Genomic DNA, 224743 nt, shown 5'->3' with positions numbered 1-224743 from the left:
GGGGCTGCAAGCCTCGGAGGCAGCTCCCCCCCCCCCTTTTGCGTGGGCCAGGTTGCGCCCAGGTCTAGGGCTTGCAGGACCATTGAAGACTAGGGGGAATTAAAAAGCTGGTTCTGCCACTCTCCCAGAGTGGGCAAGTCACTTCACATCTCAGCCTAGGTTCCCTTCTCTGTAAAATGAGGATGCCCTTACATGACGCTTACCCTATACCAGTCACTGTTGTAAGCAAGCACCTTGCTGTATTAACTCACAACCCCTGTGAGGGAGGTACAATTACTACCCCAATATTACAAAGAAAATGAGGCTCAGTATCACAAAGCTGGGAGAGCTAGAATTTAAACCCAGGCAGCCTGGCTCCAGATTCCACTCTTAATCCCTCACTATACTAACAGTAATAACACGTGCAGAGTTTAATACATGCAGAGCACACAGTGGTTCTCAAACTTAAGCTTGCATCAGAATCACTTGGAGGCTCGTTAAAACAGATTGCTGGGCCCCATTCTTAAAGTTTGATTCCGGAGTCTGGGACAGAACAGAATACTGCATTTCTAAAAAGTTTCTAGGTGATGGTGATGCTTATTTGAAGTGAGTGAGTAGCCATGGCACAGTTTTAGGAAGGGAAGCGACATAATCCAATTTAAGAGAACATTAACTGTTTTGTGGATACTGGATTAAAAGGAGACAGAGAAAGCCAGAAGATAGGTTAGATTTTTTTGAGCTCTACATTCCATCTGCTCCCTAAAATGGTGGAATGGTATCTCCCAAAATGTTAACAAAGCTTTTCTTAGTAGTTGAGGCAATCAGTGATTTTTCCTAATAAGCATGTATTAGAACAGAAGAAAACCCAACACATTTTATTCATACTTTAAAAAGATGTCCCTGAGGGCTCCTCCCTGAACTTCTCTCCTCAAAACTCACTTTCCATGGAAGATCATATTCACTCTTATGATCTCTCTGACCGTCTAGATTCCTAAACTCTCACCTGCAGGCTTTACTTTCCTCATGAGCTCCAGGCTGACCTGTGTCCAACTGCCAGGCAGACATCTTCATAGGTCCCTCCAACTCAACATGACTCCTGCTAGAATTGTCTCTTTCTACTCCCAGGCCTCTTTTTGGGTTCCCTTCCTTGGTGAAAAGCATCAGGTCAAACAGCTGGGAGTCACCCTTGATTCCTTATCCCTTTCCAGCAACCAGTCCAGGTCTGTGTGTTCACCACTGTATTCTTTGTACCATATACAATGGCTAGCACATGGGAGGCTCTCCATAATATTTTTTTTAAATCATTCATTTTCAGAACAAATATTTATTGAATGCCACTAGAAATAATTGAATGTTACTAGTCACCAAGTCTTGTCAATCTTCTCTCCTAAGAAGTCCTCCATTCTGGTCTAATTCTTCCCCAATCTCACAACTAGCCCTGTCCAGTCCATTTTAGTTTCTTGTGTTCTAGCTGGTCTCCTTGTCTCCAGATTTTTACCCCTTTAATCCTTTCTCCTTGCATAATCCAGAGTTACTTTTCAAAAAGGCAAATCTATTTTGTCAGTCTCTAATTTAAAAGCCTTCCATGGATCAAGACAAATTAAGGAAAAATATATTACTTAAAATTACAAAGGTGAGGAGCTAAAAATAATGAGAGACATGTATACGGCCAATGGAAGAAGGGAAATACAGAGTGTAAGTGAGGTACATCCATATTTATCATAATCGGAAGTCAGTAGAAAATGTTCAAAATTAAGACATAAGACATGGTATAAGCCTGTTGTGGAGTTATGAGTATAAACACCAGGAAAAAATAGCTAAAGTGGTTATCTTCGAGGAGTGAAACTAGAGGAAGGAATGAACAGGGAAGGAGTAACTATCTTTTCATTATAAATTCTTCTATAACTGTGGGCCGAAATTACTTGGATTAAAAATCAAAAATCAAGCCAAAGTATAAAAAGCTTTTTATGGTTCCTCATTGCCTGTAGAATAAAATCCAAGAGCCATAGAACTATCTTTTATAACCTCGTTACTCAAAATGTGGTCCCTGGGCCAGCTGCAGAGAGCTTGTTAGAAATGCATAATCTTAGGCCCCACCCCAAATTTATAGAATTATAATCTGCATTTTAACAAGATTCACAGATAATTCATATATGCACAGTCGAATTTAAGAAGCATCAGTTTACAAGATCAAGCATGATCTAGCCCATGTGGATCTCTTCAGCTTCAATATTGGTTGCTCCTCATTGGCCAGAAGATCTTGACTTTTCACTCTTCAGTCTAAATTTTGTGGTACACTGGGTGTGTGTGCACGTGTGTATCAGTGGCTAGCTAAATTCCAACCACTGTTTTAGACCCAGCTCCTCTACTCCAGGAAGCCTTCCAAAACCCTCTGCAGCTCTTCTCCTTAAAATCCTACATCCCTTGCTGACGATGCTTAACCTGCATTCAGCAAATATTCATTGGGCGCCTGCTGAGTGCCCGGCTGGACTCAGTTCCAGTGTTGGGAGAAGGCGCTGAGCTGTCCGTAAGTTCCTTCAGGTGCATAGCCAGGATCGCCCAGCCTCACATATTCCGGAGTGAGAGGTGTGTGCGCAGCACTCGAATACGACACACACACACACACACCACACCGCATCACACACACACCACACACACCACGCAGCTCTGCGCGGCTTTTCTGAGTGTTACGGCGCCTTCCTCCCGCCCCCGCACAGCGCGGGCGGGGACCCACCGGTTCCGCTCGACACCAGCAGTGGAGAAAGGAGGACCCCCGGGAGCAGGATCCCGGCGCCCGGTCGCCCAATCGTGTTCAGGCTTAGGCCCGCATGGAGGGGACTGCGGAGTCCCAGACGCCTGACCTGCGAGACGTGGAAGGCAAGGTGGGCAGGAAGACCCCTGAAGGGCTGCTCCGCGGGCTGCGAGGCGAGTGGGAGCCGGGAGCCTCTGGCGCTCTGCTGCTCCCAGGGGCACCTACCACGGGCCACGGCCTGGGGGACAAGATCATGGCGCTGAGGATGGAACTGGTGAGTGTGGGTTCCATGGACTAGGGGGACGGAGTCCCCAGCGTAAGGCCGGAAGGGATGGACTCCCGCCCCCCCAGAGTTGGGCTGGAGAGGAGAGAGTTAAAACTCCCCGCCTAAACTCAGGATCCCTAAAGGTCTTTCTTTAAACCCTGGGGTCCATTAATTGCATCCCCCACCAAGGGTGAATGGGGTACTGATGGGTCCTGAAGACTCGGGGTGGGAGGCACAGGTTTTTCTAAGTTTTTTTTTTTTCTGTCAAATAATTGGGAGGGGAGAGGTGAGGACTAGGAAGCACTGAGAATTTAGCACAGTACAAATCTTTCTCCTGCCCTCTCACTTTGGGGCTACCTATCCCCCCAGCCACCATTATAGGGCCACCAGTTTTTTCTCCTCCTGCAAAATGGGCCCAGGGTTTGTTCTGAGGCTCTAGTGTTCACCACAGGAGTCAGCACAGAAGAGATTTGGATTAAAACTGCTTGGACTAGGGCCACTAAAAACATCCTCTTTCCCCAACATCCCCCCCCCACACCCACTTAAAATATTTGAAAGTTCCTAGAACGTTAGCAGACACAGGGCAGCAGCACCAGCAGTGTTGATCCCATCACTTCTGATTCAGTCTCCTTCCTGCCAGCCCCCCAAGTACACTGGATATTTGCATCTCATCTGTACTTCCTTGGGGAAAATAACATGAAACAGGCACCCAAGCCCTTCCCTGTTGCTGCTGGTCTAGATTCAGAGCCAAAAGAGCAGTTGGGGCCCCCCAGGTTCCCCAGGGCCCTGGTTCCGGTGAAGGGGGTGTTTACACCTGCCACCACTTTGCAGCCAGTTCTGGGGAACTGAGGAATCGCTAGTCACTTTCTGGCCCAGAACCAGGAGCCGCTGTATGTGTGTCAGCTTATAGGTCTTCCTGAAGGCCCAGTGTGTGCTCAGCTCTGTGCCAGGCTTAGTTGTTGGGGTGGGGGAGGGTTGGGGGGAGATCATGTGGGCTCCCTGACAGCCTAAGAGGCTGGGAGGAGAGCTTTAAGGGCACAGCAATCAGGGAAGGCTCCCTGGGGGGAAGGATTTGAATGCCCTGTGTGCACTTGCCCTTGAAGGTTAGGGGTGCCTGCCAAATTCTCCAGAGAAGGGCTGTAACTATGCCCTCCTAAGGAAGGGCTCTGGCTTGGCCTCACTGTATAAACTTTAGCTCAAGGCCTGGAAAGAGGTTACTTAGAATGTCTTGCTTTGGAAAGTAACTTTCACCAAGTGCATGTACAAGGCATCATGCTGAGCATTTTACAAAATATTCTCTTAGTCCTCACAGCAATTTATTAGGTAGGTGGTATTTTATAGATGAAGAAACTGAGGCACAGAGAGGTTAAGTAACTGCCCAAAGTCATACAAAAAGTAAAAAGCAGAGCCAGGCTTTGAACCCAGGTGATATGCCTACACTTTACATCTTCACAGTTGAGATCTGCTTTGTTCCAGACACATTAACCACTTTTTATGTCATTGAAATGGGAAAAGCAGTTATCATTTTCCCATCTCAACAAGGAAACATACTGCAGGTGTTGAGGGGCTTTGCCTGAGCTCACACTGGGAGCAGTGAGGAGCCATGCTTAGCCTCTCTGGCTCTAGCTCTTTTCTGCCTTGGTGGAAATTACCTGTTGTAAATTTTAAGGGGTACATTTAACTTCTGATTGGGTCTGCATTCCTGACTCAGCCTGGCCTGGGGCCCTAGGATACCCAGGAAGAGCATGAAGGAGGGAGCCTTCTGGAAGCCAGCACACAGAGAGGCTTCCTATGTGCCCCAAGGATCCCTCTTCCCCTCTTTTCTCCCTGCTCATGCAGAGATGTCTTTGGTCTCTTTAAACACTCTGCCCTACCCACTGGGTTGCACCCAGGGAGGACTAGGGGAAGGGCTGAGGTTTCCCCTGGAGCCACTTGTGGCAGAACTAGTTCAAGCCCTTGAAGTACTGGCCTTCAACTGTCCCTCTCCCAGCTTTCCTGCAGGGAGGGACCAGGCCTGCCCTTGAGCCCAAGGTCATCCCTGCCTCTAGGCTGCTTCCCTACACTACTCAAGGGTTGAGTGAACCTAGGGACTCTGGGATCTGTGGGAAGGGGAAACAATGGCAACCTCCCTTACTTAATCCTCCTACCCAAAGAACTGTTGCTATGACAACCGCCCCCACAGAGCAGTTTGAGAAAAAGCTTTAGGCAAAGAGAGAGAAGGCATGGGTTCAAGTCCTAGCTCTGCTCTCTAATTATTTTGTGATCTTGAGCAGAGCCCTGACTCTCTTGGCCTCAGTTTTTCTACCTCTTGGGGGATTGGGGCAATAGTGCGGATTATGGAGCTAGATTATCTCTGACAGCCTTCCTGGTAACAATAGTCTTGGAAAACAAACAAACAAACAAACAAACAATAGTCTTGGAATCTCAATCCAGGACCAGGGAGCTAGGACTCAGATCTCTGGGCTTTTATCCCAGGGCTTGATTTAGACTGAGCTATGAGTGAGCCATACTTGTGACCTTAGGGCTGGGGAGAGAGTCTGATGTGTATGTTTTAAGGGGAGGAATGGGGAAGCTGAATCCCCCCAGGAAGAGCATATGAGGCTGCATCTCTTCTGAGCTGTTTATCCCTGCTCCGTTTCCAAAGACATAGTGTGAAATGAGTGTTTCTTTTTCTGGCAAGAAAGCCTTGCTTTCTTCTATTCTGGGGAGTTATGCTGTCACCGTCAGGGAATCCCACTGTCACAGGACTGTAGAATCTGGTCCTCAGATTAATTTCCCACCAATATGATAAAACCCAGCTCCCTGAACCCTGGGCCCAGCAGAGGGGCCAAGGATAGTAAAGGCAAGAGAATCAGAACTGAATCTGACCTGCCCAGTCCTCGGCTAGGCACCATAAATGAACTGGGCAGGATCTGCTGCTCTCAGGGAGCTTATAGTCTGGATTAGAGAAGGAGACAGACTAAGCACTCTAGTACAGGATGACAGGTACTGTTGGAACACAGGGAGGGATCCCTGGAGGAGTCTTCCTTCTAGAGTGACACGATCAGATTTGTGCTCTGGAAAGGCACACCTGAACTGGAGGAGACAAGCTGTTTCCTCTGCTTGGAATAACTCTCTATTGTTTTGTCTGTCTAAGTCCTACCTGACCTTCAAGTCTCAGCTCATGTCCCTTATTCTAGGAAGCATTTCCTTACTCCCCTGGTTAGGTTATGGCCCTGTAGGTAGCCACAGCCCTCTATGCAGCACTTGTGTTCCCTGGCATTTGGTACACTGAATTTCAAGTGCTTGCGTCATTGTCTTATCTTACCCACTAGACTGTGAACTCTCTGAGGGCAAGAAATGGTGTTTTTCCTCCCTTTAGCTACACAATGCCACACCTATAAGAAACAGTCAATAAATATTGTTCCATGCCTGAATGGATTAATTCCATCTTGAGGAAGCGCAGGGAAAACTTTTAGAGGAAGTAGCATTTGGGTTGGGCGTTGAATATTCAAGTCAGTGGGAATTCCAGTTCCAGATGGCACATTGAACACATGCATTTACCTCCATTCCCTCCTGAAACTCCACTAAGAGCCAGCAGAATATTTTTAAAACCATGAAACCATTATGACAAGAACAGGAGAGGAGACAATAGGAAAAAGATTTTGGAAGCTGAAAGCAGAAGGAAGAGTAGTGACTAACTTGGTATACCTGAAAAAAAACTGAATTCTAAGCCAGTAATGAAGACAGCTGAAAAGTAATCCATTTTGCATCATAGAAACCCTCAAAGTTCTCAGGAGTTGGTCTCAGATATTTCTGGAACTGTGGGTGCAAGTGGAGCTAAACTCAAAGGGGTTGATGAATGTCTGATTAAGAATCATACTCTAAGATCCCCGCCCCAACTGGGCAACCAGCTGTCCAGCACTCCTTTATCCTAGCAGAAGACTAGAGATCTAAGTTTTGGAAAGAATAGGACAGAAGGAAGGGAGGAAGGGGAAGGAAGGAAGGAAGGGAGGGAGGAAGGGGTAGGAAGGAAGGAAGGAAAGAGAAAAGGAAGGAAGGAAGTAGGAAGGGAGGAAAGAAGTACCAAAGGGAGGAGAAAACATAGCAGGAGAAGCATTTTTAGTTTTAGAAGTTTTGTTTAATACATTTAGTTTGGTCATGGACTAAAGAGTTTCACTGTTAATATATTGTCCCTCGTATGAAATAATTGTAGATAATCTCTTCTATCGTGTGTCATTTTGTCGCATGCCCGGTTTGTACGGGCTGTAGTGCTTCAGTTATTTATGCCCACATCTCCTTATTGAAACTGTAAGCTTCTGTTAAGCAGGGAGAGTTTCTCCATTATCTTTGTAATTATTTGAAAATCCAGGTACCCAATAATCATTTGTTTAATTGAATTCAAGTTGTGATATTCTTCCAAAAATGCAAATAATTTCATATACAAAGTTTTCTGTGCTTATGCCATATTAATAAGTTAACCATAGTAATATGTAAGGCCAAACAGCTGTCATTTATTGAGTAATGAATACTTGTCAGACAGTATGCTCTGCATGTTAATATGTTCCCTCTATTTCTTAAAATAAACCTATAAATTAGATAGTATCCTATTTTTACAATGAAGAAATGACAGTGTGAAGAGAAAAATTTTCCAATTTCCTGTGGCTCATTAATGGCAAAACTAGAATTTGAATCCAGGTCTGTTTAATTCCAGTGCCTGTATTTTTCTCAGTGTACAATTACTTGGTCTTATTTCTGGCTTATCATTGTAGGTATAAGTAAAGCAATAATTTCCTGAATAATTCAATAAACATTTATCAAGTAATATATGTATTTAAAATAGTGGAATCCGAGGTCTCCAGATTGGGAGACACCAAGCAGAGTTTGAGAGCAAGAGGGATTAAATTAAAATGTACTATATGTTATGAAATACCCCTCTCAGCCTTTCTTCTTACTCGGCCCCCAGAATATTGGCAGCTTTACTTATACTCTCTAGATGGGTTTAACATAGTGAAGATGATGAACCCAAGAGAAAAAGAAAAAAAAAAAAAAACCAAACACCCACAAAAGATATTGCCTTCAGGCCTTACCCAAACAGTCTAGCCAGATAACCCATAGTGAGGTTCTGAGTTGGCAAGCCTCAGGCACAGAGAGTTTCCAGTCAGTTTTTTGAGATCACTTTTAAATGTGAGCAGCAGCTAAAGATCATTTCTGATGAAACCTTCTAAATATATAGACCTAAACAAACAGAAAAAAGCAACTTGAGTGAAATGGAGATAACACAGGGAGATGAGAACTTACAAAGTCATGAATTATATCCTTAAAGAGATAAGAGATAATATTGTAGCAATGAACAAAAACCGGAAGCTATAGAAGAAAACAGAGGACTAGAAACAACTCTTGGAAATTAAAAAACATGATAAGAAAAAGTGAAAATAGAAGAGTTGATAATGTTGAAATATTTCAGAAACTAGAATAAATACAGAAAGAGATGGAAGAGAAAAAAATAGAGGATCAGTCCAGGATGTCCTCTATCCAGATAATAGTATTTCAAGAAAGAACAACAACAACAAAATATTGGAGGAGAAATAATCATCAATGAAACAATTCAAGAAAATCTCCCAGGACTGAAGGACATGGTTTACAGATTAAAAGGGCCCAACAAGTGACTGATTCAAAATAGAATCACACCATGGCAAATTACTGTGATCATTTCGAATACTGAGAACCAAGAGAATATCCTAAAAACTTCTAGAAAGCATGGGAAGATGGACACATACAAAGAATCAGGAATCAGAATGGCATCAGACTTTCTAAGTGTAACGCTGAAAATTAGAAGACAATGGAACAATGCTTTAAATTCCGAGGAAAAATTATTTTCAACCTAGACTTCTCTACTTAGCTAAACAGTCAACAGTGTGAGGAGAGAATAGCAACATTTTAAAACATGTGAAGCTTCAACGAATATACCTCCTATGCAGACTTTCTTGGGGAACTACTAGAGGAAAAACACCACACATACAAATGTAGGAGTAAATCAATAAAGAAGATGTGGGATCCAGGAAATGGGATCCAACTCCACAGAGAGGCAAAGGGAATCCCCAAGATAATAGTGAAGGGAGATCCCTGAAGGACAGTTGTGCAGCGGGGACAGAATGGAGTAGATCAGAAGGCTCCTAAAGAGCTGCTTCTAAGAAGGTGGACTAGATGGAACATACGATGTGTTTAAAAACCTTGCGAGGGGAACTCAGACAACTGAGAAAGAGTTTAGGGATGACTTACTGATAACTATATACCAAACAAAGCAAAACAGTAGTAGTAATAATAATAAGTAATATTAATAATTACTAATAATTAAAACAATATTAATAATAATATTATTATTATTTCAAAAGGAAAACATAAATTTATAAGAAAGGAAAAGTAACCATAGTAAACTACATGGCTTAGCTGTGAATGGCATTTCCAAATCCTAATAAGGGAAATGCTGAATAATTAATTTTACTGCATATGTTAGGATCATGGGGAGATAGGAAGGGCATGAGTATGATGGCAGAGGATTAGAGAGTAGAATGGAAGAGTGAAATCCTTAACCTTCTATTGTGGGGGGAGTCAATAGAAAATACCTAAAACTTAAAAATCAATAAGTTGCATGTTATTTGGAAATTATAAGGTAAGTACCAAAATAAACAGCTAAAAAATTAATAGTAGTCGTTTCCAGAAAGTGGGATTTAGGACTTGATGGGGGAATGGTTACTTTTCACACCAAATCTTGCAGAACTGTTTTGCTTCTTTAACTTATGTATCTCTATTACTTTTATTAAAAGTAAAACTAAATGAAATGAAATTTTAAAGTCTTGTGTGGCAGGACCTGGGATTCCCATGGAATATGCTAGAGGTGAAGTTAGAGGTACGGGCAAGAGCCATATTGTGACAGGCTTTTGCATATCTGCTGCTGAAGGGCTTAGATTTTATTCTTTGAGAGTAGTGCAAAGCCCATAAAGGTTCTTGAGCAAAGGAGGGACAATTTCAGACTTGTGTTTGGGGATGATAACTCAGTGCACCTGAACTGGAAGGAACCCTAGAGATTACCTAGTAAGTCAGACTTAATTCCCAGTACAGACAGGGAGACTGGAATAGAGGGAAGCCCTGAATCCCCAGCCAGTGGGATTCTGACCCTTTGAAGCTCTAGCCAACCCTTCCTCCCCACAGCAGCTGCTACCCACACCCTGAGGGGACTAGGGGACCAGGTTAGCTCCCTCTTTACCCCCCAGCCCCTGCCTCCTTTTGGCCCAGTCTACTTCCCAGCTAACATCTGGCCTCCTATCAGACTGCTCTTTGGATAACTGTTTCTAAGTCTTACTGGTAAATCTGGACTGATTCAATAGTTAATACCCTATCTGTGAAGTCTGAATCTCACTATGATTGGATTTGAGTACTTAACACTTACTGAGACCTTTCTCTGTGCCAGGTACCGTGCTCGGTACTTAATAGCCAACATCTCAAAACTCTCACAGTCACCCTGTGAGGTGAGTGATTTAGCCCCATTTCACAAACAAGGAAACCAAGGCTCAAAGAAGGTAAGAAAGTTGTCCACAGTCATATCAGTGGTAAAGCTGAGATTTTAAATAGTAAGCTATCTGCTTCTGAAGCCCTACTCCAAACCATTCTACTTCCATGCTTCTTGAAAGTGAAGCATAGTTGGTTAGATCACAAGGTAGGGTCTCTGGAAACACTGGGGAAACCCAGAGCCCAGAACCTGGGATTGATTCCTTCTCCCGTTCCCCCAGGCTTACCTGCGAGCCATCGACGTGAAGATTCTGCAGCAGCTGCTGACCTTGAACGAGGGCATCGAGGCGGTGCGCTGGCTGTTGGAGGAGCGGGGGACGTTGACCAGCCACTGCAGCAGCCTCACCAGCAGCCAATATAGCCTGACAGGCGGGAGCCCAGGCCGCTCAAGGCGAGGCAGCTGGGACAGCCTGCCAGACACCAGCTCCACTGACCGGCTGGACAGTGTCTCCATTGGCAGCTTCCTGGACACGGTGGCCCCCAGTGAGCTGGATGAACAGGGCCCCCCTGGGGCTCCCCGTCCTGAGATGGACTGGGCAAAGTTTATACCCGGTGGGGAGAGGGCCAGGACTGAGGTGGACCTGACAGCCACCAGGCTAGGGAGCTTGAGGGCTGTGTGGAAGCCCCCAGGGGAGGGGCTCCACAGTGGATCTCCTGAGCCACCAGAGGATGAGAGTGCCAAGCTGGGCTTTGAGGCCCACTGGTACTGGGGCCAGTGCCAGGATGATGTGACCTTCCTGTAATGACTCTTTCACCCTCGTGTACTCCAGTGGCTCTTTCATCACTAGGCCCTGGTCTCCCTTGAATTTATTCTCCCTCCATCTAGGCTTAGGAAGAGGCTGCATTGAAATTAATGACCATGGAAACCTGGCCTCACCATCCCTCTGGTCCCCGGGGAGGCTCTGCCTTTATCCTTCAATTATTGGGTCCCTAGAGCTATTTCCATAGATACATTGACTCTAGAGGCTTGACCTGTGGCTCAGGTGTGATGGAATCTCTTCCCCTTTCCCTGCAACTAGGTAAGGATTTGAGGGCTTAGCACCCTAGGAGATCATTGATGAAGAGATGGGGGTGTAATTACCTCACCCAACATCTAGGAGCCTTGGCCTCCATCTTGGCCAAGAGGAAGGATTGTGGAGGGACATGGACATTCAGGGCCAACCCTCCATGGACTGACCCTCCAGAAGCCTTTGGTGCTGGTAGAGCCACCCCTTCCTGTCTGGTGAGTGATGTCACTTCCTGCCAGGATGGATTAGCCTCTCCTGTCTTTTAGCGGTGCTAGGTCAGCATAGGGCATCTGAGCCCCTGCTGCTAAGTGAGACTATATTTTTATTCTCCCTACCATTACTCCTTGTGAGTGGAACATATCATCCTCCTGGCAGGGAAGTTTCTCACTTGTCAGTTGTTTGTACTTCTTGTCAGAAAGTCTCTTATTTTTTAAACAGGGAGTTCTCATTTTATCCTCGGGGTTCTCACTTCCTCTCTGACCACATGCCTGTCTAGTGCCAGCACTCCTATATCTGTGCTTGTAGTGACAGAACCTGGCAGGGGCCTCGACCTACAGCTCTCAAGAGTCTGTTTGGCTTGCCCTGCCATGGTCCCCTGTCTTACCCTGTTCCTGGGTTGCCCCCATTCTTGTATTCTGGCTCCAAATCTGTCTGCCAGGAGGTTCAGCCTTTGTGTCTCCACACCTTCTCGGTTTCCACTTTGGGCCTCAGGCCTTTTATATGCAGATGAGTCCCTCAGCCTTCTCTCCCCACTGCTGATGCAAGCCAGAAGGAGGAGAAGCTTGAGGTGTACCAGAATCCCTGAAAGGGGGAGGTATCTGAAGGGGGGATATCTTCTGAGATCCTGTGATTCCCCTTCCCCCATCCTGCCCCAGACCTTCCACCATTTGGTCACAAGGATGCCTGCCTGAGGCTGGGACACAAGGAATCCCCTTGTCTGGGTTACAATGGGGGGCGTGGCAGAGAAAGACAGAGGCTCTTTGGTCCTAGGGCCCACATCCTGGGAGGCTGGGAGAGAAAGAAGGGAAAGGCTGCTTTCTTTCTTCCCTGAGAGCATGCTCTAGGCTCCTGGGACCTGGGGAGGGAGCAGGGGACTGATTCTGGGCCTGGGTCCCAGGGCCCTAGTGAATTATACCAAAGAAGGAATTCAGGGAAGGTGCCAACCTGGGGCTCAGGGAGAGGACAGGTTGGGGTGGAGGGGACAAGGGCTGTGGTTGAAGTCAGAGTATGAATTCTTGGAGATTAACCCTTTGAACCCCGGGTAACTGCCACTTTGTTGGTCCCTGTCTTTCCTGGACCCTGAAACTAGATTATTGGAAGACAAAAAGGAGAAGAAAGGATGTCAGGTGATCCTTGCCTGTTTGCTGTGCCCTCCTGAGTTGGAGGAGTCTTCCTCAAGTCCTAGAATAATTCCTGCAGTTTCTGCACTTTTTACTCTATGCTGGGAAGGGAAGAGCCAAGTTGGTCATCTCTACTTCCCCTAAATTCCTCAAGTCTTGTTCTGCAACCTCTCACCCCAGTCCTTTTGGGGCAATACATTCAGTCCGTTGCTTTCCTCTAAAGACCTCCTCTTCTCCTGTCCCCTCAAAGTAATTGAAATCTCTAAAGACTCTAATATTCTTAGTCTCTTCGCCTCTGCTGTCTACCAGCCCTCTACTTACCCCTCCTGGTCTTAGAGCTTTCCCTATCCTGACTCTGTTGCCATTTTGTAATGCCCTTAGGATAACTGCCTTTCCACTTTTTTGAAGCTTGCTTGTTCATTTAATCCACAAATTTCTGAGTTGAAGTGGTTGTCCGCCCTCTTGTGGCCATTATGCAACATTGCCAGTGTAGCTGGGTGAAACGTTCAGGCTCAAATATAGCGTAACAGAAGACCGGCTGCCTCAGTGCACAGACAGGCTAAAGCGACAGGCCTAGAGAAGGCAGAGACTTGCTCAGTGTCACCCATGGTAAATCCGTGACAGTGTTCAAGTTAAAGAACCCAGATCTCCTGCCTGCCTCCCTGCCCATAGTTCCAACACTTGGCCAGACTGTTCCCCCTCTGCACCCTGTCGACACCACCCAAGCCCAAAGGGTCTAAAAGCAATTTTCCCCCTGTTTTAATAATCATGATCTTACCCCACCCTAGAGAGGCAGCTCAGTGTTTAGAAAAAGAGCTACAGGCTCTGAGGAAAGAGAACCTTGCACTAGGATTGGATAAAGTATGCGTTAATCTGAACTGCAGATGTAAGGAAAATCAACCCTACACCAACTTTTTCTGGGAAGGGAGGGCAAGGAGGCCCAGGCCTCATGAGGGCAGAACTTAGCATTCCAGACTTGGAGGTTCGAAGAGGGGGTGGGGGTGGGAGATGAGAGATGAGGAAATCCAGATGGGTCCTGTAGAGTTGGGGAGCTTCGGGGTCAAAGGATTACACCTCAATTGGATAGGCATCTGAGGGTGTTGAGACGCTGGAGAGGTGGGTGAGTGGGGCTGCCTGGGAACTCCAGGTAGGTCTGGGCATCCTGTCCCAATACCTTAGACTCCATTTCACTACCAGAGAAGCCCAGGAACCCCAATAAACATACTCCTTGGTCCACCCTACCTGCCTCTGGACTGGCTGCTTAAGGCTTAGCTCTCTGTTAGTTTAGACTTTTCTGGGTCAGGATGAGGACCTGTTTGGGTACTCAAAGAAGGAGATGCCATGAAAAGGGAGAGAGATGCAGAGAGACAAAAGAGAATGAAGTGAAAATGAAGTTTGAAAATATAATCAGAGGGAGCATACTGCCCTCCACGTGGGCTGGGGACTTTAGTCAGGGCTCAGGGTAAAGGCAGAGATGAGACTCCTCTTGGCAGCTGTAGGAATAGCACCTGGGAGGATAAGGGGTGATGCTGACTGGGATGAATCCATCAGGGAGACATGAGACCATGTGAATGGGCAAGTGTAAGGACCTGCATTTAGGATGGGGCAGTGAGGTTGAGCACAGGACTGAAACTGGAAGCTTAGTGGCAGCTTAGGTGAGAAATGTTTGGAGCTTGCAGTGGACATGGGCTCATTGTGTGCATGATGCCAGGCATGTACTGGGTGTTCAGTGACACCTGCTGAATGAATGGAGGAATGAATGTATGTAAACCCACAAGGAGATGTGACTTATAATTTGAAAAGTAGTTACTTAGGTACGAATAGGTAATTAAAAATACTCTAATTCTTAGCAAACCTATAAACAATGCATTATTAACAATGTATTGTTCTTTAGACATTTGCTCAAGGTCAGATAGGTAATAAAGAAACTATAGAATGAACCAAAGTCAGTATGACGGCAGGGGCTTCCACCCCCTGTCCGATAGACCTTACTCTCCTAGAAGAACAGGTTGTGCTGTCCAGCAGCAGTGCCAGTGTACAAGTTCCCATTGCTGCTGTGACAAACTATGGTGTTGGTAGGCCTCCTCTGGAGACTCTAGGGGGTAATCCATTTCTTTGCCTTTTCTAGCTTCCAGAGGCTGCTTGTATTCCTTGGTTCATGGCCCCTTCCTCCATCTTCAAAGCCAGCAGCGTAGCATCTCTCCTCTCTGACCTCTGCTTCCATCCTTACATCTTTCTCTAATTCTCCTGTCTCCTCTTATGGGGATTACATTATGATTACATATCCTTGTGCTTACACTGGGCCCACTGGGATAATCCAGGATCATCTCCCCACCTCCAGATCCTTAGTTTAACCATATCTTCCAACTCCCTTTTGCCATATAAAGTAAAATATTCACAGGTTCTGGGGATTAGGACATGAACATCTTTGGGGGAAGGGCCATTATTCAGCCTTCCATAAGCAGAGACAGAGGGTGTGCAGGAGGAGGCACCTGGGCCCAGAATGAGCCTCTATACTTTGTCCAGCATCCTTCAGGCTGGAGTGAGAGGTGGTGCCAAGGGGTGATAGCCAGGTCCAGTCCCCATGTCTGGAGACTGGCAAGTGCCTCCTGCATCATCGCTACCATTTTGTGTTCCTCAAAGCAGAAGATAATTACCAGCTAAGTAGCTTGGGCTCTCTCTAGAAAGGGTAGATTAGTTGTCTCTCTTTTAAATTATTATTATTTTTTATTCCTTAATAATTAAACCATACTCCTCAGAGCGTGGTGAACTCTTATCATCAGTTGATTCTAGGCCCCTTTTTTGTTTTATTTTCTTTTAATCCCTGATCCCTATTCTTATTCCTCTCCCTGAGCCAGGCATACACTTTAATGTGTTCAGTATGTGTTTGGATATGTATGTATCTTTGAAAATATAAATAATTATGTATTTATGTGTTTTAATACATATAAATGGTATACTTTTATAATAAGCTAACTTCTATAATGAATTGCCCCATATTACAGTGATTTAACACAGTAAAGATTTGTCACTTACACAGGAGCACAGGTATTCCTGGTTGGATGGCTCTCCACTGCCCATTTCCTGTCCCAGGATCCTTCCATTTTCAGGTGGTGATAGCCTGATCCTGCATCACAAAGTTCCCCGTCAACTTTTCACCAAATTTTTTTCCCATCCATTAATGACCATTTTATGAATTGGTTATTTCATTAGCAATTACAAAATGATGGTTTTCTAATGCTATTATTTTTTTTTCTTTTATTACTTCTGATTCTATACAGAAAAACTTTGTCACATCCTCTAGGACCACTTGGTTACCTTGACATAAAGTTCATACCAGAATGGCAAGATAGATGCTGACATCTGTTCCTTATTTGTCCCTTTCAAAGTAGTAAGTTGATGTCCTAGCAACTTGGTGTTCAATGATTTTGTTTGGTTTCGATCTCTCTTTAAATCATGCTGTGAACTTTTGTTTTATATATTTAATGTCTTTTAATAATTTGTAGGGGTTTTTTTGTTTTGTGTTATATAAAATCTCAAGCATAAACAAAAGTAGAAAAAATAGTATAATGAATTTCCATGCACCCACCACCCCGCTTTGTTAGTTATTAACTCGTGGCCAATCTTGGTTTATTTATTCCCTTGACTACTTTCTCCCTAACCAAGACTATTTTGAAGTAAAACTAGATATGATTCTGTTTCATTTGTAAATGTTTTAGTATGTATCTCTAAAAGATAAGGACTTTTATTGCCATTATTGCACCTTAAAGTTAATAATTCCTCAATATATAAAATATAGCTGTTCAAGTTTCTGATAAATTTTGAGTTTCAGTATCAGTTATGCTGGCCTCCTGAAAGAAGTCAGGAAGTGTTTCCTCCTCCTGTGCTTTCTGAAAACATTCGTGTAAGATTGATAGTATTACTCAGTATTTAATAGAATTCATTAGTAAAATAATATGGGCCTCGAGCTTTCTTTATGGAGGAGGTTTTTGATAACAAATTCAATTTCTTTGATACATATAGAGCTATTCTGACCTCTAATTTCATTTTGAGTTAGTTTTGGTAAGTTGTGTTTTTCAAAGAATTTGTTTCAACTAAGCTGTTGAATTGATTGGCATGAAGTTGTTTATAACACTGCCTTGTGTTTCTTTTAAAAACTCTATTCATTGTAAAATAAAGCACAAGTGTAGAAAACACACAAATATAAGGCTTAATGAATTATTTTAAGGCAAACACTCCTATAGCCACTGTCATGTCAAGAACTCGAACTCATCCAGAAGTCCTGTCCTTGTGCCCCTTTCCCAATTATAATCTCCTTCCTCTTCCTATAAGCAACCTTTTCTTGACTATAGTACTTACTTCTTTATAACTTTTTTATAGTTTTATCATTTAAATGTACATCCATAGATCCTATAGTCTTGTCCATTTGAAGACATTTGATAGTCTTCATCCCTTTCTTAATTCCTTACAATTTATTTGTAGAATAGCCTGGGCCATTTGACTTGTAGAATTTACCACAGTCTGGATTTTGCTAATTACATGCTCATAATGCAGTTCTAAATGTGTCCTCAGTATTTCCTGAAAATTGGTAGCTGGATCCAGAGACTGAAGAGACAGATTTAAGCACTTTGGCAAGACTGTAAGAGGCATATAAATCCAGTCTCTGTGCTTATGACTTTTTTTCAGGTGTTGATATTTATTGCCTGTAGCCATTAATTCATTGAGGATTGCAAAACGGTGCCATTAATTCTATAATTTTATTGTATTTATTTGTTGAAATACTTTCGAAAAGAGAAACATCCTGTTATCTACTATTTGGTCTCTGAGTGTGTGGTTCACATAGGGAAGGTAGAACAAATGCTTGATTCTTTTTTTCACCAGTTTGGAAGATAATGAATCCCTATCATCCTCCAAAGTTGGCCACTTTAAAAATATTATTATGAACTTATACATTTATATATACTTGATGGGTTTCAATCAATTAGAATTGTTGTCAGTATTGAAGTGCCAGGTGTCTCAGCTTTGGCCAGTGGAGTCTCATCAAGTTGGCGCCTTAGTTCTTTTGACATGACTCTGGTAATCTTTGATAGCTTTCCTTATTGTCTGGTTTGACAAAATATTCTTGGGTCATCTTGTACACTTCTTGCCCTAGACAGGAATAAACCATATTTACATTGTTCTTTCACATGTTATTGGCTTAGTATTTTAGTTTGTTTTCAAAGAGTAGGTTGCAATTTTGTAGGTGGCACATCTATGTCCTGGGCTTTCACTGTCCATAGTACTGTTATTCTTATAGTTCTTACAGTAACTATATGGGATTTGACCTTGATACTTTCCTATTGCTCGTTTTCTGTAAAATTAGTTGTCTTGAACTTAAAGAATGAGTCAGGGTTCAGAAAAGTTTTTATAACATCATAGAACTCCCTCTTCTGTTATTCTGTCTGGCTTGCTTCCTGGGACTTCCTGGCTCTGTCCCCTTCCTCTCAGTTGGTACCCATCTTCTCTTACTTCCTCTCTGTTGTCCCTATCCTACTACATATATACATATTTTTTAATTGTGGTATAGTCAGTTACAGTATGTCAGTTTCTGGTGTACAGCATAATATCCCAGTCATGCATATATATACACATATTCATTTTCATACTCTTTTTCATTAAAGGGTATTATAAGATATTGAATATAGTTCCCTGTGCTATATAGAAGAAATTTATTTTTTATCTATTTTTATATATAGTGGTTATCATTTGCAAATTTCAAACTCCCAAATTTATCCCTTCCCATCCCCTTTCCCCTGATAACCGTAAGATTGTTTATTATCTTTCTGTTTCTGTTTTATAGATGAGTTCATTAGTGTCCTCTTTTTTCTTTTTTAGATTCCACATATGAGTGATGTTATATGGTATTTTTCTTTCTCTTTCTGGTTTACTTCACCCAGAATGACAATCTGCAGGTCCATCCATGTTGCTGCAAATGGTATTATTTTATTCTTTTTTATCACTGAGTAGTATTCCATTGTATAAATACACCACAACTTCCTTATCCAGTCATCTGTCAATGGATACCTATCCTACTGTATTTGAATTCCATCCCAGCAAGTCTCCTCAAGGCTTACTAGAAGGAAGCCCTGGTGGGTTGGTTTTGTCAGTTCATAGGAGCCAGACCTGCTCTGGCCCCTCGGTCCTCACTGTGGGCCTCTTGCACTCACTTGCTCTTTTAGACTGCAGATCCTAAGTTTCATTTACTGTTCTCAGCTGGCCTCTTTTGATTCTCTATGGACTCTTGGGGTTCTCCTGTTCTTACTCAGATGCCATCCCTTTGGTTCCTTCTTTCTCTGGCACAGATGCTGATCCCATGCAGGTCTGATGGCTGTTGGCGGTTTGTTCCCACTTGCTTGTATTTTGGGAGTTGTAGAGATACCTTGTCACCAAATTTTGTTGTGTTGTCCATGTTTATTAAAATTTTACTCTTCAGTTGCTATGTCAGCTTTTACGTGTGGCTCTGAAGAGACTGAAAAACTACGCTGCCATCATTACCATCATCTTCTCAAATATCTCACTTTTATCCTTTGATGTCTATAGGATCTGTAGTGATATCTTCTCTTTCATTCCTGATATATATAATTTGTGCTGCTCCATTTTATTCTTGATTAGTAGACTCTTACTAGAAGTTTATCCATTTTATTAATCTTTTCAAAAAAACCAACTTTTGGCCTTATTAATTTTCCCTATTGTTTGTTTTCTATTTCATCGAATTTTACTCTAATCTTTACTATTTTTTCCTTCTACTTTGGGTTTAATTTGCTCATCTTTCTCTAGCTTCTTAGGTAGAAAGTCAGATCATTGATTTTAAGCCTCTATCTTTTAATAATATAAGCTGTACATTTCTCTCTAAGCACTGCTTTGCCTATGTCTAACACATTTTTATATGTTGTATTTTATTACTAGTCAGTTAAAAATGTTTTATGATTTCCTTTGCTATTTCTTCTTTGGCCCATAAGTTAATTAGAAGTCTATTGTTTAACTACCAAATATTTGGGATTTTCTATAAGAAAGCTTATTTTATTGATTTCTAAATTAATCCCAGAGAATATACTCTGTACAATCTCAATTTTCAAAAATTTATTGAGACTTGTTTTATGGCCCAGAAGATGGCCGATCCAGGTGAATATTCCATGGCCCCTTGAAAAGGACGTACATTCTGCAATTGTTGGGTATAGTGTTCTATAAATGTCAATTAGGTCAAAGTGGCTGGTAGTATTGGTCAAGTCTTCTATATCCTTGGTGAATTTTTGTCTCTTTGTTCTATCAACAGATAAGACAAATAGAAAACAAATAGCAAATGGCAGTCTTAAGTCCAAACTTATAATACATTAAATGTAAGTGGACTAAACACTGCAATTAAAACACAGAGACTGTCAAGTCTGAATCAAAAACTAAGATCCAACTATTGCTGTCTACAAGAGATGTACTTAAATACAAAGACAAAAATAAGTAAAAAGTTGGGGAAAATATAGCATGCAAACACTGATCCAAAGAATGTTGGAAATTAACATCAGGCAAAATAAACTTAAAGACAAGGAGTATCAGCAGAGGAAAAGAGGGATATTTTATAAGGATAAAATGATCAATAGATGAAGACTTAAAAATCTAAAATGTGTATGTACCTAAAAAAGAGCTTTTAAATTACATGAAGAAAAAACTGGCAGAACTAAAGGGAAGAAAGCTGAGTCCATAATTGTGGGTGAAGATTTTAACACCCCTCCCTCAATGATAATAGAACAAGTATTGTGCTATTTCACATAAAATATAGGAATCTTGCAACAATATAGTTCCATTTTCTTTCTCTGGCCCAGTCCTTTAAGCTATTGTTGTCAAATGTATTACACCTACATATGTTATAAACCCTAAAATACAGTTTATAGTGTTTGGTTTAACATGTCATATGCATTTTAAAGGAATTAAGAGGAGAAAAAAAATTTTTAAGCTAGACTTTCATAATAACCCAGATTTAGTTTCCTGTGACTGCTGTAACAGATCACTAAACTTAGTGGTATAAAACAACACAAACTTATTACCAAAAAGTTTTGAAGGTCAGAGGTCTGAAATGGGTCTCAATAGGCTACAATCAAGGTGCCTGCAGGTTTGCATTGTTTTCAGGAGGCTCTAGGGGAGAATCCTTGCCTTTTCCAGCTTCTAGAAGCCATCTACCCTCTGACACTGACTCTTTTGCCTCCTTTTTTCACTTATAAGTATACTAGTGATTATATTAAGCCACATAATCCAGAATAATCTCTCCATCTCAAAGTCAGCCAATTAGCAACCTTAATTCCATTTGCAACTCTAATTCTCCTTTGCCATGTAACCTTTCATAGTCATAGATCCTGGAGTTTAGGCCATGGACATCTTTGATGGGCCATTACTCTGCCTAACACACCCACATATTTATCATTCTGGTTGTCTTCATTCCTGTAGATTATTTGGTGTTATTTTCTTTAGTCTGAAGAACTTTCTGTAGCATTTCTTGTACAGATTTGGTGATGATGATTCTCTGTTCTTACTGCTTTCATTTTATTTTATAAAAAATGTAATAAAGTTTTTTGAGGTATAATTTACATATAGTAGGATGAATCCATTTTAAGTTACAGTTTGATGAGTTTTGAAAATGTATACACTTGTGCAATTATCATTATAATTAACACATAGAAAATTTTCATCACCTCAAAAATGTATTGCATGCCCCTTTGCTGTCAGTGTCTCTACTGCTCTGGCCCCTTGCAACCACAGATCTGCTTTGAATCTGCTAATAAAGATTAGTACTTTCTTGTTTTAGAATTTCATATAAGTAGAATAAGGCAATATGTACTTTTTTATGTCTGGCTTTTTTTGTTCAGCATCATGTTTTTCAGGTTCATACGTGTTACACATATCAGAAGTTTGTTACTTGTTATTGCTGATCAGTATTCCATTGTATGAATATACCACAATTTGTTAATCCATTCACCTTTTGATGGACATTTGGGTTGTTTCCAGTTTGGGGTTCTTATTAATTAAGATTCTGTAAACATTCATGTACAAGCTTTTCTGTGAACATTTGCTTCTGAAATAAATACCTCTCTAGGATAAATACAGGAGTGTAATATATGGATCATATGGCATGTGTAATTTTATAAGAAACTACCAACACTTTTCTGAAAATGCTTGCACCATTTTACATTCCAGCCAGTAATGTGAGTTCCAGTTGCTCTGCATCCTCACCAACACTTAGTATTGTCAATCTTTTAAATTTTATATATTTTAGTAGCTATGTAGTGGTATTTGGTTGCATAAATTTTCCTTTATGTTTTTAAAACTATTAATAACAGTTGCATTAAAATTCTTGTCTGCTAATTTTAACATCTATATCATACTGGGGGAGGTTTTTATTGACTGACTTGTGAGTCACATTTCCTGTTCCTTCACTTGCCTACTATTTTTTGTAAGATACTGGAGATTATGAATGATATGTCCCAGGATTCTAGATTCTGTAGTGTTCCTTTGAAGAATGGTTTTTGTTCTTGCAGGAAGGTAACTTGGCTAGGCTTCAACTCCCAATTCTCTCTCACCCAGTTCTTTCACCTTCTAGCTGCTGCTTTTTTTTTTTTTAAACTGGGTTGCCTGGTGTTCACATGTGTAGGTTAGCTGTCAAACAAGGCTTATTTTATGCAAAGAAAAGAGGGAAAAATCCCACATCAATAATCTAAACTCCTACCTCAAGAATATAGAAGAAGGAGAGCAAAATAAACCTGAAGCAGCAGAAGGAAGGAAACAATAAAGACAAGAACAGAAATCAATGAAGCTGAAAATTGATTAACAGGTCTCAGTTGATCGCTGACTGAATGATGGCAGAGAAGTCAATGCTATTGAAAGAAAAGTTTAATGTTACTACTCACAGTTCCTCTACAAACAAGAGGCACAGTGCACCACACAGGATCACAGGGAAGCACCAGTATTGGTCAGGAGACAGAAGAGTGTGAAAGGAAGGCATAGGGCACAATCTTTATTGGGGTTCCTTCCCATGGGAAGGGCAGGGCAGGGCAAGGAGACAGTTTAGGATTGGCTAATTTGAATAACTCTGCTGGGCTTTGAGGCATAGGGACTGCCCCTATTCAACCATCTGGTACTAGGCCTTGGATGATTTAGGTCAGGGAGAATATTGGCTTAGCATATGAGTCTAATAGGAAAGAACAAATCTGACTGCATATCAGATCTGTTTCTTTAACTTTAATCTTTATATTCTATTGCTTTTGTTACAAGTTAAGTGTCACCTATAGCCTAAAACCTTCTCCTATAGCCCTCTCAAGGCTCTGACTTTTAAAAGTATAACACTTTTCCATTCATATAGAGATAAAAAGTTGGAGAACAGAGAATGACATTTGTTTTGTTGGAGGTTTATAGGAACATTATGACCTGACTACATAGGTAGCTGCATAGGCACAAAGGATTCTGGCACCAAGAAATCTGCAACAACTAACCACAACGCCTCCTCTTTTAGTATAAAAGAAGCCTGAATCCTAATTCAGGTAAGATGGTTCTCTGGGACACTAATCCACCATCTTCTCAGTCAGCTAATTTTCCAAATAAAGTTGCTACTCCTTGCCCTGACAACTCGTCTCTGGCCCATCTAGCAGTGAGCAGTACATGCTTGGACTTGGGAACATGAGGGTTAAATAAAGGAAATCATTGGTGTATAGACTTGGGATTGGTTGAAGTATTTGTAATGTGAGTTTCACATGCCTGTGAAAGTTGGATTGCAGGGGAAATGTAAATTTTAATCATTAGTTTGGTCCTGTGCCTAACGAGTGCCAAACAGGGAAATGTAAACAAAACAAAACAAAACAAAACAAAAACAGGGTAAGAACAAAAACAGAAAAGCTGTAGAGAAAAATCAGTGAAACAAAGAGCTGGTTCTTTGAAAAGATCAATAAAACTGATAAATCTCTAGGAAGAATGACAAAGAAAAAAGAGAGAAGACATAAATTACTAATATTAGGGGTGAAACAAGGAATATCACTACAGACCCTGCAGATATCAAAAATATAGGGAAGAAGGTAATAGCTCAGTGGTAGAGTGCATGCTTAGCATGTACAACATGCACAAGGTCCTGGGTTCAATCCTCAGTACCTTCATCAAATAGATAGATATAATATATATGTATGTATATATGTGTGTATATATATATATATACATACACACACATATATATACACACATATATATACGGTAAGGGAATACTACAAGCTCTGTACACATAAATTTAACAACTAAAACAAAATAGACCAATTCCTCAAAAAATACAAACTACCACAACTTATCTGATATGAAACAGACAATTTGAATAGTCCTATAAGTATGAAGGAAATTGAATTCATACTTTTTAAAATCCCATAAAAGAAATCTCCAGGCACAGATGATTTCACTAGAGAATTCCACCAAATATTTAAAGAAAAATTACCACCAATTCTATACAATATCTCTTTTAGAAAATAGAAGAGGAGAAAACAGTTGCTAATTTATTTAATGAAGTCAGTGTTACCCTAACACCAAAACCAGACAAAACAGTACAAAAAACCCCCCACAGATTAAAATCACTCATGGATATAGATTCAAAACTTCTTAACAAAATATTACCAAATAGAATTATGTACTATGACCAACCAAGGTTCATTTCAGGGATTACAAGGGTAGTTCAATATTCAAAAATCAATTAATGTAATCCATCATATTAACAGGTTAAAGAAGAAAAATCATATGATCATATGAATTGATATAGAAAAAGCATTTGACAACATTCAAAGGCCATTCATGGTAAAACCTCACAGAAAAATAGGGATAGACAGAAACTCCTCAATTTGTTAAAGATCATCAATAAAAAAAACCCATAGCTAACATTACATATAATGGTGAAAGACAATGTTTCTCCCTTATGATTGGGAACAAGACAAGGATGTCTTCTTTTATCACTCTTATTTAACATAGAGCAGGAAGTTCTAGCCAGTGCAATAAGACAAGAAAAGTAAGTAAAAGGCATATGCATTAGAAAGAGAAATAAAAGTGTCCCTGTGTGCAGATGACATGATTGTCTGCATAGAAAATCCTAAGGAATTCACCAAAAAACCTCATAGAACTAATAAGTGAGTTTATCAAGGTTACAAAATACAAAATAAACATACAAAAATCAATTGCATTTCAATATATAGCAACGAATATGAGGACACTGAAAATAAGAATATAATACCATTAACAATTACTCAAAAAAAAAAAACCCCAAAAACCCTTAGGTGTAAATCTGAAAAAAACATGCACAAGATCTGTATATTGAAAACTACATAATGCTGATGAATGAAATAAAGAAGATCTAAATAAATGCAGAGACATACGGTGTTCATGGATTGGTAGATCCAACATAGTAAACGTATCATTCTCTCCAAATTGACATACCAGTTTAATGAAATTCCTGTCAAAATCACAGTAAGATTTTTTGCTAAACATATACAAGATAATTCTCAAATTTATATGGAAAGGCAAAGGAACTAGAATAGCTAAAATAACTTTGAAAAAGAAAATGAAATAGGAGGAATTCGTCTACCCAATTTCAAGGCTTATATACCTACAGTTATCAAGACTGTGTAGTACTGGTGGAGGGATAGATACACACAGATAATGGAACAGAAGGAGATCCCAGAAATATATCCACACAAATATGCCCCATTGATTTTTTAAAAGAAATTAAAAAAATTTTTTTTAACTTTTAATTTTTTTGTGGGGGAGGTAATTAGGTTTTTAAATTCATTTTTATTTTAATAGAGGTACTGGGGATTGAGCCTAGGACCTCGTGCATGCTAAGAACACATTCTACCACTTAGCTATACCCTCCCTCTACCAATTGATTTTTGACAGGGGTACAAAAGCAATTCAATAGAGGAAAGATAGCCTTTTAAACAAATGACTGTTGAAATAAATTTCTAGGCCCAAATGGAGCCACCCCTGCCCATGGTGACACCACAGCAAATGGAAACTTAGATAACCTTCATGCCCCTGTAAATGCTCTGCTTCATCAGAAACACAATATATCCAGTTAGCCAATCCCCAAATGCCAAGCCATCTCAGGGCTCTACACTTATTTCTGTTCCTTCTCACCCCAAACAGGGTTGACTATGTGGTTCCAGACAATCAGATATTTTCTACTTTTCTCTTACTTGTTCATTATTCTTTATCCTATAAAAGCTTCCTGCCTTTTGCCCCATTTTGCAGTTTTCTGAATGGCTACTGTCTGCTTCATGAAGTGTTAAGTAAAGTTTATATCATCTAAATTATCTTCTTTAATCATTTTTAAAGTCATGCTAAAGCAGCTGAACATATGTGGGCAAAACAAAGAGTCTTTACCTAAATATCACACATTATAAAAAATTAACTCAAAATAGATCACATAGATAAACAAGATTATATTGTATAGCACAGGAAAATATATACAAGATCTTGTGGTAGCTCACAGCAAAAAAAAATAATGTGACAATGAATATATGTATGTTCATGGCTAACTGAAAAATTGTGCTGTACACTGGAATTTGACACAGCGTTGTAAAATGACTATAACTCAATAAAAAATGTAAAAAAAACTTGTACAGCTGTAACTTATGTAATACTGTACAACTCACTTCAATTAAAAATTATTAAAAAATAAACAAAAAATGGATCACATATTTGAATGCAAAACATAAAACAAAACTTTCATGAAAAAACGTAGAAGAAAATCTTTGGGACCTAAGGTTAGGCCGAGTGTTCTCAGACTTCACATCAAAAAAGGAAAAACTGATAATTGTGCTTCATTTAAATTAAGAATGTTCTGTGAAAGATTCCATTAAGAGGATGAAAAACAAGCTACAGAATGGGTGAAAATATTGGCAAACCACATATCTGACAAAGGACTTCTATCTAGAGTATATAAAGCATGCTCAAAACAACAGCAAAAAAAAAAAAAAATCCAATTAGAAAATGGACAAGAGATATGAAGAGAATATGCAAACGTCAAATAAGCCCACACAAAGATGTTCAATGTCATTAGCAATTAGGGAAATGCAAATTAAACTCACAACAATGTTGAATTGTATGAATTGTTTATCTATTTTGGATATTAACCCCTTATCGGTCATACTATTTGCAAATATTTTCTCCCATTCAGTAGGTTATCTTTTTGTTTTGTCAGTAGTTTCCTTTGCTGTGCAAAAGCTTTTAAGTTTAATTAGGTCTCATTTGTTTATTTTTGCTTTTATTTCCTTTGCTTTAGGAGATGGACCCATAAAATATTTCTACAATTTAAGTCAAAAGTGTTCTGCCTATGTTTTCCTCTAGGAGTTTTATGGTCTTCTGTCTTACATTTAGAGCTTTAATACATTTTGAGTTTATTTTTGTTCATGGTGTTAGAGAATGTTCTAATTTCATTCTTTAACATGTAACTGTCTAGTTCTCCCAGCACCACTTATTGAAGAAACTGTGCTTTCTGCATTGTACATTCCTGCCTCCTTTGTCGTAGATTAATCGACCATAGTGCGTGGGTTTATTTCTGGGCTCTCTATTCTGTTCCATTGACCTGTGTCTGTTTTTGTGCCAGTACCATACTGATTTGATTACTGTATATATAAACAGCTCATACAACTCAACCTAAAAAAAATAAACAATCAAATTGAAAGATGGGCAGAAGACCTGAATACACATTTTTCCAAAGAGAACATGCAGATGGCCAACAGGCACATGAAAAGATGCTTAACATTGCTAATCATCAGGGAAATGCAAATCAAAACCATAATGCGGTATCACCTCACACCTGTTAGAATGGTTATCATCAAAAAGAACACAAATAGCAAATGTTGGCAAGGCTGTGGAGAAAAGGGAACCCTTGTATACTGTTTGTGGGAATGTAAATTAGTGCAGCCACTGTGGAAAACCACGGAGGTTTCTCAAAAAACTAAAAATAGAGCTACCACATGACCCATCAATTTCACTCCTGGGTATATATCAAAACAAAAAACAAAAAAACACTAATTTGAAAATATACATGTACCCCAATGTTCATAGCAGCATTATTTACAATTGCCAAGATATGGAAGCAACCTAAGTGTCCATCAACAGATGACTGGATAAAGAAGATGTGGTATTTATACACAAAGGAATACTAATCAGCTATTAAAAAAGGATGAAATTTTGCCATTTGCAACAACATGAAGTTGGAGGGTATTATGCTAACTGAAATAAGGTAGGCAGAGAAAGACAAATACTATATATCACTTATACGTGGAATCTAAAAAATACAGCAAACTAGTTAACATAACAAAAAAAGCAGCAGACTCACAGATGTAGAGAACAAACTAGGGTTACCAGTGGTGAGAGGTAATATAGGGATAGGGGCATAAGAATTACAAATGTATAAAATATGTATAAAATAAGCTACAAGGATGTGTTGTACAACACAGGGAATATAGCCAATATTTTATAACTATAAATGGAGTACAACATTAAAAAATTGTGAATCACTATTTTATACACCTGTAACATATATTACACACCAACTATACTTCAACAAAAAAAGGAAAAAAAATCACAAGAAGATATTACTTCACACTTATCAGAACAGCTAATGTTAAAACTAGTGACAACATCAAATTTGTGAGATGCAGAAAGACTGAATCATTCATACATTGCTGGTGAGAATGTAAAATGGTACAGCCATTCTTGAAAATAATGTCAGTGTTTTTAAAAAACTAAACATACAAATACTCTATAACCTACCAATTGCACTCCTGGGCATTTGTCCCAGAGAATAAAGATATGTTCACACAAAAATCTGCAAAGGAATGCTTGTAGCAGTTCATGATAGCCAACCCTGGAAATAGCCTAGACATCCTTCAACATGTGACTAGTTACAGTCAAACCACAGGATACTACACAGCAATAAAAAGAAACATTGATACACATGCACTCAACAATGTAGATGAATCTCTGGAGAATTATGCTAAGTGAAAAAAGCCAATTTTACAAAGTTACATATATAATTCTATTTATACAGCATTCTTGGAATGACAAAACTATAGAAATGTAGAATAGATTACTAGTTACCAGGGATTAAGGAAAGGGTAGAAGTGAGAGGGGGAAGAAAGGGGCATGGCTATAGAAGAGTAAATGGGGAATTCTCAGGAGGTGATGCAAATGTGCTGTATCTTGACTGTATTATTGTCAGTACCCTGGGCGTGATGTCATACTAGAGTTCTGCAAGATGTTAGGGGAACCAGGGTAAAGGGTATATAGGATCTCTCTGTGTTACTTCTTACAATTGTATGTGAATTGGCAATTATCCAAAAAATTTTAAAATGTAATTTAAAGAAAAATCAGTAAGAAATTATGCCCCTCCCCCCACCACCCTGTGCAAACAGTAATAGTTCTTATCAGAGGAAGATTTACTATGAAGCTAAAGGTGAGCTTCAGGGTCCACCTGCACAGACCCTGGGAGTCCCAGAAGTTCCCTGGGATTTGTAATCAGTGTTCTAATTGGGGTGAAGCCAAATTGCAACCGGAAGCATTTTTGATATATTGCCAAAGAGGTTTCAGAAGAAAGAGACCTAAATTTCCAAGATTCCATAATTGGGTATTTTTTTTATTCTAAACCCTAATTTTAACGTGTACCTAATTTCAGAGGGTCTCAACAAGTACTTAGAAAAGTTTCAGGCCCCACAAAACTTGGCTCTTCCCCTCCTTACCATAGCATGGTGACTAAGAACAATGACTGTGGAGCCAGATTGGCTAAATTCAAATCTGGTTATTCTCACTAGGCATGTGATCTTGGGCTAGCCTCTCAATCTGTTTCTTCATCTGTAAAACAGGGACAATAATAAGCCCACCTCATAGTTCTGAGCATTACATGAATTATTACATCTAAGATGCTTAGAAGTGCCTAGCAGTTATGTGTACACCTTTCTTATTATTAATGAGCACCTAGATTGTGCCTGGTATTCTGTTCAGAACTTAAAGCACATCAACTTACCTAATTCTCAAAATAGCTAAAATATTGATATAATACACATTTTAGGTATATAGAAACTGCAGTTTCGAGAGACTGAGTCTATAGGTGGACCGAGTGTATAGGATTAGGTCTCACTCCAACACCACACTTCCACCAACATGGTTTTGCCTAGGAAAGGAAGCTTTCTTCAAGACACTCCAGATCTTAAAATCACGTACCCTGGGGGGCTTTCATTGCCCAAGCCGACCACGTGGAACGTACTCCGGGCGGTAAGACTCCCTCCACCCTAGGCGGGGTGGGGGGCGGCATCTGTCTCCAACCCCAGATCTCCGTTCCAGATCCAGCACAGACACATGCTGCCTTTCCCGGCCTTCTGCGCTACTGGTGGGCAAGCCCTCCGCTGCCCTGTCTGAGGCAAACCGTCGCTTCAGTTGCTACGGGGTAGCTCACCGGCTGGCGGGCCCTGCTCGCCCCGCCCACCTCGCCCAACCGCTCCCGCCACTACGGGCCCCGCCCTTCCTCCTAAGCCCCACCTCCTCATCGGTCCGTTTAGCCTCTCCAGCTCCAGAGCCCAGGCCTGTCGGCGGCCGCAGTACTAGGCCCGCCCCCTTCCTTGGGTCGCGAGCCCCGAACGTATCGAACGCAGCCAATGGGTGGTGCGGCGGCGGCACCGCGGGAGGTTCGATTGACCCGGCCTGGCAGGTCCGGGGAGTCCTGGCGGCTGTTAACGCGCGCTTTAGGAAGAGGAAGGTTAAGGCGGAGTACTTGGGCTGGGATTCAGCTCTGCCGCTCTTTCCAGCCGGTCTTGGGACTCCCAAACTAGGGTCTTCTACTTGTCCTGCCTGGATCCCTGTTCGGCCTCCTTCAGTCCCCCATCCGCACTCCGACCTGGGAAATCCCCTTCTCCGGACTCGCCCTCCCCAGGCCTCGGATTTTCACTCCAGCCTCTCTCCTACCTGTGATTACCCTTTCCCCTCGCAGCTACTCTTTGCTTTTACGTCCACCTGGGGCCATTATCTCGACTCCACTCTGCCCACTCTGGCACTCTACCTGCCTCTTCCCCCGTCCCAGACCTCTACTCATTTCTGCTTGGATACTTCTTTTTTGGCTCTGCTCTTCTGCTTCGGCTAACTGGCGACCTACACTCACAGTTTGGACCCAGACCTCAGCCCCGGCTGGATTCCCTCCATCCATGCTCCTTCTTTAATTAGCCCATGCTCTCAATAATGTAGCAAGCAGCCTGCTCTTTATTAGGCTGGTTCCACGTTTTCAGCTGTTGGCTGATGGGTACTTGACGTTTTATATTCCTGGGCCCAGGATGGTAAGTATGGGCCTAAGAGAGGCTGTGGTCTAACCTGTGGCGGAATCTAAAGAGCCCAGTTTCCGTTCTCCCCTTACAGAGGAGGAGCCTTGCACCCAGCCAGCTGGCCAAGAGAAAACCGGAAGGCAGACCCTCTGATGAAGAAGACTGGCAGCCTGGAGCAGTGGTAAGTGCTCTGGCCTCAGCGGGTAGGTAAGGTGGAGGTGCAGGACTGTTGAGGCAGGAAGGAATCTTGGACTTGGTTTCTGGGGTTACATGGAATGAACCCTGTCATCTCCAGAAGCCTCTTCCAGTGTGTCAGGCAGAGAACCAAACAAATAAAATCCTTGTCCTTAAGGTGTTCACTGGAAGCTAATATGCCTCAATTCTCCTTGTGGGAAGAGGTATGCCAAAGCAAAAGAGATGATTGGGTTGGGCCTTTTGGCTCTCGTTGGGGAGAAAAAGGATCTCCAACAGCAACTAGCAGCCTGCTGTTTTGCTGTTTGTCATCTGCCCAGTGTCACAGAACAGTAGAATGTACTGGGCCTACCTTAGAGGCTGAGCTCACATGGGCCTAGATCAGAGGGGTGGTGCCCACCAGTCTGTGCAGATACTGAAGAACAGTAAGTTCAACTTTGGTCTGGCCATGTGCTTTGCTCCCTGCCTTCAAGACTTTCTGGGGCTGGCTGTGGGCAGGACCTATGTAACCAAAATCAACAGGACAAAGTAGCATGTACTTCAGAGAGGGACAGGGAGAGAGATGTTCAAGAAGCAGGGGCTTGGCCACTGGAACTTTGGAGGAAGAAGTTAGCTAAGGATGGTTTAGAAGGCAATCTTGTATGTGGGGCAATGTGTAAGTAAAAGTATGTAGAGAGAGGGGAAGGGGCTTAGTGTTTGTTTCAGGTGTGCCTTATAGCTTCAGAAACCTTGGCAAAGTGTGTTCTTGCCTGATGGCCCCGGGGGACTTGCTCTGTAGTTGTACTGCTGGTATGCAGGGGGCTCCTCTACCTGTGAGGGAAGCACACTGGCTGCCCCTTGCCACTTAAGTGGGTCTCACACTTGAACTTGGGGCAGCACTTGGTGCTGTCTGCTGCTGGTGGCTCCTGAAAATGCTTTCGGTGCTGGTGTTCTCACTGCCACAGTGTGAACTGACTAGAGAGTGACTTCAGTGGCCTGGTAGTTGGGAGCAGCTGTACTCTTGTCCCTTCGTTGGTTAACTCAGGGAGGGAAGCAGACAGTTGCTCAGTCATTCCTTGGGGCTTTTTGAGTGAAGATTTGGGGGCAGCGTGACTTCACACAACTGGTAGACTTGCGCTTCACAGGCCCGCATCATTCACCTCTTCCAGTGCCCTGCCTCAGATTAGGCAAGTTCTTTAATCTCTAATCTCTAGTTTTCTCACCTGTTAAATCAGGATAATAATAAACATTCATTCTGGGGTTACTGTGAAGATGGTACATGATAATACATACGAGGAGTTTAGCACAGTGCCTGGCATTTAATAGGCATTTTAAACGTTAGTTACCATTGTGGTGAACTCACCTTCCCCAATTCTCTCTCCTAGACACCTAAGAAACGGAAATCCAGCAGTGAGACCCAGAGCCAGGAGTCTTTCTTGTCTCCTTTTCGGAAACCTTTGACTCACCTAACAAATCAGCCACCGTGTCTGGACAGCAGTCAACATGTAAGTCCAAACTGCAGCCTGCTGATGTGTATGCGGGCCCTGTTTTGTCTAGGGAGGCAGTGCCTGAAGACTCCCGTAGTGCTCATACAGTAGCCAGCCATAGCTTCCAGGGCCTGGAAAAGGCCTGGCCTTTTCTCCTTAGTGATGTGTGTCTGACTTGCAATTCCCGTTGCATATAGCTACTTGGGCACCAGGTCTCAGGTGGCTCTGATTGCTAAGGACAGGAGAGTGCAGGGGAGTGAAGGCCATGGCAGGGTGTTGGAGCCAGTAAGAAAAGTAAGCCTCTGGCTCTGCACATGGCTCTATGAAATACCAGAGTCCTGTAGCTTTCACGTGTATCCTCTAGTAAAATCAAATGTAATCATCACCATGGCAGGGTCTGTGTGTTACCTCATGTAATTCTCATTTCTTAAGATGAAGAAGGAAGCTGAGTCTTAGAGGGGTGAAGTAATTTGCCCAAAGTTACAGCAGAGTCAGATCTGCCTAGCTCCAGTGAAAGCTTTTTCCTCCAAACTTTGAGGGACCTTGTGACACTGAGCTCCTAAAACCCTTGGAATTTAAGTGATAAGAGTGATAAAGGTGTCTTCTGTTATTCCTAACAAACCCTTTTCAGCCACATGTGAATTTGCTAAAGAGATGACTTTGTAAAGAACTTAACCTTGGGGGCTGGTTCCCACGGGAACCAATCCACCTATGGCCAATGTTTAATCAGTTCTGCCTCTGTAAAAGACCGCCTTACAAACCCAAAAGGCTTGGGAGGGTTTGGAGAACTTCTAGGTTGGTGAGAGGGAAGCTGAAGTCGGGAAATGGCACATCCAGAACTCCACTGGGACCGAAGCTTCTGTGCTCACAGTCCATCCAGGCCTTGTGCTGTGTAACTCTTCCTGTGACTATTCATTCATATCTTTTAATACCCTTTGTGATAAACTGGTCTTCTAGTAAGTAAACTTTTCCTGAGTTCTGTGAGATGCTTTGGTGAATTAATTGAACCCAAGGAGAGGATTGTGGGAAATTTGATTTATAGCCTGTAGGTCAGAAGCACCTGGACTTGAGATTTGTATTTGAAGCAGTAGGGGAGGCAGTTGTATGGGGCTGAACCCTTCAGGATCTGATGCTTTTCTGATGGTGTCAGAATTGAGTTAACTTGTAGGGCGCCCAGGTGGAGCTGAAGAATTGCCTGATGTGTGGAGAACCCACACACCTGGTGTCAGAAGTAGTGTAGTATTGAAAGTAAAGGAGACACAGGGGCATGTTTTCCCTTTACAGGGATGTTTTTGTTGATGGGAATATGTAATGGAGGTGAGTTACTTGTGCATTCAGCAAACAAAAACATTTTTACCTAATATTTGATAAATATGAAAATACATTGTATAATATGTATAATGGATATAAGATATAAGACAGAATAAACGCCTGTGAACCCACCATCCATTCAGGACTAGAACATTATCAAAGTCATAATCCATTTCCCCATTCCCAGAGGGAACCACTATCCTGAATTATATTCATCATCCCTTGTTTTACCATGTGTGTATAATTCACTAAGTAATACATTGTTTAATTGTTTATTGAGCTTTAAAAAAATGGTGGGTAGTCCTCTGGAAGTGTTTTTATTAGGATTCATTTTGTTACCCTACAGAACCATACGACGTAATTCATGGTGGGAGTACACAGCAGGGGGCCTAGTGGTCTGGAGGCTGGTGGAGATCCGAATCTGGAGACATGCTGATTAGGTCGAATCCTGAAGGGTATGAGGAGTCTGCCAGGTGAAGAGAGTGGGAAATGTTCTAGACAGAGGGAACAGGCTGTGTGAAATCTGTGGAGGAGTGGTTCCCCAAAGGCAAAAGTGCTTCAGGCCCACAAGTCAGTGCAGCCCTGGAGATGAGGACTATAGCCTTAGGCACAATGAGTTTTAACTTCTGTAGGATGTCTAGGTTTGGAGAAGGGGGCAAGTGTGGGATGTGGAACCTACGAGGAAGTTATGGACTGGAAATAGATTTGGGGTGATTGGCATAATGATGTTATTTGACACCTCCAAAGTGTATTGGAGTGTCAGGGTAAGTGTATAGTCAGAAGAGCTTAGGGCCGAGCCCTGAGGAACACTGACTGTTTAAGGAGGTGAGGCAAAGGATGAAGAACCCATAAGGGGACTGAGTGTGAGGTCCCAGAAAGGTGGAATAGAGGGAGAGTTTTGTCATGGAAGTCAAAAGCAGAGAGTACTTGAGAGGAAGGAGTGGCCAGCTTTGTCCAGTAAGACAAGGTGGAAACATATCCATTGGAATTAGGGCCACTGGTGACCTTGGCCAGAGTCATTTCAGAAGAGTGGAACGGGCAGAAGCTAGATAGGAGGAATAGGAGATAAAGAAGGGGAGACAGAGAACTCTTTCTAGAAGTTTGAAGGGGAGGAGATAAGAGGTCAAAGGAGGTTTTATTTTTAAGATAGGAGAGAGTTAAGCATGTTTTAAATGCTGGTGAGAGAGCTGGGAGAGAGGGAGAGGTTGAGATAGGGAGAGATCAGACGGACCGGATAGAGCAAATCTGCAGAACAGGGGAGCTTTGACCTTGGTGGGGAGGAGGGATATTCTCCTTTCTCTTCTATCAGAAGGAAAGGATGGTATGAATTTTCAATAACTAAATGAACAAAGTGAGAGGATGCTCTCTTTTCTGCCAGAATCTATTGAGTATTACCAGGCCAGATTCTCAGAGGTTGGCCACTGCAGGTCTTGCAGGCTGTGCCCTCGGGTTTTTGGCCAGGGGTCCTTACATTCTTCCACAGTAGTTGCACAACCTGCACTTTTGCCTGCAGAACCCGTGGCTCCTGGGTTTTAGAAAATAATATTTCAGTTTCAGAATCGAAAGCAGCATTGATGCCAAGTTAGAAAGGAAATTAGAGTCCATTTCCTCCCTTTTCCTCTCATTGGACTTAAGGGTAGCTTTTTAGCATCTTTCATATGAGTTTCTTATCATCATCGCTATTCATTATTATAATAATCATGATAATTAAAAATAGTCAATAAAAGTTTATTCAGCTGCAAAGAAATATGCAAATAAAGAGTTTGGGCCCTTCTCCAACCCTGCCTTTGTCATGTTATTCAGTGTGATAATTAAGTTCAGTTATCCACATGTTCCTTTCTACCTTCCAGTAGATTGCCAAATGTATTCATTACATTTTTCCTATTTAAAGTACATTGAGTTTCTAGACATTTAATTTATAATGATCTATACAGATATGGGTCAGAATAAAAAGGTAAAACTTAAGGGCAAGACAGGCTTGCTTTTTTTCCCCTATTAAAATACCTTTTTGCTGGAAGGGAGTATTTTTCGTTACTTCTTTTTCCACTAATGTATTCCATTAAAACTACCTTTAGGGTTTCTGCTTTTATGGTTTCCTTGCTCTCTTGGGTTCTAGCTCTTATTTTGTTGAGGTTCACAGGCTATTGTAATTCCCAGAGGGCTCAGGTGTGAATAGACCAGGACTCCAATGGGAGTTAGCTCAGGAACTGGCACCCCCGCCCATCCCCATAGCCCAGTGCTGATTCCCAGTGCTAAAGTGACGGCACAGAGGCTTGGTGGAGGCACCAAGGCCACCCTCCTAGGGACCTACATATGTCTGCTTCTTGTCACCCTTGTCCCTTGCTTTTTCTTGGTGATTGGCTTGCCCTCTCTCATGTCTCCTTTCTCATATTGTTCCCTCTCTTGTGCCTTCCCATGGCTGCTGACTGACTGATCCACATGGCTGTCGTCAAACAGGTTGGATTAGGAAGACATATTACCCACTTGTTATAAGTAAGGGCTCTGGAATCAGGAAAGTTCTGCAAATGTCATGGCTGTATGACTTGGGAAACTATGCAGCCTCAATTTGCTTATCTGTAAAATGGGGGTGCCAGTAATACGTGGACCTCATAGGGCTGTTAGGATTAAATGGTAACACGAATGCAAGGGCTTAGCACTACATCTGGCATGGATTGTTTTTTTGTTTTATATTTTTTGGTTGAGTATTTTTGTTGCATGTGGAAAAAGCATTCTGTTTTATTTTATTGACGTATTGTCAGTTTATAACGTGTTAGTTTCTGGTGTATAGCATAGTGGTTCAGTTATACATATATACCTATTCCTTTTGATATTCTTTTTCATTATAAGCTATTACAAGGTATTGAACATAGTTCCCTGTACTATATACGGTAGGACCTTGTTTTCTGTTGGTATACATTGTTAATTTACATCATTGTTGTCATTTTTGCTTTTGTTGTTAATACTATTTTACTAATACTACTGCTCCTATTACTTCTGCTACCACTACTCTTTGAAGGGCTGTTTAGTTTCCAAGGAGGCTGATGTGATCATCGACATGGGAATTAGATGCAATAGGCAGAACTGATTTGACAAAAAAAAAGAGATGTAAGGGATGCTTGGGAAGATGTAGCCCTATAGGACAGTGGTTAAATACAGACATCGGAGTTCTGTTAGTACTGGGATTGGGTAAGTTTATGGTGCTTTCTCAAGGTGCTGCAACCTAGGAAATAGTTAGGTGTCCTCACTTGGCACGGTCTTTCATGAGCTAATGGGTCTGAGCCTTATAGTTGACCAAGGCTGGGTTCTTATTTGGCACTCTCTTGTCTCTGGGAATTTGTGGAACCTTATGCAAGGCCTCAAAGATGAAACCCACTGTACAGAACCTAATAATCGAATATGGAGCACATCTCCTTGTGTTTTAGATGCATCTGAATGAGGCATAATGAAAATACCATGCTCTGAATGTATTATGCTTGAATAGGCATTTTAGACTGCATTTGTAAAATTATTGCATAACATCTCTGATCAGTCCTGAATCTCTGTTTCTTCTCTTTTTAGGAAGCATTTATTCGAAGCATTTTGTCAAAGCCTTTCAAAATCCCCATTCCAAATTATCAAGGTAAAAATGGAAACTTTTCTGTTTCTTGAATTAATCACATGTGAATGTACCTGAATCGTTAAGACCTCTGCTTTTGTAAGTACAAGCTTACCTTGGAATTGAAGATACCAGTCCATTGATGACTGTATGGGGTGACCCTCCTGGGATCTGCGTGAAGTCTGTTTGATAGCTTCAGCAAGGGCTGTCAAGACTAACTGCCCTTCATCTTCTTGGTGGGGCTGTGCCTGGTATTCAGGTAGCTCCTGGACTTTATTCAGTCCAGGTGAGTTCAGTAGCATTTCCTTTATGAAACTGACTCTGTCAGGCCTAGGTTCTACAGGGTTTCCCCCTGCCCTATGCAGGGCATAGTATAGTGCTGAAACGGGCTGGGAGGGAGGAGGCCAACTCTCAAGAGCTCTCAGTCTTGAAAGGCTCGTTTAGCCTTCAGACCTTTCCAGGATTGACTTGATCTGAGATGAATAAGACCTGGCCCTCCAGAAGTTTGTAGTTGGATGGGAAAAGTAAAATGGGAAAAACTCTGATCTGAAGCAGATTGGGATAATGGTCAGTTAGAGATGCCCGAACTGTATTTGGGGAGGTTTTGGGAGAGAGGGTTGTATGGAAGCTTAGGAATGGTTAAAGGAGAGGCATTTGAACTGGGCCTGCTGCAACTCCTCAGCCTAGAGGCTCAGGTGACAAACTTGTTTCTAGGTCCTCTGGGCTCTCGGGCATTGGGCCTCAAAAGGGCTGGAGTCCGCCGGGCCCTCCATGACCCCCTGGAAGAAGGTGCACTGGTTCTGTACGAGCCTCCCCCACTGAGTGCCCATGACCAGCTGAAGCTTGACAAGTATGTGCATGGGTATTTCTTCAGAAGTTCTGGTTTGTAAGTGCCCAAACCTGGAGGGCAGAGGGCATTGGTGTGATTTCTCCATGGGACTGGCGTGTTTTCAGAGTGCTGTCAAGGCTACTGTGCCATCCAGAGAGTGGGTGGGTGGGGAAGGAAAGTGCCAGGAAGAGCATGTGGACATGTCTAGTTGGTGGGGTTCCTCACCCATTCCTGCCAGGCTCACTCAGGGAAGCAGTAGGGGTTGAGGTCATGATATAGGGAACCCGTCCCTGTCTCCTAACTTCCTCACCCTGGAGAGGAATTTGCTATGGTTTGATTACCAGGCCAAGAAGGTCCTCTCTTAGGTGGCTGCCTCAGGATCAATGGGACACAAATTTCTAAAGGCATGCCTTTGCCCATGTCTGAGCTCCATGTTTTCTTTGCTGTGTTTTCTCAGAGAAAAACTCCCTGTCCATGTGGTTGTTGATCCTGTTCTCAGTAAGGTCTTGAGGCCTCATCAGAGAGAGGTAATTGGAGGAATGAAGTATGGGCTAGGGGCTGGGCCTGGGAGCCTGTTGTCCCTGGGGCAGCAGCAGTGTGGATGCCAAAGTGCACTGAGTGTTGTTATTCCCCAGGGAGTGAAGTTCCTGTGGGAGTGTGTCACCAGTCGGCGCATCCCTGGTAGCCATGGTTGTATCATGGCTGATGAGATGGGCCTTGGCAAGACGCTGCAGTGCATCACATTGATGTGGACACTTTTGCGCCAGAGTCCAGAGTGCAAGCCAGAAATTGACAAGGCAGTGGTGGTGTCGCCCTCCAGCCTAGTGAAGAACTGGTACAATGAAGTTGGGAAATGGCTTGGAGGGAGGATCCAACCTCTGGCCATCGACGGAGGCTCTAAGGATGAGATTGACCAAAAGCTGGGTAGGAGCCTTAACAGACATGTCTGCACTGCTCCACACAATCTGCTCCTTTCTTGTGTGTATCCTTACTGATGGCTAGGGTTGAAGGCAGGGAGTGGGTGGCAGAAAAGAGAACACCCATTGAAAAAGATTTGAAGTAGTTATTTCCAGGCTAAATTAATCATCAAACTGGCTTCTTCTTTATGACAGTCTAATATTTGTCCCCTTGACACTTTTTCTGTTGTAGAAGGATTCATGAACCAGCGTGGAGCCAGAGTGCCTTCTCCCATCCTCATCATTTCCTATGAGACTTTCCGCCTTCATGTTGGAGTCCTCCAGAAAGGGAGTGTTGGACTGGTTATATGTGATGAGGTACTTGCCTCTCAGCAGTCTGGAGAAAGTCTGTCAATGTTTTCTCACAAAGAACTGCCATCCAAGGGCTGGGCCAGTCACAGGGGATGCTGAAGACGGAGTATGCTGCTTTGGAGGAGGCAAATGAGAGGGAGAGCCAATGGTACCAATATACCAAAAGAGGGATTAAGCAGTGCTTGGAACTCCAGGAAGGGCTGATTGGTTTTGTTACCTCTAGACAGTACTCCTAAACCAAAAGACTTTGAAAGGCAGGAGGGATTTGGATGGGTGGAGAGACATGGTACAGTGTTTAGAGGAATAGGTTCTAGAGTCAGAGATCTTGATTCAAATCCTGGCTCTGCCACTTACCAGTAATATAACCTTGGGCAAGTTACTTAACCACCTGAGCCTCTGTTTCTGTGTCAGTAAAATGGGGTGATAATATCTGTCTCATGGGATTATTGTGAGGGTTAAATGAGGTGATTGAGGGAAAGCTTTTATCACAGTGCCTGGTATGTCCTAAGACCTTGGTAAATGTTAGCTCTATTTTTATTCTAGGCTGGGGGTACTTATGTGAACGGAAGCACAGAGATAGGAGAATCCAGTGTGGACAGTCCATACACGTTATGAGTCTGTGTCAACTCTCTGGAACTAAGGGAAATACGGCAGTAGTTACTTCCTGGCCTTTTCTAAGCACTCTGCATGAAGGGAAAGGAGTGAAGGTGGCTGGGAGCTTCCCAGTATAAAGAATTTCTCAGGTCTTTAGGAGATGTGGCTACCCTGAGGCTGCTGCCATTGTTTGCATCTTGGAGAAAGTTAAAGTCACTGCACACCCCTGTGGCTTTAGTGGAGAGGTGGCTGAAAGACTTGGTCCCATCTGTCAACTGATTGGCAGGCTTCACTATGCTCTAGGGACTGTAGAATCCTTACTTTAAGGATATAGTATTGGTCTAGAAGCTGAGGTTCTGTCTCTTAAGCCTGACATTTCTCCCCTAGCAAGTAGGTAGGTCCTAAAGTCCCAGGACCTGTAATGCTTATGATTCCTCTTTTTCTGTCTGTTACTTTGTTAAAGAGTTTGCTACTGTCAAGGAGGCCACATCGTGCACAGGCCTAAGTGAGAATTAATTTCCTTGCAGGGACACAGGCTCAAGAATTCTGAGAATCAGACCTACCAGGCCCTGGACAGCTTGAACACCAGCCGGCGGGTGCTCATCTCTGGGACCCCCATCCAGAATGATCTCCTTGAGTATTTCAGCTTGGTACATTTTGTTAATTCAGGCATCCTGGGTAAGAATCCAGCCTTGTCTGCTGCATTGGAAAGGAGCCTTGCCTTGGCTATGGGAGTGTAACTCTGGCTGAGGAGTGAAAGGAGAGAACACTAGTTATATATATTTGGGTCACTAGGCACTCTTATAGGAAGACTTCTCTTATCAGGGAGTAGCAGAGCTGTTGGGAGACCGTGACTTTGCTGAGCAACTCAGCAAGACCCACTCTGGCTTTTTTGGGGCAGGGTGGGCAGAGGTGGCAGGAGCTGTGCAGGACGTGGTCACCATGAGCTGCGGATGGAACTACTACCCCCAGGCGTTTTTGCTCATTGCATCCTAGCTGCCTTACAAGAGCTTTAGCCTCAGAGCGGACTCTGTCTTGGGTAGTTTTGTTTTTAATCATTTTTTAGTGTACAATTTAGTGTCAGTAAGGACATTCACCTTGTTGTGCAACCATCACCACTGTCCATCTCCAGAACTTTTTTCATCTTGCAAAACTGAAACTCTACTCGTTAAGCATTAACTCCCCATTTCCTAGTACCCCCAGCCCCTGGCAGCCACAGTTTGGGCAGTTCTTGCACATAGATATCTGAGGAGGGGTTTGTTAGTGCCACCTCAACTTACCAATGCTCACGGAAGTCACTTTAGGCAGAGAACCAGATGAGCAGATATTCACAAAGTGAACACGTTGATGTAACTACTGCCAGATCAATTACTACCCCAATCTCAGCAGCCCCCACTTCTAATCACCACTCTCCTTTTTCCCTAGAAGTAAACACTCTTGACACTCAAGATTGATTTTTGCCTATTTTGAACTTTACATAAGTGGATTCATACAGTGTATTTTCCTTTGCTACCTGGATTCTTTTGTTCAGTATTATGTTTAGGAGACTCATCCATGTTTCTGCCTATAGCAGTAGTTTGTTTTTAATTTTTGTATATTATTTTATGACAATACCAGAATTGATCAGTTCTACTTACAGACAATTGAGTTGTTTCGAGTTCTTTATTCTCGAATAATGATCCTGTGAACGTTCTTATACCTGTTTTTACCTGAGCATGGTATGCATTTCTCTGTCAAAAGAATGAATTGCTGGGTCATATATTATACATGTGTTCAGCTCTAGTAGATTCTCCAGTTTTCCAAAGAGATTGTTCCAGCAGTATATGAGAATTCCAGTGTTTCTACATCAGGGGCCAGCAATTTTTTTCTTAAAAAGATTATATAGTAAATATTTTAGGCTCATAGGCCATACTGTCTATCATAACTACTCAGCTCTGCTACTATACTGTGAAAGCAGCCATAAATTGTAAATAAATGAGCATGGATGTGTTCTAATAAAACCTGATTTACCGAAACGGGTGGCTGGCCAACAGCTATTGTTTGCTGACTTCTGCTCTGTATCATCACCAATATTTTTAGAAAAAAATTTTTTAAAAATTTTAGTCCTTATGGTTGATGTTTAGTGATATCTCATTTCATTTGCCTAGTGTTGCATAAAAGTTGAACACCTTTTAATATATTCATTGGCCATTTGGAGGTCCTCTTTTGTGAGTTGCCTGTCCTTTTTTTATTCCTGGCCAAAAGAAAAAAACCCTATGCTCATTAAATAGTCATGCCCTATCCCCACTTACCCCCAACCCCCAGCAACCACCAGTCTGCTTTCTTTCTCTGTGGATTTGCCTATTCTGAGTATTTCCTATAAATGGAATCATATACTATGGAACCTTTTGTGTTTGGCTTCTTTTTACTTAGCATAATGTTTTCAAGGTTCATTCACATTGTAGCATGTTATCAGTACAGATCTTCCTCAACTTATGATGGGATTACATACCACTAAACCCATTTTAAGTTGAAAATATCTTAAGTCAAAAATGCATTCAATGCCAAACATCATAACTTAGTCTAGCCTACCTTAAATGTGCTCCGAACACTTACATTAGGTTACAGTTGTATAAAAGCATTGAACACAAAGCCTATTTATAATAAAGTATTGAATATCTCATGTAATTTATTGAGTACTGTACTGAAACTGAAAAACAGATTGATTATATGGGTATAAGTATATTGGTTATTTATCCTCATGATCATGTGGCTGGCCCGGAGCTGCGACTGCTACCTGGCATCACAGAGAGAGCATGGTACCATGTACTGCTAGCCTGGGAAAAGACCAAAATTCAAAGCTTGAAATATGGTTTCTATTGAATGTGTGTCGCCTTTGCACCATTGTAAAGTCAAACCATCATGAGTCAGAGACTGTCTTGTACTTCATTGTAGTGATACATGCTATTTCATCTCTTACAAGCAGCATGTATATAGATGAGCTTTACAAAAAAAAAATCCAGTCTGACATTATTTGGTCCATTTACATTTAAGTAATTAGTTATATGTTTGGGTTTCAATCTACTGTCTCACTAATTGGTCTTTCCAGTCTTTGCTGATTTGGTAGCTCTCTGATCATTCAAATGGAAATTGCCTATAATTTGTGTTCAGCTTTGTTCTTGGCAGGAAGGTTGGTCTGTAGCAAAGATTGGTCACTGGCAGTGTATCGTTCCTTTTCTACATTCTTTAATGCTTTAACCTTTCCTCCTCTCCTGTGCTTAGGAACTGCCCATGAATTCAAGAAGCATTTTGAGTTGCCAATTTTGAAGGGTCGAGACGCAGCTGCTAGTGAGGAAGACAGGCAGCTAGGAGAGGAGCGACTGCGGGAGCTCACCAGCATCGTGAACAGGTAATGGTGGGGGAGCTGGGCTATACAGCAGCGCTTCTTTTTGGGTCCCCTCAGATTAGATCATCAGAACTGCCCAGCCTTTGAGGCCTTGGCCTGTGAGGGCTGGATTCTAGGAAGGGAGTGAGATCATGACCTGACAATAGCCACTGGATAAATGAAAGCGTCTTGCAGGCCAATCCCCTGCTTTCTTCCTGGCCTGAGCCCTGTGGTTTGGTTTAGGGCTGCACAGCATCCTACTGAGGAAGCACTTTTCTGATGCTGGACTTCATGAGCAAAATATCCCTTGGAGTATAGTTATTACTTCAGAAGCTTCTTATCAGTAGGTCTCAGATCCAAAGCACTAGGCCTCCTCCCCACACTCCTCAGCCTTTTGTGACGGGTTAAAGTAGATCTGAAGAATGGTTGTAGCTCCCGGACTGACGAGGCTTTCTCTATGGGGGCCACATAGCTCAAGGGGCAGGTACATTCTGGACTCTGTCATAGTTAAATACACACTTGATCATTTACATTCTGAAGAGTCATGCTCTTCCGAGCTGCCACTTTCCTCCCGGTTTTAGATGGCAGGAAGGAGTCTGTGTGTTCTAGGAGCTGCTTCTTAGGTGCCCGATCCTTGTCCTTCCTGGTCTGCTGTGTGGTATAGGTATAATTTCATTGAGCTTTGGTCCAAGTGGCAGCAGGCATTTGGGCAACTGGAAGCAGAAACTCCCCTAAGAACTCAGTGTTTGAAACTTGCTTTCCCTGTCAGAGCACTGTATTCAACAGGAGACCTCAGCCTTCTCTTGAAGACCAGCTAACCTTTTGAAGGGGAAGAGAAAGAGTTGTCAGTTTAAGCTAGATGTTTGAAAGGGTCTCCTCCCATGACTGAGACCCTGATATAGAAGTCTTTGCTATAGGGCTGATGGGTCTCTGACATTGACTACTACAAAAGAGAATCAGTCTTGGTCCTTTGGGTGGTAGCTTTTATTCCAGTAGTTAGCGTGGCAATTTTACCAGTCCGTTGCTTTTTATCCTGTTCTCCCCAGGTGCCTGATACGGAGGACATCAGATATCCTTTCTAAATACCTGCCTGTGAAGATCGAACAGGTGGTTTGTTGTAGGTACTGAACTCAACTGAGGGGTGTGGAGTGAGTGAGTAAAAGCCCAGCGCTTGAGGTATGGCTGGGCTCTCAAGGTCTCCTTAGAGGGCAGAAGTGTGGTCCAGCACTTCCCACTGACCCAGCTGCTTTTTTTCTCTTTTTTTCAGGCTGACACACCTTCAAACTGAATTATACAAGAAGTTTTTGAGACAGGCCAAGCCAGCAGAAGAGTTGCGTGAGGGCAAGATGAGTGTGTCTTCCCTTTCTTCCATCACCTCCTTAAAGAAACTATGTAATCGTGAGTTGGGTCCATGCTCTGGCATCCTCTGGGAGAGTGAGCAAGGGATGTAGTCCAATCACCTTCACTAAAACTTGCCCAGGGTCCTCATAGAGGCCACATGTGACTCTCCCTCCCCAAGACATGAGCCCTGCATTGTATACTCTGTAAACCAGACACTTGGCTTTGGAAAATTTAGCTTATCCTTTGCCTTGCCCATGCTTGATGCTTGGATATATAAGAAAGTGTGTTTGAGTGTGTGCACACACACGTGTGCATATAAAATGTTGGACAGGAAGAAAAGTAACAAACTTTGACCTCTCTAGTATAGCTCCCCTCTTATTGTGAGAATACAGAGCACACTGGTAAGCAAGACTGTCCACTCATGATCCCAGATGCCATTGACTACACACTGGAATTTGGAAACAAACAAGTCTGGTTCTGAGGAAGTTCTTCTGGGTAGGCTTCTAGAGGGTGTTCTAATAAACTGAAGCTTCCGAAAGCAATGTAGCTAGCATTTTGGATATTTTTTTTTCAGATCCAGCTCTGATCTATGACAAGTGTGTGGAAGAGGAGGCTGGCTTTGAAGGTGCCTTGGACGTATTTCCTCCTGATTATAGCTCCAAGGCTCTAGAGCCTCAGCTGTCAGGTGAGTCCTTCCCTACCAGTCTTTGGGCTCCCCTGGGAGGAAGGGTGGGTGGTTGCCTCTTTGTGCAGACCTATCCTGTCTCAAGGCAGGACATCAAGAGTAAGAATCCTGGGCCATTAGGGTGGCCCTTTGGGGTTAATGGTTGCTGATCTCCTCAGGTAAGATGCTGGTCCTTGATTACATTCTGGCGGTGACCCGAAGCCGCAGCAGTGACAAAGTAGTGCTGGTGTCCAATTACACTCAGACACTGGACCTCTTTGAGAAGCTCTGCCGGGCCCGAAGGTAGGAAAGAGCTACAAAAGGGGTGCCTCCCCTACTGTCCCCCAGAAGTAGGTATTCTAATTGGTGGATCTGGGCCACGATGTGGATTCAGGAGGGACTTCCCAGGAGAGGTCTATTCCCTTATTGCTGCAATGGCCTTAATTCCATCTCCAAGCAGAATAGCCCCCCATCCTTCAGCTACTCTCACAGGACAGTCCTGATTCTTAGTTCCTTGCCCCTCCCTTTGGGAGTTTATGGTTTCAGGCTGTATATGAACAGCTTCAAACACAGTTAAGTATTAGTTCAGTCCCTTCAGTAGCTCTGGCTCGAAGGGGCTCTGCTTCCTTCTCGATTTGATCTTTGGATTCCCCTCAGGTACTTGTATGTTCGGTTGGATGGCACGATGTCCATTAAGAAGCGAGCCAAGGTTGTGGAGCGCTTCAACAATCCATTGGTAAGTGCACAGCCCCTGTCCCCACACCACCAATGTAATAACATCAAAACTAAGGGTTGATAGAGAATCTATAAGAGGGCTCTGCGTTAGGGTCTTTCTTAACCCCCAACCCCCGCTCCCCCCCTCCCCGGGTATGGTAGGGTTAGGCTGTTTGGTGATGGCTGGGGACTGACTTTGTGGGCTCTTAAAATTGGCTGGTAGGCAGACAAACTGGTGGTCCTCACAATTGACCTGAGCATGAAGGTACAGATGTGTGAGAGAGAAGTGTTGACTAGGCTCAGTAAGACTTAGTTCAGGCTCTAAGAGGTTCTTTTTCTCCTTCCTCTCTTTCCAGAGCCCTGACTTTGTCTTCATGCTGAGCAGCAAAGCTGGGGGCTGTGGCCTCAATCTCATTGGGGCTAACCGATTGGTCATGTTTGACCCTGACTGGAATCCGGCCAATGATGAACAAGCCATGGCCCGGGTCTGGCGTGATGGTCAAAAGAAGACCTGCTACATCTATCGCCTTCTGTCTGTAAGGATGGCGATAGTGGTCGGAGCAGGGGTGGGTCATGGAGTAAGACCTTCAGGACCACCTTGGGTTGTTCCTCATTGCTTCTCCTTGGCTCCTCTGCTTGTAGCAGTGGCCAGACTATGGGCATAGCCTGGAGCCCTTTATTCTTCTGTTCTCTCCCCCTTACTTCACCCCATTCCTTCAAACCTTTCTTACTATGCTCTCTGGACACCTGTTCAGTAGTTAACAAGCTCCTCTGTGGCCTTATCCTTTTCACAGGACACCTGCTTTCTCTCATACCTGACTTCTGTGGTACTTGCCTTGCAGTCTTCTCATACTCCATGTCCCATGGGGCTAAGAAGTGGTATTGGTTCTCAGGGATCATCCATCCATCCTCTAGTTCCTCTTTTGAAGCACATGTTTTCTTACTTAACTACCCTCTTTTCTTCCTTGCTACATTCACCCACTCTCTGCCATTTACCTAATTCAGAAATAACTTTGGATACCAGCTCAGTCTTCATTTCTTTCCCAAATCCAGCTTTCATCCTGGCTGACTTAAGGACCGTGCAGTTATCCAGCACTCTGGCCTTCGTGTTTCCTTGGCCTCATCTCTTATGATCTCCCTAACTCCCACCCTGCCCCCTCCATTTATTTGTTCCCAAGGTGACACTCTGGAACTTGTAGTTTTACCAAAACTTTAATAGCTCTCATTCTACTATCATTCCTGTCCTTCCAGCCTCCTCATACCTCCTACATCTGCTTCAACCTAATGTCCCTAGTACCGCGCCCCTCACGTCCTCCCAGGCTGGCTTGACTTCCCTTTCTACTCAGCCTGATCCTTTCAGCCACTCTTCTCCTTAATACCTACTCCACATGGATCATTACAGCTCTTCACAGCTTCTGCACCAGATAAAGCTTGCATTTACAGATTGGCACTACCACAAACTCACATTCTCCATTTTGAGCTGGGCCGTATCTCATTTCCTTCAACAGCCACTTCAAGCCTTCACCACTTCCCTCAAGTTTCCTTACCTAACCCTGTCTCTCCTTTCTGCAGAGACTGTCTTCTACCTCACAGAGAAAATGTAGGCTACCAGGCTTAAATTCTCTCTCCTTCCTTCTTCTCCTGTCAGTCTCTACACCTACCCTTCCCTTCTCAGAGGAAGGCAGGCTTACCATTCCAGCTCTGCTCTAAACCCCTTTCCTTTCCTTTCCTTTCCTTAGTTGATCAATTTCTCCTTTATTCCCCTGAAGTCTGTAAATATGCTCAAGTAGCTCTCACCTTAAAAATATAAGTTTCTCAACCCTCTGTCCTATTGAAGCAACTACCTTGGGTTACTTTCCATTCATTCAATCTCAAATTTTTCCAAAGCCTACAGATTTACTTCACCTCCTCATCTCCTACTCACCCATCAGACAACTTACTCCACTGAACCTGCTTTCAGTGTACTGTTGGTTTGTTAATTGCTAAAACTAGAGACTGATTTTTCTTGTGTATCTGACACTGACAACTACAAATCTTAAAATTTTTTTCTCTTTGGAAACTCCACTCTGGTTTTCCTGCCTCCGTGATTACATACACTCTTTATACTGACAAGTCTCTAATTAAACTTTTAGCTCAGATATCTTACCTGAGTTCTAGACTCATATTTCTGTCACCTACTATGTATTTCCACTTGCTTGTCTTTTGAGCACTTCAGATGCATCATAACTGAACTTGTTCCCCTTCTGATTTTTGTCATTTAATGGCTCCATTATCCACCCAGCCCAAATCTGGGCATCATCCTACTATCCAGGTGTCTCCTATCCAGATTCCAATTACCACTGATTTTTGCCTTTTTGAAATTTCCTTAATCTAACCTTCTCCATCCCATGCTGAAGTCACAGTCATCTTTCATTTGAATTTTGCAGCAGCTTCCTAATTCTTTATCATAACCCATTTTTCACAACTACTTCCAGAATGAGCTTTCCAAAATTTCTGATTTTGCTTTTCACTTCGGGGACAAGGCCAAGACCTTCAGCCTGGCATCTAAGTTTCTCCGGTATGGGGCTTTCTCAGTCCCAACTCTTACTACACACCTACCATCCTCTAGACAGGCTGAACTCCTCAGTCCTCTAGTAGGCCAGGTGTATTGATTTTGTTCCTGTTCTGGGAGTGCTTTCTCTTTTGGTCCCCTTGTAAGCCATCTATTCATTTTTCAAGATTCAGTTCAAGGATACTCTTTACTTTCAAGCTTTTCAACACTATTCCACTCTACCATCCCTCTTGTGGGCCCCAGCGTATCCCATATAGATTTCTACCCTTGTACCAATTAGTTTATATGTCTGTCTCTCCCACTAGTCTCAGTTCAAGAATAGGGATCATATTTGATTCTTCTTTGCATCTTAGTGTTAGCACAGGATCTGGCATAGGATACCCAGATGACATTTACTGAGTGACTGAGACTTGGGCTTGCTGTAGAGGTCTGGTGAAACTGCTGCAGACAAACCTCAGCTCACCCTGAAGAAATTTAGCCAGGCCCTGAAGCCCTCCATCAATACAGAAAGTATCCTGGTCGGGCAGACATGCACAAGTCATTTTCCCAAAAGATAGACTGGACAAATGGGCTCAGCTGAACAGAGGTATTGCTGCAAGATTCTTCTCATTCATCTTCCCTTCTCTCTGGTGGCTATAGTTTCAACCCCTGGGTTTTCCTGCCCTCTTTGTATGGGGATGACTTAGTACTGGCCCCCACTCCCCACCCCACCCCCAGGCAGGAACCATTGAGGAGAAGATCTTTCAGCGTCAGAGCCACAAGAAGGCACTGAGCAGCTGTGTGGTGGATGAGGAGCAGGATGTGGAGCGGCACTTCTCTCTAGGCGAGTTGAAGGAGCTCTTTATCCTGGATGAAGCTAGCCTCAGTGACACACATGACAGGTGGGTGAGGTACCTCTGCTGGCCATCATCCCTGAACACCCTACATCTCATGGAGATGGGATCTATAGTAACCACAGCTCTGTCTTCTGCCCCCAGGTTGCGCTGCCGCCGCTGTGTCAACAACTACCAGGTGTGGCCGCCCCCTGATGGTTCTGACTGCACCTCAGACCTGGCTCAGTGGAACCATAGCACTGATAAGCGGGGGCTCAAGGATGAGATACTCCAGGCTGCGTGGGATGCTGCCTCTACTGCCATCACCTTCGTCTTCCACCAGCGTTCCCATGAGGAGCAGCGGGGCCTCCGGTGATAACCAGCTGGTCTGGGGTGCGGCTGTTAGAGGAAGGAGATGGGGAAAGGGAGCTCCATGCCCCATAGGGCCCTGTTTTGTTCTCTGAGAGAAAGATCATTAAGAAGGGCTACATGATGTTTGCCCAAAATTTATTTTATAAGAAAAACTTTTTTGGTTAAAAAAAAGAAAGGAATAAAGGTATGAAAGGGACTGAGGCCTGGGAGCAGCATGGTGAGCCCAGCGGAGGAGAGGCCTGGTAGTGGGCACTCTTACCCTTCTCTAAAGCCTGGGTACCTGCCTGTGGAGGGGGGCTGTCCTCGGTGACTGATGACCACTGTAACCTCTTGGCCCAGGGTTCCCAGGGCACTGAGTAAGGGGCCCAAAGACTCTAAACCCAGTTGTGAGAATGCCTTTTCTGGGCCCCATCAAAGCCTCTAGGACCTCAGTGCAAGGGAAGAAGGCGGAAAAAAGGAAAAAAGGTGGCAGAAAGAGAAAGACAGAATTGGTGGTTGGGAGTTCTGGGCAGCCCATGCCTCAGCCCCTGCAAGCTGACGGTACTGAGCACAGGCCTGTGAGGCATGGGCCCCATCACATGGTGCTGACATAATCTGCGAAGGCTTGGGATGAGTCCCACGAGTCGCTAACCACGTGGCAGGTAGCCCGGAGCCGCCGGATGGCTTCCCTGGCTGTGACTGCATCCTGGTCCAGCCAGTTCTGGAAGAGGCGCAGGTGACCAAAGGCTCCACGGCCCCAGCGCTCCAGCCGTTTGGCGAACTCCAGAAGCCCATCTGGCTTGATGCAGTTGGAACTGGTGGGGGTGAGATGGATTAGACACTCAGGAATCAACTAATCCCTGGTCAATGTCCCTGAAGCTCCATCCTTTGTCGTTCTACCAACCCCTCACCCCCTCCATGTGTACCTGATATCAAGCTGACACAGAGAGGAGGATGAATCTTCTGAAAAAACATCTGCGAGGGCCAGGAGACCAGCATTCCCTGGGGAGAAGGGGAGAAATGCTCATCACCTCTACCCAAGAACAGGGAAAAAGGGCATTCCAACCCAATTCTGGCTGGGAAGAAGCCCAGCTTTCTGAAGTTCCAGCACAACTATATCCCAACCCCTATCTTCCCAGTGGAGAGGTCTGTGCCTTTGCCCCCTGAGTTTCTAGGTCAAAGGACTGGCTCCTTCCCCTTCTCCCTCCTCAGGGCCCTGCCCCCACCCAGGCGGTTTCCTGGCAGCCGGAGGCCCTTCAGTGTGGAGTTGCCCTTCATAGCAGCAACCATCTCAGGCAGAAATTGGGCCGGGCGCTTCTCGAACAGACGGCAGAAGGAGAAGGTAATCTCTGTCAAGAGAAATTGGAATAAGTTCTGATGGCTGCATTAGGACTGATGTTGCCCCTACTGCCCCAGTTGGCCTTAGCAAGGGGTATGAACATTTTATACAGAGTCCCAGAAAGAGAAAAGAATTTGTACAAAACCCCAAGCAAGGCTGCAACTAAATCAGGATTCAAATCAGAGACTGAGCCTAGATGTTCACTGCAGGGAGGCTCTCTGCATGGACAGTTCTCCATTCACTTCCTTCTATGCAGGGGTGGGCATTAGAGATGAGCCTGTGATGGGAGCCTGACAGTACATTTATCCCTTCCCACCACCATTATTTGTCAGCTACTGAAAGGGAAGAAAAACTTTTAAGTGAGGCACTCTAAAAGTGAGTAAATTCCATGTTCAGTATAGGAGGAGTTGAGTTTGGGACCCTTTTAGAAGGAAGGTGGTGCAGGTTCTATAACCATTTTATAGTTGAGGACATAAGGTCAAGAAAAGAACAGTGGCTTGCTCACTCACTGACACTGGCAGAACTGCACTGAGGTCCCAGGAATGCCCCAGGTTCTGGATAAAGAACTTACCTTGAAGAGTCAGATTCTGTAGCAAAAAGAGCACCTCACTCTGACAGTCGGCTAGATTCATGTCGTGGAAGCTCAGCCTCTTCAGGGCTACGTTGTATTCTGGATGGGAAGAGGGTTCATGGGCCTTAGCTTTCCCAAACAACAATGCAAGCTCCCCTCCTTCCTTTATCATTCTAGCTAGGTCCTACCTTTGAGTGTCTGCAACACAAGCCCAAAATCCTGGGGAGAGGCAAAGGTGGCACTATCCAGGGACAGCTGCTGCAGAGAACCTGAAGCCTTCAGTACAGAGCAGAGCAGTGGGGCCGGCTGAGCTCCGCGTGGAAATCCCATCTCCAACTGTTCCAGGCAGTTTTCTGGATATGGTAGGGAGAGAAGATTGTAGCTGGCCATCTCTTCTCCCATTGCAGGTCCCATCCTATCCTTAAGGGATTCACTTGAAAATTATTCATCTACTTGTCCTTGAGTGCCTTGAGTGCAGTGTGCTAGTATGAGATTTAGCCCTTGCCCTTAATGGAGCTTTAAATCCAAGGAGACGACTTGGACACAAGAAGATACAGAGTATGCAGAATGGTAGAAGACATACAGGAACTAAGGGAACATACAGCACAGGGACCTAATCTACTCTACAGAACAGCTGGTTCTGTTCTTGGTTCAGACCCCTTTCTGGAGACTGATCTCCATGGTGACCCTCTACTGGGCCAGTGTTGGTCTGGGACCTATCTGACCCATGCTTATCTTTAAGAACAGCAGGCTCTAAAGAGAACAGCTTCCAGATAAGCCAGGAATGAATGTTGACAGGCCCTGGATTAGCGGTCTTTTGCACCCCGCCCCCCTACAAATGCACATGAGCACACACACTGCTTCACCTGGTATCTCCTCATCCCCAATTATGTGGCTAGGGGGCCCTGCGTTCCCTGGCACAGCAGGGTTGTCCCTCTGGCTGGGGTGGTCGACACGAATAGAGAGGACCCGCAGCAGGGGCAGGGCTCGCACAATGGCACGTGTTAGCTCCAGGATGGGCAGTGGTGAGAACAGGTCACTGAGATGCAGGGCACGGAGGCGGCATCCAGCCTGGCCTGACAGGGCCCGCAGGCTGTCCAGCAGGCGGAAGATGTTAGAGCCCAGGCCTATGGCAGGAAGGAGAGATTAGGTCAGTCGTGTAGGAGTGTCATCAGAGGTAATATTCAGACACAACTCCAAATATTTCTGTTGATAACTACCAAATCTGAGCTTTGGACCAGATTATTTTAAATCATTCATCTCAACTATTCATTGATTGTCTTGCTTTTTCCTCAGGTAACCAGCATACTGATGTCTACTCTACTGGGCCACACCCTCAAGCGTCAGGGCAGAGTCACAAAATAGAAGATAGGATGTGGTGGGGCAGCATGTGGCTACCAGCTGAATGATAGGCCCAGACAGCAGCAGAGACCTCTGGACTTTTCCTGTGGGTCATAGGGAGCATCTACGAACTAAGCAGGAGAGTGACAATGATCCAATAGGGAATACTTTAAAAGATTCACTGGGTAGGGTTAGGGCTAAAAAGGATAGCCACTCCCACAGAAGAGAGTAAAATCCAGAAAGGTTAGGACAGTTGCTTAATGCCACAAAGCTAAAGGGAACCCAAACCTTTAGCTCTCCTTGGACTGAGCAGGCTCCAGTTGATTCATTCACTCACCTAAACCTAGTAAATAGGGCCCTTTGCTAGACAGTCATGAGCAGCAGATCTTGTTCCTGCCTATATAGCCTGATAAAAACGTGATGGAAACTGGGGAAGTAAAGTACTGTGGAAATACAAAGGATGGGTACTTAGCACCCAGTCCAGCTCTTTTATCAGTGAAGGCTTTCCAGCTGAGTCCTGAAGAACATAAAGGAGACAGGCTAAAACAAAGAAGAGTGACTATGTCAGAGTGAACTTGGCATATATCAAGACCTGAAGGAGAAAGAATGGCAGGTTCCAAGAACTGAAAAATACTCAATGTGGCTGATGTGTAAAGTATGAGGGGGGAAGTGTTCAAGATAGAGGTAAGCAGGGGTGAGAACATGAATGACGAAGTAAGTAAAATAAGAAGTATGGGGACAAGAAGCCATTGAAGAGTCTTTAAATGAATGAATGACAGATTTGCATTTTTGAAAATGCTTAGGCTGCAATGTAAACAATGAATTGTGTGGTGAGTATGGAGTCAGGAGGAATTGCTGAAATGAATCCAGGTGAGAAGTAATGGTAGTCTGAATTAAAAATGTGGAGATAAGATATATTCAGGTTGGGGGGTATGGTTTATGAATTCCATGTTACGTAGCAGTCAGATGGATAAATAGGTCTGGAGTTTAGGAGAAAGATGTGGGCTAAAATCATAAAATGGGGATGTTTTCAGCCTTTGAAACTGAAGGAATGAGCAAAATTGTCCAGGAAGCATGTGTAGAGTGGGAGAGCTCAGAGAAACTCTAAACATTGAGATAAGAGAAGTAATATCCAGAAAGGGAGGAGAAAAAAAAATGAGGTTTTGAGGTAGTAAAAATGAGACTCATAAAGATAATACTTAGTAGCAAATGCTGGCAAGAATTAATATAAGATGAAAACTGAAAGTACATATTGGACTTGAGGACCTCAGTCACCTCTTGGTCCTCAATGCGGTTGGGTGTAAGCAAGGTTGAGTGGCTGAGAGGAGAGAGCACAGATGACTTAAGGTTGACTGTGGACGGAAAAAAAAAATTGGTTAGCAGTAAGTTGAAGTTCATGTGTGATGACTTCTATTTTCTCTGTGAAGTAGGAGGTGAGGTCATCTGCTGAGAAGGGAAAAGTGGAAATGGTAGAGTAGGAATGGGAATTGCTGATGTTGCAAACAAGGTTCATAGGACGTGGATAACTGTATATAGTAGCACCAATTTGCAGTTGTGTGACTTTCTCTAGCATTGTTCAGCAACCTAGGCAGATAGCTGGATTTAGCCAGAATTGAAGTTTGGCTAGCTGGGCATAGCCAGGTGGGAAAGAACTAAGGACTGCTTCGCGGGTTGCTCGTCTAATTCAAAAAAAAAAAGTATCCCACAACTCTTTGTACAGCTGCTTTGGTATGACTAGAGAGATTCAATCTCAGCCCTGGCTGGGCCTGTATACACTATACTCTGACCTGCCTTTGGTTTGCCTGTTATCTCTAAAACAGACTCATTCTTTAGGTTCTCACTGCCCCTCAGGAATCCCTGCTTCCAACTAAATCAAGCCTGTAGATCTCATGCTTTGTCTTCCCTAGCACCGACAGTCTGCCACTATTTCACAGGCACACCTTCTGCCTCCCACATCGCCAGCTTCCTGATCATACCCTCTGTTCCCGTCCACAGGACTGGGCACACAGCTGGTGCTGCTGGGAGACCCAACCCCTACCCCTCCAGGACACTCACCATTATAGGAGAGTGTGAGGCTCTCCAGAGACACCCAGGAGCTCAGCAGGTGGCACAGTGTCAGAGCTGCCTCTGTGGAGAGCGGAACTGTGAAGAGCTCCAAGGTGGAAATGCTGCGGAATCGCTGGGAGGCCTCCAGTGCTGGAAGCCCCAGGCAGCTGGGATCTGATCCATCCAAAGCTCCACAAGCCACTTCCCCGATCTCCATCTCTTCCCCATCCTCTTTCTCACCCGCCACAATGAAAACAAAGTCATACAGGTCTTCAGACTCTGCACCAGACCCCTGACGGGTGCGAGCACCCTTTTTCCCTGTAGCTCGCTTAAAACGCTTTAGGGGCTTAGGCTGTGGGGCTGAGCTAGCTGGAGCCCGTTTAGAGGAGGATGTGGAAGAGGAGGCAGAGGCAGAAGAAGTGGTGGGTGGAGCAGAGGGTGGTCGTTTGGTGCCAGGAGCCTCATGGGAGGTGGCTGGAGGGAGCAGTTCCCTCTTAGGGTCTGTCCCGCCTGCTGTCAGACTCTCCTGTGTGCTCCGGCGTGTAACCCGAGTGGCAGGTGCGGCTCTGGTCGTCTGCTTGGCTTCGCTCTTCCGCCGGGAGGCCATCAGGGCTGCAGCACATCGCTCAGCAGCATCCCGGCGAGGCCGGCGTGATCCTAGCAAGAGGGACCCTTCATCTCGGGATGGGGCCCGGCCTCGGGAAGCCTCTCCACAGAGGCGGCAGGGTGGGCCACCAGGGCCTGGCTGCCAGAAGCCAGCACTCATAGTGAGGATAAGGATGAAAAGGGCTGACTCAGGCACAGGCCAGGAGTACAGCGACACCTGGCTGACAGCCCCATGGTGAATAAGCTGATGTAACAGCTGCCGAAGTGACTGCTGAGCAGCCACGTCGGAGAACAGCAGGTGGCGGAATTTGAGGGTGTGCAGGGAACTGGCCAGGGTCTCCAGAACCCTGCGGTTGGGCTCAGCCACCAGCTCAGTTGCACCCTGCAGCATGTTGCAGATGGTGAGCTGACGGACATGGCGGGAGCTATGCAGGAGAGGCGAGAAGCGCTGGTCACAAAGACGCCTGTCAGAAGACACATCAATGGTCCCACGTAGAACATGGGAGAAAAAGGCCTCCATAAACTTGGCTCGCCAACAGGTCACACTCTGAAAGCAGAGAACATGTCAGACAGCTGTGATAGTAAGAGTGCTACCCATGGAATTATCCCAGTTTCCTTCCAGTAGCTATTTCCTAAACCAGACCGCATCCTAAATAATTTATGCAAATTCATTTAGCCCTCACATCTTTGCAGTATGTATTCATATTAAATCCATTTTTACAGGTAAGAAAACCAAGGCACAAAGGTGGTCATTGCCTGTGGTTACACAGTTAAGTGGTAGAATCAAGACTTGAACCCAGGAATTTGGTTCCAAGAAACCATTTTGCTATAGTGCCTCTCAAGTGAAACACTCAATCTTGTAAATTCTTCCATGTTTGTTTCTAGAACCTGATCCTAACTTTCCATTACCCCCCCTCCCATTAACAGAAGCACTGGGGATTGAACCCAGGACCCCCTGCACGCCAAGCGGACGCTCTGCCACTGAGTTAAATCTCCCACCCCCAATAACTTTCCATTCTTATGTCACCACCTTCGTTCAGACTCTTATCACCTCATATCTGGCTACTTCATTAGCTTCGCGATTTCTCTCCTTATGCCCCTTCCCCCTTCTCAAACTTGCACAAGTCCACTGGATTCACCTTTGTAAAAATTTTAAAACTGATTACATTATTCTGATTTAAAACCCTTAATGTCTCCCCACGGCCTAGGGGATCGGGGCTGCAGCACATGAAGTTCCTCGGCCTGGCAGAGAAAGCTCTACAGTATGGCTCATGCCTACCTGAGAAGTTTTATCTCCCACATCTTGCTCATGAATGCTTTGCTCTGGCCAAACTGGCCACCTCATTGACCCAAACCTGCCTTCTGTATCTTTTCATATATCTGCCAGAAATGCTTTCCATTGCCACACCAAACAGACTTCCTGAAAGGACCCACTAACATTTCACTCTTTGAGGCTGTTCATTTCTCCCTGATGCTGTTAGTATTTGTCTGCGCCCCCACTTCCCTCCAACGATCTTCTACCCCTCACCTCTCTTGGGACTCCTCTGTTACTCTGACTACTCAGGTCTTAGACACTGGTAGATATGTCTCATGGGGTTGAGGCTCTGCCTGTGTACATGTCTTATCCTAACCAATATCGAAATTCCTGGAGAGGAGGGCCCAAATCTTAGATTTGTTTTCTCCAAGGCAATAATTTGATGGACATGAGACTTCAGGGTATTCTGATACATTTAGAACTCTGAATGCAAGTCATTTTCAACTTTTGGTACACATCAGAACTTACTGTGGAGATTTTTCCAAAATTCATGTGCCAGGTACCCAGACTTGGTGGTTCTATTGTGTTACATCTGAGGTAAGGTCCATCCATCTTTATTTTTTAAACCTCCCCCAGTTGATTCTGACGTATATCAGAGACTAGGAATTATGCCACCTACCCTAAAAGGACACTGAGACAAATATTTCTCTAAGTCTCCATTTTCTCCTAAGATTGCAACAGAAAGTCACCTGACTGAAACAGGTGCCAGCTCTGCCACTATACTCTGGACCTCCTTGAACCTCTTCATCTGTAAAATGTGGATAATATGACCTGTTTCACAGTTTTGTTGTGAAGAGCAAATGAAACATTCCAAGTTTAAGGGAATTTGTAAACTGCAATATACGAAATGCTACTGCTACTGCTGCTGCTGCTAATAGCCCAGATGGGAAATGGGAAATGGGAAACGGACTTGATGGAGGAAAAGCCTATTAAGCTGGGTGTTTATTCAGCCTGAAGCAAAGGAAGTAGAGGCCTGAGGTTCCCTAAGACTAAAAATAAGACATTTCTCTTTGGTATTTACCCTGCCTCCATGCATTCCCTCATACCAGAGAGACCCTCAATTTATATGAAGTTCTTGTCAAGAGCTGGGCCCCTACTGTTCTCAGGCAGAAGTGTCATTCTCTTTGCCCTCGCTATCCCCCAAGGCTCTGCCTGCTGTGGTAATAATTAGGAATGATTTCATGTTTGAGCTAACTGCATGGCAGCAACAACAGAGAAAGGCCTCTCCAGCGGCAGTGTGGGAGTCTTACAGAAGCAGGAAAGAATACCTGACAACTAAATCTCTACTCAGCCTTAAGTGGAAGCAGGGAGAGTATTCCTGAATCCTTCAAATCCTGCCTCGCTCGAAGCACTTTTTAAAAAAAACATTCGATAGCCCACACTCACAGCCTTGAAAAATACTTGCAGGTAACCCTAGCAAGACTTCAACTTCACAAGTGAAATGGTCAGATGGTTATAAGATCTAGGGCTAAAATATGGACAAAGATGTGAATGTGACCCAAGATATAGCTGTTTCCAAGCATAAGCTATGTGGAATATGTACTTTAGATAATAAATGCTGGGTTTTCGACATTTTCGTGGTTGACGAAGACAATGGGAGAGAATACTTAAAACTGGAACCCCCCAGACGTGTGATAACCACAGTGAGAGCAGCATGATGTAGTGATTAAGACCATGCACTCCAGAGATAGACTGCCTCAACTTGAATCCCAGGTCTGCAGTTCATGAACCGTAACCTCAGGCAAGTCACTTTACCTGTCTGCCTCAATTGCAGCATTTGCAAAGTAAGGAAGATAACTATACCTATATCACAGAGTTGTAAGGATTAAATGAGTACATAAAATTAGTTGACAACTATCTCAATGGCTTCTTTCTTATGAATTAATGCATGAGCAGACAGCAACTCACTGCATTTTATTCCATCACCACCTTGCAGAAGATTCTATGCTAAAACTTCAAAGCTGAAAAATACCTGAGATCTAGTCTTAAGCCACTCATTTTTTGGACTTATACACTATAGCTCAAGCAATGCAAAGTGATTTAAGTACTTCTTTTGAGTGAGAGTAGGGGAAATCAGGCACCATCAAAGAGATGAAATGACAGCTACCTAACGACACGATCACTGGCTCATGCACAATGGGCTGGCAGCTCAGGCACTGGTTGGGAAGGAAGAAATGTGTATACAAACCAGGGAGAGCCAAACATATTCTTGTACTAAACTGTTAGAGCCCACAAATGCTCATGAACTATTCATGAACTATATATTGTCCACTGTTATTTTTCTGATAACAAATATTGTCTGTGGAAATATAAGAAAGCAAATCAAAAATCATGTGTAAAACCAAATCTTTGGAGTATATATGTACATGTGAATAGACATTTGTTTTTATAAAATTGAGATAATTTTGAAGTTTCAAATACTGGGCTTTTTTTTTTTTAACATTATACCACCACATCATTTAACATTTTTACCACCATGTACTTAAAATTTTTAGAATGACTTTATTAATATCTTTAAAATATTTAATAATTTCTATATTACTGAATATTTAAATTGTTTCCAGCTTTTTATATTAAACTTTGCTATAATGAACATCTGGAAATAAATCTTTGTGAGTATCTCAATTTTTACATTCCATAAAATTCTAGTTGAGAAATTTGGATATTTTAAAGACTCCTGACAATTAACACCAGATTGCCCACCAAGAAAGTTGTAACATTTCTGTTTCCACCAAAAACATATTAAAATACAAGTTCTACCCATCCCTGGAATTATCTTTTAAAACAAACCAAATTAAAACAAAACTTTACTAATTTAAGAGGTATAATTTTACTTTCTCTTTTTTTATTATTAATGAGATTGAACATTTTTCACTTTATTGGAGATTTTTGTGTATTTTGTGACTTGTCCAAATCTTTACTTATTTTATTTTACTGGGATGTTCATCTGTGTCTTATTCTCTGTATCCTTTTATTTTGCAAATATTGTTGGATACATTTCTTCCTAGTTTATGTACCTTTTAAATTGTGTTTATAGTGTTGGCATTTTATATGGCCAAGTATGTCCATAGTCTTTTTTTGGTTCTGCTCATTTAATAACTAGTACCCTCTATCCTGAGATTAGATAACCAGTCACCTTTATTCTTTTAAAAACTGTTTTGTGCTTTTACTTTTTACAATGTAATCTTTAATCCATATAGAAATTACGTGGGTATATTATAAAGTGAGGCTCTAACTTTATTTTTTCCAAATGGTTAACCAATTACTAGAGAACCATTTATTGAATAATCCTTCATTTTCCCATTGCTTTGTCTCCAGAATATCTATTTTATCCCACAGATCTCTTAATACACATATACACTAGTACTACACATTTTGAAATACTATTGCTTTTTTTTTGGACAAGCTTTATTATTTGGCTTTATTATTTCTGCCATAAGTTTGTAAAAGTCAAGGATAATACCCAATATATACTTAATAGATACTAATCATATTCTTCCTCTACAATCTCTGTGATTTTTGGTTCACACTATTCTTTGGAGACAATATCTTCAACTTAAAAAAAAAAAAAACCCAACCAACAAAACCCCAAGGCATAAATTTTATATATATGCAGGGAAGAAACAGACCAGTAATTACTGAATTGAGTGTCCTTTGAATTAAAAAAAGTCTCAATATGTAAAAAGTGCTATTAGAAATTAATGCGTGTGACCCGAGCTCGAAGATGGAAATATTCCACGCTATAAAAACAAAGCAAGCCCTCTGGACAGCATCCTGGGTGGTTCCCATGTGACTGAAGCACATTGCTTTATAAGCAATCGGGGGCTATGTCTACCTTGCTCACCTTTATATTCCTGGAATCTAGCATAGTGTCTGGAACTGAGTAGTCACTCAACAAATGTGTTTGAATTATGAATGAAGTGAAGGCTACTGTGATGCAGAAGTGGGAAATGGAAGAAGACACCCTCTGGAATGGATATGCTTTATATCCATATCAGGACCTCTTTGTAGGTGACTATTAGGCCACCAAGCCTATGGCTTCCTAAATATTCTGAAATGCTCTGAGACAAGTTAACAAGATAATGAATAGATATTCCTTTCCAGGAAGCTTGAGATAATGTTGGAAAAAGAGCTTTCTCCGAGAGGAAGACATTATAATCTCCATCACCTGCTAGTCAACTATACTGCTTGGGAGACACTGTGACAAAGTGAATCTTATATTTCTTTAAAGGTTGAAGGAAGCTGCTGCTGTTTTCTAACATTCTGTGACTTCTCCTCCTCCTAAGGCCTAACTCCCACATATAATGCCTGAGAATTTTGTTGGGCCTCAACGTCATTACACTGAACTCCAGGGGTTGCACCTAGATCTGGAAGTGGAAAAGCTGAAAGATATGGAGCTGAGTGTTACTGAATCTAGTGTATCCCCCCAAATTAAATCTCCAATTCCTGATAAGAGCTATTCTCTTGTCATTTGGCCTCATTAACTTATAAAGCCCAATTCAAATACTACTTCCTAAGAAAGACTTTATTGCCCCTTCTCCCTCAGCCTCCTTGCTACACTCTATCATACCACTTACTCTGCCATACATGATGTATTTCTTTGCAGATTTCCCCACTAAACTGGCAGTTCCTCAAGATTAGGGACTGTGTCTGTACTTCTAATACTTAGCATAAGATGTGGTAAGTTTTAGTAAATGTTTATTGAACTCAATCTGTCCTGTCACCTCATTAGGAGCAACAAAAGGAACTCTACTTAAATGAGAGCTCCAGTGAGTGAACCAATGAATAATAGACTCTTAGGGCTAAAAGGAGCCCTAAAAGTCATCTTGTCCAGCATCTCTTACAATGCTAAATTTCTTCCACAATACTCTCATGTTAGGTAGTTATCCAGACTCTTAACTATTAAACAATTAGTGACAGGGAAGCTTATTACCTCTGGGACTTAGCTTGTTTCATCACCAATAAGCTCAGAGTTTAAAATTTCTACATTTAGTTTAGCAAAAATTTATCATCCTTTAGCTTTCAACCAGAACAAGTCTGTTAATCCCCCTTTCATGTGACAACCATTCAAATATTTCAAGACAGTTCATGTTCCCCATGTCTTCTCTTTTTCAGGAAAAACATCTCCAGTCTTCCAAATGTGACTCACGTGATGTGGCTTTGACTTCTTTCTCCGTACTCCTGGGAGAGCCTGACCACTGCAGAGCCAGGCAGGTCTATCATCCCTCTTGTCCTTCAGTCTACATCATAGTTACATTAGTTCACACAGCTCAGAATACAGTCATTATATGAATGGCTTCGGCACGTTGTCGACTAAACCCCCTTAATCTTTTTTATACAAGTTGCTGCTAAGCCAGACCCCTCCACCCACTACTCTGAGGTCATGCAATTGGAATTTTTTAGACTCAGGTGAAGAGTTGGTTTATTCTGTTAAATTTCATCTTGTTAGGTTTGACCACTGCTCCAGCCCTGTCAAGATCTGAATCTAGGTTCTGCCATCCATTGTGATCACTACCTTTCCCTGTTTTGTGTCACCTGCAAACATGGTGAACAAGTTAGTCAGTGACAAATGTCAAATGGGAAAGAACTTTGTAACAGGCCATCAGAGCCCTCTTCCCAAATTCATTCCATCCCTGTCCCTGCACTTTACTGGTGCCCACTCTGTGTGCTATTCCTGATTTCACTGTGCAAGGTCAGGCCAGAATTCTACATGGTGTCTTAACTTACTTCTAAACTGGAAGGCCTTGTCTTCATCAGCTCATCCCATAGTCGGCGCCAGATGGCCTGAGTGGAGAGGCCTATAGAGAGAAATATCACATTTACTTGGCTGCTACATGGTCATAATGAGTGAAGTGCATTAGCCTTTTAACGTCCTTTTATAGGTTCACAGGAGCAATATCGCAGAGTGGTAAAGACCACCAGCTCTAAAGACAGACTGCCTGGGTTTAAATATCAGCAAACCATACTCTGGCTGTGTGACCTTGAGCAAGTTACTTAATTTTCCTGCACCTCAGTTTCCTTATCTATAAAATGTAGTAAAATGTAGCTATTTCACTGAGTTGTTGAAAATATTAAGTGAGTTTCTCCAGGTAAAGTGCCTAGGACAGTGTTTGGAACATGAAGGTTAGTAAGACAAACGTTAGCTGTGAATAGAGTTGTCCAACGAGGGATTTGGGAGGCAGCTTGATAAAGTAGAAAACCAAAACTGAAAAGACCTGGGTTCTATCTGGCTTTGCTATTAGTTGTGATGTGCCTGTGGTCTCACTTTTATTAGTATAATAGGGTTTACACATTTGTTTTGTGTCTTATAGGACACTGAGGGATAGGATAGTAAGTGGGAGGGTACTTTTTGAAAAACATGAAGTTCTATGCAGGTATCAGGTGTAATATTTACCTGAAGAACATCATGGTGCCTTGGCTTACAATCACTGACTGAAAAAGAGACAGAAAGACACTCACCTTTCTTGAGGGCAGTTTCCTCAATCCTCTCCAAGTAATATATATTGAGCAGAGGTAAGATGCTTTGAAGTATTGGGCCTGGGAGGGCTACAAAACCAAACACAAAATTTACTTTTTTTCTCCCAGGGTTGCAAGCATTATTTATCCTATTGGAAAGGAAAACAGAAAGGCAGACTTCTCATTTGACAAATGGAACCTGGAGAAGCTAACCTAAGTCTAATTCAAACTCTGGTCCACTTATCTTCATCCACTTTGTTGGCAGCTGGAATTTCAGGGGCACACATATATCTTCAAGGGTGAATAATCCCACAGAGCAAGCTGATAGGCTTATGTAGGAGTTGGTAGTTCACTTCTGCCCACATATAATGAACCACTCCACATTTAAAAGGTCCTACAAAATATGCATGATAAAGTCCTTCATAATCTGGGCCATACTAACTTCTTCAGCTCCCTACTGTGCCTCTTACACTTCAGCCATACTAAACTACTTGTTTCATTTACCTGACATGTAACCCCTGCTTTCTGCCTCTGTGCCTTTGTTCTCTCCACCAGGACTGTCCTTGTCACTTTCAGCGTATCAGCTATTCATCTTTCACTTATCATATGTCCTTTAAGCCTTTTCCGAATCCCCTTTCCACTCTTCCAGATTGGCCACTTCCATCCTTTCAGCCCCCACCATATCCTAAACTAGTACTTTCCTATGAAGAATAGAAATAATTAGGCTCTATACTCTAAATTGAATATATCTTAAAAACAAAATCTGTTGTTGCTGACTTCCCTAGATATGAGAGGCATTACCATATTGTGGCTAAGTGGTTTAGTCTCTAGAGCTGGACAAAACTGGGTGAAATATTGATTGTACCACTTAGTTAATTGTGAATTCATGGGCAAGTTAATATCTTTGAGCCTCAACTTCCTCAGTTTAAAAATGGAGATAATAATAACTACCTCATAATATTGCTGTGAAAATGAAAGGAGATCATGCTTATAATCTTTTTAAAACCATGCCTCGCCATAATTTCACTAAATGTTAGCTATTACTATTCTTATCCTTCTTATCCTGTCAATATCATCTCTGTCCTGCCAAGAACAAGTCTGAAGATCTTGGAGTATATCACATCTAAGGAAACTCTCAAAATTTCAAATTTTACATTCCAGGATCTCCTTTTATCTTTACTTGTGGAATAACTGAATCTTGACATCCAAGAACCCAGTACATTCTTTGTCCATAGTAAGTATTCAATGTACCTGCTGGAAAAAAAAGCATTAATTCCCTATGCTATTATACTAATGTAGTCTCTCTACTGCACTCAAGATAAACTCCAAGCTCCATATCCTGGCATTCACGGTATAACATACCTATTCTACTTAAGTTTCCTCATTGTATCCTTTCCTGCTGTCTCTACTCACTCTCCCCTCCTTTCTCTTTACACAAAGCAATGCTAGTCCACTACCTCCAGGAAGCCTTTCCTGGCTGTTAGCCCACACTGAGACCTTCCTCCAAAATAGCACTGCTTAGAGGCCTCTTACTGGGCCCTTCTAAGAGGCCTAACTTGATTCAGCTTTTTCTGTGTGACTGTCTACCTGGGCTAGGCCCATAGGAGCTCTTCCTCCTCTTTCCCTCCAATATGTTCCCCTTTGTTAGCTATCCCCTCTCACAGCCACAGGGGTTCTCATCCCTTATTATCCAGAAACTCCTCTCTTCCTTTCTCCATTCTTCTTAAGCCAGGCTCTTCCTCGCTTCTTTCTAGCCCACACCTTTAATGCCTCCCCTTCCTAACTTGGGGCCTCCACCCCAGTCCTCTTCCCTCCTAGCCAGGTTTAGCATCCCAGAAGCTCCAGGCTGACAAAACCAGATCCACTCAGACTTTTCTCCCATTCCCCATGCGTCAGCCTGATCCTGCTCTTCTCAGCTGTTGATACAGGGCTTCCACAATCCCCTGCCCCCACCAGGCCTGAGAACTTCCCTCACCACACAAGACACTTGGGCCTTTACAGAATCGGTGCCCCATCCTACCTCATCAAGGGCCTTCCTATATCCCTGGACCTTTTTAACCACTCCACAGCCGTGGGGCTTATTCCTGGAGGCCCAACCCCTCAAACTCCAAGGCCTTTTCTCCACATCGGCCTCCTCACGCTGTAACCCAAAACCCCCATGCCAGGACCTTCAGCCCTCACTCCTGACCTTACCCGGGCCTTTCTCTTGGCAAAGACACCATCACCACTCTTGAGGCCTTCTCTAGGCCCCCCACCCCCAAGGCCCCCGGGCCTCCGCTCCTACACCCCTCCCCCTTCCCCGGGCCCTGGCCGGGCCTGCGATCTCCTCACCCAACTTCAGCCCAGGCCTCCGGGCCCCACCCCCTCACACCAGCAGTCTGTCAGGCCCAAGGCCTGTCTTGGCCCCTGTGCGAGCAGGCCTACCCCCGACCCCCATCCCAGCCCTCATTTCCCCCTCTTTCATTCTCACTATTGATGCCCACGTCGCCGAACAGAAATCCACCTCAGCTGCCCGGCTGCCACCGGCGGTACCACCCCATGGCCCGGCCTCCTCGTACCCGTCCGCTGAAGGCCTCCCTCCCCGTTACTCGGCCCGCCCCGCCGCCGTACTCCCAGACCCCGGCCGGGCTAGTCGGCTTGCCCTCCCCGGCCCTCATCTCAGCGCTCCGGGCCGCCCGCCTCTGGTGTTCGGCCTGGGCGCCCTCAACCGACTCCGGGCCTGGCGGTCCGCGCCGCTCTCAGGCCCGAGGCCTCCTTTCACTCCACTCGTGCCCAGGCCTCCAAGCGGCACCGCGCCCCCTCCCAATTCGGGATCCCCGGGCAGTCACCCCGCCTGAGGCCTCCGTGGCCCTTCCCGCCTGTGGGTCATTCGAGCCTCCGTCGATTGCTGACTCGCTCCGGGCCTCCCTTTACCCGCTCTCGGGCCCTTCCTCGCAGCTCCGGCCAATCCGAGCGGCCTCCGGCGCTCAGTGCCCTGCCCGTCAGTCCCTCGCTCAATCAGTTTGGTACCCGAGGCCCCGGCCGTCAGTTCGCTCCCTTCAGCCTCGGGCCGTCAGACAGGCCTCGGAGCCCCGAGCTTTTCGGCCTCTCTCGGAGCCCCATCCCCTCGCTCTCCAGTCTACCGGCTACTCTCGCCCCCCGGAGTCTCGGTCCCCACCTCCGTCAGGAAGACACCGGAGGCCCCGCGCCGTCCATCAGGTTAGGTGGCCCCAGGCCTGGCCTCCTGGCCTCAGGCCGGGCCTCCCAACCTCGACCCCCGCCCCCAAGCAGCAGAGCCATCCCTGGCTGTCCATTCGACATCCATAACTCCCCAGCCCGGTCTAGCCCGACTGTCACTTCGGTGCCCACGGCCGGGCCCGTCAGTCCTGCCTCTGTCGGCCGGGCCCTGCCTGCTTCACCCCAGACCGGGCCTCCTGGCCTCGCCCCCCGCGCCCCCAAGCCGGGCCGCGGTGCGGGTCCACCTGCCGGTTTGGTCTCCGTCTTTACCGTGCTCAGTCCTGTCACTCACGGAATTCATGCTCTGACTCCTCTGTCTGGCTTCCAGTGCCCGGGGCTGGGCCTTGCCCCGGGCCTCCCGGCCTCGCCCCCCGCGCCCCCCGGCCGCTGGGCCGCCCCCGCTCGTTGCCAGAGGTAGCCCCTCACCCCGCGACTTACCCCACACCCCGCTCTCCAGAACCCCCATATGGGCGCTCACCGCCCGCCCGCACAGCTCGAACAGGGCGGGGGGAGCGTTGGGGCCCGAGGCCGAGCTCTTCGCTGGCGCCGCCTCCCGGGACGTGGCCTCCATGGTCGTTGCCGCCGCTACCTCACAGAACCAGCAACTCCGGGCGCGCCAGGCCTCGGGCGCCGCCATCTTGGGGAGGTGCGCGAGCCCGAGGGTGGCACTCGCGGGACGCCATCTTGAAAAGGTCAGCAGTTAGGACGGTTCTATCAGTGATGTGGGGAAGGATGGCAACCGCACTAAAGGAATATCGAATATTTATGTATGCTTCCCAAGTTGCTTAGAAGCCAATATTTCAAATAAACTCCTAGGTCAACATATTAGGGTCTGGCGTGTATAAAGGGATAGTCCTTAGCAAGTCTTCCCCAGGTGAAAATACCAGTTACCCCCTATCCCCTGCCTCTCGGCGGTGGTACATCCCAATCCGAGTGTGTGTTCGCGACTACGACGAGTCTGCCGCACTTCCGGCCAGATCGCCGGATATCCGCTGAGTGACCCTTACAAGTCCTTTTTGATCCTGAAGTGGTATAGGTGCCGCTGTTGGTGCTCGTGTTGAGACCAGAACCGCAGCCGGGCATGGGGCTGGAAGACGAGCGAAGGATGTTGACCGGGTCCGGAGATCCCAATGAGGTAAGGCCAGACGAGCAGCTCGACACTCTTCACTGTCCTGAGGCTCAGGACCTAGCCCGCCAAAACACGCCAGGGCTCTGTGGGTACTGGTTCCCCACTAGAGTCTATTGGGTCGGGAGAGCTGGTTCCCCTGACCCTTCCCCAGAGTTCGTCTAGTGACCTTGGGCAAGTAGATGGCTAGGCTTTCTCTGGGCCTCGGCTTCCCATTCTTTGAATGCAGTGGAGGTTTAGCGAGAGCGAAAATGCTGTGTGGACTAAACTTTTGTAAAAACATGTCTATATTTTTAGTCAATCAGAGCCTCTGATTTGACGGGTTTGGGGAGCAAGCTGCCTCAGCTTGGGTCATGAGTCCCTGCCATATCGCTGTGGAGTTCCGGACATCTGGCCTTATGCTAGTTTCTGTGAAAAAGTCGTCTTTTTCTGTGGATGCGAGTAGGGGAGGTGTCTCTGGGGACAATGCGAGACTGTGCAGTATAATCCTGTGATGAAAGAGGGAGCTCTTTCCCACACTGAGAATGGCGATGTAATAATAATCATTTGTTGGCTGCTCACTGTTCCAAGTGCTTTATACATGCTAATTCATTTAAGCCACACAATAGTCTGTGAGTTAAGTATTAGGTACTGGTAGTATTGCCACTTTTACTGATGAGGAAACAGGCACAGAGAGGTTAAATATCTTGTCTAAGGACACACAGCTAATAAATCATGGAGCGGGGAATTGAACCCAGGCAGCATGGTTTTAGAGCCAAGACTTAGCCACAGCGTTACACAGTTTTACAGAAGTCAGCTGGCTTTTTGTTGCCAATCACGTTTCCTATCTATTCTTTATTCTCTGGTCACTTCCTTGCAGTTATTCTGGGCTTACGGGTTCACAATAATTGGAAGCTAGTTTATCCCATAATTTTTCCTAGTCTTATTTTCAGAAAGAGGATCAGGAAGAAATGGAGCCAGTCTCAGGAAGTTCTGCTGGAAATAGACCAGGAAGTTCAGTAGGGCTCACCACAGCAGAGGAGAAAAAAGAAAGTAAATAAGTAGTCACTTTTAAAATTAAGAAAAACTAAGGTTTGTCATGAAGAACTTACACCTCTTGGAGATGGAATCTTTTTTAGTGTGACCTTGGTTTTTCTCATTGACTGGAAGTTTTATATTCAGACTTGTATTTGGATTTGTTTTTCCAAAACATGCCATGATACTTTCCACACAAAATCATCAAAGATGTAAAGTGATCAGTGTAATAGCATTGCTAATAGGGAAATAATATAAAGGTCTCGCTTCTGGGATACTAATTTCTGTTTCTAACTCAGGTAGAATGTGATTTCAGTTTTTTGGAGAATTTTTTTCAGTATCAATTTCCTTAAAGAGCAAGGTTAAGAAACTTTGTTGAATGAAAAACTAGAAACATCCTAAACAGCATCTTCATGTTTAGAAGATACCTTTTCTAATTGTAAAAATAAATAGCCTGGGTTAAAAGTAAACCTGCCTTTACCCCTTACTCCCATCTTTCGTGAGCTTTGGTCCCTTCTTAGAAGATTGTTTTAGAGAATGAGGCAGATGGTGTTGAAATTTTGAAAACACGAGGGGTTGCTGAGCTATTTTTTTTTTCTGTGTATATACCTTTTCTTTCCCTTCCCCCAAATATGGACACGTGTATGCACAGGCAGGCAAATGCTTTGCTTTTGACAGATTGAGCTACTGATCAGATTCTGCTATGCCCCAGCTTTAGGCCTATGCTGATGCTCCCAAGGAGAATTTTTTTACACTGCTCCCCTTGGAAGAAAGGAAACCAAGCTTGTGGTTGTGCACTGGAATCAGAAGTAAATAGGCAGTGCCTCATCCTTTCAAGCTTGTGAATGGAGTTGTGGACCTTTGGTGTACTTATATTGATAGGCTACTTAGAGTCCTAGGAGTTCAGCAAGCCAAAAAGCAGTGACCTAAACTATCTTTAGTTAAGCTCTGGATAGAGTTCAGGTTTGGCCATTGTTATATTCTCAGTTCAAGTTCAGAGTCTAGAAAAACAATGTTAGCTTTTTTCCTAACTTGGTTTGGAATGTAAGGATTAAATTTAGCTATTTCTGGTAATACTGAGACCTACCAGAATTTAGAATAAAATAATTTAAATTATGCATGTTCCATATGAACTTCTGATAGCTTGAATCTGTATCAGAAAATGTTTAATGTTTCTAAACTGGGAGCCCCTTGAGGGGCTTTATGATTTAATCAAATCATTACAGATATTGAAGTGCTTTGTAAACTTCAGAGTGTTGTGCACACTTAGGTTTGTTGCTAAAGAACATGAGATTGTGTGCCTTTGTTGAAATATACCCAGGCGTTGTTTTACTCAGGTAGGTAAGAAAGATTACAAACATGGAGACAACTGTTTTTGAAAGAAGAGTTTATTACTTATAGTTCCCAAGAGAACGGCGAAGGCAGCACCACCCAGGGCCACATGGATAAGTGCCTGGACCAATCAGGAGCAGAAGGAAGAAGGAGTGGATGAAGCAGGTTAGGCACGCTCTAGCAGGTTTAAGATTGAATGCTTTTGGTGGGCTCTGGACTATCTGGTGGTCCCTGTTTGGTAATTAGCCCTGATATGATTAGGGCAGAGGCAATAATTGGTTTAGTGTAGGAGAGTTAGAGAAAGGTGGTTGGTGAGAAGGGTTTTGGATTGGTTGGTTTGCATATGAAAGGTGTGTCCTTAGGCAAGTTGTTTACCAGCTCTAGAAATTAGCCAGCCCTGAGAGGGGTTGTCTCCAGGATTAGCAAGGCTTCTAAAATGTCGAAACATAAAATAAAAAAATTTAAAACGTGATTAATACAATGTCTGTCCTCAGTGATTACAACTTAAGTATCATTGGGAATATATGTGTCATAAAATTGCTGCTGACATTAATTTTGTTTTCCTTTCTAGGAGGAAGAAGAAGAGGAGGAATTAGTGGTAAGAGCTGTCTCAGGTTTGGAACCATCTCAGTAAAAGAAAGTTTGAGTTTCATGAAATTCTTAGGGCATTTTAAGGATTCTTGATACCTTACAGAGAATGTGAGTGGAAAAAGCCTTTAATACTTCCTGTTCAGTGTTTGGGGCGTGTGGGCCTGGGAAGCTGAGTCTTTTCTGGGCTTGGGGCTTCTTCAGTCAGGGTATCAGGAAACACAGTAGCATCCTGAGGGCCTGGTATGCAATCATATGCTATTTGTGGTTTAGTAAAGAATTCTAGAAGGAACTTTCCTTAGATGATCCTTCTCCATGTTAACATTGCCTTTCTAGCTGGACAGCTGGGGTGCATAGGCCTGGTTGTCAGATGAGGGAAATTGAAATTCACAGACATTACATACCCAACAAAATGCTGTGTTAACAAGTAAGGCCTCTTAGACATCTACTTAAAGTTTGGCTAGGTTTCCTTTACCACCTTGTTTTGCAGATAGGACTGAGGCTTTCAGTGCATACTGGCAACCTTGGAAGGCAGGAATGTGAAACTTTCCCCTACTACTTAGCATCAGAATTGAATGGGAGACCCCATTCTGCTATTTCTGGCGGCAGTGTGGCTCTGCCAGCTGGCCTTCTGCACGGTAATTCAGAGGCAGCACCTTGGTTTGGTGGTTGTATTAATCAAAGCATATGGTTTGTGGGTCTCTTCCTAAAACCCCCATTTTGGGTTTTTTTGTGTTTCTCCTTCAGGATCCCCTGACAACAGTGAGAGAGCAATGCGAGCAGCTGGAGAAATGTGTAAAGGCTCGGGAGCGGCTAGAGCTCTGTGATGAGCGTGTATCCTCCAGGTCACAGACAGAGGAGGATTGCACAGAGGAGCTCTTTGACTTCTTGCATGCAAGGGACCACTGTGTAAGTCAGCCTGAAGCTTATAGTGGCCAGGGAAGAATTGGTGTTGACGTCTTTCCATTCTAGGGGCAACAGTGCTGAGCACTTTACATACATAATCTTACCTAATTCTTCCACTTTCACTGAGATAGGTATTATCCCCATCTTACAGATAAGAAACTGAAGCTCAGAGAGAGAAGTGATGTCCCAATTTTCACTGCTATACTGAGGGGAAATGGAATTATTTTTAAGTACAAAAGGCTACTCTTTAAAATAATTTATATCCTCCAGTGTGTCTTGTACATAGTAGTTGGTACAAAAGATTTTTTTTTTAAGTAAACTTGTGTTTGACTCTCTTACATATAAGAGATATTTTAGTAAATTATAAGGTAGGCAAAGTTTGATATTTGCTTGTGTAAAAACTGATTGGGTGGCTAATAAGCATATGAAAAAATGCTTAACACCATTAGCTATCAGAGAAATGCAAATCAAAACCACAGTGAGATACCATTTCATACCACAACATGTCTGTAATCAAAAAGATAGGGAGAAATGGGGGAAGGGGTCAAAAACTAAAACCTTTTCTCACCCCTTCCCCCCAAATAGTTAATGATTTCCACTCAGTCAACTTTCATTATTTATGCTTCAACAATCCCAATTTAGGTGTTTTGTTTTATTCTGTAATATACAGTGCAAACAAATGCACACACACATATTCATACATATGTGCCTATTTAAACATTGTGTCAATTGAGGATTTTTTGTGAAAACAAAAATCCAACTGAAATCATACTGCCTAGAGATAACCACTTTTTTTGTATACATTATCAGATTTTTAAACAAAAATTAAATAATAAACACATACATAAAATATTATTAAGAGGCACTGTATTTCTTTCCATTGATGTATATTCATTTATCCATCCTCTGGTATATACACAATTATTCATACTTCTTTTTTTCAACATGATTTGAGTGGAAAGAGGGAAAGTTTATATATAAAATATGTATATAAAATTCTCCATATCATAAGAAAAAATAACAAGTGTTAATGATGTGGAGAAACTAGAAGTCTCATACACTAATGATAGGAGTGTGAATTGGTACAGCCCTATGGAAAACAGTCTGGCAGTTCTTCAAATGTTAAACTTTGAGTTAACATGACCCAGCAATTCTACTCCTAGTTCTGTACCCAGGAGAAATGAAAATATCTCTACTTGTGCACAAATATCCATAGAAGCATTAATCATAATAACCAAAATTGGAAACAACATAAAATGTCCAAAAACTGTTAAAAGGATAAATAAAATGTGATTTATCCAGATAACGGAATATTATTTGGCAATAAAGAGAAATAAGTACTTAACTCAAAAAATTAAATGTAGTACAATATGATCTAGCAGTTCCACTTCTGGGTATATACCCAAAATAACAGACTGTTCACGGGCTTGAACATATTTGTGTGTGCATGTTCAAATTCATAGCAACATTCACAATAGCCAAAAGGTTGGTGCAACCCAAGTGTTCACTGGTGGGTGGATGGATAATTAAAATATGGTATATACACAAAATGGAATATATTTAGCCTTAAAATGGAAGGAAACTGACACGTTACAACCTAGATAAACCTTGAAGACGTGCTTAGTGAAATAAGCCAATCACAAAAGGACAAATACTCCATTTATATGAAGTACCTAGAGTAGTCAAATTCATCAAGACAAAGAATGATGGTTGCCAGGGTTGGAGGGAGGGGAAAATAGGAAATTTAATGGGTATGGAGTTTTGGTTTGGGAAAATGAAAACGCTCTAATAGAGGTTGATGGTTGCAGGACAATGTAAATTACTTAATGCCACAGAAATGTATAGTTTAAAATGTTTAAAATGGTAAATGTTATTTAAATACTTTATGAGCCAAGCACTGAGTTAAGAACTGTATGAGACAGGCATGGTCCCTTTGTTCACTGAGTTGTATGTCAGCATAGGAGACAGAAGTAGAACAGTAAACTGGTGAATCTCTTGGGTGTAACCTCAGGATAGCCTTTACTGACCCTCCTATTTAAAGCTGTTGTTCTCTCCTTCCCACCCCCATTATTATTTTCCTCATACATTTATCACTCTCAGAAGTTACCTTATGTCTATATTTCTCTCATTATTCTCTAAGTTCCATAGGAGACAGAAGTATTGTCATCTTTACCATTGTGACTCACTTAGCACCTCGAACAGTATCTGGCATATAGTAGATATTCTATACATATTTGTTGAATTAGTAAGTGCTGTGATATGGGAGGTACAATTTCTGTGGGGAAGACAGGAGGGACAGGAGGTTTGTTTAGAGCAATCTTGCAGGAAATAACATGTAAACTTGTGTTTTAAAGTAAAAGTAAAAGATGATAAAGTAGGAAAGAGTTACAGTTAGAAGTGAGTTCACTAGGGCTCAAGGGGAGTGTTGGGGGTGTGAGAAGGGGAGTAATGAGAGAGAGTCTGTTCTGTTCCAGGTCATGAAGGACCTTGTAATTCCTGACATTAAAGCTGTTGGTTGATGATATCCTTTTCTTTCCCCCATCTAGGTGGCCCACAAACTCTTTAACAACTTGAAATAAATGTGCAGATTTGTTTGCCCCAGCCTTCATTACCTGGGCATCAGAATATTTCCTTATCATCTTGAACCTGCCATTTGTTTATCTGTGTAACTAAGTTCTTGTGAACCTCAAGGATTTTGACTTAGACAAGTAGCTTCTGTGTAATTTTCAGTGATTCCATCTTAATAAAGTTCAGTAATCATCAGTCCTGCCTTTTGCCCTTTTTTTTAATTTAAAAATTTCTAGTATAAGAATAGATAGAATAATAATCAACCCCCATATACCTATTACCTAGCAAGTATATATCTCTTTGTGATAAAATTTAAAAATTTACCTTGATGCCATTATCATACTTAAAATTAACAGTAATTGCTTAATATCATTAAATACTCAGTTCATATGGAACTTTTAATCCTAAAAGTGTCTTGACAGTTTTTAGTCTCAGTGTCCAACAAGACTGCTTTTCTTTTTAAAAAAAATTGTGAAAAAGGGAGTGAGGAGGGTGTAGGTTTGTGAGGGGAGGGATGCTGGAGTCTTAAGTAGGGTGAGAAAAGGGCACCTGGTAGAAGGTGCTGGCAATGGGAGACTGGATACATAAACATAGGAGGGATTGCTCAAATAAGTGAATATGTTGAAGATAATGAGAACTAACAGAGAATGGAGTTAAAATATGGGAAAGGAAAAAACCAGAATGAACCCTGCAGTGTTGTTACTGGTATGAACTAAATAGATTCTAGTGTAAGTAAATAAAGATGCCAGTGTGTGTATATATAGGGAATACATACATCCCCTAGCTCAGCCCACAAAGGGGGCTTCATTTTCTAATAAAAGGAACCAGGGCTTCTAGGAGAAATGGGTGATTCCAGGGCTGAGATGAGGAAACTAAGACAAGCCTGAACATTTTGTTGTTCCAAAAAGAAGGAAGTGCTCAAAGAACGATCAGGACGTGCCAAGAGTACAAAAAAGAAGCCAGTCACCAAAAGACAAACACTGATTCTACTTATATATGAGTACCTAGAGTAGTGAAATTCATAGAGACAAAGTAGAATGGTGATTTCTAGTGGCTGGAAGGAGGGAAGAATGGGGAATTACTGTTTAATGGATGTACAGTTTAAGTTTTGCAAGGTGAAGATAGTTCTGTGGATGGATGGTGGTGATGGTTGCATAATGTGTGAATGTACTTAAAACCACTGAATTTTAAGTGTTGATGGCAAATTTTATGTTACATATATTTTACAATAATGAAAAACTTTAAAAAAGTACACAAAAGTCACTAGGCAAATCTGAGACAGCTTGAGCATCAAAATATATAATGATAGTGCTAGATTATAACTCATTGAATAAAACAGGAATCCATAAACCATAATACGGGCTGGCTTTGGCTTTAGTTTGCAACCTCTGGTTGCACATGAGAAAGAACTATATGTAAATAGTTACATACAGATAGTGAGTCATGCCAGAAATGAGTGCCTTGTGCTTGAGAAGTAATCAAGAGACTGCAAAACTCGGGAAAATTTCATAAACATGGCAATGGAGCGTCTGAGAATCTGAAGGATTATGCTTATGAACATGTGGCAAAGGACCACTTTAACCTAGAAGTTCTTTCAATCTATTGTCCTAGCTACAGGGATGGCCAGCATTTTCCAGCCATTTCTGACTTAGAACCCATTTCATGGTGAGGTATAATCCTCACAAATATTTTTACAAAGTAAATTTTAAAGTATTTGTGGTGGTATCATATTTACTTACATAATCTGATTATTTTGAAATATTACATTTTCAAACATACAGCAAAGCTGAAATTTTACAGTGAACATCCATAAACTCATTACTCATTCATATTTTAGTGAATTTAGCAAAATGTTACTATACTTGCTTTATCATAAAGCGGAGGGAATTCCCAGAGAAAGATCTGAATTATGCTTAGAGGATGCTTAAGTCTGTTGCTGAATACTAAGCTGCAAATGAATAGAGTGAAACTCCATGTAGCCAGGCAAAGAACTACTGGGTAGCTGTAAACTGAATAATTCCTAAAGTTAATACAGAGTTAGGAGATGTCTGGGTTTTGACCAGCTAATTTGGACAGTTCCTGTTGAACTCGTTGAATTCCAGAAGGGAATGCTTCAGCAGTAGGGCTAAACCTAGCTGAAGAGAAAAGCCACACATAAATCTTAAAAACAAACAAACAAACAAAACCTTGAAAAGATCAAGCTGATTTACACACCACACACACACACGCACACACGACGTTTTAAAGGAAGACAACAAAATCCAGCATTCAATGATGTAAATTTCACAATACCAAGCACTCAGTAAAAAATTGCTTAGATAAGCAAAGAAGCAGGTAAATGTGACCAGGAGAAAAATAGTCAATGCTTACCCAGAATGACAGAGGTGATAAAATAGTAGACAAGAACATTGAAACTGCTGTTACAAATATGCTCAAGGATTTAATGGAAATCAATATAATGTGAAGAAAAGTGGGAAATATAAAAATGAATCAAATAGAATTCCTGGAGCTTAAAAACACAATATCTGAAATAAAAATTTCACTGGAGATTAATGAAAGAGTAGGGACCAAAGAAGAAAAAAAACTAATGTACTGGAATGTTCTTGAAGACACAGAAACAGAAACTATAAAAACTAAAGCATGAGAAGAAAAAAAAAACTAAAAATAAAAGAACAAGGAAAAAGTAAGCTGTGGGACAATATCAAATAGCCCAGAAGAGAGGGAAAGAGGGGAGAGGTTTGGTGGGGGGAAGAGAAAAAATATTTGAAGCAGTAAGGACTGAAAATTTTCCAAATGTGATGAAAATTATAAACTCACAGTTCCCAGATGCTCAACAGACCTCACCAGGATAAACACAAAGGAAACTATACCGTTTATTCTCAAATTGTTGAAAACCAGTGATAAGAACAAACTCTTAGAAAAGAGGCACAAAGAATTACTCCACACTTCTCATTAGAAACAACTCATCTTTAAAGTGTTGAAAGAAGAAAAATTTGACCCTAGAATTCTTTCTAGTTAGAATATCCTTAAATGAAAGCAAAAGAAAGATGTTTTAAAAACAGTGGTTACCAGAGGGGAAGGGCAGAGGGTGGTGAAATGGGGAAAGGGAGTCAATCTTACCGTGATGGATGCAGACTAAATTTTTGGTACTGAACACGTTATAGTGTATACAGAAGTAGAAATAAAATGTTGTGCATGAAACTTACATGTTATAAACCAATGTTACCTCAGTAATAAACAAAAAAGTTGTTTTAAACAAACAGAAGGTAAGAGAATTCATTGTCAGCGGACCTAGGACTGTAACCGAGCAGGACTCTACGGTCATTGGTGACCATATGGTATTTGTAACTGCTTAATTGTGTAGTAGTTTTAAAAATGGCTTTTCTCATGCTCTTGTGGACCAAGGTTAAGCTGGAGAGGAGGGAGGCCCCCCTAGTGGAGCTGCATACAGGGATCATGCTCAGTGCTCTGCTTTTGCTCCAGACACCTCTGAAATGGCAGTTGGCTTTCTGCTTTTTGTATCTTGTTGATCATAACTCACATACATGCGGTTATTTTTAGTCCTTTGTAGTTTCTTTGTATTCTGTTGTTTGAGCAGGTGCCAGCCTGTTCAAACACTGCAGCAAGAGGTCCCAGGCCTCAGCCTTCCCAAAATGCTAGAAGCATACATCAACCTGACTTTAAACTGCACAGGTTTTTCTAGAGCACTTTTCCACAGACCCCCTTCCTAAGCATCCTTTTATCTAGGCACAAGAATATTAGGAGGTTCCCAAAGCCAAAGGTAAACATCATATTTAGCAGAAGGAAGGGGACTATTGCATCAGCAAAAACAAACCTTTGCAACAAATTGTTACCGATCTCTATAGAAGCCAGCACCACCCCTGGAACTCTTAAAAACTTTTATTGTAAAACCCCCTACCTTCTCTTCCCTGCAGGCTCAGTCTTGGAAGCATTAGCCCACTATTACCTTCTTTGCCTGCCTTTTCTACTTCATCCAAAATTCTGTCCTCAAGTCTCAATTCAGTAATCAGGGTACAGAGGCTGAATTTCAGCAACAGGACTACAAGAAATACTAAAGAAAGTTCTTCAGAAAAAAAAAAAACTATACTAAATGGAAACTTCTATCTACACAAAGGAATGAAGAGTCCTAGAAATGGTAACTATATGGGTAAATATAATAGATATTTCATCTTATTTTAAAATGTATTTAAAAGATAACAATGAAAAGAACAAATTAAGTAGAAAGAAAATTATAAAGAGCAGAAATCTGACTATGAAATAGAAAAGAAACAAAGAAAAAAACCAATGAAACCAAAAGCTGGTTCTTTGCAAAGTTCAATAAAATAGATAAACCTCTAGTTAGGCTGATAAAGTACAAAAGAGAGAAGACATAAACTAGTAACTAGAGAGGCAACATTACTATAGCAGGGGTCAGCAACCTTTTTCTGTAAAGATTCAGATAGTAACCACTGAACGCTGTTGTAGCAGCTAAGGAGCCACAATAAACAAAGGAGTGGCTATGTTAAAACGGCACTGCATAAACAGGCTGCAGGCTGAAGTTGGCTTGTGGCTCTAGTTTGATGCTCCCTGCTTATAGAAACTGTAATAGAAAAGAGTAAATGTGACTCCATATTAGACCTGTTCCTTTGGCTTTAACCCTGTGCTCTGCTTCCTAGGCTTAGTTTTGCTGGTTCTGCACCTTTTGTAAAAATGTTGACTATAGCCTGAAATATACAGGATAGCCTATTCTCAAGGCTCTGACCTTTAAGCATATTAACACTTTTCCATTCATATAAAGATAAACAGTTGCAGAATAGAAAAATAACATTTGTCTTGTTGGAGGTTTACAGGAACACCATGATCTGACCCATCTGGACAGCTGCAAGAACAAAGGATTCCAACATTAAGAAGTTTGCAACTACCACACCCCCTCCCCTTTTTAGTAAAAAAGGAGCCTGAATTCTGACTTGGGGAAGATGGTTCTCTAGTACATTAGTCTGCCATCTTCTCAGTCTGCCTGCTTTCTGAATAAAGTCCAGTCTGCCTGCTTTCTGAATAAAGTCATTATTCCTTGCCCAGCACCTCATCTCCCGATTTATTGTCGTGTGGCAAGCAGAACGAGTTTGGACTTGGTAACAATACCAAAAGAATAATAACGGAATATTCTGAACAACTCTATGGGTAGAAATTTAACAACTTAGATCAACAAATTCTCTAAAAGACTCAAATTGTCAAAACTGGTACAAGAAGAATTAGAAATTCAAACAGCCCTGTATCAGGGTTTCTCAAACTCAGCACTATTGACATTTTGGACTGGATAATTTTTTGTGTGTGGGGACTATTCTGTGTAGCACAGGGTTTTCAATAGTATCCCTGACATGTACCCACTAGATGACAGAAGCACCAGCCAGTTACCAAATCTCCAGATATTACCAAATATCCCCAGGGGTGGGTAATATCACCTCTCATTGAAAACCACTGCTCTATATTGATGCAAGAAATTGAACTCATAATTAAAAACCTTCCCTTCCTCCTCACCCCTCACTCCACCAAAAACAAAAAGTTAGTTTTAAAAGTTGGCTCATCATTCAAAAATCAGTCAATATAATTCATCATATTAACAGAATAAAGATGAAAAATCATGTGATCATCTCAATAGATGCAAGAAAAGCATTTGAATAAAATAAAACAAACTTCTATGATTTTTTAAAAATCTCAGCAAACTAGAAGGGCACTTCCTCAATCTAGTAAAGGACATCTGTAAAAAAAAAAAAACAAACTACAGCTAACATTATGTATAACAGTGAAATACTGAATGCTTTTTCCCTAAGAATGGGAACAAGGCAAGTTGTCTTGTCCACTACCATTGCTTGTACACAACAGTGTAATTTAACTCATAACCAGCGGAATACAGCAAAGGAAAAAAAGCATACAGATTGAAAGAGAAAGAAAGAAGTAAAAGTGACTTCATAATAGACATGACTTTGTGCACAGAAAATCTGAAGAGATTTCCAAAAAAGTTACCAAAACTTAATAACTGCATTTAAGAATGTTTCAGAATATAAGACCAGTTGACAAAAATTAATTGTATTTTAATATGCTAGCATTTTCTTGAAAAGTGAACAATGTAAGCCTGCCACTTCAAGGAAAACAATAGATAGTATTAGTTGCCAAAGATAAAATTTGAGCTTTCAATCAAAAATTAGGATTTTGAAATACTTGCATCTGCCACTATGACCTTAAAAACTTCCTAACATTTAAAGACTTTTCTGATGAAATCAGTAGTGATATTAACAACTGATATTTTTATATTGTATAAAGAATGTGACATTTGGAAGATCTGCATAACTCAGTGAACCAAGAATTTCCAAATAACCACTGTGAGATCTGACAAAATTATGCATGGGCAAAAGATTTGATCAAAATACAAGACAGAGCAATGGATTTAAATGTCTATGAGCTTTTTTAAAAAAGGCCTTCCTCTATACACATACCTCCCTCCACCTTGTAACTGCTAAGTCCCGTAACAAACTCCTTGAAGAAATTGTTTATACTCACATTCCTACTTTCTCATCTTTCACTCACTCATTCAATAAATATTTATTGAGAGCGAACTATGTACTATACATAGTTCAAGGTGCTGATAATTCAAGAAAGAATTAAAATTGTTGCTCTTTTAAACACTACATTCTAGTGAGGGGAGACATGTCCAGAAAAAAACCGTCCAGAGCTTATAAATGGGCAGAAGATTACTGGATGATCTTTTATTGTAGTTCTGGGGTATACCTTTGATTGACTTTACAGTAGGCTATCTCACAACTTTGTAGGGGTAGAGGTTAACTTGTAGAAAACTGATGGCAATGCAAATAATTCTTGTCTGAGAGCAATGACAATAATTCCCATCCATAGAAATGCAAGTGAATTCTGTCCAGTAGAGATGGAACTTATTTCCACCTGGTAAAAGAGATAATCCCCAACATTATAGTTTATTGCTTAATAGGATATTAATGTTCTTGCAACTATTAACAAATTCATTTCAGCATTCCTTTGGCTGATAATCTAAATGTCTGAAACTCAAATCCTCATTTGAACAAATCTTACTATCTTACTGGTTCCCTCATTATCTAGGATAGTAATGGATAAGTAGTTTATTACAATGGATAAAATCTTTGGCGTACGCTCAATTTGTATTTTCATAAGTTACATATTTTAACCTTTTGAAAATCATTATTTAGCAGACTGTAAGAAATAAATGCATACCAGGTGGTCATAAGTCATAAGAATAAAAGCAGGGTAAGAGGACGGCTATTAACTGGTAGTGTAGTAGGTACTACATAGTTAGGGCCAATCAGTCAAATGAGTCCTGTACTTCTCTCTGTTAATTTTAAGTGGGATCCATTCTCTTCTCTCCATCTTCACTGCCACCACACTAATCCAGACCATGATCTCTCATCTTACCTCCCTGCCTTACTTCCACCTACTCTGATCACCTGCTATCAGATGATTATTTTTAAAAAAACAAGTATCTCAGGAAGAGGATATAGCTCAACTGGTACAGTGTATTCTTAGTATGCACAAGGTCCTGGTTTAAGTCCCAGTACATCCTCTAAAATTAAGTGAATAAACCTAATCCCCCCCCCAAAACCCAACTATCTGATCACGACCCTCCTTTCACTAGCTCCCTATGGTGGCGTCAAGTTTTGTGGGGCCTAAAGCTTCACAATTCAGGAGAACTTCTTTAAGAGAAAAATAACACAGAAATTAGGTACCAAGCCCTGAAAAGGGGTACTGCAAACGACAGATCCTGAAATTTAAGCTTCATCAGCTTCACTATATATATCTGCCTCTGCCTAGAAATCTAGCCTCGTTTTTCTCTACTTCAAAATCTTTCTCTGTACAACTTCTGCCTAGAAGGCTTTTCCCGCCCCTTTTTGCCTACCTAACACTTTCAGTACTCAACTGTCAGCTTCCAATCCTACCTGACTCAACTGGGTTAGGGGCCATTACAGTCCTCTCAATGTTGCAGGCGTCCAGCCACAGCCACCATTCTATGTGACGAGTTGCTCTTTTCCCATACCCTCAAGAGCCCTAGCTGGGCGGGGTTTGCACCTGAGACGTATCGGTGGGCGGAGCCACAGGAGAGAGTAGTCGATAATTCGCTCCCCTTTTCGTCCAGAGCGGGGCGCACCACGTCCGGAACCTGCGCGTCGCCCGCAGCGGTTCCGGTCGGAATTACCCGGCGGCGCACGCAGACATGGCTGCGCTGGTAGTGAGGGGTGTTCGGGACATGCTGAAGCGTGCGGACTTCGCGACGGTCTCGCGGAGACATCGACATAAGAAGAAATGGGTAAGGTCCAGTGACAGCAGCCTCTTGCTGCCGCCCCTCAGGAAACTTCTCCAGCCCCTCCACTTCCCTCACCCCTAGTTAGGTTCGCTACCCCCGCGCCTCTGGAACGCCTTTGGTCGCCTTTCCTCCGCCCCTCAGGGAGCGTGACCAGTCGCGTCCTTCTCACATCTGTTACGTCATCGCCTTGGTCAGCCCTTTTATTTCATCACAAGTCTTCGGCTTTCCCTCTTGGTGAGTCTGCAGACTCCTGACTCCGCCCTTCTAAGTTACGTCATCACCGCCGCCCTAATTCATTCAGTTCTGTCACCGCCTCTTGTTCCCCGGCTCGTGGTTACCTTCCCCTGGACCCCCACTAACCCTTCCATTTCCCTTCCTCCCTCTCCCCCACCCTCCCTTTTCCTCCCCCCTCCTCTCCCCATCCCCTCCAAGACCTCTTCTTTCCTATTACGACTTCCAGCCCGGCCGCCCTCACCCCCCAGGAAAATGTCATAGCGACTTCCCCTTCCTTCCTGGGTCTCCGCTGCCCTCCCGGAAAGGATTCAGCCCCTTTCTCACCCTCAAGCTGCCTCTGGCGCCCAGGAAAGGTTACAACGACCACCATCCCGGCCTTTCCCCAAACGCAGGCAAAAGGTGCAACGACTCCTCACACCCCATGGGCTCTCCTCACTTATCCAGAGACCCTTTCTTTGGCCTCACCTGTAGCCCTGGAATTTCTAGCACAATCGGCCAGCCCCCTTCCCTACCCCGTCCGATTCTGTCCCCGCCCCCACCGCCCCCCTCCCCACTCCCACAGCCTCCCCTGCGCCCAGGAAGATGTTCTTTTGAACCCTGTTCTCCACACCTAGGAAGGCCTTGTTGCCCTGAGCCTATCCCCTCGGGTCTGTCCCCTGCTAGTCCTTGTGTTGACCGGTTTCAGCTTGTAGGGTCACCTCCCTGTGCCCATGTGCGGGGCCCTTACTGCAGCTGGATCAGTCCCCCGAGAACACCACGTCCCTGTCCCCGAGGCCCTTTCATTGACCAGCACACACTCTGTTACTGTGGTGGATACCCTTCAGCCCTGGTAACCAGCCCGGTGACCTCCCCTCCCCTCACTTACGTGCCTTTGGAAGCTGGCCGCATGATTTCACCTACCATCACTCCTGGGGCCCAGGGAACTTGTCCCATGATTTCACCTCCTCTTACTCATAGGCCCCTGGGAACTGGCCTCATAATTTCACCTCCCCTTGCTCACCAGCCCATGGAAACTAGACCTATAATTTCCCCACCCCTTTCTCATAGGGTTTTGGAAACTGGACCCATGACCTCCACTCTGCTCTCTTCCTGGTCCTCAGGGAAAAGTTATAATGACCCTCCTCTTTCCCCAGCATCTTCCCCACCCACTGGCAGGTTTTACCCTAGCCACCTTAAGCGTCCAGACTCTTGTGATGCTAAACCACCACTTGACCCACCTCTCGGGAAGAATAGTTGTGGCCCCCCACTTTCTTCTCAGGCAGGCACATCTGCCTGTCCCAGGTCACCTCAGGAAGGCTCTTACCACTATTCCCATCTTCCCCCAGAGGCCCACATTCCTGCCCCTGGGAGCCCTTATTGTTCCTTTCACCTACCCCCTGGGAGTACTGGCTCTCCTTCCTTACCCCAGTCCCAGGTTCCCAGGAAGCCTTGCTTTGAGTCTGTTTTCTCCTGGGAGACTGGTGGGAGCTCTTACCTCTACGTAACTCCAGGCACCTCGATTTCTGATCCCCTCGGTCCCCAGGAATCGCCTCACTCCTTGTCCTCCCACTGTCCTTGTTCTGCCTTCTTCCCTTCACCTCCAGGCAACCAGTTTATATCTCCACCCCAGTCACACCCCTGCAGAAGCTATAAGGAACCCCCTCTCCCTACCCCAGTTTGCCCCCAAGCAAAGTCCCCTCAATCTTCAGAGTCAAAACAGCCATATGCTCCCCACAGATGTCACTCCCTGGTCACCCAGCACACTCCTGACCAGCCCAGGTTTCCTAAGTCCAGCACCTCTCCTCCACCTCCCTCCCACCCTTCTGGTCTCTCTGGTCCTTCTTGTATGGTGACATCCATCACAACTTGCTCAAATTCCTGCCCCAAAGAACTTCCCCAAGAGACTACCCTACCTGTTGTGGCCCCTAGAACCTTAAAAACTGTCATCCCCACTTCCCTTCCCCTCCGCCTTCCTTGTGATCCTGTCTTGCCCAATAGTTATGCTCAGACCAGCCCCCGAGGACCTACCATAGGACCCCCCTGCAGTACCCATATATATTCTGTGGTTCCCCCCACTGCTGATCCCTGCTTACTCTCTGGTTCCCTCAGTCAGCCCACAGGTCCCCTTCAGAGTCGTAACCAGCCCCTGGGGCTCCCCTGCGGCACTTACAGCACTCCCAGAGGCCCACCCCAACCTCATCGCCAGCCTGTGGCGCCTCCTTGTTCTACCCACATCTATTCTTTTATCCCTTTGAGAACACCCTTTGACCCCCAAAATTTACCCATTGCCCCCCGAGCCCGGGGCCATCTTGATAATATGCCTTGTGGCCTCCACATCTACTCTGTGGCTTCTCGAGACTCCCGCAAGGAGTGCCAGCAGATCCCCTACAGTTGTCCTTTGTCTTCATCCAAGAGTTCCAGCTGTAGCACTAATGCCAGCTATAGTTCAACTGTTATGATTAGTGAATGCCAGAGTAGTGACAGCCAGAGCAAGAACACCCAGCAAAGCAGAAGTTGGAGCCAGAGTGAGAGCTCCCATGGCCCTTGCACAAGCTGGAGTCAAAGCAAGAATTTCCATCTTAGCAGAACTTGGAGCGGGAGCAGTAGTCTCCATCAAAACATGAATCAGGATCAGAGTGAGAGTCCTCAACTTAGTGAAAATCAGGGCCAGAGTGAAAATACCCAGCATAGCACAAGTCAGGGTCCAATCAAGAGTGCCCTCCGTAACAAAAGTCGGAGCCCAAGCAAGAGTCCCCGCCACAACAAAAAGCGGGACCACAGTAAGAGTCCCCACCATAGCAGAAACCGGAGCAAGAGTCCGCGCCGTGGCAGAAGTCGGAGCCAGAGCAAGAGTCCCCACCATAGCAAACGTCGCGGTCAGAGCAAGAGTCCACGCCATAACAAGAAATGAGGGCAGAACAAGAGTTCTGTCCAAACCAAAAATCCAGGCCAGAGCAAAATTCATGACAGTAACTGCGCTGCCAGCCATAGCAAGCTTTCCAGCTGTGGCAGCCAGGACCAACTTGTTGACGCCTCAGCTGAGGTCTTTCTATTTCTTTTAATCTACTTCTGTGCTCTTTAAGCCTGACTCATATCCTTCTCTGCTACCCCCATAGCAGTCATCCTAGAAGTCCCCACTTTGGTTTACACCTCAAGGTTTCTGTGGGCTCTCCTCATCCCACCTTCCTGGGATCTGGGAACTTTCCCAAAATGACCCACAGTCCTGTGATTCTGAGCATTGTGCTGTCAGTCACTACATGACCTTAGGTAAGTTACCCTCATCTCTCCATCAAGTGTAGATGGTTGATATTTTTTGTATCCTACTGAGCAATCTGTTGTGCTCACCTAAGCTAGGTGACAAGAAAATGCCTTACAAAATGGAAGGACTGTTCAGAAAGAAAGAGTCTTCTGTTTCTAAGCTCCACAGTTTCTTCCAGCCTTCTGTAGACCCTCCGCAAGAGTCCTCTCCAAGGCCTCAGGGAGTGCACTCTTTATTGGTGACCCCCACATGCTATTGTGAGCACTATAGCTTACTTTCACACGCTGAGGTGGAAAGGCCAGTTCCCCACTACTTTTCTCTCACATACTTCTTCTCTGGTTATGGGAACACAAGTCCTCATGGAGCTTTGAGTCTAGTGAGCGAGATAAAACTGTTAAAAACTATTTATGATTGTGGTAAGTGCTACGGAGGAAAAGTGTAAGATGCTATGAAGTCTTATAGTTAGGCAGAGGCAGAATGCAAAAGCACAAGTGGGCACTAGCTGGATCCACGTTTGCCCCAGGGCTCTGAGGTACTGGTAGGGTCAGAAAGTATGGGGATAGATGCAAGACTGGAAGACCAATAGGCCTGTTCTTTCTCTTTCAGGCCACCACAGAGCCCAAATTTCCTGCCACTCGACTGGCTCTGCAGAATTTTGACATGACATACAGTGTGCAGTTTGGGGATCTTTGGCCATCTATCCGGGTCAGTCTCCTCTCAGAGCAGAAGTATGGTGCACTGGTCAATAACTTTGCTGCCCGGGATCATGTGAGTGCTGAGCTGGAGCAGCTGAGTGCCAGGGACTTTGTGAAAGAAGCTATCTCCCATGGGAAACCAGAGCCCGAGAATGGCCAAACTGCAGCTCCATCCCTTGCCTCCTGGGCCTGCAGTCCAAACCTTCAATGCTTCACTTTTGCCAGAGGAGATGTCAGCCGTTTCCCTCCTGCCAGGTAGGATCTGGAGCCATGGCTGGGGCTGTCCTCAGTGTGCTGGAAGAAGACAGGAAGAAACCTAGCACATGTCCCGTTTAATAAGGATGATAATATTACTAATATTTACTGAGTGGTTATACATGCTGGGCATTATCTGTTTTTGTTCTATCAACAGCCCTCTGAGGTGGGTAATATGTTTTTCTTTTACATTTGAGGAAACTGAGGTGTGGAAAAGTTAAGATACTTACTTGCTTTAGGTTCCTTAGATAGTAAGTGGTGCAGCTAATAGTTAGACCCAGGCAGTCTGACCCCAAAATCTGCACTTTGAACCTGCTCTCCTCTACTGCCTAAGTAAGATAAAACCCGACCTCTTACTTGAGCACTAATTGCACCCTCTCCAGTTAAAATCTGTGTTATTTACAACTACTTTCTCATTTTACCCCATTACCACCCATCAGAGTGAATAAGAAAGGTAACTTCACGGTGCTAAAGGAGGGGGACTTACCTAGGAAATGGGGCTTGCTTTGGGACACAAGTTAGTGCCAGATCAAGGGAAAAGAAAGGAGACCTTCCAGACTTCTTATCCAGTGCTTAGATGTATGAAGTTGAATGAAAACAGACTGATCAGATGCTAAATTGTGCTTTAGAAATTGACAAAAGGCGATCTCGGTGTTACTTGTAGGACATGGGAATTGATCTTTGAAGGATTGATTCATTCATTCAACAAATATTTATTGTCTACCAGATGCCAGGCATTCTTAAGTACCTGGGTTACAGATACACAAGCCCTCATGGAGCTTTCGGTCTAGTGAGGGGGATAATTGTTAACAAACTATTCCTGATTGTGATAAGTGCTACAGAGGCGAAGTATAAGATGCTATGAAGTCTTACAGTTAAGAGAGCTAATGAAGTCCTTTCTGAGGAAGTGTAATTTAAGCTAAGACTTAAAACTTAGTAGGAATTAAAGCTGTTGGCATGTGAGCGCGGGTGGGGTGAGAGGCTAAATGTGAGGCTACAGAAGGAGTCTGGAACCAGATTATGAAGGTCTTATAGGCCATATGGAATTGTGGACTTTTTCTCTAAAAGAAGTAGGGAGCCATGAAAGATTTTAAGCTGGGGGATGACCTGACCAGATTTGAATTTTTATTTATTTATTTTTATTGAAGTATGGTTGATTTACAATGTTGTGTTAGATTTAAATTTTAAAAATACCGTTCTGGATAAACAATTAAATTGTACTATATAGCACAGAGAACTATATTCAGTACCTTTTAATAGCTGATAATGAAAAAGGATATGAAAACTGAATCACTATTAGACCAGAAGATAACACAACATTGTAAACCGACTATATGTCAAATCAAGCAAGCAAGCAAGCAAGCAACAACAAAATAAAATAAAATACTATTCTGGCTGCTGTGTGGAAAATAGATTGGAGAGGGGCAAGGCTAGAAATGGAGATGTAAATTAGGAGGCTTTTGCAATAGTTCTAGCTACTGGTTTCAGGGAAGGCTGTATGCTTAAGAAAAGTAAGAGATGAGACTGGAAGAGTACGTGAGGGGCCATGTGTTGAAATCTTGAGTGCTGGGAGCTTGCAGGTTGGGAGAAGGGGATTCTCCTGGCGGCCCAGAGTTTATTATAAATGGCTGCAATTATCAGGGCTGGGTAGCTTTCAGACCATATGCCTTGTAGTACATATTGCTATAAATTGTCAATATCTGTTCTAGAAAACCACTGAAGAGGGTTTCTGAGCAGAGGAAAGGCAATAATGCACAATGGTTATAAGCATGGGTTCCGGAGTCAAGAAAAACCTAGATTAGGGGATGGGGAGGGTATAGCTCAAGTAGTACAGTCCATGCTTAGAATGCATGAGGTCCTGGGTTCAATCCCCAGTACCACCTCTAAAATAAATACGTATATAAACAAACCTAATTACCTCCCCACCCCCTAAAATAAAATAAATTTTAAAAAATATATATTTTTTTTTAAAAAAAAGGAAACCTAGATTTGGATCCTGTCTTCATCACTTGTTAGACATGTGGCATTGGATAACTGAGCTTTGGTTTTTTATTGGCAAAATAATCTGGAAAAAAATGGTAGTAATAGCTGATTGTAGTACACTATGTGCCAGCTACTGTTCTAAGCACTTGACTTCTGTTGATTCCTTTGATCTTCACAATAACGCTATCTGGCAGGTACTCTTGTTACAGATGAGGTAACTGACGCACAGAGAAGTTTGAGTAATTTGCTGAAGTTCTCACAACTGTTGAGCAACTGGGCTAGATTTGAGATCCAGGCAGTCTGGCTCTAGAATCAGGGTTCTTATGCCTCAAAGGGTTGTAGTGAGGATAAAATGAAATGATGCCTACTGAACACCTAGTATAATACCTGCAATATAGTACTCATAAATACTATCTCTTACTATTGATGTTATTCTCATCAAAGTTATGCTTCAGGAAGATCATTTTAGTCACTGTGGGGAGGGCATAGATTGGGGCAGGATTGGAGGCCAATTTGGAGGCACTGGCTTTAGGCAGATCCATGGAGTAAGAACCATATGGTTTCCTAAGTTGCCTGAGGACACCCTGAGAGTAGTGGGGGACGCTGTCCTCTGTGCTGGGATTTATTTTCTTCTTGTCTTGATGGGCTCCCTATAAATCAGGGGATCTTAACTTCTCAGGAGTTCAAGGATGTATTCAGGGAGTCCAGGAACCTTCTGAAATTAAAAAATTGTTGTGGTTGTTTTTTTGTTTGTTTGTTTTTAAAGAGGGACTGTAGCTTTCAGCAGATTCTCAAAACTATCTCTGAACAAAAAAAAAAGGTTAAGGAGTGATGCTTCCAAAAGAAAGGCACTTGATGAGAATGGGTAATGTGAGCCAGTGCTGATCGATAGCAATTCTGTGCTTTTCTCAGATTTCTCCTCATTCTCCTGGAACGCAGTTTCATAGACAACTCAAGTGTGATTTGACTTTGAAAATGTCCTATCACAGCCTGAGCCCATTTGTGAATGTCAGAGGTGTCACAACCTCACGTCTGGGGATTATGGCTCTTGTAACTGACCCTCAGTGGTGCTGTGTCTTAAATCTTGTCACATCTTTCTCCCAGAGCCTTCCTGTCAAAGCAGCAAGGACCATGTTTCTGTCTCCTTGAATCTGTCCTCAAGGGCTATCCATGCTGAGCTATGTCTCAGGTGGAATGGCTGTATCACAGTTGCCTTTATGACCTTTGGGCTGGGAGTGAGGAGTCCTTCTGTGACCATTAGGTTGCTGTGTGTTGTCCCTCCCTCTCTACATACAAGGTTGCTGCCTCTTTTCATGCCTCATTAGCTCTCACGTGGACTCTAGTGACAGCCTTCTCACTGGTGTGTCTATTTCTGATTTGTTTTTTCTAGCCCACCTAGCTTTCTGAAACTGTTTTGCTGGTCATGTCATTTTCTTTAAAAACTTTTTGGTAACTGCCTACAGGTTCAGACTCCTTAGCATAGGGCTTAAGACCTTTTATAATGTTGGCCTCTGTCTGCTTTCCAACCTCAATCTCATGTACCTTGTATTACTAACACACCAGGTTTCTCACTGTTTCTGAAAGAAGTTATGAATGTGCATGCTTCTGTGCCTTTGCTTGTTATTTTTTCTTCTGCTTAGAATGTCCCCCCTCCCCTTTTTTAAACCAATTGAAGCCCCATTCCTTCATCAGACCTTACTTGGGTAACTCTAACACTGACAGGCACAATTGATAGCACTCTTCTCTGAGCTCCAAAGCATTTTATATCTCAATATGTAATCCAATAAAACTGAGTTCCTGCCATATGCCATTCACGGTTTCAGGTGTTGGGGATGTTACAGTGAACAAAGCAAGACAAAGTCCCTACCCTCATTCTAATAAGTCAAGAGAGAGAAGGGGGAAAACACACACACACACACACACACACACACATCTATACATGTAAAGTGAATAATAAAAATACTTTAAAGAAAAATAATGCACAACAGAGAAATAGAAGATGATGGGAGTAGGGGGTTGCTATTTTTAGAGTAGTCAGGGAATGCCAGGGCCTCTTTGATGAGGTAACTTTTGAGGAGAGACCTGAAAGAAGTGATGAAGCAAATGAGGGATATTTGGTGGAAGAGTGTTGCAGGCAGAAAGTACAGCAACTACAAAGACCTGAGACAGAAACATGCATGGCTTAATTAAGGAATAGCAGATGGCTAGTGTGGCTGGAAGTAGAGTGAGTTGATCTGTGTTTTAAAAGGCTGCTCTGGCTGCTATGAAGATGAATGAGTGAGTAGGTACATAACTGAATGTGGGCCTGAGCAATGAGTTTTTGCTGAGTAGAGCTCAAAGGACCCTATATCATGGACTTGGTGACCTTGACTTCCAGTGGGTCTCCAACTTGGAATTTGACTATAAGGTGTTCTCCTGTCTTCTAGACTGGGCAGCCTGGGTGTCATGGACTACTACCTGATGGATGCTGCCTCCTTGCTGCCTGTGCTGGCCCTTGGCCTGCAGCCCGGTGACACCGTGCTTGACCTGTGTGCAGCCCCTGGGGGAAAGACACTAGCGTTACTTCAGACTGGCTGTTGCCGTAAGTCAGAGGGCTGGTGTCTCGGGCAGGGGAGGCTCCCTACCTCATCCTGTCAGGGGCACACTGAATATGATGAGCTCCCTGGTCCAGGTGAGAGGTGGGATAATGCTTGCTTGCTAAACTGGTGTATTTTTTCTCTTGGAATTATTTCCTCTCTTTTTCTGTCAGTTGGCCAAGGAAGATTGCTGAGCAGAGCAAGGTCTCTGAGGCAGATTTAAAGCAGGGCCCTGATTAATCTACCACATTGACACTTTCACCTCTTTGCATCTGTTTACTTTGTCTCTAAGATTAAGTTCCATTTCCTTAGCCTGCCAGCTAAAGCAGTAAGTTCTGGCTGCAGCTGCCCTTTATAACTTTGATGTCATTCTTCCCCAGGCTTTATGTGCTTCAGCCACATCCTGCTATTCTCTATTGCCTAAATAAGCTTCTACCTTTGCTCATGTTAGGAATTCTCTTTAGAATACCCCAATCCTATCAGCTGGTGTGTCTACACCCTTTTAGCCTTCAAGCCTCAGCTCAAGTGTGCCACCTCCTGGAAGTCTCCCTTCATGACCTCTACTGGCTAGTTGAAAAGTGATGCCTCTGTCTCCTGTGCTTCTGCACCATGGGCATCTATCACCCTTGCAACTGTTAGCACATTTGCCTTGCATCAGAGCTTTTATTGCATATGCATCTTCTTCCTTCTCAAGATTATGAATTCCTTGAGGACAGGCCTGATTCTTACTCATTTCAGTAGTGTAGCCCAGCCCAGGTCTTGTATATTTTAAGTGTTCAGCCATCCATTGGCTGACATCATGTCCTAATATAGGCAGTATTTTTTCCTTGGGGACCTGAGAAATATCCACAAGGGGGCTGTGATTTTTCATCAACCAACTTGCATAGTTTGAGTTAGCTTCCAGCCTCAAGGTAGATCCTATGGTTGATTCAGAGAGATGCTACATTTTTTTTTTTAATATACTTGAGTTGCCAATTTCTTCTCCTCCTCCTCCTTTTTTTTGTTGGGGGAGGAGGTAGTTAGGTTTATTTGTTTATTTTTAAAGGAGGTACTGGGGATTGAACCCAGGATTTATGCATGCTAGGCATGCACTCTACCACTTGAGCTATACCCTCCCCCCGAGAGGAGCTACATTTGATCTCTGCCTTGTGGAAGTCCAGAAGGAAAGGAGAAGAAATGTTACATGGCTTAATGGGTCCAATGCAAAGGAGCCCAGCCTGTGTGCTAGGTTGTGCTGATCTAACTTGAGTGCCAAGGGAATCCATCTGAAGAAGGATGAATAAGGTAGGGTTACTTGGACGAGGATGAACTTGAACTCAGAAGAAGGAGAAGAGCCAAGGAGAAGTAATTGAGAACTGTTTTTCTAAGATATGCTGAATTACCAGCACTTCACTCTCATCCCAGCTCCTCACTAAAGTGACTCTGATTCCAGGGAGACAGGAGTTTCAATGCAAGAAGGGAAATTACCTAGTTCAATCCTCATATTTTATGGAGGGGGAAATTGAGCCCTGAAAAGATTAAATAACTTGAATCTTTTACATGAGTTGGAGATAGAGCCAGAATTGGAACCCAGCTTTTCTCTTTTCAGTTGATACCCTGCTGCAAATTCCTCTTGAGTAGCGAATCGAATTTTTACTTCTCTGAGTGCCCTCAAAGTTTGGGACCATATTTCTTTGTTGGAAGACTAAGGAGGTTCACATTAGTGACCACTCCCATTAGATAAGGTCTGTACTCTCTGGTTCTTCACCATAGTCCCTACCTCTCCCTTTTACTCCTTGACTCTGAGGCCAGGTATCAATTGCCATTTGTCATCACGCTTGCAATAATATTTTTTCTTAGAGTGAAGAGCAAAATGAGATATTTCTTGAACTCTTGTCTATCACAAAAGGAAAAATGAAAGAGATGTGAATCATTTAGGATTAGCTTTAGTCGTATACAATAGAAAACTCAACTAACTGGCTTAAAGAAGAAACATTTATGTCTCTCTTACATAAGAAAGCTGGGATATAGGCCGTCCAGGGCTGGTATGGAGGCTCCAAAACCATCAGGGACTTGGGATCTTTCTTTCTTTTTGCAACCTATTTTATTGCTGGCTTCCATCCTCAGGATTGCTTCATGGCCTAAGAACAGACTGGACAAAAGGGGCACATCTCCTGACTGTGTATTTTAAACATCTTTTCAGAAGCCCTACACAATAATTCTGCCTACAATTCATTGACCAAAACTTAGTCATGTAGTCTTACTTAGTTGTAAAAGGAGGCTGGGAAATGTAGTCTTTGGAGGAACATTATTCTCCCCTCCCCCAAACAAAATTGGAGTTTTATTACTAAGGAATAAGAGGAGAATAAATTTTGGGTGAACTGTATAGTATCTACTAAAGATGAAGAGAGACACGTGTTTCAAGAAAAGTGGGAGAGAGCATATTCCTTTACAAATAAATGTTCTAACCTGGTCTGCTTTACGTATTTACATAACCTTCCTGGCATGTGTAGGTGTTTGCCTTTGCAGCCCCAACTAGAGTGTCTAGTACTGTTAGGATATAATAAATGTTTCTCCTCCACCTGCCATGCCCTCAGGTCTGCATTTATTGGGTATGCCTGAAAATTGGTCTGACTCTCCATCAGCACCATTGCTGGTGGGATGTTTTCTTGGGCCATGGCCTCTGAAATGTTCATACTAACCCAAACCATCTATAGATTCAGTGCAGTCCCTATCAAGATTCCAATGGCATTTTTTTTTTTTACAGAAGTAGAAAAAAAAATCCTAAATTTTATACTCCCACAGGCAATCTCGCTGCCAATGATCTCTCCACTTCACGAACAGGCAGACTACAGAAGGTCCTTCACAGCTATGTGCCTCAAGATATCAGGGATAAGAATCGAGTTCGAGTCACATCATGGGATGGCAGGAAGTGGGGAGAACTGGAGGGGGATACCTATGACCGGGTGAGTGATTCCTGATCTGGGACATCCGGCTAGCCAAATCTGGAGTCCCCATCTTGGCTCTAAGCCTTGACGGGGTAGGATCTAGCCCTATATGTTTGAGGATGTAGGACTGTTTCTGGACCTGGCCAGCTCTCCATGGGTGATTTGGAAAACAGCCATCTGCAGAATTGTCAGTTCAGCTTCGGTGACTGGCTACTATCCTCACTAGAGTCAGTTGACAGCAAAAAGAGTTTGAACCTGACTGGGTGGGAAAAAAGTGATTAGGCTTATTTTATTTCTCACCTCACTTGGTTGCTCAGAAATACTCATTAAAATAAGTATGAATAAGCTCATTTTATTTAGTTTTAAGTAATAATACAGTACCTGGTGCAAAATTCAACAGGCACAAAAGGGTATCCAGTGAAAAGTATGCTTCCCTCTTACTCCTGTCTCACAGCCATCTACTTCCTCTTCCTACAGACGGCTATTTTTTAAAAAATAATTTTTATTTTCTATTTTCCCATTGTCTTTAATTAAACTTTTAAAGTGTATTTCTTTTTTTGGAGGGGGGTAAACTAGGTTTATTTACTTATTTTACTGAAGGACTGAAGATTAAACCCAGGACTTGTGCATGCTAAGCACACATTCTACTGCTGAGCTGCATGCTTTCCCGCCACATGATTGTTATTTATATTTTCTTCTGTATCCTCTTAAAATATATTCTTGGTGTATATACAAATATAAATAAATGTATATTTAAAAAATAGGAATGGTAGTATATTATACTTAGTATTTCTGAACTTTGTATATTTTCATTTAATAATATGCCCTGAAGTTCAATCTTTTTTGTTTTTGAAATATAACTGCTAGATAACAGTTTTTATTTTATTTATTTTATTTATTTTTTTTGGATGACAGTTTATATGCACTTAAGATTTTGACAGAGGTTACTAAATCACTCTTTGTGGGGTTAAGTCAGTTTCACTTCTACTGGTAATGAAAACAGTACTGTTTCCTCATATCCTGCCATCATTGGTGTTGTCAGACTTTTTGGTTTTTGTCAAACTGATAGCATCTAATTTATATTTTCTTGTTAGAACAATGTTGAAAGTCATTTCATATTTTTAAGTTATTTGTATTTTCTTTTAGTTGGCACATTCTAAAAATATTTATTTAAAACATACTTCTAGGGGAGGGTATAGTTCAGTGGTAAATGTGTGCTTAGCATGCATGAGGTCCTGGGTTCAATCCCCAGTACATCCATTAAAAAAAAAAAACTAACTAACATACTTCTAAAAATATAAAAAATATATAGTTTTGTCTCCGTGTTGTCATCTGACACATTAATCTGTCCAATTCCTAACATCGTGCCTCAGCCACTCTTAGAAATTGAAAGAGAGACCAAGGCTTGTGGAGTCTTGGATAGGCTTAAGTGACCTGCTTCCTACCTGTGTAGGAATCCCCTATTGAGCTTTTTCAGCATGGAGGCAGCAGAACAGAGTGGAGAGAGCATGACCTCTGCTGTCAGCCTAACTTGTTTCTGCATCACAGGGCTGCCACTTACTGACTTTGGGAAAGCTGCTTGATCTCGCTGAACGTCAGCATTTTCATTTTTAAAATAGGAAATACTGCTTTGTAAGATCATTATGATGATTCAGTGAGCATATGCAGGGCAGGTAGTAGCCATCATCATTATTTAGCCTGTGCTTGTACACTTTTCATTGACGGGAGCTCACTGAGGTTCAGTGGTTGAACCCCTCTGCTGTTAGAAAGTTCTTCCTCTATTGAATTAAAGTCTGTAGATTGTTTGGTATGTGGTTGAGTCAGACTACTTAGATTGGAGTCCTGGCTCCATCACTTATCAGCCAAAGACGTTTGGGCAAGTTAACCTTTCAGTTTAAACTTCAGCTTCTTCATCTGTAAAATGAGGATAATAGTAGTGCCCATCCCATAGGTGAAGATTAAATAAGAATAGATTTAATACAGTTCCTGACATATAGAATGCATTTAATGTTGTCGTCATCACTATCCTTACTATTTTTATTATTTCCAATGATCCTAGCAATGCCTTCTGAAACAATAGAATGAGCTGCCTCCCATTTCACGGGAAAGTGTTTCAGATGTTTGAAAACAGTAGCTTTCATGTCCTGAAGATGTCTTTGTTTATTGGCTGAACAAATAGTTGTATACCATATAATATGGGTTAGGCAAGCATTAAGTACTTCACATGCAAAGAAGACTACTATGTCAGGGCTTCACACCCTCTTGGTAACTCCATCCTTCCCGCTACTGTACCTGGCCATCAGCTGGAGTGAGGATAGGACATCAGAGCGCGCTGTGTTTTCATGGCAAGACACCTACTCCCCTCCCAACTCACAGCTTCCTTTTTATATGTGTTGCAGTTATACCTTTGCCCATCCCGTTATATTTAGCCTTGTTGAATCACTTCCTTTCAGGCATGTCTCTTATATACTGCATAGAGTTGGGTTTTGCTTTGTGAACCAATCTGTAAATTTTATTCTTTTTAAACAGTTGATGCCACTGATGTATTTGGTCTCAGCTCTGTCAAATTATTTATGGTATTTATTTTATTTACTGTTTCTTTCACTAATCTCTTTTTTTGTTGTTATTTAGGAAGGTTTATATTTTAATTCTACATTAGATAGTTTCAGTATCAAAACTGGGGGGTTTAATTCTACTGGTTGTTTCTGCTAACTCTTGCTCAAGGAGATTTATTTCCTTTTCTGTTTTGTGGTTATTTTTTATCACCTTTCATAATTTTCTAATAATTTTTCTATTGGAGTATAACACAGAAGTGATCATTAAGGTACTGCTTAAAGAGTACTCTTACAGCGAAATACACTTGTTACCACCCTTTCAGGAAATACATTATTACAGGCATTCCAGAAACTCTTTAATGCCCCTTTCTGTCCTCCTAGAAGTAATCACTATTTTGACTCCCGAAATGAAGGATGTACTTTATATATATGTAATCATAAAGTATATACTCTTGTCTTACTTTTTTCTGTGAACATTATGTTTGTGAGATTCACCCATGTTGCTGTGGCAGTGGTTTGTTCACTGTTGTTGCTATATTATATTCCATGGTGCATCCATAACAATTGATTGTACATTCTGTTAGTACTAAACAATTGGGTTGTTTCCCAACTACAAACAATACTTGCTGTGAACATTCTTGTGACTGTTTTTTGGTGCAGTTATGTACACATTTCTGTTGAATTTCTGGGTTATAGCGTATGTTTATGTTCAGTTTTAGTCAATACTGTGAAAGTTTTCCAAGTGGTTGTACCAGTCTAAATTCCTACCTACAATGTACGGGAATTCCAGGCATTCCACAAGCTCATCAACATATACTATTTTTTCCCACATTTTAACCATTTTGGTGGGTGTATAATGGTTTTGCATTGTGATGTTAATTTTCATTTCAGTGATGACTAAGGAAGTTTGGACACCTTTTCACACATTAATTGGCTCTTCTCTTTGAAGTGAGAATTCGTATCTTTTGCCTATTTTTTTCTGTTGCATTGTCTGTCTCTTTTTAATGTGTAAGTGTTCTCTTATGTGTTCTGGGTATGAGTTCTTTAATGAATATATATGTATTGTAAATATCTTTTTCTACTCTAACTTTTCTTTTCACCCTCTTAATAGTAAAGCAAACGTTCTTAATTTAAATAAGAAATTATAATCCATTTGGAACTGATTTTTATGTATAGTGAACAAAGTAGGAATACCAAAAATGATATTTAATTGACCCAGTATAAATTATTGAAAAGATTATTCATTTTTCACAGCACTGCCATGTCAACTTTGTCATAAATCAAGTATCCATATATGTGTGGGTCTATTTCTGGTCTTCATTCTCATCTGTTGGCCAGTTTGTCTTTCTTTTCAAGAAACTATACTGTCTTCATTGCTGTAGCTTTATAATAAGTCTTTTATATCAGGTATGCTAAATCCTCTAACTTTTTTTTTTCTGTCTCTGAATATTTGTAGGCTTTATTTATTCAATATTGAAACTGAATTTTCTTTTTTTTTAAATCCTCTAACTTTATCTTCACATTTCTCTTGACTCTTCTTGGTCCTTTGGATTTTCATAAATTTTGTCAGTTTGCACAACAAAATCTTCAGGGTTTGGCCAGGGATTACAATGACTCTAAAAAACAAATTTGAAAGATAATTTCACTGGACATAGAATTCTATATTGGTGATTGTTTTCTTTCAGCATTTTGAAGATCTTATTTATTTTCTTTTGCTATTCATTGTTTCTGTTGAGAAGTCAGCTAAAAGTCTTATTAAAACCCTTTTAAAGATAGTGTGTATATCTCCTGCCTGGGGTTTATAGTGCTTTCTGAATCTGTGGCTTGATTTTCGCATCAGTTTTAGAAAATTCTCAGCCATTATCTCTTCATGTATTTTTTCTGCCTCATTTTTTCTCATAATTTTGAGACTTTAATTACATGTATATTAGGCTTTTTAAAACCATGTCCCATATATATTTTATATTCTTTTTTTGTATTTCTCTCATTTTTTCCATCATGATTCAATCTGGATATCTTATTTTGACCTGATTCACCAGTCCTTTCTTAGCTTTGTCTAATACGCTGTTAAATACATCTTTTGAGGTCTTTTTAAAAATTGGAATTTAATTGATATGTAATATTGTATTAGTTTTAGGTATACAACATAATGATTCAATATATGTATATATTGTGAGATGATTATCACAGTAAGTTTAGTTAAGTAACATCTATTACCACATGTAGTTAACGAATTGTTTCCTTATCATGAGAACTTTTAAGATCTATTCTCTTTGCAGTTTTCAAATATACAGTACAGTATTGTTAACTGTAGTCATCATGCTATACATTGCATCCCCAGGACTTATTTCTCTTAAAACTGGAAATTTAACCACCTTCACCCATTCCACCCACCCTACATGTGCTGCCTCAGGTAACCACTACACTGTTCTCTGTATCTACTAGTTCTTTTCTTTAACATATAAGTGAGATCGTACAGTATTTGTTTTTCTCTGACTTATTTCACTTAGCATAATGTCCTCAAGATCCATCCATATTGTCTCAACTGGCAGAATTTCCTTCTTTCTTACAGCTCAGTAATATTCAATTGTACATATATGCCACATTTTGTTTATCCATTCATCTGTTGATGGACACTTAGGTTGTTTTCATGTCTTGGCTATTGTAAATAATGCTGCAGTGATCATGAGGGTGCAGATACGTTTTCAAGATAGAGTTTTTGTTTTCTTCAGATAAATACATAGAAGTAGAATTGCTGGATGATATGATAGTTCTGTTTTTAATTTTTTGAGGTCCTCTATACTGTTTTCCATAGTGGCTGCTCTAATTTACATTCCTACTGTACCTATTGAGTTCTTAATTTCAGCTGTTGTATTTTCCAGGTTTAGAACTGCCATCTGATTCTTTTTAAAAAAAAAATCTAGTCTGTAGAAATCAGAAATTATAAAATTTTATTTCTTTTCATCTAATTTCCTGAACATATTAATCATGATTATTTACTATGATAATTTCAATATTATCTTCTACTATCTGTTTTTTCTTTTGTTTTTGGTCATTTGGTTTTGTCTTCTGGTGTTGGTAATTTTTGTTTGAATGCCAGATGTTTTGTGTGGAAAATTGTTGGGATAACCTGAGGCTCTGGATATCCTCCTCTAGAAAGGATTTGATTTCCCACGGGTAACACCAGAACAGATCGTCTTAATTCAGTCAGAAATTAGGCTGATTCAGAGCTGGAGTTTGTGACGGCTGCTCTATTTCCAATTTACGTCTATACCTAAGGTATTAAATTTTAGGGGTATGGCTCAAAGCACGACGTGTTTGTTTACTAGGACTCTCTACTCCTTGGCATGGACTCTGAACTCCAGTTTTTATCCCTACAGCTCTATAAGACTGCTGAAAGTTCTGTTTAACTTCTCAGCCTCTTATCTGTCACAGTAGAGCTGAATACTTCTGGTTTATGTACCTGTACTTTTTCCTCTCTAGGATCTTAGCCCCTCAAATTCTCGGTTCCTTAGTAGATCTCTAGTAATTTCAGATAGATATTTTAAATATTTTGTCAAGCATTTCTAGTCATTCCAGCAGGAGGGCTGGTTTATAAGCCATTCTGCCTTTACTAGAGGTGTAAAACTTGATATTGTTTATTGTCAGCTTACGATCATTGCCTAGGTAATTATAACAGCCCTGGTTTAATGGTTGATTTTCATTCCTCCAGAAAGAAACTGGCATTTGCTTTTGCCAGGTGTTTGGGGATCAGTCAACCCAGGACCATTAAATACTCTACATGGGATTTTCTGGATTATATAGGCATCATGAGCTTGAACCTCCTACTTGAGTGGTTACAAATTCTCAGGGAGACTTTTCTTCTTTTTTTGGCCCAGAGTTAAATCCCAAACAGACAAATTCTTTTGTTTGTCTTCTATTGTGGCTGATATTTCTTTTTTCTAGTTCACTCTTAGATCACTCATGTAGCCATTTGGGGATTTGATTTGGCTATGGATTTCCATTCCAATTCTGTGTCTCAAGTGCCCTGTTTTCTGTCCTCTAAGGCTTTGGGTTGCTAGGGATTGGATTGGTGAAAGATAGAAACCATCAGCTTCAGCTCTGGCTTGCCTCCCTGGGTTTGTGCTCTTGCTTTTTCTTTGGTTTCTGAGAATTTCTCTAACTCTATGAGCAATGCCTTTAACAGTATTTTTTAAATATATTTTATCCAGCTCTTTTAGGTATTTTGTATCACAAGGGTTTTCAGGGTATCTACTACATTGCTGGAAACAGAAGGTATTAATTTTTTCTATGATGTTGTTTCTAAACATCCCAGTGGCGTTTCTCTGGGCATTCCTATTTAGTTAATACCTTTTTTTTCCCATGAAAGCCAGTCCCAGCACATTTCTTGAGATATGACCTGACCGGAATACCAGGTAATCATTATTTCTTTTATTCTGTATGCATTGTATCAATTCATGCAGACTAGGAATACATCAGAATATTGAACACTGGGTCATTACTAATTTACTCAGAGTTTCTGCTTAACTGAAAATTCACAGATCTTTTCGATAGATGGTTTTACTTTTTTGAAACATAATTTTTTTTTATCTTTAGTGCCTATCATAGAGTAGGCTCTTAGTAAGTAAAAGAATGATTTTACATTTCTCACTTTAAAACATTTCTATTTTGAATATGATATTGTTTCAACATAAGACAATTTTTAATCCTGATCCTGTTACTCAGTACATTAACTAACTTTTGGGCATTATATCACCTGTAAATTGGATGTTTTCATTCAAATAGCTAGGGGCAGAGTCAAGGACAGAGCCCTGAAGCAGCGAAGACTTCTTTCTAGGTTGGTATCAGTTACTTAATTATAGCCATTTGTGTGTTGGTTTTGGTTTTTTGACCAGCCACAAGTATACCTAGATATACTATTTTCCCACTCATTATTTCACAGTTGTCTTCCAGGTTAAGGTGAGAGGCTTTGTCAGGTACCCTGCAATGGAAGGATGGGCAGAGGGAGCACTTTACAAAACCTTCCAGGTCAGAGGCCTAAAACAGCCCTGGCCTCAGGAAGAGGAGCCAATAAGGAGCTCTAGTACTTTACCCTTTAACACTCCTGGGCAGGTGCTGGTGGATGTGCCCTGTACCACAGACCGCCACTCCCTTCATGAGGAGGAGAACAACATCTTTCAGCGTTCGAGGAAGAAGGAGCGGCAGATGTTGCCTATGTTGCAGGTGCAGCTTCTTGCGTAAGTAACAGATTTACAAAAACTCAGGACTTTGGGCCAGAGTGCTCCAGGTGTCTGGTCAACTGAGGGGCTGGGGGACTGGAAGCTTTTGCCAAGCCCATCACCCATAGAAGGGTCTTCTGGCTGGGGATCTGCCTGGAGGAGATGAACATCATGGGATGGTCCTTCTCTGGAACATAAAAACCTATGTGGTAAGACATACATAGCAGGGTGGGCTGCACAGATTCACTTTTACCTCCATGCTAGTCCCCGTGTCAGTGAGTAGCACAAGTTTGAAAAATAGTTACTGGGGTTAAGGCTCTGTAGAGCTGGAGTAAGGACCCAATCCATAGCCAGCATGGGGGTTTGGTCCATAAGCAAAGTCAGAGCTCAGGGGATCATTTCAAGAGGTTTCTGGAGGAGACCCCATGAAGTAAGATTGGGTTGCTCTTTGTTCTGAGAATGACTTTTCAGATGGTGTCATTATGGAAGGGACTTCAGAAGCTAACACAGCTACCCATCCCACAGCAGATTCCCCTATCCTTCGAGCTCCTTCTGTTGCCCTTCTGCTTCTGGGAAGCTCACTAGTCACTGCTTCCCTCTCTTTCTGGTTTCAGGGCTGGACTCCTTGCCACCAAACCAGGAGGCCACGTTGTCTATTCCACCTGCTCACTTTCACACTTACAGAACGAGTACGTGGTGCAAGGCGCCATCGAGCTCCTGGCCAATCAGTACAGCATGGAGGTTCAAGTGGAAGGCCTGACTCACTTCCGAAAGCTTTTCATGGACACATTTTCTTTCTTCCCATCCTGCCAGGTTGGGGAGCTGGTAATCCCAAACCTCATGGCCAATTTTGGGCCTATGTACTTTTGCAAAATGTGTAGAATGACATAGCATCACCCTGTTCCTGAAAATCCTGGTGTAGGAAGACAAAGGGTGTACTCTTACGGAGGCACCAGAAACTGAGACTAGTGGCAGAGATTCTCTCTGGCCTATCTCCATCTCATACAAGTCTTTCTATAGACAGTTTTCAGCAGTAGGAAGTAGGAGTTTTACTGTCCTGCTATGCAATTGTGGAACACCAGCAGGTTTCTAACTCACTTGTTACACCCGACTTCCATCCCCCACTACCTGTCTCTGAGCCTGTGCTAAAGGTTCCTGCCCCATTAGGGGCTTAGATGGAAGAACCAGTGGACAGGCACACTCTTTAAGCTGTAAATTTGAAAAGAAGCATTTAGCCAATAAAATTGTTGAAGCTCCATGGAGCTGGGGCTGTAGTTGGGGGCCTTCATGTCAGTCCCAGTATTGTTAGTTTCATTTATACCAGCTGATGCTGCTGAGCACTAGCTTCCAGGTACCCAAAGCCCAGGACCTCAGCCTGGTCATAGAGCCTCTCACACTTGAGGTGAGTTCTGTGTGATTAGTCTTGAGCAGCTGAAAGGCCTAAACAAGCCTACCAAGTTTCTCCATATGGCCTATGATCTAATTTAAGGAACAAGTAACTAAACATGTTAAGCCAATGCATAATAATCTGCTTACTTACTTAGAAAGCTCTCCTGAGCTGAATGATTCCAGCCATCCCTCCTGCTGTCAGCAGCACTGCTGCCCAAATGTGGCCGGGGAGGCTTCTGCCATAGGGCTGTGATACTCTTTTTGTGTGTGTCTCCATTATTCACTCCTCTAGCAAGTATTCCTTAAGCTCCTGTATGACAGGTAGCCAGGGAGCTGCTGGAGATGTGTCATTTCAGACTGAGGGAGACAGTGAAGCCTCTTCATCCTTCAGAATGGCAGCTCTCCTCCTTTTACTTTCTGAGCGCCTAGGAATCTCTTAATGTCGTATTTTGGTACATTCATTTTTTTTTCCCTGTTTTTTTTTTTTTTTTTTTTTTTTGTTGTTGTTCTTGTCCCATGGCTGAGTTCTGGTGCCAGTTCTCTGGCCTACCTCCAAATGCCTGAGAGCTTTTTTCCCATCAGCACAGGGTCTCACCTTACACAGTGTGTGTTTGGGGCATCATTACATCACTTAATGCCTGACTGCTAGTTGTGTTGTTTTTGTAACTTTAGCACAAGGGAGACAATCCTTTAATGGCAGGGATATTAAAAATTGCTTATGGTCACTTGCAGATACTGCTTTTTTTATTAAAAAATTATTTTTGTGAAAAATTGATTCTTGTGCAGAAAAGGGTTCTTCCCAATTTCCTTAGCCCTCCTCTTCCTCTTTCTGTCACTCTCTTTGTTCTTTATGCCTTTCCTGCTAATCCTTCTTTGCGTATTAGAGGTTATCAGCTGAGAAGGATTTTAGATTTGGTTAAGCCTTCTCCTTTCTTGGAATTTGCATTGTAACTGAGGGCCCTGGAAGATCTTGTAGACTCAAAATCAAGTGAAGCTAGGAAGAGGGACCTCCAGGGAGTAGGACCTAATTAACCTTCATGTGTGGTATATGGTCTTTGCCTGCTGTTTCCTCTGCACTCAGTGTTGCTGAGGCTGGGAGTCCTCAGGTGCCTGGGCTTCTGCCCTTGGCCTCGTGGGTATCCAGCCTGGTGCTAATTAAACATTAAGCAGTGATAATTCAAGAGGAGAGGGTCTCCTGCCCCTGGGGTCCAAGTCTATTTGGGGACAGACCTAGGTAAGAAAAGCAGAGCTACTTTGGAAAACAGTTTATCTCCTGTAATTGAACATTAACCTGCCCTACAGCCCAGGTTTTTCAATACTAGAGATAAATCCTAGAGAAACTCATTCGTATATACCAGGAGACATGTACAAGAATGTTCATAGTAGCACTGGCCACAAAAGCAAACCCAGATGGCCATGAGCAAGACAGTGGACAAATAAACTGGAGTATTCATATAATGGAATATTATACAGGCTTCAAAACAAATGAAGTACAGTAACACATAACAATGTGAATGAATCTTAGTAATAAAATATTAAATGAAACATTTAGTCCCAAAAGATTAGCATGATGCCCTTAAAAAAAAACTTCCTTCTTTTTTGTTTTTTACATACAATATAATTTATCAATTTAAAATGTACCATTTAATGAATTTTGATAATTGTATATAATAGTGTAACCACCATCACCATCAAAATATGGAAAATAATTCCATCTCCTAAAGTTTCCTTGTGCTCCCTTGCACTTAATCCCTTTCCCCAATCCCTAGTCCCAGGTAATCACTGATTTGCTTTCTATCACTATTGTTTTGCCTATTCTGGAACTTCATATTGTGGAAGGTAGTGTTGATTTACAGCTGGATTGCAAAAGCTCTGTCTTTATCTGGATGTGGGTTTTTCACTCTTGGCCAAGGTAAGGGCATAAGTATTTCTAATGTGCTACTTAAATCTGAAGCTCCCCCTGACTTTCTTTACTGATAGTTTACAACTGGCCTAACTGGTTATATGTATCTGCATGGCTTGACTGCATGGCCAGAGTAACATAAAAGCTCTGCTGGGAGCTTCTAATTTGAGCTCTCTCAAGAGCTCCAAAATTCCTGACACAGATCATGGTGATTTGACCCAAAGATAGAGCACTTTGCTTCACATCCTTGCTAACACTTGGTATTAGAAGTTTTAAACTTTAAGTCCTGTCCTCATGCAGTGTGGCTTTACCACTTCCCTCATTATGAAACGCAGTCTGTTTCCTCACCCTTTGATTTGGGCTGACCTTCAGATTTGCTTTGACCAGTTAAATTTGGTGGAACGAATGTTGTGCAAGTTCTAAGCTTAGACTTCAAGTGGCCTTGCAGCTTTCACCCTCACCTTGGAACTTTTCTACTGCCATGTGAAGAAACCCAGGCTAGCATGCTGGAGACATGCAAAGAACACCAAGTTAGACCTTCTAACCTCAGTTAAGTGGTCTAATGACCCAAGCTGCATGATGACCCCAGTCAAGACCAGCTGATGCCCAGAATCATGAGCAGATAAAATGGTTGTATTAAGCCACTAAGTTTTGAGGGGTGGCTTGTTTCATAGCAACAAGTAATTGACACATGTGAAAAACCCAAACCTGACAGTATCTTTTACCTGCTTGGTATCCTTTGTTCTCTGTGTTGCCTGCAGGATCAAGTCCAATCTCTGCCATGGCCCCTGGTTGTTGATTCTTTTGCATCTCTGCTATCTGCCAACTCTCCCCTCTCTCACAGATTCGCTGTATATCCCCAGCATAACCTGCCCCCTGATGCCTCTGTGTCATGATACATTGTCTTCTCTGTCTAAGTGCCCTTTTTCTCTCTGTTTTTGATAGCCCAAATTTCTAACCCCTCCAGGAAACCTCTGATTCCTCTAAAGCAGACTGAGTTCCCTTTTTTCTGCTTCCCAAGCTCTCTGTATATATTATGAATATAACACTTCCCTTATGTGCTTTCTCTTCTCACCCCATCCCCAAACTGAGAACTTGGGGAGCAGGAAGCTAGTATTATGTTTGCATCTCTAAACTCCCAGAGCTAATATGGATGGTATATAATTAGGTGGTCGGTACAGATTGAGTATCTCATGTGCTAGACCCGATCCTAGATACTAGAAAGAGAGGTGAACAACAGACAAGGTCTTTGTTCTCAAGGGATGTACAATCTAGTGGGCAAGATAGACAGGTAAATTAGCATGCACGAGGTCCTGGGTTCAATCCCCAGTACCTCCTCCAAGTAGAAATAAATAAACCGAATTACCTCCCCCCTATAAAGAAAAAAGAAAAAAACATTAAAAAAAGATAGATAGGTAATTACAAATGAATTAACAACCAAATTACAAGTGAGCAAAGTACTGAGAAAAGTGTAGAGTGCATATACCTGGGGGACCTAACCTATCCTGAAGATGAGGAGGACTTAGATTAATAAGGCAGAGGAGGATGTTGTGTGTGTGAGGGGTGTCCTCCAGCAGAGAGAACAAGTCATGTGACTGAAGCTCCTGAGGCAGGAAAGAGTATGTCTGGGACCTGAAAGACATCTAGTATGCTGCAACATGGAGAGAAGGGGATGCTTGTGAAACACGAGGTTAGAGGACAGGCAGAGGCCAACTGCACTAGGGCCATCAGGCTCTGAAGGAGTGGCTACTTTATCCCGAGTAATTGGAAGCCATTGCTGGAGTTTTAAGCCGGAAAATGACATGATCAGATTTCCATGGGCCTCCCACGGGGAATATGATTATCAATAGTATTTGCTGAATGAGGAGGTTAAATAACTGGCTCAATAGAAAATGCTTCTGAAAGTCAGTTGGGTCCTTAAGCTTCCTCAGCCCTCAGGCCTCCCCTCTCTGAGGAAAGGGAGCTGCTGAACTTCCTGCTGCTCAGACCAAAGTTTGAGGTGACACAAGGAGGCACACTGGCCGACTCAGGTGTTCCCAGGAGGGTGACCAGGATGGAGAGGAAAAACTGAAAGCTCCATCCTGGGAAGAAGAACTGGGGGAAGACCAGGAGCATTAAGCCAGGAGAGGGGAAGACTTGGGGAGGAGAGATGCCGTCTCTAAATGGGACTGTTCTGAGGCATGAAGCACAGATATGTTTTCCCTGTCCTCAGGGTCAGTAGAAGGAAGTGATAGTGACCCAGACTGCAGATCAACAGAAGAAACCTTTAGTGTTTCTGGTTCACAACCATGATTCATTATTGGTCATGGAGTCAATTTTGTCGGCATTGTAGGCATTAGGACTTATCAGAGATAGCTAGTTACTTCTCCTGGGCTCTTCCTTGAAAGAGTTGCCTTTTCTACTCCTTCTGCAGTTGGGCATGGCCATGTGACTAGCTTTATGAAATATTAGTGCAAGTGGTGTCTTTCTTCCAGATTTCTGGATGGAATCTTTGAGAGTGAACATCAGATTTGCCATGTCATACCCACCACAGTGATGATGGAAATATTTGTTGAGATGGAAACTATCAGCCTGAGTGCCCAAGTGACCTTGTCGGGCAGAGCCCCTGTGGACCTGCATTAGGCATGTGATGAAAGTGAAAAATAACTGCTGTGTTAAGCCACTGAGGGTTTGTGTTGTTACTGAAGTGTAACTTGGTCTATTTTGACTGATACATCAGCTATGGACAAGCTCCTTATTTTTAATGGAAGAGAATAGAATAGAAAATATCAGATGCAAACCTATCTATAGTGACAGACAGTAGATCAGTGATTGCCTAGGGAGGGCTGGATTACACAGGACCATGAGGAAACTTTTGGAGATGATGGATATCTTGATGGTGATGGTTTTACAGGTGTATACATATGTAAAAAACTCATGAAAATGTATACTTTAAATACATGTAGCCTACTGCACACTAATTATATGTCAATAAAGCTGTAAAATGTATGCATGCAAAACATATTTTAAAAGATCATATGCAAACAAAGATAGGTATTAAACAAATTATAAGAGTTGTTTCTGGGTGGAGGGAGGATAAGATTGGGGAGCTAAGATAAAAAGAATAAATAGATAAAATGAGAGGGGCTTGGATGGATCAATGATGATAATATCCTGTGAAGTGAGGAGTATGATGAACTCAACCCTCTGCCCCTGAGGGAATGAATGGGTGAATGAACAGACTATTAACCAGGAAATGTGGCTGGTGCTGTGCCTTCCTCCTAAATTGGGTTGGGCTGCCTCTCAGGAGGCTTTTCCCCTGACTCAAAGGACTGATGTCTGAAGAGGGAGTGTGACCAAGAAGTGGGCAGGTAGGCTGGGACTCCTACAACAGCACTGTCCCTTTCTGTTTCCCTCTCCTTGTCTGTTCTAGGGGACCAGAGTCTCTCAGTTCTCTTTGTCCTGTTCCACTCATGCCCTGATGCCCTCAGTGGTTGCCCTTCCCAGACTGGGGCACTTCATTTAAAGAGTATTTCTTCATACTTGAACCTGGACTGTTACTTTATTTGATGAAGTGGTCAGGGAACGGCTACCAGATTGCAGCAATTTCAATCAGTACTCTATATATTCCCAAGACTGTCCTCATGTCCCATTCCTTCTTGGACCTTCCCTAGATTTTTCTTTAGGAAGACCCTGGCTCTCTTTGTGTCTTAGACAGCTTCTCCTTTTCCTTCAATTTGATAGTACCTGCATTCTGTCTTCTAAGAATTTTACTTTTTGTTTGCTTGTTTACCAGTAACTCCTGTTTTTCTTTTAAAAATGTGTTTTCTGTTATTTTAATGGAGAAGGTAAATGCATGTGCTTCATCTGCCATCTGGAACCTGAGGCCTCTGAATTGGGGCTTGAATGATGACTAGAAGTTTGCCGGGCAGTGTCTGTTGCAGGGTTGAGGTAGTTAAAGAAAGATTATAGAGGAACATCAGGCATTAGAGGCCAAGGGAAAATGTGTTTCAAAGGTACAGAATAAAACAGGGCTGAAGTGTTTGAGGAAGGCTGAGAGATTAGGTAGGACATTCCTTCATACCTCTGCTCATTTTGACAGCCTGCCAGAGTCATTGGTACTGAGTTTTAACCCTATCCGTATGTTCACCCAACTCTCAGAACCAGATGGGCATCTGCTAGAACCGTGGGCTCTGTCTCAGATGCCCCTGTTTGTGAAGGAAGTTGTAAGCAGATTGTTGCCACCTTGAACAGAAACCAGAGAGCTTGGTAGGTGAATATCCAGACTGTCAGCCACTGAGGACAACAGCCCCACACCTTCTGGTTTCAAAGGGATTCGTCATGGTAGAGCCAGGAATTGCAAAGCTTCCAGCCCTAGAGAGTCAAGGGCAAGAGGCCTCTTTGGTTTTATCAAGGTTCAGTAGCAGGCAGCCATAGAGGGAAGGACCGGGGTCCCCTTAGAGACCTGGGCAGGCAGCTTTGTTTCAGACACAAAGAAACTCTGTCCACTTCTAGTCAAAATTTTGAATGTCCCTCAGAGGGATACTGATTTGCTTTACAAAAGTCATCTTCACTTTGCAGAGTGATTCCCCAGATGAGTTCTTTCAATAACATAGATTTATGTTAGAATTTGATTTATACGCAACCTGCCAAGAGTATAGTCTGTGTAAGATATGAGGTAAATATGTAATGATGCTCTGCCACGGCTTTTCAAGAAGGCACATGTGCTTTTCTCTATGTCATTTTCAAAAACTGGCTTGCCACCCATGAGATGTTATCTTCCACACCATCTTGGATACAAGAGCTTTTAGCATACAAGCTGACTTAATACTCATACTGAGATGTCACTGGAGACAAGTGAAAAATATGTAGCTCTCAGGAGCAAAATAAGAACGTTTCCCTAATAAAATTGCTATTGCTATGGCTCATTTTTAGTCTATTATTTTATTCTACTATTTTATTTTATATAGTCCTTGCTGTATGTCAGGCACTGTGCTAAACTTAACTCATTTAATTCTCAATAACCAGTGAGACAGTACAGTATCCCTATTTTACAGATGAGACTCAGGGGCACAATGGTGAAGAAACTTACCTGTAGTTTGAGATAGATTTAGGAGGGAGAAAGCATAGCATTTCATATATATCCAAGGGAGAGCATGGGTTAAAACAAGTTGAGGAAAACAGATTTAGGGTGAGATGTGGTTGGTGTGTTTCCAACTAACTAGGAACTTTTAACAGTTCTAAAGTCTAGATGTCTGTGTCCCTATTGCAGAGGTAGCAGTGAGTCTCAGTGATCCAGGTTTGACTCACAGTGGGCCCCCACTCACTACGGAGTATTGAGCAAGTCCCTGGTTGCCTGTGGGCCTCAGTTATTCATCTGGGCAATGGGAATTGGGAGGTATGTCAGTTAGCTATTGCTTTGTAACAAACCAACCCAAAAATTAGTGATTCAAGCAAGTGGTTTGTTATTCTCTGAGTCTGTTGATCAACTGGTGATTCTGCTGAGCTGGGCGTGGCTAGGCTTACTCAGGTATCTACAGACAGGTGGCTCTGTTCATCTTGGCTGGCCTCTCACCTGTGTAAGGGCCTGAACAGGGACAGCTGGGCTGAGCAGGTTCTACTCCTCATGGCCTTATCCTCTGGAAGGCAAGCATGGACTTCTCATGGCAGTGTCAGGGTTTCAGGAGCGAGTGAAGACAATTTTCTTGCAGCTTAGGCTCAGAACTAGCACAACATTCATTGCACTGTGTTCTGTTCATTAAAACAAGTCAAAAGGTTAGCCCAGATTTACAGGGGTGAGGAAATACTCTACCATCTGAAAGGAGGAGCTGCGACGTTATTTTGCAAAGAGCAAAGATATAGAAAGAGGTGAAGTTTTGGGATCATTTATGTAATCAACTTACCTTGCATGGGTGACAAACTCTCCCCTAACCCATATAACAATGACTTACACAAATGGAGAGATGTGTTATTTCATGGATGAGAAGACAATTACGTAGATGTGAATTCTCCACAAATGAATTTTTGGATTAAATGCAATGCCAAATAAAAACAAACAAAACTCTCTAACCTTGAGGAGAGTGTAAGGGTAGTTGGGGGCCTCTGAGGTGGTAGGGGGCTCAGAAAACTGAGATCAAAGACCTGTTAGTGCTTTAAAAATTATAAAGTTCCCCATAGATAGTGCTTCTGAGTGTGGTGTCCTGCCTCATCTGTGGGACTGAGTTCCTTGAAGCAAGGCTGTGCCCCGCTCCTGCCCTCCGCTTCCGTGCTGAAGAAATGCTCACAGAAATGAAAGGAAATGAAACAAGAAGTTACTGATAACAGGAGCACTCTCTCTGTTCTCCCCAGAACAGACTTCAAACTCTTCGGAATCTGAGCAGCTTCCTTCCCTTCTGCAAGCTTTCCTCCCCATCCTTTTAGCCTCCACCCCACCTCCAACTGAACTTGGCAAGGTATTTACCTGTCTTCCCACTTGACCCCCGAGGACACATAAGGATGGCTTGCTCAAGGTCGCCAACTAGTGGGGGAGGACCCTGATCCTGCTCAGGAAATCAGGGCCTGCTTGAGTGATTGCAGGTGAAAGTAACCCTCCCTTAACATGCCCCACCAGAGTGCAGGTACATGCTGTCCTGGCTCCTGGAATCGTGTGGTGGTGACTTATTCACAGATGCTTTTCTGGTAACACAGGTGGAGACCTGGAAGCCCAGCCGCACTGGATCCTCACATTCACTTGCTCTTCCATTCCAGTCTCTGCCTCCAGCTTTCCTCTCCCAATCCTCCTCTATATTGCCTTCCCAAAACCTTGCATCACATCTCTGGATTGCATCGCATGTCTGCTTAAAATAATGAGTTAACATTTATTGAGCCCTTACAGTGGGCCAAGTGCTGTTCTAAGCTCTTCCTTTGAATTAACTCATTTCATTTTAACAATTCTATGAAGCTGTCACTACTATTAACCCCTGTTTTGCAGATAAGGAAACCGAGGCACGAGATTGCGGTGACTTACTGAAGGTTACAGAGTAAGTGGCAAAGTTAGGATTTCAACTCAGGTGTTCTGGTTCCCAAGCTTGGGCTTCTCAGACCAGAAAACCCCTCTCTGTAGGTCTCTATTCTGATAATAAATAACAATAATCATATGATGATTAACATGCATGGACTGCTTACTATAGGCTAGGCCCTGTTTTGGCTGTATTTCATGTATTAACTCGTTTGATTCTTACAATAGTACTAGAGAATTGGGAGGTACTATAAATCCTCACTTTACAGGTAAGGAAACTGGGGCCCAGTCACACAGCAAGGATGGGTTACAGACAGGCTTCCCCAAGGGTCCAGCATCCAAGGCTCTTTTGATTCATGCTGCATGATCTCTGCATTTCCACGAAAGCATGTCTTTTGTTTCTTGATCCATGCATGTTTTTCCTTCTCAACCAGACCTTGAACTCCACAGGCTAGATTTGAGATCAGGTACCTCCTTCAGTGTCCCCAACTCACAGCAAGAACCTCACAGACTCCTATTAATCTTGTGAGGTAGGCATTTCCCCTTTTAGAAGAAAAGGCCCAGATTCAGAGAGATAAAGATGGAACTGGATGGACAGCAGTGTTTTGGCAGACAGTGCTTTCCAGCTGCCAAACTTTGCTGCATCCCATCCCGCAGAGCCTCATTTCCAAGAGCAGTGGTGGTAGTAATTCTTGACAGTTAAGAGCAATGGCTTAGGATTAGACCTGAGTTTAAATACCCATTCAGCCACCTGTGTGACCCATAGAATTAATTTAACCTCTTTTGTCCTCAGTTGCCTCATCTGTATATGACAATAATGAAAATGCTTTCCTCATAGGTCTGTTGGGAGGACAAATGAGATAAAGCATATAAAATCCTGTGAGAGAGGCCTAGATGGGAGAAGTATTGTGTGTGTGTATATATAATCCCCCCACCCTCCCTAACGAAGGGTGTCAGGTCCCCAGACAGAAGCAGTTCTTACTACTTCATGGGTGTGAAATCCAGGAGGGCCCAGGACTGGAAAAGGGTGACACTAGGAAGGCCAGTCCGGGGGAGTGGCTGAGCAAAAGGACAAGTGATGAGGGGTTTGGTCATGTAGAAGAGCCCAGGGCAAGAGGCACATGGTTCCTGGGGTGAGGAAAGGGGAGGGGGCATCAGGTGCGCTCCCGGAGAAGAACTTCCTGTGCTCCGGAAGCCTTGCTCAGGGGAGTGGTGGGCGCCCTGCTGTGCACCGCCCAACGCAAGGTTCTCCAGGAAAGATCCTGCTAAACTATTTGCGGGGATTAATCAGGTCCGCGGGCCCAATCTGTCCGTCGCTGCTCCCGGTCCTCTTGACCAGCCTTTCATTCAGGGAGCTCTAGCTGGGCCGCATCTTCCGGAGTCGGAGCTCTAGGGTGCTGGGGCGGAGGCTGGAACAGACCGCGGCGCCTAACCGCTGCTAGGCTCGAGCTTCCGAGGGCGCCCTCCTGCTTCGCCAGGCCCAGTGTGTGAGGATTTAGGGAGCTGCCCCATCCGAGCCGCTGCGATTGACCTTGACCGTCGTGAGCCGCCAGCCTCGGGCCGGCTGCCAGGCAACGGCGCTCTCCCCAGGACCGCCCTCCTCCCTCCCCTCCGGCGCAGTTGGGCGCTGGATCCCCGGCTGATCCAGGCCGGGTTTTGCGGCAGAGTCCGCGCGTGCTGATTCCTCATCTGTTGCCCTCGGCTGCGGGCGGCGGGCGGCGGCGGCGGGCGGCGGGAGACCATGGTGCTGGACGAACTGTGGGCTGCGCTCTCCGGCGTCTCTGGGGCTGCCCTGGCCTGCTGTTTCGTGGCGGCGGCCTTGGCCCTGCGCTGGTCCACTTGCCGGCCGGCGCGGGGCGCGGCGGCCCGGGTGCGACAGAGGCAACAAGCGACCCTGAAGACCATGGACCAGGCGGCGCAGCGCTTCCGGCTTCAGGTGACAGTGGGGGGTCGTAGTCGGGGTCCGGGCTGGCAAGGGGTGGAAGCAGCACTTTCCGTCGACTGGGCGAGCGGAGGGGCGGGTGGTGGGCAGCGCAGGTGTGCGGGCAGCGCAGTCTTGTTAACTTTCCCGAGCCCCTCTCGCCCTAATGTATTCCGTACTCTTTCTGAGCCAGGTGGGGCCTAGGGGAGGAAGGGAAACGAAAGGGACAGGGCAGGTCGAGGAAGGCTATCGCCGCACTGGGTCAAAGAGGAGCTTTGCCCCGTGCCAAAGAATCTCAAGATTACTGATTATTAGGACACTAAAACGCAGGTGAGAGAACCAATAGGATGTTCGGGTTTAGGACTTTGCAATCATAGAGTGATAGCCAAGGAGAGCTACAGTTCAAAGTCACTGATTTGTGCCTGAGGATGCTAGGCTGGGAAGGGACTTGCAAAAGTGCACAGGGAGTTACTGGCGGAGCTGGGCTCCTACCGCCCAGACTGTCGAGTCTAACCCGTGGTAAGCCCCTTGCATGAGCAGGTTTAGTTCTAACTGTTCCCTGGGTGATCTGCCCACAAGCTTTTCTCCCTTTGGATCAGTTTAGGGAGTGTATGAGGTGAGGGAGGGGCCTAGAAGAGGAGGCTTTCCCTCCTGCTGTGTAACACACTGGACCCAGTTCCAGGTCAAAATTCTGAACTCCATCCTTATGTGCTGAGGGAGGGAAGACTTGCTTCAAGTATTGGTGAGGGTATGTGTTTGATGGGATTTGGATCTGACAGGTGGGAAGGCGTTCTGGGTGACAGGACAGCACAGGTCAGGAGCTGGAACTAGAACCCAGATGCCCAGTGAGACGATCCAGCCTCTTTCCGTGGAGAGAAGCAGGGGAGAGAGATAAGGAGGGGAGACCGAGCCTTGGATGTCCACCCAGGATGCGGGGCCTTGATTGTGGTGAGGCGTTGGCTGGATGTAATGGTATGAATTTACTCCACACCATTCCTAGACCAGGAAATATCATAGTTGTTTATTGAAATAAAGATGTATTTGTTTCCAGCCTTCACTCATCAAGCTGGCTGAAAAGTACACCATCAGTCAGTTTTTAGGTATTCAATCCAAACTAGCCATTTCCCCTATTCCAGCACAGGTTCTTCACTGTCTGATCCTCCTTCTTTGGCTGAGCTCAGGGATCCTTGCAGTGACACCTGGCTCAGCCTGGAGACCCTCGGCTGCTCTTGAGGCTCCAAGTCCTGTGCAGCTACTGAGTTCTACCAGCTCCAAGGGCTGCATAGGGGCAGCTGTAGGAATCTGCCCACAGTTCCTGCCTACAGGACTCCCCTCCTGGTTACAAGGAATCCACCAGCTGGCAGGGGTGTGGGGTGGTAGAAGGGTGGGTCTTCCCTCACTTCAACTCCAAACATTAGCATCTACACAGTTTCCTTCTGGAGCAACTGCCTTTCATTATTTTTAAGAACCGAATCTTTCCGGGTAAAAGTTTTGGTCTTGAAATACTAAGTGCTGTTTACACTCCCTCCCTGGGGCAGAGAGCCTGACCTCAGGATACCAAAGCTTGGCACTTCCAGGTGGGAAAACAGGAAAATCACTTTCTGGTTTTCCTATGACTGCAGAAGAAAAGAACTATCTCAGGAGCATCTTTGTTTTGAGCAATCAGCTAAGGGGGAGGGTCCTCGATGACAAGAGCTTTGTAGGCCTTGGGAACAGGCAGGAGGTGGGCAAGCTCAGCCAGGGCCTTGAGACTGGCCCCTCTTCCTCCTGGATGCTAAGGCTCCTTTCTCCTCAGCCCTGGAATTGCTGGGTAATGGGGAGGTGAGTTTTGAGACTGTCAAAGCAGCCTTTCTTCTGGGGCTTTCTCAGCCCAGCCCCACAGTGAGCAAGGGGCACGGAGGTAAGCAGGGCCCTGGGTGAATGCAGCAGCTTGTAGTACAGCTCCGCCTGATAAATTCCAGGAAAGCTAGCTGGGGGCTCAGATACCTCCTGTGTCCTGAGGCATTGCTGGAGGAGGGAGAGTTCTCCTGAACATCACAAGATGGCTTATCTCTCTCTGGACTGTAGAGCAGCTCTAGAGTGACGTGTGTTTCTGGTACTCTCTGTTGACCATGTGAGGCTTAACCTGTAACATGCCTGTGCCCATTTGTTTCCACTAATGAATGTTAATATCCTTTCTAAACTGAAGAGAGGGACCACCATTGAGAGAATATTACAGCTGGGAGAGACATCACAGAGCACCTGCTCATACCTCTGTGCCTCTGCACCTGTAGTTTTACCGTGAATGCCCTTCCCTCACATCTCTTACAAGGCTTTTTGTTAAAATCCCACTGGTCTTACAAGTGCCACTTCCTGCAACCTGATCTGACCTGTAGTTCCATCTCCTGGCCTCTCCAAGATCAGCCTGAGGCTTACTTAAAACAAAATGATTCAGTAGATGAATTGAAGAACAGTATGATTTTTGTTGTGATCAGGATCAGTGGCCTACATGATCAAATGGAAGAAATATCTTGAAATAGAACAAAAGTGATAAAAAACCATGAGGGAAAAAAGAAAAACTCGGAGGACAATCTAGGATACCTGAAATTAGGACATTAGGTGGTTCAGAAGAAGAAAAACAGATGGAGGAGGGGCAGTGATTCAATGATAGCTATTCAAGGATAGCTATAGTAGCATTTGCATACAGATGGCCACACACTTGGTGAGACGTTATTTGCACACTTCCCTGCACTCTCCATACAAATTTAATTTCCCCTGTGTTCACAGATTGGCCTCCTGGAGGTGCAGACTTACTTTGATGCCTTGTGAAAGAGAAAATGTCTCAGCTGCCTGATAACTAGTTGAAGACTTAAAAATAGCTGTTAGCAACAGTGTCATCAGCTGTCAACACAGAAGAACAGAGGAAAGAATTAACATTCGTGCTGAGAATGGAGGGGAGCTTGCTGATAGCTTCTAGCTGAGGTGCACTGGGACTTTGTGAACACCTTGTAGCAAGGTGGGGAATGGTGGTGACCAACCTGTCCCTGGTCATTTATCCCAGTGTGGTGGGCCCTCTGGTGATTTTTACTTTCTTCTCCACACTGTTAGCCTTTTTTTAAAAAAAACAAGGAGCACATATTTATGTAATCAGAAAAAAACCCAATCTTGCTATTTTTATTGTGAGAAAGGCAAGGCATAGATAGTATTGTGTACATAATATGCAAAAGTAGGATATATATAAACAACTATATATTGTGGGTTTTTTACAAACTTTTTTCCTCTGTAAGGTTTCACTAAAAACGAACTGTGGTTTCCTTTTCAGAAGAGGGACTGGGCAGGGTAGTCCTTGAGTCAGGGGAAATATTCACTTTTCATTTTGTACACCTTTAAAAAAATTTGTCACCAGGGATTATGTAGTGTGTAGGGGCGGAGATCATGGATCCATTTTTTTTCTTCCTTGGAGCTCCATGTATTATATTTAAAAAAAAATCCCAAGTAAGTGTTGCATCCATTTAACAAGTTCAGGGCAGGGGTAGGGTGTTCCTGATCTCAAGGCTGGGATTCAAAGGCTGTGTGGTAGGTGTGTGTGGCAGGGTGTTCAGCTCTGGAGGTATGGTGACCGTGAGTGGGCCTTGTGGCACTGAGTTGGGGCAGGGGAGTCTGACAGGACCACGGCCCCGAAGTGCCTCCTGGAGCTTGTGATCTGAAGAGGACTTTAAGGGGAGAGGCAAGGGCACTGTACTGTAGGGCCTAGCAACAGGGCCCGGGCAGAGCAGCCAGTTAGGTGGCCCCCCTCTGACCCAGGATAGAAAGGAGGAGCACTGGTGAGGGTCTTGGTAAAGGGGACAGAGAGGTGGCTATTTTCCAGAGGTTCTTAGGGGGCTTAGTAACTGATTGGATGCAAGTGGGAGGGAGAGGGAGTCCAGGAGAGATGGCAGTGTCCTTCCTTGAGTTGAGGAGGGGCACAGTGAGTTCAGGGGAGAGGCACAGAGGATGGGAGCAGAGGGAATAGCCCAGTGAGCAGGCTTGAGCCCAGTTGGTCAGACTGGATGGATGATCAGGAGGCCGTGGGATAGGTGGAGGGCCAGGAATGGAAGCCATAAGAAGTAATGACTTTTCCCAGCATCAGAGAGGGAAGAAGAGGTGCCCAGAGGAACCTCCAGGAGCCTCTGTCTCTCTCCACTTTCGGCTCCTTCTCAGGCTTTAGATCACGGTTGAAATGCCGCCTCTGCCCACCCAGCCCGTCTGAGTCAGTCCTCTGTTCTTGCTGTGACAGCACTCCGTTGTTTACTTCCTTTCTAGCACTTGCTGTAATCCATCCATGATTTGTTAACTTGTTTGTTTTCTTGAAGGTAAGTTCCAGAAAGCAGGGACTTGGTCTGTTTTGGTCACCTCTAAATTCGTAGCCCTCACATAGTCCCCAGCACACAGTAGGTGCTCAGAACGTGTTTGTTGACTGACTGAATGAGTGGATGACAGAAGTAGCAGAGAGACCAGAGGAGAACCAGGGAGGATGATATGTCCCTGCCCAGGAGAGAACAAGCCAGTGGGTGGGAGACTCAGAGCAGAATAGACAGAGTCAAGTATCTGTTGGATTTGGCAACAGGAGGTCCTGGCGGCTTTGGCAAGAGCAGAGGAGGGTAGAGGTGAGACGTGGTGGCTGCCACTACGATGTCCTCCTCTAGCTGTGTTTACTATTAGCCCAATCCCCCGAGGAGGAAGCGAGTGGGTGTTTGCAGGCAGAGGCTAACTCCAGAGACTCTGGGGGCCTTCGAGGCCTGACAGTTGGGTTTCTGATCAAATGTCTCTCCTCCTTCAGACAGCTCTTCCCTGACCACCCTCTGCTTGCGTGCCACCCACCCACTGCATCCATTTTATTTTCTTTATTTCTCACTATCTAAAATCCTTATTTGTTTACTTATTAATTATTGGCTTACCTCCAACTCTGCACCTTGTGTAAGCTCTCCCAAAGCCTGGATGTGACTTTTTGGTTCACTGCAGTATCCCCATGCCTAGCGTGGCGCCTGATACATAGTAGGTGCCTAATACATATCTATGGAATGAATGAGAAAACCCTTTCTTTGGGGTGTGGCTCCAACCGCAGCCCCAACCACCCAGGATGCGGTCTTAATGTTTCTGCCCTCCCCTGCCAGGGGGTTGAGTAGTTAGGTGTAGGTGGACAGCCAGCGGGCAGCCCGTCTGAGTGGACAGAGAGGTCCTAGGCAGGGCATTTCTCCTCTCTGAGCCTCAGTTTCTTTAGCTTGCAATGGAAATGGTAGTTAGATTGAATCCAAACATGGAGCACATCAGCATGGTGCCTGGCCCACAGCACGGTGCCAGGCAGCTGTTGGTAGCGCTTGTTCATAATGGTCTAATAATCAGCCTGGCATGGCCTCTCCCTGGGCCTCCCCTCTAGCACCCTTCTTGAAGAGACAGATCTGTACCATCCCACAGGTGGCATTTGTGGTGTTAGAGCTGCAGTGAACACATCAGTCATGGATTTGCATGTGACAGTATCTGCGTGCTTGGTGGCTGTGGGGACTTGAGGGTGTCTGCTGCAGGCACCCGGGGACCTGTGGTGAGTGGAGGACTGATCCCAGGTGTCTCCCCAGAACCCTGACCTGGACCCGGAGGCGCTGCTGGTCCTGCCCCTGCCTCAGCTGGTACAGAAGTTACAGAGTGGGGAGCTGTCTCCGGAGGCTGCGCTCTTCACCTACTTAGGAAAGGTAAGGCTAGGCATGATCCAGCCTGTCCCTTCCTTCTCTCCCTGCATGGCTGTGGGGAAAATCTGGCCTAGACTTCGTCCCACTGCGGGCCATGGTGGGCCCACAGTGCCAGGGGCTGCCAGGGAGGGAGGGAGCCAGAGTTCTGTGTGTGTGAGAGAGACAGAGGGTGAGAGAATGACTGTGTCTGAACACGCACATGCCGGGTGGAGGGTGGTGGAACACTGAGCATGTTGTCTTAGCTAGAAACCTGGCTTTCAGCCCAGACTTCCTCTGCCTCCCACCTCCACACCCTTGTCTTCAAGTCTGGTCTGTTCCCTTCTTATAGCCCTCTCTAGTCCATCCCCTTGTCCCCACCCCCTTCAGCCACCCTGGTCCTCCACCACCATCTCCCCCCAGGACCATGCACCAGCCTCCTGGCCAGGTGCCCCCTCAGGTCTCCAGTTCTTCAGGCTTTGCTCCTCTGCCCCTCATCCGTCTCCAGCAGCCTCTCTGGCCAAGGCCTCCTGGAGCTGCTGGCCATTCTTGCATCCAGCAGCTGCCGCGCTCTGCACGCATGGGGTTCCCTTTACCTGGAAGGCTCTTCTCCCTCTTCTTGCCCTGCTCAGGGCAGCGGTCTACCCCGGATGAGTCCTCAGGGCTCAGAGAGCAGTACCCCTTCCAGGAAGCCTCCCATAACCCTCCTCCCCTTCCAGCCCAAGTTGGGGTTTCCTACTCAGAATTCACTTTCTAATAGCAAATTTCTCATCATATTATAGGGCTTGCCTTCTCTTTCTCTTTCCCCAAGGCAAATGTGGGCTTTCTGTGGACAGAGTCTCATTTATCTTCGCACCTTAGTGCTGAACACTGTGTCTTTTATATAGTAAGTGCTCAAGAAATGTGTTTGAAATGAACTAAGGAAGTGTGTATTATGAGTGTGATTTGTATATGATATGGTATCTTGGAAGAGAGCATGTGGTAGTGAGTGTGACCCTTAAGCAGGTGGATGTGAGTGTCAGGGTGGCTGATGGGTGTGTATGATAGTGGTGTGAGTGATTGAAGCTGAGAGAGGGTCAGAGAGAGATCCACTGTGGAGAAAGGCCTGGAAACCCCTGGGCTGCGTGCAATGAGAGGACATCCAGTCTCAACAGACAGGGTTGCTTCTTCTGTATCAATGTCCCTGAAAAAGCTCCTGCCCTTCTGAATCATCCACAGAGAGCATTCTGGCACAGACTGGCCTCCTCCCTTCCTGCCCTGGGCAGCCTGGAGACAGATTTCAAGTGCCTGAGTGTGGCAACAGGACCACACCAATGCTCCTCCATTGCTGTCAGTCAGCCACTCCTCCATGAGATTTGATTATCAGATTCAAGAGTTTCTGGAGAAAATCAAAACAAAAAAGGAAGAAAGAAAGAAAACAACAACAAAAAAAGAGTTCTTAGGAGAGGGGAGGCTTCACCTGGGCTGGGCAGGTATGGGCCAGGCCTGGGGCGGAGGAGAGACTGCTGGACGCTGGGAAGTGGGAGCCTGGGTCTAGCCTTGCTCTGTGCTGACTCTCAGTGTGACCTGGCATGGGGATCTGCTCGCATCCAGCCCCGTCTGCCTCACTGGGCAGAGGTATGGCTTGGAGGAGGAGCGGGGAGTGCCCAAGGGTCATCCTCCTCCAAGCTCAGCCTCTAGGGGGGCATCTGAGGTCAGTATCTTGCTCAGTTGAGTGCCCTGGTTGTGCCCTGGCCGTGGGAATACTCTCTCTCTCCAACGTGGAGTTGAAGGCCTAAAACTGCTGGGGTAAGGCTGGGGCCACATGTCCCCAGTTCTGTGGGTGCTGGGCCTAGGTCATCCTCTGTGCTCCTGGCTCTGGGTCATGTTGCTGGTTACCCTTTCCCTGGGTATACTTTAAAAGGTCAAAAAAATTTTTTTTAACATTTGATTCAAATTCTATTGGGTTTCTGCCGGATTGTATTTATTTATTTTTTTTAATTGAAGTATAGTCAGTTTACAATGTTGTGTCAATTTCTGGTGTACGGCATAATATTTTAATCATATATTTACATATATATTCATTTTCATATTCTTTTTCATTATAGGTTACAAGATACTGAATATAGTTCCCTGTGCTATATACACTCATAAACTTATTTATCTATTTTATATATAGTAGTCAGTATCTGCAAATCTTCAACTACCAATTTATCCCTTCCCACCTCTTTCCCCCCTGGTAACCATAAGTTTGTTTTCTATGTCTGAGTCTGTTTCTGTTTTGTAAATAAGTTCATTTGTCTTTTTTTAGATTCTACATGTAAGTGATCATATGGTATTTTTCTTTCTTTCTGGCTTACTTCACTTAGAATGACAGTCTCCAGGTCCATCCATGTTGCTGCGAGTGGCATTATTTTATTATTTTATAGTATTCCATTGTATAAATATACCACAACTTCTTTATCCAATCATCTGTGGGCGGACATTAAGGTTGTTTCCATGTCTTGGCTATTGTAAATAGTGCTGCCATGAACACTGGAGTGCATGTATCTAAAAGATCGATTTTATGTTATATATATTTTACCACAATTGAAAACAAAAAAAGCCAGCCTCACTTTGTCTTGTGTTCATTTCTCCGTCTTCCAGGCCTGTGAAGTGAACAAAGGGACTAACTGTGTAACCACCTACCTGGTGGACTGTGAGACTCAGCTGTGCCAGGCCCCAAAGCAGGGCCTGCTCTATGGTGTTCCTGTGAGCCTCAAGGAGTGCTTCACTTACAAGGTGTGTCCTGGCCCAGTTCCAGCCAGCCAGCTCTGTGTCCTGGGCCGCCCTGGGCCGCCCTGGGCCCTCAGAGAAAGTATCAGGTCCAAAGGCCTTGAGAGGGAGCCATGGGTATTCCTTGCCTTGGCCAGTGAGGTGGTGGTGGGAGCAGAACTGCCCCAGTTCATCAGCCACATCCCTCTCGCCCATCCCTCCTTACAGGGCCATGACTCAACATTGGGCTTGAGCCTGAACGAGGGGGTGCCAGCAGAGTGTGACAGCGTGGTGGTACAAGTGCTGAAGCAGCAGGGCGCTGTGCCCTTTGTGCACACCAACATCCCCCAGTCCATGTTCAGGTGGGGCCTCGGGTGCAGGGTTGGGGCAGGGGCACCGGGGCCAGCATGACATGGGCTGACCCCATCCTGCTTCCTCCAGCTATGACTGCAGTAACCCCCTCTTTGGCCAGACCATGAACCCATGGAAGTCTTCCAAGAGCCCAGGTGGCTCCTCAGGGGGTGAGGGGGCCCTCATTGCTGCTGGAGGCTCCCCACTGGGCTTAGGCACTGATATCGGAGGCAGCATCCGCTTTCCGTCCGCCTTCTGTGGCATCTGTGGCCTCAAAACCACTGGGAACCGCCTCAGGTATGGTGTAGGTGATGGGTAGAAGGAGCTTCTGAGTCTCTTGCTGTGTGACCTTGGCCTAATTTCCCACCTCTCTGGGTTCCAGGCAGGGATTCCCTCATTGGGGTTTTGCTGGGAGGTAGTGCCACAGCACCATAGTCCCTGCTTTCTAGTTTCCAAAGTGGTGAGAGTTCAGAGCTGCTGTATGGATGTGGGGTTGGGCACAGGGTGGCCATTTCCCATTTCAAACATTTTGTATTTCTTATCCAGCAAGAGTGGCCTGAAGGGCTGTGTCTATGGACAGGTAGCAGGTGAGGTCTGTGGTTCCCTCTGCGCCCTGGAGGAGGGGGGGTCTGCCTGATCCGTGTCTGCCCCTGCCTCTCCTAGGGGCAGTGTTGGCCACCCCAGGCCACTCTAGGTCTGAGTTCCTACCTCCTTGTCTCTGCTCACACTCCTGGGTCATGGCCCAGCCCTTGTTTGGACCCAACCCCAGAGCCTCTTGGGGCTGGGTGATGTCTCCTACCTCCCCTCCCTGCCCCACAGTACAGCTCGCAATTGGCCCCATGGCCCGGGATGTGGAAAGCCTGGCGCTGTGCCTGCGAGCGCTGCTGTGTGATGACATGTTCCGCTTGGACCCCACCGTGCCCCCCCTGCCCTTCAAGGAGGAGGTGAGCAGGGGTAGGGGTGGGCATGGGAGTGGATTCGGGTCTCAGTGGTGCTCCTGGGTCCAGAGAGCAGCCCCCTGCAGTGCCAGCCGGCCTTGGAGGCTCGGTCTCCTAAAAATCACTCCCCAGGGGTCTGAGGCCAGGATCAGTAGCATCTCTGCAAACAGCCACCAGGTGGCGCCTTTGCATGCATTTGGAAACCCTGAGGCTTTCAAACTGGCTGGCTGGGAGCCAGAGCGGAGGAAAGGCCCACCTTCTGGCCCAGCCTCCGGGGATATCACTGCGGAACAGGAGGCTAAGAACAACTTGAGAGAGAACTGTATCTTGTCTGTTTGACCCCTAGTAAATAGGAGCCTTTCTTACAGTATTCCTGTTCCTATCTCCAGCCTCCAGTAGGATGCTGGGCACATAGGCTGAGTGAGTTAAGGGCAGTTAAAAGCGGAGTTTTTTTTTTTTTTTCCCCAAGGAAAGCTGGGATCTGTGGACAGTGTCAGATGCTGGTTCCCCAAAATATCACCAAAACAGCCTGTTGATCGGACAAAGCTGAGTTTCTTTCTTTCTGTGGTGAAGTGCTGCCTCCACAGAGCCTTAGTAACATGGGGGAGGGGTGCAGAGTTGGGATATTTGAATTTGATTTCGAGTAGATATTTCAACCTGGGGAGTTGGTTAGGACTGGGTACAGATCATAATGTAATAGGTTAGGATTGGTGGATGCAGCAAGGTGAAGATTTTGAGGAGAGGGGTTCAAGGAGTCTGGGAGTATCAACTAGCATTTGGTGCTTCTGTTGAAGAGTTGATGGGTCTTTTGAGACTGAATAATTAAGTTATTTGTACTTTTTGTACGATACATTCAGGAGTAGTCAGGTTAGATGGATATGGGCAGTGGAATAGTAAAGCCATGATAACATAGACAGTAAGCTGTGTGATGTAGCTGCATTTGTCAGCGGTCTGGCATTCTCCCTGTAGACCTCCTGTCCTCATGCAGCCCAGGTTGCCTTGGGAGGGCTGAGGGCCCCTGGGCAGGACAGTGGACCTCAGTGTTTGTTGGTTGGCAGGACATCTGGGCTGGGAGGGGTGAGCTACCCCTCCTTAGCAGAGGGATGTTCTAACTGAACCCAGTGGTTCAGGGGCCCTTTCCTGAGAGGGAGGAGAGGAAGGGATGAGCCCCTGTCCTGGCATCTGCAACAATCTATCATGGGCATCAGGACTTGCATTCTCTAAACAGGCTCTGGAGAGCCTCGGCTTAGGACGCAGGATGCCTGGGTTCCCGACCCAGCATTGTCACTCTGCACTGAGAACTGGCCGTGGGCAAGTCCTGGCCCTACTCTGGGCCTGTCTCCCTATCTAGACCTGAAGCCTCAGTTTAGAATCCTCATTCTTGCTCTGCCCACCTGTGGAGTCATTGTGAAGTTGTTTTGTGAAGGGGCCAGAGACGGAAGGGGCTAGCCCCCTGGGCAGTCAGTTTGAGGGTGATCTAGGCTGCAGCCTCAAGCTGTGTCAGGCTGAGTAGCTTCTCTGAGTCCTGGGAGCCCGGCTTCGGACCACCCTTTCCTGCCCTGAGTCTGACTCCTGTGTTTTGCCCCCAGGTCTACACAAGCTCTCGGCCCCTGCGTGTGGGGTATTATGAGACTGACAACTATACCATGCCCACCCCGGCCATGAAGCGGGCCCTGCTGGAGACCAAGAAAAGCCTCGAGGCTGCTGGCCACACGGTAGGTATGGCAGCAGGAGCCCACAAGTCTCGGCATTCTCCCTCCTTCAGGGATGCCTTCCTGGTACTCATAGCTGCCACCCACCCCAGTACCCTTGCACCCTGTTTGTTTTGTGGTTGGGGATGGGAACTCTGTCCCTTTGGGACCAGTAAAAAGGGGCTGATCAGTAGTATTGGGGTACATGGTTGAGGGTGAACTCAGCCCTATGCTGGGGATGTATGGGATGCTCTGGGAGGGCCTCTTCAACCACAGTGGTGCACGCTGTCCGGAGGTTCCCATGGCCCCGAGATAGGTTTGGGGCTGCTCATCTGAGAGCCTTACGTGGGTCTTCTCTCACGATGGGCATCTTACAGGGAGTTATCACAGACCAGCACGGCTCCCTTTGCGGCTTAAGTGAGGGTACTGTGTGGGCAGGATTGGTCCAGTCCATGCTTAGGGCTGCCTGGGCAGCATGGGGGTGGTGGGACCCAAAGGTTTCTAGGTCTGAGAGCCTTACACCCCTCAATCCCTGCAGCTGGTTCCATTCCTGCCAGGCAACATACCCCATGCTCTGGAGACCCTGTCGACAGGTGGGCTGTTCAGTGATGGAGGCAGTAGCTTCCTACAGAACTTGTAAGTGATGTTGGGCTTGGGGTCTGTGCTGGGATCAGGACATGGGTAGGCCCAGGGAGAGCAGCTGGGCACTGTGGACATTAGCTGGGAGCAGCAGGACAGGCCAGGTTGGGGAAAGATGGAGGACAGGCCTCAGCTGAACGGGAAGAAGGTCTGAGTGATCTGGGCAGGGACCTCGCCACCCCTCCAACTGCAGGTGAGCCTGGCGATACCTTGCCAGGGAGACTTTGGAAAGGAGCCAGTGTAGGGGGAGGCTGGACTGAGCAACCATGTCCTGGCCCTGGGCGGAGCCTGTTGGGAGGTAGGAGATGGGCAGGGAGTTGCCTGTCTGGGAAAGAATGAGAGACAAAGGCAGAGTCAAGCAGGAGGGCAGGGGTCTAAACATCATGCTATGACTGCAGACTCTTCTGATGGAGCCACGTCTTCCCCTTTTGAGCAGAACCTCAGTTTTCTCTCTGTAAAGTGGGTAGGTTGGACCAGACTTTGCAGAGCTTATGTTCAGAAAAGCTGGTTTCACCTGAATGTTTTCAGTCCTTAAAGTTTGATAGGGGCAGAGGGCAGGCCTGTGAAGGTGCCTCCTGGTGACGGGCCTGTACCAACTGGACCTCTCCTAGTAGCTAAGTATGGTCCAGGTTTCAGTGGAAGGGGCTACCCCTCACTCTGGCCCTGGGAATGAGGCTCCAGGATCCCCTGCCTGAGGCCTTTCCCTGAGATCTAGAGCATTTACAGCCTCAGAGACAAGGTCACGGTGGCCCACTCAGGACTGTGCCACTCATGCCTCCAGGCTGGCATCAGCACCAGTGTGGGGAGTGCCCTCAGTATGAAGCCCTGGCCAGGGAGAGGCTGCCCTCAGTTCTTCTTGCTCCAGGCTGAATTTGCCAGGGAGGGAGACACGGAGTCCTGCCTTGAGGAGCTCCAGTGGGTCTGGGTAGGGCCCAGGCCTCCCAGTGGATCAGCAGACACAAGTCACATATTTGAAAGGAGGCAGATGAAGGGGCTGGAGACTGTGGTTACTGGAGTCCGGTGAAGAGGGAGGGGGACCAAGTCGTGAGTAGAGATTGGGGGATGCAACAGGTCGGGGTAGGCCAGGAGGGATGCCTGGGGCGGAAGTGCCTGGACTGGACCCTTTGTCTCCTAGCAAAGGTGATTCCGTGGACCCCTGCCTGGGCGACCTGATCTCAATTCTGAGGCTGCCTGGGTGGCTCAAAGGACTGCTGGCGTTCATGCTGAAGCCTCTGGTGAGAGCACAGGGAGTGGAAGGGGTGAGATGGGCTGGGCGGGAGCCTCCGGATCTCTTCCTGCTTCCCCTTAGCCTCTCTTGGTTTGGGCAGGCATGGCCTCCTCTTCTTCTTAGCCCCCACCCAGACTCTTCTCCTACCCCCGTGCCCTGCAATCTTCAGCTAACCTGCATGCTGAATGGGGTGCTGGCTTGCCACCCGGGGGGAAGGACAGAGGGAGGAGGCCCGGTGACTTGGCCCGAAGAAGGCTGTTGCCACACTCGGCCCAAAGCTGAGTCACTGACTGTGTGTATCCTTCTGCAGCAACCAAGGTTGGCAGCTTTTCTCCACAACATGAAGTCTCGGTAAGAATATCTCCCACATCCAGATGCCTGCTGCCTTTTTCCGCCTGACCTGGGTCCAAGTGGTTTCCAACAGAAAAAGATGAGAAAAGTAGTTTCTGAGGCTGGAAGTGGCCCAGGCAGCGTGGCAACCTCTGTGGCCTTCAGGTGGATCTTGAAGATGTCTTAGCAAGGCCCAGGAGTGGCTGGAGAGCGAGGACCTGAGGGAGAGAGCAGGGTGGGAGAGTCTGAGACAAGACTGACCTGGCTGGGCCTGGGTGGAAAGGACCGGGAAGGAAATGTCAGGGAGCAGGGGAAGGGGATACTGGGGACGCATGAGAGGTGCTGCTTTTAGAGACTGCAGCTGCACTGCGCCTGCTTCTGCCTGCCCCTGAGTGGTTCGAGCTGGAGAAGCTGGGAGCAAATTGCCTCATTCTCGGGCCCTGACATCTTGTGGACTTGCTCCTTCTTTCACCCCTAAGCATTTAGGACCTTGGACAACTCTGGCCTCTCCTGTGTCCTAAGGTAGCTAGGAATCAGGCCTAGTCTGCTCCTGGCTCTGCTGTGGAGTCACTAAGTGACACAGCCTAAGTGTCTCTTGGGGACTGAATGGGATATGAACTTAGGGATTAGAACTTCTGCCCTGCACTCCTTTCCTCTGAGAGCTGTCTTAGAGTTGAGAGTAGGGGTCTGATGTTACTAATTCCCATGGCTGTGATCATCATGGCCTGTGACTCTCTCCCTCTGTCCAGGTCGGCTGGAAAGCTCTGGGAACTGCAGCATGAGATTGAGGTGAGGCCAGAGCCCCTAGACTAGAGCAGGGTAGGTGGGGGGTGGAGTTGGACAGGGCACCTGCCATCGGGGTCTGTTGGCCACTTGTCCCCTGGTCCCCTGGTCCCCTGGAGCAGCCTCTCATTCCCCCTTCCACTCCCTGGGCTGGGCCTTGGGGCCTGCTTTCCGACCCTCACTTGCCTGGATGTCCATCCTTGGGGGCTGGACCCACCTGGGGCTCCTGTCCTGGATGCCTCTTCACTGCCCTGGTGATGGCACTATGTGGCCCTGCCCTGGCAGGAAGAACTGTTGTCTGAGGTTCTGTGGAGCAGCTGATGCCTGAAAGCAGTTATGCGTGTGCTCCAAGGTCCTCCATGTCATCCTGGCTCAGTTCAGAATCCCAGGGCCAGTACGGGGCCAGAGCCACCCACGGTGCCTGCATTGGAGAGTCCATGTAACGAGCTAGGTCTGAGCGCTTCACCTGCTGTGTTGGTATCCTCCCAGGTGTACCGTCAGTCTGTGATTGCCCAGTGGAGAGCACTGGACCTGGATGTGCTGCTCACCCCCATGTTGGGCCCTGCTCTGGATTTGAATGCCCCAGGCAAGGCCACAGGTGAGGCCTGCGGCCCCATCACACTCCTCTCACCTGTCTCTTCTCTTCTATGAGTTCAGCCTTGTGCCTGGTGGGGCTGCTGGGAAGTAGAAGAAGGGGAGCCCTGGGGGTGGGATGCACCCCTTGTGGGTGGGGGACCCCACCCTTGAGAGGCTCACAATCTAGCTGGCTGGAGAGGTGGGAGATGTGTGGGATGCTCTGGGAGGGGATAAGCTCCCTGTCCACAGCACTGTTTAAGTTGGAGATCTCATTACAGAGTCTATGGTTTTGGGAGGTGGTGTTTGAAGTCCAGGTGGGATTTAGATAAATGAAGAAAACAGCCAACAGCATTCCAAGTGGGGGAAGCTACAAGGGCAAAGGCACAGGGCACGCCTCAGCCGGCCCTCCTGCTGCCCTGAATCTGGATTCTCGGGCTTTGCCACTCTCACTCAAGTCTCAGCCCTAGGAGAGAGCCTCTCTCTGTGGAGGTAGGGTGCCATTTCACAGGGAAGAAGACTGAGGCTCAAAAAGTCCAGCTGGCACGGAAGCTCACCTGGCCTGCTCCCACCACTTGTGCTGTGTCTCAGGAGCTGTCAGCTACACTCTGCTCTACAACTGCCTGGACTTTCCCGCTGGGGTGGTGCCTGTCACCACGGTGACCGCTGAGGACGAGGCCCAGATGGAGCATTATAAGGGCTACTTTGGGGATCTCTGGGACAAGGTGCTGCAGAAGGTGAGGCCATGGGGCCTGGCCTGGTCGCCCCCCTCCCTGGTCCCTTTTCCCTGGACTCACACCCGTACCCCTGCTCCAGCTGCTATAGAGGACACAGTATAGACGTGTGTAGTCCTTGTCCATCTCTTCTTAGCACAAGAGCCCTGAGGCCTGCAGGCTGGCCCTGCTGTGCTGCCCCTTCTCTCCAGCTGGGATGCTTCCTGGACCGGGGGTGGGGTCCTGCCTCGGTGCCTCCCATTCTGATGCTTGTGTCCCCTGCAGGCCATGATGAAGAGCGTGGGGCTGCCTGTGGCCGTGCAGTGCGTGGCTCTGCCCTGGCAGGAAGAGTTGTGTCTGCGGCTCATGCGGGAGGTGGAGCGAGTGATGACCTCTGAAAGGCAGCGATCCTGCCTCCTGCCCGTCCGGTTCCAGAGGACCTGAGACCCACTGGATCTGCGCCTAGAGTAGTCAGGGCATGGCTGCCACCCTGTGAGGAAGTGTTCAGCCTGGGGCAGAGGCTCCCAAGTCCCTCCTCTCGCCTCTACAAGAAGCCCAGACCCGCTGAGTCTGGACCCTACTCCCTGCTCTGGCCACCCTCTGCCCTGACCCCTCCATGTGGCAACCAGTGGGCATAACATGGGCAGAGACCCACTAACAGTCAAGAACTGGCTCCTGGTCTGTGTACTTTCTGGCGTTCACTGTTAGGGCACTGGAGGTTGGAGATGACCTTCTAGACGCAGTTCCAGCCATGCCAGTCTCCTGCTCCCAAACCTCCCTGGTTCCCATCACTCACAAGGAGGACACAGGCTTCTCAGAGTGGGAGTTGCAGCCCCAGCTCTTCACTCCCCCCCACCCCTCCCCAGCCTCTTAGACTAAGCCCTGCTTTGCTAGACACTGTCTTTTCTCCTTCCTCTGCTCCTTCCCTCTGCTCACTATACCCTTTCTGTTCCTCTACCATTAAATCCTTTGAGGCCCAGCTCAGGTCCCTTTTTCTCCCTCTGAGCCCCGGGTAGGTGGACTGTTTCCTCCCAGTCTTCCCTGTGCTCTGGGCATCTCTACTATGGATGGGTCACCTCCCTTAGCACCCTGACTCTCCTTGACAGCAGGGACTCTATTGCTACATCTTTGTCCTCAGGGGCCAGCACAGGGCAGCGGGGAGTCTGGAATGCTGTTGGGGATAGGAGCCCACAGGCCTGGGGAGGCGAGCACAAAACAAGGTGATCTGGTAGAGAGCACTGGCAGGACCAGCCAGGACTGGAATGTTCTGGGAAAGCTTCCTGAAGGTGGAGGACCTGTGTTGAGTATGGAAGGTTCCCAGAGGCTGAGATAGAGGACAGGGACATCCCAGGGAGAAGGAACAGAACGCCAAAGACCAGAATGAGTCTGGTAGATGGAGGCATTGAATGGGCTCAGCAGCGATGTAGGCGGGGGTCAGATCAAGGTGGACTGGAGGGGGCTGGTTCAGGAACTGGAATTCTCTCTCAAGGGCAATGGGGCGCTCTTGAACGACCACACAGGTGTGGCGAGGAGAGTAGACTGGAGGGGCAGAGCCTGGAGAGGACTAGAAGACCGCCCCATGATCCTAACCTGGGCAAGGGACCCTGAGGCCTGAGTTAGGGCTGTGGCCCAGAGAGAGGTGATTTGGGAATTGCCAGTTGGGATGGAAGTGAGCACTCTCAGCCCAGTCTCAGCTCTGCCCAGTCTGCCAGCTCACCTCTTACTGGACGGTGTTGCCTGGTAGGAGGAGGGGTGGCTCACTTGTGACAGCTCTGGGGGCTTCTTGGGCCCACCAGCCGTGCTTCCTCACTCCCCCAGCCGCAGCCCTAACTCGCTTGCTTGCTGTTGAAGATGTTCTGAGCTTGAACCCTCGGGCAGGGGAGGCCCCTGGCCCCCACCTGACCCACTTCATAATTTTTTCAAGGCAAGCTGCTTTCCCAAGGCTTCCTTCTCCACACTGATTTTCCTGCTCCTCCAGAGGACTTTCCCCTCCAGGCTGCATGCCCAGCGGCACCTGCACTTTCTGCCAGTGGTGTCCCCGCCTTGATGGGGCAAGTCTCAGGGCAGACACTAGGCCCATACCTCGGGGCTGACTAGAGGATCTGGCCCACATGGACACCTTGCTGGGATGACCAAGAAGCTGCTCACTTTGTCTTGGTTTCTCATAACTGCTATGTCATCTCGCCTCATGTTGTCCCATAAAACCACCTGCAATCTGCCCCAGCTTCCTCCTCCTGCCCTGTTTCTCTCTTTGGTTAGTGATATCTTCACTTTCAGACACAAGGCCGCGGTGGGGGCACCTCCTCTTCATTCCTTCACTGGTTCATTGATTTCACCCTTAGACCCCAGCACGGCCATGCTGAGTGGTGCTGGGGGTCCACCAAGCCTGGCTCCCATCCTGAGAGGCTCCTGAGCCTGTGTGGGTGGCGGACATTGGCACAAACACATTGGCTCCCTTGTGATTGGGGCAGGGGGAAAGGGTAGACGGGGGGCCAAATGCTGCCAAGGGCATGGGTGCAGAGGTCATTGGGGAAGTAAGTTCTCACTGCTTTGCATCTCCACCACTACACTCTGATCCAAGCCACTTGCCTCTCATCTGGACCCTAATAACCTAACGGGGCTCCCTGCTTCCTTCCTCACCTATCCCCCAATCCATTCTCCAAATATCCGCCAAAGCGATCCTTTAAAAGTGTATGTCAGATTGAGTCACCTCCCTCCTTAGGACCTTGCAATGGTTTCCCAATCAACCAAGAATAAAATCCAGTCTCCTCCTTGAGTCCTGCAAGGCCCTGTGTGATGTGGCTTTTGCCCGCCTCTCCAGCCTCATTTTGGGTGTCTCTTCCCCTCGTCTGTTGTGCTCCAGCCACACGAGCACCTTTTGGTTTCTCGATCCTTGGTCCTTGCTTCACAGCTTTTGTGTTAGCTGTCCCTCTGCTTGGAACACTTGGCTCCAGTATCACCTTCCCTGATCACTCACTCAGAAACAGCTTCCCTGACACTCTAACGTGTCACCCTTTTACTTTACAGCATTGTCACTCTCTGGAATCACATGGTTTGTCTCCTTTCAAACAAGCTTCCTGAGGGCTGCACTTTGTCATGCACATCACAGTAACCTCTGCATGTGGAACGGTGCCTAAAAGATGCAAGGTTAATGCAATGAACATTAAGTGAGCATCTACTGAAGACCAGGCACTGTACTGGGTGTCGCGGCAGCAGTGATGAATGAGACAGTCTAGGTTCCTGTCCTCCTGGAGCTACAGTCTGAAGGATATTTGTCGAATTTTGAAAGTAGGCAGCAAGGCAGGCAGGTGTGCTACTGAAGACCTTACATATTTAAAGCACTGAGTGATAAGGTGACTTTTAATCGGGACAAGGGGGCATTCTGAATACGAACCATCTACCTTCTAGGCACTTGATAGTCGTCATGTCATTTTATCCTGTTGTAAGTATTTGTGTCCTCATTTTACAGAAAGTTCCTATAGCTAGAAGTGTGGAAATTAGAATCAGAGCCTGATCAGTCTATGTCAGAGCCACTTCCTGGTGCCCCACAATGTTGAGGAACGTAGGAGTGATGGCACAAGCTCACCACCTCCTCTTCCTGCCTGACCACCAGCCCAGCGGCCTCAAGACCCTCTAAGTCCTGTGGCTCCTGCCTGTTCTCAGCCTTTCCCCTCCTCTCCGGGCCACTGCCGCAGCTTCCTCTATCTCCAGACTGGTCTTCTCCAACCGTCCTTCATGTGGCAGTTGAGTGACCTTTCTAAAAACAAATCTGATCACATCTAAAATCGTGCTCAGTCCAGGCTCCTGGCTGTGACCCACAAGGCTGTGCTGGACCTGGCTGTGCTGTTGACCGTCCTGGCTTCCTGCCCTTCCCGGGGCCCTCGGGCTGTGCTCAGGACGCTGCACACCTCCCACCTCCAAGCCCCTTGCTCACTGTGCTTGCTCTGCCTGGAATACTCTTACTTATGTCTCCACCTCAAGACCCCCCATCCCCCCACTGCTTCATCCCAGGCAAAGGTAGTCGTCCTCTTACAATTGTCAGGCTGTGTTTGAAAGGGCTTCTGGGCGTTTCTGTTCATGCTCAAAAGAAGAGACTGTCTGAATAATAGAATCCAATATCTATTAGGCTGTAGAGTTGATAATCCATTATCCCACTGGGAAAAAAATGGCATTATTACTTCCATTTTATAGATAAGGAAACTGAAGTTCAGAATGGGTTGCTGGTTTGTCCAAGGCCAAAGACTTGAACAGAAGACTTGAATCCATATGCCTGACTCCAAACTTAGTGCACTTCCCTTTTTTGCACAATCATCCTAAGAACATGCAATAAACACTCTGTGTGCCAGGTTCTGTGGTAAGTGGCCACAAACACTGGCGACAAGCAATGTTCTGGCACTGTGCTCCTCTGCTGATGTCTGTTTACAGAAAGGGTTGGTCATGCCCCTGTCCACCCTCCCTTCCTCTCCCTGAGGTTGCGATATTGGAGTTTAAGACGCAGGACCTACCATTTATCCCTAATAGGCACCATCTTTTAGGGTCATTCCAGGGTTCCAGCTTATTGAGAGCCTTTGGGGTCCTGGTTCTGTTGCCCACTCTTTCTGCTCTGCTTCCCAGCTTTGTCCATCCACAAATCTGAGCACTGGACTGCTCCAACTTCATCCAAGTCACCAAAAAATAATCAGATCAGGACCAAGGAAAGAACCCTGGGGTGTGTCACTCCAGGTCACTTGCCCGGGCAGCCTGATCTGCTGCACCCATAAATGAAAACCACATTATCAAGTACTGAGCCTCCCAACCAGCCTGGGTTGGGCCCTCCCAGGTTTCCCACACATAGATTGGGATCAGGGAAATTGTGGGAGGTTTCCCTTGTGCACCTGAAGCAGGTGAGGGCACCGGGAGTCAGGGCTGTGTGGGGTGTGCCTTGGATGACCAGCAGCCAGCATGGTGCCTGGTACTCTGTGGGTACCCAGTGAAGGCTTGTTGACTGGAGGAGTGGGTGACTTGTGAGTAAACCCATTTTGGCCTCTCCTGATTACTTCCTTGTCCTGATGGGACTGTTGCAATCAGTCCCTACCCTCAGCCCTTTTCACATTTATCTTATCGACTGCTGTGATCTTGATTCGTGCCCATCAGGACAAATAATTCCCAGTCTATATTCAACCTGTGACTTTCTCCTGGTCTGTAAGTCCTCATCCATCCACTTCCCCTCTCTATATGCCTTCCATCCATCCCGCCATCCAATAAACGTATTGAATTCCACAGGAATTACCTGTGCTAACCAATCAGAAATAGTTCCTGCCTGAATGGAGCTTTCATTCTTCTAGCAAACAGACACAAAATGCACAATCATAAAAACACTCGTTAAAGGTGCAATAAAGCAGAAGCACTATTTTATTTACTTTATGAGAGTAAGCCAAGTGGTACCTGGTCCATCCTGGGATGTGTGTGTGTGTGTGTGCGCGTGTGTCAGGAATGCTTCCTGAAGCAAGTGACATTTAAACCTAGAGCTGTGTTGTCACAAAAGCAAGGAATGAGTGTATTTCAAGAAGGGTGGAGGCAATGGCTTCAAATGCTGCTGAATTAACTGCAGGGAGCTCATTGGGGTGATTTAGCATAAACCAGATTGGACTGGGTTAGGGAGAGAATGAAAGATGAGGAGGGAAAGGCAGTAAGTGTAGATAACTTGAGAAGCTTGGCTTGGGGTAGAGGGAAGAAGTAAGGCTGGTAGCTATGAAGGAGGTAGATCTGACAGACCTTTTTTTTTTAAGATGGGAGAGACTTACTAAGTGCTGCTAGAAAGGAGCCAGGGGAAATACACAGAGGTCAAGGCAGGAGTAGAGGGCTTGACCCATCTATCATTCTTCCACTTTTGAAATATTATTGAGCACCTGAAATGTGCCAGTCACTTTGAAAAAGGCTGACAAGTTACTTGCTTTTCTGGAACTTATTTTCTAGGGAGGGAAACAAGAACTAAATTAAAAAATAAGCAAGCTAGTTTGACTGAATGGCAGATATGATGAGGAGATACAAGGAGGGTGATGTAATGGAGCGTGCAACTCAGGAAAGGGTGATGTAACAAGGCCCCAGGTGCTACAGGCGTGGTGTGGCCACTCGATGGCCAACGGCCGGAGTGAGGAGCTGAGCTGTCAGTGAAGCCAGGGTTCAGTGAGGGAGTGGTGAGTGTGGGAATGGGAATGGTGGGAAAGAGGAGGAAGGACGTGGGGAGTCTGCCAACAAGGAGGGCTAGATCCAGAGGCCCTCTTGAGTTCGCAAAGAGTGTTAGAGGGTAGGTGACCTTGGGGTTGCCCTTTAGGTTGTGGCCAACAGGTCAACTGCTGACTCCATATCTGGCCCTGGGCAACCCTCTGGTGCTCAGACTCAACATTACCAACCACAAACTCATCTCCTTCCCACCAGATCTGCTTCTGACTTCCCAGCCTTGAGGGTGGAGCCACCATTTCCTGGTCACAATGACTGGCAGACTCAGTTGTGGCAGACAGCTGCTCTCTCCTGCTCTGAGACAAAGGACTGGGTGGAAACAAGAGTGGAGGGGCTCCCAAATCAAGTCCCTTCTGCTCTACTGCTCCACATCTTCCCAGGTCTTTCCTGCCCCTCCTCCAGGAAGTCACCTCCACCTCCTCACCCGACCCTTCCCTGCCACAGACTCCATCCCTTCATGCTCCCCGTGCTGACAGGGAGCTCCTAGACCAATGAGAAAATGGGAGATGAGCCTGGAAGTGAGAACCAATAGCCTGGGGAGGCTGGAATCCCAGGGGCAGCAGTGTGGCCTTGCTTGGGAGTCAAGAATGAAAGTCCAGCAGGGGTGGCAGGGGTGCGGCTATGCGTACCTCCTTCCATCCTCACTTCCTTGCATCGTCTCTCTTGGGATGGATACTTTCGGAGCCCTGCCTGCTTCCCCAGGTGTCCCTCCCTTTCTTCTCTGCCTGGACCCCAGACACCCCCCAGAGTGAGCTGCTGTCTCTGGGTAGACTGAGATCCTGTTCAGTCTACCTCAAGTGGCCTGTGAGCCATGCTAAGGGAGTTGGTGATTATCCTGAAAAATCACAGGAAACCTCAGGGACAATCCTGTCCAGAACTCGTGCAGGTCAGACTAGGGTGGGGTGTCTGAAGGACAGAGGACACAAAGGATGTGCAATCAGAACCTGGTCACCTGCCCACCTGCAGGTTTGGGTTCTCCTTCAGGCTAGTTTCTACCAAAGCCTGTCCCTCTGCTTGGGGACCTGGTCCAGATAGGGGCAAGTCCAGACATGCGTAATAACTAGCTGGGAGGAGGTTGGGTTCTGCCACGTCTGGGGCCGTGGCTCCTGCCCCTTGGGAGAACAGACATGGGAGGGTTCTCTCGCAACAGATAAGTAGGCAATGTTTCTGAGGAAGAAGCTGACACATCCATACAGGCTCCACAATGCCTGGGGCAGCTTGGCTGTCTTACTTCCTGGTGCCACTACTCTTGCTGGCCCTGCTGGGGTCTGTTTTGCTGGGGGCCACCCTGCTCTCCTGGCAGCATGCTCCAGCCCGCAACAAGATCCCCAGGGCACAGAAGCGCCGGGAGGTGGCGATGCAGAAGATGGAAGCCCTGGCACAGCGTCTGCGGCAGCAGGTGTGTGGACTGTGATCCCTGAGACTCCCCCAGCCCTAAGTCCCAATAGGTGGATCCCACCTCAGGAGAGGGCCCGTCCCTTTTCCCCATCTCCTTCAGAAGACAGGGAGCCCGGGGGCAGCCCCCACCCCCAGCTCCTTGTCAATTAGTTACTCCTCCATCTGTGTTCTTTGAGCCCCTTGAGGTTGGGGGCGAGGCAATGTGTTTTCTCTTTCTCTCAGTACCCTGCACAGGGCTCAGAAACATGAAGTGTTCATTTGGGTTGTTTGCTGAAATAAAATAAACTGATGGAAGCAATTAGAGGTAGAAGATCAGGACTCTTTCAGCCCCTGGGGGCCCCTAAACCTCCTTGGGATGGGACCCTAGTCTACACATTCTGCCTCTCATCCGTCCTGCGAATGTTTGCTGAGCACGTGACAGATGCAAAGCACAGGGGGTCAGTGGAGATGCGGTCCTCCCAGGAGGATGTGTTTCTTAAAAGGGGGCTTGGACAGCTTCACTTGGGATACTGTAAGGCACTGAGGCAGGCTTTATGGCTGGGCTGCGACTTGCAGTAAAGTGTTGAGCTGTGGGTATGTCTGCAAAGCTTACGCAGAGTGGCAGAGGGAGGGTGAGAATGAGAGGAAGAGATCACTCTATATTGTGCCGGTGATTTGCTGTGTGTCCCGTAGGATGTGACAGCCCCTTTCTGGGCCTTGGGCTCCTCCACTGCCCAAGAAGAGAGGTGGGCTCGCGGTATCTTGGGGTCCTCAACTTGGGTTGAGGGTGGTGGACTCCCTCTGGGAGCCAAGGAAGTGGGGGTTGGGCAGTGCCTGAGGTACTGTCCCCATGCTCTGGAGTTCCTGTGTGTCCTCTGCCGTCCCCTGGACGGTGATTGATGGCCCCAATGGGCAGCTTCTCTGCCTGAGCTGCTGCAGTTTCTGAGAATGTGTATTAATATTAATTGGGGCTAATTAGTTGGATAAATCAATCTGCCCCCAGAGAGCAGCTGCCCCTCCCTGGTTGATGAGGAGAAAATCTGGGCTAATGGGGTTGCTGTGGCGAATCCACATGATGGAGAGGATTCCTGTGTGCGTGGGGAGGCCCCATCTGTGTGTCGTGGTCAGTTTAGGTTCCTCTACTGCAAACACCAGGGTCTGCTTGTGTGTGCCTCCTGCTGGCGTTTTATTGTGTGCTGGCTGGGTGTGTGTCTGGCCGTGTGCTGCCTGTGTTTGGTTTCGTGCCTTGGTGTGTGTGCCTGGCTGAGTGTGTGTGTGTTGTGTAACTGATTGGCATATATATGTCTAGATATGTGTGGTTAGTCGGGTCTGAATGTTTTGTTGAGCATGTACATAGATGGTCGTGTGTCTGATGTGTGAGGACATATGGTTCTGTGTGCATCTGGGCACCTGCCTGGTATATGTGTGGGCGTCTGGGGTATGCAGTTATCGGTCTGGGTAGCTGGAAGGAAGGTGTCTGGTTGGCTGGAGGCATGTGAAGGGTTTGGGTTGAGTTCGTTCATTCATGGTGTCTCCAGCCTCCCATCAAGGCTACAGCCCTCTTCGCTCTCAGCATCTTACTCTCTTCCCAACAAAGCTATACAGATCTGTCCTGGGCACTTTCATAGTCAGGTTATTCCTCTGCCAGGGCTACCCTCAAGGCCTTAGGTGACCAGCTTTCTGTCCCAGGCAGGTGGGAGGCTGAAACATAGGTCAAACCCTCGCAGGGTTCAAACAAATCCAATTCAGTTCAATTTAGGATAATTTGACAAAAGATTCTCCTGGGTCTTGCCTCTGCTGGGCCCCAGGGACAATTCATTACCCAGATGGCTCTGACATCTGACCCAGACTTGCCTTAAGAGATGCTCCTAATCTGGGTGGGGTATGGTGGACACAGAGCTGTGCAAACCATGAGGGGAGGTGGCTCAGCTGAGTGTGGTGAAGGCCAGATGCCCATGGAGCTGAGGGACTCAGCGGCTGTGTGATCTGCTCTGTCTGGAGAGGCTGCACTGAGAGGTGATGTTGGAGCTGAGCCTTGTAAGATGTGTAGGAGTTTTTCAAAAGGAGGAAGGAACAGGAAAAGCAGTACCAGAGAGAGAAAGTTCTGAGATAAGGCAGTGTTTCTATAGAACACATAGAAAATAATATTCATAGGGTCCACTGGCTAAAGGCTGCTGGCCAGGAGACTCTGGTCACCTCAGGTGGAAATTGGCCACCCTGAGGGTTGAGGGGTTTTGTGATATTAAACATATTTAACAACCACTTTGGAAATATTAATAATAAATCAATTTACTAAAAACTTTAAAATGTATTTTCTTTGATTTTCAAACCACAATATAAGCAGCACCAGCTGAGGCTGGAGAAAGCAGATGTCCATGGATCCGTGGGACTCAGCAGGAGGGGATGATTTTTTCCAAACTAAACCACAGGTTCAAATGGCTTAAAAGTGGTATAAGTTGAGGCTCAATTCTTTCATCAAATTATTCAAATAATTTCCAAATAATTTGTTGATTTTTAGAAAATTTGTGGGGAATCTTCTGATACGGCTACCATCTTTTGAGGATGTCCCAGTCTTTCAAAGTTCTCTCAGTAAGCTGAGTCATTAGATGACTTGCAGTCTCATTAAGCAGACTATGTCTCAACATCAATGTTACTGTTCCTTAAGTTGAGTCCTTGCTCAGCTTTGGCTGAACCAGGAGCAGTTACATTCATAATTCTCTAGCTCTTCCGAGTGTCTCTGCTGTCAACTAAGTCATAAACACTGTTATGAGCATGTCACATAAGTTACATGGAACCTCATCTTACAGGTCCCCTGAGAAGTTGAGTAACACAGATGTGGTAGTTAAGAGACTGCCAGGTTGCCTGTGTTTGTATCCTGACTCTGACGCTTACATTTTAAGTAACTCCTCTGTGCTTTAATCTCCTCATCTCTACAATGAGGTGATGTTTATAATTATAGTATGCAAGGGAGTTAATAAATGTTTACAGTGGTACCTGGGTACCCAGCAAGCACTCTCCAAGTGTAGTTCCTATTTTAGTAATAAAACTAAAGTTGTTGCCCTTAGCTGAGTGGGCTTTTAGTGAGTTTAGTGAGTTTTAGTGGGTTTCAATGAACTTATTCTAGTAGATTTGTTCTACTCATCAGGGTTGGCGAAAAGGCTTTCTTGGACCCTTGAAGTCCCCACCCCAGGTCACTGGAGCGCAGGCGGAGGAGCAATCCCAGCAGGGCCTGCAGTGGCCCCTGTCAGCATCCCCTGGCCTGCTCCCCTCACCTCTCCCCAGCTCCCTGAGAGGTGCCATTTTCACCAGTGGCCGTGCAAGGACAACAGCGGGGAAGCAGCAGCCTCAGGTGTCCGATGGACACTGGGAACTTGCCCATGGGGTGCCACCAGGGTTGCCACCTCTCCAGGTGGATATGTAGGAACTGAGGCTGCCATGCAGTCTTGGTGGTGTGCCTGTGGACGGGTGAACTCTGGGTAGTCCCTGGCAGGGCTGGTGGGGTTCCTCGGGGCTAGGGGAAGCAGGGCAAGGGATGAGCACAGGCTGGCCCTCCATGATCCCTGAGGGTGTCAAAGGCTGTGCATAGAGGAGCCCTTTACTTGCTGGGCCATGAAGAGAGGGTGCAGTCCCGGAGAGGGGCCATGGCAGCTGGGGTCATGCGGTGCTCAAGGGTGTGGCTTTTTGCCAAGTGACTCAGAAGGATTTCAATATTTTAACCATGGTGGGTGCAGTTCTTGAGGTGCATTCCAGCCAAATGCCTGCTCTGTCCAGGGTGATCCATGTCCAGGCCCTCCTGAGAGTCCCTGTGATGCACAGGCTGGGGAGGCACCGAAATGGTAAAATGACACTGTGAGCAGAGGGACTAGGCAGTGTGGCGAGAGCAGCAGTTACAGGAGTGGGGGACAGGGCAAGAGGAGGCTGGTGAGATGGGCCCACCCGGCCCCAGGCAAGGGAAGGGCCTAGTATAGTGCCTGGCACCCAGGACGTGCTTCATCAGAGAAGTTCCCCTCCCAAGAGCCATTGGAGGGCAGCGGTGAAGCTGTTGATGACCTCACCTTAAGTCTCCCCACCTTTATGACCTTGGGCAAGAGACTTAGCCTCTGTGCCCAGTTGCCTTCATCTGTCAGATGGAAATGATGCTAAGAGCACCTATCTAAGGGTTTCTGTGAGGATTTAATGCAATGGTGCAGGCAAAGTGCCTGACACGGTTCCCAGCCGTGCAGTAAGTACTTAGTACCTGAGAATCTTGGTGTATCTATATGGTGGACACATTGTATGTTTCTGGTGAAAGCCTTGTAAATCATGCTGAGAATGGTATTGCAACTTTATTCTGAGAGCAACTGGGACCTATGGTCAGATTTGTGGTTTACAAGGTCTGAAAAGGATCACCCAGGCTGCAGTGAAAAGGTTGAGCTGGAGAGGTAGAGACTAGAGGCAGGAAGGCCAGTGAGGAGGCTGTGATAAAATGGACAGACAGAGAAGGTTGCAGGCAGGAGGGAGTTCGAGGCGTCAGAGGTGGGAGATGTGAAGGAGGCAGAACCACCTATCAGCATTATGTGTGGATATAAGAATGGTCACTGGGGCTGCCCTGCCCAGTGTGACTCCGAGTCCTTGGGTAAGTAGCTCTGCATGCCTCAGGTGTAAAGTGAGAAAATAGTATGACCTGCCCCCTAGGGTTGTTGTAAGAAGTAGTATGAGCTACTATGTGTAAAGTGCCTGGAATGTGGCCAGGCACATGGTAAGTGTTAAGTGTTGTAACACTTACATGTGATTGAGTGTTAGTGTTTATACTATTATAAGAACTTGGGTGTGAGGAGGGGCTCCAGAGTCATCCTGACATTTACTGCTTTGGTGACATAGTATCATCAACTGGGAATCTCATGAAGAACAGGCTTGGAGAGGGTATAGCTTAAGCAGTAGAGTGCATCCTTAGCATCCAGGAGGTCCTGGGTTCAATCCCCAGTACCTCCTCCAAAAATAAATAAAACAAATAAACCTAATTATCTCCTTGCCAAAAAAAAAAAAAGAAGTAAAAGAAGAACAGGTTTGACAGAAAAACGATGAGTCCTGGGTGTCTGTGCACCAGTGGGTGGGTGAATGGGTCTGAGGTCTGGCAGGAGGTAGTCCTGGACTGGAGAAACAGGGAGGTCTGGGCCCCATGGGGCCCATGTGGCCGTCCAGGTCACCCAGGGAGGGTGGGCAGGGAGGGAGGGAGGAAGCCAACATTTACCAGAGGCAAGAGGGGCAGAGGAGACTGAGAAGGAGCCGCTAAGGACAGGAGGAAGCCAGGAGAGTTGAAGACATAGAGTTTCCAGATGGAAAGTGCCTGAGAGTCAGGTGCTGCAGAGGAGAGTGAGGGGAAGACTAGGACAAATCCAAGAAGCCTTGGGGCCCCCAACCTCCCAGGGAACTCCCTTTGTCTCCCATCCCTCCCCTCTAGGACCAAGAAAGGCCCACCACGCTGTCTCCCACTCAACCCACTCCAGCTGGCAGGCATCAGGGTCTAAGCTGGGACCATGAGGGACAAACGAAGACAACTGCTTCCTGAGTGCCTGCTCTGTGCTAGGTCCTTGTCATGTCACGCTTGCCCCTGACGAGGCCTGAGGGCTGGTGTTAGGCCTCGCCTCACTCCCTGAAGGGCTGGGCTCAGAGCAGCTGAAGAGGGGTCCTGTCTATGATCTCCTACATGGCTGTTTGACTTCTGATCCTTTCCTCTCCGAGGAGACTTAGGCCAGCGGAGGGGAAGGGACTAGCCCCAGTTACCAAGCTGACTAGTGCTGTGGTAAAGGCCGGCTCCCAGCTCTCCTGCCACCCAAGCTGGATCTTGCCCTTCCCCAAAGTCAGAGCAGCACTGTTGCGGAAAAATGTGTTACAGTCCGGTATTACAGCTCAGTCGTAACAGCAATCTGGATACCAGAGAGAGACCAAGCAGCACTCGGAGAGTTGCAGAAATCAGGTTTATCACGGCCGTAACCACAAAAAGGTTAACACTTTAAGCTCTACACCGCGTCTGTAGGGTTACACAGGCCTTTTGTAGGCGGCCAGGTTTACATTTTGCAACATCATATGTAAATAAAGTATAACAGAAGTTGACCAACCAGGAGCAAGCTTTGTAGAAATAGACCAATCAGAAGTGAGAGAAATAACCAATCAGGAGTGAGGGGAATGGACCAATTAGGAGTGAGAGAAATAACCAATCAGGAGTGAGCTCCATGCAAATAAAGTACTACAAATGGACCAGTCAGAAGTTAGGGAAGTGGACCAATCAGAAATGAGAGTAATAACCAATCAGGAGTGAAGGAAATAACCAATCAGAAATGAGCTCAGGGAACCAATAGAATTTTAGGTGTAAGTTAGCCGCTTTAGAGGCAAAGAGTGAAATAGAGCCTCTGGGCCAGGGAACTGGACAGTGCTGGGAGGAGAGCAGCGGCCTTGCCTAAGGGTCCTGCTGGTCTTTTTTATGGGGCTTCCCGCCTCAGCAGGAGTGGGAAGACTAGAGAAGAAGGAAAGGTGGGATGCTGGGGTGACCCCTGAAGGCAAACCACACAGAACCAAGCCTCACTTTCCAGAACCCCTGAGTCCAAAAGGGCACATGTAGAGTCGCTTCCGCTCCACTGGTGCCCTGGCTGGATAGCAGCACCAGGGGGCAGGCCCTCCTCTGGGCTGGGTTCTGGGCTGGGCACTGGGGAGGCAGAGAGAGAAGAGAACACCTCAACCCCTGTGGGGCTTTCATGCCAACCTGGAGACAGACCAGGAAGTGTTGTTAATGCTAAGGGTGAACACAGGGATGAGAACACTGTGTCCTCTGGAGTATGTGGGTGTGATGTTGAGTGTGTGGGGGCCTGAGTGGAGCAGTCTGACATCTGTCCGGCCCCATCTCCACAGGAGCCAGAGCTGGACCCCAAGCCCATACTGGAGCTGCCCCTGGAGAAACTGGCCCAGAAGCTGTGGGCTGACGAGCTGAGACTGGAGAGCGTCCTCTGCAGCTATTTAGAGGAGGTGGGGGCCAGGGGTCAGTACTCTGGGCCCCAGGGCTCTGGGCTGGACTGGGGGATGTTACCTGTTATTGTTCTACTTAGAGGAGTTGGGGACAGGTGTAACCCTGTGGTGCTGCAGCTAGCTTGGGAGGGGGCACATGCCACAGTCATCTGGCACTTCTGCTCTGAGTCAGAGTGGGTGGAGGGGCTGGAGTGACTCAGTGCCCTGTCTCTGGCCTCCCCCTGAGCCCTTAGCTGGTCTCCCTCAATGCTGCTCAGGCACTGAAGGTGCACCATGAGATGAACTGCCTGACGGATTTCCTGGGGGAGTGTGAGGAGCAACTACAGGCATTGAAGAAACTCAAGAAGAGTGAGAGGGGCCTTCTCTACGCGGTCCCCATCAGCCTCAAGGACAACTTTGACTGCATGGTGAGCCCTGAGGGTACATGCGCATGTGTACATCTAAGTGTGTGACATCAGGCAAGTTACTTAATCAAGGCTGTACAGCTAGAAAGTGGCCATTTGGAAACTGGACCCAGCAGTCCAGCTCCCGGACCCAAAATCTTAACCACCGTGCTCTTCTGACACCTATGAGTCCTTCTAAGGGGGCAGCACTTGTGAGAATGCGTGGGAGTTGGGATGGGAGTCTGCTGGGTGATTCTACCCCGACCTCCTTGTCACTTCTCTGCAGGGCCATGACTCTACATGTGGCCTGGCCCAGTTCCTGGAGAAGCCGGCGGCCCAGGATGGGGTCATTGTCAAAGTGCTCAAGGCCCATGGAGCTATTCCCTTCGTTAAGACCAACATTTCCCAGACACTGCTCAGGTCTCTGCAGCAGGCAGGCCCGGGCGGGGTCTGAGGCTGGGGCTGGGCCCAGGATCAAGCGGCAGCTGAAAGTCCTGACTCAGGGCCGAGGGTGAGGTGGGGGCCAGTCATGCAGACCTCCAGGACTGAGATTTTTGGGCAAGTCATTTCTGCCCCCCTGAGCCTAGATTTCTTCATATTACAACATGTGGGTGGACTCCATGGTCCTTAAGGGCTGTCAGGTTCTGAAAAGTTACATCTGTTTCTATCCCAGTTTCTAATGGTTCTTCTCATCCCCTATTCTCCCCCAGCTCTGTCAGCCCTTCGTGTATCTATTTCTGTTTTTGTAACCTGTACCCAATTCTGATAGCAGAGCTGTGTTCTCCTTGGTCCTTATTTTAAGAGTCGTGGTTGGTCTTTCCTGCCCCTCAACTCAGCCAAAGAGACACCAGGAGGTTTCCAGCCCCAGGGGGGAGCTCACGGGCCCTGGGGGTGATCTCCAGGGAAGTCAGCCTCTCTATGGGCGGGGCGGCTTCTCCAGTTAAGCCTTCTCCTCCCAGCCCCTTTTCTCCTGCTTTCCTCAGCTTTGGTTGCAGCAACCCCATCTATGGACAGACTCTGAACCCCTTGAACTTAAAGAAGACACCTGGGGCTCCTCAGGGGGCGAGGGAGCTCTGCTGGCAGAAGGGGGTTCCATTCTGAGCATGGGTACCGACACTGGTGGCAGTATCCACGTTCCAGCCAGCTTTTGTGGTGTCTGTGGCCTCCGGACCACAGGATCCCGCCTCAGGTACTCGGTGGTGGTGGTGGTGGTGGTGGTGGTGTGGGTGGGCTCAGCCCAGCATGGAGGAACTAGGGGTCTAGGGGAGTAGGGGGACCTGTTTCACTCATCAGCCCTCATCCACTTAGCTCAGTACTAGGGGAAGTGGGTGAAGTTAGGAGGGCTTCACATTACTCCTGCCTCAGCCACAGCTAAACACATCATATTTGGTACAGGTGGCAGTGGAACAGACCTTCCACTCACTCATTACTTCATTCATTTGTTAACTCATTCATCTATATATCTATCCATCTACCTACCTTTCCCCTTACTCATCATCAGTCCATCCATTTATCCATTTATAGCCATCCCTCATCCATTCATCCACAAATGCAGTCATCATCCTAGTCTCCATCCATCAGACAATTTCAGCATTCATTTACCATTTTATTTATTTGAGAAATATTTATTGAATGTTTACTCTGTGCCAGACACTATACTAGGTACTTGGGATGCATCAGTGAACAAAATGGACAAATATTCCAGTTCTAGAAAAACTTACACACATCCTTCCTGTCATTTGTTTATTCATTTGTCCATCCACTCATCTAACCATCTATCTATCTATCCATATTTGCCTCCATTCATCCATCTACCCACCCACCCATCCATATATATCCATTAATCTTTCCATCCATCTTGCATTCATCCACACATCTGTCCACCCATCCACCTATCTTTCAGCCCCATTCTGAGTACCTACACTGGAGTGGCCCCTGTTTGGGGGACACAGAGCACTCTCAGACCCAGCCCCTGGCCCTGTTGTGCTCTTAGACATCCAAATGGCTTAGCCAGCAAGTGATTGAGGTTCTAGGAGAGGTTCAAAGCTTGTGGGAACTCAAAGGATGAAGCCGACATTTTCTTTAACAGAGATTTATTAAAAGCCTAGACTTTAAACTTTCAGAAGCAGGGAGAAGGCAGGGAAGGCTTCCTGGAGGAGACAGCATTTGAACTTGGTTTTGAAGGATGGACAAGCCAGGTTGGAGTGGAATCTAGAAAGCTGCAAGTCTGTAAGGAGCCTATTTTGCCTGGAGCATACGTGTGTGTGGAAGGGGAATCTCTGGAAGGAGTTGATACTTCAGAGCCTTGAAGGAGAGTCAAAGAGCTCAGACTTTATGCTGTGGGCAGTAGAGAGTCATGGGGAGGTTGATGCAGCTCCTATTCCTGTGTGCTGGGCCCTGGGGGAGGGCACTGACTGGGTGCTCAAGCCTCATTGGCACCCAAGTCCTTCCTTCAGGTGCTGAGCTGGGCTCTGGATGGGTGGGGTTTTGCAGCTCCTCTGGAGTCACCTCTGCGGTCAAGGGCAAGAAATCAGGTAAGCTCCTGTCTGTGTCTGTGGCCACACCCATTCAAAGATGAACCTGCCAGCCTTCCTCCCAAGGTCACTTCACTTGTCCAGTATCTCAGACAGACCAGCCCCACTGGTGGTCAAGGAATCTGGGAGAAGGGACTGTGTGGCTCCCTAACCCAGTGACTCTTGCCCCATTGAGAGGCGCTTCCTGCTCTTTAGCTTTAATGTCTTCTGCTGCTTTCTCCATGTTCTTCCCCAGAAGTGATTCCCCTATCTTGCACCAGAGCAGCTTTGGCCAGCCTACCAACTCCGCCCATCCTCAACCCCTGACACCAGGGCCTCTTCCTTTGGCCCTGATCATGGCCCTGAGCCTCACCCTCTGAGGCCAGGCAGAGGGGTCCCCAGAGCAGAAAAGATGTGGGGTATCTGTCTCCCTCCACCCTCTCTGTGCAGTGACCACAGCGGCTGGCCCCATGGCCCGGGATGTGGAGAGTCTGGCGCTGTGCCTACGAGCGCTGCTGAGTGAGGACATGCACCAACTGGACCCCACTGTGCCCCCCCCCGCCCTTCAGGGAGGAGGTGAGCTGGTTGGGGAGCAGACCTGGAGGGCTCCCTCCCTCCCTTCATTGACCTGTCTGTTGTCTGACCTTCCCCTGTGAAGTCCTCCTTTCCTAGACCAAGGTGCTGAGAGCAGGAAGTGCACACGCTCAGTCATGTTTGTCTCCTGCCCCCGCTGGACACCAGCTACTTTGGGTTTTCCGCTACCTGGAGTCATAGATGATATTACCCCCAGAGAGGGACTCCAAATCGCGTACCCAAAACACACAGGCGGAATGCTCAGCAAGTGTGGTTTCGAGAGCCTGGTATCAAGTGAAGCTGGGCTCTTAGCCCTCTAGGTAATCCTGGCCAAGTCGCATCTCTTGTCTCGGCCTCAGTCTTCTCATCACTACAATGAAGAGGTTGGACCAGGAGATTGCTCCAGAACCTTCCAACTCTGACACTCTTCATTTATTCATTAATTCATTCACTTATCAGTGCCTACTCTGTGCAGGCTCTTTGTAGCTCATCATAACACTCACTCTGTAGAATGCACATTGCTCCTCCCACTTACAGGTGAGAAACTAAGGGAAGTGAAATGACTTGCTGATGATCTGTAGCTGGTAATTGGCATTGAGCCCAGCCCTGTCTGACTCCAGAACCGCCTCAGTGGGGAGAGTGTCTGTCTACCATTTATCGGATTTATTTATCTGATTGCCTACACACATCCTGGTACAATCAACCTGTGATCGTTGTCTGCCATCCATTATTTGCCTCTGTTGATCTCTTCCTCCTCCTGACAGTTCCTTAGCATCAAGATATTTGTATGTATCCATCTACTTGCCTGCCCACTCATTCAACTTCAACCATCCATTCATCCACCCACCCATCCATCCGTTCAACCCTCTGCTAACCCACCCATTCACCATCTCATACGTACACCCACTCATGGCTCACGAATCTATCTATCATCTGTCTACCTATCCACTCCAGCTATCCAGTCACTCATGCCACCATGAGTGACTTCCAGAAGTGTCTCCAGAGGACCCAGAGCCTGAAAATATATAGGGATGCTCCAGGGGGCTCTTAGGGAGCCCCTGTGGATTGAGTGAGGGCAGTTGTGGCCCAAGGCCTCAGCCTACAAGTCTGGATCCTGGAGAGAGTGCGGCCAATCTCCCCTCAGAGCTCTACCCAGCCCCTCTTGCTCCCAGGTGTACTCCAGTAAATGGCCCCTTCGCATTGGCTACTATGAATCAGACGGCTTCACCCAGCCATCTCCTAGCATGGCCAGGGCTGTGAGGCTCACCTCCAGGCTGTTGCAGGATGCAGGACACCAGGTAAGTTTACTTAGCCCTTGGGAGGGAGGGAGCGAGGATGGACCTGTGAGGATGCTGGCTGGGCCATTCTTGGAGAGAAAGGAAGTTATCTAAGTTTGAGCTATTGAGATCATTGTGTTTCCTCTAAGCTTCCTGGAAATGACTGATGGGGTGGAGGTGGGGGCAGGGTGGGCCTCACTCTGTGAGGAAGGCACCCTCCTTCAGTGGTGGGGACTCAGGGACCCACTCCTAGAATCCCTATAGCCTGGGTTTTTCTCGCCTCCATCCAATGGCTATAAGGAGCTCTCTGTCCTCAAAATCCCTCTTCCCCTCCTTCCTCACCTCCTGTGCCCCAGTGGCTGGCCCTGGCCCTGCCTCCCCTTTGAGAATTGCTGGGCCCAGTCCCTTGACCCCCATGAGCCTCAGTTTTCTACCACCCTAGGCGGCTGTGAACATTAAAGGAGCTCACAGTAAAGCACTTGGCATGGGGCAGGGGTCACAGGTAGCTGGAATTCTGTCATATCTCTGTGCGGGGTGAGGGAGTGGGCATGGCACAAATGCCTCTCCCGCCCTGCTGAGGAGATGAGGAGTGATGTGACATTCTCTTGTTAATCCTAAGGGACAGAGAGAAAACAGGGCAGGGTGGGAAGAGCTCCAGGCCCTGACTCGGCCTCTGTCCCCTCAGGTCATCCCCTTCTCTGTCCCCCGCGTGGAGTATGCCTTCATACACCTGTTCACAGGGGGTCTGTATGCTGATGGAGGGGCTACCCTTCTGGAGAAGCTGTACGTTTTTCAGGACACAGATGTGGGGCATGGTGGAAATAGGATTTGGGAGGGAGCTGCTGGCAACCTGAGCCCTAGGAGCAGACCTGCAGGCCTGGACTGCTGGGATGCCTCTGGCTAATTGTGTGAGCTTAAGCAGCAAGTCACCCACTCAGGCTGCGTCTTCAGGGTGCACACATTCCAGGGGTGGTACTGGTGGGAACAGAAGCATTTCTTTGGGTCTGACCTCCCTCCATGGCTTATCTACAGAGGGGGAGCTGGGCGGGTAGGAGCCAGTCAATGGCTGAAAGGCTATAACTGACCAGCTGTGTGTTTGTGGTTCCTCAGTAAGGGGGACATTGTGGACCCCAGCATGAAGGGCTTGGTCAGCCTGCTCCGTCTGCCAGACCCACTCAAGTGTTTCTGGGCCTGGATCCTGAAGTACATAGTGAGTGTCTGCCCAGAATAGGGGGGACTCAGAGCAGGAGGGGCCCAGAGAGGAGAGGGGCTCAGAAAGAGGAGGGGGCCTCCACAGGGGGTGGGGCCAGGTCAGAGAGGAAGATGAGGCTCAGAGAATGCAGTGGCTCAGAGGAGGGTCCAACTAGAAGAGGCACTGAAAGAAGGGGGGTCCGGAGTCAAAAGAGAAGAGTGTGCTCAGAGGCGAAGCTTCAGAGAGGCTTAGAGAGGGGGAGGGGCTTCAGAGAGGCTCAGAGTGGGAGGTACCTCAGAGAGAGGGAAGAGGATTTAGCAAGGGGGTGGGGACTAGAGGGAGCTCAAGGCTCGGAGAGGTGGTCAGGGGCTTGTGGAGTTGCAGAGTGCTCTTCATGGACCCCTGTCCTGGGCAGGCTGGTGGTGTTCCATGGTTTCTGAAGTTGGTCTCTCTCTCTCTCCTCACCTCTAGGACCCCCGAACTAGCCAAAATTTGGAAGAGATTCGTGGAGTGGGGTGAGTGGTTGTGTCTCCTCAGGTCCAGCTCACAAGGGTCTTCCATGGGAACTGAGTGAAGAACATGTAGCTGGGGGTCTTGTCCACTGGGGGAGGACAGGGCTATTTAGACTTGGGGATCTAACTAGGGTTTTAGGGTCATGTCTGACATGGGGTTAAGTTGAGACATTTGAATGGGGTTCGGATTGGGGCTGGTTTGGGGCTGGGGTTTGATTTGTAATTTTAAGCTCTGAGTTAGGCTAGCTTTGGGTTAGGTTGGGATAAAGGCTGGGCCTGAGTTGAGGTTAGGTTTGGTTGCGGTTGAGTTTACAACTGAGGCTGGGGTTGGAGTTGGTTTGAGTTGGGACTGGGGTTAAGGTTGGAATTGGGGTAGGGATGTTGGTAGGAAGGGAGATGGGTTTGGGCTTGGAGTTGCTGTTGGGCTTGGAGTTGAGGTGCTGGTTGGAATTGGGGCTAGAGTAGCCTGAGGACTTACCTGGGGCCTCGCAAATTAGGGGAAGGAACCTGTGAGTTTGAGGGAGCTTGTGAGTCCCTGTGTCTGGCGGTGGTGGGGTGCATTGACCAGAGAATGTATCCTCTTGGGAATGTTGGACTGACAGGGGATCTTGACCAGGGGACAAGGCACAGGGTCATTCCTAGTTTATCAGCTAATGACACAGTATTGAGGCCAGACCCAGCGTTTTGGGTGTCCTATCCCCATTTGTATAAAAGGGAGTCCTCCCATGATGACCTTTGGACTTCTCAGTTGTCCTCATTCCCCAGGACACCCAAGAAACTGTGGGAGCAGCACACAGCAGTGGAGGTGATGGATGCCTGGGGAGACCTCAAGGGACTGCTGGAGCAGGGGCAGCAGACACCTGGGTGATGATGACAAGAGTGGCCCGACAGGGGGCAGATCCCTGTCCTGGCCTGCAGGGAAAGCCCAGCTGCACCTAGATGGGGAGGCCTGGTGACCTAGGAGATTAATGTAGTCTGTCTCCCTGGGGTCAGGATGACATATTGTCCCCAAGTCACAGCAGCTTGAGACCCCCACTTCCCATCCCTTCACCTTGGCCCCTGGGAAGACCCTGACTCCCCCGGCCCTCATCTCAGTCTGCATCTCACAGTTTGGAAATTCTTCCTGGTGTCTAACCTGACTTAGCCTGGGAGCACCTGACCTTGTCTCACCCCTCCTGCCTGCCACTATCCCTGCAGGAATATCAGCAAGAGTTCATAGCCAAGTGGAGTTCCCTGGACCTGGATGTGCTGCTGGTGCCAGCTCTGGACCCTGCCTTCTACATTGGCTATCCTGCCTTAGCAGCAAGTAAGAGGGCACTGGGTCCTGGGGGGGGCTGAGACTAGGAGTTCAGGACTTCCGAGTCCTGCCACAACTCCCGTGGCCTTGACTTCTGTCTCTATTCACTATTAGAAAAAGATTCTTAAATTGAGATAAAATTGAGATAACATGAACTCACCATTTTAAAGCATATAATCCAGTGGGCTTTTTTTTTTTTTAGTACATTCAGAATGTCATGCAACCACCACAACCATCTCATTCCAGAACATTTCCATCACCCTGAAAAGAAACCCCATGTCTATTAGCAGTCAATCCCAATTTCTATCCACTTTTTAAATGAACTTTCTTGAAGTATAATTTGCATGCAATACAGTTCACCAATTTTGAGTGTGTAACTTGATGAATTTTGACAAACGTATATAGTTGTATAACCACTACCATAATCAAAATATAGAACATTTCCATCACCTGCCAAATTTCCCTCATGTCCTTTTGCAGTTCACCCCATCCCTACTTCTGGCAACCACTGGTCTACTTTCTGTCACAATAGTTTTGCCTCTTCTAGGGTTTCATATAAACGGAATCATAAGGTATGAGGCTTTTGGGTCTGGCTTCTTTCACCTAGCATATCCATTCACCCTTAATGTGCTTTCTGATACCCCACTTCCAAAGGTGTCCTCAGCCCAGCCCAGCCCACCTGAAACACAGGCATCAGCACAGGGCAGTGTCCCATGCTCAGCACAGGTGCAGGTCTCAGAGGTGATGTCATGTAGGATGAAAACCCACCTCAAGCCTGGACTTCTCTCCCCTGGGTCCCCCGACAGTGGCTGCCCAAAGGCACATCCCACACTTGGCCCTGCCTGGTGTCCTCTGGACCTGTGGACCTGTCTGCCACCCTGGTTCCCATTTGTACATGGGGAATAGTAATCCCCACCTCTCAGGAGTAGAGAGGAGTCAAGGAGTCAGCAACGTAGAGAGGGCAGCACAGTGCCCTGCACTGAGTAAAGCTTGGACAGAGCTGATTCCCTCCTTTTCTCCACTGTGGGGAGCAGGAGGCCTCTGTCTGGTGGGCACCCTGCACTGGACCGGCTATTGCAAGCAGGGGTTGCAGTTCCGAGAAGGAACTCTAGGGGGCGCTCACACACATTCTTCCTTACCTGAGTCTTTTCGGAGCCCCTCATTTCCTGGGCTTAACTGGATCTTCCTACAGGTAGCTTTTCCTACGTCTCCCTGTTCAACGTCCTGAACTTCTCTGCCGGCGTGGTGCCCGTCACCACCGTGACGCTAGAGGACGAGGAGGAACTGGCCTTCTACAGGGGCTACTCCGGAGATAGTTTTGACAAAAATTTCCGGGAGGTCAGTTTCCCTCTTTGCCTCTCCCCGTTTTGGGGCAGGTGAGGGTGGGGTGGGGTTCGTCATTCTTTCTGTTTACCCATCACCATTTCCGCTGCAGTTTTACCCTCTTCCTGAGGACACACTATTTGCCCTCCAAGTCAGCTTCTGTCCTTGTTAGGGGAGAATATTTTGCAAAACCAGTGGTTTCCTTGTCACTTCTGTAGGGAAAGTAAATCCCAGAGGCAGGAAAGAGGAGCAGAGCAAAGGTCCCTGGTTAGGAGCTTACTGTGTAGCTGAACTGGACACTGTCCCTCTCGAGCCTCAAGTTTCTTCTCCAGGAAAGTGAGAATTAAAACATCTACCATGCAGGTTGTGTTAAAGGTTAAACTGAGAAAGAGTAAAGCAATTAGCATAAAGCCTTGTATGTAGGAAGTGTTCAATAAATGCTACTATTACTAATTCAGAGAGGGCTTTGCACAAAGGAAATATTTTCATGGGCCTATTTAATTCATGGTCTAAAATATCAGCCCTGACTTGGGTGAGAGAGAGAGACGAAAAGAGAGATTGGCTCTGAAAAGTATGCATGTGTCTGAGTCAGACATTAAGTAACTTATTTTTTCTGGAAATTGGTTTTAGTGCTAGAGTTACCCAGTGGAACTGCTGACCTGAATTCTGAGAAAATAACAATAATGATACTATCTAATGTGTCTTGAGCTCTTGCTCTGTTCCAAGAGTGTTTAAAAGTGCTGTATATATATTAAATCATTAAATCCCATAACTGTCCTGTGAGGTTTTGCAAATGAGGAAATGGAGGCACAGACAGGTTAAGGGACTTGACCAAAGCCACACAACTAGCTGAAGTGAAGGAGCTGGCACATGAAGCCATATGACCCAGCTCCAGACAAAGGCAAATAAGGGCCTATATGATAGCATCATAAAGCAGTGAACACAGGTTTGAATTCCTACAAGAATGTTTGGATTTCATGGCAGGGACTTAGGCTCAGCTTCCATGTTCCTGGGCCTGTGTTGGGGTCAAGGCACCCCTTTTATTGCAGAAGTGTAACCAGACTCTGGGTCAGGGATTTGCACATTCTTCTTTCTTTTACTGAGAACACTGAGTGGATATTTGGTTTTATATTTCATCCTTACAGTCACCTCTCTGCAGAGGGAGCAAGTTTTACATCTTAACCCTGGAGAATTGTAAACAAAGCAGAACAGTTTTTCCAGGTTTTGCCGAGGTCTGAGGAAGCCTGGATCTCTGAGATCCAGAACATTTCTACCATAATATAAATTCAGGTTGAGGCATTTGGATAAATGCATACCTATGTGTGGTGAGGAAGGCTGGGCAAATGGCCTGCGAGCAGAAGCAGGCTCTGAGTCCACAGACCCTCTCTCCATGCAGGTGGTGAGAGGCTCTGTGGGGCTTCCAGTGGGTGTGCAGTGCATCGCTTTGCCATGGGAAAGAGGAGCTGTGTCTCCGGCTCATGAAGGAGGTGGAGACCTTGGTCAAGAACCAGAGGGAACCTAAGTGACAAGCCACTCCTTCTCCTGGAGGCCTGCCTACACCCTCATCCAAGTCTGCTCTCGATGCCCCTTCCTTCTCATGAATACCACATCCGCCTCGTTTCTCCTCCTCCTGGAAGGCCACCGGATTCTTTTTCTTTGTAGTCCCTCTGTGTAAGTGCTCAATACACAGGCCTCCCAGTTTAGCCCAAGATGGGGAGCAAGGTGAAGGGCTCAATAAACATTTTTGACTGGCTGGCCTTGTGATCTCTGGTCTAGGTGGAGAGGTGGGGCTGCAGCCTCCTGGTGGCCTTCTGCCTTCAGTTGCTCTCCTCCAGCTCAGTCTCCGAGATGCTATCCCACATTGCAGCAGAGGGGAAAAGCCCCAAAGTGAGAAGCTGGCTGGAGACCTGGGTCCAAGTCCTGGCTCTGCCACTGGCTTGCTGTGCAATCCTGGGCAAGTTACTTCCTCTCTCTGGACCTCAGTTTTCTCATCTACAAATTGAGGGGGTTAGATTTGATGAGGTCCATGGTACTTGCCAGCTTGACTGTTCTGTGAGCTGTGATTCCTAGGTATTTCCCTGATCAAGAATTTGGCATGCTTCCTTGAGAAAGTTCCATAGAGCAAGGCTGAGGGATTGAAACCAAGTCAGAGCAGACCCTGGGTTGGGACGCAGACCCTAGCTCACAGTGCAGTGCTTTGCCCACAAGCTGTTAATTTTTTGGCCTGACACTCAGCACCTCCTGAGAGCCTTCACAGCCTCCTCTGGCATGGCTCCACCTCAGCTCAGCCTCCCTTCATTGCCTCCAACTGGAGCCTTCTTGCCAGCACAAAGGGTGCTTCTGTGTCCGTGCCTCTGTGCATACTGTTCTTTTACCTAAACATCATCACTGTCTTCTCTGTCCTACGAGTCCTGTGTCAAATGCCACTTCCTCCAGGAGGCCTTCTTTGATCCCTTGAACTCCCCCATGATCTTCCCCTCATCTGAACTCTCTTGAGGTTCTCCTCAATCAAAACATGTACCCTTCCACTATCTTATTCCTTTTTGTAGCCATAGGCAATCAGCTAGGCAGATTGAACTCATTCCTCCCCAAGCTTGATAACACAGACCTCCTGGAGATAATATCTCAATGCAAATGAATGGAATTCATCCATCCACCCATTTATTCATCCACTTATCCACCCACCCATCCATCCATTAAAGCTACATATGTTGAATACCTCCTCTGAACACAAATGATGGAATTTCAGGCAGAAAAAGGCTTGAGATGAAGACTCCAGGAATCACCATAAAGGCAGCACTGACTGTACCTACAACAGAAGAAACCATCTGGGGTGTCAGGCGCAGGCTGGACAAGGCTATTACTGACCTCACTGTGGCCTCCACCTCTCTCCAGGCTTTACCTCAGGGTCTGAGATCTCTGCTTGAGAGGGATCCTCATGGATTCCCCTGAGTCAGGGTTAGTAGGTCTCCTGCTCTGCCTTTCCTCTTCCATAAGAGGGAGATCTAAGAGGCTCAGAGAAGTTGAGGGCAGAGAGGTTTTCTCTCTCAAGTGCCTCCTGCCTCCTTTCCCTGAGCCCCGCTGGCTGCACCAGTCTGGGCACCAGGGGGCAGCATTGAGCTTCACACAACCCAGAGATTACCTGGCCTTCTCTCCTGCCAGCAAGTCTTTCCCAGTCTGAACTCCATTGCACAGACTGGGAAACTAGAAGGTGGAGAGAGAGGAGGACCAGGAATAAACCAGTTGCATTTGCAGATTTTAGGAGATGGGGGCAGAATCCTATTTTTTTGGCAGAAACTAGCCCAGGGAGAGGGAGTGGCAGATACTAGCCCAGTAGGGAGAGTAAATGGAAAACCCCTTCCTGGGCCAGACTTCCCTCCAGGCTGGCTTTTGCTCGTTTCTCTGGAGCTGATGTTTGGGGTCAACAACTGCCTTCCTCCCCAGCCCCAGCTCCAGCTCAAGCGCTGACCTCTAACCTCTCACTGCCTGCGAGCACTGTCTCCAGCTGAAACCTCTCCCTGGTCTGTGTGACTGTGGGCAGGTCACTGGCTTCCTCAGAGCCCCTCTTTATAAGGGCTTCGTTGAAGCCTGCATGAGTGCATGTGGGACCTTCAGGGACAGGGCATCGCCTCCTCCTCCCCTTCCCACTCCTATTACTTCCCTCGTGAACAGCTTGATCTGGTTGCACTTGGGTCCGGGTTCTGGTTCTGCCTCCTCTATGGCCTTGGGCAAGTCTCCCAGCTTCTCCAAGCCTCAGTTTCTTCCGTAAGATGGAAATAATGATTACATCTGCAACAGCCCCAGGATGAGACAGATCCACAGAAAATTAAGGGCGGGTGGGAGAGGACTTGAGCTGCTCCTCCTCAGCCTGGGAGTCGCTATGGGGTGAGAGGCCAGTTCAGGTCTGGGAGTCTGTGTCCAGAATTCACAGGGAAGAGCCAGCCCCTCATGGGGGAGCCTGTCTGAGAGCATTAGGGTGGATCATTCTTGGGGAGGAGTTTAGCTCAGAAACAGGAAATTTCGCGGGGGCTGGGGCTGTTCTACAAAGGCTAGGACTGAGGCTTCTGACTAGGACCCTTTGGAAAGGGGGCATCTTGCGTTCTGGTCTTGTTTCGGCCCTTTCTGGGCCTGTTTCCCCTTTGGCTGCATAGGGAAGGAGTGTCCATGTCCCCCATCTCGCCCGCTCCCCGCTCCCATTTATTCCGAAGGCCCTGCCAGTCAGCGCCGCGTCGCCACCCAGCGGTCCAGAATCTATCCGGGCCTCTCCACCCCACGCATCGCACCGGGATTTCGTCTCAGCGCCCGGACTCCGATGGGCGGGCCAGACAAACCCGGCCGAGGCGCCCTCCCCGCCCGCACACTGATGGACAGACAGCCGGACGCAACCCGCCCGGAGTCCGTTCGGTCCCCGGCCGCTCCCCGCTCGCAGCTCCGCGCACGGGCCGCCCCGCCCGCCGCCCTCCCCGGGCGCCCGCATTAAAGCGCATATGCAAGCCATGAATTATCAACTGAAAGGAGTCAATTACCGGCTCTAAAAACGAGTGTCTGCGCCCGGAGCGCCCGGGGCCATCCGCCTATTTACGGAGCGATTTCCCCCGCCCGGCCTCGGGAGGGACAGACGGGAGAGACGGAGCCCGAGACCGGGAGGGAGAGAGCAGCGACGGGGAGAGAGACTGGGAGAAAGGGAGCCAGAGACCCGCAGAGATGGGGAGAGAGAAACTGGGACGGGAGGGAGAGGCCGAGAGAGGGAGATCTAGAAAACAGGCAGAGAATCAGAGGGCAAATGCAGCCTGTTTCCTTCTTCCCAGAAATGGGGGGACGGGGGACGGACGTGGAGCCCTAGGACCTCAGAAATCGTGTTCCCCTCCCCCAGGGTCCGTGTGGGACCCCAGCCTCCAGGGCTCGAGGAGGCTGGACTCCTGGCAGGGGCACTGGGGCTATCTCTGGGCCTCAGAGAGTGGTCGCGTGGGGAGCACAGTTTGCAGAGGGGCCTGTCGGCGCAGGAAACTGGGGAGCAGGCTGCGGTGTTGTCAGGTGACGGGGAGGAGTGGGTGAAGAACAGAGGCAAAGTGAGGGCAGAACCTGATGCGGGGGCGTCTGTGTGGCCTGTTAGCAATGAGAGAGAAGAGGCAAAACCAACCCCGCTGGGCTCAGGAAGTCCTGTCTGCCCCCGAGGCTCTCAGCCAAGAGGTTCCCTCTCTGGAAATGCTTTTCCTGATGAGCTCCTACTCATTCTTTGACTCCGGGTTTCCCCAGCTGCTCTGCCTGCCTTAGCCTCAGCACACACCCCATTCTATTCTGTGATCCAGGCTGACTTTTCCAGGAGATCAGTAAGGCCCATTAGGGCAGGGCCTTGGTTAGTCTTGTGCCCTGTGGAGGGAGCGACATAAGTATTTGCTGAACGAATGAATGTAGGAGGGAACTGGGTGAGAGGGGACCTTGGCCTGGACTGAGGCTGTGACCAAGGCCCAAAATTTGAAGAGAAAGGCCAAGTGGAAAGCATTCTGTGCAGATCACATGGAAGGCTTCAAGCAACCTCGGTGCTGGGGTGAGTTCACAGTAACTGAGTCCAGACCTTGCTCTGCAGAGGGTGAGGGAGAGGAGGGCAGAAGCAGAAGTGAGGAGGGTAGGGATGGGGAGGATGAGGCTTGGCTCACCAGCACCAGCAAGTTGCTGCCAGAGCCCCCAGAGTTCTGCCCTTAGTGCTTCAGGACCCCTTCTTCTGCGGGAGGTGAGGACAGGAAACCCCCAGGAAGGAAGAAGGAGCAGGGTCTAAACTGGGGCAGAGTGAAAAGTAAGGCTTGGGAATCAAGCAGAGCCTCTCTTTGTGCTGTGTGGCCTCTGATGGCGTCTTAACTTCTGGGCCTCAGGTTCTTTACCCATAAAATGCGGACAGCGCAACCCACTTTTACATGAGTTTTCTGACATCTGCACAGCACTTTCCCCTAGCAGGAAAGACCCTGCCATTTATAAAGGCTTACAGGTGACTAGCACTGCGACTAGTGGGTTATCTTTCTCTTCCTCCCGACAGCTTTCTGAGGTTGTGAAGTTGCTTTGCAGACAAGGAAACTCAAAGAAGAACAGCAGCTGGGGAGTGGCAACATCAAGTTTTGAAGTCAGGTCGGGCTCCAGAGCGTCCTTAACCCCCAGACTTGACCTGCGTACCCCTTGTCCTGTTACTTCCAGTCAGACAGGGGACCACAGCAAGGTGGGCAAAACAGCTTAGGTCCTGCAGAGGTGGCCCCTGGGTCTTGTTCTCACCACTGCATGCCCAAGCTGGCTTCCAGCCTGACTGCAGCCCCTCCATGCCATTAGCGGGCAGCCAGAGGGGGTGTTGGCCAGCGCCAATGCTGGGGTTCCTGCGGCCGCTCGCCTATTAATGGCTGGTGGCTTCACAGTGATTTATTGGGGCTTCTTCATTTCCCCTTGGTCCGCTATAAACATATTTATACCACCAGAGTGACCGATAAATTTCCCTTATGAATCCCGTTATCTCCCCCATTAACCATCCGTCACCTTTTATGCGGCCACAATGGGCTGGGCCAGGGCACGGGGGCTGGGTGGGAGGCCCTCGGCCTGCAGCCCATGGGCCCAGTGAACTCTTCACCTCCCCCACTGCTCCCCAGACAGAGCACCGGCTGTTGCCTTGGAGCTGCCTTGAGGAAGAGAGCACGGGCCTAGGAACAGACTGGACCAGGCAGGCCCTTTGAAATGTGGCCTCCTCATGGGTCTCAGAATGGGGAAGTCCCTCTCGGGGCTAACCTGAGTCTCTCCCACTGTAGCTCTGGTTTCATCTTTTCTAAATGAGCAGGAGTCTTCTGAATCTGCTGCTGCTACTCCTTCTCCTCTCCCCATCCTCAGCTCTCCCCCTCCTCCTTCTAACTGCAGCAGAAATCTAAGACACAGTTTGATGTGTTACTGGGGGCCAGGTGCTGGCTGGCATTTGCCAAGTACCTCCTCTGTTCCAGTCACTTTACATCCATGATTTCATGTGATAGTCACCACAATCTGGGGCCAGACATGTAGAGCTCCCTTTGCTAGATGAGGAAATAAGGCTCAGAGACATTAAATGAAAAGCCCAAGATCATGCAGCCACAGGGCAGAGCAGTGATTTGGGGACTTTTTGGCCCTAAAGGTGTGCTTTCAACCACTGCAACTCAACCACCTCTTCAGATGCTCTGGGCTAAGAGGGGTTAATCTAAGAAAGTTTTCCAGCAGAAGGAGCTACAGAGCAGGGAGGGGGGAAGGGGAAGAGAGCCCAGGACCTTGGTGGGAGGCTGGTGGGGAGAAGGAGGCAGGGCTTTGAAGTAGGGAGTGAACTTCACTTTGAGGAAACTTGGACACATGTTCAGAGTCTGGTCCCAAGCTGCTGGAGATGGGTGGCAAGTTCTCTCAGAGCCCTAAGGCTCCTGTTCTGCCCACATCTGGCAGGACAAGGGGCCTGGTACATGGCCTGGGCTAGTAGACAGAGCCTGGCCCAGCCCTTCTCAGCTGTGTGCCCTCAGCCCTCTGTCTGTACCTGGGCATGGAGGGTTCTGCCCTTTGATCCCTGAAATATCACCTTCCCTGGGAGGTGGCTCTGTGTGTGTGGGGTGGGAGGATGCCTGGGAGTCCTGTTTCCTCCACCTTTGCCCCCACAATCAGTCAGAACTGCTGAGAGCGCCTTTGGGGTTAAGATGACCCACCGTCTCCAGTGGAGAAGACTCTCTAGACTCAGGTAGACCAAGTCCACCCTGAGCCCTAGCACTGCTTCTCTGGCCCAAGGAGGATGAGCATAGGGAGGTGTTATTATCCCCCTCTTACAGATGAGGAAACTTCAGTCCAGAGTGGGAAAGAATCTGAGCAGAGAGCTGAGCCCTGGGTTAAGACCTGGTGACTGAGAGGGGACTCAGCAGCATTAGAGCCAGGAAGGCACAGAGTGGAGTTGAGGATGGGGCCGGAGTGCAGTCTGCTGGATCTGGGTGGCCACGGGGTGGGGAGCTCGGTTCTCTGAAGCCTAGCTAAATTACTCCTGTCTCCAGCAACGCCATCCCTGCTTGTCTAGGAGTGGTGAGGGCAGAGGGGAGTTGGGCTTAACAATCCAAGGAGACAGATCCTCCTCTGACTTCAAGAGGGTGTGGGCAGGTCATCCTGACCATTACCCTGCTTCCTGTGGTCTGTGGTCCAGAGGGAGGAGCTGTGGGGGGTGGTCAAATATCTAATCCATCTATATTCTGGTTCTCCTCACCTCAGCGCCAGTGGAGACACAGCCTAGCTAGGAGAAGGGAGACCTGCTGGGCATCTGGGAGCATGTTCTGGCCTTTTCTGAGCCTCATCCCTAGACACTCTTCAGCTCAGATTCCAGACTCCAAGCTGCCATATGCCGTGGGGACATCCTTGCCCTCAGATGGGAGCTCCTGAAGAGGGGACCAGGACAGACCAGCAGGCACCACAGTCAGACACTGTTTGTCTCTCTCGCAGAGGTCCTCAGCCTCAGTCTCCTGGTTTCACCTGCTCTTCTTCCCCCTCCTTTTGCCCTCTTTGTCCTACCCCTACCAACTGTCTGTCTGTCTGTCTGTCTTTCTCTCTGGGCTGGCAGTCCTCTCCCGTATGTCCTCTCCTCTCTGCAAGGTTGGAGGGAGGGGTAGGGCCAGGAGTGTGAGCAAGCGTGAGTGTGTGTGTGTGTGTGTGTGTGTGTGTGTGTGCGCACAAGCGCTGCCTCTCTCCCTTCCCGCCCCCCTCCCTGCTCTCCTTCCTCCACACTCACACACACACTCTCTCTCTCAGTCATTTTCAATGTCATAAATTTCCACGTCTCTCTCCTCCACTCGGCTATTACCTGCGCCTCCGTCACCGGCCTCGCTCTCGCTCCCAGATGGGCTAGGCCATCTCCATCTGCAAATGACTCAGGGAGAGAGAGGCAGGGAAGGAGGGAGAGAAAGGAGCAGAGAGACACCCAGAGAGATTGAGAGATTGAGAGAGAAAGCAAGTGAGCAGAAGACAAGAGACTGAAGCAAGGAGAGAGAAGCAGCCCTGGAGAGACCTCAGCCCCCTCTTCCTGCCTCCTCCAAATACAAAAGTCACTGCCAACTGCCAACAGGGAGCCTGTCAGTGTGGGGGGTGAGGGGAGCCTCTAGGCCCCGGGCAGGAGAGGGGGTGCTGAGTTAGGCCACCCAGCTCTGCTCACCGCCCCCACCCTGTTGGGTGTGCCGCAAGTCCTTCTTCCCCTTCTCTCTCATTTCCCAGGGGCCTCCGTGTGCCAGCGCTGTGCTAGTGGGAGTCAGACACCTGGTACCCCTCTTTTCAGCGGCTCACAACCTAGGGGACAGACAGGGAGGTGAGCCCCCTGTTAAACAAATGTGCTAGGACCCCCGGGGGGCACTTGTGGATGGGGGTGGCCTTCAGAGTTCCCACAGTTGACAGCAGGCTGCCTGGGTGCTGTGCCTTGCCTTCAGAATTGCAGGTGCTCTCAGACCCTGGCTTCTTACAACCACTGTGACGCTCCCCCCCTCCCTCCTACTATCTTCACAGGAGCGCTTAGTTTTCTCAGGACTGGCTTTCAGAAGAGAGCAGGGCTGGGAAGACTCAGGTGGTCTTGGGGAGAGAGTATTTCCAGGAGACCTCATAGGAGGGGGTCCAGGCAGGGGTGGAGTCGGGAGAGTGTGAGGTCCCAAGGTCCCAAGATGCTGCCAGGAGGGACCCAGTGAAGCATCAGCTGCTGGTATTAACAACTGCCTGTGAGGGAGCTGCTGGCAGTGCCGGCAGGACATGGCCCCTGGGCCTGGTGCTGACATCAGGATCTCCTGAAAGATGTCCTGTTTGTACTCTCAACACCCCCGGTTTCTTCTAGAATGCAGATATGATCATACTGCTCTTGGTTCACCCCTGCAATGGCTCCACATCCCACTGAAAATAAGACCTAGACTTACTTTGGCTTCCTATGCCTAGTCCATTCTGGTCCACTGCACCCCACCACCACCTCTCCCCTGACCTGTCTCTCTTGGTGGGGTCTAGAATGTGCCCAGGGCCTTTGCGCTTACTCTCCTCCTCTTTCAGCAGTGCTGGCTGCTCACTCTCAGCTCATATGACACCTTGACGGAGAGCCAACCCTGACCACCCCATTAATGATGGATCACCCCCTTAACTCTGTCGTGGCCTTCTGAGTAGTTATTTTGTGGCACTTTTTACATTGTCATTGTTTGTTTACTTATCTGTTAACTTGTTTAGTGTCTGTCTCTTCTGATGGATTGTACCTTCCACTAAGTCAGAACCATGTTTGCCCTGTTCATCAAAGACAGTAACTGCCACATCATGAACCCTCAAGAAACTTTTTGTTGAATGACTGACTGAATGAATGAATGAATGATGTTGATGTAGGTGAATCATCATCATCTTGGTTTGGACTGGAACTGATGTTGGGATAGATGTTGAGTCTGGGCTGATGGTCTCAGGGTTGCTGTCCATCTGGCAAATTTGGAATCCCAGTGGGATAGACTCCATTCCAACAAGAAAAGACATCTTGCTCTGATGTTGGGAATTTAGCCTGTGATTAGGATCAGGCCTCATAAAAGAGTTTTCCTTGACTAAAGCCCACATATGGGAGTTTCTCCATCTGTGGGTGAGCATATACACCCTTACAGACTTACAGACAAACATACACACACACACACTCACCACAGGCATACTCATACCCCTGCACAAAGTGGCCTAAGATAAAACACACTCATACGCATTCACAGAGTCCCTGTAGATGCCTGTACACACCAAGGCACGCAGGGGGACAAGCTCAGTACCCACATTCCTATACATGCCAATCACAATCCCATAGGTGTATTTGTGACAGGTATACACATATAAACACATACCTACAAATATATACTTATGTGTGCAGACACAGTCATAAAAACAACATAATTAAACACTAAAAATGACACCAATGGGGGAAGACACCTGTTCACTTGCTTTCTGACTCAGGAGTCCAGGCTTCGTAGGAGCTTGGAGGAGCGAACTGGGCTCCAAGCTGCCCTCCTGCAGGGGATGAACTATGCTGAGTGATTCCCGCTCTTCTGCCTCGTTCCTGCACCTCCCCCTGCTCCACTGCCCCAGCCCTCATGGTCCTGCCAAAGGGTGAGGCTCCAGCAGACTCGGTCACTGGCCAGAGGCAGAGCTCAGCTGAAACTAGGGTCAGGGCTTGGTCCGGGGCCAAGGTCAAGGTTCACTGGGTGACTAGGGTCAGGCTCATCTGGGATCAAGGTCAAAGGTCAGTCAGGGGTTGAGATTTCTTTGATGCCCCGGGTCTCTGCACACAGGTGTACCCCCAATACATGCCAGTCCAAGGAGCTGCTAGCGGGAGCGAGACACTGGGTCCTCGTCGTGCGTTGGCCTCTGCGGCTGGTGGAGGGTGGGGGGGCAGGTGGGGGCCGGGCCGGGCAGATAGCTGTGAGGTACGTTTCCATCTCCGCGGGTCGGGCGGGCGAAGCCATTTCCAATCTGCTCTCTATCATTTTCAATATCATTAATCCCAGACACTCTATTTTCCATGCCTGCGCAGCCAGGCCCCCGAGTGTGCGCCGTGTAAAGTGACACATATTCATCACCGGCTCGTGGCGCCGGCGCCGACGCTGATACAATATTAGTGTTGCCCCCCCGCTCGGGGCCCGCTCCGCCCGGCTCCCCGATGGCACGAATCCATCACCTGGAGCCCGTGTCACTTTCCCCAGCAGCCACATTTGTTTGGGCACTTAGGAGGTAATTGTGGCACATTAGCCGGGGCGAGGAAGGGCGCTGGGCCTCCAGGAAGAGGGGAGGCTGAGGCATCTTCCACAGCCTGAGTCCATCCTGGCCTGGTGCCGTCCTGGGCTTGGGCTGGGGTCCCAGAAACCTGAGTTCTTGCTCAGGCTTAGAGGGGGTGGCTCGAGGAAGGACCCCACATGGAGGAGATCAACTCAGGCCCCATCAGGAAGACTCAGAAGGGTTCCCCTGCTCCCTTGTGAGCCCCAACATTAGGCATTGTGGCTTGGTCTAGATGGGGGCCCCAGCTTGGAGGTGATGGCTTTGAAACCATCCCAGCCATATTGCAGCACTGAAACTTAGGATGTGGTGATGCCAGTTCTCCTGGCTCCATTTCAAGTCCCATATGGGAGAGGGAGGTGGGAGGGAGGCAGGAGGGAGGGAACATTGCCCAGCTCTTGGAAGTCCAACTCTGAGGGGAAAGCTGGTCCTGTCCTGGGGATCTGGATCTGAGAGGGGAGGCTCCTAGTCTGAGAGGGGTGACGTGGCCCAGCCTTGAGGAGCTCTGCCTGAGTCTAGGTGACAGGGATGTTACCCAGCCTGAGCAGTAGACTGTGGCCCAGGGCAGGTGCTTTGGGGAAGACTCCCTGGAGGCAGAGAGCCAGATGCAGGGACAACCTCTGGGCACTGGGAGGCCCAAAATGGCTGCAGTGGAGGGAGGAGCAGCAGCCGGGGTCATTGATCTGGGCAGAGGCCAGGCTGTGCAGGGGCAGGGGTTCTCCCTCCTTAGTCCGCAGGGCTAACACCCATTAACCTCGTCAGCAGACAAATTGCCCGTCTTGTCAAATTCCCATTTAAAATGCAAACTCGATTTGACAGAGTAAACGAGCGGAGGTGGGAGCGGATAATCCAGTGGAAGCTCATTAGCAGAGCCCAATGAGAGGGGCCTACCAGGATGGCCTAACGAACCCGCTGTGATGAACCTCCAGCCTTTCAACACCCCACCACCCACTCAATACCCTGACTCCCTGGCCCTATCGCCCACCCCCTTCAAGGAGTCTGGGGACCCCGGCCGCCTGCCACCACCTTTGGGAAGGTGCATCCAAGAGCTTTGGTAGTAGACAGGGCTGGGAACCAGCCTCTGCCCCTCTGCCTGTCCACTCAGTGGCCTTGAGTAGTGACAACAGCAATTGTGTGTCTTCCCCGACTCCCCGACCAGGGTTCCCACTAGGACACTGTATGTCTATTCTCCAGGGCCCTTACTGGGGGTGGGGGCGTGCTGTGAGTTGGCATTTTTAACTCATTTACAAATAAGAAACTTGAGTCCCAGCTAGAAATAGGCAGAACTTGGATTTGACCACCAATCCATCAGACTCCAACAGTCCCACTTGTAACCCTGCACTGCTCTGCCTCCTGAATTGTTCATGGTGGTCCTCTCCTCTCTGCTTCCCTGGCTTCTGTGCTGTCACTAGCTGTGTGGGTCTGAAAAAGTGACTTCCCTTTGAACCTCATTTTTCTCATCTGTGAAAAATGGGCAAACAACAGCCTTTCAGCCCCAGGGATATGATAAGGAGAATTTTAGTAAGTACTTGGTTTAATGAGTACTAATAACCACCCAAGAAATATCAGCAGACAGTTTAGCCTGGGATGGGGTAGGGGGGAAGGCAGGTGTGAAGGGGAAATAAAGAATCTAGGTTTTCCCAGGGGAGCAGCTCATGAGCAGACGTGGGCCCCTCCTGGCTTCCAGGACCTGGGCACCCCTGGACTCGCACCCACTCCTGCCTTCTCAGCCCTACCTGGACCCTTCTCAGAGGAAAGAAGTCTGTTCACAAGCTTGGAGAGGCGTTGACCGGTCTCCTCCCACCACAGGAGGGAGGGATCCTGGGGCAGGTGAATGTCCTGTTCACCTGGTCACTTCCTCTGTCTTGTGCTGCAGCCAGGCTGTTTTGAATAGCTGGAATGGTCGACAATTACTGGCCTGGTAGGGAAGCCGCGGACAGCCAATGGGCTTTTGCTCCACCTGGGCTCTGCAGGGCACCCCCAGCTCTTCTTCACAGGTATTCTACGAGCCCATGAACCCGGTTGGGGCTGCGCCTGCCCCTGCCACCTCTCGGGGCGCTGTGCTGCCCCACAGCACTAGGAGCCAGTGCTGGGTGACTTTGGGCGAGTGTCCTCTTTGGGTCTCATTGCCTGTCGCTGACATTGCCAGAGCACTTCTTAGCCCCAGTCTCTGCCCCCCTCCCCAATTCCTTCACAGGCACCAAGGCGGTTGCTTCGAATACTACCACTTTCCCACCACGACTCCTTACTAGTCCCAAGGTAAAGTCCAAATTCCTCAGCTGGAGGAATTCAAGGCCCCACACAGTCTGGTCTCAGTTTACCCTTCCAGTCTCTCGCATGGCACACAGAGTGTCCTGAGCTCTCCTGTCTCCTTGACTCTGCGAGGCTGTGAATTACCCTCATATCCCTGTCTGCCTTACCTCCAGACTCCACGCCTACCCCTACGGGATCCCCTCCCTCTTCACCCGTCTCCGTGCCTCCTCCTCGCCTGGCTCTAGCAGTAAGCTGGGAGACCCCTGGGAGACCCAGGGCCCTGTCAGGGGTGGGGTGGGCTACAGAGGAGGAGAGGTGTGGGATGGGGGTTGGTTCTCGGCCTCCCTCCAGTCGTCCACAGAGCCGTCCTCTGAGGCTGGCCTAATTCCCTTCAGAGCCTGGCTCCCATCTTCAGGGTGGTGCTTAGGGAGCTGAGAGCCCAACGTTAATGCCTAAGAAAGTCGTGGGTGGATTAGAAAGCGAGGGGGATTAGGGCCAGAGCGGGTGGCTGATGCAGAAGCAGAGCCCCTCCTCCTGAGGAAGAGGAGGCTAATCCTGCTTAGCGACTGAGGAGCCGGCAGTGCTGGGGGGGGCCTTCTTCCCATCCACTCGGGCTGCTCAGAGCTGGCAGGCCCACCAGGCTCTGACCTGGGCTCAGGCCAGAGCAGCAGGCAGAAGATCCATCCTCCCCTCTGTCCTGCAAACTTTTGGTCCACTGGAGTCCCCCCAGACCATCTCTGCCTTGTCCCCAACATTGCCCCAGCCCTCCATGTGACCAGAAACCTTCTCATCTAGCTGTGTGCACCCAAACTGCCCTGTCTAGCCATGCTTCCCAATTTTCATAACTCTCCGAATCTCCATAAACTGAGCCATCCCACTGAGACTCCCAGTGCCCTACCCATCTGCACTGCTCAGAGAGCCCAGAGTGGATGCTGCGGTGCTGCCCAGACACTCCTCAAGGGCAGAGGCACTCATTCTTGCAGCCGCTGGAATGTTGGCTGCTGATGGCTCATGGTCTTCCCTGGGGTATTGCCCTCAGCTACCTCCCCCAACGTTATGCCCTCTCCCTTCGGGCAATCCCTAGGATGACTGGTCCGTGCAGGAGGACAATGGTCTGGCTCCCTTACCTCCATCTGGGATGACTCTGAAAGGCCATTGCAGCCCCAGACCTTCCTGTGGGGTTGGCTGAGGCCGCTGTAGCATCTGCATCACAGTTCCTCTCCTTTGCCCAGTCCTGCCCCCTCGCCACTGCTTCATGGGCATTGTCCCCAAAAGCACTCTCCATGAGACCCCTGCCCTCTCCCTCTCTCATCTCAAGAAGTCTCACCCTTCACTTTCCTTTTCAAGTCTCAAGGTCGGGGGAGAGACGATTAGGTTGATCAGCGCAGGGCCTGGATTCAGGAGCTCCTGACCTAGATGCTTGCAGCCCAGCCGGGTGAGGACCTGCAGTTGCTTCCCTGGGGATTAATCCTTGGCCCATTTGCTTTCGGTGGTGTAGGCTGTTCTGTGGACTGAGCGAGGAGAGAACTCTGCTTTGGGAGCCTCGACTAAGGGGGAAGGAAGGACCTTACCTTAGGAGCTGAGTCTGAGGAAGCAGACCAGGCTCTGGACCAAGGGAAGAAGCAGACCTGTCTATGCCGGGTCCCTCCACCCCACCATCCATCCAGGTCTTCCCTTCAGGCTTGCCTCGCTCTCTGGAGGGGTCAGCCAGTCAGTATGATGCCTGCATATGGGAGGACTGGGTTTCTAAGTTAATGATGGGGGAGTGCATGAGAGGAACAGGAGGGATGCCCACTACTTGGTCCTTAGCTCCGTTAGGCTGGAGGCTGTGGCTTGTGGCCTCAGAGAACATCCTGGATGCAAGGCCTGAGAAATTCTGGTCCTCAGGTAACTTGACAGCAGGGGTAGGGGACCGGACAGATTGACTTTTGAGAGTCAGTCTGGGATGCAGGGGGTCTGTTGAGGGGGACCACTCCCACTCTGTTCCCTACCTTTGATGGACAAATGCTAATGACATTACCAGCGATTGACCAGAAACGAATAAATAATTCAGTCTGGCTTGAAAATGGGAGAAAAGTACTTAAATGCTATTGACAAGCCAGTCCCTGGCCTCATTACCCATGCAGACGCAGGCCTCCACATCGACCATGCCCCTCGATTCCTTCAAACCCCACTGTGGGCAGCCTCAGGCCTCCCTCCCACCATGCTGGCCCCAGCTGAGTGTGGAGGGTGACCTGAGGAGACCAGGTGGAGGGTGGTGAGTGTGGCTAGAGGAACCCCCAGGAGGGACAGCTGTCCTAATGTCCTTCTCCCTTTCCTAGACACTTGCAGTGTCTCTGTTCATGGGAAGGGTGTTCCAGGCCAGTCCCTCTCCAGCCCAGCCCCAGGTGCGCATCCACGGGGCACAGGCGTGCATGCACACACACACACAGAGCCCAGCAGCTGCTGCATCCTCTTCTAGGACAAGAACAGTGGTGACCCCCGGGGCAGCTGTCAGTCACCGTGCTCTCGGGGAATACAAACTCATTAAATGTTTCCCTGCCTTGTCACAGGGGCCCGAGTCCCCGAGTCAGGCCTGAGGAGGAGGAGGAGAAAGAAACAAATGTGCAGCTGATCCTTTAAAAGCACATCCTGTATTCCTGACCCCTGGAGAAGAGAGGGGATTACGGAGGGTGGGGATTACCCACCGAAGGGCCCCACCGCGGGCTCCTTGGGAGTTAAGATTTCCAGCTCCTATAACACATGGAGCTCCCCTAAGCAGCAACTCTGCAAAACAAAACCTTTCCATGTTCTCCAAGAGTCTCCCTCTCTCCTCCTTAGCTGCCTGGGCCTGACTTCCCTTCAGTGTGCCTCCTCTGGCATCAGCTGATCTCTTTTAGGGAGAACTGGAGGGTCCATCCTTCCTCTGGCCCCTGTCTTGCTGCCAATACGTCTATGCCAGAGTCACAGAGCCTCCCTAAGCTTCCACAGTCAGAAGCCAACAACGCCCACTGGGTAGAGAATGGGGAGCCTGAGACCCTCTAGCCCAGTCGGCAAGCTGCCTCTTTGCTGGGCAGCTACCAAGCTGGACTCAGTGGTGGGGAATTTGGGAGGGAGGGCTGTGACCTGGGCCTGGAGGGCGGGATGCTCCAGTGAGTCTGAAGGGCCTGGGCCATAAGGCACATCTCAGCCCAGCCTAGAAAATAGCTCCAAAAGGGACCCCATCCCTTTGTGAGCCAAATAACCTGTCCTGGGTATGGGCAGAGGCTCTTTGGGCCCCTCTTCCCCATCACCTATCACTGGTGGCCACATTATCTCCTCACTCCCTTTGGAGAGCAGACCCCCACCCTGCACTTTGTAGGGTCTGGGCTGGGGTCACCAGTTCTGGCCTCCTGCCTGGTGTCCTCTCTGCTGCCTGCCAGAGTCCTGCCCCAACTAGGGCTTTGCCCCAGAACCTGCCTGAACCTGCCTCTCCCTTCCACTTCCCCGACCCCACAGAAGTTCGAGGACTCTTCCACTTTCTCATGCACACTACCCCCTCCTGAGAGTGGGCTCAGAACCTCTGCGTTCCTGCTCATCAGCCATAAGGCCCTTCCTCCTCTGTGTCTTTTCCCACCCTGGAGTCCCACGGGGAGTCATTTATCCGGATCGACTGGCTCTCCTCTGTGCAAACATTCGCAGGAGCATTAACAAGCCTAAAACCCAATTAGCCTTCAATTACTCAGGCCTCAGCTAGATTTTCTGTGATGGGGACAGGGGTGAGGAATGTGGGCACTTTGGGGCACTGCCTGGTGGTAGCCCCCCTCCCTTGGGCTACTTCTCCCTGCTCCCTGCCATGCACTGCTACTCCTGTCCCCGCCAGTCTTCTCCCTGTCACCCTCCTCCTGCTCCCATCACCTTCCCTCCTGCCCTCCCCTCCTTCCACATTCCTCTTTAAAAAAGGAGTATTCTTAAATATGATTAGTACATAACTAATACAGGGTTTGAAAAGAACTCATTGTAAAAACATAATGCAAAAGAATACAAAGTGAAAAGCTAAATCCCCACCCCACCTCCCACTCCATAAATCCTACAGTCAGAAATTGGGGGTTGTCTTTCTTTTCAGACATTTGATTCTATACATTTATACACACACACACACACACAGAGTAGTTTTAAGGATTTTTTTTAACATTTCAGATCGGGACCCTACTATTCATATTGTTTAATGACTTACTTTAGTCCCTGAATGATGTGTCAGTTGCATCCCTCCACGTCCACAGCTCATCCTTCTTCCTGGGTACATAGTATTCCGTGGTGAAGCTGCTCCATGATTTATTTGATCAGTTCTTCCTTGATGGACATTAACTTGTTTCCAGTGTCTGGCAGTGACAAGCATCATTACAGAGACCACCTCTAGCCTTACATGGCTGTGCACAGAGGCCAGTGATGCTGTGGGACAGATGCCGAGAAGCGGAATTATTTGGCCTCAGGGGATGCATATTTAAAATGTTGATAATTATTGCCAAAATGCCCTCCACCCCCAGAACCTGCAAGTTATGCCAGTTTGTAGTCTCAAGTCTCCATATCCTCTGCTCTCATCGACACTGGGTATTATCTCTTTTTAAAATTATTTTTTTCAACCAAATTGGGAAACTGATATTTTGTTACTGAATTTGTACTTCTCTACTGCCCATCTGCTTTCTCCCTTCACATCTCCTTTACTTCCATGTCTCACTCTCTCTTCTTCCTCAATCTCATCTCTCCTGCCTTTCTCCCTCATCTCTCTCCCCTACCCCCACCAGCTCCTCTCTTTCCTCACCTCCTTCTCCCCTTCCCCACCTTAGTTCCACTCTCTTTCACACATCTTCTCATCCCTACACCTCCCCCCCTCCTTCTCCCTCCTCCCCTGGGTCCTACAGTCCTGGGGGGAGGGGCATTCCGAGGTAAGCTATTAGCTCTGCCCCCCTAATACTCTGAGTCCCACTCGCCTCTTAACACCTCCCTGAGCCTGGGCCTCTAAGCCCCATCTCACTCGAGTCTCCCTCTAATCACTAAGGCTTATTTCTGATTTTCTGAAGTGACAAGGAGCTGGGTTTGGGGGAGGGAGGGCTGTCAGCCAGCATCCTCCGGGATTGAGGGAGGGAAGATGCAGGGAGGGAGGCCTGGCTCATGGGATGCGGCAGTAGAGACTCCAGCTAGGCCCTCCTCACTCTCTAGGCCCAAATCCTCCAGACCCTTCCTCCTTGGCTTATGGTGCATATACTTCCTCCCACAGTGTGTTCTTTTAGGCTATTTTCTCTGGTTTCTTTTAGGAGAAGGAAAGTGATTCCCCATCTTCCCCCAAGGGAGCTCCTGTGGACAGTCTCAGCCCTCCATTGTCCCCCCTTCTCCCTCCCCTGCTAGCACCTTGCTGCAACCACATCCCTCTGCCCCTCTCTGGTCCTGAAGGTGGGAAAGGCCTCCATGCTGCACCCCCTGGTCTCTGTGTCCTGCTTCCTACCCCACGGAAATTCTGGTCTCCCCTCGCCTGTCCCAAACCCATCCTTCCAAAAGCTCAGTGAGTTGGCATAAATTTAATTAGGGACAGCAGCAAATCTCGTGTCATTATAAAAACATGTAAAGGTTTATAATATGCACTGAGAGTAGAGGTCTCAAGAGAAGTGAGATGAGAAGGCCAGAACTGATTTGGGGAAGTTACACTTGAGCCTCAGTTCTAGCTCTGCTGTGTGACCCTGGATGCTCCCTTGGTGTCTCTGAGCCTTTTCTTATTAGTCCTCCAGAACATCTAAGAGGCCTAGCTAGAGTACCTTGCTCCTGCCTGGAAGTGTTCTCCCTGTGTTAATTTAATTACGTGGCCTAACCAGGCCCAGGCTGGGGAGGTGGTTAATGGCAGCTGCAGAGGCAGTGGGTAATCAAGAATTAATTAAGCGTTTCTGGGAATTCCCGAGTCTGGGCCAGGGATTCCTGGGAGCTTGGCTATGGCTGAGCATGGTGTGGGGCCCCTCCAGCTTCTCGCCTGCCTTGCCCCTGCCTCCTTAGGTGTAGAGGAAGCAGCAGGCCCCAACTCCAGAAAGGCTCTGGGTGCAGGGCTGCCCACTAGGCAGTCTCTGATCAGTGGGATATGGAACCACACTGGGGTTAGCACTAACAGACCAATCCAGGAGCCAGCAGTAGGGTGGGCTGTGTAGAGCTGGACAGGTGTCTGTGCGAGTGGGCCTGGACACTTCTGTTAAGCGCCCAGCCGGTTGAGGTTGGGGCTCAGGGAAGGCTGGGCAGGTGGAAGAGGAAAGGTGGGACTTCAGCCTCTGGGCTTTGGGGTCAAGCAGCCTGAGTTGCACTCTCAGCTTTACTACCTGCTTTGCCCCAAGGCCTGTGCCTGGCTCTTTATGGAGCAGGTTCCTCCCTAGCATTCAGGTTGCAGCTACATATCACCTCCTCAAGAAGCCTTCCTTGACCACTCAGTCTAACTTGCCTCCCCACCCCCTAGTCACTGTCACATCACTTTGCCTTATTTTCTGTTCACATACTTCTTGTTTCTGGTGTGCCCACCTGCCACCTGCACTAGTATAGCGCTCTTTCCATATGGAGGCAGAGCCGGGTCAGTCTGGCTCACAGCTGGATCCCCAGAACCTAGCACAGTGCTGCCACAGGAGTTGTTCCCAGAAGGAAGAGAGCTCTGAACCTGTTTCCTCGCCTGTCAAATAGGGGATATTCACACTCTGCAGGATTTCAGGTCGTGAGGAGGATTTAGAGCCCGGATTCTACCATGCCCGGCTCAGACCTCGCCAGTGATGGCGGTCACGACATGGTCATCCTCGTCGGCGTCGCCACCATCATAATCAAGGGCGAATTCCACCCCCGCCCGGCCCGGCCCGGCCCGGCCCGGCCGCGGAGTAGAAGGCGCCCGCCGGGGCAGGGGCCTCGCGCGGCCAGGCCGGCCGACCCGCCGCGGGCCCCGCTCCTTCCCAGGCGCCCCCGCGCCGCCGGCGCTTTGAAGTCCCAATCCGGCAAATAGAGTCAATCAATTATGAAGGGAACAATCTGGCGGCCCCTCGGGGAGCGGCGGCCGAGCGATCCCGGGGGATTAGGCCGCAAATCGCGCTGAGCCTCCCTAAGTGACAGCGAGAGAATCGCGCGCGGCGGCGGCGGCGGCGGCGGGAGCGGGAGGGAGCGCGGCCGCTAACCCGATTATGCAGATCCGCGGGGGGCGCGGATTAGGCCGCGGGGGCGGCTTCGCCTTAAGCGGCTCGGGGATTTGGGAAAAGTTTACTCGGGCGGAGGGGGCGGGGACTCCCCCGACGCGCGGCCTACCGCTCCCAGACGGGCGGATGGAGGCCGGCCGGCTGCACGGGATCCCGAGGTGGGGCGCGCGCGATGAGACGCCGACACAGCCGCACCTTTCCAGGCACACGCTCACACACTCACACTCACACGCACACAGAAACGCAAAGAGTTACACACAATAACCCTACGTACACACACACACACACTGGCTCGCCGTCACCCTCCAAACCTCAAAAACCCTTCCTTAGAACACACAGGAGGGTGCACACATGCACACCCAGGCTCAGCATCACACGTACGCCAGGCCTGCGGTCGCTCACACACTCATGCAACACTGACTCACTGTCACACGAGCGTGCACATGCACACACAGACACAGGCAAGCCCTCTACCGCTCACAGTCACACCACCCTACATTCAGATGTGGGGCCTCCCTGTGGCCCCGGCAGAAACCCCCATCAACACACGTCTGTGATGTCAGCCACACAAAGCCCATGCAGACGTATCGTGAGGTGCACAGGCCCCACCTGCACTCTCTCACAGACCTCCCTGCCCCTCTCCCCTGGAAGGACCCCCGTCTGTGAGCCTGCCAGGATGGCCCAGATCTCTGGAGCCTGAGCCTACTCTTGGGCTTCTGCAAGGGGACCTTCTCAGGGCAGGTGGGAGGGACTGAGGTGTGACACTGGGCTGGGAAATAGGCTGAATCCCTTGGTGACTCTGGCTGTGGGTCTTCTCTGCAGAGTTGGGGGCCCAGGACTTGCTTTACCAGGTCCTCTGGGCCTGCTGCTTCCCTGAGGGGTGGTCAGGAAGGAGGTTGGGGAAAGAGGGCGGTAGCTTCCCCTTATCCAACTGGGAAAGAGCTCAGAACCCAGCTCCAAGACAACCCAAGGCAGGATGTCAGGAAAGTCTTAGCCTCTTTTCATCTGTAAAATGTTCAGTGTGTATGACTAGAGTGCGTCCAGGAAACATACCTGCTTGGTGTATGTCCATGGTAATAGGTGTGCTTTTGTGGTCACAAGTATGTATAACCCTACCCTCACGCCCCTCACACAAACATCACAGCCATACATAACGACTGTAGGCACACTGACCACAGACAGGCACTCATCCTGGACACATTAAATGACCATGGACACACACTCTTAGAACACCCCCCACCCCAAGCCTCTGAGAGAGGCCAATCTTTTGTAGGGACAGACAGTGGGCACTAAATTGAGTCAGCTCCTCAGTCCCCACAGCTGCTGCCAAGGTGGTAGAGGGCAACTACTGTGGCATGGAGGACACCTCACCCCGTGCCTTGGGCAGTGATAGAGTGACCCAGTGGCTGACTCAGTCAGTGGGGAAGCGGGGTTGGGGTTAATGAGTCTTTAGTAAGCAGGGCACTGGTGCTGCCTCCAGCCCTGTGCTGTGTGCCTGTATGTTCCTGTGTCTATCACATCCACCGTTGTCACTGGGAAGAGGGTATTGTGTGTGTGTGTGTGTGTGTGAGAGAGAGAGAGAGACAGAGAGAGAGAGAGAGAAAGAGGGAAAGGGAAAGGGAGAAAGAAAAAGAGAAAGAAAGAAAAAGAGAAAGAAAGAAAAAGAGAAAGAGAAAGGGGGGAAGTTATTCTCAGAATCTGGGATCTACCTTAAGGTAGTGGGGGCTGACTCCTGGACCCTGATCAGTGGGGGAGGGGTTTCCACAGTGGGAAAAGGTGTGCTCTGGTGTCTCAGGCTGCTGGGCATGGGAGGGGAACAGTCCCCTCCCTGTGTAACCAAAGCCAAGCCCTGTTGCCTGGGCTTGGTTCTCTCACTGGCCTTTCTGGGGCAGCCTTTCTGGTCCTGGATCCTTTGGAGGAAAAACTGGAGGAATCAGACCCTCAAGGAGAAATGATCTGAGGCATCCTCTACCTACTGGATGGGACCTGCCAGTTGGCCTGGCCCCTCGCCACCATAGAGGTGTCTGCCCCCCCCCCCCATGGGGCAGTCAGTCCTGATTTCATGCTCAGGAAGGAGTCCTCTGGCTGCCAATGGGGCAGATCTGATTAGTTGGTTGCAGGGAGGGTTGGGTTACAATTAATCAGCAGGCAGGCTGTGAGGAGGGGCTGCCTGAGCAGAAGCCTGCCTCAGGGGGATCCAGGGGTAGGTCGGCAGGACTGGAGGGAACAAGGATGGCAAAAAGCATCCCCTACACACACCCAGGGGGCCTCCAGGTGGGGGATCAGTGGCATGTCAGTGGTCCTGAGCTGGGTTGGGCTCTCCATCCCCCAGCCTGCCCTGGTCCAAATCCTGCTGCACCAGTTCCTGGATATCCTTGGTACCTCATCTTTGGGTGAGGTATTTCACTTCTGTATGCTTTAAAATGGGAATAAAATAATCCCTTGCTCATAGGAGCTATATAAAGGAAATGTAAAGTATGTAGCAGAGCGGCTAGCATATGGTAAGTGCTCAAGCTGTGGATACTTCTATTATTGCTACAATTATTATTAATTTGGAAGAGGCAGGCCGCAGAAAAAAAGCCAATAGCCAAGGAAATCTGATACTCCCTCCCCCAAAGGAGGGAGGCTGGGGAGAAGGGAGACTCTTGGGATCCACAACAATTTCCCCTCCCCCATTCAGGTTTATTACCTAGGAGAGCACAGAGGGGACGGGAAGCCAGTCTGGGCAGTCTGCCCTGAGGGGAGGGGATCCTGAACCCCCTCCCCCCAGTCCCAAGTCCGTGCCTATGAGGAGTGGGTTGGGAGAGGGAGGCCCATCTGAAGTGGCTCAGTGGCTCAGTTGTTTCAGGCCAGAAGCCATTACCTTCCTGGAGAGAAAAGTCCATGGCCCATCTGGGGCTGGGGTCAGGGCGAACAGGGTGAAGATTGGAGGGAGACCCCAGGTCTGCCTGGGGCCTCCTTGCTGTCCTTTTTCCTCTCTGACCAGGGGAAGAGGCAAAATCCAACCTACTCTTCTCCAATTTGGACATGTTCCAAACTGCCCTGGGGGTGAGGGTGGGGGCCGGCAAAGAGGAAGGGGTCCCTGCCCACAGCACCTCCATAACTGATTGCACCTACTGTGTGCTAGGCCCCCAAGCATCTCCTGTTTACTCTGTACTCTCAACACAGCTGGAAACCAGCAGGGATCTTTTCAAGAAAGTCATCCAATTATCCAGCCTGGGGGGATAAGACTTGGCAGCAGGAATCAGAGGATTTCCATATAGGGGGATGCAGGGGTGGCTGACAGGAGGGAAGGAGGGTGCTCAAGACCCTGCCTGTCGGGTTTGCACAGCAAGTGTGCTGTTTTATGAAGATTGCTTGCTTGTTTGGGGTGGCTCACGGTGCTGGTGATCAAAGAGAGGGCTAAAATTCAAGCCCAGGGAAGCATTCGTCTACCGAATTCCATGCCCAGAACCCACCCAAGCTCAATGTGGCAATCTCTTGAGTCAACCTCAAGGTGGGTAAAGAGGCACAGAGATAGGCTTAAACAGTGGGCTTTGGCTATGTGACATTCTTATCCAGCAATGTGGTTGTGTCCAGTCGATTCTTTCATATCCGCTTCTGGAGCATCCTGGGAGGAGCCTCTTTTGCCTCTTCAGTAAGAACTTCCTCACATTTGCCAGTTGCTACGGACCCTCTGAGTTGGACCTGAACTGGTGCTCCTCCAGACTGATGCCATGGAGCCTTCTTCCAACTCGTGCCCGCCCAGCTCCATCCCCTACTTCTGCTTCTCTTGGTCTCTCTGTGTCTCTCTTTCTGTCTCTCAATGTCTCCCCATGTCTAACTCTGTCTCTCTATGGGCCTGTGAATCTGTATCTCTGTCTCTGTCTGACTCTGCCTTTCTGTCTCTGTGACTCTGTCTCTGGCTCTTGTATGTCTCTCTTTGTCTCTGAATTTCTCAGTCGGTGTCTCTCTGTCTCTGTCTCCAGGCTTGTCTCTTACTCTGGACAAGCCTCTATGTGGCTCTATGAAGTCTTCATGTTCAGGCTTGATGTCCATGGTAGCTCCAGAGCTGAGTGGAGAGGGGAAGCTGGTCTGTCCTGAGGCTGGGAGACAGGGTGTCCTAGAAGCTCGGTGTCCCCTCTGGGAGGCTTTATCCTCCAGAGTCCGCATTTGGACTCAGTCTATATCAGACTAGGGATGGAACCTGGAAAGCTTTCAAAGGTTTACCTCCCCTTAGACTGTTTCACAGGCAGGGCTTTGTGTCCTGTGTTTCACAGGCAGGTAGCCAACCTCTCTGAACTCTCCCACCTTCTTTATCCTCCATTTTTACCTCCTGAGAAGCAACAGAGATGGTTTTTGGAGTCAAACAAACCAAGGTTCAAGTTCTGGACCTGCTATTAACAAGCTCTAGGATAATGGGTAGGTTATCTGATCCCTCCTAGACAGGGTCATCCTCCTCATCTGTCGAATTGGAATAGGAACAGTCCCTATCTCTCTGGATTGTAGTGAAGATAAAATGAGATCATGACTAAATCACTTAGCACAGAGCCTGACTCAAGAAGTGGAAGTCATTTTGATTGCATCTCCTCATTTATTTGTTTACAGAGCCCAACACAGACCAAGGCCCATAGGAGTTTTGTTAAGTGAATATAAATTTCTCTGTTGTTCATTTCCTTTCTTTGCTTCTGGCTCCATTTCTTTCTGTCTTTATCTCTATGCTGGGAGAAGATGGCTCATAAGAGCTGTTTGAGTACTCTCTGTGGACTCAGTCTTGATCTTGGCTCTGCACATGGTGACAGGCTCTGTAAACCATGGGATCTAAATGTGGGGTCTGGCTCTGTAAATAGGGATGGTCTTCGGGAAGTCTTGGGCTCTGAAAATACTAACATACACCGCAAATTGTGATGAGATCTGTAACAGGACAGGCTCAGAAATCAGTGATGGCATGTGCTCTGTAGATGGTAATGAGCTCTGCAAACACTGATGAGCTTGGCATATAATTAAGGCTCTGCAAACAGTGATAGGCTCTGCAAAAAATAATGTAAATAAGGACAGGCTCTGCAAATGGTAATGGGCTTTGCAAACAGTGATGGGAGTGGAAAGTTATGATGGGCCCTGGGCCCTGGAAAAAAATTAGAGACTAATTCTTATCTGTAAAGCATGAGAGGGCACCTGTGTATCTCTAAAGACCAAGGCTGCCTCAGTACCATGGACAGCAAGATCCTTCCTCTCCTTCCAGCCCCAAGTAGAGTTCATCTGTCCATTCATTCAGTAGTGTTGGGTGTGTGTTGTGGAGTAGAGGAGGGAGGAGAAGGATATACTAGAAAAGAAATGGGACCAGGAGAGGAATGAGGCTGTGTCCCCACCCTCCACGCTTTCAGTAGGTTGAGAAGACAGACTTTAAAATTTTTTCTTTTTTAATGGAGGTACTGGGTATTGAACCTAGGATCTCGTGCATGCTAAGCATGCACTCTACCACTGAGCTATACCCACCCTCTGAGAAGACAGACTTAAGTAGCCAAATGGAGGGATGTGTCTGTGTTGACAGATCTGTTCTTAGCCCAGCTATTTGTGAGGTAGAAGGTGTCTTTCTACATCAGAGGCTCTCAGAATGCTAAAAGGGTGTTTAAACCATACTGGGCCTCCTGGGGGAACTGAGAAGTCAGCTTTGCAAAGCACATCTTGCAGGCTCCAGCCAACCTTAAATTCTAGCTGGCACCTGAATAGCTTTGTAGCAATTTAAATTTCTCTGTACACCCTTTCCAGGTCTGGCCACAAGAACAGGTCTGTATCACTGGAAATATTCACACTTCTCAAGGCACAGGGCCTAGGAAGGGCAGAAGCAATACTGTGTTCTGGGTAGGCTGTGAGTCAAGTGCTGAGAATCTGATGGTGGTTAGACTGGCATGGGGATGATGATTATGGAGATAGAGATAGCCATGGAGGTGGTAGTGATGCTAAATGTGCTAATGGAGGAGGGGAGAGAGCTGGGGTGTTGATATAGCTTGAGATGATGGAGAAGTGATGGCAATAGTCAAAATGTGGCAACACTGTAGGCAAAGAAGTAGGCCCTAATGGAAGATAGTTTGGCATATTAGATAAGAACTCAGCCTGGGTTTGACTTCAGGTTCTGACATTTGCTAGCTGCGTGCCCTTGGACAAGTTTTTAAAAGTTTTCTGTACCTCAGTTTCTTCATCTGTAAAATAGGGCTAATAATAGTGCCTACCTCATAGAGTTGTCATAAGGGTTAAATGAGTTAATATGCGTAAAATGCTTAGAAGAGTACCTGGCACATGGTGAACAGTGTGTAAGTGATAGCTGCTGTTCCTTTTTTTTTTTTGAGTAAAGGTAGATTTATTTAGAGAGATAGAGTATAGAGTATAGAGTATAGGCTGTTTCAGAAGGCAAAAGAAAGGCCACAAGGTGTGGGGGTTGGGTGGTCAGGCTAAAGTAAAAGCAGGTACACACTCCATAGACAGAGTGCCAGCCGTCTCCAAAGAGAAGGAAGAGAAAAGGGCGACGGCCTGCTGCTGCTGTTAAGGAAGGCAGTGGAGGTGGTGACGGTGAGGGCGAGGTGATGGTAATTTGAAGTTGACGGTGGTGAGAAGAGGGATTATAATAACAATGATACAATTTACGGAGTACTAACTGTGTCTCCTGCACTGTTCTAAGCTCTTTGTATACAGCAACTTGTTTAATCATTTTAACCCTATGAGATAGTTAGTATTATTCCCATTTTAAAGATGAAGATAACACAGCTAGAAACTGGGGAAGCTCCAGAGCCCGTGCACTTAACCACCTGCTGAGTGGTAACCAGGATGGAGTTGGGGACGGCAACGGGGTGTGCTGTGTACTGTGGAGGATGGCAATAGAGGGGGCCTGGGCAGTGGCAGCAGTCCTGGAGGAGGTGCAGGGCCAGTGAAGTCCCCTGTGAGAACACCCTCTACCCAAGCTCCCAGCAGGGCTTTTGGCTGCTGACAGGAGGCTCTGCTAGATTTCCCTGGGTGGGGAAGGGGCAAAGGTTACTGGCCTTTTGTATGGTTCCTCTGTGAGAGCAGGGGGGACATAGGATAGCCAGGACCCACCTTTCTGTTCAGGACTAGGGGGCTTTGGGTCCCAGGCAGTGAAATGGGGTGGAAACAGGCAGACTCTCCAGGCACTGTGTGGCTAAGCCATGGACTGGGGCTTCCAATTTGTCCTCTACCCTCTTCCTGGGATTTGGCATCTCTGAGCCCATCACTGCCTTGTCCTGTACTGACGGAGCAGACAGTGGCAGAGGCAAGCTGCCTAGCCCATCATGGATCTCTCCTGGCCTTGCCTGCCCAGTGCCTCCCGCTTGCTGCTGTGCTGAGGGGGAAGCCTTAATAGAGAATCCGCCTCTGCGCCCCCGCTCCCGCCTGCCAGCCTGTCCCTATTATCAGCACCATCAACAGCGGCAAATGACACTCTTGGAATCTTGACTCCAATCTGATGCCTGGTCCCCGGGGCCGCAAGAGGCGCAGGCTGGCCAGGCTGGGGGCTGAGGAGGGGCTGCGCAGTAACAGGATGCGGCTGAGGACGGTCTGTTAGCAGCAACGCAGCCGCTGATGAGCCCTCCCCAGCCCCTTGGCGTTCCTGTCCCAGCTCAGCCAGGCAAGGCAAGAGGCCCAGTGCGGGGGCACTTGGGGAGGGGGCTGCGGGGGTGGGGGTGGGGTGGACCATCTTTAAGCCCCGACACCAGGCTACTTTGGGGAACCTGGGGGTCTGAGGAGGGAAGCTGGAGAAATGAGGCCACTCAGACTTCCTTCTGACCCTGTGTCTGGGGAGGAAGAGGAGTAGCGAGCAAAGGGTCCCTACTGAGGGTGCATGACTTTTCCCCTTCCTATCTGTGATTGCTCTAGGCTCCAGGTCTGGAAGGAGCCCCATCCAGCCTGCTTCTCTAGCCTCTTCTTGAACTCTCTCTGGTACGGGAAGCTCAGCACCTCCCTGGCCACCTGTTTCATTGTCTAGTGCTTCCTCATTTGGAGTCCCGAGTGGCCTGTCTTGGTACCAGGACCCTGAGACCCCTAGGGGCACTCACCCCACAACCAAGACAACTTCACAGGATTTGGAGACAGCGGGTGGGTCTCAAGTCTGCTTACCTGGGCCCTTACCCCTTTTTGTGGTCCCAGGTCTTCTGGCCTGTGTGTGGAAAGGTTCTAAGAGGCTAGGGGGCAGATGGATGGGCCCACCACAGGGCCCTGGAGAGTGGGCAGAGCCCTGGGTAAGTGCAGGACACTCAGGTCCTAGCCGGGCTGGCCTGCTGGATGACATGGGAGAATTACACCCTGCCCACCCTAGCCAGCCTCCCTCTCCCACTCCAAAAGGCTTTGCTGAGAAAGGAAGATAATGACGCTGGCTTTTCTTCCCCAGGGCAGGTGAGTGCTTTGGTAGGCAGAAATCATGAATTTGGGGTGGGACAATCTGAAAGTATGGTCTAATTAACATCACCTTCCCTCACATATATACACCACCCATTGAGGGTGGAGGAAGAGGGGGCTAACAGTAGAGAGTGAGCCTGCCCCTTCCCTTCCTTGGGCCCGACTGTCCGTGCTGGGGCACATCATGCGGGTATGGAACACAAGGCTCTGTCTTGCCCTGAAGGGCACCTGGCAGGCTGAGCACTCTAGACTCCAGCCCAGCTGGACAGGGCTCCCTTCTGGGCTTTGCAACAGGACGGTGGTGGAGGGGGTGCTGGGCCTGCCTGCGCAAGGACCCGTGGGGCTTGGCTCACAACCAGAGCCCCACCCCCACCCCCCAGATCCGGATGTCTGACCACAGAACTGAACTCAATCTGTTCTGCCCACTGCCCCCACCATGCCCCATAGTCCAGAGGCCACAGACATCTAAGCTGTTTGCCTCCCTCAGTGCCCCAGCGGGGGCCTGGCCATCAGTCACAGGGCTGGCTGGACACTCAGGGCTGGCTGTGCACCAGTGGACAGCAGGCGGCAGGGGGCACAGACTCCTGCTCATGAGCTCCTTGGTGGCCTCCATTTACTCTGCACCTTCCCTGCCCCCTGTGCTCTTCTCAAGATCACCTGTGTCCATCTCACCTGTCCTGTTCACTATGTCCTCTCACCTTTACCACTCTGCACTGTCTCCTCTCTCCTCCCTCATCAGAGTCCCCTCCCCTGTCTTCTCCCTAGTCTCTGGGTCACAGTCTTCCCTTCTCCTAGACAGTTTCTTGTTTTAGTCTGTCCTCCTATTCCTCTGCCCTTTAGGGTCTAAAAAGCCAAGATTCAGCCTGTGAAATTCCATCTCCCCCAAAACTGCCCCTACATTGGCCAAGCCATCTCCTTTTCCAATCAGTTGTCAGTGGGGAATTGGGACCCCCAAGGCAGGATAAGTTCTTTGAACCAACCAAGAGCATCTGGAGGTGGAGCTGAGTGGAGGAGGCCTTGTGTGATGGGGAGGGATGGTCGGTCACCTGGCTGCGACACCCTGGGGAGAAGGCGCAGTTCTGAAGCTCAGACAGCAGGGGGCGCGCAATCCTTTCTCTAGTCTCAGAACCCCATAGCTGGAATTGCCCACTGGGGTAAGGTGTTGAGTACATTGTGCGTTGGAACCCTAGAGGGCCCTCAGGAGAGGGTGAGTTTTGTCCCAGTCAGAATTTGGCCTTGTTCCCTTTTTAAAGAAATTCTTACCTGTTTCCCAGAATAACTTCACTATTTGAAATTCTACAAGGGATGACTGAGTGTTGGGCCTTAGAGACTTTGGGGCAGAGAGGGAGGTGGAAGAGGCGCTGTCATTCCTCTGGGGAGAGCCACCCCCACTGTCCTCAGCCCTCAGGGAGACTGGCATCCCACCTCTTAAATCGTCCCATTTGGGGGAGATGAGGAGTAAGTCTCCCCTCCAGCCCCTCTAAGAGTGCTTCCTTCCGCCTACAGGCAGTGTCCTCCCTCCACTGGACTCACCTACACCAGCTGGGGAGGGAGCATGCCCAAGCCGAGCCCCCGCGTCCCCGTCCCCACATACCTGTGTGGTGCCCAGTGTTACTTAGGAGAGGGGGGGGCGGGGAGGGGTGAGCCTTCCCTGTATGACAGTGTGACTGTGTCTGTGACACATTAATAAACTGTGTGCGTGTGTGTGCACGTGTGTGTGTGAGAGAGAGAGAGAGAGAAAACATGGTTTGTTCCGTTCTTTTCTCAGCAAAACCTGAGACAGGTGCTACAGCACACCCCCTCCCCCCGACACACACATACACACACACTTCAGGAAGGGGCTGAGCCTGGGTGTGAGGTGAAAGCAAGTGTGTGACATTGACGCCAACTAGATGGAGCAGCCCCTGGGGACCTGCTACCACCTTCTTTGTCCTCAGTGCCTAAAAGCTCACCACTAAAGTTTTGATCCTTAGGAAAGAAGGTTCTGTCCCAGACTTGCATAATGTCTCAACAGTTATGGCTCTGGGATGGGACAACATGAGGGGCCCAGAAGTGGTGTGGAGACAGAGGGTGACGGCAGATACTTTCTGAAGAAGGCTAAACTTCATCGGAAGTGGTCTGTCAGACAGTCCTGCGACCTGGGGCAGGCAGGAGGCAGTGTATGGGGCAGTCTCTTCAGGCTCATAAACACCTTTCTGGGCCTCCCATTTTGCTGGGAACTGGAACTGAGATCCTCAGTGTAACACCCCCCTCAGCCCCAAGCAGGCCATGGGAGGTTGGTAAATATCGTAATCAGATTAGTGAGTGGAGACCGCAGAGGCTATGGTGGGAAAATGCTCTGGGCTAGTCTGGCCCCCACCCCTCTCCTGGGAATCCAGCCCTCTTGCCCTGCCCACCCCCTCCCCTGTGGGCCCCAAAGCCATCCTGGCTGTTCAGTGGCCTCTGCTGGCCTGGGTGACACTACCTGGCACCTGGCTCTCTCTGGGTCCAGTGGAGATTTCTGCATCCTGGGTCTCAGCCCAGGGGAGAGATGGGGCAGCAGATGCCCAGCCCTGCTGACACCCCTCCCCCTCCTCCGGGCTGCTCTCCTCAGACCACTGAGCCCAGCAGGGACCCTGGCCCCTTTCTCTGGTCAGGATGATGTGCTCACCTGTGAGGCTGGGAGGAGGCATCAGAATTCAGGACGGTCACAGCTGGAGGGAGCGTCTGGTGGGAGGCACGTGTTTAATCAGGGTTGAGTCAGAATTATTTCCCTCCTCAGTCTTCTCCACGAGGAGCTGAGTACTGGTCTGGGCACAAGGGGTGCAGGAAGCCTGGTCAGGCAGAGTGGAATGGGGCAGAGACAGCGGATGTATCCCGGGGAACAGTAGGTGGGAGGTGGGGAATGGGCATTAAACTGGAGCACTGGGAGACTGGCACGGTAAGGATTGGGGGCTAAGGGTCCAGAGAGTGGAGATTGGGAAGCTGAGAGGTTGGGAGTCGGGGGTTGGCACAGGGGTTGAGAAATTAGGAGTTAAAAGATTGGGAACTAAAGGATTCATGTCTGGGATACTGAGTGTTGGCATATGGGCATGGTGGGGATTTGAGATCTTGGGGAATTTAGGGGCTGAAGGTTAAGAACTGGGGTGTTGGGGGACTAGATATCAGGGCCTGAAAAGAGGTTGAGGTATTTGGGGCTGAGGAATTAGGGGCCCCTGCCAGCTGAACGTGGAGAGGAAGGAAGTAGAGAAACATCCTCCACGTACACAGACAGGTGTCCATGGCTGGATGGGAGGAGGTGGCAAAGGTTCCAGGCCAGGCCCCCTTCAGCCTCTAAGGCCGAGCTGGGGCCACTGGGGTGGGCAGCGGGCCTCTCCTTTTCGGGCTGTCAGAGCGGGTTAGGCTCCAGGAATTGGTTCTCTGGATCATCTCCTGGGAGCCAGCCCCTCCTGGCAGCTTTGTTTGGCGAAAGCGCAGGGATTAGTGGGGCTGCCCCCACACCACCTCCCAGCCGCCAGCTCCTGGCGCTTTCATCCCTGAAGGTCGCTAAAGCCCGCAGTGCTTTGAGATTAGGCCCCACAAAGGGGCCCCTTGTGCTCCAGCCAAGCCTTGGGGGCAGGGAGGGGAGGAGGGTCCCAAGAACTCAGTGCAGAACGGGACCCTGAGACAAATCCTTCTCTCCCTCCCTGGCGCATCACGAAGGTCTCCCTGGCCAAAGGCCGAAGATCTGTCCCATCTCCCTGCCCCCAGCTCAAAGACTGCATCTCCAATGCAGCCTGGGGGAGGGCATTTCAGGGCAGTTAGAAGTGACTGCAGGCCTTGCCTGTCTCCCCCAGTGTATCAGCTTCCACTTGTGGTCATCTCAGGGTGGGGGGCGGGGCTGGGGACACCAAGGGTAGATGCCAGAGCAGGTCTAGATCATGGACTGAGAAAGGACATCTGTCCAACCCACTCATCGAGCAAATGGGGAGACCAACCTGGCTGGGGAGGGGAAGGGACTTGTCCTGGGTCACACCATGTTGCTGGGCGAGCTGGGGCAGGAACATGGTGAGCACCCCCTTTCACCTGTGTCTGAGCCTGGGCTAGTGGCCTTCTTGATGAGGTGGGGATGGTTTTGGGTTTCCTGAATGGAAGAGAGTAATATTTTTAAGATGTGGGTTCCAGCAGAAAGTTGCCAGCTATTAATTTGACCATATAAGGGCACTGATGGAAAACTACCAACTGCTATCAGCACCATTTCATAAAAGAAAGGATATATTAGTGTCAAAAAAGTTGAAAAGACATAATTCCAAGTAGAAAGGATAGAGCTTCATGTTGAATAGATGTAGCTTCAGGAACAATTTCCTACAAAAACCTTATTTTTCTCTTTTCTTGATGTTTGGGTGAAATTTCTTGGGACTCCTAGACCAGGTGATCTCAGAGGGAAGGGAGTGCCTGCCCCAGGGGGCTGAGGATCTTAGGTCCTGTGTATCCAGGTTTCCTAGTTCCAGGTCTGCCCCGCCTCCACGCCAGGGGTGGGTTGGGTGGTAGTTGTTTCGGGTCTGGCCCTGGGGATGTCAGGGGAAGAGGCCCTGGGATAGGCTGTTCCTCTGTTCCTCAGGGGGTCTGCTGAGAGAGCAGACCTGCCTTGTCCCCCTCACCACCAAGGAGACATATCAAGAGAAGGGGGAGGGAGCAGGCCTGACTGCGGGTCGATAGAGGAAAATTTCTTCCTGTCCTCTTGCTCATAAAATGTTTGTGGCCAACATATTGCACAACATTCCCAGAGAGGCCACAAAAGGCAGTGTTGGGCTGGCAGGGTCAAATGCAGCTCAAGGAGCCCAGCCCCCTGCTGAGTGCCCTGTCAGGGCCCAGGGTAATTGGGATGGTGGTGGTGGGTATATGAGGTCAGCCCCAAGAACCTTGAAGGTGCTCAATAAATCCCTTGTGAGTAAGTGCCCACAGGCTGCCAACGAGAGGTAGGAAGTGATAGTGTTAGGTGACATTTGTGTAGCATTTACCACATACCAGGTACTAGGCTAAAGTTGGCTCAATCCTTACAGCAACCCTAGAGGTTAAATACTATTGTTTCCCCCATTTTACAAATGAGAAGACTGAGGCACGGAGGTTAAGTGACCTGCCCAAGGTCACACAGCTAGTCAGTGGTCAAGGCTGGATTTGAACCCAGGGTCCATGCACTTAATTACTGTGCATGATCTACTGTTGTACTGTGGTTCTGAGCAAAGGTTATCTGTGAGTCCCCACCATCACCTCGCTATGCCCTCCCCACTTCAGGATGCTCCATGGTTTTTCTGAGGTTTGGAGCCATTAAGAGGTGCTTATCATTTGTAGACACTGGGTAGAATGGAAATGTCCCCTTGAGTAGTTGTGTTAGTTTAAAAAATAGGCCCACAAATTCTTTGGCACTTCCTCCTTTGAGTGGTGGAGCTTAATTCTCCTCTCTTTGAGTATGAGCTGGATTTTGTGACTTGCTTATAATAGCTAGAACTTAGCAGAAGTGATGAGATGTCACTTTTAACACTGGGTTACAAAAGACTACAGCTTCTATTTTGACCTTTCTCTCTCTCTCTCTCTCTCTTTTGGATCCCAGCCACCATCTAAGAAGTCCAGGCAATCCTGCTGAAGAGCCCACATGGAGGAGAACTGAGGCACTAACCAACAGCCCTAAGAATGAGCCTGCTTAAAAGAGGACCCTCCAGCCACAACAAGACTTCAGATGATGTAGCCCTAACCAATGTAACTGCAACCCAAGAGCGATCCCAGGCCAGAACCACCCAGCTAAGCTGCTCCTGGATTCCTGACCCCCAGAAACCGATATGATCAATGTTTTTTTAAGCCAGTTAAGTTTAGTGGTAATTTGTTATGCAGCAATAAATAACTGATACACCTGGCCAACCTCACTGTCTGGAATCTCACCGTTAGAGCTTTTCCTGTGGTGGGTTAAGTCATGATCTCCTCCATGTCTTTCCCTAACCCTGAGATAAATAACAACTGACTGACGATGATTTGCTGATTCAGAAAACAGCTAGCAGACACCTGCAATCTGTTTAGGGGTTCCATTCTGGGAATGGTTTGTGGCCACTTAGTCATTCTGAACCCACCGAGGCCAGAGGTAGTCATCAATGAGCAGTTTTGACAGATCTGTATGACTTCACAGCTCTCCTACATGGTGGCTTCCAGAAAAACCACCCCCTGTTTTAGTTGGCAGCAAAGGGGCAGGGCTGTCATGGGGATGAGGGCTTGAAGAAAGCTGGGCTCTGATAGGAGTCAGGCCCAGGATTCATAGATCCCAACTTTGGGCCCTGACATTCCTGGGCTGTCTCCATTCCTTGCCTAACAGGGGCCAGAGCTGCATTCATGAGACCCCCTCTGCATCTTTCAACCCCCATTTCAGAGTCCCCACTCTTAGCTGGCCATTGACCCAGAGTCAAGATTAGCACAATGTGACTGTGCACATCTTAGTGTCATGGTGTGTACGTGTGAGTGTGTGAGGGCATGGGATGGGAGATATTTGTGTGTAAGAGTGGTGCTGGTGGCTCTCCTGAAGCATGCATTTGTGCACGTGTGCATTTGATTTGTGGGTTTCTGGGTGGGAAGGAGTGTGTATGCTGCTATATTTCTGCGTGGACCTGGGGGAGTTTACGTTACATGTATGAGAATCTGTGTATCTGCCTGATGGCTTTATCAGAGTGGGGGGCCTGTGCACTTCAGTCCATGTGCCTGTATTTGCTGCGGTTGGGATGTGTGTCTGTGTGTCTGGCTTTCCACAGGCAGGTAACAGCACTAGGAGCGCCTGGGCTGCGGTCCCTCAAGGGTTAAGGGAAACAGGCACCGCCATAACTCTTAATCATAGCTTTGCAAGCTTAGCCAGTGCCCCTGTTGAAAAATGTTTCAAAAAGCAAAATAAATGATCTTTTAGTTACAGAAGTATTGATTTTGCCCACATCTAGTAATAAAGAGCAAGTCACCTGTAGCTAAAACTCTTGTAAAATATATTTTATACTCTAATAGTCTGCAGATAGAGTCACCCGCTGAGCACAGATGACAAATCTCCCCAGCGCGGCCTGCGCCCCCCATATTTCACGTCAGGGATGCAGTGGTGGCGCAGGCAGCGACAGAGCTGGGCCTCCCTGCGGGTGAAGACATGGCCTGGTCAGCCAGAGGAAAAGAAAAAAGCCAGGTTCCCGGCACAGGGTCCATTCCCCTGGCCCACCCTCAGCGCACAGCACCAATCTGGATCTCGGTGGTGTCGTGGTGGCGTGGCGGTTCCAGTCCACCCTCCCTGCGGATACAGCACCCCCACCCCCACTCCCTGACTCAGATCCCTCAGGAGCAGCTCCCCCAGGCTCTCAGAGCAGGGCCGGCTCTCTCCCCACTGACCAGCTGCAGAGGCTGACAGTTTGGGAATGCTGGGGCTGGATCTGAAAGCAGAGGGAACGAGGGGGTGAGGGCGCCTTCCTGGTTTGAGGCCTGGCTACCCTGATGTGTTCACATAGGTTCCACATGCTGGCCCCTCCCAGGCCCCCATGTACACACAAAAGGACACAGTCCCAAGTGTACACATACACGGAGAAACCCTCCATATACTCAGAAGGTCACACTTGACAGAACCACCCCCAACCTGTGCAAGTACACACACCTACACTTAGCTTTATCCATGCACCTACACCCAGGAGCTCACCTCCTGTGCATCCAGTCCTCTGCCCCCACAGACCTGCCATGTATCTAAAGACCCAGACAACATCCACTCTACCTGGAGAATTAATTCAAAAAATAGACTTCAGTCTGAAATGACCAAATAGTTACTTTGCTTTTGGGAATCTGAATGTGTGACTTTCTCTCCTCATTATCTATGTTGTGTATAGATAAATTTGGCCAAACTCACCCCGACTGGTACATATAACTCTCCCTACCTGTCTCTGCAGGTGGGAGAGGAGTTGCTTACTGAAGGTACCCTGGTCTCTCAGGCTCTTTTACTTCCCAGAGCGCTGCAGCCAGAGATGAAGCCCGGGCCTGGGAGGTCACCCACTGGTTCCAGTCCTTCTTCTGCCCTGACCTGCTGTGTGGCCCTCAACAAGTCTCTGCATCTCTCTGAGCCTCTGTTTGGATGGGGCCCAACATTTCCCCCTGACATTCATGGCCTTCCCTCAGAGAAAGTCCACTAGACTCACCACGGCTGTGGTCAGGGTACCCTTGGAGAAGCCAGAGTGTCCTCCCACCTCTAAAGCCACCCAGCTGGCCTTGCCACCCCCCCCCCCAGTAAGATTACCTGGGAGCAAAACTAGTCAGAGGAAACTCAAAGGCACAGCAGGAGAACTCCTCCCCTCAAAGCTGGGAAATAGGGTTTTCCAACCTCTGATGGCAAAGGGTTGGGTAGTGAAGGTGAGGAGGGTGGAGAGTAGAGGGGGTCTTCTGTGAGTGAGGTGAAGGGATACATCATTTAGTATTGAGGGAAAGGCTGAGAGGTGGTGGGAAGGGGCCAGGAGCATGTAGGGGGTTTGGGGAGGTCAGGGGCAGGAACTGGTGGGAGGGATGGGACCCGAGCAGGCACAGACCCCAGCTAGAGGGGAAGGAACTTGCGGGGCAACCAAGAGAGGGGCACTCTGGAGTGGTGGGAGAGGGCCAGGAATGCACGGGGGTATCTTTGAGCAGTGAGGGGCAGTAGCAGGTCGGAGGGAGGGGACAGAGCAGGTAGCTGCCCCGCGCTGGGGTTGGAGGGGAGGGCTCTTTAAGCGGCGGCTGCGCTAATAACCTGTCCAGGAGATGGCTCGTGGCAAATTGCTTTGTTAGTCTTGTCAGCGCGGCCAGGGCCGCCGTCAGCGCGCGCCATGGATCAAGATGATGAATCGCCGCGGACCGCGCAGATGCGGGCGGCCCGCGGCCCTGCCCGGGGCTGGGGGTGGGGGTGGCGCTGGGGTGGAGGGGGCCGCGGGGGGCAGGGCCGCCGCCATCATCTCTCGAATTAGCTCTAAGCCGCCCACCACTGCCCCCGGGAGCGCCAGCCGTGAAGGCGGGAGCAAGACCGGGACGCGGAGTGGGACCGGCGCCCCCCCACCCCCAGACCCTGAGCCTGGATCAGGCCTCGGACTCCCGGCTGGTCGGGACTCAGAGAAGAGCGGGTCTCCCGGAAGGAGCGCGCGCGCGGGGCTGCACGGGCTCGTCTCCCCAGCGAGCCTCTTCCATCGCAGCCCGGTGTTCTCAAAATTGGAGGGTATCCCCTGACCACCTGGGGCACCTAGAAAGTGGCCCCATCCGGGCACCTGCCCCCCCTCCCCCGCTTCTGGGGCTGTGGGTGGAGGGTTGTCTTTCAGAATGTGTGTCTGTGAGGGGAATTAGGGGGTTTGGGTTTGGCATTGCTACTCTAAACCGAGCCCAGAAATGGCAGGACTGGAGCGTGCCCTGGGACTTTAAGGGGACCTTGGATTCTCACTTTCCAGATAGTTTTACACAGACGGCTGGGAGCCGGTGGTCTATTTCCAGGCCTGCCTGAAGCGCCCTGAGCGCCCCCTTTCCCAAAGTTCTCAAGTTAACCCATACCTACCACTTTGGTCCAGTTTAAAAACATCTCCCCGGACAACCATGCACACAGCTCACAAAGCACAGTCGACATCTGTGTATTACATATTTAAAAGCGCACACTTGTAAGTTACACACAAATATAGGAGTATATACATGTAACTAATATTCACACAACTCACAAGCTAATGAAGGCACACAAACATGCAAGCACATCCTGAAATGCACCACTGCCTCCACTCCAGCCCCAGCAGCCCAGGAAAGTCTATCTATCGGGGGCGGGTCCCCAGCCAGTCTGGGACGCCTTCCTTTTAAGCCCTTTGAATGTGTCAGCCACAGCCCTGGGGCGGGTGGGTGGGGAGGCTCCAGGAACAAGCTAGGGAGGGAGGCCCTGAATCATTTCCACTTTTTAGCTCCTGTCTAGACGGTAGCACCTTCAGAATCATTCTGTTAAATCAGTAAAACCCACCCACATTGTGGCATGTCAAGCTCCCCATCGCCCCAGGCCTCCCTAAAGGACACCTTCCCCTTAGCCCTCCTATCCTGTTTTCCTCTCTGACTTTCTGTCCCAGCACATGCCATGGATTTTGCACTCCACTCCCCATAAGAATCCACAGTCAACTTAGAACCCAGCACTGTGCTGCAATGTCTATGGAAGTGCACTGGGGCAGAAGTGTGACTGAGTGACAGTGCTCTCTCTGCCCACAGTGTCCCCTCGTGTGGAAGCCTAGTGTGTACCCTGAGACTCTAGGCCTGCTGGCCACCCAGCCACCACCTCCAGGACTGGGACAGCTGGCACAGACGAGGACCTGGGGTAGGAGGCAAGCAAGGGTTTCCCCAGCTGGGCTCAGAATCTGTGTAGCAGACAAGTCTCCTTAAAGAGCGGGTGCCTATTTGGGTCCTGTGACCCAAGGCCTGGACCCCTCAGGAATCCTCAGCTCACCAGCAGAACCTGCGCTATCTCCTACAGCCTGCTCCCCAAATCAGGCCCAGGTGAGGTTGGGGTCCTCACCCCCCAGTCTGCCCAGCAGCCCCTGTCCTATTTGAGGTGGCTACTAGGGAGGGATGGGTTGGAGTTGGGTCCCTGGGCAGGGAAAGGTGATGTCCCCTCTTGCTGGAAGGGGAGGCCCAATTGAAGCCGGGGCTCCTCTTATGGGGAGTAACCTCAGCCAACCCTCCTAGCACCACCAGCAGGGATGGCTACGGGCAGAAAGGGACTCCACATCTGTGCTACCATGGGAGGGACTTTGGTGAGCCCCCTTTGTTTGTATGTCTTTAAATGTGACCCTCTACATGTGCATCTGTATCCAGGTCTCTGTGTGGGACTAAATGACTATGTGTGCGTAGTGGGTGACAGTTTTCTCCAGGATGATCTGTGTGTGTTTGTGTACAGAGGGCAGCCAGGTGGGGGCGCAGTGTCGTTTACACCATTTCTCCAGCGTGTGGCGCGCCCAGCTGCTATCCCGATGGTCTAAGCCAGAGCCAGTCTTTGCTCTCCTTCCTTTCCCTTCCCTTCCCTCTTCTCCTCTCCCCTCCCTTACAGGGCCAGATCCCTGAAGGGAAATTAAAAGGTTATTTAAAGCCCCCGCCTCCACCTTTCTTGTCCCTTTAAATGGAGCCTAAACGGTTTTGCTTTGGCAGAAGAAATCTTTTCTGGAGCTTGGGGGTGGGGGTGGGGGATCCTGGTGGGAGAGAAGGGTCTAAGCGGCCTAATCCTCTTACCGCCCCCTCCTCTCCCTCCCTTCTGAGGCCCACGGCTCCCCGCCCTGCTCTGAGGCACTCAGCCCCTAACTCTGCCTGGGGATCTACCCTCAAATCTGACCATGGCCCTTTCTGGCCCACCCAGGCCAAAATTCCTGACCTCCTTGACCCAGGCCAGGACTCTAAAATGTACCGGCAGCATCAGCCAGCCAATACCTTCTGTCTCTCCATGGCTTAGCCCCTAAGGAAACAGCCAGCTCCCATTAGCTAGACCCAGAAGCACCACTTACAGACCAGAGAGGACGCCAGAACGAGCATCAACCTGTGTCCATCCTGCACCCTGTGCCTGCCCTGTGTCCATCCTGCACCCAGCCACCTGGATTCGCCACCGCACTTGAATGCACAATGGCAGAAGGATTGGTAATACACACAAAAGGGACTTACGGCCATATGAGGCTCCACAGTCACACGTGGGTTTGTGGTCATGGGAGCACAGTTCACAAGGACACACTCCACATATGACTCACAGTCCCTACCACTGTGCCCAAAGGCAGGCCACACAGAATTCCAGCCATACAGGGACACATACCATATGCACCCCACACCCTGCCTCCAGTTGGCTAAGCCCCTCTCTTGTCACCTCCAAACAGCCACACACACAGAGCCTCTGTACAGTCACTTGCCACCCCAGCACTGGCAGCAGTGTGGGTGTTAACCTGCCCCTCCGGCACACACTTCAGACACACCTTTTAGGAGGCCCGCCTTCATCACTGCCTGGCCCCAGAGCCAGCTCCTGAACATATCTTCCTGTGAACCGATCCTGCCTGGAGGGAGTGGGGCCCTGGCAGGAATGGAGGATCCCAGGCCCAGGATTTTGCCCACTTGGACCTGGCTCTGTGTCTGTCCTCCTTGAGACAGGTGCGTGTGCTTTGTGTGGAGCTGAGTCCCAGGCCAGCAGCCTCTCCAAGAGGCCTTCGGATGCCAGGCAGGTAACAGGCTGCCAGGAGCGCCATCCTGTGTATGGACTGTGTGGGCGATGAGTTCTGATTGCGGGTTGTGGGTGATGTGGTGGCACTGGGTTGACAGGGCTGCGGGTGGTATGGGACTGATAGGGAGACTGTATGTGTGTGCTTGTGCGCGCGCAGCTCGGGACCAATCTCGGAGGGACGGTGGGCGTGGAAGTCAGGGCACCCCTATGCCATCGCTGCTGCCTCTAGTGCTAAGCCCCCAGTTTTGTGTGAGGCCTCGGGAGGGGACGGTTTCTTAAGATCCCTCCTCGCCCTAAGGATTGGCCTGAGGCTCCTGAAGACCCGAGAGAGTCAGAGATCCCGGAACCCGGAGTCCGAGACACAGAGATTCGGAGGAGGTGACGGACGCTGGCCCGGCCCGCAGACCCACTGATGGTCGGACCCGGGCAACCTAGGCCGAGAGCCTCTCTGCAGCACCCGCGGGGCGGGGCGGGGGCGGGAGCGGCGCGTGATTGGCAGCCACCGGGGCCATTAGGGAGCGCGTGGGCTCGCGCGGGGCGCCCGGGAAACGCTGTTTAAAACTCCAGCCCCGGCCCAGGCGCGCGTAGATGGCAGCGGCGGCGGCGGCGCGGGCCGGAGAGACCAGGTGCGAGCGGGCGAGGATGGCGGGGCAGAGACGGGAGGGGAGCCGGGCAGGGGAGGACGCGGGCAGAGAACTCTGGGGACCGCCACCCTTCTAGTGGTCCTGCAGTCCCGGATCAGCCAGGAGGACCGGAAAGTTTGCTTGGGGCCAGGGACTTGGAGACAGCCAGATTGCGCAGGGACAGAGGAAGCGGAGGGGAAGGCCAGGGAGACAGTCAGGGAGAGATCGGAAGACACGCAGGGTGAGACGGCGGGAGCGATACCCAGTGCTGACAACGGAGTCAGCGCGATCAGCCCAAGGAGCCAGAAAGAGCAAAGAACTCGAAATTTCGAGGCGTAAGGAGAGAAGAGAGAGCCGCGGGCAGAAACGCGGCGAGGCAGAGACGGAAGCCTCGGCCCGCGGAGACGCAGGCACCCGCAGAGAGCGCTTTGGATCCGTCACGGTTTTGCCTCATTTGGAAGATATTACTTCGCCCCTGAAAAAAAACAAATACAAAAAAGGTTTGGATATTAAGCGGAGACAAATCCCTCTCAGTTTGGAGGGGGCGGGGAGGAGGTGGCTGGGGTAATGCAGAGCAGATGCTGCCCCAGGCTTCGCGGAGCCCGGGGCCGGGGTTGGGGAGGGGGCGCGGCCGGCAGCCCAGGTCCCCGCCCGGGGAGCGCAGGGGCCGCCCACGCCTCCCCAGCTTCTGCGTCCACGCAGCCTCTCGAACCCTGCGGTGCCCCGGGCATTACCCGGGATCCGACACTGGTCCGGCCCGCGTGGCTCCGGCTCAAACTCCACCGCCGCCGAATGCGCCTTTTCTCTTGGGATTGCGATTCTGCACGAATTCTCCGGTTTGGGGTGTTTCAGCGCTCAGCCAGCTTCTGTCCTCGTAAATGCAGCCTCGGGCTAGGGTCCCCCAGGTAGGTGTTTGGGGCGTAGCGGGCCTAGTTCCCTGGAATTCGTTTTGCCTCCCGCGGCCTCGGCTGGCGTGGATCGGGTGAGCTGTGGCGCGGAACCGCAGGCTGGGGCCGGCCCCTGGAGCCGCTTCGTGGTGAATTGGGAGGAGCGGTCAAGGGGCTAGGGGCACTGCCAGGGTCTCTGTTCTCTGGGTCTCCTATCCCGGGTTGCTGTGATCCGGTTCTGGAGGGAGACAGGCGGTGACCAGGACTACGCCGGCGGAACTTTCTCGCCAGTCACAAGTTTCCGGGCTCTGCGCAGGGGCCGCGGCAGCCCTGGTGGTGCGCATAGGGATCTCGAGCGGAACATCTGCAAATTCGCCCCGAATTTGGGGCCCGAAGTTTCTCTGATTCTGGGTGTGTGTGTGTGTGTGGAGTGCTCCGCAGGCTTGCGATTTGTCCGATGAGAGCGTACGGGATTGGTGGGTGCGAGGAGACCGGGGTCCGCGGCCTCTTCTGCCTCTTTCAGTGTTTGGCATCCCCCAAAGCAGGGAACCCGTGGAGCCTGGAGTGCAGCCTCAGGGCCAGTCCACCGGGGGCACGGGACGATCTTTTTCGTTTTAGAAGTCAGCAGGGGCACGGAGCCAACTGGTCTGGTGCAGGTTTTCTGAGGCGGCTCCAGTTTAAGGACATCGAGAAAAGAGGGGACTTTACTGCCTCGATGGGCCTTGCCCCGGGGAAAAGGCTGTTGGAATCACGGAGGCTGTTCGCGATGCTTCCGCAGAAATTGTGCAAGTTTCCAGTTTGCCGCTGCCATGGCGAGGTGACCGGTTTCTTTCTCACTGGAGCTCATGATCCCATGCGCTGCAGGCGGGTTGGCCGGGCCCAGCATCTTCCTAGGAGGTCCTTGTCACCTATTAGTTTTAGATGGGGTGTAGTGAGAGTTGTTTTCAATTTTTCCAAATTGGAGTTTCATTTCTCTGTATCCCCAGTCCTCCGGAAAAGGAGAAGGCAGTCTGACCAAAGGATTGGTGAACTTAGTCCCTATCTCCTCTCTCTGCAAACCAGTTGTGCTAATGTGTGTGTAGGTGGTCAGAAAAAAATCGAATTTGCTGCCCAGTGAGAGGAAATTATCTGAATAATCGGCTCAAATCTCTCTCCTCTGTGTCTGGGGTAGATACAGTCTTTGGACAAGATGAAGGGAATTACTACTCTGGATGAGGGTAAACAGCTTCCTCTACCCCCTCAGACCTTATGGGCACTGACTCCTGCTGGGAAGCGGGAACCTGGCTGTGGTCGTACATACTCCTCATGGAAAGCGGAACAGAAGGGCAAAGGTGCAGAGGAGTGGAAACCCGCCCTGGGCGAAGGCAACCTCGGAGGCAAGCACCGGGGCCTCCGGATGGGCTCTGCCTGATGGTGGGCTCACAGGTCAGCTTCAAGAGCAATGGGTGAGTGTCTGGAGGACCCCTGCACCCATTCCCACCACCTTCACATGTGGGATCCTGTGTAGCCACGAATTTGGAGCCATCTCTTCTTGCACTCCAGTGCAAACATAACTTGCTCTGAGGCCTCAGCCACCACAGACCTCCTCACACACTACCTAGTGGATCTTGAGTAGGAAACAGAAGTCCAGAGGAGGACCCCGGCTGACAGTACTCTGGCCCTGTTGGACTGGAATGGGGAATCAGCCCTCTAAGTCTGCTGCCCAAAGCCTGGGTTCTGGGGAATGCTCGACTGAGTCTGGCGATTAGAGCACCCAAACCAAACCACCTGTAGGTTGCCCCTCCCTCCCCAATCTCTGACCTAGTCCTGCACACACACAGATTTTGGGGTCACTCAGGTTGACAGACACAGGGATACACACACACACACACACACACACTCACACACACGCTGACTACTACACAGAGTCAGAGGCATGGGTTAGAGTCACCTGGGCTATGGGTGGTTCACTCAGACACATCCAGGTGAGAAGTCACATTTCTCCCAGGTGGAGAAACACACGCATAAGGGCACACAGGCAGATCTGCTGTACAGACACTCACAAAAACCCTCAGACACCGTTGTATACACACAGGTTAAATTCACTTTGACACTCTTGGGTATCACACGCAGACACCCCCAGGGAACCTCTTGGAGGCGCGACAGTCCCACTTCTCCCCTTAACCCGCCGCAGCCCAAGGGCCCCGTGTCCACAACTTTGACTCGGCCTCTGCGCTCCTGATTCCCTCGGTCCATCCAGGCCCTCGCTGCTCACACCGCTGCTCACTCCCCTTGCCAGGTCTCTGGTCCTCGGGGATCCAGCCTCCACCTCCCCCATGTTCTCGTTCCTCTCCCCCTCCCTCTCCACCGTACCCCTCCCCAGTCCCGCTCGGCCGCCCCGCGGTGCCCATGTAAATGACAGCAATAAATATCTAATCAAGGCCCCGGGCGACGCTGCCCGCCGCCCGCCAAAGCCCATTACCGAGCAGGCGAGCAGGTTAGGGAGGGGTGCTGAGGGGGTGGTGAGCGGCGAGCCAAGCATGTGGTCTGGTCTGGACCTTCGTCCTACACTGAGTACCCTACATCTCTGACCTTGGGTGAGTCATTGCTCCTCCCTGCGCCTCAGTTTCCCCTTGGATAAGAGAGGCACTGAGCTGGGCTCTCCGTGATGGTGTCCTGCCCTCCCGTCATCCAGCCATCTCTCCTTCCGCTTAGTCACCCATCTGTTCTTCGGACAACTTATTTGACTCGGCCCAGTGCTGCTGGAGGGGTGGACGCCCTAGTTCACACAAATCTACGGTCTCAGCTCTGGCCCTGCCTGTTCTTCCAACTTTAGCCGGGTTTCCGGCAGCGGCAAAGGGAAGAGTCCCCTGGATCCACGGTCACCAGGCCAGAGAGCATTTCCCAGATGGGCTCACCCCTTGCCCCCAGTCTACTGCCGTTACCGGTGCTGCTTCAGTGTGTCCCAAGGTCGCTGGAGCCTACTGGGTCTAGCGGCCCCTTCCAGCCCCTACAGCTCTATGCACCAGGGTTTGTTTGCGTCCCCGCGGCCGCGCGAGTCTCTATCTGTACGTCTGTCCGCGCGCGCACTGCGGAAGCCGGGGTCTCGGAGCCAGCACGGCACACGCCTCCAGCAGCCCGAAGCCCAGACCTGGGCCTGGAGCCATGGCTCCACAGGGACTCTGCAGCCCGGTTTCCGGGCCCTGAGGATCCTGGAGCGGCCCAGCTCTTCCCTGTAGACTCCTGGCCGGGGCGAACCCAGCAAGTGAGGCCGCCTCCTCCGCGCGGTTAAGAGGCGGAAACATGCTGGTGGCCAACCCGTCCCCCGCGCCACTCCGGCTCCGTCCAAGGCTCCTCGGTCTTCTCTGGAGCTCTAGCTGCATCTATACTGGAAAGGAAGCGGAGAATCAAGCAATCATCCCAAAGTTCAAGTCCCAGAGCTTGCGGTCAGTCCTCCCTCCTGGTCAGTCTGTCCTCGACAGAGCAGACGCTGGAAGGGACTCGAGACACAACAACAATTGGCCTTTCTCATCTTCTCTTCTTTGCCCTGCTGCATTTCACTGCCTTAAAAAAAAATTAACGCCAGGCGCCTGATTTCTTTGCACCCTCCAACATTAAGCACCTCAGAAAACCAGAGAACAAACAGTAGGCGGAGGAACCTCCCTCGGTCTCGGCCCATTAGCCTGCGGGGGGCTAATTACCCCAATTAGCGGCTGATTTATAATTAATGGCTCGGACCGAGGGATAATTGGATGTTAATGGATAACAGTTTGTGTAGGGAACTAAGCACTTGGGCTCTTCCTGAGGGCGGCGGGGGCGGGGTCTGTCCTGAGACCCACCCCAACCCTCAAGCTCTTTCCGCTGGCGCTCCTCCCCCTCCCTCCTCTGGCCCCATCCCTAAGCCGGGAGGGTAGGTGAGACTCCCCTTTGAGAAACTGTTGAGGTTTAGGTGCCTATCTGATTTGACCCTTGCAAAGCCACACACCCTGAAGCCCATTGTCTGATGTCCTTGGCTCCAACTCTAGGACCACTTTGGGGGCCCCAGTTGAGTTGGAAGAAGTGTGCTGGAGATTTTGGGCCTCAATAGCCTATCCCCTCAGCACATGGATCAAGCAGCATGGGGTTAATGGTAGCAATGTGGGGAGTATGGTGCCTGTATCAAATGCCACTGGTGGATGGGGCATGACCAAGACGAGAGCAGTGGCCAGGGCTTGGTGTGGGACAGGGGAAGGGCTCAGTCTGGCAAAATCAAGGCCGCAGCTATGGCCAGGGGGTGGCTTGGCTTCTGCTGGAGATATAGGGTTTTCCCTGTGGGGTAGGGGCCGGCAGGCAGGCGAGGAGGAGACCCTGAGCCTTGGCTCACTCCATTCTGGGCTCTGCTGCCCTTCTCACATCTCCCAGAGCTGGTCTCCCCTCAACCAGGGCATTTGACCATCTGACCATTCTGCTAGAATTTGAGCCCCTGGAGCCGCAACTCATTACATTACCCCAGAGTCCACTGCCTGACAAACAGTGTCTCTTGTCTTTACATGTGGAATGAATGTCTAATGTCTCCTGTACTGGGTACTGAGTACTAGCTCTGGAGCCAGACCTTGCCCTGTAGGAGCCTCAGATTGGTGAGGTTAAGGGCTCTTGGTGAGCACTGAGTTCACACTTTGAGATTAGACTCCTTGGATTCCATCCTGGCTAAGCTGCTTAGCTGTGTGGCTTTTGGCAAGTGACTTTATCTCTCTGGGTCTCAGCTTCGTTTTTAGTCAAATGGGATGAGATTGTTGTGAGGATTGAATGAGATTCTGCCTGTCAAGTCTCTCTCAGGCTGGTAATAAATAGTTATGATTATATCTTGGGTGAAGGGCAGGCAAATGGGCAACCAGAGTTTGGTGAGGTAATGCTATGATAGGAGTTCAAAGAAGCCACCTGCCTGGGGGTATCAGGGGAGGCTTCCTGGAGAGGGGGGTGCTTAAGCCTAGTGTGAGGGGTCAGGAGTCTTCCAGGTAATGCTGGTGGAGGGACAGTGTTCCCAGAGGAGGAGGCAGCAACATGGTGACTTTAGAGAGCTGTGTCTCAATGGGCAGGAGGGTGGCGGTGCAGTGGGTTAGGAGGGCACAAGAGTGGGGGAAGTGGAAATGATGAATATATGTGTTTCTAGAAAGTGTCCTTGGCTGTTCCCTGTAGTCTTGCTGGCCGGATCGAATCATGGAATTGTTGGTGCCCTAGCTTACTCTCCTAGGAAAAGGGGCATGGCTGGGGGGCGGATCTGGCCCCTGGCAAGGGGAAAAAGAGGCTGGTTCCTGGTATTTCTGCCCCTTTATGTGCCTGATACTGACAGTGGAGATTGGGGGAGCTTGGAGGGTTTGGCTGTGACCTGAGAATGGATCTGGAAAATAAACAGCAGCTGAGGAACAGCTGGGGATATCCCCATCTCAAGTCTGCCCTGAAGCCTGGCACCTACAGGGTCCTTGGTCAGGGCAGGGCAGGGATCTCCATGCCCCCTTACATCATATGCTCCTGTTGCTCATTCCTGGCAACTCAGGAGTAAGGCCAGATGTGGGAATAGGGGTGTTATTGGGATGGGGGCTCAGCCTTTCCAGCTCCCAAACAGGTCAGCCAAGGGTGACTCACCTCCCTGGAGCCTCCATTTTTCATCTGTAAAGTGGAAATAATAATACTGTCCCCCTCGCAGAGCTGGGGTAAGAAATCAATGTTGTTATTGCTATTGAGTATCTGGCCTGTTCTGGGCACAGAGCTTCTCTTAAAATCCTGGACCCGCTAGCTCAGAGCTGGAAGGTTTCTAGGTCATCTTGGTCTGCTCCTCCCCCCCACCACATCCATATAAACACACATGCGCACACACGAAGGAGTCTCTCCTCCTCAGCCTCCTCAGGTGGTTGGCCAGCCCTGGGTTACACACCTCTCCCAACCAAGATTCCTTTCCCTCCTGGGGTAGCCACTGAGTCAGTGTTGTAGCAGAAGAGGTCAGGGTGATAGGGCCTTAGTTAAGGTCACCCAGCTGCCTGGGGTTGGGGCGGGAGCCTTGGCCTGGAGCTCCCCGGTTTTTATATTCGTGTTCTTTTACCTGCTGAGTGAACGTCTTTTTGGTCTCCACACTACTCAGTAGGAGGGACGGCGGCAGGAGCCTCTTCCCGCAGAGGGTCATAGGTCACCTCCAGGGCTGAAGGGACAGCGGCATTTCTGGGCAGGATGTCCAGGGCAGCAGTCTCCTTAAGGTCCCTCCCGCTGCGATTGGCACCCAGGGCTAGTCCTCACCAGAGCCTAGCTCTTGGCCACGTTCCGGAAACAAATACCAGGTAGATCCTTAGCCACCTGAGATTCCTAGCCTGCCTCTACCCCTTATTAACTGTGGGGCCTTGGGCGGGTGACTTGACTCCCTGAATTTTGTTATTCACATAGTGGGAACAATGATTTCTGCCTGGTGGGGCTGTGTTGAGATTTGTGAAAGTGAGTAGAAGAGGGCTTGGCTCCTGCTAAGTGCTGGATAGAAGGTAGCTGTCATTGGTAAGGAGGTAAAGGGTCTGACCATGCCAGGACCCAAGGAGGCAAGTCGCTGGATCCTCCCCTCCTGCTTTCTTTCCTTTCCTTTAAAAAAGTTGTTCTGCCTTGTTCTTCGCTGTGCGTGGGCATGAGAAGAAATGTGGGGGCAGATTGAAAGTTCAGAAAAGGAGAGGAAGAGTCAAAGAGAGATGGAGCGGGCCTGCTGGCTGGCTGAGCCGGGCATGACTGAAGGAAGGGTCCACTTTCCTTCTAATCAAAGACGCCTTACGTGTGGTTTCCTAGCAGTGCTGCTGTTAATTTATAAAAAATGCCCCCTAATAAAATTCTGCTTGATTCTTCGATTGGCTGGGCATTAGGCCGCAGCCAGCAGCGATGTGGGGACATAACGGATGCATTTGCAGATTTGGAAAATTAAAGCCATCTATATGGCGCCTGTGGCTGGAGATCCGCCGATCTGCTTGCTTAATGAAATATAAAGATTCTTTTAACCAATGTAAGCACAATTCGACAGCTTGTGAAACGCGGCCGCGCCATGATGGATGGCTCTCCTGGCTCGCCAGGAATTGCAGGGCGGCACCTTTTAAATATATAATTGATTCTGTTTGGAGTGTGCAGTGGGCTGAGCCCACGCAGGGCCCGGCCTGGGGCCGAGAGTGCAGTGCCCTGTTTAGAGGCTCCCATTGGCCCTGCAGGACTCCAGCCCTGGGTTGCTGTTAGCCTCCCTCTAGGACCAACAGCACTCAGAACTGGGGTAGATGGGGTTCCAGCGGCAGGGCCTTGCTGAGGCCACCAGGGGGCAGGTCTGGGCTGCCCCGTTGCTGGAAAGTCACTCACTGGGCAGGGTCCCCCTCTAGAACCAGGTTTATAGTCCTGGGTGCAGAGGAGGTGGTGGGACCTTGGCCCCGAGGATCATGCTGGGCTGTGATGGCCCTGCCTCCCGTGCCATCTCTTAGCCTGTGTGTCTTTCTCATCCATGCAACATTTATTCTTTACTAAACACTGGCTGTGTACCAGGCTCTGTGCTAGGTGTTGCAGAAAACCAAAATGGGTAAAACAAATTTATTAATTTTCTCTGTGTTGCCCTGTCTTTCTGTCTCTCTGCATCCACTCTATCCCTTCACTTTTTTCCCCCTTTCTTTCTTTTTGTATTTCTCTCTTGTTCACTCTCACATCCTGTACAGGGCCACGTGACTTCTGAGGGTACCATTTAGCATATGTTCCTCTGCTCACACATGCACACAAACATTCACACACATTGGCCCACAGATGTGCACACCCATAGAGACATGTAGATAACCCCAGATGTCTGGCATAAACACAGATGCACACACGGTCGTGTGCCTGATCACAATCAGCTGTGCACACACATGTCCACACATGATGGCTGAGATGAGCTGCAGACCTGTGAGTGGGTGGTACCATGTGTGTGCAGGTTGGATGGTAAGCAGCATCCACAGCCAAGAGCTCCTCTGTGGCCTCAGAGGAGACTTGGGGCCCTGATGTCCACCTGGAGTAGGAAGAGAGTGTGAGGCTGCTGGCAAGAGGAGCTCAGCTGGGAAGACTTAGGCTGTCACAGCCTCATTGCAAGACATACACACAAACTCACCTGTGCACGCATGTGTGTGTATGAACACACATTCCAGTGGAATGTGCCTTTTCTCTGCTGTCGTCCTGTTGCCTTGGATCAAACCAGAGATGCTAGAAGTCAGGGAATGGAACATGCCGGAGGAGGAGCCTGTGTGACTGAGGTTAGGAAACACTAGCTGGTGGGAAGAACCTCTCTTCGTCTGTGGAAACCTGTTCCACCACTTCCTAACTGCATGGCCTTTGACAAATTAGCCAGTCATTCTCACCTTCCATTTCCACATCTGTGAGGTGGGGGTAATAACAGTCCCTACCTCCTAGGGCGTTGAGAGGATTGATGGGGATGTCTGATGTATCTGAGGCATTTAATAAATAGTTGTTATTATTAATTCATTCATCCGGTCCTCATCTCCGGAGCCCTGCCTCCATGCCAGCCCCTGTGATTTGGGATGGGATGGGGAATCCAGAGATGTGTGGGATACACGTTCTGCCCTCCAGGGGCTCAGTCTAGGGGGGAGATAGAAGTGTCATCACACACTCTGATCCAGGGCTCGAATGAAGAAAATCCATGCACGGTGCTTTGTGTGGTGCCTGGTTCAGTGTGTTCAGTAAATGGGAGCTGTTCTTATTCTTATTCTTGTTTTCGCCATCACTTCTATGACCTGAGTTTAGTCATGAGGAGCCTGAGGAGGGGAGAGGTGCCCTCTCAGGGCTGGGTGGGGAGGGCCCCACTTCTGAGGAGGTGTCAGTTGAGTCTGGCCTTGTCGGGTGAGGGGGATGAAGGGCAGTGCTGTTTCATGTGGAGGCCCAGCAGGAGCAAAGGCAGGGAGGTGACAAGTAGGAGTGGCAGTTAGTTTGGGATTGCTGGGTGCCAGGGAAGGGGAGGGCATCAGGCTGGAGGGATGAGGGGGCAGACACCAGCCAGACTGGGACAGTTCTGGAGGCCTTCAGAGTCCAGTGGACTGGGGCACGCATGGAGCCAAGAGAGGCATGGCTCCTGGCTTCAGTTAATAAAGACTTGTCATGCATCAAAAACTGTGAGATCAGCAGTAATTAAGTCAATTAAAATGTCACTTACCACATTAACAGCAGTGAGTTTTAAGGCAACAAAGCCCCTGAGTTTGGTGGGGGAGGGGCATGTCAGCCCAGCAGTGGGGGCGGAGGGGGAGGGAGATGGATAAAATTACTTCTAAACTCTATTCCCTCTTTCCCACGTGGCATTTGTGACACCTTTTGGAGCCTGGCTCCATCCCCATATCCATTGGAACACAAAGCTAAACCTCCCTCCATTCCCACCGTCAAAAAATGAAAGGAAAAATATAAATATGAAAATCATCTGTAATCCCACCTGCTAACTCCCAGAGATAACCTCTGTTAACATTTTGGGGTATAACCTTTTAGAATTTTTTCCGTGTATATTTATACATGCATTACAAAAATGGGATCCCATCATGCGTACTGTTACCTATGTCTTCCAGTCAACAATATATCGTGAGCACCAGCACATACAGATACACAGCATGGTTTTAAACTGTGGCAGCATCTTCCATCGTGGGCATGACTCTCCCCTCATGTACTGAACTAATCCTCTCTCGATGAGCAGTGAGGTTTCCAGTTGTTTGCCATCATAAGCACAGCTGTGATAAATATTCCTGTGTACATATCTCTGCATACTTGAAGGATACACTTCTGCAAATGGAATTGTGGAGTGAAGTGATGCTCTCACTAAAGGTTTTGGATGCAGGGACGAAAGGACTCTTTTGTCAGTGAGGTAGGAGAAGGACCATTTCCTACTCCCCCAGATAACACTGGGTAATAGCTTTTCTTCATATTTGCTAATCTGATTGGTGAAATTTTTATTTTATTGTTTCTATTTTTCTTTCTTTGATTACAAGGAAAGGCTGAACTTTTTTCCCCATGTCATCTGGCTATTTGTGTTTCTTCCTTAATAAGCTGTCTCTTCTTTTACTTAGCCCATCTTTTATTAAGGTCATCCATCATCTTTTTGTTTCTATGTAAGAGCTCTTTGTATATTATGGATATTCTCTTTTATTTTTACTTGTGCTATTTATTGTTATCAGTTTTGCTATGTCATGTACAGTAAATGTTTCCCTAGGTTTGTTGTTTGCTTTTTGGCTTTGTTTATGGTACATTCTGTTATACAAATGCTTAAACACTTTTTGTTGCCATGTCTATCATTCTTTTCTCTTAGAGCTCTGCCTTTGGGGTTGTGTTTATGGTGCAAGAGTGAGATTCTGTAAGTAAATGTTGTTGGTAGGTGTCATGTGTGAGTGTCGACTCAGAAATCTGTCAATCCAACCTTCAGCTCCCAACTTGTATATCCAACTGCCAACTCAACATTCTTATTAGGAAGTCAGATCCATATTTCACACTTACCATGCCCCAGAAAAGCCTCAATTTCCATTCTCTCCCACTTCCCAGACCCACTTCTCCGCTAGTGCTCCCGATTCAGAAAGAGACCCATCTTTACACTGTGTCTCAGGCCCAAAACTCAAGTCATCCTTTTTTCCCTCTTTTCCTGACGTCTTATAACTAACCTATCAACAGTCATGTTAAGTCTATTTGACCACTTCCCCCCACGTCCACCCTTACCACCCTAGCGGAAGGCCCGCCAGTCACTGGCCTGGACTTCTGCAGTGGCCTGGTCTCTGCGCTTCTCTTCTTGACTCTCTGCAGTCTGTTCTCCATACAGCAGCCAAAGTGAGCTTCTAACAACAAATCATCGTGTTACTCACCTATCTGAGACTCTCCAGGAGCTTCCCGTCACACTCAAGAGAGAATCCAAACTCCTTACAATGGATGGTGACTCCCTCTGGGGTCTGGCCCCCTCCTCTTCCTCTCTGTCTCCAGCTACCCTCGTTTCATTGCTGTTTCACACACGCACCAAACTTGCTCATGCCTCAGGGTCTTTGTCCTTGCTGTCCCTTCTGCCTGGAAACCCTCCCCCCAGATTCACGTGGCTTATTTTGAACATCAGAGCACCCTTTCCTGACCACGTGTTCTAAACAGGCCTCCCCTTTCCTCTTGCTAGGCTCCTCCTCTGCCTTATTTATCTTCCAAGTACTTACTTATTCCTGTCTGATATTATTACGTCAGTTTATTTGTTGTTTTATAGCCCTCCCCGCCAGAGGGTAAATTCCATGAAGGCAAGGACTTTGGTGCTTAATAGGTGGGTGCATGATAAACAACAGTTGAGTGAGTATGTGAGGGTGTGACTGTGTGTGAGGGTCGTGTTTGTGTGCAGACACATCTGCTGCAGGGTAGGTGTCTGTGAAGATGTCTGTGTGTGCAGCTGTGGGAATGATGGCGTTGAGTTTGTGAATGTTGATGAGTTTGTGTGTGAATGACTGTTGAGAACGTCCACCTGTGTGTGTTTGTGCATAGAACGTGTGTGTGTGTGTGTGTGCATGTGGGCTGTGAATGTTTGGTTATATGTCCACTTCAATGACAGTGGGGAGCGGAGACACCTGGACATATCCATCCTCATATCAAATGGACTACTTTCCAAAAATGATATTTCAGGCCAGTATGTGGTGGGTGCTCAGCCAAGGACTGTGAGGATCTGGAGGAGACCTGGGCTGGTGGGACCCTGGCGGCTTTGTGCTGATCTGAGCCATCTCAGCAGAAAAGGATGTATTCTCTGATGCGTTAGCCACCAAAGAATGAGGCTGAAGCCATGTGGGGCAGAGCAGGCCCTGGACAGGCAGTGTGACCTCACTATGTGTCTGCTCTTTCTCTAAGCCTCAGTGGACTCATCTGTAAATTGGGTTTATTGCTCTTGGTCTGCTGGCTTCTTGGGAATCTGGTGAGAACAGAGGGAGGCAATGGTCGTGTGTGTATAGCAGCAGTAACAATGTTCTCATGTCTGTGTAGTACATGAGGGTTTTAATCCACTATCTCATCAGAGCGAATGCCTCAGTGGTCCCAGTCCAGCTCTAGACTTGGCCCCTTGTGGACCTCAGTGTCTGTTTGTTAAATAACAAGTGTGTAAATGAATATATGATGTACAAATAAGTAAGTGCCTGGGTGATTAAATGAAGAGATGACTGCATAAAGCAGCAAACAGATTGATAAATCACAATGACTAACATTTTGGAGCACATGCTATGTGCCAGACCCTATTGTTGAGGCTTCTCTTAATCCTTGCAATGATCCCATGAGATAAGTACTATTATTAACCTCATTTTGCAGATGGAGAAACCGAAGGTCAGAGACGTTAAGTGACTTAGCCAAAGCTACAGATCTCCTGGGTGGCGATGTGGAGATCCCAGCCCTGGCAGTCTGACTCCAGAGCCCAGAGCATTAACCCCTACACAAGTCCTGCCGCGTGGATGAATGAATGAGTGGGTGGATGAATAAGCAGAGGCAGGAGCCCTCACGCTCTTAGCTGTGGGCAAGGCAGGCTGCTTTCTGACCCGGAGGCACAAGCTCTCGGGGTAGGGTGGCATGCAAGGTCTGGGCGAGGGGCAGTGCCTCCCCCGGGGTAGAGTGTGACAGCATGGCCTCACGTCCCCTCTCCCTCTGCCCTGTCCGCAGGCACATGCCGCCATGCAGCACTACGGGGTGAACGGCTACTCGCTGCACGCCATGAACTCGCTCAGCGCCATGTACAACCTGCACCAGCAGGCGGCCCAGCAGGCCCAGCACGCGCCTGACTACCGGCCATCAGTGCACGCGCTGACGCTGGCCGAGCGCCTGGCTGGTAAGGGCCGCTTGTGGGGATGGGACCTTGGGGACAGGATTACCGGGGCCAGGGGTGGAGGAGAGGTCTATGGGAAGAGGCTCTGGAAGGTGAAGATAGGAGGGATCCCTGGGAACATTTACTCTGGGAGACTCAGGAAGACCCAGGTCACTCAGCATCACAGAGCTGTCAATTTAAAATCTGCATGTGAGTGAGCACCCTTGTTTGCTGGCACTATGCTGGGCCCTGGAGCTGCCCTGTGCCTTCCAATTCCCTTAACAACCCTGTGAGGGAGGGATTCATTAGCCTATGTCACAGATGGAGAGAGGGTAAGGGACTAGCCCAGAGCATTGCAGGAAGTGGCTGGCATGCCCGGGGAGTCAGATCAGTGTAACGGCTCCCATGTTTTGAACACCGACTGTGTGCCAGGCACTGTGTGAGGCTCTCTCTCTGTACATTAAACCATTCAACCTCAGTAAAGGGAGGTTATTATCTCTATTTTATGGGCAAGGAAAGTGAAGCTCAGAGGCTAAATCTAGGCAGGGGTAGGAGATTAGAATGTGACATTATGGCTGCAAATATGAGCTTTGAAATCACAGACTAGTAATTATTGTATGGTCTACCCAATCACTTCTCTTCTCTGAGTCTCAGTTTCCCCCTTTATATACAGGGAACAATGGCAGGGTTCATCCCACAGGATGGTTGGGAAGTTACTTGAGATAAACGTATGCAAAGTATTTAGCGGGGGCTGGTAAGTGCTCAGAGGTAATTATTACCCCCGTCCTAAGGCAAGTGCCCATGAGGGAGCTGCGACTTTGTTCCCCCCACTCTTGGTTCGACTGATTGTTGCCTGGCCCTGACAGCCTCTCAGTGGGCATGGGAAGGATCTGATGGCAGAGGTAGGGAACGTGATTTCCTGGGAGGGGATGCCACCCATCCTATCCTGTCCCAAGCAAACCTCAAGCAGCTGGTGAACTGCTCTGGCCCTGTACCAGGTGGTCCTTAGAGGGCTTTAGGGCACTCTCAGGGAGACCAGTTGCCCATAGGCCCATGAGAGGGCATGGCAGGTAGAATGTGGCCAGGGTCAATAGTGGGGTGGATCAGAGCAGCATGCTCAGCTGGGGTAGTCAGGGAGGGCTTCCTGGAGCAGGAGCCAAGCCTTAAAAGGGTCAGGAGGAGGGACTAGTATGAGTGAAAGAAATGGGATGGGTATGAGGAACCTGCTTGGGTAGAGGTTCTGGCCTAGAAGGGAGGGTAGGGCAACCTTCCTACTCCTTTAGACCTGGCTGGGCTCTGGGAAGGGCTCAGTGGATGAACTTGAGCCCTCGGTAGGTAGGGGGTATAGCTCAATGGTAAAGTGTGTGCTTAGCATGTGAGTGTTATCCTGCCCAGGCTGTGGCTGCTTCTCTGGTTTGGAGTGAATTCCCTGTGCCCAGCCAGGTGGTGACATTAGCTCCTGCCCATGTTCCAGGGCCCAGAGAGGAGGAGTCAGGGACAGAGGCTCTCCTCTGCTGGTGGGGACAGAGGAAGTGGAGTATTCAGCACTCCCACCAATTCTCTGATCTGAAGGCGGGACATGAGCTTCAGGTTGGCCTTTGTACAGAGGGCTCGCCTTCCAGTAGGAGATTATTGCTGATGGTACAGTCTGGCCTCCCAAGCTGTGACTACCCCCAACTCCCCGTCCCACTGTCCCTGGAGCCTGCAGCAGGATCTTGAGCTTTTGCTTCCCCACACAGGGTTCTGCTAAGAGTGGTCCCTACCTGGGATTAGTGCTGGTTTGTGAGGGTTTCAGGGCTCCCTCTTTATACTGAAGAAGGAGCAGCCCAAAGTCAGAGGCTTCCTGGATCCCCAGTTGCCTCCTTCCTCATTTAGAGTGTTGCAATGACTCCCCAGTCCCTGGAGTGCAGGGGAAGGACTCCACAGCTCTGTGCAGAGGTTGACACAGCTCAGGTTCCCTCAGCATAGATAGTCCAGGATCCACCTGTGGGTGATGGGAGACAGGGAGAGAGAGATTTACTGTCCATCTTCCAGGCACTAGTCAAGCAGAAGAGCTGGAGGCTAGACAGCAACCGTAGGCAGACATCTATGCTGGGTGATTCATATTCCCAGCATGTGGGCAGGACTGTGGAATCTATGGTCCGCCAGCCTTGTCTCCCCTCCAAGCCTGTGGTGATTAGTACTTACTCTTTTTGTCCATCTCTCCTTGAGGAAGCAGCCAGAAGGGTTAAGACTGCATGCAGCAAGCCTTTCTTGTGTCCTGAGGGCCCTGCCAGAGCCAGGCTTTCTGATGAGGGGATGTAAGAGCAGGAGCCTCAGGTCTTGCCATGAGAGACTCAAAGGCCAACTGGGATGATGAGATTTCTACCCAGAGGACAGAGAATCAAGTACCAGTGAATTCTGTCTACTCAGCCAGACCTACCCCAACTAGACCTTGCAGATAAGTCCCAGGCTCACAGCCTGGCTTCTCATGGTCAGGGGCCAGTATTCTGTTGGTATCCAGAATCTAAGAGTCATAGGAAATTAGAACCTTTGTGACATGGACATCCAAATTATTAGCATCATGTACTCCCAGAATATTATACCTATAGTATCCTGGGACTTTAAGGATTTTAGGGCACTGTTCACCCACCTATCTACCCAACCTAAACCAAATAGGGAAGATCTCCCTCAATCACATTCCTGATAGCCATTCATAGAGATGAGTTAGGTCTCTGTGGTCCTGATAGTGAACCATGGGGTGGAGCAATCTTGAAGATCCAAACACATGAAGAGGAGATGGGTGATTTCCAAGGGGAAAGGACCAGGGCCCAGCTCTGGCAGGACCACAGTGAGTCAGAGCAGGGTAAAATTCAAAACCTATTTCCCATAATTAAATGGGCCCCCTCTCCTTGCCCTCCAACGGCTGTACATTTCAAGACATCATCTTGGAGGCCCGCTATGGCTCCCAGCACCGCAAACAGCGTCGCAGCCGCACAGCGTTCACAGCTCAGCAGCTTGAGGCCCTGGAAAAGACCTTCCAGAAGACTCACTACCCAGATGTGGTGATGCGTGAGAGGCTGGCCATGTGCACCAACCTGCCTGAGGCCCGGGTGCAGGTAGGGCCAGTTCGTCTAACTAGGCCTTGCAGACAAGCACTTGCCCATTAATCTAGCTTCTCACTGTCTGGGAGCCAGCATTTCAGACCTTGGTGCCGAAATGCATCTGGCGTCTCCAAGAATGCCTTCTGTGATGGGAGGGAGTTTTGGAAGGGATTGAGGGTGTGGGTTTCCTACAGGGCAAGGAGTAATGCTATCCACCCCTGTCCCAACACACGTTCATAGCACCCTGCTCCACAACTCCACTTCTTCCCCTGCCACTCCTGTTGCTTCTCTCCCTGCCCCCAGGTGTGGTTCAAGAACCGCAGAGCCAAGTTCCGGAAGAAGCAGCGCAGCCTGCAGAAAGAGCAGCTCCAGAAGCAAAAGGAGGCTGAGGGCTCCCATGGGGAAGGCAAGACTGAGGCCCCAACCACAGACACCCAGCTGGAGACTGACCAGCCCCCCAGCCTGCCTAGTGGTGATCCCCCTGCTGAGCTCCACCTGAGCTTGTCTGAGCAGTCGGCCAGTGAGTCAGCCCCCGAAGACCAGCCTGACCGGGAGGAAGACCCCCGGGCAGGGACCGAGGATCCCAAAACTGAGAAGAGCCCTGGGGCTGAGAGCAAGGGGCTGGGCTGCAAGAGGGGCAGCCCCAAGGCAGGTGAGGCTCGGCAGGGGCTGTGGGTGGGCTGGGGCCCAGCCCAGGCGAACAACCAGGTCTAGCCTCACAGGGGCCTGGGTAGGTGAGGTGGGTCAGACCAGGGGTAGGGTCAGCCTTTGACACATGACACCCAGCCTGACCCATAGAAAGGATTTGGCCACAGCAGGCCTGTGCCAGGTGGTTAAGGGAGTTCTGGGGGAGGGGCTGTGTCCCAGGGAGGGGTACTTGGGAAGCTCAGGGCAAAAGCTGTTTATCAACCATTATAGAAATATTCCAGTATTTTAACCATCAGTACAGATGTACCAGTGCATACTGGGTGAGTACCACATGGGTAGTCGAGAGTCCCACATGCAGCAGAGAGCTGTGATTTTGAAGGATCAGAGCTCTAGCAGAAGGCATATCTCAGACATAAACCCTGGGCCCAAGCAGGGAAGGGGTGGAGTTGTGAGCTAAGAGCTGGAGGGGGATGGGAGCCACAGACAGGATGGTCGGAAGGGGAGCTGACCACCCTTGAAAAGAAAAGGAGTCTCCCAAAGAAGTCAGATATGAGGGCCTTGGTAGGGTCCCTGGTGCTCCCCTAGAAAGCTTGAGTCCCTCCCTCCCAGGATTCAGGGGGATGCTTCAGGGAATGCCCTGGCTGAGCTGGGTGGATATGGTTTCAACCAAAGCCTGTTTTGTCTGCAGCGCCAGGGGGGTGGCAAGGCCGAGGGAGCCCCTCCCAGCAGACCACTGCCCTTGTCCTGAGTCTTAGGTTCTTGGTCCTCTGCTTGCAGATTCCCCGGGCAGCCTGGCCTTGGCTCCTGCAGCGCCTGGGGGTGGCCTCCTGGGCCCCTCCCACTCCTACTCCTCATCCCCGCTGAGCCTCTTCCGTCTGCAGGAGCAATTCCGCCAGCACATGGCCGCCACCAACAACCTGGTGCACTACTCATCCTTCGAAGTGGGGGGCCCAGCCCCCGCTGCTGCTGCCGCGGCTGCGGCCGCTGTGCCCTACCTGGGTGTCAACATGGCCCCCCTGGGCTCGCTGCACTGCCAGTCCTACTACCAGTCCCTGTCAGCGGCCGCCGCTGCCCACCAGGGCGTATGGGGGTCCCCACTGCTGCCCGCGCCCCCTGGAGGCCTGGCCCCGGCCTCGGCTGCCCTGAACAGTAAAACCACAAGCATCGAGAACCTGCGGCTTCGGGCCAAGCAGCATGCGGCCTCCCTGGGACTTGATACTCTGCCCAACTGACTGCTGGCCTCCCCCTCAGCCAGGGCTCTTGGGTGCCCCCAGCCCAGCCCCAGGATTATCCCAACACAGCTCTCAAGGAGTTCACTTGGAGTCCTGCTTCCTGTCCCCGTCCCCCAGAGCTCCAGCCCTAGGTGAAGCCCACACCTATCGCCCTCTGCATGGCCCTGCTTGGACCCCACGGAGGCTGAATGGGGAGGAGGTGAGAGGCTGCTGCCCCCAGCTTTCCACGGGGGAGTGAGAGGCTGGTAGTAGGACTGGCTAGATCGCTGGCGAGATCCCCACTTCATTGTCGCCTCCTCCCTTCCCTCCGTCCCTCCCTCCCCTTCTGTCCCGAGTAAGTTGGTGTGTGGAATGTGAGATATAAATATAAATATATAAAGCTATATTTTCAGGCACCTGCCTGCCCCAGGCCCCCTGCTCCCCTCCGATCTTTTCTCCACTGCCGTGCTCCCCCCGCCCCCCGCCCTGCCTCCCCTCCGCATCTCACTCTGGCCTTCCCATCTCTCCCTCTCCCTCTCCGCTTTCCTTCTTCCCTGAGCTCCCTTTCCCTGCCTCTGTCCAGTTTCTGCCCCACCATCTCTCTCTGGATCACCCCTCCACATCTCTTCTCCCTGCCCCTGCTCTTTTTCTTTTTTGCTGGCTGAGTTGGTGTTGTCAATTCCCAAGCTATGTTTGTTTTAGCTTTAGTTTTAGTAATTTTGCTTCTTCCTGTTCCTCCCCTTTTGCTTCTTCCTTGCCTGCCTATCTCCTCCCCGCCAGCACCCTCCTGAGGCCCTGTTCCTGTCCATCCCCAATAGAGGTGATAAGACCCTCACTAAAGATCCCGTAGCTACTGGAGCTGCAGGCAGGAGGGGGCCCTAGCTCCCACACCTCCCCCCGCACCCCACCCCCGGGCCTGGAGTCTGGAAGGGCATGTTCTCTTCTCTCTCTTTTCTAGCTTTGAAGCCCCTGTTCCCCAGATTGAGAAGGGAGCAGAGGCAGGAGTCAGACTGGGGCGGGCAATAGAATGGTAGCATCCAGGCCTGACCACAGGGCTGAGGCCTGCTGCCAGGGTCCATCCAGGCCTGACCACAGGGCTCTAGACCTCTCTTTGGTGAGACTTCCCTGGTTGGAGGGAGGCAGCAGAGAAGGGGTACTCTCAGAGACGTGTCTTCAGAGGAATGCGGTCCTGCGCCCCAGGCCTGTCCAGGGCAGGGGTGCAGCTGGCATAGGAGGGAAGGTCGGACTCAATCTCCTGATCACAGTAAAGGCGAATCACGTGGCAGTGCGGAGTTTCAGGTTTCTGTTGGCGTCGTGTCCCAGAGCCACTGTCGAAGTTAGGGCTTCTGTCCAGCTAGTCAGTGGTGTGGAAAGGTGTGTTCCCGTTTATGGTCAGGAACCCGGCTCAGCAAACTCCCTTTCAAAGCAGTGTGACCTTGCATCAGCCCATAGCTTCTCTGGGCCTGTGTCCCCACCTGGATTAGATGGCCTGTAATGTCCTGTCCAGCTCTAACTTTCCTCACGGCTGTGCTCACAACCCTGCGGGGCTGAAGTTTTCAGTTAAACTAACAACAACCGCAAAAAGGCTCTCGAAGCACAGTGTATGAATCAGAAGACTGTTGTCTGTCTGTGGAGCAGTGGGTGTTGCACTCACAAGCCTCTCTATGGGTAAAGCCACAGTCTCTGGGTCTCAGTTTCCTTAGTAAATATGATGGGTCCTTTTGAGTTGAGACAACCTGGATTTGATCCTGCTTTTCTTGAGTTTCAGTCCAGCCTCTGTGGTCACCCCATCTCCAAGCCTTCACATGATCTCAGGAGCTCAGGGCAAGGGGAGGGAAATGGCTTGCACAGATCTGGGTCATGACCCTCAACCCTTTGTGGCTCATCACTGAAGCTGCCACCTCCTGCTTAGAGAAGCAGCGTCTAAAAACTGAAATAAAGATTCCTAAGGCTTGTCTCCTCTCTCAGTGGAGAGGATGGTCTATTGATGCCTCAGTAGGACTGATTTTCAGAGTAGTCAACGTCCATGATCCTTGGGGAGCCCATTTGTCCTGGGGCAGTTGGAGAAGGCTTTGGATGGGAAAAAAGTGAAGAGGATGGTAGCTTGGGCCAGGGAAGCTGTCTGAACAAAGCAGTGGCGTGAGACTAAGTGGATAAAAGGGTGGCTAGCTTCATAAGAGGTGAGGCTGAGGGTCTTGAATCCAGGCTAAAGACCTTATCTCAGTGTAGCAAGGACCAAGACAGCAGGTGAGGACTTCTGGAAGGGGGATCAGTTGAGCCAGGATTGGGTATATGGGATTTGGAAGGTGAACCCAGTAGCCACAGGAGATGAGAGAAGAGACTTGGGCAGGGGTACAGGAGGGTGGCAGAGCCTCTAGGGATTTCTGGTTTATCCTCTGGGATCAGCTCCAGGAAGTTTTGTTTCTGAAACGAAAACGATCTCATCTAGCCCAGGTCTGAGGATGGAAGCTTTTTGCCTGTCCCTGGAGGCAGATGACTGTCACTGGGTCTTGGCATCCAAAAGCTGTAGACATCACCACCTCCTCCAGGAAGCCTCCCCTGACTTTCCAAGGAGCAGGTCCACCCTGGAGTCAGATTCTGTCATGGCGGAGCCAGGCCCACCTCAGGCTTAGACCGGCTTTGACAATATTTCCTTATTCAACTGACCGAATTCCATCAGCCTAGAGAAGGCAAGGAGAGTGTATGTGGTCCCCTTCCCTGGACTGGTCTCAACCTAGTTGAGGAGACCAGCCTCAGTGACTGAACGCAGTTAGAAAATAAGAGGGGATCAAACTTGTAAGCTGTACCCTGCATCTCCTATGAGTGTGGGGTGTGCCCAACGCACCTGAGACCGAGGCGGAAGCCTCTCCCAGCTTGGCCTGGTCACCTTGCGGCTGAGAGCCCGAGGCTCTGCCTGTCCTTTCCAGGAAGGCCTCATCCCTCTCCTCTCCCTCCTGTTTGCGATCTCCATTTCCCTGCTTCCTCACCTCCCCAGAGCATAGTCCAGGGGCCTGGGCCCCCATCCCTACTCCGCGGCAGCGGGCTGTACAGACTGCTTTCCAAACCAGCTATTTTGTGACCTTTTGTGCTTAGAGGTCGTGCCAGCCCGTGGCAAAACCACTGTGTACTGTATTTATTTATTCTGTTAGTTGAAAAAACAAGACTCAAATGCCCCCTCTCCTGCCCCGCCCCCTGCGTAGTGCAGCATGACACTTTGTCCTGTGTATCCCTCTGTCTGTCTGACTTCCTGTGACGTTGTGACCTGTTTTTTGTCCTACTTGGCTAATAAAGAGAATCTGGCAGCATAGCCCTTGGGCCAGGTTCATTCCCAGAGATGCCCGCAGTGGGCTGAGAGGGTGGTGTCTGTCTCAAGGTCTGCTCACGGCCAGTCCGGCCAGTCTGTGCTGGGCCAGTGGGAGAGGGAGGCAGGCCTGCCTCCTAATTGGCCACTCCCTCCTTGGCCCTCACCAGTCTGTGGCTGGTGTGCCACTCTGGAGTGGCCACAGGGAGTAGAGAGACCAAGATGTGGAAGGAGTCCACCTTCTCCGGGCTGCTTGGTCCTCACCCAAGCATGTGTGGCAGGGCAGCCGGGGGCAGAGCAACCTGGGGGTATTCGGGGTAGTCTGGGGGATGGGTCTGTAGGACGGAGAGGGGCAGGGGTTCTGTGGGAATGACGACAGGAAGGGATAGTGAATCTAAAGCCAGAGCTGCTCTCCAGTGAGGTGGGCAGCCTATGGAGGAGGGAGCTCTTTGTCCTCCGAGGTGAGCAAGCAAAGGATGAAAAGGGACTGCTGTGTGGCTGCATGGTTTGGAGATTTACGAAGGGCCTTCTTTTCAAGAAAAAGATGAATGGTGAGCTCCTCTACTCAGCCTTCCCTGGGGTTCTAGAGTGTCTGCATAGGACCCCTGAGTCAGAAGGGGTGGTGCAAGCTCGGAGGTGGGGTTTGGGGGTGAGAGGACCCCTCTGGGTGTTTCCTGGTAGAAGGACACCAGCAGGTCTGAATGGTGTGCAGGGAGCTGCCTGCTGCGCTTCCTGGGCAGGCACCTCAGGCCACAGGGACCCGTGGGGCCCTGACCTCCCCATTTCCCAGGCGGTTGCAGGACTTAGGAAGTGCATTCCTCTCTCCCCAGTGGGATGGAGGATTAGGGCGGGGAGCACCTCCCTCATCTTGCTTTCTCACCTTCATGGGAGGGGCTGGCGGATCAAATGTCTGCCTCAAATCTCCCACTGCCCCTCCAGGACCTCAAGTCCCCCACCTGCCCCTACATACCTCAGCCCCAGGTTCACACCTTCCCTGGTGGAGGGGCGCCCTGGTAACCCTGCTGTTCAAATCACTCATCCACTCAGCACTTACTGAGCACCTGCTGTATGCCTGGCTCCGTGCTGGGTACTAGGTACACAGAAACAACTGAGGAAAACAAAGCAGTACAAAACAGGGTGTGTTGGTGTTCAAAAAATAGAGAACTGTGGGAGTACAGAAGAGGAGTCCCTAGCTCAGCCTGGGGAGGTCAGGACAGCCCCTTGGGAGGGAGACTTGAGCTGAGTCCCACAGGTCCAGTGTTCACCAGGAGGGTAAGAGAGAAGGGTGTCCTGGGGGGCACAGCACACACAGAGCTGCAGGACTGGCCAGTCGGCCAGTGAGCCCCGAGCCCTGGGGGAGCAAGCACCTGTCTGTCCAGGGCCTGAGAACAGTGTGGGGTAGTATCAGGGGCTGAGCAGGGAAAAGGAAGCTGGGAATTTGGACTCAAGCCCAAGGGCTGTGGGGGGCATTGGGAGCTATTTCCGGTGGAGGAGTGGAGTGGGGTGATCACATGTGCATTTTAGTAAGTCCCGCCCCTCCCAATACCTTTGCTGCATGGTGGTTCCCGAGGAGGCAGGGAGACCAGAGAGGAGGCCATTGTCATGTCCTGGTGAGAGGAGGGTGGCATCCATGTGGGTTTGGGGAGGAAGAGTGGAGGAAGAGGTCAGACTGATGAGAGATGTAGGAAGTAGAATTCATTTGGTGACTGCAGGCTTAGGAGAAGTCAAGGTGCTCCCAAGTCTCTGGCCTGGCCACATGGTGGTTTGGGACCCTTGGGCTGGGGTGTAAGGGGAGTGAGACAGAGTTCAGGCTGGTCTTTGAGGTGCCTTCAAATTATTCAGGGGAAGATGTTGGGATGTCCTGGATTGAGATGCAAGAGAAGGGTCTGCCTGGGCGGCTTAGATTTTCATTTATTTAATAAGTAATTACATAGCATTTCCTCTGTGCCTGGCATCTCACAGATATTAAGTCACTTAATCCCCATATAATGCTATGTGATAGGCCCTATTATTATCCCCATTTAACAGATAAGGAAATTGAGGCACAGAGAAGTTAAATAACTCGCCTATGACCGCACAGCGAGTAATGGACCAACCAACGTATGAAACTGGCTAACCTCAGAATCCATGTGCTCCACCTTGGTGGCTGTCAACAGAGACATGGAGAATGAAGCCACGTCACTAAGTGAGATCACACAGGGGATCCTGAGGTTGGGACCTCAGGGAAACACTGACCCATTAACAAAGCACAGAAGAGTCTGTTATGGAGCTGGGACAAGCTGCTCTCAGCTAGCTGTTGACTGCGGGCAAATAACTGCCCCTCTCTGGTCCTCAGTCTCCTTCTGTTGACTGGAAATCATTAGCCAAGTCCAGCTGGTTTCCTGGGAGGCTAGGGTGAGATAAAGAGAAGGGTCTGGAAGAGGCCGAGGGGCTGAGAGCCTGAGCCTGGCATGCAGTGGGTGCTCAGACAGCCCGAGGTGGGTGATATGAGAAAGGTAAGGGGTACTCCCTGAAGCAGCTCCCTGAACCCTCCTTTCCCTAGACCTTGGCCCCTGTTATCCTTCAGTCCAGGGGTCTGGTTCCTTGGGGGCCCTGTGGAAGGGGCACCATTAGAGAAGGTCCTGGGGGATGGACCCCTTTAGGGTGGGCCCGCCCTTCCCCCCTTTCCCACAGAGCTGCGGGGGCTGGAGCCCCCCTCCATCTCTCATTCTCCTCTCCCTTCTGGGAAAGCCGATTAGGAGATGGCCTCCTGCCCGCTCCCCTGACAAGTTTGTCTGAACTTCCAACAAAGGCCCTCAGAGGGCTACAGAAGGAGGGCCCGGCACCAGGAACCTGACACCACTGGCCCAGAATCACCCCAGCAGCCTAGGAGGCGGCTCTGTGGCTCTGCCCATACTATGGCTGGCAGGAATGTCTCTGACAGGGGACCTGGTCTCTCCAAGGCCTGGGGGCTGGGCAGGGGCAAGCTAGGGTCATTGCCACCTGGGAGGCCCTCACAACAGGAACAGGGCCAGCACCCGGGGTGGGGGGGCATGTGGGGCTCTGCATACATTATTAGCTCAGTCCCACACACTCACTCCCAAGGACACACTTATCCTCCACTTACAACCACACACACACATACCCTCTCTGTGATACACACAGGACATGCTAACTTTTGCACTGCCCCACACAATCTCAGGGTGTCTGTCTGTCTGTCTCTCCTACTCATGTGTACACGCCCCCATACAAGCCCTCAGACACACAGCCTGTCACCTGGAGGCTCCGCACTTGCCCCACCCCGACACGTGCATTCTTCCTGGCTTATGCTCCAGACAGCACTGCCCCCACAACACTGGGATATGACTCCAACTCCCTCTACACACAGGCCTCCTAGCCACACTGCCAGCTGGGGGCCTGGCTGCCCAAGATTGCTGCCCTGTGTTGGCCGAAGACACTGGCCAAATACCCACACAAGAGTCAGACCCTGCCCGAGCTGCCACTTTAACAGCCATGTCCCCTGACCCATACATACCTCCATCCTCACACACCTTCTTCCCTCTTGAGGACACCTTCATAGGTGTGTGAACTGTGTAGTCACACAGGCCCCTTGGCTCAAGCCTTCGATTCTTCTGATGTCTACATCTCAATATCCTTAATTTTTAAACCAAGGACCCTGCACCTTCATTTTGCCCTGGACTCTGCCACTTACGTAGCTGCTCCCACTTCCCCATCACAATCTCCCTGGGTCTGACTCACCCGGCCCTTCTATGGCTTCAGAAACTCAGAGTCCCCAGAAAGCCCTCAACTTCTCCCACATACCCAAATGCTTCTGCTTCCTCTTACAGCTGTGCCTTCCCCATCCCCCCTCCATCCCTCCACAGGAAGCTGAGTGTGCTGGGTGGAGGGAACTATTAAGAGCATGCTATACTTCTACACACCCCCTCCCAGTCTGATCTTGGGGCTCAGTGTCCTTACCTGTAAAATGGGCTAACGATAACACCGACTTCAGGGTTCTTTGCGAGGCTTAAATGAGATAACATCTGTAAAACACTTAGCACAAAGGCTGGCATTTATTAAATACTCAATAAAGGCTTGTAATTATTGCTGTGATTGCACTATTATAAGTGCTGGCGAACAAAACTAAACTTAGGCTCCCTGGCCCTATATGTGGTCTAGTGGGTAAAACAGAGATTACTCAAATAATCACACATACGTAAGTGTGCAGTAGCAGCACGAGGAGCACAGGTCTCTGACCTCCCGGGCTTACAGCTAACAGGAGAGGCAGTCTGAGGCAAGGATCAGGGATTGGTTTGGAACAGGGGCAGGGATAAGTCTGAGGGTAGAGTCAGGGATCAGCCTGGGACACGCCGGTTGGGGGCCAGATTTGGAGCTCAGAATGGGGCCGGGGTCAAAGCTTTGTGTACGGCTGGGATCAGGGATCATTTGGGGCTCAGTCTAAGGAAAATCACAGCTCAATTAGCTCTCAGAGTTGGGGCTCAAAATGGGGCCAGCGCAGAGCTCAATTTAGGGTAAGGCTGAGTTAAGTCTGTAACTGATACCGAGTTAGTTTCATTTCTAGCATTAACTTACTGTGAGGCCATTTGATGAGTGGTTAGGCTTCTGTGAACCTCTGTTTTCTCATCTGTAAAATGGGAAGATCTCTGCCTACCCCCAGGCTTGTGGGAATCAAGTGAGCTAATATTGAAAGTGAAGGATTAAACTGCTGCCATGGCTGCTAGTAATTGCAAGCCAGGCCCCCTGGGGTGCTCCTTCCTGTGCCAGGCTGGGGAGGCCATGCCATCCTCACCCACGTCCCCAGCTGTGGGGAAACTGCCACCCCAGCCTGGGCTCCTTTCCAAGAGGAGTCTGGAGATTTCACAAAGCCCTTTGAACAACAAAGGCCACAGGGGCGGTATTTCCTCCTAGGGGCTGACCGCCCAGTGGCTCCTTTATCTTGGCAACCAGGCTTGAAGAACCATTCTTGGAAAGAGCTTGTGTGGGGCGTGTGCGGGTGCGTGTGAGTGTGAGCATGTGCTCACAAAGCTGCTCTTTGTTGCCATTCCCACATGAGCAGGCTGCAGACCTGGAAGCCTGGGTCCTGCCGAGGTCACTCCATCCATTCCCATGCCTCCATGCAAAGGTGCTGGGCAGCCAGGAGGGCGGGAACTCTTTTCTTTTTACCTTAAGATTTCTCCGGAGGAGAGAACTCCAGGAAACAGGAGGAGCCTCAGCGCCTCAGGAAGAATGCAGGTTAGGCTGACGTGGATGCTTGACAACATGGGAGAGATGAAAGGGAATCTTGGTTCTTTTAGAAGGTGCAGGGTATCCTCGGCCCTGGGGTCCCTCCCCAGTATACAAAGCCCCTCTGGAGACCAGGCCGACACGATGCCTGAAAGGCTTGCCTCATTCAGACTTGCCTTTAGTCTGCTCTTGATAAGCCACCTGGAGAAAGACCGTTCGGCTAGCAAGCCCCAGCCTGCCTCTCTGACTGTGGGATATGGAAGAAGTCCCTCTCTGGGCCTCAGTCCCTATGTTTAAGTCAGGCTTGGAATTAAGCCTCTCAGACTGGACTGGGTGGAAGCTACAGGTGTACAGGCAGAACCTTGAGTAGCAGGAACTGCAAAAGGAGTCTTTCTATCTGCCTTCTCATCCCCCTCTCCCCCATTCCAGCCACCAAGATCCTGCCAAGGCCAAGCAAATGGACAAGGGCTGGGTGGGGGTTGTCTACTGGAGGGTCAGGCTTGTGGGTGGTCTGGGGAGTCCTGCTATGGTTTCTCAGAACAGACATCCTCAGGGGTCCTCCAGCTCAGTCCTCACTCAGGCAGGAATCACTAACACCCAGCCCCTGCTCACAAATTTGCAGGGACGGGGAGCTCTTTACCTTGCAGGGCAGCCTGCTTCAGGTCTGACTTTGGGAAGTTCTTCCTCATTTGGGCTGAAACCTGCCTCTTTCTCATCAGTCCTGGCCTGGGGGTTGAGGGTGGGGCATGCAGAACACATCTATTCGCTGCTCTAGGACATCCAACCAAAATGGACCGTGTGGTACCTCGTATACTCACTGTGCCCTTTCCCGCCATCCGTCCTTCTAGGGAAAGTCTTTTCACTCTGCAGAATCCACCCACATGCACCCTCTCCAGAGAGCCTTGCCTGATCACTCTGGGCCGGGAGTCTGGGGAAGCCCTCTCTCTCTTGACCCCTCTGGGCCATCAGGTACAGTCCTTA

At 48.2% G+C, this 224743-nt stretch overlaps 9 protein-coding genes and 2 long non-coding RNA genes across 20 annotated transcripts; 8 read left to right on the top strand and 3 right to left on the bottom strand.

Moving 5' to 3' along the window:
- The first annotated feature begins 2493 nt into the window (after nucleotides 1-2493).
- On the top strand, nucleotides 2494-22036 carry LURAP1 (leucine rich adaptor protein 1). Of its 2 annotated transcripts, XR_012079134.1 has the most exons (3): nucleotides 2494-3005; nucleotides 10766-16282; nucleotides 18766-22036. XR_012079134.1 is itself a non-coding variant. In XM_006200433.4 (2 exons), exons 1-2 carry the CDS (start codon nucleotides 2808-2810, stop codon nucleotides 11285-11287), a joined length of 720 nt encoding a protein of 239 aa, XP_006200495.1. In that variant the 5' UTR covers nucleotides 2494-2807; the 3' UTR covers nucleotides 11288-22036. The 2 variants fall into 2 exon arrangements, 1 of the variants encoding a protein (XP_006200495.1); XM_006200433.4 differs by having other exon boundaries at nucleotides 10766-22036.
- LOC140700659 (uncharacterized) lies at nucleotides 10772-30535 on the bottom strand. 2 transcript variants are annotated; one of them, XR_012079136.1, is made up of 5 exons: nucleotides 30475-30535; nucleotides 30160-30350; nucleotides 29679-29790; nucleotides 15928-16018; nucleotides 10772-10843 (listed from the first exon to the last, which is right to left on the bottom strand). It is a non-coding gene; the product is annotated as an uncharacterized lncRNA (long non-coding RNA). The 2 variants fall into 2 exon arrangements; XR_012079135.1 differs by lacking the exon at nucleotides 29679-29790.
- Nucleotides 30536-30626: 91 nt separating this feature from the next.
- Nucleotides 30627-50516, top strand: RAD54L (RAD54 like). 2 transcript variants are annotated; one of them, XM_072974518.1, is made up of 18 exons: nucleotides 30627-31262; nucleotides 31342-31428; nucleotides 32804-32923; nucleotides 37775-37835; nucleotides 38526-38661; nucleotides 39098-39167; nucleotides 39276-39564; nucleotides 39790-39914; nucleotides 41030-41180; nucleotides 43764-43890; nucleotides 44913-44987; nucleotides 45134-45264; nucleotides 45782-45892; nucleotides 46051-46174; nucleotides 46529-46607; nucleotides 46942-47121; nucleotides 49854-50017; nucleotides 50114-50516. In XM_072974518.1, exons 1-18 carry the CDS (start codon nucleotides 31260-31262, stop codon nucleotides 50322-50324), a joined length of 2244 nt encoding a protein of 747 aa, XP_072830619.1. In that variant the 5' UTR covers nucleotides 30627-31259; the 3' UTR covers nucleotides 50325-50516. The 2 variants fall into 2 exon arrangements, with proteins under 2 accessions (XP_072830619.1, XP_072830618.1); XM_072974517.1 differs by having other exon boundaries at nucleotides 38526-38697.
- Nucleotides 50439-67879, bottom strand: LRRC41 (leucine rich repeat containing 41). Its single transcript, XM_006200437.4, has 10 exons — nucleotides 67628-67879; nucleotides 63977-64063; nucleotides 63245-63315; nucleotides 55606-56749; nucleotides 53076-53336; nucleotides 52398-52562; nucleotides 52210-52308; nucleotides 51526-51648; nucleotides 51226-51301; nucleotides 50439-51114 (listed from the first exon to the last, which is right to left on the bottom strand). The coding sequence occupies exons 1-10, from the start codon at nucleotides 67824-67826 to the stop codon at nucleotides 50895-50897; spliced, it is 2445 nt and encodes an 814-aa protein (XP_006200499.1). The 5' UTR covers nucleotides 67827-67879; the 3' UTR covers nucleotides 50439-50894.
- UQCRH (ubiquinol-cytochrome c reductase hinge protein) lies at nucleotides 67864-74918 on the top strand. 2 transcript variants are annotated; one of them, XM_006200435.2, is made up of 4 exons: nucleotides 67864-68324; nucleotides 71233-71259; nucleotides 71997-72158; nucleotides 74702-74918. In XM_006200435.2, the coding sequence occupies exons 1-4, from the start codon at nucleotides 68271-68273 to the stop codon at nucleotides 74732-74734; spliced, it is 276 nt and encodes a 91-aa protein (XP_006200497.1). In that variant the 5' UTR covers nucleotides 67864-68270; the 3' UTR covers nucleotides 74735-74918. The 2 variants fall into 2 exon arrangements, with proteins under 2 accessions (XP_006200497.1, XP_072830620.1); XM_072974519.1 differs by lacking the exons at nucleotides 67864-68324; nucleotides 71233-71259 and adding an exon at nucleotides 71735-71887.
- A 7984-nt stretch (nucleotides 74919-82902) lies between these two features.
- NSUN4 (NOP2/Sun RNA methyltransferase 4) lies at nucleotides 82903-104023 on the top strand. Of its 4 annotated transcripts, none has more exons than XM_006200439.4 (6): nucleotides 82903-83070; nucleotides 87146-87489; nucleotides 91899-92053; nucleotides 94833-94993; nucleotides 102643-102767; nucleotides 103364-104023. In XM_006200439.4, exons 1-6 carry the CDS (start codon nucleotides 82978-82980, stop codon nucleotides 103638-103640), a joined length of 1155 nt encoding a protein of 384 aa, XP_006200501.1. In that variant the 5' UTR covers nucleotides 82903-82977; the 3' UTR covers nucleotides 103641-104023. The 4 variants fall into 4 exon arrangements, with proteins under 4 accessions (XP_006200501.1, XP_072830617.1, XP_072830615.1 ...); XM_072974516.1 differs by lacking the exon at nucleotides 82903-83070 and adding an exon at nucleotides 83438-83700; XM_072974514.1 differs by lacking the exon at nucleotides 82903-83070 and adding an exon at nucleotides 86241-86547.
- LOC116283081 (sperm head and tail associated protein-like) lies at nucleotides 83710-86204 on the top strand. Its single transcript, XM_031684216.2, has one exon. The coding sequence runs from the start codon at nucleotides 83723-83725 to the stop codon at nucleotides 86189-86191; it is 2469 nt and encodes an 822-aa protein (XP_031540076.2). The 5' UTR covers nucleotides 83710-83722; the 3' UTR covers nucleotides 86192-86204.
- Nucleotides 104024-114494: 10471 nt separating the features above from the next.
- Nucleotides 114495-131267, top strand: LOC102538466 (fatty-acid amide hydrolase 1). Its single transcript, XM_006200440.4, has 15 exons — nucleotides 114495-114953; nucleotides 120530-120643; nucleotides 123242-123376; nucleotides 123578-123711; nucleotides 123791-123997; nucleotides 124247-124287; nucleotides 124520-124644; nucleotides 126228-126353; nucleotides 126868-126965; nucleotides 128104-128203; nucleotides 128507-128547; nucleotides 129276-129315; nucleotides 129799-129907; nucleotides 130474-130619; nucleotides 130881-131267. The coding sequence occupies exons 1-15, from the start codon at nucleotides 114759-114761 to the stop codon at nucleotides 131037-131039; spliced, it is 1770 nt and encodes a 589-aa protein (XP_006200502.4). The 5' UTR covers nucleotides 114495-114758; the 3' UTR covers nucleotides 131040-131267.
- Nucleotides 131268-137958: 6691 nt separating this feature from the next.
- Nucleotides 137959-156007, top strand: FAAH (fatty acid amide hydrolase). Its single transcript, XM_072975872.1, is given in 16 exon segments — nucleotides 137959-138213; nucleotides 145077-145190; nucleotides 145448-145597; nucleotides 145860-145993; nucleotides 146557-146618; nucleotides 146621-146762; nucleotides 148067-148107; nucleotides 148537-148637; nucleotides 148639-148662; nucleotides 149832-149957; nucleotides 150622-150835; nucleotides 152138-152445; nucleotides 152838-152946; nucleotides 154130-154275; nucleotides 155657-155716; nucleotides 155718-156007. Coding segments are annotated over 16 exon segments (1995 nt in total). The 5' UTR covers nucleotides 137959-138018; the 3' UTR covers nucleotides 155787-156007.
- Nucleotides 156008-172410: 16403 nt separating this feature from the next.
- On the bottom strand, nucleotides 172411-175641 carry LOC140700924 (uncharacterized). 2 transcript variants are annotated; one of them, XR_012079680.1, is made up of 2 exons: nucleotides 175555-175641; nucleotides 172411-172692 (listed from the first exon to the last, which is right to left on the bottom strand). It is a non-coding gene; the product is annotated as an uncharacterized lncRNA (long non-coding RNA). The 2 variants fall into 2 exon arrangements; XR_012079679.1 differs by lacking the exon at nucleotides 175555-175641 and adding an exon at nucleotides 174926-175030.
- A 34525-nt stretch (nucleotides 175642-210166) lies between these two features.
- DMBX1 (diencephalon/mesencephalon homeobox 1) lies at nucleotides 210167-215259 on the top strand. Of its 2 annotated transcripts, none has more exons than XM_072974510.1 (4): nucleotides 210167-210318; nucleotides 213199-213394; nucleotides 213683-214031; nucleotides 214805-215259. In XM_072974510.1, exons 1-4 carry the CDS (start codon nucleotides 210167-210169, stop codon nucleotides 215257-215259), a joined length of 1152 nt encoding a protein of 383 aa, XP_072830611.1. The 2 variants fall into 2 exon arrangements, with proteins under 2 accessions (XP_072830611.1, XP_015091612.1); XM_015236126.3 differs by having other exon boundaries at nucleotides 210167-210320; nucleotides 213216-213394.
- The last annotated feature ends 9484 nt before the right edge of the window (nucleotides 215260-224743 follow it).

Source organism: Vicugna pacos, chromosome 13 (genome assembly GCF_048564905.1).
Source record: "Vicugna pacos chromosome 13, VicPac4, whole genome shotgun sequence".
Classification (NCBI taxonomy): domain Eukaryota; kingdom Metazoa; phylum Chordata; class Mammalia; order Artiodactyla; family Camelidae; genus Vicugna; species Vicugna pacos.
Note: the sequence above shows the minus strand (reverse complement) of the source record. Positions and strands in the feature narration are given on the sequence as shown.

Bases quoted from the DNA above. Each gene is read 5' to 3' on its own strand.
- LURAP1 (XM_006200433.4), top strand. From the start codon at position 2,808: ATGGAGGGGACTGCGGAGTCCCAGACGCCTGACCTGCGAGACGTGGAA. The intron at 3,006-10,765 runs GTGAGTGTGGGT...CCGTTCCCCCAG, and splicing joins TGGCGCTGAGGATGGAACTG to GCTTACCTGCGAGCCATCGA.
- RAD54L (XM_072974517.1), top strand. The intron at 44,988-45,133 runs GTACTGAACTCA...TCTTTTTTTCAG, and splicing joins GAACAGGTGGTTTGTTGTAG to GCTGACACACCTTCAAACTG. The intron at 47,122-49,853 runs GTAAGGATGGCG...CCCCACCCCCAG, and splicing joins ACATCTATCGCCTTCTGTCT to GCAGGAACCATTGAGGAGAA.
- LRRC41 (XM_006200437.4), bottom strand. From the start codon at position 67,826: ATGGCGGCGCCCGAGGCCTGGCGCGCCCGGAGTTGCTGGTTCTGTGAG. The intron at 53,337-55,605 runs GTGAGTGTCCTG...TTCCTGCCATAG, and splicing joins CCTCACACTCTCCTATAATG to GCCTGGGCTCTAACATCTTC. The intron at 51,115-51,225 runs GTACACATGGAG...CACCCCCACCAG, and splicing joins CTGTGTCAGCTTGATATCAG to TTCCAACTGCATCAAGCCAG.
- UQCRH (XM_006200435.2), top strand. From the start codon at position 68,271: ATGGGGCTGGAAGACGAGCGAAGGATGTTGACCGGGTCCGGAGATCCC. The intron at 68,325-71,232 runs GTAAGGCCAGAC...TTTCCTTTCTAG, and splicing joins GGTCCGGAGATCCCAATGAG to GAGGAAGAAGAAGAGGAGGA. The intron at 71,260-71,996 runs GTAAGAGCTGTC...TTTCTCCTTCAG, and splicing joins AAGAAGAGGAGGAATTAGTG to GATCCCCTGACAACAGTGAG.
- NSUN4 (XM_006200439.4), top strand. From the start codon at position 82,978: ATGGCTGCGCTGGTAGTGAGGGGTGTTCGGGACATGCTGAAGCGTGCG. The intron at 83,071-87,145 runs GTAAGGTCCAGT...TTTCTCTTTCAG, and splicing joins ATCGACATAAGAAGAAATGG to GCCACCACAGAGCCCAAATT. The intron at 94,994-102,642 runs GTGAGTGATTCC...ACTCCTGGGCAG, and splicing joins AGGGGGATACCTATGACCGG to GTGCTGGTGGATGTGCCCTG.
- LOC116283081 (XM_031684216.2), top strand. From the start codon at position 83,723: ATGGGCTCTCCTCACTTATCCAGAGACCCTTTCTTTGGCCTCACCTGT.
- LOC102538466 (XM_006200440.4), top strand. From the start codon at position 114,759: ATGGTGCTGGACGAACTGTGGGCTGCGCTCTCCGGCGTCTCTGGGGCT. The intron at 123,998-124,246 runs GTATGGTGTAGG...TTTCTTATCCAG, and splicing joins ACCACTGGGAACCGCCTCAG to CAAGAGTGGCCTGAAGGGCT. The intron at 130,620-130,880 runs GTGAGGCCATGG...TGTCCCCTGCAG, and splicing joins GGGACAAGGTGCTGCAGAAG to GCCATGATGAAGAGCGTGGG.
- DMBX1 (XM_072974510.1), top strand. From the start codon at position 210,167: ATGCAGCACTACGGGGTGAACGGCTACTCGCTGCACGCCATGAACTCG. The intron at 210,319-213,198 runs TGGTAAGGGCCG...CTTGCCCTCCAA, and splicing joins ACGCTGGCCGAGCGCCTGGC to CGGCTGTACATTTCAAGACA. The intron at 213,395-213,682 runs GTAGGGCCAGTT...CCCTGCCCCCAG, and splicing joins TGCCTGAGGCCCGGGTGCAG to GTGTGGTTCAAGAACCGCAG.